Genomic DNA, 251,568 nt, shown 5'->3' on the forward strand with positions numbered 1-251,568 from the left:
TCTTCCAGCCCAGTGTTTCTCATGATGTACTCTGCATATAAGTTCAATAAGCAGGGTGACAATATACAAACTTGATGTACTCCTTTTCCTATTTGGAACCAGTGTGTTGTTCCATGTCCAGTTCTAACTGTTGCTTCCTGACCTGCATATAGGTTTCTCAAGAGGCAGGTCAGGTGGTCTGGTATTTCATCTCTTTCAGAATTTTCCACAGTTTATTGTGATCCACACAGTCAAAGGCTTTGGCATAGTCAAGAAAGCAGAAATAGATGTTTTTCTGGAGCTCTCTTGCTTTTTCCATGATCCAGCGGATGTTGGCAATTTGGTCTCTGGTTCCTCTGCCTTTTCTAAAACCAGCTTGAACATCTGGAAATTCACGGTTCACGTATTGCTGAAGCCTGGCTTGGAGAATTTTGAGCATTACTTTACTAGCATGTGAGATGAGTGCAATTGTATGGTAGTTTGAGCATTCTTTGGCATTGCCTTTCTTTGGGATTGGAATGAAAACTGACCTTTTCCAGTCCTGTGGCCACTGCTGAGTTTTCCAAATTTGAGTGCAGCACTTTCAGAGCATCATCTTTCAGGATTTGAAATAGCTCAACTGGAATTCCATCACCTCCACTAGCTTTGTTCATAGTGATGCTTTCTAAGGCCCACTTGACTTCACATTCCAGAATGTCTGGCTCTAGGTCAGTGATCACACCATCGTGATTATCTGGGTTGTGAAGATCTTTTTGTACAGTTCTGTGTATTCTTGCCACCTCTTCTTAATACCTTCTGCTTCTGTTAGGTCCATACCATTTCTGTCCTTTATCAAGCCCATCTTTGCATGAAATGTTCCCTTGGTATTTCTAATTTTCTTGAAGCCATCTCTAGTCTTTCCCATTCTGTTGTTTTCCTCTATTTCTTTGCATTGATCGCTGAGGAAGGCTTTCTTATCTCTTCTTGCTATTCTTCAGTCCTCAGGGTCTCAATTTGTTTAGTATATGTGTGTGCCCGGTGCAATACTACTGACAAGTATTCATTGTTTACCTGAAATTCAGATTTAATGAGCATCCTATACTTCACCTCACAACCCTAATCCTACATGCTAGATGCAAGGCCTGGGGTCGAGTCTTTAAATAAAAGAAACTTCCTGGATGGCTCAGAGAAGCCAGATGATCTGGGGTCACTCTGAACATGATGATGGTAGAGGTAATTATCCTTACGGTTACTGTTAAGATGAGAGAATTCAATAACAGTTATGAAAACTCACAACTCAGGTTGGGATTTGAATCCAGTCAAGACTCAGATTTGGGACTGGAACCCACTGTCTTTTTATTAAAATCACATACCTGCTGTAAGGACTTAATGAAGCTCTTTAAGTCTTTATGTCTCCATGCAAAAGGAATTCAACAAGAGGCAAAGTGATAGGTAAGAAGTGGATTTATCTAGAGAGAGACATGTTCCAGGGACAGAATGCAGTCTGTCTCAAAAGGCAAGAGTGAGCCTGGGAGAAACACACTGTACAGACAGAGTGTGGGCCACTCTCAGAAGGTGGGAGACCCCCAAATATGCGGCAGTTAGTTTTTAATGGGCTGGCTTCCCAGGTGGCTCAGTGGTAAAGAATCCGCCTGCCAATGCAGGTGGATGTGGTTCAATTCCTCGGTCAGGAAGATCCCTGGGGAGGGCACAGCAACTCACTCCAGTATTCTTGCCTGGAAAGTCCCATGGACAGAGGAACCTGGCAGGCTACTGTCCACGGGGTTGCACAGAGTCAGACACGACTTAGTCACTGATGAGTGAGAGGATTATTCCAACTATTTGGGGGAAGGGGCGGGGATTTCTAGGAATTGAGCCACCACCTGGGTCAGGAAGATCCTCTACAGAAGGGAATGGCTACCCATTCCAGTATTCTCAACTGGAAAAGTCCATGGATGGGAGCCTGGTGAGCTACAGTGCACGCGGTCACAAAAAGTCTGACACGACTGAGCAACCAACACTGTTCGATCTGTCATGGCACCTGTGGGTGTGTCACTTAGCTAATGAATTACAACGAGCATATAATGAGGCTCAAGTTCCACTGGAAGTTGACTCTTCCACCATTTTGGATATAATCAGTTCCGACCAGATCTTGGTATATCCCCAACAGCAATCATTCTTTTAAAGGTTGTGTGACCTTCCCTGGTGGTTCAGTGGTTAAGACTTCACCTTCCAGTTCAGGGGTTGAGGGTTCAATCTCTGATGGGGGCACTAAGATCCCATATGCCTTGGGGCCAGGAAACCGAACATAAAACAAACAGAAGCAATATTCTAACAAATTCAAGAAAGACTTTTAAAAAATTAAAATATAAAGGTTATGTCCTCTACCCTTCCCCCATTTCAATTTTATATACATATATAATAATACACACACATAGTCATATACTTATAAGAGCATATTACATAAGTATTGGTATATTAGGCTTTGCAACTAAGTGACAAATTGCTTTGTGACTTTACCCAATCAAAGGAAAACTAAAGTGCAAGGCAGTGAGTTAATGTGACTGAGTTTTGTCACTTGCTCTGGCATGAGTAGTTTGTTGGATGTGTGTGTTAACTTATAAATTTGTACATCTTTCAGTTTTCATTATTTTGCCCATCAGAGATTATGGTTTTTGGAGGAGAGAAACAAGAGAGCCAATCTCCAAAGTCAATATATGCTTGAGCCTGTAGTGTATCTAAGTTTATTTCTTATTTGTCACAATCACTTTCCAAGTAACCAAGTAACACAAAATACCATGGGCCCAAGAGAGGACAAAAGCACAGAGCATCCCTGAGTCACTATTTATTTTGTTTGAGTGGTGATAAAAACCAGGCCATTCTCAATCATACCAACACCGACCTGGGTGTTCTGAGACATATGCTGTGTTCCGTTTGTGTAATTCCTAGAGGCAGTGTTTTCCAAAGCAGAGGAAAGATGGCAAAGAGCTCCTCTACCCAACTGAGCATTATAGCCCAATTAATGTCTACAAACGGGAGGAAAAAAGGAATATCACCACATTCTAGTTTTCCCCCCAGCCTCTCGATAAGATATTCTTAAAAACCAGCAAATGTCAGTGTGCAGTTTAGCCCTAATCACTGCTCTGCAACGGAGAAAAAAGGAAAGATCATAACAAAAAAATTTCTGGACTAGCTGATGGAATATGAGTGTGTGTGAAAGAAAGCTATTGTGAGGAAATCTCACACAGATAAAGAAATAGGTCTTAATTTACAACTCTGGCTGACAGTTTGTTCCAGACTGACTCAACACTCCAGAATAACCAGTCTCAGCACACCTAAGTGACTCATGCCAAGAGAGCCTTAAGAGGGCTGGGCAACTTGCAAGGGACTGTACACAAGCCCAGATGATGCACATCTGGTCAAAAATTAGGAAGAGAAAGAAATCAACTTCTCAAATCCACAGACAGGTGTTTGGGGCTTCCCAGGAGACTGGCTTAGGAAGGGCAGCAAGGATGATTCTAAGTCAGTGGTTAGTTACAGAGCAAACATTACTGAGAATTAGCGAAGAATTGGTACAAGTCGGCATGAACCAAACAGGTGACAAGACCAGGGGCACTCTCTTGTCCACTTTATCTTGATAATTGGATCATTTAAAAGACATTTAAATTATTTAAATGATTGCAGAGACATCTTCAACAACGCACCACGTCACAGGCACAAGGTTGAAATCAATTCGACTCCAATGCTAAATCATAAGGTAGAAATTTACAAGAGAACAGCTCCAGGGTGGGGTCAGTAGATATACACGCCTGCCAGAAACAATTAGAGTGGAAACCCAATGGCTATGCGGGGCACCTGGGTTCGATCCCTGGGTTGGGAAGATATCCTGGAGAAGGGAAAGGTTACCCACTCCAGTATTCTGGCCTGGAGAACTCGATGGACTATATAGTCCCTGGGGTGGCAAAGAGTCAGACATGACTGAGCGACTTTCACTTTCACAATGGCTATAGCCTCGTCGTTTAAGCAGCAGAAAAACTGCCAGATGCTCCGAATATACGACAATAATAAATGAAAATGAGGGGGGCCTGTCCCCTGGGCAGGGTTGTCAAGATGAAAGTGAAAGACCACTGGAGGAACACATGCCATTCTGGAAGCTTCCTGTGCAAAGACAAATCAGTATGTGGGGCCTCCAGTAGCCTCCCGTCGGAGGGGTACCGGGGTAAGGGTGGAGGTGGGGAGATGGCCACGTAGCCCAGTTGAGGCTATATTTGGGATTCGGATGTGCCCCGCACTGGACGCCGGCGGGGGAGACAGAGGGTGTCGCAAAGGTGTGTCTCCCCGGCGTCCAGACGTGACGACCCCCGGAAGTGACCGCAAACTCGCTGTCTCTAGCCAAGGCACAGCCCCAGGGTCCCCGGGCTCGGCTTTAGGTCCCCGGGCAACACGTGGAGGGACTGGGCCCGCCCTCGGCCGCGCCGGGGAGCAGGGCGCAGGCGCGCTCCTTCCGGGCTGCGCGGAGGCGGCGCGACTCCAGGCCGCCAGGGGCCGCTGTGGGGCAGCCTCGCCGGCCCGCGCTATCTGAGCCGCGGACCGTCAGTCCCTCTTGAGCACGGCCTTGCAGGTTTGGCGGGGTGAAAGGTTGCGAAGATGGCGACGGCCTTGAGCGAGGAGGAGCTGGACAATGAAGACTATTACTCGTTGCTGAACGTGCGCAGGGAGGTGAGGCCTGCGGCGGGCCGCCGTCCGGACCGAGGCCGGGCCAGGTCGTTCAGGCGGGGCCGGGCTGGCAGCGACCGCCCCGTTCCCTCCTCGGGCGGCCGGACCCTGGCGGGGAGGCCGCGTGACCCCGGCTGACGTGCGCGATCGCTGGCCGGCCAGACTGTCCCCACCGCCCTGACCCTTGCGCCGGGGGTATCTTATCTGGCCTCTCCCCCAGCTCTCCGCGGCCGGTTTGCCGTGTGCACTGTGTCCCGGCAAAGCCAGAGGGCCCCGCGCCCCCAGGGGGAAACAGGGTCCCGAGGTGAAGGTGGAATGGGGAATCCAAGTCCTCCAGGACCAGTTGCCACACTCGGCTCACACACCCGCCTAGGCCGAGGGGCTGTGTCATCGTACCGCAGCCGGCAGGATGGGAAACGGAGTCCCAGGCGCCAAGGTCAAAGCCACCAGGGAACCTCCCCAGGGGTCTGTCCGGTCCCCAAGTCTTCCACGGGGACATCCCGCCTCTGAAGTGAGTCCAAGCTCAGAGGCACGTGTCTTGTGTCCTCCTTCTTCCTGAGCGGCTTCCAGAAATGGAAGAAAGAGTCTCTTGGACAAATAGCCTCCATTCGGAGGCCCAGGTTAGGAATAAACTCAGGAATAAGCGAAGAAGAGTTGACGCCACCACTTGCACCCGCGTTTCCAGACGCCAAGTGCTTATCCCTCGTTTCCTCACAGATTGAAAGATAACACTAGAGAGCCTCACATGGTGTCCTGGACATAGTGGGGTTCCAATTAAATTTCCTTTCTTGTTGACAAGTACATTTGAGGTCAGCGTGAAGGGCAGAGAGGCTTCCAAGGTCAGGTCATGTTCATGAAGTGAACTCTTTCTCTCTAAACTGCTAGGTAGGGTCTTCCCAGCCCGGCCATAGGATCTCTGATTCTGGCTCAGATTTTCCATTGATCAGAAGTAGCCTCATTTGGCTGTCCTTGGCAAAACTGATCAGGCTGTTATGTCAGTGGGCTCAGGTCTGCGTGATGTTAATAATAGCTAATGTTCTGTGAGTGCTCACTTTGTGCAGGGCCACTGTGCTGAATGGACACTTTGTTTTATGTTATTGCAGTTAATTACCGTATTAGCCTTTAAGGTAGGCATTCAGAGAGTTCTTGATTGATATCTGAGGAAACTGAACCATAGAGAGATTAAGTAACTTGCCCAAAGCCACACCACTAGGAATTGCAAGAGCCTAGATTCACCCCTGGGCAGTCTGACTCTGAAGCCGCAGTTCTTGACCTCTGTGCTGTACTGCCTGGCTTACCACTCCTCAGACTCCAGAGCTGCTGGACTCTTTGGGCACTCCACGTGGGAATTCCTTAAATGTGTTAGTCACTGTTTACCGTGGAAACATCCAGTGTAATATTTTAGTGAATTTCAGATCTTGTTAGGTTGCAATAGGGTCACCTAGAGATTCTTGGAACGAGTCATTGGTGAGGCTTCTTTGGCCTCTGTTTCTTTCCCTTTGAATGGAGCTGTCTGGCTCGTTATTCTTTTTCTCCAGTTCTTAGAAGTAAAGTGGTAAATGAAACCAGCTTTTCTGAAATCAGCCTTTCTTACCACTCATTTATAGTTTGCCTGGGGAAAGATACTAATACCTGTTCACTGAATCTTGCATGCAAGTCACTTCAGTCGTGTCCGACTCTTTGCAACCCTGTGGGCCATAGCCCACCAGACTCCTCTATCCATGGGATTCTCCAGGCAAGAATACTGGAGTAGGTTGCCATACCCTCCTCCAGGGGATCTTCCCCACCCAGAGATCAAACCCACTTCTCCTACATCTGCTTTGGCAGTTGGGTTCTTTACCGCTAGTGCCACCTAGAAAGCCCCTAGAATCTTGCTGCTGCTGCTGCTGCTAAGTTGCTTCAGTCGTGTCCTACTCTGTGCGACCCCATAGACGGCAGCCCACCAGGCTCCCCCGTCCCTGGGATTCTCCAGGCAAGAACACTGGAGTGGGTTGCCATTTCCTTCTCCAATGCATGAAAGTGAAAAGTGAAAGGGAAGTTGTTCAGTCGTGTCCGACTCCTAGCGACCCCATAGACTGCAGCCTACCAGGCTCCTCTGTCCATGGGATTTGCCAGACAAGAGTACTGGAGTAGGGTGCCATTGCCTGGAATCTTAAGTGGCTGCAAATTATCAAAAAGGTCTAGAGTAGTAAGCTTGGCTGAAGTCCTAGGTAAATATTTGTCAGAGGTATACCTTGAAATTGCCAGAGTGTTGGGACTTGTCATTGTTATTAGACTGATGGGTGAAAGTCAAAGAAGTATTTCTTTAGAAATTTCACTTCTCCGAAACAGTGAAGTCACCTCCCACATTTCTGGCTGTAGGTGAAAGTCCTGTGAAACAAGTCCTCTGGCTTAAATCATTTTGTGTTGCTGCTGCTAACAAACTCAGTATAGAACACCATCCTCTGTGGTGTGATTTTCCAGGGTTCCATTAGAAAAGAAGCTCGGAAAGTGATCTCTGGACTTGATTTTAACTAAGAGTTTTTGGTGAAATTAGAAATCAACCTGAAGTTGAAAGACCATGATTTAGCTGAAGATTAGAGAAGAAAATAGAAGTAATCTTTATCTTACACGTGTGGTCAAAAGAAGGTAATAACCCCGTTGATATGTCAGGTCTACAGCTTGATGGCATTGAAGTGTAACTAGGAGGCAAGGTCCTCTTCCCACCAGCACCCCAGAGCGCTTTCAGAAGTCTCATGTTCAGGAGGTTCGTGACTTTCTGCCAAGAATCTCAGATGGAAGCAAGCTGAACCCAAACCAGGGAACTCTAATTAATAAAGTTTTAAATTTATAAGCATGATACATGATGATAACAAATGGAGTAATACAGAAATGTTTGAAATCTGCTTAAGAATCTCCCTTGCCATGTTTTAAACTTTAAAATATCCCCTTTAAATTGTATCCCAGAGAGTGAAGCAGGCAGCTAGATAAAACTTGGATGATCTTTACTAATTCCCTTTCTCTAGTGTTCCTACATTGTCTGTCTGCAGAGTGGAGCAGTTTGCCTTCCACACGTTGAGGGGAGGGAATAATTTATCATTAACTAGACATATTGAAACTGGATTGGCATCTCTGGTTTACGTAGCCAGATGCACCATCAGAGGCCCAAACTCTGATCTGAGATTTCTGAGATGATTTTCCAAAATTTATTTGGAGAAAGGATTCCTGAAGAATTAGTGAAATTTTCTTGATGTACATACTTTTTATCGACATTATGATTGACACATTTTAAACCTAATTTATTCCTAAATAATTGAGTTTAACTCCTACTTTAACTAGTGTTGTAGTTGAAAGAGTTTCATTTTTATGTATGTCAGTCAGCAACATTTATAACCTGTTGTAAGATCTCTGGTCCCAATCAATTTTAGCCTTAAAGGAGCCAATCTCCTTTTCAAGTTGTAGATACTTTTGTTAAGGAAAAAAAAAAAAGTCATTAAAAAACAAACTCAAGTAGAAATGTCTTTTCTTGTAGCCCACATATGGAGGTCAGTGTTCTGGAATCTTCATCCTTCCTTCCAAAGTAGCCATGAAACTGGAAGTGCAAAATCATCACCTAAATGGAAAGTTTTCCCAAAGTCCCTGCATTTTCATTCCTTCCCTGGTGTAGGGCATCTCATCCTCTCCACAGTTTTTGGTTGTCTGGCTTACTCTGGCTGCAGGTTACAGTCACAGAGTTGGGGCTGAAAAATCTGAGTTTGGACTGCAGATGAAAAGGCTAGAGCAAATGAGGAAGGTCTACCCGTCACAGCCAAGATTGACCTTGGGGGACAGTCACCCAACCCCCAACCAAGGTGGCAGGGCCATCCACAGAAATTGAATGTAAAAGGGTGGTAAGCCAGGGCACACGTAGGTACCTAAAGCCCTGAGGTACTTATCTAACCTGATGGGCAGGTGATTAGTCTTAATGAGGGATGTGAAGGTGAGTCTACGAAGGTTTCCTTTAATGAGTTTTCCATTTGCTGCCTTAGGTTCAAAGTCTGATAGTCACAACAGTGAACCCGCTTGTGCTGAGCAAGTAGTGTGAGCCTTGGTTGTCCAGAAACCTGACTTAGCCCAATGGTCACATTCCTAAGGCTGCCTGTCAGTGAAGAGGAGCATAGTCCTTAAGAGCAGGGCTTTCAGGCCACTCAGGCCCCCAAGGGTGACCTTGAACACGTCATTCAACCTCAGAGTCTCCTTTACTGATATGCAGCCAGACCATCCTGTGTTCAAATCCTAGTTTTACCCCCGGAAGGTGTGTGCCTCTAGGTAGCTAGTCGTTGAACCTTTTTGCTCTCTGTTTTTTGGGGAGCTTTTCTTGAAATGTAGGTAACAGATAAAAATGTATTAATATGAAGTACTCGCTCTGAGCCAGGGTGTTGTATATTGGAGCATGAGGCTATGTATAAAGTACCTGATGCATAAGTAGGTATTTGATTAATGATGTTTATTGTTACTACTTCTTGGATTTTGATAAACAGGAGGTTTTGCTTGTTTGAAAAAGACATCCATGTACATAGAAGACTTTGGTCTGTCCCATCCAGGCTCAGTTTACTGTTGTAGTAATAAAAAAAAAATAGTGCTAAGCATAATTTAAGATTTTATGCTAAGTATTAGGTTCTAAATTCCCAAAGCTTTCTTCTTTCTGTTCAAATTACTAAGTTTATTTTCTTCAGAAGACAGTTATCTGAACTCTTCCCGCAAGGTCATGCATTTGACTTGGGTGGCGGGAGGAGTGGTCCCCAGCAGCTGGGCTAAGCTTGGGAGTGGGGTGCAGAGCCATGGGGTGATTTAAAGAGACGGCGTCTGGGTTGGAAGCAGAGTGGGACCCACAGATCAAGTTGTTGTGAGCGGTCATCTTTGAAGGGACCAGGCAGAGAGGGCAGGGCCTGGCAGAGGTTCTGCTCCAGCGACAGCATGACAGCACTGGCGGTCAGGACGGTGACCGGTGGAGCTTTTGGGGGTCTTCCTGAGGTGAGGAGGGGGCCATTAGGGTACCCCTCAAGTTCCAGTGTCACCTCATACTGTGATTAGCAAACACTGCAAGGCTGAATTTTGAAATTGTTTTCTTTAATGAACCTTAAGCTAGTTACTACCTTTCTGCTTTGGGCATTTCAAACAATTGGGTCTTGAAATTTTAATGCTCTAGTTCTACATTATTGACCAAACTACCTCTCTTTTTTCTTTGTTTTTTTCTTAAAGGGAATTCAGTTGTAAGCTTTTCTATTTGCTGTGAGTTCAGTAAAACAATGGAGAGGAAACCATGGGACACACAAGCCACATGTTTTGCTTGGCTACAGAATTTTAAGAGTTTACTTTCATTAAACTTTCATTTTAATTTCACTCGTGTATTTTATTTACACCCTACCATGTTCAAAGAGAGGATTTAAGACAGCTAACAGAGATGAGAAGACAAAATAGAAGAAATGTTTAAAGGGGGGCACCATCCAAAAGAAAAAAAGAAGACCACTGGGAATGTTACTGCTTCCGTGGCCCCTGCATTGTATGGGTCACGCTCCTTTGTGGAAGCTCTTGTGGTCTGACGGCTGCGGGCTGCTTGGCTCTTGGGCTTTTGGAACCACTTCTGCCTGCAGTGAGTGCACTGTGTTCCCACCCGGGTTTGCTGCGGCCAGAACATTCCTCAGTAGTAAAATGCCAACAGACATCAAACCACAAGAATCATGTGGGCATCGAGTGGGCGGGATGTAGCAGATGGGCACGGACCACAGACAGTATAAGGTCAGGTGTGTAGGGGAAAGAAGCCGAACCCTTGATGCAAGAGAGGATCTGAAGCGTGAGTTTTGACCCAAGAAGGAACTTGAGCTCATGGCCCTCAGATGCTGGCCTTTTTATTCACTCTTATATCTCAAAGGCACCAAATAAACATACGGACATAACCAGGAAGAGAAATGAAGACAGAGTTGTACAGTGGTAGGAAAGTCTCTCCTGAGCCCTTGGAATGACCTTTAATCAAGAATCAGAATTTCTGCTCCTTTGGCCCGGTTCTCACGTGTTGTTGTCAGGAAGGGATTTGTCCTGAAGGATGGGAGCCCCGTCAGCCCCACAAACCTTAAAGGTGAAAAAAGGCCCTGCCTTTTTTTTTCCCCCAGTATTTAGAGTTCCTGTTCTTACCAATTCCCTAGTCCTGTTTTTGAAGTTACAATGCCGTCTTGAGGGTAAATTGTAAGTTTTTTCCTTCTGTGTTAAGGAGAACCTATGTAAGTTTTCTAAGGTTATTCCTAATTGTAGAATCTTGGAATTGTTTGCTCAACCTCCTGTTTAGCCTTTCTGATGCATTCATGATTTGATTTTTTCTCTCTAGAGCCCACCTTCTCAAAATGAAAGGTCCTAAATAAAGTGGTGGTAGGAAGCTGACTTCCAAAATCATGAGAAATAGAATGTGTGCGTCTGACCTCCATACGCAGCAAAGGTGGGCGTTAGGGAGGGACAGCTAGGATCGCTCACCTTGTACCTGGCATGTGAGGCACCTGTGAGTGTGTTGATGATTATTTGAAAAGGCCAAAGGTGAAGATGGAGTTTGAGAAGAGGTCAGTGACTTAAAGAGCAAAGCCTTTGAAGTCTAGTCCAAGTTTGACTTTCTAGCCACCTGGGCTAAGTTCCTTAACCTCTCTGAACCTGTTTCTTCATCCATAAAATCCAGAGGATAATTTTACTGTTGTAGTGCTGTTGGGAGAATTAATCGAGAATGCATGTAAGTGCTTAGCATAGTAATGGGCACATTATTATGTAAAGTAAATGCCAGTATATTTTTATTAGTATCATGAGCATAAAAGTTAATAAGGAGTGCTCTCACTGATTTGTAGGAGTTCTTCACAGAATTCGGATGAGTCCTTTGACAGGTTAGTATAAATGTCCCCTTGCTGTAGTTTGCCTCTCCTCCTTGTAAATGTCTGCCAACCAAAGTTTGGTTTGAGCCAGGCTGCACGAGTTCCAATTTCTAGCCAGCTTTTGGGTCAGGGATACATAATCAGGTAAATTTCTCCATCTCAGACAAGCCACTTAGTTAACCTTTTAGATATTCACTGTTTTTCTCTGAAATACGGGGGTTCTAACGCCAGTCTCCAGGCATTTAATGAGTATTCAAATGGAGGAAATACTGGTGATAGCACTTTGTTAGCTTTGCTCTGACCCTGCATCTCTGCCTTCTGGCCGTTACGATTACATGCTCGGATCACTTGCCTCCTGTGCCTGGCTGCCTCCCAGTTTCATGCTCACCTGTGCATCCCAGTGAAAAGCCTCAGATGCTCTTTGATTTTTCTTCTCCAAGTAGTATTGAGTCCCTTCTCAGGTTCCCCACAGGTACTCAGTCCATGAATCCTCTCCACTCCAGCTGACTTTGACCCCCTCATTTCTATTTTCTTCAGGTCTCTGTGTTTTCACCTTTTGTCAGTTTCAGTCAAGCTGTACCAGTTAATATTAACACAGTACTGATCACGTTTCTGTAGCCAGAAGTCTTTTGTCACGTCCTATTTTTTATTGGATAAAGGTCAAATTCTTGGCTCTGTTTTTAAAGCCCCTTACAAATTAGATGTTTTCTATATTTTCTGCCCACTTTGTGCTGACGTTCTGTTTTCTTCCACTGCAAAGCAGGCTCCATGTGGGGTCAGGCACCGTGGTTGCCTGGCTCGCCACTGGGTTCCTAGCACTGTGGGCACATGACACATACCTGTCAGATGTTTGCCAAGTGAATGAGCAGGCGGGTGGATATCCGCGTTAATTTCTTGCCTACTTCCTGCCTTCTTCTTTGCCTTTAATAAGGCCAGTTTGTCAGTGTTCTGTCTCACCTGTTTCCTCGGGGCACTCTTTTCCCCTGAAATGCCCCAGCCTGTTGTCGATACTGAAACAAATTCAGTCTGCCTTTTGCATTATTTCAACACTACTGGCTCCATGAAGTTTTCTTTCCATTCTGACAGCGCTGAACTTAGGTCTTTTTTTTTTTTAATGTGGACCATTTTTAAAGTCTTTATTGAATTTGTTACAATATCGTTTCTGTTTTAATGTGTTTTGGGGTGAAGCATGTGGGATCTTAGCTCCCTGACTGGAGGTCAAATGTGCACCCCCTGTGTTGGAAGGCGAAGTCTTAACCACTGGACACAATCAGGGAAGTCCCGTGTCTTCGTTATTGTTTAGTTAAATCCATGTGTGGGGAGTTTTAGGGAATGGACACATGCACTTAGTTTATAATCTCTTTGAGGGCAGGGATGATGTACTTCTTCTGTATCTCTTGTGGTACTTAGAGCAGAGTTGACATTCAGTTAACGTGGTGGTTTGAAATGACGAAATATTTGCTAATGCCATACTCACCTTGTCCAGGTGCATTTTACTTTGTGGGACACCTGTATTGAGGAACATGTTGCAGTTTTGGTGGCAGGTCATCCTAGAGGAATGTATTGGAAGCACTTTGATAATTTTCAGCTTGGTAAATCTCAACTTTCCCTTAGGAAAATTGCTTAAAGTCAGGGAGCAGAGGATGAGTGCAAATTCATAGCTGGGGCCCCGGTTTAAGCCAAGACCTGTGGAGACTCAGTTCAAGACTGGATGCCGTGAGAGAAGAGGAAGGAACGCCTTTCCCCGCAGGGCTTGTCCTTTTTCATCCGGCAGATATTGATCATCTTTCTCTTACGTTTCTTTATTGCGATGAGAAAAGGTTACATATTTATCATCTTTTGTACTAGCACCAGTAATGGTATTTGTAGAAAGCTTCAGATGGATTAGATTTATTTTTTAACAGTTCTTTTTCCTTTTGTCAGTTAAATAGAGCTGAATTTTTACCATAGGCATTGGTTAGTTTCTCTTGAAATCCTGTTCTATTTGAAATGCTAGGACAGTCTGTATCACACTTGAGGGTGAGTCCACCTACTTAGTAGCATTCTGTCAGTCAGTTGTGTTCAACTTTACCCTCAAGGCTCCTCTGTCCATAGGGTTCTTCCGGAGTGGGCTGCCATGCTCTCCTCCAGGGGATCTTCCCGACCCAGGGATCAAACCCACGTCTCCTGTGTCTCCTGCATTGACAGGTGGGTTCTTTACCATTGAGCCACCTGGGAAGTCCCATATACATTGTCAGGGTCTTTTATTTGTGGATGAACCCCCATGTGCAGGAACTTATTTCCAGAGCCTCCAAAGATGTCCCCATAAGTAAAAAGAGTAGAAGACTGTGCTGAGCAGGGAAAGTGGCATCAGAAGAGGGTAGGGCCATACGGAGGGCAGTTTTCTGGTCTTCTGAAGCTGCAGACTGTGTGGGAACCTTCACACAAGCTAGTCTCTCAGTGTGATCAGAATCTGCTCAACGACACCACATACTCTAGCGCCCTTTCTCTTCGTGAAGCGGCTCTCGCTCAGCACAAAGTACCCATGCTGTCTTGCTGTTAATTAGCTCTGAAATCTGCCTTTTCCTTTAAATTCTGTGAGCACCAAGTATCATAAAAAATTACAGCCTTTTATTAGCTGATGCAGTTTATTTCGATCAGATTGTCGTGGAGCATATGGGCAGTCATGAATCTCCAATTGCAGTAATTAGGCAGACTTCCCACAATTCAAAAGAACATAGTTTGTGGAGGTTTTGTTGCTGAGATACAGTAATATAGATATAGCCTGGAAGTTTGAGCTTGAAATTTATAGGCTTCGGCAATAAAAAGCCTGGTAGCTTTACTTTTTTAAATTTGTACTTATTTATTTATGGATCTTCGTTGCTGTGCAGGCTTTCTCTAGTTGTTACAAGCGGGAGGTTACTCTCTAGTTGTGGTGTACAGGCTTCTCATTGCAGTGGTTTCTCTTGTTGAGCATGGGCTCTAGAATGCACAGGCTCAGTAGTTGTGGCTCACAGGCTTAGTTACTCTGAGGCATGTGGAACCTTCCTGGACCAGGGATTGAACCTGTGTCCCCTGCATTAGCAGGTATATTCTTAACCACTGGACCCAGGGAAGTCCAGCTTTACTTTTCTTAAAGTGAAGGTCTGAGGTATCGCTTAAGTTGTTGCTTGTATACTCTAACGGGTCTTCAAAAAAATGAAATATCATTGTACTAGTTAGATGTGCTGTACACCAAACATTATTGGCTCTTAACTAGGGAGGGGCTGCACTTCCTAGTCCCCTGGTGGTTAAGTGCGGTCACATGACCAGCTCTAGCCAATGGCATGAGTGGAAGGGATGTGTGTGCTGCTCAGGCTGGGGCACTTAAAGGGCAGGTGAGCCGGAGTCTTATGCTCTTCCCTCTGCCTCCATGATTGGCGGTGGTTCCAAAGGGTCTGTTTTGTCCACCTGGGACCTGAGGACATTGCCAAGCAGAGAACTAGCTGGCCCAAGATGGACATGTAGTGTGAGGGAGAAAAAAATTCTTGGAATCTGGGGGTTGTTTGTCACCGCAGTATCACCAACCCAGCAGTTCTCAAACTTTTTAATGTCAGGGCCTGTTTACATTCTTAAATTATTGAGGGCCCCAAAGAGCTTTTGTTTATGTGGGTTATAGCTATCAATATTTAACAATAAGACACAAAATGTACTTCTTATATTTCAGTATAAGCATGAGAAAAACTTATGGATTTCAAAATAACTATGTATTGGACAATAATGAGTTTGCAGGCAGAACGAAAGATAGTACACTGAGAATCAATTGAGGTGATCTCTGAAAACTTGTGTTTATAGCATAAAGCTACCACCTTACAAGCTTCTAGAAAGCAAGAAAGTGTACAAGTACACACTTCACTAACCATCAGAGCAGTGGTATCATCACACCTCATGTTACCTCAGGAAAATCTCACTGTGTGCTTATTGAGAGAGAAGGAGAAGGGGGCAACAGAGGATGAGACGGTTGGATGGCATCACTGATTCAATGGACATGAACTTGAGCAAACTCCGGGAGATGGTGAGGGACAGGGGAGCCTGGTGCGCTGCAGTTCATGGAGATACGACTTGGCGACTGCATAACAATGCTTATGAAAGGATGAGGAAAAGGCAGATAACACCTAAGTATTATTATGAAAATAGTTTTGACCTGTGGACCCCCTGAAAGGGTCTCAGGAACTCCTAGGGGCCCCACACCACACTTAAGAACCATTGATGTAGCCTGTCCAATGGATAGCCATACCAATGTTCCCACATGCTGTAGCTGACTTTGCTAATTGAAGATAGGAAATAAAAGCAGAGTGACCGTATACTCTCTGACTCTGTACTGTCACTTTGAATGCAGAGATGGTGTCTGTCACTAGAAATTAAAGTGAAAATGGAGCAGTGTCTTCTGTGCCTTAATTATCTAAGGGAAGCAAATACAATGAAATTGTTATCAGGAGACTTTTCTAAGCACGATACCATAGCAGAAATCAGAAAAGAGCATGGATAGGTTTGATTTTACAAAAATGAGAAACATCTCTAAAACCTTTTTTAAAGACTTAAAAGGAGTCTATATTTGGTACAGAATCACATTTCCAACATATATAAGGAACTCTTGGCTTTAAAAGGGGGGGAAAAAATGAATACCCCAATAGGGAAACAATACAAAGGAAACAAGTAGAAGAAATCTGAAATGCAAATAAAGGATTGGAAAAATGTTCACCCTCACTTGTAAATTAACAAATGCAGGTTGAAACAAGGCTGTTTTTTGTTTGTTTGTTGTTTTGCTTTTTCTCTACCAGATTGGCAAAGTTTTTTGTTTTTTTTTTTCCTTTTTAATGATAGTATTCAGCTCTGACAGATGAAAATCTGTTAGCCCACCCTGCCAGAAGACAGGAGGATTATTCCCTGGAGAAACTGAGCCAGAAAGACTCTGGAGCTTAGACATAGAGCGTAGAGGGTGAGAGTGGCTCCCTAACAAAAGCAGGGAAACATAAGTGTTTGCACCCTGCGTGGTGAGGCTTCTAGCTTTTTTCCCCTTATTCCTGGGCTCTTCCCTGAAGGAACTAGCCTATAAAGAGAAAAGACTGCCAAATGAAACTTCTAGGTTCCCTTCCAGCCATTTCAGAAAGAACCTCATCAGATGACAAGGCCTGTTCACACATACAGAGCTTCCAAATAGCCTATTAGTGTCTTACTATGAAGTGTAAATCAGCTGTCAAAGAACATCAGGTGTTTGAGGGAAGCCTCCAGAGGAATTCTGAGAGATCATGCTGACAGCAAGGAGAAACTAGAAGAAGCAGACAATGCAAGGAGTTTGGGAACTAGATTGCCTTCAGATAGATAAGATCCTGCATGTAAGAAATAACAGCAAGGTGATTCATCGAAAAGAAATACTACATAAAAAAAGAAGGAGTTCTTGGAACTTAAAAAGAAGATAACAAATAACTGGAAGTTAAAGATGAGGAAATACCCACAAAAGTAAATTTTAAAAATTGGAAGATCAAGTTTTTTAGGCGTTAAATAAAGTAAAATGAAGGAGAAGACATTATTAAACAATTAATATGAGAAAATTTTCTCAAAAGATGTGAGAATACAGGTAAAAAGGGCCAATCAGATAACTAACAGTGGATTGAGGAGTAAAAGACCCCCGTACTAAAGGGAATCATAGGTTAAAGAGGGTCCTGAAAGTTTCCAAACCAGGTTGCAAAGGATTGGATTGTTTCCAGCTTTTTAACTTGTAAGATACACATAAAATTCTGTGCAATTTTTTTCTTAGTCATTTTTAAGTATACAGTTCTGCAATGTTAAATGTTTACATATTGTTATGCACCTGCCACCATTTACATCTCATACACTCTTCATTTTGCAGAACTCAAACTCTATCCCTATTAAACAGTAACTCCTGACCTCCCTTTCCACCAGCCTCTGACTGCCACCGTTCTACTTTATGTCTATGATTTTGACTACTTCTAGGTACCTTACGTAAGTAAACGTGTACAGTATTTCTCTTTCTGTGACTAGTTTATTTCACTTAGCATAGTGTTCTCAGGGTTCATCCTTATTGCAGCACATGTCAGGATTTCCTGCCTTTTTAAGACTGAATAATATCCATTGTCTGTATATGCCACATTTTGCTTATCGATTTATCTGTTGATGGGCATTGGGCTGCTTCCATGTTTTAGCTGTTGTGAATAATGCTGCTCTGAATATAAGTGTACAAATATCTGTTCAAAACCTGCTTTCAGTTCTTTTGAGTATTTACCCAGAAGTGGAATTTCTGGATTGTATGGTAAATCTGTTTTTAATGTTTTTGAGGAACTGCCATGTATTTCCCATAAAAGCTCTACCATCTTACATTCCCCCTAGCAGTGCACATGGGTTCCAGTTTCTCTGCATCTTTGCCAGCACTTATTTTTTTCCTGTTTTTGTTTTGTTTTGAATGGTAGCCAGCCTGATGGGTATGGAGTGATGTCTCATTGTGGCTTTGACTTGTTTTTCCCTAGTGGTTAGTGATATTGAGCATCTTTTCATATGCTTTTAGCCATTAATATATCTTCTTTGATGTATTAAGTCCTTAGTCATATTTGAATCAGATTTTTTTTTTTGAGTTTTAGGAATTCTTTATATATGCTAGTTATTAATCTCTCATCATATATACCATCTGCAACTATTTTCTCCCATTCTTCAGATTGTTTTTCTACTTTCTTGATAGTATTCTTTGATTCACAAAAGTTCTTAATTTTGATGAAGTCCAGTTTCTCTCTCTTTCCTTTCTTTTGTTGCCTGTATCTCAGATGTCCAGTTCAGTTCAGTCGCTCAGTCGTGTCTGACTCTTTGCGACCCCATAAATCTCAGCACGCCAGGCCTCCCTGTCCATCACCAACTCCTGAAGTTCACTCAAACTCACGTCCATCGAGTCGGTGAAGCCATCCAGCCATCTCATCCTCTGTCGTCCCTTTCTCCTCCTGTCCCCAATCCCTCCCAGCATCAGGGTCTTTTCCAATGAGTCAACTCTTCGCATGAGGTGGCCAAAGTACTGGAGTTTCAGCTTTAGCATCATTCCTTCCAAAGAACACCCAGGACTGATCTCCTTTAGAATGGACTGGTTGGATCTCCTTGCAGTCCAAGGGACGCTCAGGAGTCTTCTCCAACAGCACAGTTCAAAAGCATCAATTCTTCGGTGCTCCAGCTTTCTTCACAGTCCAACTCTCACATCCATACATGACCACTGGAAAAACCATAGCCTTGACTAGATGGACCTTTGTTGGCAAAGTAATGTCTCTGCTTTTCTTTTTTTTTTTTTTTTAGGGTAGGTAAACACCCATTTCATTTTTTTCTTTTTTTTTTTTCCTCAATATGCTATCTAGGTTGGTCATAACTTTCCTTCCAAGGAGTAAGCGTCTTTTAATTTCATGGTTGCAGTCACCATCTACAGTGATATGCAGGTCAGGAAGCAACAGTTAGAACTGGACATGGAACAACACACTGGTTCCAAATAGGAAAAGGAGTACATCAAGTTTGTATATTGTCACCCTGCTTATTTAACTTATATGCAGAGTACATCATGAGAAACACTGGGCTGGAAGAAGCACAAGCTGGAATCAAGATTGCCAGGAGAAATATCAATAACCTCAGATATGCAGATGACACCACCCTTGTGGCAGAAAGTGAAGAAGAACTAAAAAGCCTCTTGATGAAAGTGAAAGAGGAGAGTGAAGAAGTTGGCTTAAAGCTCAACATTCAGAAAATGAAGATCATGGCATCTAGTCCCATCACTTCATGGCAAATAGATGGGGAAACAGTGTCAGACTTTATTTTTTTGGGCTCCAAAATCTTTGATGTTACATCTGAGAAATTGTCACCAAATCCAATGTCTTGAAGCTTTTGGTCTGTTTTCTTCTAAGAGTTTTAAAGTTTCAGCTCTTACGTTTAAATCTTTAATCAAGTTTGGGTGGATTAGCCAAAATTGTAGGATACAAAGTCAACATACAAAAATCGGTTGCATTAATTTTTTTATATGGTGTTAGGTAATGGTCTTCACTCTTCATGTGGATATTCTGTTATCCTGGTACCATTTGTTGACAAGCCTACCCCTTCCCTGTTGAATAGTCTTGGCACAGTTGTCAAAAATAATTTGATCGTTTGTTTGAGGATTTACTTCTGGGCTCTCTCTTCTATTCTGTTGGTCTATATGTCTGTCTTTATGCCAGTATCGTTTTGGTAACTGTAGCTTTGTTGTAAATTTTGAAATAGGGAAGTATGAGTCCTCCATCTTTGTCTTTTTCCAAGACAAAGATGCTTTGGCTTTTGGGATCCCTCGAGATTCGTGTGAATTTTAGAGTGGACTTTTCTATTTCTGTAAAAAATGTTGTTGCTATTTTAATAGAGATTACATTGATTTTGTTAGTTGCTTTGCATATTATTGACATTTTAGTAATATTGTTTTCCAATCCAAAGGTTTCCAAAGACACTTGACATACAGTATCCTTTTCATTTCTGTGTGTCACCTTTATGTCTTGTAAGCCTTTTTACCTCCCTGGCCAATTCTTAAGTTTTGTTTGTTTGTTTTCTATGCTATTGTAGATGGACCTGTTTTCTTCATTTCCTTTTCAGATGGTTTATTGTTCATGTGTAGAAATGCAGCTAATTTTTGTGTGTTGCCTTTGTAGCTTGCAATTTTGCTGAACTCATTTGTTAGTTCTAACAAGGTTTTTGTGTATGTGGAATTTTTATAGAGTTTTCTATATATGATTGTATCATCTGTAAACAGATAATTTTACTTCTTCCTTTCCAATTTGGATATTTTTTATTTCTTTTTCTTACCTAATTGCTCTGGCTAGGACCTGCAGTAGTACTATGTTGAATAGAAGTGGTAAGAACAGACGTTTTTCCCTTTTTCCTGATCTTAGGGGAAAAACTTTCAGTCTTTTACCATTGAATATGATGTTAGCTTTGAGTTTTCTTCCTCAGTTTGTAAAAGCCTCTTAATGGTTTTTGTTTCTTTTAGTTTCCTTCTGTTTCTAGTTTGCTGAGTGTTTTTATCACAAGAGAGTATTGAGTTTTGTCAGCGCTTTTTCTGCATCTATTGAGATGATCGTATGGGGTTTCTTTGAATATGGTGTATTGTATTGATCAGTTTTCATACATGGAACTGTCATTTCATTCTAAGAATTAATACTGCTTGGTTGTAATCTTTATCCTTTTAATATGCTGCTGAACGCTCCTGGTATACTGTTGAGGATTTTTACATCACTGTTCATAAAGGATTCTGGTCTGTAGGTTTTTTTCTTTTTTGTGGAGTCTTTGTTTGCCTTTGGCATCAGGGTAATAGTGGCCTCATAGCATGAGTTTGGAAATGTCCCCTCCTCTTCAGTATTTTGGAATAGTTGAAGATTGCTATTAGTTCTTTAAATGTCTGGAAGAATTCACCAGTGAATCCATCAGGTCCAGGGCATTTCTTTGTCAAGAGGTTTTGATTGTTAATTCAGTCTCCTTGGCTTCCCTTGTGGCTCAGCTGGTAAAGAATCTGCCTGCAATGTGGGGGATCTGGGTTCGATCCCTTTGTTGGGAAGATCCTCTGGAGAAGGGAAAGGCTACCTACTTCAGTATTCTGGCCTGGAGAATTCCATGAATATGACTGAGCGACTTTCACTTTCAATCTCTTTATTAGTCATGGGTCTATGCAGATTTTCTACTTCATCATGATTTGATCGGTAGGTTTTGTATTTCTAGTAATTTGTCCATTTCATCTGTTTTCATTTTTTTTGGTGTACAGTTATTCATAGTGCTCTCTTATGAACTGTTTTCTATTTCTATAGAATGAATAGTAATAGCTCCACTTTCATTTCATAGTCATTGGAATCTTCTCTCTTTTTTGCCTTCAGTCTAGCCAAAGGTTTGTTGATTTTTGTAATCTTTCTGAATAACCAACTTTCATTTTATTTCTATTGCATATCCATTCTTTATTTCATTTATCCCTGCTCTAATCTTTATGATTTCCTTCTGCCATTTTTGATTTTAGCTTTTCTTTTTCTCTCATTTTTTCCTTTTATTGTTTAAATTTATTTTTATTAGAGTATAGTTGATTTTGTTGTTTGTTGTTTAGTTGTTGAGTTGTGTCTGACTCCTTTGCAACCCCACGGACCGTAGCCTGCCAGGCTCCTCTGTCAATGGATTTTCCAGGCAAGAATATTGGAGTGGGTTAACATTCCTTCTCCAGGGATCCTCCTTACCCGGGGATAGAACCCATATCTGCTGCAAGTCTCCTGCACTGCAGGAAGATTCTTTACCGCTAAGCCACCAGGGAAGCCCATAGTTGATTTACAGTGCTGTATTCGTTTCTGCTGTACGGCAAAGTGGATCAGTCATACATACGCACATATTCACCCTTCTTTTTAGATTCTATTCCCATATAGGTCATTATAGAGTATTGAATAGAGTTCCCTGTGCTATACAATAGGTTCTTTTTAGCTATCTATTTTACATATAGAAGTGTGTATGGTAGAAAGTGAAGAGGAACTAAAGAGCCTCTTGATGAGGGTGAAAGAGGAGAGTGAAAAAGCTGACTTGAAATTCCACATTCAAAAAACTAAGATCATGGTGTCTGATTCCATGACAAATAGAAGGGGGAAAAGTGGAAGCAATGACAAATTTTATTTTCTCGGGCTCCAAAATCACTGTGAACGCCAACTGCAGTCATGAAATTAAACAAAACTTGTTCCTTGGAAGGAAAATGATGACAAACCTAGACAGCGTGTTAAAAAGCAGAACATCACTTTGCCTACGAAGGTCCATATATTAAACCTATGGTTTTTCCAGTAGTCATGTATGGATGTGAAAGTTTGACCATAAAGAAGGCTGGGTGCTGAAGAATTGATGCCTTCAAACTGTGGTGTTGGAGAAGACTCCCTTGGACAGCAGGGAGATCAAACTTTCAATCCTAAAGAAAACCAACTCTGAATATTCACTGGAAGGACTGATGCTGAAACTGAAGTTTATAGTTATTCTGTCTTCTTGCTGCACTGAACCTTTTATTATTATTGGATGTCTTTCTTTGTGTCTTGTAACCTTTTCTGATTTCATGTCTGTATTATCTGGTATTAATAGCTTTGCTCTCTTATGGTTACTACAGTGGTTGCAAGGAATGTCTGTTTCCATCCTTCAACTCTCTACCTGTTTGTTTTGGATCTCAGTTGAGTCTCTCATTGGTAGTATACAGGTGGTCATGTGTTTTTATCTGTTCTGCCGGTCTTTGTCTTTGATTAGAGAGTTTAATCTATTGATGTTTAAAGTAATTACTTATAAGAAGGAATATTTTTGCTACTTGTTTTCTGTGCACTGTTTTGGTGGTTTTGTTTTTTTTTTCTCATGTCCCACATTATTATCTTTTGTGTTAAGCTGATTTTTTGTAGTGAAATTTTTTTTTAAATTTTATTTTATTTTTAAACTTTACAATATTATATTAGTTTTGCCAAATATCGAAATGAATCCACCACAGGTATACCTGTGTTCCCCATCCTGAACCCTCCTCCCTCCTCCCTCCCCATACCCTCCCTCTGGGTCGTCCCAGTGCACCAGCCCCAAGCATCCAGTATCGTGCATCGAACCTGGACTGGTGACTCGTTTCATACATGATATTATACATGTTTCAATGCCATTCTCCCAAATCTCCCCACCCTCTCCCTCTCCCACAGAGTCCATAAGACTGATCTATACATCAGTGTCTCTTTTGCTGTCTCGTACACAGGGTTATTGTTACCATCTTTCTAAATTCCATATATATGCGTTAGTATACTGTATTGGTGTTTTTCTTTCTGGCTTACTTCACTCTGTATAATAGGCTCCAGTTTCATCCATCTCATTAGAACTGATTCAAATGTATTCTTTTTAATGGCTGGGTAATACTCCATTGTGTGTATGTACCACAGCTTTCTTATCCATTCATCTGCTGATGGACATCTAGGTTGCTTCCATGTCCTGGCTATTATAAACAGTGCTGTGATGAACATTGGGGTACACGTGTCTGTTTCCCTTCTGGTTTCCTCAGTGTGTATGCCCAGCAGTGGGTTTGCTGGATTTTAATTCACCTCTCATATCCTTTCATGTATATGTTATAACGGTTTCCTTTGTGGTCACATTTAACTCCTTAGATTACATTTAACATCCTAAAGTTGTAATACTCTAATTTGAACTTATTCCAGTTTAACTTGAATAATGTACCAAAACTTTTATTTTGCAACTCTATGCTACCTCTTTCAGTTATTGATGTCATAAAATTACATTTTTACATATTGTGTGTCTAAAAAATAAACTAGGGATTATTTTTTTTAGAATGCATTAGTCTCTTAAATTATGTAGAAACAAAACATGAAGTTATAAGCTGGAGCTACAATAAGACTACCTTTTAGATTAATCTTTTTTTTTTAATGTCTGAAATCATTGAGAAGACAAGATACGGAGTTACAAATCATTTTTATAATAATACTAGCTTTTATAATTGCCCGTGTATTTCCTTTTCTGAGATCTTAATTTCTTCATGTGGCTTTGAGTTACTGTCTGGTATCCTTTCATTTCACCAGGCAGGTCCAGTGTCTCACAGTAAAGGTCAAGGTTCGTTTTTCCACATGTGAATATTCCTTTCTTCTATCGTCATTTATTGAAGAACTGTCTTTTCCACTTTGCATTACCTCATATTGCACGCCTGACCACATACATGGGGGTCTGTTTGTGGACTCACTTCTGGTCCACTGGTTTGTGTATGTCTGTTCTTTTACTGGTAGCACGCTGTCTTGATTACCAGAGCAGTGTTAAAGTCCAGTATTGTGAGTCCTCCAGTTCTTCCTCAAAGTTATTTTGGTTAGTAAAATAACTGGAAAGTAAAATTTCTTCTTGCTCCATATTGTTTTTCCATATAAATTTTAGAATTATCTTGTCAGTTTCTACCCAAAAAAAAAAGCCTACTGGAATTCTGATTGGATTGCGTACTGGAATTCTGATTGGATTGCATTGAATCTGTAGGGGGAAATTTGACGTCTGAATGATACTGAATCTTCTGGTACATGAAGGTAGCTTATTGTGCTGTTATTTTCGGCCTTGTGTCATTTCTGTCGCAGTGCATTGTAGCTTTCACTGTACGGGTCATAAGTGTATCCCTAAGTAGTTCATGTTTGTCAGTGATACCAAGTCTCAGTTTTTAATATATAGAAATAAATTGATGTTTATTGATCCTGTATCCCACGACCTTGCTAAAATCACTTAGTAGGTTTTCTGATAGACTCTTTATGATTTTCTACATAGACGACATCTGCATAAATAGAGACATTTTAACTTTTTACTATGTTTGTGTTGAATTTCTTTTTTGTGGTTTATTGCGTTTTTGTATCGTACAGCATCTAATCCAACAGTTTTAAAAGACCACTAAACTCTACAGGTCTCTAGGGATCTTTTCACTATGAATTTTATGATATATAAAGATTGAATTTATATTAGATTTACTTTCCATTAAAATTGTAACTAGATAATTGAGATGATGAAACTTTTCAGACTTACAGCATGATACATCACTTAATTTTATGTACAATTTTAGGAATAAGTACATAATTTGAGGTATCGTTTCTAATGTTATCACATATTTTGAAATGATATCAGCATTTTTATTTTATTCATTTTTTGGTCATGCCAAGTGGCATGTGTGATCTTAGTTCTCCAATTAGAGGTTGAACCCATGCCCCCTGCGTTGGAAACACAGAGTCTTAACCACTGGACCACCAGGGAAGTCCTGATATCTGTATTTTTATGATAGTGAAAGAGTTCATCATTTATGAAATATCGAACCAGTGACCTTAGCTATTCAGTTATGATAAAAGGCTCAATCTAACCTTTTATTGAATGTGATATTTATTAAAAATGAAACTTCTTGTTTCTATTACTTAATCAATAGCACGTTAAGCCATTTATTAATATGACTAAAGAAGGTATTGCGAGCTAGGTACTTTATTCCCTTGTCTTCTAGTTTACTTTTTACAACCAGGAAATAGCAGTGTAACCTAAAGTCAGTCAAATCTGTCTAATCCTGCACTTGTAATTTTTATGAGATGCTGGAAAGAACAATTAAAATTTGCAGAAAGGGACTAATTCATTTTGGTTCCTCAGGAAGGAACAAGCTCCTTTTACATTATCACATAAGTAAACCTATCTGGAAAAGACATTGAATTTGCCACTGGTTAGCTGTTCTTTATTTGCTTAAAACATTGAAGCTTGGTGCAAGTGGCATCTTGGTAAGTGTGGCAAGGAATGTGTTGTATAATTAGTTGACATAAGTATAGAAAGAGGCTTACGGTGGGAAAAAGGGGAACCGCAGAGATGGGAGCATTGAGGCCCCTGTCTTCCGTGGAGTCTTGTTTTGTTTTGGGCCACACTGCAGGCAGGGCATGCAGGATCTTAGTTCCTTGACCAGGGATCAAACCCAAGCCCCCTGCAGTAGAAGCCCAGAGTCTTATCCACTGGACCACCAGGGAAGTCCCTGGAGTCTTGTGTTCTTATTGAAATAGAACATTTGCATAGAAGAGTCTGCATCATGGGCATGCAGCTCAGTAAATTTTCACAGACATGGGCCACTTCATGAATGAATGCTCCTGTCATCTTCCCACAAGGGCTGTAATTATCCCAGTTTCCCTATTCCTGCTGCCAAAAGGGTATCAAAGCTGAATTGTGGCATTAATGAATTACAGCTATAATGATTAAATTCCTCTCATGTGCAAGGCACTGTTAAGAGCTTGTACACATACTATTTACTCCTCAAAATAGGTATGAGAGAGGTACTGTTGTCTACAGTGTGAAGAAAAGATTTTAGAAGAGCTATAGAGAATAGGTTGTTGCCATGTACCATAAGAAGCACTGTGATCACTGTCTCATTTTATTCCCACACCACCCCTGAGCACGGTTGTCATCTGCTCTAGCAGGTGAGAAAGCCAAGGGTCAGAAAGTTCATTTGCCTGAAGCCTCTGTTCTTAAGTGCTTCCCTGGTGGCTCGGTGGTAAAGAATCTACCTGCTAATGTAGGAGACACAAGTTCAGTCTCTGGGTTGGGAAGATCCCCTGGAGAAGGAAATGGCTGCTCACTCCAGTATTCTTGCCTGAAGAATCTCATGGGCAAAGGAGCCTGGCGAGCTACAGTCCATGGGATTCCAAGAGTCGGACTTGACTTAGTGACTCAACAACAACGGAAGCACTCATTACTCCTGGAATTGGAAGATATTGAAAAACGGTGGAAATTACAGAAAAACTCAGTTTGACGTCTTCCCTTGTAACCCTGATGCCTTGATTCGTCACACCCCTGTGACTGCTTCCCTGTGTTCCGGGGCCCAGACCTCCCGTCCTTCCTCAGCATCCTCACTGTGGACCTGGTCCCATCCTCCACCTGGAGGGCTGGCTTTTCAGGACCCTCTGGCATGTTGTCAGTGACCCAGAATTTGCTTCTGTTGTCAAAATGGTGGAGTTGCCTCCCCCAAAAAATATGTTCTTGACAAATCACCTGGGCAACCTAGATGTCCATCAACAGATGAATGGATAAAGAAGATGTGATAGATATATGCAATGGAATATTACTCAGCCGTGAAAAGGAACAAAATGAAGTCATTTGTAGAGATATGGATGAATTTAGGGACTCATACAGAGCAAACTAAGTCAGAAAGAGGGGAAAAAAGTCACATATTACTGCATATATATGGAATCTAGGAGAAATGGTACTGATGAACCTATTTGCAGAGCAGGAACAGAGACGCAGACGGAGAACAGACTTGTGGAAAGGGAGGAGGGGAGGAGGGGATGGTACAGATGGGGAGAGAAGCACTGACGTGTATATACATTACCGTGTGTTAAATAGATAACTAGCAAGAAGCTGCTGTATAGCACTGGGAGCTTAGCTCAATGATGGCTGAGAGGGGTGGGATGGGGTGTAGGTGGGAGGGAGGCTCAAGAGGGAGGGGACATATGTATATACGTATGGATATGGGAGTTGGACCATAAAGAAGGCTGAGCGATAAAGAATTGATGCTTTCAAATTGTGGTGCTGGAGAAAATTCTGGAGAGTCCCTTGGACTGCAAGATCAGACCAGTCAATCCTAAAGGAAATCAACCCTGAATATTCATTGCAAGGACTGGTGCTGAAGCTGAACCTCCAATATTTTGGCCATCTGATGCGAAGAGCCATCTCACTGGAAAAGACGCTGATGCTGGGAAAGATTAAGGGCAGGAGGAGAAGGGGGGAGCAGAGGATGAGATGGTTAGATAGCATCACCAACTCAATGGTTATGAATATGAGCAAACTTCGGGAGACAGAGAAGGATAGGGAAGCCTGGCATGCTGCAGTACATGGGGTCGAAAATAGTCCAGCAAGACGTAGCAACTAAAGAACAACATAGCTGATTCATGTTGCTGTATAGCAGAAACTGACACAGTGTTGTAATGCAATTATATTCCAATTAAAAACAAATCATTTGACAAAGCTACACATTTGGTATCACCTATGATAGACTAAAAAGGTCCTGGAGGTTGATATAAAATCAGACATTGTACTTTCCCAGAGTACACCTGAGGGCCCAGCCAGCGAGGTGGCGCAAGAGATGGCATGGTGTTTGTAGAGCCTCCAGTGAAGCCTCTTTCTGAGAAGTTCTTGGTGGCTGTGAGGCAGGCAGAGTACAAAGTGGATTTCTGTTAGCCCTCCTCCTCCCTCCCTTCTGCGTTGTTAAAACACACCCAGAGCCCGCCTGTACTCTGTGTCATCTGTGCTCTTCTAATGGCACCTTCTCCCCTCAAACTGATTACTTATAAGATTGGAGAGGGACTTCCCTGGTGGTCCAGTGGCTAAGACTCTGTGCTCCCAGTGCAGAGGAAAGGGAAAGTATTAGTCACTCAGTCATGTCCAACTCTTTGTGATCCCATGCACTGTAGCCCTCCAGGCTCCTCTGTCCATGGAATTCTCCAGGCAAGACTACTGGAGTGGGAGCCATTCCCTTCTCCAGGGGATCTTCCTGACCCAGGAATTGAACCCGGGTCACAGGGCAGGGGGCCCAGGTTCAATTCCTGGTCCGGGAACTAGATCCCACATGCCGCCACAAAGATCAAAGTTCCCAGTGCTACAACTAAGACCTGGGGCAGCCAATAAATAAATGAGAAGGAGTTGGAGGGTTGTGTGTGTTGAGCCTTTGGGTGCTCTGGGTGGGGAGGCTTGTTTTTACTACAGATAGGGAAGCATTTCTGCCTGCCTTGTGTGCTTGCTTTTAGAATTAGCGGTTGAATAGAAAGGTGTTGATTTGACAATTTGATGTCTTTGATTTTTTAAAGGATGAATATTCACTGAGTTTCCTTTGTCTGAAGACTGAGTACATGCATGGCATTTCTTTCTAATGGTTTATAGCTCTTCTCCCCTTCTGAACAGTCTCTGTTGAGAATACCTTGGCACGATCGACTTTGAATGACTTGGGTTAAATAGCAAGCAGGTCTCTGTGACGATTCTCATTTCCACTCAGAGCGCAGAGAACCAGGGTGGGGACACATGCTTTCATTCTCTCTGATAGCAGCAGTTCCCAGCAAAACACAGTTGCTTTCGATGTACATAATTGATCACTTTATTAACTGGAAAAAAAAGGCCTTATTGAAGTAATAAAGCATAACTTCATTATATCCTGCATGTAGACAGCAGACGTGTTGGAACGTGGCTGATAGCTTCCCATTTCAAGGCTGATTCTGATCATGATAATATTTAAGTCACATCGACTGTCTTCTAATTGGATTTTTCTTCCTGCAGGCCTCTTGCGAAGAGCTAAAAGCGGCCTACCGGCGGCTGTGCATGCTTTACCACCCGGACAAGCACAGAGACCCAGAGCTCAAATCGCAGGCCGAGCGGCTGTTTAACCTCGTTCACCAGGCTTATGAAGGTCAGTGTGGCGCTTGGCTCTGTAGGAGCACCAGTGTAGAAACAGCAGTGTCTTGTGCAAGACACTCGATTTTTAAGAGGTTTGATTTGTAGAGGATAGAAAAAGAGAGTCCTTCGAGGTACATAAAAGAGGCAGTTAGTTTAGTGCTTTTTACTGACGGGGTCCTTTGAAAGAGTAGTATTTTGCTTTGGAAATCAATATGTGTCCAGTAAATAGAAAATGAGACCGCAGGTGAAGTAATAGTCCCGGATCTGAATTCTAGGGGAATACTCCAGTTTTAAATCGTTTCCTCGTTTTCTTCTAAAGGGAACTCTTAAACGTGAAAGGCTGATCGCTACAGACAAGCTTACTTTGTTCTCTCTTTTCTTTTGAGAAGATACAAAGAACATTTTTTCCATCTGAAAGTGATTTTCTTGGTTCTGTAGCATTCAGTTAAGGAAAGGTTCTAACAAAAGGAAGAAAATGATGTTAAAAAGCATAATAGGAAATAGAATCAAATAATTCAGATTTTTATACTTACCTCATACATTTCAGAAAGAAAAGTGTATAATATATTTGCTTATGAAATAGTAAAATCACTCGTAGGTACAGTTTCAGTTTGAGAGGATGAGACAGTTCTAGTAGATTGTGGCAATGGTTATACAACATAGTGATATATTTAACACCAGTGAATTGTGCATTTACACATGGTTTAAATGATCAGTTTTATGTTGTGTATATTATAACCACAATTTTTAAAATTAAAGTTAAAACAATGTGAACTTACTCTTAGGATATATGCCAAGTAAAGTCAGTTATTCATTCCAGAGCCACTTGGTGATTTGCTCCTTAGTTAAACAGACCAAAAATTAGATTTTCTTTATGAAATAAAGATTTCTCATTGTGGACATAAAAGCACTTTGCTGTATTTCACTATGGTTTTACCAAAAAGTTAGATTTTAATGACCAGTAAAACTGAGACTGTGGCACACAGATGTGTATAATCAGCCTGTGTCTTCACCAGATGTAACTGTTCGGGCTATTTGTCTGGTCTGAATATAGCTTGTTCCTTTTCTTGTATTTGGTTGTTTGAATTACCCTCATAGCTGGACTGTGTTGTTTTGGAGATTGGGGGAAGAGTTAGCAGAAAAGCCTACCAATGCTTGTGAACATGTTGTAGCAGCAGGCCTGGCCCCAGTATTTGGCCTGAAGGGAGACTGAGGTGGTGAATAAATAATTCCTTCTTAACTCCTAGAGATCAGCTCAAGAAGTTTAGCTCCCAGGTTTTACAATGGTCAGCATTTCTTTCTTCCCTGTTAGATTTGAATATGGATAGAGTCTTTACATGGGCTTCCCTCATAGCTCAGCTGGTAAATCATCTGCCTGCAATGCAGGAGACCCAGGTTTGATTCCTGGGTCAGGAAGATCCCCTGGAGAAGGAAAGGGCAACCCACTCCAGTATTCTTGCCTGGAGAATCCCACGGACAGAGGAGCCTGGCATGCTACAGTCCATGGGATCACATGAGTCAGACATGACTTCGCAACTTAACCAACGATTAAACCAAGAGTCATTTACAGGTCTTCCCTGATAGCCCAGCTGGTAAAGAATCTACCTGCAGTGTAGGAGACCCCAGTTTGATTCCTGCGTTGGGAAGTTCCCCTGGAGAAGGGATAGGGTACCCACTCTAGTATTTTGGGGCTTCCCTGGTGGCTCAGATGGTAAAGAATTCACCTGCAATGCAGGAGACCTGGCTTCAGTCCCTGGGTTGGGAAGATTCCCTGGGGGAGGGCATGGCAACCTATTTCAGTATTCTTGCCCGGTGAATCCCTAAGGACAGAGGAGCCTGGCAGGCTACAGTCCATAGGGTCACAAAGAGTTGGACACTACTGAGTGACTAAGCATAGCACAGCACAGTGTCATTTACATCATTTTTTAATTAGACCTAGAAATATATGGGAATTCTCAGGGGCCAGGGTAGGGAAGAGTGGGGAGATTCAAAGGTCTTGAACAGAAGTTGGCCCAATAGAAATAGCTGTACAGATGTTCAGAATCAGTTAGCTACCGCCCTTTTAGTTTTTTTAATGTAGTGATTTAAAATGTTTATTTATTTAATTTTTTCGCCACACCATGCAGCATGCAGGATCTTAGTTCTCCAACCAGGTATCAAACTTGGGTCCCCTGCAGTAGAAGTGTGGAGTCCTAACCACTGGACTGCCAGTAAAGTCCCTCTCATTCTTATTGAACAGTCTTTTCCTGATGCACTTTAGGTGACATGGCTGACACCGTAGTGACAGGTGTTTGCGCCTTTTTAACTGATTTGTAAATAAAGAAGAGAGGTGCAAAAAACATTTCTTACATAGTTGGCTGTAGGAGTTAGTGAGATTCTATAGGGTAAATAAGACAGATTTTTCCCGTCGGAGCCTGTCCTTAGGTTTACATTAGGCTTTATTAGAAACTGGAATTTGCTGTCTCAAGCCAAGGTACTCTATAGACGGTGACAGAAACTTAGGACAGTCTTTTAAAAACAACTGTCCTTTAGTGATACAGAGTCAGCACCCCTCACAAGGTAGCTCGGACATGAAAAATGCAACATTTTCCACCTGGAGCCGCCTTTAAACACGTTCTTAGTTGGATCTGGAAGGCAAGTAGAAGGAAAGACACATCAGGAATGGCAGAGTCTCTGGGAAAATTGTGGTTGGAAGAAGGACAAAGAGAGGTGGGCTTGCCTGCTGCTGGTGTGGTCAGAACTAAGTGGAGGATTCAGTGCTTTGTAAACACATTGGGTTTTTCATTTGCAGTGCTCAGTGACCCCCAGACCAGGGCCATCTACGACATCTATGGCAAGAGAGGACTGGAGATGGAAGGCTGGGAGGTAAGAGAAGCTCTGCGCCTGGTATCCCAGGAAGGGACACCTCAACAGCTACAGAATAACACCCCCAAAACCCCGCAACCTGCTGTGGGGCCTGTGAGAGTCCCTTTCTCACCTTATATTTTGGTTTAAGAGACTGAATTTTACACTTGGCTTTGCCACTTTATAGAACTTGGGACCGTCAGTCATCGAACTCGTCCTGTGTTTCCTAACCCGTCAGGGGAATGGAGGGATGAACTAGACCAGTAAGTTTTAACCCCGGGGAGGGAACAGGCTGGTCGGGGTGATGGTCAGAGGGTGTCTGCAAGGGTACAGTTCTGTCTACATGTACACGTCCTTCCACACACACACTTCCTTCCACCCTCCAGGGTCCTGAGTGCCTCTCTCCAACCGAGGTCATAACTGCACGTAGGAATTGTTTGGTGATATTAAGAGTTGTACATGTAAACAAGATGGAAACAGAGAAAAGTTTAGAGCTACTGGATTACATTTTCTGTAATGATCCTTCCAGCTTTAATGAGCTGTACTGTTAGGATGTTATAGAGAGTAAACGAAATAGATAGCAGTGTCTATGTAGTAGATAACCTGGGCCACCATGCCTTGTGAGAACAATCACTGAAGTCCAGAAGTTTCTGTGTGGGGACATGAGTTCAATCCCTACTCCAGGAAGATCCCACATGCTGCTGGGCACCTAAGCCCGTGGGCCACAACTACCAAGCCCGCGCACCTGAAGCCCGTGCTCCAGTGAGAAGCCCGTGCACTGCAACTGGAGAGTAGCCCCCACTCACCACAACTAGAGAAAGCCCGTGCACCGCAGTGAAGACCCAGAGCCGCAAAAAAAAGAAGGTTCCATTTTCTTTCACTCTGCCCCTGAGCAGTCTTAGAACCTTGGGCAGGCCGTTTGATTGTTTCACGCTTCCAAGTTATTATCTGAAAAATAATGATATGCAAATCAAGTAGAGAAATTAATCTGAAAACTGTAAAACTCTGTATTGGCTATAAAAACATGTAGGTGTTATTACTTAATTTCATTATAGAAACTTGGTTCTGACGCCCAAGAAATTCTGGTAGATGTTAACGTTAACTGTCGTTGAGTTACTTCTTCATTGATGTGTAAACTCTCCCTTGAAGTTCCTTTGATCTCAAACCTGTATGCCTGTCTCTTCTAATTCTAATATGAAAACCTTCTAAAGACCTTTGGGTACAGACGGGAAGAGAAGCGAAACGGGGTTTCTCCAGTGCTTAACACTGGTAGCCTACAGGCCATTTTCTACATGCAGCTGTGTTTTGGTTGTCCACACAATGAATTGTAGTTGCTGACTTTAAAATTTGGGAAGCTTTACATAGAAGTATCTTTATCTTCTCTGGAAAAATTAGAAGATCTGACAACACTGTATCTAAATTCCCCTCTGAGGCAACAGTCAATCCAGATATGAGGAGCCCCTGCTGTTTGGACTGGACTGTACCATCCAGTTTGCCCCAGTCCCCACCACTCCCTATCATGTCTGGCCCTTGACCCATCCACAGTCCCAGTGAGCTCCCAGTGAGCATTTAGTTTCTGGCTTTTGGCTCGGTGGAAGTAACAGTGCATCGTGTCACATTAGTTCATGGTAGCAAAGTGTTAGATCTAATAGCTTACAATTTTTTTCATCAAAAAAGGAAAATAGAATCCTGTTGTATTTACTGAATTTCTCCTCACACTTCATGCCCCAGTTTAAAGCTCCCTTGTGTTTTGAAGATGTGGGTTGGTTACAGTTTTTCATGGCAGCAGTTGGGGCCACTGAAAAGCCTCAGGCCTCGGGTACGCATCCCCTCCTGAGTCTAGGCTTTTCATTGTCCCCACTCAGTGGGACAGCAGGGTGACTTCTTCCCAGCAAAACATCATGGTTTCCTATTATAAGACCAAACCGTCTCCCCGTTAGAAACAGAAGCACCACACACTGCAGTGATTATAAGAGCGTGTAGGCTGAGACCTTCCCAGGGGTCCAGTGGTTAAGACTTCACACTCCCAGTGCACGGGGCCCAGGTTCAATACCTGCTCAGGGAACTAGATCCCACATGCTGCAATTAAGAGTTCAAATGCTGTAACTAAGACCTGGTGCAGCCAAATAAATAAATAATTTTTAAAATAATAATAAAAATATAAAAGTATGTAAGCAGTCGTAGGTGGTAACTGGATAAGCTTTTATGTTCACATTTTTCAGTAGACTACTTTAAGGGAATCAAGTTCTCATCCACCAGAATTGGCTTTTTTTGCACTGATATTAATACTAAGCCTTCCCTGGGACTTCCCTGGTGATCCAGTGGTTAGGATTTTTCACTTCCAATGCAGGGGGCCCGGGTTCAGTCCCTGGTCAGGGAACTAAGGTCCCTCATGCCATGTGGCACGGCCAAAAATAAAAATAAATACTAAGCCTTCCCTGACAGTAGAAGGAAAAGATAGAAGTTACCTCCCCTGATACATATTTACAAGAGATATATCGGTGCTTAATGTAATAGGAAGATTGACCCCACTCTTCATACTGTGAAGAAAAAGCCTCACTGAACTCAAGAGCAGTTCACAGAGCTGGCGTCACCACTCCCTCGAGGAGTTCTCCAGGTGGTGGTTTGTTCAGTGCAAGGGTTCTCTCTTTTCAGTCACAGCTTCCACCCCACAGAGGAAGCTGTGTTCCCCTCAGGGTGTTGTTGGTGTTTTTAGACTATTGAACTTTTTACTTGCCGACTGGTATCCATTTGCCACACATCTGTTAGTCTAAACACACAGGTGGTCAGGAGGGTGGAGGGCACTGCTAAAGCCCCTAGTGTCTGGGGCTCCTTTAATCCAAAGATGTCAGAGTAGCCACCAACATGCTGGTGGCTGGATGATACCACCAGCCTTTCTGCCAGCGGAGGCCGGGGGTGAAATTGAGCTTTTATAGGTTGCATCAAATATTGGTTCTGTTTTCAGGCATTAGATAGGTTTTGGTCTTTTCTGTTTGTCTCTGTCTCTTCTTTTGTCTTTAACCTTTAAGAAAGTGGATCATCCTCTGGCAGCATTCCAAAGGAGTAAGACGCCGCCATTCACAGCTCATAACACCAGCCACCTGAGTCCCCAAAGTTGCAGTGTTTGTGCAGATACCCATGTTGAAAATGAACTTGGCCACTTCTTCTCTTAAATGGCAGAAATCCAGCTCTGAGCTGTGGAAGTGGAGTGGAAACCATACAACCCGGAGGGCGCTTACAGACCAGCTGATGTACATTTAGAGGAGCAGCCTTGGGCCTGGATCATCCATGCTTTGGTTTCTGTCTGCAGTCCTTTACATTCATCCATATCTCACTTTTCCCTACCTATTTGACATCATCCTTACAGTGTCTAAGAAGATTCGCCTGGGGAATTGCCTCGTGGTCCAGCTGAGACTTCGAGCTCCCCATTCAGGGGCCCAGTTCAATCCTTGGTCAGGGAACTAGATCCCACATGCCTCAATGAAGATCAAAGATCTCGCGTGTCACAACAAAGACCCAGCACAGCCAAAGAGACAATCAGCCTGTATTAAGAGGTATAATATGGTCAAGATCATGGAAAAGAAGACAGAAACTCCCACAGATCAGAGGAGACTAATGAGACGTGATTAAATGCAGTCCTGGACCCTGAATTGGATCCTAGGACGTAACTCTGATGTTACTGGAAAGACTGGTGAAATCCCAGAAGTCTGGGTTCAGTTAATAGCTTTGTACTAATGTTGGCATCCTGGACTTGACAGGTGTTTGTTCTTGGTTATGTAAGATGTTCACATTTGGGGGAGGCTGGGTAGATGAGAACTTTCTGTGTCGTCTTCGTAGCTTCTCTAAAGTTCTAAATTATTTTCTAAAATTATTCAAGTGAAAAGTTGTCTAACCAGAATCATAGAACAGACAGCATCTTGTGTGATTTTAATGCCCCAGGTGGCACTGTTGGTAAAGAACCCACCTGCCAACGCAAGAGATGTAAAAGACCTGGGTTCTATCCCTGGATCAGGAAGATCCCCTGGAGAAGGGAATGGCAACCTATTCCAGTATTCTTGTCAGGAAAATCCCATGGAGAGAGGAGCCTGGTGGACTACAGTCCATGGGGTGGCAAAGAGTCGAACATAACTGAAGTGACCTAGCACGTACACACTGTAGTGTAGAAGCATTTATAGGAGGAAGCTGAAGCTTAGTGAAGTGACTCGCCTGAGTTCTCCAGGAGGTTCAGGTGGTGTCGGAAAGCCTGGGTCCCTGTCCTCCTCCCACTGCGCCACCTGCTTCTACTGGTCTCTGCACCCCCTCGTCTGCAGGATAAGACATCCGACTAGCACAGAATAGACCTAGCTGATAGGTGATCAGGGTGGACCGTGCAGGTGTACAGACTCATGGGCTGCATGTGATACACTTCACTGATGAAAAACATTGAAAATATCTTTCCAACTGTACTTTCCAATTTAACGCACTTTGGGATGCTGTGTTCCGGGCTCATGTATCTAAGGGGTTACCCAAGGGAAGAAAAAGTGACTTGCAGCTGGCTTAGGCATCTTCCACTCTCCACCATGATGTTCTCTGTGTAGAGAAGGATGTAAACAGTAAAGGGCTGGGGGTGTCCCTAGTGGCTCAGTGGTAAAGAATTTCCCTGCCAGTGCAGAAGACACAGGTTGGATCCCTGGTCCGGGAAGGCCCCACATGCCACGGAGCCACTAAGGCTGTGTGCCACAACTGCTGAGACTGTTCTAGAGCCCATGTGCTCCAAAACAAGCCACCGCAATGAGAAGCACCCATGCACCACAGCTGCAGAGTAACCCCCGCTCTCTGCAACACAAAGACCCAGCCAAAAATAAAATAAGTAAACAAATGGATTTTTTGAAAAAATAAATAGTAAAGGGCCCCATGGGAGTTAGAATGAGATGCCCAGCCAAGGTATTTATAGCTCTAGAGTGGCCGGCCAGCTTGACTCTGCAGTTAGCTCTGATACGTACCAACTGTTTGCAAAACTTCTGTCAAATAGACTAGAAACAGAGTGACTTAACACCTTTGGGATATTTGCCTCTTCATTCTGTCACATAGTGTGGCAGAGAGTCATTTGCAAAAGTCACACAGCTGGAATTGTTGAAAATAAATCTTGTTCTCCTCTGGGCCCCATGGAGGGAGCACCCTATCAGTCCAAGATGGGGTGACGGAGAAGTGAAAGCGCCGTAAATAGATGTGCATGGGCACTTCCTGGCAGTTCAGTGGCTAAGACTCCATACTTTACCCGGGGCCCAGGTTCGATCTGTGGTCCAGGAACTAAGATTACATAAGCCGAGGGGCTTAGACAAAAATAGAAAAGATGGACAAGGCTGAGTGTTTATAAGCACTAGCGTTGTGAGCAGGCCGCATCAGTTCAATATCACCGAGGATGTTTTTGTGAGGTCACAAAGGGATCGTTGCTGTACCATTTGGACTTTCAGTTCCTAGATTATTTTAACAGTGTTTTTATTTTAAAACCCTGTTTAAAAGAAACAGTTGCCCCTTTTTGGTAATGAACAATTTATATGGGAGAGGAGAAAATGTTTTCATTATTTTTTTCTGTTTACTTGCTGAAAGCGACAGTGAACACATTTCTCAATTTAGGGGGGTAGGCCAGCTCCTGTATTTAATTTTCTGGATTGCCAAATAATGAAATCAGGTTGCACAAAGGCTGTTTTTAATGTATAATTAAAATTATACAGTAATTTTAATGTATAATTAAAATTATACAGTAATTTAATGTATATATTATATATGTTATATGTGTGTGCATGTATTATATATGTACACACATATAATATATATACATATATGTGTACATACGTGTGTAATTTTAATGTATATATTCATACATATGCGTAGGTTTTTAGGAAGATACATAAAAAATTGTTAACCTGTGAGAAGGAGGAGTATGGGGAGGGACTATACCTTTTTACTTCATATTTTTCTGTACCATTTTGATTTTTTGCTATAAGCATGCATTTTTTGAATAATTTTTAAAACTTGTGATTTCCAGGATAGCTTTCTTTCACATCACCTGCCTTTGTAGGTGTTCTTTGAGCAGCCCCTCCAGTCTCCCCTGTGTTTCTCCCACTACCACAGGCTCAGGACTGTCTGATCTTTTCCTCCAATGACCTTGGCGGTGTCTCTGCTGCTCCCACTCTCAGTGTCCCTCATGGACTTGTACCTTTTGGGGCCCTTGGGAATCACCTGGTGGGGGTTCCTCTCTCACAGGTGTGGTACCCAAGACCCATGTGGCCCTTCCCATCCTGTTTGAAATCTCAGAGACTATCTTGCTTTTGGATGAGCTATACAGTAGGAAAAACCACTAGACCATTCGGGTATATTTGACCTAAATCAAATCCCTTACGATTATACAGTGAAATAGATTCAAGGGATTAGATCTGATAGACAGTGCCTGAAGAACTATAGATGGAGGTTCATGACATTGTACAGGAGGCAGGGATCAAGACCATCGCCAAGAATAAGAAATGCAAAAAGGCAAAATGGTTGTCTGAGGACACCTTACAAATAGCTGTGAAAAGAAGAGAAGTGAAAGGCAAAAGAGAAAAGGAAAGATATACCCATTTGAATGCAGAGTTCCAAAGAATAGCAAGGAGAGATAAGAAAGCCTTCTTCAGTCAATGCAAAGAAATAGAGGAAAACAACAGAATGGGAAAGACTAGAGATCTCTTCAAGAAAATTAGAGATACCAAGGGAACATTTCATGCAAAGATGAGCACAATAAAGGACAGAAACAGTATGGACCTAACAGAAGCAGAAGGTATTAAGAAGAGGTAGCAAGAATACACAGAACTACACAAAAATGATCTTCATGACCCAGTTAATCATGATGGTGTGATCACTCACCTAGAGCCAGACATCCTGTGAAGTCAAGTGGGCCTTAGTAAGCATCACTACGAACAAAGCTAGTGGAGGTGATGGAATTCCAGTTGAGCTATTCCAAATCCTAAAAGATGATGTTATGAAAGTGCTGCACTCGTTATGCCAGCAAATGTGGAAAACTCAGCAGTGGCCGCAGGACTGGAAAAGGTCAGTTTTCATTCCAATCCCAAAGAAAGGCAATGCCAAAGAATGTTCAAACTACTGCATAATTGCACCCATCTCACAGGCTAGCAAAGTAATGCTCAAAATTCTCCAAGCCAGGCTTCAACAGTATGTAAACCATGAACTTCCAGATGTTCAAGCTGGATTTAGAAAAGGCAGAGGAAGCAGAGATCAAATTGCCAACACCTGTTGGATCATCGAAAAAGCAAGAGAGTTCCAGAAAAACATCTACTTCTGCTTTATTGACTATGCCAAAGCCTTTGACTGCATGGATCACAACAAACTGTGGAAAATTCTGAAAGAGATGGGAATACTAGACCACCTGACCTGCCTCCTGAGAAATCTGTATGGAGCTCAGGAAGCAACAGTTGGAACTGGACGTGAAACAACAGACTGGTCCAGATTGGGAAAGGAGTACGTCAAGGCTATATGTTGTCACCCTGCTTATTTAACTTATATGCAGCGTACATCATGAGAAATGCTGGGCTGGAAGAAGCACAAGCTGGAATCAAGATTGCCAGGAGAAATATCAATAACCACAGATATGCAGATGACACCACCCTTATGGCAGAAAGTGAAGAAGAACTAAAGAGCCTCTTGATGAACGTGAGAGAGGAGAGTGAAAAAGTTGGCTTAAAACTCAACATTCAGAAAATTAAGATCATGGCATCTAATTCCATCACTTCGTGGCAAATAGATGGGGAAGCAATAGAAACAGTGATTTTGGGGGGCTCCAAAATCACGGCAGATGGTGACTGGAGCCATAAAATTCAAAGACGCTTGCTCCTTGGAAGAAAAGTTATCACCAACCTAGACAGCATATTAAAAGCAGAGACATTACTTTGCCAACAAAGGCCCATCTCGTCAAGGCTATGGTTTTTCAGTAGTCATGTGTGGATGTGAGAGTTGGACTATAAATAAAGCTGAGCACCAATGAATTGATGCTTTTGAACTGTGGTGTTGGAGAAGACTCTTGAGAGTCATGGACAGCAAGGAGATCCATCCTAAAGGAAATCAGTCCTGAATATTCATTGGAAAGACTGATGCTGAAGCTGAAACTCCAATACTTTGGCCACCGGATGCAAAGAACTGACTCATTGGAAAAGACCCTGAAGCTAGGAAAGATTGAAGGCAGGAGGAGAAGGGGACAACAGAGGATGAGATGGTTGGATGTCATCACCACCAACTCAATGGACATGAGTTTGAGTAAACTCCGGGAGTTGGTGATGGACAGGGAGGCCTGGCGTGCTGCAGTCCATGGGGTCGCAAAGAGTTGAACAGGACTAAGCAACTGAGCTGAACTGAACTGAAGAAAGGCTGAGGTGGCTTCCCTGGTGGCTCAGAGGTTAAAGCGTCTGCCTGCAATGCGGGAGACTGGGGTTCAGTCCCTGGGTCGGGAAGATCCCCTGGAGAAGGAAATGGCAACCCACTCCAGTATTCTTGCCTGGAGAATCTGGTGGAGTCGCAAAGAGTCGGACACGACTGAGCGATTTCACTTCACTTCACTTCACTTCAAGCAACTGAGCTGAACTGAACTGAAGAAAGGCTGAGGTGGGCAAGAAAGGCCTTGCCTGCTCGCAGGCCTGACATCCTTGTGTGTCCTCAAGGGCTGCTGATTGGTACCTGAGTATTGTTTATACTCTGACAATATATAGCCGACATCGTACATCCTAAGGTTCATTTCAGGTTGTAGGAGGAAGAGCCCTACTGCTAAAACACTGAGACCTCATGGCTTAAGGTTGTTGGTCTAGGAAGCTCAAAGGGTGCCCCCGGTGGAGGCCCAGTGCACAAGGGAAATGTGCCAGGGCTGTTGTGGAGGCCTCGCCCCTCTCTGGACGTTGTTTTTAGCCTGCATTGTGGTGGCCTCACTGGAAAATTTAAACTGTGATACTTGAGGTGACATTTTCTCAGGAAGAATCCTGCAGCCTTGGAGACAAGTGACCAAAAAAAATCACTTCAGTCTCTGGAGTGCTGAGGGAGAGCACGGACTGGGGACTGAGCAGATGTGAAGGCGAACCTGGCTTTACCGGGGCCCACACGGTTGGACAGGAACGTCCCCTGGTCTCATTGGGGGCTCTCACGGTCCCGGGGGAGAGGAGCACCGGGACACGGTTAACACTCGGGTCTGTTGTGTCTTCCTCACCATCTGGGTCCTCAGCTGACTTCTCTCACTTCTGCCCACAGGTCGTGGAAAGGAGGAGAACGCCAGCTGAGATCAGAGAAGAGTTTGAGCGGCTGCAGCGCGAGAGGGAGGAGAGGAGACTGCAGCAGCGCACCAACCCCAAGGTCAGTGGCTGGTTCTGGGGGGAGCAGCGGTCTGATGTGGTCAGTGCTGCGGGCTCTTACAGTGAGGCTGTGAGAATTGGGAGGAACCGAGTGTCGCTTATCAGGTCTCAGAGTGCCACCTGCCTGGAGGGCCACTGGCAGGCCTGCTGGTGATGCCTGGGGAGAAGGCAAAACGGGGGACATCCCGAGTACGGGCACAGGCCAGCTGGTGAAGACCCGTCCTTATAATCACGCTGCCCGAGCTCTTGACTGTAAGAATCAGCCAGAGGCCCGTGTCAAGAGAGGACAGCCTCCTGCCCGCACACTGAGGCCCAGGGTTCCTTGCAAACCAGTTAGGATACGGAGGGCCAGAGAGCCCAGACCATGGGCCATTTCCAAACCACATTAAGTGGGGGCCGTGTGTGCATCACCCAGGACAGCCGCGCCATGAACACCGGGTAACAGACTGTTTCTGCAGCCATAGAGTGACCTCTTCTACCCGTCAGTCAGGTCCCCGATGGAGGCCGAGTCATATAATCCAGGGACATGCCTGAGTCTGAGAGTTACTTTTCAGTCCAGTTATGGTCTCTCTTTCCTGTGATTCGTTAGGGAGGCAGATTGTTCTGCGTGTGCACCTCGGTCCCATGACACACAGGATAACTTGGTCAGTTCACGATGCCAGTGGTATTGAATGACTGACTGCACTTGGCTCAGGGTTCCTGCTCCACAGTGTTTAATAATAAGAGAACTCGGCAGGCGGGCTCTGTCAGTGTGGCCAGGACAGCCCGGCAGGCAGCCTGAAGATCTTCTAAAGGAGAAGAACAAATGCTGGCTTACATGAGGGAAGCTTGATGTTCAGAGTTTCTGATCACATGCACTGTACAAAATGAACTTTTCTAAGACCCTACATCATTTAAAGGCCCACATATTCAGAAAACTCCCATCTCTTCGAATCCTGTTACATTGCAGGGTGTATTCGTAAACGCCAGGGCCTCTCCCCAACCCTTCAGTGAGTGACAGCTTCAGTGAAACAGTTCCTTTGGGTCAACCAAGACAGAGACTTGAGACATGGGCTGCACCAGGTCAGGGGCTGTGAGATGTTCAGACATTTGAAAATCTCCAAGGTGCTCTGATCCATGCTGACAGGTTCCCTTCTCGAGGGTCCAGCCAGCGCACCAGAGGGGGTCTGGGTAAATGTCAGTGTTGGCAGGTGGAGGTCAGTGTCAGGGAGTGGGGAGGGGTGCCTGGCAGGAGCGGGCCGTTCCTGTGGTGTCTTTGCTTTGCTGGCTGAAGTTCTGCTGCTTTCAGAGCAGTGAGGGGGAAAGAGTGTCACAGCAACCCACGCCTCTGTGTCCTGGGATGAGATGGTCCATCTGGGTGTGTGTGGTGATCATTTATTGTGCTTCTATGGAGATGTGTCTCCAGGCCATGTTTATGTGGAATGAGGAAGCACAGCTGTGACCATTCCACACGGGTATGCGGGATATTGTACGATTCCCAATACTTCACTACTTCTATAAAGTGCTGCCGGATAAATAAGGATATTTCCTAACCAGAAGTACTGAGTGATAACCAGATGTTGGCTCTGCGGCATTTTGAAGAGGTTTCGAGCTGGATCTCTTATTTCATTTCCAAGTGTTTTGCTTTGCAAGATGAGCAGTGAGGTTTAGCATGTTCTCATCCTAAAGTGAGAGGGGTGATCTCTTTTGAGATGACCAGAAGGAGGAGGAGGACCCTTCTGATGACCAGGGGGCTTGCACTGGTCTGTCACCCGGACCCCACAGGGGACCATGGCTTTGTAGGGGAGGGGAGCAGCAGACTGGATAATGTTCATTATACTGCCTCTGAAACTGGTGTGGGTGTTTCTCCATTTTTACAAGAGTTCACTGGGGAGGAATTTTCCTGTTGGAGTATGTACCAAGAACAGGCAAAAAGATCAAGTGGGAGAAACCCATAGTTTGGAAATACTGCCTCTGACGCAGTGATGTGGGATGCAGAGCTCACACTTTGACCTCTGTGCAGGTTTCTAGTTTGTAAAATAAGGATGCTTATCCTAACCACCATGCCAAGTTGTTAAATGATTGAAGAAATATGACATCGATGTTAATTTCTTAGAGACAGACAAGGCTGCTCTGTAAGTGCAAAGTGGTATGCATACCGAGGTTGGGTGAAGAACTTGCTTCAGTATCTCGATCAGCACCATGTGGAAAGCATTCGCCTCACTCGAGTGGTCCATTGCCCCCAGTAGCTGGGTTTGTTGGAAGGAAATCTGTCAGTTGGGTTCTGGAAATGGCCCTCTACAGATACTACCCCCCTGCTCCCTTGGCCGAAGTGCAGTGCCTTCCATGTGGCTAGCCACCTGTGAGTCCTGCCTTGCGTGAGGGTGCTGTGGGCAGTGCTGCGGGGTGGGAAGAAGGGAGTGGTGCCAGCTCCAGCAGGCGCCTCCTTCCCTCTGGCCCTGTCGCCGGCGGGACCCAATCGAGCGCACAGGCTCCACATATGCCAGGGCAGCCTGGGGAGCCTCGCACTTGGCACTGGGGCTCTGGATTTGGACTCCACCCCCAGCTCTGGGCCCTGGACCCAGTCACTTCTCCAGCTTTAGCTCGGTTTCTCCCTGTGTGAAATGAGAGGTTTGCCGTGAGGCCCAGAGCATAAGGTCATATCCTCAGACCCCAGAATCCTTAGCTTCATCACCTGTTTCCTGTCTTTCCGTCTATGTGTGATCAAATTCCTCTATCTGCATTTCCTGCTGGAAAATGCCAAGCTTAGGTTGTTGGGTCCCAGGGTCTCCAGGGCACTCCACGTTGAGCCGATATTGGGGAGGGGATTTATAATCAGACAGACGGTGAGGTTCATCTGCATCCTTGAGGGCTGAGTGTGACGGGTCTGAGGGGACTACCCTGGCCTTCCTCTTTCCATCCTTAAGATCATACAATAGGCTTGTTCTCTGCCGTGTTCACGTCATATTGATTACTGTCATCCCTTTCTTTTGCTAATACCCATAAATCTTCTCTCTCTGGACAGGAGCCGGTTCTGGGAGTCAGACTTTTCACTGCCTTGTTAATGAACTTGTCCAGACCCCATAAGAAGCAGGACGTTAAGTCAAAGATTGTTTAATGGGCTTCATTGTCTGACTTTGAGAGTATCATTTCCTTTCTTTTGGACCCTGTTACATAAGAGTTTCATGAAGATTGTTTCTGGGTTCCCTGGACCATTTGTTCTCCTTTCACTGTTACAGAGGTAGACATAAACTCCCTGGTAAGTTTGTCTTCCTGATTTTAGAAGGGCCATCTTATCGGTGTGGTTTTCTATAATAGCCGAAAATCACAATTCAACTTTATCAGGAAGAAAAAATATAAAATAATGTGTCAAGGAAGACATGTAAGCCCAAAGTAGTTTCATAAAGTTTTTTTTTTTTTTTTAAGATTAGTTTTGGTTGCCATGCCTAATGATTATAGCCCTTGGAATGAGTCCATGGTTATAGCTTCAGTCTGTTCCATGGAAGTGACTCTAATGTCGTAAACCGAATCGACTTGGCTGACAGGATAATCATGCAGAAGAAAAGCTGTTTGAACCCATATGTTTGTTGTGCTCAGTGGCAGAAAGGGGCAATTTACCATATGCAGAAATGGGCTGCTGTTGAAAGTGAACAAACCAGGATGGTGTCACCAAAGGAGAAGGGACCAGGTCAAAAAAGTGCTTTGATATTAAGTGGATCTTTGGGGGAGAGGCAAGGTGGCCAACTGGAGGGATGTGTAGAAAGCTCTTTTACCTGGGTCGTAGCTGCTGCATCTGCATCCTGCCAGAGAGACCGGCTGATAAACTAAGTGTCAGGGTTAAAGACTACAGGGCGGGGTAGTGGGGCAGCATTGCAGTTGGGACCGAGTTTCCTTAGAAGCCCTGGTAAGTTGAGTTGAAAACCTAAAAAGCCAGCTTAAAACTCAGCATTCAGAAAACAATGATCACCGAATCCGGTCCCATCACTTCATGGAAAATCAGTCAGTTCAGTTGCTGAGTCATGTCCAACTCTTTGCGACCCCATGGACTACAGCACACACGGCTTCCCTGTCCATCACCAACTCCTGGAGCTTGCTCAAATTCATGTCCATCGACTCAGTGATGCCATCCAACTATCTCATCCTCTGTCGTCCCCCTTCTCTTCCTGCCTTCAATCTTTCCCAGCATCAGGGTCTTTTACAGTGAGTGAGTTCTTCACATCAGGTGGCCCAAGTATTGGAGTTTCAGCTTCAGCATCAGTCCTTCCAATGAATATTCAGGACTGATTTCCTTTAGGATGGACTGGTTGGATCTCCTTGCAGTCCAAGGGACTCTTAAGAGTCTTCTCCAGCACCACAGTTCAAAACCATTTCAGTGCTCAGCTTTCTTTATGGTCCAACTCTCACATCCACACATGACTACTGGAAAAACCATAACTTTGACTAGATGGACCTTTGTCAGAAAAGTAATGTTTTTGCTTATTGATATGCTGTCTAGGATGGTCATAGCTTTTCTTCCAAGGAGCAAATGTCTTTTATTTTCATGGCTGCAGTTACCATCTGCCGTGATTTTGGAGCCCAAGAAAATAAAGTCTGTCACTATTTCCATTGTTTCCCCATGTATTTACCATGAAATGATGGGACTGGATGCCGTGATCTTTGTTTTTTGAATGTTGAGATTTAAGCCAACTTTTTCACTCTCCTCTTTCACCTTGATCAAGAGCTTCTTTAGTTCTTCACTTTCTGCCATAAGGGTGGTGTAATCTGCATATCTGAAGTTATTGGTATTTCTTCTGGCAATCTTGATTCTAGCTTATGCTTTATCCAGCCCAGCATTTTGCATGATGTACTCTGCATATAAGTTAAATAAGCAGAATGGCAATATACAGCCTTGACATACTCCTTTCCCAATTTGGAACCAGCCCATTGTTCCATGTCCGGTTCTTACTGTTGCTTCTTGACCTACATACACATTTCTCAGGAGGCAGATAAGGTGGCCCAGTCATGAAAAATAGATGGGGAAAAAAATGGAAACAGTGGCAGAGTTTATTTTCTTGGGCTCCAAAATCACTGTGGACAGGGACTGCAGCCATTAAATTAAAAGATGTTTGCTCCTTGGAAGAAAAGCTATGACAAACACAGACAGCATATTGAAAAACAGAGATATCACTTTGCCGACAAGGGTCCACCTAGTCAAAGCTGTGGTTTTTCCAGTAGTTATGTACAGATGTGAGAGTTGGACCATAAGGAAGGCTAAGCACCGATGCTTTTGAACTGTGGTGCTGGAGAAGACTCTTGAGAGTCCTTTGGACTGCAAGAAGATCAAACCAGTCGGTCCTAAAGCACATCAACCCTGAATATTCATTGAAAGAACTGATGCTGATGCTGAAGCTCCAATAGTTTGGCCACCTGATGCGAAGAGCCAACTCAGTGGAAAAGACCCTGATGATGGGAAAGGTTGAGGGCAAGAGGAGAAGGGGATGACATAGAGGATGAAGTGGTTAGATGGCATCATCAATTTAATGGACATGAGTTTTAGCAAACTCTAAGAGATGGTGAAGGACAGAGAAGCCTGGAATGCTGTAGTCCATGAGGTTGCAAAGAGCAGGACACAACTGAGCAACTGAATAACGTCAGCGAAACTAGTCAGTTAACTGATGTACATCACAATGTGTTTGCCTATTAAAAATTCAGATTATCAGGCTTCTACCTGGGAATCTGTGTTTTTACACGTCCCCACCCCAGAAATTCAGATGGGTGACTGAATATGAGAAGAATATAGAAGAATGCAGTAGTCTACAGATGAAAGAATAAAAAGATATATTTTTTACAGTGTTTCATTAATGGTTAAAGAACAAAGGGCAGGGATTGACTTAAGGATGGATATTTGGTCATTCAGGAGGATAGTGATCCAGTGGGTTTGTAATTTACAGATTGGAATAAGTATTTACAAGTAGCAGTCAGCTACTTCCCCTTGTGTTTACTCATTAAATCTTTGAATCTTAGCAGTTTGTGATTTTTATTCAGTAGCTCAAAACTTGAGAAACTAAGTAAATCAGATTCTTTTGACAACCTGTGTTATACTCTTATGACTGTGACCTGATTGAAAATAGTATGGAACCATGGGGTGTGCTCCCGTGGAGTCTGTTAGCTCTGGTTGAGGCCGGGGTGGGGGGCATGGTGTGACTGTCCCATGCTCTAGATTGAAACTTTCAGCCTCAGAAAAGTCACAGAGTTCTCAGTTGAACATCTGCAGCTGCTGGGTGTCTCTCGGCAGTTTTTCAGTAGTGTTATCATTGCGTGGAAAAGACTGTACGAGACTTGTCACTGTCATTGTCCTTGATGCTCTGACAGCAGAGGTAGGTGCCCTTGGACAAAGGTCAGCACACAGTGGTGGCCTGCTACCTCTTTTTGTCCAGCTCAGGAGCTAATAAGTGTTACTTGTTTCAATGGCTTTTAGGAAATCAAAAGAATAATATTTTGTCATACATAAAAATAATATGGAACTCAGGCTTCAGTGTCCATAAATACAGTTTTATTGTTATATAGCAAAGCTTGTTCATTTACAGATTCCCTTTGGCTGTTTTGCACTATAGCATCAGAGCAGACCATCTGCCCACAAAACCTTAAGCACTGATACCGGGCTATTTATGGAAAAGTGTGTGACTACCCTATTGTAGGAAAATAAGGTGAAATGTGCTCGTAGCAGGGAGAAAACAAAATACTTTAAAAGTTTTGTGTTTCATACTTAATAGCAAAGATTCTTTGAAAGTATTTTCCTTTGTAAACTTTTCATTTGATAAAATCTGATTTAGTACCAATTTAATAATAAAAGGATATAAACTTGCATATATTGAATTAGTGGTTGGAAGAAGTCTAACCCAAATCGGCCTCTCATTCCTAAGTCATGTCTTCCCACTGTATGAAAAGCATATTACGTTGGAAGTGAAAATGAATTGTAAGTTGCAGCGAAACCCTGTTTGACTCGTAGGGAAGTCTAATTCTGGTGCTGTGACCAGTCAATTTTTAGAAGGTCGTTTTCCTGGAAACAGAAGAAGAGCAGAAAGCAAGCATCAGGACCACTCTCTGAAGTGAGGAGGATGTGTCCTTGCAGCCGCACAGTGACCTGATCAGTCCCTGTCTGGGGCGGCTCCTCAGACATGGCTGGCACCTGAGCCTCAGGTTCTCCTCACTTCTCCACTCCTCTGGGTCATTTTTTTTCTTTTTTGGAGGGGAAGGGGCGGTCATTTTCCATAAACTTGTCAGCACCAAAGGCTGTCGAATCACAAAAGTGACTGGCTCATTGGAATTTTTGACTATTGGGGCCTTATTTAAAGAAACAACAAAATAGTTGAGAGAAAGTGATGCCTTGAGCACTGTTTTTAAACTTCTAGAGTCTGCTCTTGGAGAAGGCAATGGCACCACACTCCAGTACTCTTGCCTGGAAAATCCCATGAACCGAGGAGCCTGGTAGGCTGCAGTCCATGGGGTCGCTGAGGGTCGGACACGACCGAGCAACCTCACTTTCACTTTTCACTTTCATGCATTGGAGAAGGAAATGGCAACCCACTCCAGTGTTCTTGCCTGGAGAATCCCAGGGATGGTGGAGCCTGGTGGGCTGCCATCTATGGGGTCGCACAGAGTCGGACACGACTGAAGTGACTTAGCAGCAGCAGCAGCAGAGTCTGCTCTACCCTCTGGTGAGTCAGTTAACACAATGTGGAGTTAACACAGATGTTTATCATTTCAGAGGTTTTCTTTGGGAAAGGAAAGAAAACTGTCTTTGATGTTATTCTGGAAGTTTTAGCCAATACAACTAGACAAATAGTAAAACACATAAATATTGGAAGGATTTTCATCATTTGCATATGGTGTGATTGCCTGTCTTTATTTATTTGTTTGGCCGCATCATGTGACATATGGGATCTTAGTTCCCCAAGCAGGATTAAACCCATGCCCCCTGCATTGGGAGTACAGAGTCTTAATCAGTGGACCCCCAGGAAGTCCCTGACTGCCTTTCTTTAAAGAACCAAGTGAGGGACTGCCCTGGTAGTCCAGTGCTTAAGACTCCCAAGTTCCCAATGCAAGGCGCCCAGGTTTGATACCTGGTCAGGGAACTAAGATCCCACGTGCTGGAGCTAAGGGTTTGTGTGCCACAACTAAGACCTGGTGCAGCCAAGTAAATAACTTTTAGAAAGAAAGAGAGGCTTCCCTGGTGGCTCAGATGGTAAAAAAAGAAAAATCTGCCTGTAATGTGGGAGACCCAGGTTAGATCCCTGGGTCAGGAAGATCCCCTGGAGAAGGGAATGGCTACCCACTGCAGTGTTCTTGCCCGGAGAATCCCATGGACAGAGGAACCTGAGAGGCTACAGTCTATGGGGCTGCAAAGAGTTGGACACGACTGAACAACTAACACTTTCCACTTTCACTTAGAATGAGAGAACAAACTGAAAACTCAAGAGTTGAATGAGTTGGCCAGTGACGAAACCCACATATGTAAATCAGTGGCTTGTGAATCAGTGGTTCATGATCCTGCTTTCCTCCTGGCCCCAGCACAGAGCCAGAGGAGCCGGCGGGTCAGGCCAGGTGGCTCTGCTCTGCGCTCTGATGGCTCACGTCCTTCATGGTCAGCCAGCGTCCTCACAGTGACCTGTAGGCGGGGCAACTGTGCCATTCATCATCCAGACTAGGACATTTTTGAGAGTGAAAGGGATGTTTACAAGAAAGTAGCAGAAGCAGACTCATTATTCTTGGCACACACTCATATACTTGAATAAGTTCTCTCTCTGGTATTTTGTGTTCTGGTTACGTATTGCTGCATGACAAACCACTCCAGAACTCAGTGGCTTGTGAGAACGATTTGATCTCCTCTCACACACCCGTGGGTTAATGAGACTCAGCCCGATGGTGCTTGCTTGGAGTGTGCTCACAGCTGATGGCAGCTGTGTCCTGTTGAAAAAGAGGCACACGGGTGCCCCTCATAACTACAGCTGGGGTGGCTGATGGTGGCCTGCCATTTCTCACATACAGCCTCTCCCTGCTCTAGGTCGGGCTTCCTCCCATCCCAGCAGCCCAGCAGTTGCAGGGTACTTGCATTGTTACAGGGTAGCTAACTGCCCCTCAAAAGCATATCCCCAGATGAAGCTGCAGGGTCCCAAGTGTACAACATAATGACTCAAAATCTTTATAGATTGTGCTCCATTTATATTCAAAAATAATACCCTCTAGGTTCATACATACTGCAAGTGACAAGCCTTTGTCCTTTTTTTACGACTGAGTAGTATTCCATTGTATGTATATACCACATCCTCTCCATCTGTTCCTCTTGTCAGTGGACACTTTAGGTTGCTTCCTTGTCTTTTGTAAATAATGCTGCTGTGATATAACTTAGGGGTACATCAGTTCAGTTCAGTTTAGTTGCTCAGTCGTGTCCGACTCTTTGCGACCCCATGCATCACAGCACGCCAGGCCTTCCTGTCCATCACCAGCTCCCGGAGTTCACTCAAACTCACGTCCGTCAAGTCAGTGATGCAATCCAGCCATCTCATCCTCTGTCGTCCCCTTTTCCTCCTGTCCCCAATCCCTCCCAGCATCAGAGTCTTTTCCAGTGAGTCAGCTCTTCACATGAGGCGGCCAAAGTACTGGAGTTTCAGCTTTAGCATCATTCCTTGCAAAGAACACCCAGGGCTGATCTCCTTTTACATATTTCAAATCAGTGTTTTCATTTTCTTTGGCTCTATACCCAGGAATGGGATTGCTGGACCATATGGTAGCTCTGTTTTAGTTTTTTAAGGAACCTTTCCACAGTGGCTGTACTGGTTTACATTCCCACCAACAGTGTGGTAGGGTTCCCTTTTCTCTGCATCCTCACCATAATTTGTTACTGTGGTCTGTAAACCATAGTATTTTTAATTGCGAAAATACTCTCAATTTTAAATTTCTTTGTTTCAGAACATGTAAACATTGTTCACAGGTATTGTCTTTTTGCCTCCATTCAGAATACTTTTTTTTCTTTGACAAAATTTCTGAAATAAATTGTTTATGATTTTTTGAATGCTTCAAGTTGAGATGCCATAAAACTGTAGACAAACCTTGTTAATTTCATCCCATTCCAGGAAAGAATATAAATTTAATTGAAAATGACAGCTCCACCAGACAATTCCTACCCAAAATTGAGATATTCCAAAATGCCATTCTGTAATTTCAAAATGCAATAAACAGAGCTCTTATTTTATTTGTTTAGTTTTTCCTTCCTCGAGAGATCAATTTCACAGTATTCTTAGTTACACAGTTTTCAATGATTGCAGTTTCTTAAATATTTTAAAGTTGCATGATTTAAGGGTTTTTAAAAGCAGTTCTACAAAGGTTCACACTTTCCTAATACACAGATTTAACACATGCTGCAGTTCTTCTATTCAGAATAGGCTTCACAAGAAATGATCTTGTTACTCTGAATACACAAGTGTTTGTGTATTTTGACAACTTTAGCTTTATTTTCCGTAGGCAGAATATCACAGCTCATTTTAACAAAATTGTGCATTGTGTACACTATAATTCTAAGACTATTTCTGCTCCATGGGTTTCTTGATTTAATTAAAGCACTTTTACCAGGAGGCTGTACCTTCACCAAAATTGGTATTTGAGTATCACCACAAAAGCACACCATTTTACATTCAGTGTGGAACTTTTTGAGCTTACAGGATTACAGTAAGCAGGTGTTTCACCTTCAGAGAATCAGTCATTTCTCGTTTGAAACGTCTGGTTGACACTGATGTAAAACTGGCGCATTAGCAGTTGTGAGCTTCTGCTGATACCAACTTACAAACAGCTATTGCTGTATCTTTCATGTGTGCCTTATGAACCTTAGCATGGAAAAGAGAGTGAAATTAACATAGAGGAACTACCTTTTGATCTAAATGTAAAGTCATTTTTCCACAGCTGTATGTAAATACCCCTGCTGCTGGCAGCCTCACTTTTGGCCGTACTCTTTAAAGAACACTCACTATTGAAGATGCTGGTGTTTCTAAGGCAGATCTGAGGCTTTTAATTTTCATATGGCTGGAATTAGCACTGTGGATGGTCAGTGTTGAGAAAACAGTTTATAGTGACTTCCCTGGTGACACAGTGGATAAGAATCTGCCAACCAGTGTAGGGGACACAGGTTTGATTCCTGTTGGTGATGAAAATGGGCTTCCCTGGTAGCTCAGCTGGTAAAGAATCCACCTGCAGTGCAAGAGACCTGGGTTCAATCTCTGGGTTGGGAAGATCCCCTGGAGAAGGGAGAGGCTACCCACTCCAGTATTCTGGCCTGGAGAATTCCATGGACTGTATAGTGATGGTGATGAAAATACTGTTGGTGATGATATCACTTTTTAAAAAACATCTAGGGTGATTGCTGAGCCAACCAAAACACCGGGGTTAAACTGTGTTATCCCAGATAAATCCCACCTGTGACGTCTCCCATGACCACCCAGGCCTGGCAGCCTCCAGCCCCTCCTCTGCCACCTCCCTCCCACTGCACTCCTCACAGGCAGATGGATACTCACTGTCTCCTCCTGCGTTTCCCTCACACATTTTCGTTCACAAGTCCCCTTCCCCAGGAGAAAAACACATTCTCCTAAGCTTCTTTTGGGGTGGTAGAAGTGTTCTGTATAGTGATTTTGGAGGTGGTTTCACAAGCGTACACGCCTGTCAAAACTCATGAAATTGCACACTTCAAACAGGAGCAGTTTATATTATATGTAAATTAAACCTCAATAAAGTTTTGTTCATGCACTGCAGAGAATTTAATGAAAATGTGTGTGGAGTCATGTCTTTATATGTTGGACTAAGGTAGCCGCCCATTTGAGGGACTTCCCTGGTGGTCCAGTAGTTAAGAATCCACCCTGCAGTGCCGGGGACATGGGTTTGAGCTCTGGTCGGGGAACTAAGACCCACATGCTATGGGGCAAGTAAGCCCACACACCACGACTAGAGAGCCTGCACACTGCAACAAAGATGCTTTGTGCCACAGCTAAGACCTGACAGAGCCACATAAAGTACTTTTTTTTTTTAAGTATCTAATTTGAAAAGTCTTATGACAGTAAAAGAAAATAGTAAATACTGATTTCCTGAGTAAAGAGCATTTTTATCAGTCAGCAAAATTTTGGCTTGTTTCCTGAGAGAATAGGGGGTTCTGTTTCTCATAACTTGAGGCAGAACAATTTCTAAATCTCCCATTTGTATATAATTTGGTTTGCACTTCTGTCTTTGAAGGTATTTTTTTATGTTTTAAAGAAATTTAAGGTACTTTGTGACATATCAGTGTTTGGAATTGAATATTAAGAGTGTTTCTCCCATGTAGCTAGTTTCTGGTTGTTTTCTGCATTTGTGGGTTAAATCCATAGGTAAGCAATAGCAAACCATGAGCAGGGCAGTTTCATTTCATTTCCCACCATTTGTCCTCGGTAAGTCACTCGCCCACTTCACGCCTGGTTTTCTGACTCTAGAAGACATTGGTGCTCGGCCGCTGCTTGGTGTGAGCTGTGACATTCATGCTCTGTGGGCCAGTGGAGTCGTGCGTGCCCAGTGAATCCCGCGGCTTCTGGCGTGTGTAGTATTGTGTTTCTTCCCACAAATCCCAGGCCTGATGCTGACGGCTTGTTTTTCTGCCACAGGGGACCATCAGTGTTGGCATCGACGCCACTGACCTTTTTGATCGCTATGAGGAGGAGTACGAGGATGTGTCCGGAAGTGGCTTTCCACAGATTGAAATTAACAAGATGCACATATCACAGTCCATTGAGGTAAAGCCACAGACACGTCCCCCAGTGCAGGGGGGCTCGGGGGGGGGTGCTTGGGTTAATGAGGTGCAGCACCACACACAGCTGGAATGACAGTCTGCTCAGGGTTTTCTCATCTGTGTTCATGAAAGGGTGCAGTTAGCCACTTGAAAAAAGAATAGCTCCAGTCACAACCTTGTTTATCCTGCTTTCCTGACCCACATGTTAGCAGCATGAGTGCAGGGTTAGGGGGTAGGGTAACACTTAGCTTCAGGGTCCCGGGGCTCTCCAGCAGGTGGTGGAGGGCCACCACCATGCTTATGGTCTAGGAGAAGTGGGAGCCAAAGTCATGATGATTTTAGGAGCAAAACCAGATCTCTGGGAAATTCCAGGAATGGGTCTTAATTTGAAGGCACATGCTCCTGTGTGCTGAGCCCTGGGGTCACTGAAGTGTCATCTGTCTGGCCGACGTTGGGACATGGCAGCATTGGGCCATCTGCTGATGGTTACGGCAGGTCTCTGCCCCTTCAGCTTATCCACTTCTGCTCAAGTGCATCAGCCTGGAATGTGAAGTCCCAACTCAGGGAAACTTTCCCTCTCCTGGGGCTTCCAGTCAGTCAGTGCTGCCACAGGCAGGACTGGGGAGTCCTGGACGTCCCCATGGGTGATGTCACCATGGAGCCTGATGCTGAGGGGACGCTGGAAACCAGCATCTAGCCCTACATTGGTCCTAGTTTTTTGGAATTTGCACGTTCAAGCTTTTGCAAAACCTGACCGTGGTGGCCAGGTGCCATTCAATGGCACAGTGGGAGAGGGGTGCGGCAGGCCCACATCCTGCCCACTCGAGCTGCAGACACAGCTGTGCTTCTGGCCTCACACTCAGGGCGCATTGGGCAGACTGCTGTCCTCAGCACTTCCAGTTACTTCGATTACTATATTACTGGCTGATATCATTTCCTAGGCACCCCTGACAGCTTCAGACACAGCCATCCTCTCTGGAAGCCTCTCAACCCAGAATGGGAATGGAGGGGGTTCCATTAACTTTGCGCTCAGACGAGTCACTTCTGCGAAGGGCTGGGGAGAGGTAAGCACGCCAGCGGGAGATCGGGTTGTCAGCCGCCGAGCCCACCCTCAGAATGACCTCAGTGGCCACATCAGGTATAACAGAGTGCAGCTGTCAAACTTGTATCAACTGATGGTCCCCACTAGAAACCTGTGTCTCACATCTGAGGGGCGCGCTGAGACTGCCATCAGCTCACAGTCAGGACAGAGCAACAGGATTCCCCTGGAGCTTCCAGAAATCTGGAAACTCAGCATCTCTATTCCTTAAACAAGCCTGCAGGCCCTTCCCGTCTCCTGCACAATTCGGAAGGCGGGTCACCTCTGTCTTAGTGCGCTGGTTCGCTGCTCAGCAGTCGTTAAACAGCCAGTTCTGCCAAGCAAGTTGAGCCGCATCAAATTAATATAGAGGAGTTGCCTTGAAAGTCACCCAGACTAGTAATGAGGCAGCCAGGATCGGCTGGACTTCATGGCTGTGAGAGCAGAGCTGCTGGTGGGTTTCACGTCAGACCCCTGAGAGCCATCTCCAGTCACCTGTGAGACCTGCAGACGGTGAGGCAGAGCAGATGGACCTGCACAGTAGCCAGCACTGCGTGGGCAGGGCCAATCCCGCCGGCAGAAGGCGGTGTGCGGATGGCTCCAGCTAGGGCAACAGGGACCAGCAGCCCGCAGCGCTGTCTGGGGAGGGGCTCCTTGAGGAGACTCACCTCACTGAAACATGGCTTCTTTGGGTCTGTGCACAGCGTCATCTCCCTTTGTCAAAGGTTAGAATGAGATACTAAGAATCTTCCTGCCCCTACTTTTAGAGGCCTGGCAAGGGCTGGTGGCTTTGAATTAAATGAAGAAATTAGAACCAGAAGTGCTTACTGACACCTTGGTTACTGCTGTGAGGTAAAACACCATTAATTCTTTTTTTCTTTTTTGAACAGTTAGAATTTGGAGCTGGGGATCTGCAGGGGCCTTTATTTGGCCTGAAGCTGTTCCGTAATCTCACACCAAGATGGTAAGTATATTGAAATAAATGCCCTTTGGTGGTCTTTGTGTATTTAGACCAGAGCCTGTGTATTTTTCTTGTCAGGTCATCTGGAGTTACCATCTCTGACCTGCACGGTCACTGCGGGCAGACCCTGCCACGCTGGCACGGGGTCCAGGCAGTGTGCTTGGTGCAGAGAGCACTGGATTGGGCAGTGGGGTGGGAGGGGCCTGCCCTTGTCCCAGCCAGGGACCAGGCCCTCCATGGTCCTCAGGTTCCTGCTCTGTGGGGAAAGGCCCCTGCTGGTCACGTGGGCTGTGAGGACCATGATGTGAGGCCCTGGAGGGAATGCATGCTCACAGGGAAGTGGGTCCTGGTCTGAGTCTTTATGCACTAGTGGGTCATTTCTTTGTTGCAGAGAACAGTTTCGGGTCTGGAATGGGGCTTTACCAAGCAGTGAGGCAGTGAGTGAGGCGGCCTGTCAACCTGTCTCTCTGGTAGCTTTGTGTTAGGCCGGAATATTAAACTGCCCCCACCCCAGCTTCATCTTTGCTTTTGCAGTGATGTTGCACCCCTAGGACTGTCCCTTGTAGGACACACGTGTCCTTATTCCCCATTAGGGGTACCTGTGTGAGCTCAGGTAGAAGAACTGGGTGGAGGATAAACAGCTCGTTCATCTGGCGACTGAAACGCAGCTGAAGGAGTCCTGGAAAGGAGCACATGTCTGAAAAGAAAAGCAGGGCTTCCCTGGTGGCCCAGAGTTTGGGAATCTGACCACCAGTGCAGGGGATGGGTTCAATCCCTGATCCAAGAAGATCCCACATGCCACGGAGCAACTGAGCTCACAGGCCACAGCTACTGAAGTCCATGCTGTAGAGCCTGTGCTCCATGACAAGAGAAGCCACCGCAGTGAGAAGCCCACATACCACAACTTGAGAGTGTGCTAAATTGCTTCAGTCGTGTCCCACTCTTTGCAACCCTATGGACTGTAGCCCACCAGGCTCTTCTGTCCATGGGATTCCCCAGGCAAGAATACTGGAGTGGGTTACCATGCCCTCCTCCAGGGGATCTTCCCAACCCAGGGATTGTAGCATCTTTTTAAAAAAAGAAAAAATAGTATTTCATCCCCAGTCAGATGTTCATCTACGAGCCTGCCTTCAGTTCCTGGTAAAGGCAAGTGTGCAGAGCCATGTGACACACACAGTGAGTGGTGTCGTGAGAGAGGGCGTGGCTTCTTGACAGATGGAGCTGGAAGCTGATGGAGATGAGCAGAGCCCCTTGCAGAGATGAGCGGGACTTCCAGGCAGAGGGCGTGGGGTGAACCGGATGCCGTGGCACGGGGACCCCCCCATGGTTTCTCTGGCCTCTCCTCTGGGACTCAGACCCACTGGGTCTGGGATGGACACAGGGCTTTAGGCTTTTAACCAGAACTTCCGGTGGGTTGTATGTATCCACATCACCGTTGTCCTAGCCTTGTCTGCTTAGGATTGTCACCACCCATGCTGCCGCTTTTGCGGGTCTGGAATTGAATTTCACCATGGTGCCTGGTTTATCAGACTTGGGATCATGAAGATTTATAGAAAGAATACTAGCTAATTAATACTCTTATCTCATCTTATGGGTGCCTGAGTCTCAGGGTCAAATTATTTGCAAGTCCAAACTGGTGACTGTTGGTGGGTGTGGAATCAGCCCAGAGCCTGGCAGGCAGCCTGTGGGATGTTCTCAGTCTCCCTGGGCAGTGCCTGCCTTACTGCTCTCTCCCCAGAGTTCGTCTCTCTCTAGGACACACTCCATAAGAACACGAAATCATATTACTTTGATTAAGCAGAGATCTCATTCTTTATGTTTTGATTTTTTTAAATGTTGCTTCGTGACATCTCAGGGTGACTTTTATCTGTCCTCTGTCTGCTTTCCCCCTGACTCCGGATCCCACTGTGGCCAGAGCGGAATAATGGGGTCTCTGTCTGGTGTGGCTGGAGTGTCAGATAAATGAGGGCAGGCTTGGGTTGGGGGCCCTATGGAGAGCAAGGGGTTGGTTCCTCATTCATCTGGTCTTGAGAAGAGTTTTGCGTGCACAGGAGCAAATGTCATCAGTTACCACTTGTATTATTATTTTAGTGGCAAAAGCGAGACACAGACACCCAAAGGAAAGTGAAAGTCTTAGTCACTCAGTTGTGTCCAACTCTTTGCAACCCCATAGACTATAACCTGCCAGGCTTCTCCATCCATGCGATTCTCCAGGCAAGAATACTAGAGTAGGTTGCTATTTCCTTCTCCAGGGGATCTTTCTGACTCAGAGATCGAACCCATGTCTCCTGCATTGCAGGCAGACTCGAGTGTCTGAGCCAGCGGGGAAGAGCTTAGGAAGGAGAAAAACTAAACAGGCATCCATCTAGTGAGGGCTGCTCACTGGAGACCAGCTGTTTGCTCATCTTTAGTAAAGTTCTGTGAATCCCTTTGTTACTGAAATGAAATACCCTTATTTAGCCAGAAGGTGGGGCTGACTCCCTTGGAAACGGAACTTCACAGGCCTTGCAGAGGGACAGTTTCCTAGCTTTTCAAGCAGCTTCAGTCGTACTGTGTGGCTGTGGGTGCACATCAGCCTCACACTGCAGCTTTGAAAACTACGCTGATGCCTGCCCATTGCGCCCCAGAAAAATGACTCCATTGGTCTGGGCCGGGCTCTGGGTGAGGGGCACTTAGACATGGCCTCACATTAGCACCGCTTGGCCAGCTTTTCCATGCCAAGTCAATAAGTCAGCACACCTGGGGTGGGAGCCTGCAGGTGTTTCTAACTTGCAGCAGGATTTGACCTCCTGGTTTAGGAACGCAGATACACGGGTGCCTCTGTGGTTGTGGCTGCAGTTGGAATAGGATGGGGTAGGGGGATAAGTGAACAGTCCCCAGATTACCCTCCTGCCCCCTTGTGGGGAGCCACCTGGGAAACCACGGGAGTGATGGTGAGCAGGGTGGGGACTGGCGGAGAGGACGCAGCCAAGCCTGGCAACAAGCCCGGTATCATCTAGGGACTTTCTCTGTGTATCCCCCCAGCTTTGTGACGACACACTGTGCCCTGCAGTTTTCGTCCCGCGGCATCCGGCCGGGCCTCACCACTGTCCTGGCCCGGAACCTGGACAAGAATACGGTGGGCTACCTGCAGTGGCGCTGGGGCGTCCAGTCAGCCATGAACACCAGCATCGTCCGGGACACCAAGACCAGCCACTTCACCGTGGCCCTGCAGGTGAGGACAGCTCGGGGGATCCTCCTCCAGTCCCTTGCCCCCCACCCCCAAGTCCACTGCCTGCAGGGCCAAAGGCAGGTTCTATCCATCCACCCTCAGGAGCTGAAACAGGGTTGTGCTCAGGCTCCAGGGGAGCTGTGTTCCACCCCTCATAAAGTGAGAGGTCTTTTCTGCCGAAGGCCACAGGATCGGGGTCGGGGTGCCGTGGTGGCTGGGCAGGAGCTCGAGGCAGCTGCTGCCCTGTGAGAACGCTTGCTCGGGTGCAGGAGTTTTTATTTTTCCTGAGAAGTCAGAAGACTGGGTTTTTAAGTGAAATCTCCCAGTTTGTAAAGATCAGCTCCAGGTGGATTTTTACACACCCTGTGGGACAAGCCCTGCCCCCGACAGTGCTTGGCCGCCGGGTGGGGCGACCCCCTCAGCTCGGTCTCAGCTGCCTTTTCTCCCTCCACCTCCCCAGCTTGGAATCCCTCACTCCTTCGCACTCATCAGCTATCAGCACAAATTCCAGGATGACGACCAGACCCGAGTGAAGGGGTCCCTGAAGTGAGTGCTGGCCAGGCCGACGTGGGAGTCCACCCGGTCTGTGCCATCGGGCACCTGCTAGGGTTAATGCACATCTCCCTTGTGAGGCCGTGGGACTTGCTACCCTGCCATCCCACCTTGAGGAGCTCGGCGTCTAATGTCGGATTCCTCTCCGGTCATTGACCAGGGGTGTCCGTCCTGAAAGTCCTCCCCGTGGGTGGTGGGAGGGCGAGGGAGTTGGGGATGGGAGCCTGGCCTCTGTCCTGGGTGACGGCTGCCAGTGGTGTTAGGGTTGTTGGGGGAGCAGGAGCAGGGGGCCTGGCTGGCTCACTGGTCCGCTCCTTGCAGGGCTGGCTTCTTCGGGACGGTGGTGGAGTACGGAGCAGAGAGGAAGATCTCCAGGCACAGTGTCCTCGGGGCGGCTGTCAGCATTGGAGTCCCACAGGGCGTTTCCCTCAAAATCAAGTAGGTTGGACTCGGGTCCTTCTGGCCAAGGGTTGTCTCACACTTGGTAACTCATCTGAGCTTCACCTGCATTAAGAAAAAAAGAGCCTTTGCTTAGAATTCCATTAGAGATGCGCTCGCTTCTGTCTGGGGTGTGTCAGCAATTGTAGAGTCCAGAAGCCCGACATTCGGTCAGTAAGACCAAGTCTCTGCTTCAGAGAACTTCCTGTGCCCACCTGCCCCTACTTGCCGCCCCTCTCCTGAAAGGCCCTGGGGTGGCCCCGCACATCCGCTCACCCACACGCCACACAGCTCACAGTGTGGCATGTACCTCATGGTCCGCAGGGCAGGCAGCGTTGGGCTCTCTGCGCCAGATCCTCCCACCTCGGTGGCCCAGCTGGTTGCCTCTAAATGGAGGCCTCACTGTCAGACCCTTGGCTGCTGAGACTCACCCCACAGTGGTCTGCTCCAGCCTCCTGGCTTCACCACTGTTGGGCTCCGTGATGCTCACACAGCGCTAAGGGTTCCAGCTCCAGCCTGTGCATCCCTCATCCCTCCCCACACCTCTCCTGGGGGACCTCACAGCGTCACAAATGTCACACCTCCACTCCCATGCTCCCCCGCCCTCGGTCATATGCGCCCTTCACAGCCTGCTGGGCCTGGAGTCCGCCCCCTCTCGGCACCTCAAGCTCTGTTTTTCCACCAGTTCTGGCCAGAAAGCCGGGAGCCAGTCTCCCAGCGAATCTCCCAGTCACCCTTTCCCAGTCTCCCAGCTTAGCATCCTCTCTCCTCAGAAAGCACATCCTCATCTGACCATTTCTCAGAATGTCTGCGGCCGCCATCTCCGGTCTGAATTACTGCTCGTGTCCTCCTGACCAGTCTTCTCCCTCGGGATGCTGCTCTCCATAGTCTTTTAAAATCTAAGCCAGTGTCTTATAGATCAGATCAGATCAGTCGCTCAGTCGTGTCCGATTCTTTGTGATCCCATGGATCGCAGCACGCCAGGCCTCCCTGTCCATCACCAACTCCCGGAGTTCACTGAGACTCACGTCCATCGAGTCAGTGATGCCATCCACCCATCTCATCCTCTGTCGTCCCCTTCTCCTCCTGCCCCCAATCCCTCCCAGCATCAGAGTCTTTTCCAATGAGTCAACTCTTCGCATGAGGTGGCCAAAGTACTGGAGTTTCAGCTTTAGCATCAGTCCTTCCAAAGAAATCCCAGGGCTGATCTCCTTCAGAATGGACTGGTTGGATCTCCTTGCAGTCCAAGGGACTCTCAAGAGTCTTCTCCAACACCACAGTTCAAAAGCATCAATTCTTCAGCACTCAGCCTTCTTCACAGTCCAACTTTCACATCCATACATGACCACAGGAAAAACCATAGCCTTGACTAGACGAACCTTTGTTGGCAAAGTAATGTCTCTGCTTTTGAATATGCCATCTAGGTTGGTTATAACTTTGCTTCCAAGGAGTAAGCGTCTTTTAATTTCATGGCTGCAGTCATCATCTGCAGTGATTTTGGAGCCCAGAAAAATAGTCTGACACTGTTTCCCCATCTATTTCCCATGAAGTGATGGGACCGGATGCCATGATCTTTGTTTTCTGAATGTTGAGCTTTAAGCCAACTTTTTCACTCTCCTCTTTCACCTTCATCAAGAGGCTTTTTAGTTCCTCTTCACTTTCTGCCATAAGGGTGGTGTCATCTGCATATCTGAGGTGATTGATATTTCTCCCGGCAATCTTGATTCCAGCTTGTGTTTCTTCCAGTCCAGCGTTTCTCATGATGTACTCTGCATATAAGTTAAATAAACAGGATGACTGTATACAGCCTTGACGTACTCCTTTTCCTATTTGGAACCAGTCTGTTGTTCCATGTCCAGTTCTAACTGTTGCTTCCTGACCTGCATACAGATTTCTCAAGAGGCAGATCAGGTGGTCTGATATTCCCATCTCTCAGAATTTCCCACAGTCTATTGTGATCCACGCAGTCAAAGGCTTTGGCATAGTCAATAAAGCAGAAATAGATGTTTTTCTGGAACTCTCTTGCTTTTTCCATGATCCAGCGGATGTTGGCAATTTGATCTCTGGTTCCTCTGCCTTTTCTAAAACAAGCTTGAACATCAGGAAGTTCATGGTTCACATATTGCTGAAGCCTGGCTTGGAGAATTTTGAGCATTACTTTACTAGCGTGTGAGAGGAGTGCAATTGTGTGGTAGTTTGAGCATTCTTTGGCATTGCCTTTCTTTGGGATTGGAATGAAAACTGACCATTTCCAGTCCTGTGGCCACTGCTGAGTTTTCCACATTTGCTGGCATATTGAGTGCAGCACTTTCACAGCATCATCTTTCAGGATTTGGAATAGCTCAACTGGAATGCCATCACCTCCACTAGCTTTGTTCGTAGTGATGCTTTCTAAGGCCCACTTGACTTCCCATTCCAGGATGTCTGGCTCTAGGTCAGTGATCACACCATTGTGATTATCTGGGTCATGAAGATCTTTTTTGTACAGTTCTTCTGTGTATTCTTGCCATCTCTTCTTAATATCTTCTGCTTCTGTTAGGTCCATACCATTTCTGTTCTTTATCGAGCCCATCTTTGCATGAAATGTTCCTTTGATATCTCTGATTTTCTTGAAGAGATCTCTAGTCTTTCCCATTCTGTTGTTTTCCTCTATTTCTTTGCATTGATCGCTGAAGAAGGCTTTCTTATCTCTTCTTGCTATTCTTTGGAACTCTGCATTCAGATGTTTATATCTTTCCTTTTCTCCTTTGCTTTTCGCTTGTCTTCTTTTCACAACTATTTGTAAGGCCTCCCCAGACAGCCATTTTGCTTTTTTGCATTTCTTTTCCATGGGGATGGTCTTGATCCCTGTCTCCTGTACAATGTCACGAACCTCATTCCATAGTTCATCAGGCACTCTATCTATCAGATCTAGTCCCTTAAATCTATTTCTCACTTCCACTGTATAATCATAAGGGATTTGATTTAGGTCATACCTGAATGGTCTAGTGGTTTTCCCTACTTTCTTCAATTTAAGTCTGAATTTGGCAATAAGAAGTTCATGGTCTGAGCCACAGTCAGCTCCTGGTCTTGTTTTTGCTGACTGTATAGAGCTTTTCCATCTTTGGCTGCAAAGAATATAATCAATCTGATTTCGGTGTTGACCATCTGGTGATGCCCATGTGTAGAGTCTTCTCTTGTGTTGTTGGAAGAGGGTGTTTGTTATGAGCAGTGCATTTTCTTGGCAAAACTCTATTAGTCTTTGCCCTGCTTCATTCCGTATTCCAAGGCCAAATTTACCTGTTACTCCAGGTGTTTCTTGACTTCCTACTTTTGCATTCCAGTCCCCTGTAATGAAAAGGACGTCTTTTTTGGGTGTTAGTTCTAAAAGGTCTTGTAGGTCTTCATAGAACCGTTCAACTTCAGCTTCTTCAGCGTTACTGGTTGGGGCATAGACTTGGATTACTGTGATACTGAATGGTTTGCCTTGGAAACAAACAGAGATCATTCCGTTGTTTTTGAGATTGCATCCAAGTAGTGCATTTCGGACTCTTTTGTTGACCATGATGGCCACTCCATTTCTTCTGAGGGATTCCTGCCTGCAGTAGTAGATATAATGGTCATCTGAGTTAAATTCACCCATTCCAGTCCATTTCAGTTCACTGATTCATACAATGTCGACATTCACTCTTGCCGTCTCTTGTTTGACCACTTCCAATTTGCCTTGATTCATGGACCTGACATTCCAGGTTCCTATGCAATATTGCTCTTTACAGCATCGGACCTTGCTTCTATCACCAGTCACATCCACAGCTAGATATTGTTTTTGCTTTGGCTCCATCCCTTCATTCTTTCTGGAGTTATTTCTCCACTGATTTCCAGTAGCATATTGGGCACCTACTGACCTGGGGAGTTTCTCTTTCAGTATCCTATCATTTTGCCTTTTCATACTGTTCATGGGGTTCTCAAGGCAAGAATACTGAAGTGGTTTGCCATTCCCTTCTCCAGTGGACCACATTTCTGTCAGATCTCTCCACCATGACCTGCCCATCTTGGGTTGCCCCGCGGGCATGGCTTAGTTTCATTGAGTTAGACAAGGCTGTGGTCCTAGTGTGATTAGATTGACTAGTTTTCTGTGAGTATGGTTTCAGTGTGTTTGCCCTCTGATGCCCTCTTACAACACCTACCGTCTTACTTGGGTTTTTCTTACCGTGGGTGTAGGGTATCTCTTCACGGCTGCTCCAGCAAAGTGCAGCCATTGCTCCTTACCTTGGACGAGGGGTATCTCCTCACTGCTGCCCTTCCTGACCTTCAACATGGGATAGCTCCTCTAGGCCCTCCTGCGCCCACGCAGCCATGGCTCCTTGTACGTGGGGTTGCTCCTCCCGGCCGCCGCCCCTGGCCTCGGGCGTGGGGGAGTGGGGTAGCTCCTCTCGGCCGACCCCTGACCTCGGACGCGGGGATAGCTCCTCTCGGCAGTTCCTGCGCCGCCGCAGTCTGGTACTCTCGGCCACTGCCCCTGACCTCGGACGTGGGGTAACTCCTCTTGGCCGCCGCCCTTCGGGCATGTGGTCCTCTTGGCTTTGTGCTTAAGGCCCTCAGGGACTCCCTCAATTCGGGGCAAATCGGCCCCCTCAGAGCCCACAGGATCTAGCCCCTCAGTCTCTTCTCTGCCCCCCACCCGATCCTATTCACTCTGGCCTCCAGGCTGCTCCGGGAGCACACCAAGCCCATTCCTGCTTCTAGGCTTGGCTGGCGCCTGCTGCTCCCCAGTCCCCAGGGAGCCACATGGCTGATTCCTTCAGTTCCCTCAGGTCTCTGCTCAAGTGTCATCTGATTGCCAAAACCATCTCTCGTCACCCTGTTAAAACTGGTGGCCCTCACCTTGCCCTGAGCTGTCCACTTCCCCTTTGCCCATTTCTTATTCTCCGTTGTACCTTCTCCATCTGACAAGCCACCATCCCTCGCCACCCGTCATTCAGAGTGCCGTAACTCAGTCCATTTTCTCTGTTCTCTGTGCTCCTGCCACCAAGGACACAGCCTAGCACTGAAGAGGGACTCTGTGAGCGCATGAGTGAGAAAAAGCAGACCACAGCTCGGCTATGGAGCTGTGGTCCCCATAGCCACAGTTGGTGTCAGGCACTTCTCTAACCTGAAATGTGAAGATGCCCGGGATTTAATAAAGAACACAGAGCCGGCAGATTTCTGCATTCCAGCCCCTTCTCCTCCCCTACCTCCCACATCGGGACCTCCAATGAGGCACCGTTCTCTGTTGTAAATGCTCCTCCCCGGCAGAAGTCACGTTACACAGTCTGAACTGAATTCCTGTCCCAAGGATGCCAGCCTGCTTCTTTGTCCATAGGCTGCATTGTCCGAGTTATATTGGTAAATATAACTGAAAGGCACTTCAGTCCAGCAATAGCAGCTGCTCTTTGCTAACTTATATTGTATTTATTTGACAAATCACACTAATCTTTGAATGTTAAACCAACCTTATATTTCCTGAGGCAAATTCCAGTGGATCATGACATGTGATACTTTATATATATTGCTTGATTTGCTTATGTCTTACTAAGAATTTTTGAATCTTTGTTTTTAAGGGATGCCAGTTATAATTGTCTTTTTATTATGTATTTATCAGGTTTTGGACCACGTTATGCCAGCCTGATAAAAAGAGTTAGGAATTATGCCTTCCTCTGTTTTATGAAAGAATTTGTATGAGAATGGTCTTGGTTGGTTTTTTTTCCCCTAGTTTCATAGAGTTTAGCAGTAAAATCAACCAAGCCTGAGTTTTCATTTATAGGAAGGTTTTTGATAGTGAATTCAATTTCTTTCATAAATACAGGGCTTCTCCAATTTTCTGGTTCATCCCTTTTTTTCCTCCCAGTTTTCAGTTCAGTTCAGTCGCTCAGTCGTGTCTGACTGTTTGTGACCCCATGAACTGCAGCACACCAGGCCTCCCTGCCATCACCAACTCCCAGAGTCCACCCAAACCCATGTCCATCGAGTCGGTGATGCCATCCAACCATCTCATCCTTTGTCGTCCCCTTCTCCTTCTGCCCTCAATCTTTCCCAACATCAGGGTCTTTTCAAATGAGTCAGCTCTTTGCATCAGGTGGCCAAAGTAGCAGAGTTTCCACTTCAACATCAGTCCTTCCAATGAACACCCAGGGCTGATCTCCTTTAAAATGGACTGATTGGATCTCCTTGCAGTCCAAGGGACTCTCAAGAGTCTTCTCCAACACCACAGTTCAAAAGCATCAATTCTTCGGTGCTCAGCTTTCTTTAGAGTCCAACTCTCACTTCCAGTTTTATTGAGATATAATTGACCAAACAGTGCTTTATAAGTTTAAGGTATATGGCATAATGATTTGACTTACATACATCACAGCACATTTAGTGAATATCCACCATCTCATGTAGATACAAAATTAAAGAAATAGAAAAAAAAATGGTTTTCCCTTGTGACGAGACCTCTCAGGATTTACCTGCTGTGTTTGATCTTGTGTTTTACATGTAAACGCCATCACAGATAGGTGTAGAGGACGTCTCCATCGTTCCTCAAAGGCCCACAGGCCCCTGTGTGGTCTCCCAGGCCTCAGCAGCCCTGGTGTGCCTTTGCTCCCTATATCTTTGCCTTTTTCCAGGATGCCACATAATTGGAGTCATCCAAGGTGAAGGCCTTTGCTTCTTTCAGGAGCATCATGCATTTGAGATAATCCACACTGTTGCAGGCATCAGCAGTGTGGTCCTCCTTATTGCTGTTGGGTACTGCATGGCGTAGATGTGCCACGGTTTATCTGTTGTGTAAATACTTCACTTGCTTCCAGCTTCAGGAAGTTACAAATTAAGCCAGTAGAAACATTCATATTCAAGTTTTGTGTGAACACAAGTGGTCTCATTTCTCATGGGTAAGTACCCTGGTGATCTGAGTCATGTGGGAGGCTGTGTTTAACTTCATAAGAGTCCCAAGCCATTTTCCAAAGCAGCGTCTCATCTTCCTTTCCCACCAGCAGCTCTGAGAGTTGCAGTTGTTCCACATCCTTCCCAGCCCTGGGGAGGGCCTTTTTTTTTTTAATTTCACCTGTTTAGCAGATGATGTAGGTGTGTCCCATTTTGGTCCTCTTGGTTCTCATTTACCTCCTGTCTGAGATGTTGACTGGCTTTTCAAGTGCTGATTTGACATCCTTTTTGTTTGTTTTTTTTAAGTGAAGTCTCTATCCATATCTTTTGTCTGTTTCATTATTGGGTTTTTGGAGTTCTCCTTTTAGTGTTGAGCATTCTTCATCTCTGAAGTTGCTTTTGTTACTGAAGGGTCTTGTCACTGGGTATAGACTTCAGGGTTAATGGAGTTTTCTCTCAGTGCCGTCATGGTGTTCTGCTCTCTTCTGACTCCTCTGTTCCTGACAAGTCATTGGTCTTTTGAACCTTTATACTCTGATGTCTCTTTTGTTTATTTCCCCCCTGGTTACTCAACTTTTTTTACTCTTGTTTCTCAGCACTTGAGTGTAGCTACACGCGATTTTGTTCTATGTCTGCTGCTTGGGGTTTGCTAAACTTCTTGCTTCTATAAATTGATGTATTTATTTATGTAGAATTATTAAATTTGCAAATTTTAGGACATTAATTCATTAAATGTTAAATATTTAATATACTTCTTCCCAGCTGCAGTGTTGCCCCAGACTCTGAGCTCTGATTCTTCAGTCCAGTAGGAGTGCATATTTCTTTGCAGTTTTAATCATCCTCTCCTCTCTGGGGCCCTAATTACTTCTGTGCTAAACCTCTGGTTTCTGAGGCTCTGCGCATTTGTCTTCAATCCTTTTTCTCTTTGTTCTTCACGTTGGATCATTTCTACTAAATTCTCTTACTCTTCTCTCATCTCCAGTCTGATGTTAAACCATCAATTAATATGTTATGTCTTTGAGCAGAGTTTAAACAGTTGCTTTAAAATCCTTATCTGCTGGCTCTAGCATCTGAGATCGCTCTTTATTATCTTTTTCTCATTGTATCTGGGTATGTAGCAAAGGTCCCATCACTTCATGGGAAATAGATGGGGAAACAGTGGAAACAGTGTCAGACTATTTTTCTGGGCTCCAAAATCACTACAGATGGTGACTGCAGCTATGAAATTAAAAGACTCTTACTCCTTGGAAAGAAAGTTATGACCAACCTAGATAGCATATTCAAAAGCAGAGACATTACTTTGCCAACAAAGGTTCGTCTAGTCAAGGCTATGGTTTTTCCTGTGGTCATGTATGGATGTGAAAGTTGGACTGTGAAGAAGGCTGAGCGCTGAAGAATTGATGCTTTTGAACTGTGGTGTTGGAGAAGACTCTTGAGAGTCCCTTGGACTGCAAGGAGATCCAACCAGTCCATTCTGAAGGAGATCAGCCCTGGGATTTCTTTGGAAGGACTGATGCTAAAGCTGAAACTCCAGTACTTTGGCCACCTCATGCAAAGAGTTGACTCATTGGAAAAGACTCTGATGCTGGGAGGGATTGGGGGCAGGAGGAGAAGGGGACGACAGAGGATGAGATGGCTGGATTGCATCACTGACTCGATGGACGTGAGTCTCAGTGAACTCCGGGAGTTGGTGATGGACAGGGAGGCCTGGCGTGCTGCGATTCATGGGGTCGCAAAGAGTCGGACATGACTAAGCGACTGATCTGGTCTGATCTGATCTGATGTAGCATAGTTGGTATTGTAGTAAGTGTTAATTTTTGTTTCCTTTTAGAACTTGGGTGAAGTCTGGCTGCAAACTTGGACTTACCCATGTAGCCACAGTCAAAACACAGCACCATGCATCCTTTGGGGATCTCTGGCACACTGAGAACTTGGGGCTCCCCACCTGTGATTTCCCTTTGGGGGGCCCCCCTCTTCCCAGACACAGTGGTTGCCCCAGACTCTGAACTCTAATTCTTCAGTAGGACTACAGATTCCTTTGCAGTTGTAATCATCCATTGTGGTATAGACTGAGAACTGCCTTCAGGCTAAAGGCTGTTTTTTTAAAAAGTCCAGCAGCTCACCAGTGCCAGTTGGCGCTTCTGCCCTCTGTTGTTGTCTGGTCCCCGAGGGTGTGGGTCACATTGGTCGAGAGTTCGCAGTTGATGTCTGTGGGCTAACTGGACCTGTGGGAGCCACCCGGCCGTCACTGAGGCTTGACAGGCCATCTGGAGGCGTGGCCTCCCCTGCCTCCGGGGCCGTGTGTGCTCTGCTTGGGTGTGAGTCTGCTGCTTGCGGTCAGCAGGTATCGAGCCCTTTCTTCTGCCAGACCTAGGGGCCTGCTCAGGGGAGTGGACCGTGAGGCGTGCAGACTGGGTTCCGCCTCCCCAGGTCCTGTGGGTCAAGAGGTTCTTCCTGGGCTGGGACACCCTCGCCGAGCCCCCCTTCCCTGGGAACCTGACTCACATGGGCACTCGGCTCTGTTCTGTTCTCAGGTTAAATAGGGCCAGTCAGACCTACTTCTTCCCCATCCACCTGACAGACCAGCTGCTGCCCAGCGCCGTGTTCTATGCCACCGCGGGGCCGCTCGTGCTGTACTTCGCTCTGCACCGCCTGGTCATCAGACCCTACCTCAGGGCTCAGAAGGAGAAGTGAGTTCTCAGCACTGCCGGGGACGGGGCCGAACTGCCCTGTGCCCAGCTCCCCCGTCTGTGACGTGGAGAGGGTAGCAGCCGCCCCACAGGGCGTGAGGGAAACCCCCTAAGCTGATAGGTGTACAGTGCTCACTGCGGAGTCTGGGCACGTCAAGACCTCAGTGAGTATTAGCTAGTTGTTATCAGTAGTAGCGGTACTGCTGTTGGCAACACTTGGGTTAACTTCTGTCTGTCCACATTCCTACTTTCAGAAAGAATTAGAGTTAGTTTACCAAACTGTTGGGACTATAAGCCATGACCACAGAAATGAGAAGTCTTCCTTTTTCTCATTCTAACCATTTCTTTGCCTGGCACTGAATTCAAAGAGATCGGGCTCTGAGTTCCTACAAACAAGGCCCATGTTAACTACAGTCTTGGAAGTCATCTAGATGTAATTTATTTTGCCGTTTCTTAGAGATAATCCATTAGCCCAGCATTAAACCCAAGAGGAGGTTTAACTTCATTACTTTACAATGATCTCATTTAATAGATCACTGAACTTAGGGAGCGAGGAGCCCAAGGAAGGCTCTTGGGGGGCCCCTCCAGCCTCTGATTCATTTGAGTTCGGGATCCTAATTCCCCAGCAGACTGAAGGCTTGGAGCAGAGGGTGTGCTGGGCAAGGCTGGTAGGACACGTGTGTGCTGCCCAGGTCCCCGTGCTCTGCTGTATTTTATTGCATGAAGCGCGCCTTGTCCCTGCCAAGGGTGTCCTGTGGTAATGCCTGATTGGGGGCATCTCCTGAGAGTCTCACCCTCTCCCGCTTTCCTGAGATTACTGCTGTGAGGAGTCCTCCTCCCACTGAGGTTGGGGAGAGCCATCTGGGGACCACAGGACAGCTGCACAGGCCTGGGACAAACAGATTTGCTTGAACTTGCCTTGGAAATAGTGTTTAAAGTTCTAGAACTGGGAACGCAGTAAGATTTACAGGCTGTTGGCAGGGTGCAGGTCCATCCTGGGGCACTGTGGCCTCCCGTGCTGGTAACCCATGTTCCTCACACATGGCTTGTGTTTTCCTCGCCTCAGGGAACTGGAGAAGCAAAGGGAAAGCACAGCCACCGACATCCTGCAGAAGAAACAAGAGGCAGAAGCTGCCGTAAGTGCTGCGTCACCGGCTCCCTTCCAGGCCTCTGCCCTGTGAGGATCTGAGCGTGGACCAGGCCGCACCATGCTCCCATCCTTTCTCGTCCACGTTTCTTAAACCTGTGGGGGGCATGCTTCACACCCTGCAGAGTGGTCTCAGGAGCCTTGGGTCTTGGGCTTTTCTTCCCCGACAGCCTCCCTGGTCATCTAGTCTTTACGTTATTGCCTGTGGGATGCAGTGCTGGGCGCGTCTGTCTGTGCCCTGAAGAGTCAACCCTGTTACCCTGCAAAGACATAACCAGGTTTTTTAAAAGTGGTGGGTGTTGTCCTTTTTCTTCCCTGTGAGTGGATTGTTTTTCCAAGACTGCAGTAGCAGCCACGTCCAGAGAAATGGACAAGCAGGACAGACAGGCACCAGGCATGTGGCCCTGGCTCTGAGGGAGCCTCCGGAGGCCCTGATAGTAGCATCCTTGTCCTCTGCAGGTTCGGTTGATGCAGGAATCTGTCCGAAGAATAATTGAGGCCGAAGAGTCCAGAATGGGTGAGCAGGCCTGGCCTCTCTGAGGACAGGGTGGGTGCTGGGTTTCCACAGGAGCACATGGCTCCTGCAGCCAGGCTGCACGGGGGTTGCCTGCCAAGGCTGCCCTGCCCTGACCAGCCCTGTCCTCAGGGCTCATCATTGTCAACGCCTGGTATGGAAAATTTGTCAATGACAAGAGCAAGAAGAGCGAGAAGGTGAAGGTGATCGATGTGACTGTGCCCCTGCAGTGTCTGGTGAAGGACTCCAAGCTCATCCTCACCGAGGCCTCCAAGGTGGGCGCTCGAGGTAGATGGGAGGGGCTTCTGGGGAAGAGGGACCCTCTAAGGGGCCATGTCACTGCAGCGGAACCCGTCATGCTGCCGCATTCCCTGTGCGGGATGCAGCCCAGGACCCAGGTTACAGCCACACTGGAGCGGTTGACGTCATCCATCCAGCCAGCCACTCATCTGTCCATCCATTGCCAACTGTTTTTTGAGCCCCTACTGTGTGCCAGTTACAGCAGCAAACAAAATATACCTCCTGCCTTTGGGCGCTCACACTCTGTGCCTTGCCTGGTTCCAGAAGGGGGGTCCGCCTGTAGTACACCAGAGGCTCAGGGGGAGTGGGGTGTGTGCCAGAGGTGAGTTAAAGCACAGAGGAGCTCAGGCAGAGTGCCCTGGTCCCTGAGTGGGTTCCTGGTCTTGCGTCCTCTGCAGGGCTTCCTTGAAGATGGAGGGTGTTTTAGTGTGGCAGTGGGGCAAGTCTAGGACTAAGTAGGCAGCTTGTTAAAATCCTCTTTCCTGTACTCAGGCTCCCAGGATTGCATCCTTCGTGGGCAGTGTCCACGCTGCCCCTCCGGGCAGGTACTGACTACAGCGCCACTGGGCTTCAAACGCCTGTCTCCAGTGAGAATCTGTCTGTTGCAGGCTGGGCTGCCCGGCTTCTACGACCCGTGTGTGGGTGAAGAGAAGAACCTGAAAGTGCTTTACCAGTTCCGCGGGGTCCTTCATCAGGTCATGGCGCTCGACAGCGAGGCACTCAGGATACCAAAGCAGTGTGAGTAGCTGCCCCTGGCTGTCACCTGTCCTTGCCCAGAGACAGGCCCAGGGACCTCAGTGGGGGGGGCAACAAAAGCCTTCCTTCTATCCTTGGCCGGGGAGCCATAGGCTTGGGCATCGTGACCTACACAGACCTGGGAAATGATGCCCTGAGGGAGGGGTCAGCCCTTTCCCAGGTGGTAGTGAGCTCTTGGAAACTGCAGCCGGGGTGACTAGGTATGAGGCAGACCCAGTGGCTCTTCTGTGTTCAAGAACACAGTGATTTTTGGCAGCTCATCCTCTGCCCAGCTTCAGGCCAGGCAGCCTCTGGCCAGGGCCTGGTTGATCCCCGCTACGTAGAAAGAGTGCGTGGAAACAGTTGCCTTTAGATGCGCTGATTTTGTCTTTTCTTTTACAGCTCACAGAATTGATACTGATGGATAAACTACTTGAGAAGCCAAATTCAAAAGGGGCTGCAAAAGAATTTCCCCAGGAGTCAACAAATTTTGGAAAGAAGCAGGGAAAAAAACCCAGAATCAGATGTTTATTTTGTATTTGCATAGAAAGTGGTACTGGCTCAATTATGTGAAGGGACACACAGATGCCCCGAGGCAACCCCACCAGGACCGGAACCGCAGCTGGGCCCGAGTCTGTTCCCAAGGATCATGTCCCCGCAGGGAAGGCCCGGCCCCCGGGGCCTCAGGGTCCCTCGCCGGCTGAGCCACCCAGTAGCTCTGTCTGCCGTGAGGTATTTATGAACACCTCGCCCTCATGCCCGTGACCGTGAGCTACCTTTCCTAAAATCCACACTGAACACAGAAAACAAAACGGAAGGAGGGAAGCCGTTCCCAGGAGCAGAGTCTCTGGATCAAGGGAACGCCTGTTGAGTCACCTTCCTGCTGAAATGTGACTGCGTGAATCTGGACAGGATGGTGTGGGTTTATAAATCTGCTTTTTACCTGAGAACGAGTGGCTTTGGGAATTAAGTCTCCTCCGTCCCCTCCCAGAACTTCTCAAGTCATTCCACTGGCACCTGGCTTGGGACAGAGGATGTCACTCCGGTTCCAGGAGCCACCTGTATCCTCATGAGAAGCAGCGTTGCCTCTGCCCTCCCCCACACAGCTCAGTCCATGCGGCCCGGAGAGGTCAGAGTGGGAGCCAAGAGGCTCAAGGGGTTCCAGGGGCCCCCTCCCTGCTCGCTGCCAGCAGGTGGCACTGCTGCTCCCACACCGGCTCAGTCAGTCTCCTCTGGGCTGCCCGTACCCATTTGGGTGTCTGCTCCCAGGAACACCTTCCTTCACACGCCTCTTTTGAGGATGCAGAGTATTTCACGACCAGGCCCCTCCTAACCAGCCTGGCTGGTGAACAGTCACTGGAGGAGCAGACGCCTGGCTGGTTGGGGTTCAGGCAGCCTCTGTGCGGCTCCTGTTCAATCAGGCCTTGCCCCTGATGTCGGTACCGGAGAAGTCACTCACAACCCCCTTCCTCCAGTGTTTAAAGGTAGTTCAGGTTGTCCATTTCTGTAATATTTATCTCCACTTAAAAGTTCCCTGCAAGAGCAGCTGCTCTGAATGTAAATCGTGCAATAAGTGTCGAGTTAGTGGAGTCCGACCTTGGCCACAGCCTGTGCCCCTCCTGGCAGGCCATCCCTCCTGTTGTTGAACAGGGACTGAACAGAGGACACGCTCTTACCACAATAAACCTTTCCTGAAAGCCGGGGGCAGTGTCTGTATGCGTCTGTGTGTTCATTTTAGGAGCCACCAGGTAGAGGGACTTGCCTCCTCCTCACAGGCCTTGCCCCACCCTCTGTTCTCAGGGTTCAAACTGTGAGACCTGACTTGAGGCTGGGGTATTTTCTCTGCCAGACATCTGCCTGAGAATTTTAAGAGTCCAGAGTTGAAATCACAGGCTAGGTGGTTTTTGTTTTGTTTCGTTTTGTTTTTAATTAAAGGCAACTTTTTTGGGAAGTCAAATATGGTCACGCCCTGCTGGTCCTTCAGCAGGAAAACAGGAAGTCAGTCTCCTCAGCTGTGACCATGCTCAGGAGAACTCAAACCAGTGCTCACTCTTAAATAAAGGAGGCAGCACACGGGGTAGGAAGACACTTTATTACGTTGCTCGCTCACACCGGCCGCGCAGAGGTACTCCTGGGACAGAGCCAGCCGTCCAGGTGATGGAGGGGACGCCTCGCTGCCTTAGGGTCAGCTAGCGCCCCACATCCCCCACCCCAGCCGGGGCCTACCTACCCCTCAGGGACATGGTCGGCCACACTGGCCCAGGGTGGTTCCAAGGACGCTCACCCAGCTTGTGCTAGAGAGGCAGCTGGGCTGTCACCTTCTGAAGGGAGAGCCAAGGTGTCCTGTTCAGGGCCCCAGCCTCCTCCCCGCCGGGGCCACCACACTCCCACTTGAGGCGGTGCTGGCCTGAGGGTCAAAGTGGGACCAAAAGGTCCACAGCCAGAGAGTCTGGAGACCACGGCCCCTCCTCTCAGAGGCTCAAACAGCCCAGTAGGCAGCTCAGCTCTGCTGCCCCAGCCGAGGCCTGGCCTGGAGTCCCGGCCGCCCTGCGAGGCGGGCACGCAGCCGGCTGCACATCCTCCGCATCACCAGCCTCTGGGCCTTCAGGCGCCTGCGGAGCTTTTCGTTCTCCTTCAGAGTCAGGAAGAGTTTTTTTTTCAGGGTGTCTAAGTCCAAAAGGGCATAGCTGTGATCGGACGGCTGTGTGGGGAGGCGCCTCTTCAGCTCTGGGGGGCTAGCTGGCTGACCAGGGACCCCAGAAGCTTCTGGTGTGTGTGGCGGGACCTGAGGACAGAGGTCAGTGAGGGACCAGAGCAGCAGCCAGGGACCTGAGGCCAAGGGGGCTCCCCTGACACCCAGAACTGCTGGGCCGCAGCTGTTGCGGGTAAAGTCTGAGGTCCAGGCTGGTGCTCTGGTTCGAGCACCAGTTTTCTTCATTCTGTTTGAAGCAAATCCCCTCAGACTGAGACCAGTCCTGTGCTGCCTTCACGCCAAGCCCGGCCTCACCTGTGGTCCTGGGCCTCCAACCTCAGGGGGCAGCTGCAGCACTTCAACTGTCGTATCCATCTTCCTCCCCAGGCCACACTCCCCGGAGCCTGTCTCAGGGAGGACCTGTAAAGACAGGGCGGAGCCAGCCGTTCGTGGGTCCTCCCCAGCTGCTACTTATCCTGCCAGGAGTCCCTTCACACCACATGGGGGCTGCCAGGGCACCAGCAGGACAGCTAGCCTCCTCCACAGCCTGGGGCCAAACCTTTAGAGATGAGCAGGAGCCAGACTTGCGACTGGCTGCCACTGCTTGATACTGAACAGGGAGGAGGAGGCATGGACAGCTTCAGCTTCTCCTTCTCTAGGAAAATGGAATCCAAACCCCGACTTGTAAGGAAAGCATGATGAGCTCCAGTGGGCTGGCCTGGCGGGAAGGCGCAGGAGCTCAGTTGGAACACTTGTGACCAGCAGGGCAAACTCACCTTTCTCTCCCCAGAGGTGGCGTCTCCACTCCGGCCGGTAGGGTCCGTGTTCTCCCTCACCAGCTGCAAGAGATGCAGAGCTGCTGTGGACAGGCCCCGGGGTGGGCACAGGAGATCTGCACCAGAGGGTCCATCAGGCCTCACCTGTCTCTGTCCCCATGCTCAGCCCAGCCCAGCTCTCCTCTCACCATCCACCAGTGCCCCTCCTCCACAGTCCCCAAACCTTGGGTCAGAGACCCACTGAAGCCAGGGACCTGGCATTCTTCAAGGGAAAACACCCAACTCAAAGCCTGCAGTCCCCAGGCCTCCAAAGAACGGAGCAGAAACCATGGGGACCACAATTTCAACTCCCCGCACCCCCACTCTGCCCCCAGGCACCAAAAGCACTAGAGGCAGGACCACAAACGTCTCCTTAGGGTTAGCCTGTCATCACTGGCAGTGGAGCAGTTTCCTACAAATGCCATGGAAGTCATCACCCTGACTGAACAGGTTCCTGATCCACGATGGGAGTTTCAGATCAGCAAACTGTAATTTCCAGAGTCCCCGGTACCACATCCCCGCAGTCCACAATACTGTGCTGTGCACTTTATGTGTGTTAAAACAGCAGATCTCAGGGTAAGTGTTCTTACCATGATAAAATAAGTATATATATATATATAAAACAAAAGGCCTTCTACGTTTAAAAGAAAGAAGAGCTCCCCCATTAAGCGTCTACTTTGTGCCAAGCAATGTTCCTGGACATGGGAATAAAAGCCATGGAGCAAAGCCCAGCCCTCAGGGACCCCCCTAGCCCCTAGACCACCTCCTTTTCAACCCAACAGGTCTCCAGAGTTGGCCTGTTCCATCTTCTCATCATGACACCCACTTTTGGCTCAGGCCACTGTGACCATCCTTACCTGCGATGCCACAGAGGCCTCTGAACCAGCCTCCAGAGGGACCTTCGGAAGTCACGTCCCTCCCCACCAGCCTCCCCCCAGAAACCCACCTCCTGTCCAGGACTTCCCTGGCGGTCCAGGGGTTAGGACTCTGCACTTCCACTGCAGGGGACAAGGGTTCAATCCCTGGTTGGGAAACTCAGATCCCTGTATGTCAAGCCCTCCGCCCCTTTGAAGAAAACCACCGCCTGTCCAAGGCTGTCACCACCTGACCCTGCGCCCTCCACAGGGCCTGAGCTGCTGCTGCTCCTGAGCATGCTCAGATCCTGCCCCCACCCAGCCTCGCTCCGCTGTCCCTGTCCCCCTCCAGCACTCCACCACCATCGTCCTCCTGTGCCCTGGACAGGAAAGTCCTCACCTCCCTCGAGCCCAAGTGAGGCCCCACAAAGTGAAGTGCAGAAAGAAGCAAGCTCGTGGCCCCCTCCCCATCAGCTGCTTCCGTAGCACCCATCATGAAGTGACTTGTTTTTAAGGCAGCTTTGAACTGCAGATTTCCTAAAGCTCAGGGCCAGGTGGGGACCCTGGGCTTTGGACCTAGGGGCCTGTCAGTTTTCAGCCTCTGCTGTCCCCACAAATGACACCGTTGCCCACCCCACTGCCAGGTGGGGGACCCCCACGGCCGTGCACCTGTGGGGGGCCCTGGAAGGCGAACACTGTGGGCACTGCGTTGTGCTTCAGGTTCTTGCGGTTCCCAAAGGCACTGAAGCACTCGGGCCGGAAGTGCTCGGAGCAGATGACCGTGTGCTGCTTGGGCTCGAAGTCGCCCCGGCCGATGTTCAGCACCCATTCCTTCAGCAGCTCCGGGCGGCTGAACGGGAACCTGGGGGCACAGCAAGGAGGCACGAGGGACTTGCGGGGCTAAACACACACCTTCAGGGTCCCAGGGACCTTCTGCATCCCTGCCCTGCATTTTACTGGACAGCCTGGAAAACTCAATAGCCTTGTCCTGTTAAACCACATCCTTCCATGTTGGGAAGCTTCCATCGTGGCTGCTGACAGCATCCTTAGTAGGATATCTGAGACCATGAACATGGCCAGAGCCTCAGTGAGGTGCTCCCAGAGCCACATCTGCCAGGCAGGCCTCCATTCCTGCTCCTGTGTGGGGAAGCAGGAGGGGAAGTGAGCCCACCCTCTTGGAACCTACATTCTAGAGCAAGGAGACAGCCAGTACACTAGACAGTCACGGACCATGCAAGAATAGAATAGGAAGTGGTTGGGGAAGGCCACCTAGGAGGTGACACTGGAGCAGAGGCTGCAGAAAGTGGGACACAGAACAGCAACACGGGAACAGAAGGAAGAGCAAGTCCAAAGGCCCGAGGGTGTGAGGAGCCAACGAGGCAGGTCTGGCTGACACAGAGCAAGAAGAGGATGCAGGCCACTGTCAGAAGGGGGTTCCTGGAGGCTCAGGCAGAGGTGGAGCTGGAGAAGGTGGTGAGTGGCAGATCTGGGGTGCATCATGAAAGCCAGGCAGAGAAGTTTGCCTGTGGGCTAAGAAGCAGAGGAAGGACTTTCAAGTGCTGAGATTATGGGGGAGGGGCAGCTTGGGGGGGATCAGCAGTTTGGTTTTATTAATATACATGAGATGTTAAATTTCAGGTGCCTTTTAGATGTCCACGTGCTGAAGCTGAGTGGCAGGGGGACAAGAGTTGTCTGGAGTTGTCACCATGCGGGTATCCCCATGTAAAAGTTGGCAGAGCCATAAGCCTGGGTGAGATGGCTGCCCTGGGGAGCCAGCGTGGACAGCGATGGGACAGCGGCACGGCCGGCACCCTTAAGTGCTCCAATATCTGTCTGGAGTTGGAAATAAGCAGAATCTACCCAAGAAGACTGAGAAGGGACACTGTGACAAAGGAAGAGAACAAGAGGTGTCCCAGAAGCCAGGTGGTAGATGGCCTCAAGGGGTCAGCAGTCTGTTGTGTCATAGGCTGCAGAGAAGGGCCAATGGGACTTGACCGAGCAAATTTTGGGAGTGGTGGAGTACAGGCGCTGGAAGACAAGACCCAGCAAAGACGCCCCAAGTCTCGTACCCGTGATGGCCAAAACACAGAGGGGCCCAAATGCCCTTCAATTGTAGAACAAGTTGGTTGGAGTAAATATACTCCTGGATCACTACACAGCAATGAAAAGGATGAACTGCTGCGGCTGCTTCAGGCCACATGAAGGACTCACAGGCACAGTGATGAGCAAAGGACAGGAAAAAGGACAGCGTGTGGCTCCATTCAGTGAGGCTCCAAACAGGCCAAGGCAGTCCCCTCTGACAGAGGCCTTACCCTTGGGGACTGAGTGAGGGGCTGGAAGGGGGTGCGTTTCCGGGTCTCCTGGGGGCTTCTATGTTCTAAACTCTTGGCAGTCACACCGGGTGTTCACTTGGTTAAATTGTGTGCTTATAAATTGTGCACTTTTCCGTAGGCATGTTACATATCAATAGACATACTCACGTTAAAAAAGAAAACGCTTAGAGGAGACGAAGTGTAGATGAACAGAGCGCAGCCCTTTGGAGTCACACTCTGAGCAGGATGGAGGAAGGCGCTGTGGCTGGGACCAGCAATAAAGTGTGCAACACTCTACCCATCGATGCGCAAGCGGCCGTGCACTCGGCCGGGTCCCACACCTGAGAGGCGCGGGGCGCGCAGGGACAGACTCCAGAAGTCCTACCATCCTCCTGCGGCTCCAGCAAAGGTCGCGCGTCCCGGCCCCGCGCCCCACCCGCCTGAACGTTCTCATTCCTCCACCACCGGAGAGGTGAGCAGAGCGCGCAGCGCACCACACACCTAAGGGAGGTTAGCAACGCATCTTGCAGCAAATACTGCACACTTAACTACGTCCCAGGCTGCACAGTCCCTGGGCCGCGGAGGGGACGCATGCCAAGTCACCGCAAGGGCGCAGCGCTGAGCGCGCACCAGGCCCGCCACCGCCTCCCCCGACCCAAGAAAGGCTGTGCGCCCGCGGGCGTTACTCAGCCTCTCCGACCGTCTCCCTGCACGCCCAGGCGGCCGAGGTGGTGCCGGGCTTCTTGGACCAGGACCTCGCCACTCCCCGGGGGGCCGCCGCCCCTCCGCAAAGGGCTCGGCCGCACGTCCTCTGGCCTCCCGGCGGTCGGGCAGCGGCCCGAGTGTCCCCAAGCCTGTCGCGCCAGGCCTGGCGCTTCCGCGGGGGCCGCGGTCATCGGCCTGGGCGAAGCGGGCCCCCGCGCACCCCGGTGCCCCCGCCCCTCACCGGTGGAAGGTGAGCTGCTTCCTGCGATTGCTGTAGCGGTTGCAGCACTGCCGGGCCGCGCACGACTTCGGCATCTCCAGACGCCAGGCCCGGCTGCCCCAAACAAAGATGGCGGCGGCGGGGCCTGCGGGGCGCGGCAGCGACTCCGGGAGGGGCGGGGTCACGGGACGGGACGGGGCTGACCGGTGGAGGCGGGGCGAGCGATTGGGGCGGGGCCTGCCGGCGACAGGCCCTCGAGAGAGGGGCGGGGCTTGCAGGGAGGCTGGTGAGTAAAGGCGGGTCGGGTTATGTTCCTTAGCCAGCATCTCGTGCACAGTGCCCGCGACCCCGTCAAGGGGTGCTTCAACGCCCGGCTCAGACCGGACATCCCCGATGCAGGTTTTACCCTAGTTATGCTGAAGCGTCACCCTCACCTCCTTGCTCTGAGCCTCCAAAATTCACACACACACAACCCAGCTCTGGACAACTGGAAACCAAAGGCAGGCTCACCGGCCACCGAGGCCAGTATTTTCAAGATTTCAGTAGGTGTTGATTCATAGATTTCGGCTGCTCCAACGTCACGTTAGAAAGTACTAGTTGACCATTAGCTGGTCCCAGATTGGCTAGGCAGACACAGCTGACTGACAGAACAGGCTCAGCCCCTTGGGACCCCCAAGTGGAAGGGCAGAATGAGTACGGGGCAGATTCTAATCCCACCTGCATAAGCTTAGAGATGGCTGCAGCTTTTACAATGCAGGTTAACCACTCACTGGGATTTAAGCTAATGTACAATGTGAAGAAATTGTGAAAGCTATTCACGTCTCTTCATGCTGTGGTTTGTTTCTGGAGAATTTACTAGAAAAGTGTATTAAGGGATGTGAGAATGTTTCATCCTGCTAAACCAAACTCACTCTAAACTTCCCAAGTCTTCATGTAACCATGATTTTGGGAGTTGGTGATGAGGGTCAGTCCTTCAGCACAGAACACAAACACCTAGACATGAACCTCAAAGTAGCAATATATTTATTTACAAAATATACAGTTTCACAGAAACAGCTTCGCTTTATACACATAAACTTTATAATTACACAGAACAATGTAAACGATGTTAAGTGTCTGGCCTGGCCAAAGCCGACGGAAGGGACTTGCTTTGGGGATGACAACTTTCCCTCCCTTCTCCATCAGCCACCAACCAGGAACCCAGAGATGGGCCATACCTAATTTGCATAAAGCTGATTGCAGCTGCCCAGCTCAATCTAACAGAAAAACCGTGGTGTCCTGACTTCTTAAGACACCACCCACAGGGATAACTCTGTTAAAAGAACAAAAGCAAATGAAGGAAACAGAAATCGAGATGAGTATCAAATGCCTTCCAGAGGCGTCACCAGGAACTGAGTCTTCTAAGAGCAATATGGTAATTGCCAAGACTGGCAGCTCCACCCTAAAATCACACCTATTCTTAAACACACTTGTAAAACTGTGGAGGTTTTTTTTTTTTTTTTAAGAGAGAAACACTTGGAAACTTTGGCTACTGTCATGGTGAAGACAAAGGACAGGCAATGTCACGGTGCAGATCTTTGGCAAATTTCTCTCCAACTTTTCCTGGACTTTTGCCCTAGTCAGAGCCAGACGGTTGTCTGGGGAGAAGGTTGTTTCTAAGCCAGCTCCTTACTATTTTTCTCTAGAGTAGAACATCTCCCTTGGGGCTCTTCACAATAAAATGGATTTCAAAAACTATTTCTCTCTCTTTTTGTGTTAACAGAAACAACAGAATTAAAAATAAAACAAAAAAGGCAGTTGGCTGGTCAAGCATGAAAGATACTAGGACAAAATATAGGCTCCGATCAGCCCATTACACTTCAACCCCCCGGTGCTTCAGTGAGAGAATGTGGACACAAGTCCGCCTGATGGCCCTACACATGGGGACCACGTAGAGAAGTCTCCCCGTGGGAAGACTGAGGCTCCACCTTGATGTCAATAAATATGCCTGACTTGGGCACTCTTCCCTCTTCATGCTTCGTGAGAAATAATGTTTATGAAGACACACTCATCAATGTACAAAAAAAAAATTTTTGAGAATGAGTATTTAAACTGCTAGAGTAACATCAGTTTCGAGGAACACTGACGTCCTCCCTCTCCCTCAAGCCTGAGAGCCATCAGTGTCCCGCCACATGGCCCTCCGGTGGAGGCCCGCCGGGCTTCAAACTCCCTGGCCTCTCCCGAGCTGGCCTGCACAGGGGTCGCCTCGGTCCAGGGCCCTTTTAGATCTAAGGAACTTTGCAAAGTTCAGTGGTACCTTCCTGGAGGCCAGCGTTACCATCTCACTCACCCACCAACTCAAACCAAAAAAATGCTTCAAAAGTCCTAACCTTGCCCCGTGGAACCAGCAGGCCAGCCTGTATGAGGGGCATACTATACCCATGAGGGAGGCCTTCCTCCCATTTTCCCTCCCCCCGCCCACTATGTGGAGAAAATCCTCCCCCAGAGACTGCCTAACCTTTAATGTCGCTGCTAGAACAAAGTGAGCCGGGAGAGACAAGGAGAGGATCCAGGCGCCCCCTCACTTGAAAACAGCTTGCTGGGCACCCCCAGGACCTCCAAAGCCAACTGGAGAGGAAGGGAACCCAGGCAGAAGTCTGCCAATACTTTTGGCTATTTCGTGCAAAGAGACAGGTTTTTTTACATCGTGCAAAACAGGAAACTGAGTTATGAACATGGGCCACCATGACCCCACCCCCGAACCAACCCCCTTTCCACAGAGAAGCAGCTGCATAGTGTCCCCTTTGACGAACTGAAGGAAACCTGGGGCTCACTTGCCAGCTCACCACCCCTGGGTGAGGCCAGGGACTCCAGCCCCAGGAGAACAGGCATCCCCTAAGGCAGGGGAGAGGGGGACCACTAAGGGAGGAGCGGCTTTGATGGTTGCTATACAGACACTTATGGTAAAAGACGGACTGGAGAAGTTCACACGTATGGCGGTTCATAAACAGGCCGGGGAAACATCATCTCCTCGCGCCAACACAGCGGAAGCAGGAGTAACAGACAGCACTTGTTCCGATTGGCGGGGGTTTGTCAACAATGAGAGCAAAAATGCACAACGACCACACACCCTCATGTTCGGCTGGACCAAACCCGCTGCGCTTGGGTGTGCAGTCCACCTCCACTGCAGAGACCATGGCTCCAGCAGCAGCTCTGGCCAACAAGGATTTTATTCAGTCACTGGCTATGTACAGTTTATACCTTGGACAGCTGGTCCTTTCATGTAGGCACCTGAACGGCAGGGGTCTGCCCGCGCTGGAGCTAAGAGTCCTGTGCTCAACTAAGACCAGGGCCAGCAGGCCCACAGTCCCTTTCGACTCCTCGCCCTCCAGCAGTCAGTCCAGAAACAGCTTCCGGGAGCCCATTCGGGACCGGTTGGAACGGCGGATGTCAAACTTGGAGTCCCGGCACTTTTGGCAGACAAACACTTCCGGAACGTTGGACTTCCGGATCTTTGCACAGGACAGGTGAATCCAAGTGTGGCACTCGTTGCACTCTATCATGGGGCGGCCAGCAAACGGCTTCATGCAGAAGCATGTGACCAGGTCCCAGGAGTCGTCATCTGAAAGCAAAGAACCATGTAAGAATGGAAAAATCTCTCACAACACCCCCAATCAGAACCCCTCCCATCAGGAAAGCCACTCTCCAAAGGGACAGGGCAGCTGAGCTGCAGTGAAACCAATTTCAAGTTTCAGGGTGATACTTCCCGCTCTGAAAATGCACGCGTGCACAAAAAGCACTGAAATGTGTGGTACGAGGAATCCCCACAAGGTGGTTACTCATAAGCTATGTTATTTTCACATTTTGAGGCCTGCTCTGGAATGTTCGCTGTCTTCAGCTGTGATCATCGCTTCCTAAACATCTCGGCATCCGCCTTCTCACACCCTTTCCCCTGAAGGTGGTGGGTTATGCTCCCCTGTCCCCTTCCAAGGAAGGAACCACCGCCCTGAGACCCCGCACCTCATGGCAGGCACATGGGATCTCAGCTCCTCGACCAGGGATCGAACCCACAACCCCTGCAGTGGAAGGGGAAGGTTAGGGCCCTGAAACCCTGCTCTTAGCATCCCACCTCTGGGCCACTCACCGGAATCCACCATGATGTCTTCGTCGTTGCCCGTGCTGTCTTCGTCCCGGAACACCACCTGCTTGCCCTGCCGGACGATAGTCCGTTTGCCTTCAGTTTTTATTTCTTTGACCTGATCCGGTGACACCGTGGTGCAAGACCCACTGGAAGGAGTATCAGAGTCCCAGCCCGAACAGGGGTCTCCAGCGGCCTGGGGGATATCCTGCAGAGTGGGGCTCGTGGGGGTCTCTGCATATGGGTCGGTGGCTTCCAGCTGCAGCAAGCCCCCCACGTAGCCCTCCTTCCCAGGCACATCACTGTCCCTTCGCTTCCTCTTCTTCTTCTTCTTCAGCTTGTCGGTCTTCTTTCTGTCTAGCAGGAAGTTACTAGGCTTGGCTCGCTGCAGGAGGGTGGGCTGCAGGTGGCCAAAGCAGCGGTCAGAGACCGGCAAGGGCACGGTGGACGAGATGTCGGCAAAACTGGCATCCCAACCGTCACTGTCGATGGTACCAGCGGTGCTGTTGGCAGGGCTGGGACTGCTCCTCAGAGGGACTTCCTGAAAGGACAGAGAAAACACGGCGGCTTCTGGTTATTTCAACTAGCCTCCAACACCAAGAGCTGGCCCTGAGCAGAGCTTCCCCAGGACCCCGCCCTCCCCACTCCCTACCAGGTCAGGTCTGCAGATGTGGGAAACAAAGAACCCAGAGCTCCTCAGCTCTCACCAGTGCTCTTCTTTAGGAACACCATCACTAGGATTTAGTGTGTCCTTCCAACTACAACATGAACCCACAAGGGGGACCTCCAGCCCTGGGTGAACCCTCACCAAGAACTTAGTTGATACTCAATCCACTTCTGTGACAGGAGTGCCAAAGACACACCACCCTCAAGCTCTAATCTTTCCTGATTTTACAATCTCCCCCACAACTGTCCTCCCAAAGGATGTACATTTTAATTAAGTGCATGTAAATTAATGGTGAGAATGTTCTGACACTTTTCTTTAAAAACTTGGAGGCATCTCAAAATACTGCAAAATCCAAGTATGTAATTACTGCCCCAAAGCAGTGAGTTCCTCTCTGATTCCTTCAGGTCAATCAAGCAAACTGCTACTGTTTGTTGATGTGCAAACAGTAGCAGCATTCATGTAGGCGTTATCCACCTAGCTGGCAGTGGAAACAATAACCCAGTGCTGGGATCTGGCCTCCTAAAAATACTGGATTCCTTTCTCTTGAGTCTTGCACAGTATGAACCAGGCCCCTGAAGTTTGAGCACCCTGGCAGCGCTGGTCCACCTGCCCATTTCTCAGCAAGGAAAAAATGCCTTAATTTACATGGGATTCTGGCCACGAGTCCCTGAAGATTCTGTAATGACACCAACCAGGAGGCCACCCACCAGGTAGGGCAGGGTGGACTGGGCCTGACCCTTTGATCTGCTTGAACCCCAGGCTCCACCACCAATGAGCCTGTACGCAGAGTAAGGAGTTCCCTCTCTGTGTCATCTCCAGTGTCCTCATCTTCAAAATGGAAGAGAAAAAATAAATACAAAAAACAAATAGGGAATCCCCAGGAAGTCCAATGATTAGAATTCAGCACTTTCACTGCTGGCCCTGGGTTGGATTCCTGGTCGTGGAACTAAGATCCTACAAGGCATGTTGCACAGCCAAAATAAATAAACTACTAATGAAAAGGATATAAGTAAAAGCTCCTACTTCATATCATTATAATGGCCAAAAATAGTGCCTAGCCACAGTAAGCTCTCAGGGATTCCCCTGTGGTTCAGTAGGTAAAGAATCTGCCTGCAATGCAGGAGACCCCAGTTTGATTCCTGGGTTGGGAAGATCCAATGGAGAAGAGGTCGGCTACCCACTCCAGTATTCTGGCCTGAAGAATTCCATGGACTGTATAGTCCATAGGATCACAAAGAGTCGGACATGACTAAGTGACAGTAACCTCTCAATAAACATTGAACATTAGGAAGATATCAGTTAGATTATCTGTAGGCAAACTTTGAAAGTTTATCGAACCATTTCTAGGCAAGTCTACATTTTCCATCCGTCTTAGGAACCACTTCCCAGGCTCGTCTAAGTCTGTAAGAAAGATTTCTGCCTGACTATTACGGCTCAAGTCCTCCCATTCAACCCCTTCCAGACCCACCACCTTGTCAAAAACTCTGGTTTTGCTGCCAGCAAGGTCTCTGAAGTGCTGAATTACCTCCTTTGGATAAGGGATGTAGCCTGCATAGGCCAAGACAAAGGTGCAGAATTTGTTGAAATCCTCCACGGTCCTGCGCCGCTTGTAACTGGGGGAGTACTCCTGTTAACAGCGAGAAAAGGGAGCATGTTTGGAAGTAGACACTTACAGGTGACATCAAAGAAACAATACTAAACAGGCTGGAGCTTTCATAGTCTGCCACTCAAAAACACACTGCTAGATTTACAAACGCTCTAGAAACAAGATAAGGTAAGTTTGGGTCAAGAATTAACAGTTTTCAGAAGGTTGAAAGAGGAGGTATGCGATGCTATGCCAAGAATACTGGGAAACTGGTTAGGAGATAAAAGACTGTACAAAAGTCTATTTATTAGCGCTCATGTGGCATTTTCTGACATTATCTATTAAGTTTCTACAGGCCTATTGAGAGCCCTAATAATTAACTTTTTTGCCACAAATTTTCCACTTTGAAGATAAACTGCTGCAGCTGAAGTATTTTAAGTGACTTTAGAAGTGAACTACTTTTCAACCTGCAGAGCTCAGACCTGGAATCCTGGACCTGAATCTCGCCTGACCCCTCCCCAGGCAGGGCTGCAGGAGGACCCCCTCCTCCTACCCAGCTCTCTCCTCCAGAGGAGACACTTCCTGCTGGTCCCTCTGGCTCCTCCAACACCCCCCAACCTAGAGAACAAACCAGAAACAATCCTGCTACTACCACTTAGGAAACCTAACTCTGTATATAATTACAGTCACTAAAGGCCGCCTGCAATGCAGGTTCAATCCCTGGGTGGGGAAGATGCCCTGGAGGAGAAGAAGGCAACCCATTCCAGTATCCTTGCCTGGAAAATCCCCTGCTCAAGAGGAGCCTGGAGGGCTACAGTCCCGCAGGCTTAAGGACTTGGACATGACTTAAGGACTGAACAACAAACCATTTGCATACTGAAGATGAAATACTAGGAATTTTGGCTTGTGTGTCCCATCCCCATTCAATTAAGAATCGCCCTCAACAAGAATTGATTCTCTGCTGAGAAAGAGGAGCTGGGAAGAAAAAGATTATTTGCTACTAAGCAAAACAACTGTGCTTTCCTTCGGTTCATTTGACTAGCGTATTTTACTTAGGTTTTTTTTAAGCACTTTATCACCCACCTCAATCCCATCCTTAGGAGTTCAGCTAACATTTCCAGAGCCGAGGGGCCCACTCCCCACTCGGATGAAAGTAGGGGGAGGAGACGACGGGGTGGGCTTCTGCCCTAGTCCAACCACCACCGCCCCCTCAGTCCAGCGCGCCCAGAAAACAGCGCGGGCGGCCTGCTACCCGCAGGTCTCCTTCCAAGGGCTCCACTTCTTTTTATTTTCTCAACTCGGTGCTAGCAAACCGCCTCTGCTTTCAGCCCTCGGCCGCCCAGACCCGGAGAGGCGCGCAGAACAGCGGCGAGGCAGAGTCCGCGCGGTACCCAGCGCTTCCAGCGCCGGGGAGACCCTGCCCCCACCCGCTGGGAGAACTGACCGCCCTCCCTCCGGCTGGGTGGGAGGGCTGCGGCCCTCAAACTCGCGGGGAGAACTTTTATTTCGGCGGGGAATGTGCTTAAGTGGGTCAGTGGCCGGGACTCAGTGGATGGCAGCGGTGCCCTCGGGCCCGGGGCGGGGGACCCGCGCCGCTCCTACCGCGCCGGCCGCCCCGGCCCCGCCAACGCCGCCCGTAAGAAAAGCAGATGGCGGTGCGGCCCCCTCCCCGCCCTCCCGCGGAAGCCGCTCCTCGCCGACAAGCGGCCCCGGAAGGTGCGGGGCCCATCCCGCGGGGGAGGGGGCGCGAGTAGCCGGGCAGGATTCGGGGTCCGGGACTCACAGGCCCCGCGAGCCCCCGAGGCGGCAGAGCGGCGGACTAGCCCGCCCGGCGCCGCCTCCCCTCCCCCACCCGCCGGCGGCCGGACCCGCACCCCAGACTCGGCGAGCTTCGGGAGAGGGAGGGGACCGCGGCGGGGGCCCCGGGGGTTGGGGGGCGGCCGGGAGAACCGAGGGCCGATCCCCGGAAGGAGGGGGAGCCGAGGCGGGGCGAGCCGAGCTCGGGGGAGGGGGCCCTGGAAGGGGAGGCGGCCCTGGAGGGAGAGGCAAACGCGCTGGGGGTGGGAGCACAGCTCAGGCCCCCGCAGGGGTGGGGACCCTGAAGGACGAGCCTCCCCCACCCTAGCCAGAGGGGGCGGGGGCCGAGCTGGAGTCAGGGGGCGGGGCGCGGGCCACCGGGCTCGGGGGGATTAGAGGAGGAGGCGGGGGGCGCGCGGAGCGGAGTCCCCTTCCGAGGGGGGCCGCGAGCCCCTCTGGGAGGGGGTGGGTGATTCCTCCGGAAAGCGGGAGCGCAGGGCGGAGGCGGCTCGGACTGAGTCCCCGGGGGCGGGGAAGGGGGAAGCCAGGCCGGCGAGGAGGGGCCGGGGGCGCAGACAGGTCCCCCGGCTACGCAAAGCCGGGGAGGGTGGGCGCGGCGACCACGGGGAAGGGGCGCCGGGAGGACGCGGACGCCCGCGGAAGGGACGCGGAGGATACGGGGGGCGGGGAAGACCGGGCGCGGGCCCGAGTGGGGGGCGGGGTTGGGCGCCTGGGGGGCGACGAGAGATAGCTGGGGGAGGGGAGAACGGCGCTCGGCCGGCGGGGGTCCGCCTTCGGGAGCACCGGATCGGCCTGAGGGTGGTCAGGGGCTGTCGGGGCGCAGCTCTCACTCACCTCCGGGTGGAAAGCGGCGGCGCAGGAGTCGGAGTCCATGTTCAGGGTGGGGGGCGGCGACCGCGGACTGCAGGGGCCGGGATGCGGACGCCGGGCCACGGGGCCGCTCGGAGCCGGGGGCTCTGGCGGCCGCGCAGGGCGAAGGCGGACCCGGGAGGGGTCGCCCCGACTGGAGATGATGGGGGGGTCGGTGTGTCGCGTCCTGGACACTATACTCTCGGGCCGGCGGCTCCACAGCCGAGCAGAGTTGTCGATGCAGGTCCTGCGACCAGCGCGACTGGAGAGGCGGGAGAGTCGCTGCGGGGGGCGGCGGCGGCGGCGGCGGCGAGCGGGAACCCGACCGGCTCCCCGACCTGACGCCCAGTTCGGCTCGTGTCTCGGGAGGGAGGGCGGGAGAGCCGCGAGGGCTGCCGGGAAATGTAGTCTGGGAGCGACGGAAAGCGGACGGCGAGGGGGCGGGCGCGAGGCATTGTGGGAGTCATAGTCCTCGGCTCCGCCGCTGAGGCGCACAAAGGGCCCCTCGAGGACTCCAACCCCCAGAGAGCTCCGCGGCGGCTGCTTGGTCTATGGAGGCAGTGGCTCGGGGACCTGAGACCGCCGGAGCGGGGGAGGTGCGGGGACTCGCGCCGGCACGGCGATGGGGGAGGGGCGGCGCAACCCAGAGCGCCTCGGTCTCCGCGGGGGCGGGGTGTCAGGGGTCGCCCCCGCGGGTGGGGGCGGGGCTGACGGCCTTGGTCGTGGTGGGCGGTGGCTGCGCCTCCTCTTATGCCTTTGGGACTTGGGGTCTGTACCCCTTGTGGGGCTGGGGTCTCCACAGCCGGGCGGGGACGGCGGGCTTTGACGTCGCAGCCGCCCCACGGCTGACTCCCCGCGCCTCGAACCGGCCGAAGCGAACTTGTTTTCACGGCTGTGCCTTTTTCTGGCCGGCTCCGGGGCTCCGGGACAGCGGACCGAGGCCGAGAGGGATGGGACCGCCCGAGTCTCCCCCGTAGCAAACACTTCGAAGTGTCGGGTTACCAGCGCATTTTAAAAAACTACACCAGTGTTGCCGGTGTTTTAGAAAGTGTTTTAAATGCGCTATTTTTTTTTTCCTCCCATTCGCCTAACCTTGACATCAGTCCTGTTTTTTTTTACTTGCATTGACTTAGTTCCTGAATGTATTCTTCGTAGGATTACAACAGTGGGTGAGGCGAAAACCCGATAGAGATATAGAGATACTTGGCATTGACATTGACTTTGTTTACTGATATTTAACTGAGTTGGCTGTACTTAAATACTGGACCGCCGAGTATTTTACAACTTTATATGTTGAAGGTTGATTGACTCTGAACACTTAGTTGAAAATTAACTGCTCTGATAAACTTACCATGAAGAGGCCTCAAGTACTTTAATATTTTTAATAACCATTTGAAAAAGAAAAGCCTATATATGAAATGTAAATAATTCAATAACGTATTAGGTGGCTTCGAAGACAAACTGTTAAACAGGAATGACATAAAATTTAAATTCAGATCAGAAAACTAACTTATCTACATACTACATCAGAAAGATGATCGGAAGAACCCCTAAAAAATTAGACTATTTCCGTGGTAGTAAACGCTGCATTGGTTGTCTATTGCTGTTTGGATGGTTAAGATAATTCTGATGGAAACACTTAGTGGTTAAGAGGCTGATTTATCTTAGAACTACTTCTCTAAGCCTTTAATACCTTAGCTATAAAATGTTTTACTTGCCTCAATAAATAGTAGTTTACTTTTATCATTGTTGCTACTTTTAAAAATATTTCAGCAAGATCTTCAAAGATTGGAGAGCTCCCCAGAAGTGATAGTAAATTGAGGTGCTTTACAAAGCTAGTAAGATAAAAACAGACATCAGATTTAGCCTGTGAAAACATTAACACCTTCTCACAGAGTCCTCACGTTTAGGTGACTTAGCCAGATTTGGATGTTATCTGATCTCTGTTGCCAGAGCAAATGTCCTGAGATTTGCCAGTTTCGCCAAGGGTCATATTCACCAGAGCAACTTGTTTTGCCTAAATATGAAAGGGCCAAGAAGAACATTATCCTACTGCTAGTTTAAAGGTGTAAATACCAAGAAAAGAATAATTATGAGAGGCAAAGTCCAAATGAATAGAGGAATTTTTTTTAAAAGATCATTATTCCCTAATAGTATAACTTTTCACATAATAAACATTAACCCCCCCCCCCCATTAAGAAACTGATATAAAGAACTTACAATAATAACGTACTTGAAGTACCTAGAATTCAGGGATCTATACTGGACCACTCAGTCACACTAAGAAAATCCCAGAAAATATCATGTGACAGTGATAACTTGCTTAGAGTAGGTATCCAATAGTTATTTTGTGACTAAGTTCTTAGTATACAAAGATGGGCTTTCCCTGGTGGCTCAGCACTAATGAATCCACCTGCCAACTCAGAAGATGTATCCATCCCTGGTCCGGGAAGATCCCCTGAAGAGGAAATGGCAATCCACTCCACTATTCTTGCCTGGGAAATCCCATGGACAGAGGTGCCTAGCAGGCTATATAGTCCATGAGGTGGAAAAAGAGCTGGACACGATTTAGCAGCTAAGCAACAATACCACCATAAAGGTGACCAGTACACCTGGTGTACTCTGATTCTCTCCCTACCTGTCACTCCAGTGAAATAGAAAACTTAATGGAGGAAGACATTCTTTATCCCTCCTTCCTTTGATTCCTGTTAGAAACTTAGCTTTTGAAGAAGATATAGATGTTAATACCTACCATCCCTTGCCTCAAAAAAGGACTATAACACCAATAACTGACCCAATTCAATAGCATAATACATGTAGCTGCAGGGATAATAAAGGTGGTTTCCTCTGTATGACAGGCTTAGGTTTCTTCAACATACTCAGTTTATTTCTCAGGTATTCTCTACTATTCTTGGGTTCCAGGGAGCAAATCTAGAATTCCATGATTCATGCAAGAGCATTAGCCACAGTAGCCATATCTTTGTTTTCTACTTAAAAAAAAAAAAAAAAAAAAACTGCTACTGAATACTAATTCTCAGATGATTATAGTTACTCAGGGAAGAGGAAGAAAAAAGCCAACATTAGCACAGGTTGTGACAAGTTTTAAAATACTAAGAATACCATGGTTTCCCAGTAAGTAACTTGAGAATGTAGTTATTTTAATTGAGTTACCAAATATAGCTTCACCTTCCTAAATCTCACTCTACACTGCATTCACTTGGGGGAAACTCAGGAATGCTTTTCTGCTTCTGTTTTAACTCAGCCTGAATGTGGTTATACACAAAAGATATATTTTTCCAGGAATTATTTTTTGGTGTTTCATCTTTTCACAGTTTAATAGGATATTCTTACGGGTTCTTAATGGGTTTTCCTACCCATAGTTTTCTGCCTTTCTCACTTCCAATTCCAGGAGAGGAAAATAAGTGAAAATTCCTCAAAATTGTATTTTGAACTTTTAGTACCTTGCCTACTGTATGAATGTGTGAATAATTTTTTAATACTTATTTTTATTTATTTGGCTTTTGTTGTTGTTCAGTTACTCAGTCACTCAGTTGTGTCCCACTTTTCGACCCTATAGACTGTAGCACACCAGGCTTCCTTGTCCTTCACCATCTCCTGGAGCTTGCTCAAACTCTTATCCATTGAGTCAGTGATGCCATCCACCCATCTCATCATCTGTTGTCCCCTTCTCCTGCTGTCAATCTTTCCCAGCATCAGGGCCTTTTCTAATGAGTCGGTTCTTCCATCAGGTGTCCAAAGTACTGGAGAGCTTCTGCATTAGTCCTTCTAATGAATATTCAGGATTGATTTCCTTTAGGATTAACTGGTTTGATCTTGCAGTTCAAGGGACTCTCAGGAGTCTTCTCCAACACCACAGCTCAAAAGCATCAAGTCTTCAGCATTCAGCCTTCTTTATGATTCAACTCTCACATCCATACATGACTACAGGAAAAACCATAACTTTGACTAGATGGACCTTTGTTGGCAAAGTAACATCTCTGCTTTTTAATACGCTGTCTAGGTTCGTCATAGCTGTTCTACCAGATCTTAGTTGTCGCATGCAGGATCTTCTGTTGCAGCATGTGGACCCTAGTTTCCCAACCAGCGATGGAACCCAGGCCTCCAGCATTAGGAGCACAGAGGTTCAGCCCCTAACCACCAAGGAAGTCTCAGTGTGAATAATTTTAAATTGTTAATAATTTCTAAACTGGTCTTGTCAACTTTTCATATAATGATGAAAATTAGATGTGCATAGATGAATCAAATGGATTTCTCATGTTTTGGTTTATACAGGTAAAATATAAAGATTAATAGGTAACACTATGTCCCAAACAATGTAAATGTTTTTATTTGTAGCATGTCATTTTCATATAATACTACACTTAATAATTAACAGAATACTGTAATATTCCTTAAAGGAAAAAAATTATATGTAATAAGTACATTACAAACCACACCTTAGGCAGCCCAGAATCAGAAAAAATTCAGAATGTCTAATTGGGAAAAGGTACAATCTCTTTCTGACTTTATAAATGCTACAGTATTTATACTGTTCCTGTCCCCTTCATGGATCACAGCCTTGTCATGGCAAACAGGCTTGTGTAACTCAATGAGGCTATGAGCCTTCCTGTATGTTCTCAAAGAAAATAAAAAGGAGGTCACAGCAGCTTTTAAAATTATCTCAGTTACCTGTTGTCCTGACTGCCTAAAATCAGAATTCAAATATCAAGTAGTTTTCATTTTTTAAATGAAATTTGTTTTTATTTAATTTGGTATTTAATGAAATATGTACCATTATTTGTTAAATCACTTTGAATTACATGATCATAAATTTACTTAGACCAGTTTCATGATTTTAGAAGAGGCACAATTTTAAAACATTCATGACTGAAGTTTAGTCTTTAAATATATTTTCCCACAAACTATTGCTTGTTGGTTACAGTTAACACCCTCCTCACCAGAAAGTGGTGTTTGCACCACACCTAGGGTGTTGGAGAAGGCAATGGCACCCCACTCCAGTACTCTTGCCTGGAAAATCCCATGGATGGAGGAGCCTGGTAGGCTGCAGTCCATGGGGTCGCTAGGAGTCTGGTGAATGACTTCAGTTTCACTTTTCACTTTCATGCATTGGAGAAAGAAATGGCAACCCACTCCAGTGTTCTTGCCTGGAGAATCCCAGGGACGAGGGAGCCTGGTGGGCTGCCATCTATGGGGTCGCACAGAGCCAGACACGACTGAAGCGACTTAGCAGCAGCAGCAGGGTGTTGGATGATATTTGAGACTTTTAAACCCCTATATTAATACAGTTTGCTGACTGTATGCATCACACTATCATACTGCAGTGAATGAATTTTTCACATTCCCGTTTTGAACTCATGAGATTAATGAGCAAAAAAAAGGAACCAAGTAGCATGCTTGGGTTAGCAGGTTATTCAAAATTCCAAACACAGCTGATAAGTCTAAATCTGTTCCTTTCTTTTCTAACTACATTCCTTCATTGCCTTAGATTTATACACATCTTCAAGTGCTTCAAGTGCTCTCCTGTTAGGTCTAGGATATTAATAATATACTTTTTTTTCCTCAAGAACTGAACTTTTTATTTTGAACTTTCAATATTCCTTGAATATCCAGGTTACATATGTTTAATATAGGAAAACAAAAAATGCAGGTAAGCAAAAAACAAAATAAACCTAGCCACCTCGAGAAAAATATTACCTTCACAGTTTCTTGGTAGGCATATAAACACATATAACAATTGGGGGACACACAGGTAATCAGATTGTTTGCTTGACATTATTACATGAACATCGCTCTATTTTAATAGATAGCAACATCTATTCTTCAAAGTAAACCTGAAACAGTTAATCCCTGTTGTTGGGGATACACAAAAGTAGGCTCAGTTTTTAACTACAGAAACATTATTGATGTAAAGATTTGATTTATACCAGGTGGGTGGGTTTTGACCTAGAGGGACTATAGTACTTTTCCCTGAAAACATCCCACTTCCTGGCTACTCAGACTTTCTTGTCACAAAGCCTGAGCAAGTAAGCTTATTGGCCCGGCTCCTGGACCCAGGAATGCTGCCGTTAATAGCTGTGTGAACAGTCCATCTATGGGCAACAGGCAGCCGGCCTGGGTACCTGAATGTTTTCTGACTTAGGGCTGTGCTTCCCATGCTGGCATTCAGATCAGATACCTTCTCACGGCAAGATGGTGAGAGATTCCCGAAGAGAAAAGAGGGCCTACAGTTCACTTCTCCGAGATGGAATAAAATCAAGATGTCTTCTCCAAAGGCTGAGTCGAGTGAGCTGGAACCAAGAAATGACAGTAGCTCCTGGTGTGGCCCGCCTGCCCCAGGACACACGCGAGCGGAGTGAGGCTTCCATCCGGTGTGACTGCCAAGCTTTCAGGGCGGGATGGGGGCTACCCAGTAACAGAAACCCAGGTTTCATCTGCAACACAAGAAGCCCAATAAGGGTCTTTTCTAAAAATGAGCAAATGCGTCCATTGAACTGAAGAAAAAAATGGCTTCCAAGTGAGGGAATTTTTTCGTCTGGTTTCTTTGAAAGCAAAGTCCTGGTATTGTATCTACTGGAACCAAAGTAAGGAAGATTTCTTTCTTCGTGGTCACCCCACATGTGGTGGTGACATTGAAGAGGCACATCTCTGGTTTTTAAGGCAGTCCCGTCTGATCTTGAGCTGAGAGCCCGGTTCCCTCTGGGTACCTGGCGCCCCTCAAATGGAAGAGGAAAAACTGCTGTTTTTCCTAGGAATTATATTCTGGTGCTTCAGCGTTTTGTTCAGTTTAATAGTATATTCTAACGAATTCTCATGGATCTTTCCTACCCTGATTTCTGCCTTTCCTATTTCTATTACCAGGAGAGGAGGGGCTAGAGGGCCAGGGTGACCAAACACAGCCAGGGCAGGCCCCTCCCCTTCAGAGGCGAGCTCGGAGCCTGAAAGGGTCTCTATGACTCAGAAACTAAAACTGCGCCTTGTGTGCTGACGAAAGTTACTGACCGAGTTAGTCAAGTTAGAAACTCCTGCAGGAACGCAGCGGAGCAGATTGCTGGCATCTGGCCCCGTGTCCCTCACGGATGCGCCAAGAAGAAAACGTCACCTAAAGACTTTATACTTGTTCTTGCTTTAATCCTGAATTGTAAAAACATATTTCGTCGTTAGAAATCTGTCCCGAGATAGGGTTAACAAGCAACCCTTGGAACTAGTGGAATTCCAAAAAAAAAAAAAAAAAGCCATTGTACCGAGTCGCTCTGGAGCAGTTTGGGAAGTCTGGCGCGAAAGAGATGGCTTCGTTCGCCCCCACCGGGTTTTGTTCGGCAGCCGGGCCGAGTGGGTGATGGGCAGGCTCTGGAGGCCTGATTCCAGCGCACGGCAGGGCCGCCCCCTCTGAAAGGACACTTGTCACCCGGTGTCCCAGGCTCCGGCGTCGGCGGGAGGCCGCAGAAAGCTCCGGAAGGGCGGAGAGAGGGAACGGGCGCAGGCGGCGGTGACTCAGCCTGGAGCGCGGGGGCGGGAGCGCGCGAGAGGAGGCGAGTCGGCGCGCTCAGCCTGGCGGCGGCGCCGAACCCAAAGGAGTTAAGTAGGCGGTGTCGGTGACGCCCGCCCCCCCGGCCCGGCCCCCCTGAGGCCGCCGCGCCCGGTCGTATTTATTGCGGCGGCTCCCAGCGCCGAGTGTCTCTCCGCTGGCCCCGGCCGCGGCTTTCCTGAGTACCGCGAGCAGCGGCCCCGCGCCCCCAGTCAAGGCGCCATGGAGCGGCCGGCGCCCCTGGCCGTACTGCCCTTCTCGGACCCCGCGCACGCGCTGAGCCTGCTGCGTGGCCTGAGCCAGCTCCGCGCCGAGCGCAAGTTCCTGGACGTGACCCTGGAGGCGGCGGGCGGACGCGACTTCCCGGCGCACCGCGCCGTGCTGGCGGCTGCCAGCCCCTACTTCCGCGCCATGTTCGCTGGGCAGTTGCGCGAGAGCCGCGCCGAGCGGGTGCGCCTGCACGGCGTGCCGCCCGACATGCTGCAGCTGCTTCTCGACTTCAGCTACACGGGCCGCGTGGCGGTGAGCGGCGACAACGCCGAGCCGCTGCTGCGCGCCGCCGACCTGCTGCAGTTCCCGGCGGTGAAGGAGGCGTGCGGCGCCTTCCTGCAGCAGCAGCTCGACCTGACCAACTGCCTGGACATGCAGGACTTCGCCGAGGCCTTCAGCTGCGCGGGGCTGGCGAGCGCGGCTCAGCGCTTCATCCTGCGCCACGTGGGCGAGCTGGGCGCCGAGCAGCTGGAGCGTCTGCCCCTGGCGCGGCTGCTGCGCTACCTGCGTGACGACGGGCTCTGCGTGCCCAAGGAGGAGGCCGCCTACCAGCTGGCACTGCGCTGGGTACGCGCCGACCCGCCGCGCCGCGCGGCGCACTGGCCGCAGCTGCTGGAGGCCGTGCGCCTGCCCTTCGTGCGCCGCTTCTACCTGCTGGCGCACGTCGAGGCCGAGCCGCTGGTGGCCCGCTGCCCGCCCTGCCTGCGCCTGCTGCGCGAGGCGCGCGACTTCCAGGCGGCGCGCTACGACCGCCACGACCGCGGGCCCTGCCCTCGGATGCGGCCGCGCCCCTCCACCGGCCTCGCCGAGATCCTCGTGCTCGTGGGCGGATGCGACCAGGACTGCGACGAACTGGTCACCGTCGACTGCTACAACCCGCAGACGGGCCAGTGGCGCTACCTGGCCGAGTTCCCCGACCACCTGGGCGGAGGCTACAGCATCGTGGCGCTGGGCAACGACATCTACGTGACGGGTGAGTGGGCATGAGGGCTGGTCAGGAGGACCCTGGCCCGCCCAGACCCCAAGGGGAAGCAGGCACTTTCACCTGCAAGAGAACCCGAAGTGCCTGGAAACGCAGGCGGCACCTGGGTGCAGGTGGACACGCCCCCTACCCCCGACTTGCAGGCACAGAAGTTTCTAGGGTTGATACTTAAGATCTAGAAGAACCCCTTTGTGTTAGTGGGACAAGTAGCCGTCTGTGGCTCTCACAGGGCCTGTCTGAGCAGCCCCCTCCTTGCCCAGGTGGTATCCCCATTTGGTGGCAAGACACTGGGGTAGCCTCCCTGCATGCTGCTGCTAAGTCGCTTCAATCGTGTCCGGCTCTGTGCGACCCCATAGACGGCAGCCCACCAGGCTCCCCCGTCCCTGGGATTCCCCAGGCAAGAACACTGGAGTGGATTGCCATTTCCTTCTCCAACCCTGCACTATGAGTGCTTCCCTTTTCTCCCTAAGGAATCTGGGGACAGCCCAAGGACTGACACCCTGTGGTACATCCTTTCTACCCCAGTAGGGGGTATTTCTCCCTCCCAGCTGAGCAGCACAGTCCCCTGACTCACTCACTTGGTCACCAGTGACAGCATTCCCTGAGGCTTGTACCTAGGCCCTGTGCTGTGGGTCACGTGGTGTTTAGGCTGCTCCCAGCCCAGCAACTGTAAACAGAGTCACATGCTAAGAGGTTTTCTTCCAATTACTTGGCCCAAACCCCAAAACACTGCCGAGTCATGCTGGGCGGGTCCCAGCCCGCCCCAGTCCTGGGCATCTCCCACATTTTTTATTAAAGATGAATCCCAGTTCAAACATGAGGCTCCCTCCATGCGTAGGTTAAGGAGGGGCGGTCTGTGTGAGGGCTATATAAGGAAAGAACCCGACCAAGCATACGCTCAGGGCCTGCAGGGGGCTGGATCAGGCAGGGAGGCCTCAGCTGGGCCAGCGCAGCGCTGTGTCCAACCTGGCACGTTAGTTCGGGAGAAAGCCAGCTCTGAGGTACCCTCGCCTCCCTCCAGTGTCCTGGGGGCTCTGAGCTGAGAAGTTGGGCTCAACCCAGCCTGAGGACAGGCTGCCACTCCAGGTCCTGCCTGAGGATGGCTGCCATTCCAGGTCCTGCCTCCACGGGAATCTGCCAGAATGGGCCGGTTCCCAGTCTGAGGTTGGCCCTGTGTTGTTGGGGAACCAACCCCCTTCAACCCCACCCCTCCCCCCACCACTGAAGTCTGGTCAGTGAACTCCCACAACTGGTCAGACTCGCCCCAATTTGCACACCCTTCCATAAATGTCTCAGCTAATCCTTTGGGTTTAGACAGGTGGCTGGGTCATTCCCTACAGCTGCCTCTAGGGAATCTCACAGGGGCGAGGAGGTGGCTTCAGCTGCCTTTGACACAGTTCTCCTTTAGAAGGAAGAAGGGAGGCTGGGAGGACTTTACAAGGAGGCTGTCTTCTCCCTCTAAAAGCTCTGGGCTGTGAGCCGGATAGAATGTCATGGCGGCTCTGCTCTGCCCTGTGCCCCCAGGCTCGGGCAAGGAGGGGAATCCAACCCCCAGGGTTCTTAGGGTCCCTTCACCCTGTGAGAATCCTAATGTCCTAGGTGAGCCTGGTTTAATTTTTGGCAATAGCCAGTACCACTGGGCTTTGTTTGTTTGCTTTTTAGCCCTTTTTTTGGACATATAGATGGAAAAGTAGACATCATACTTGCAGCTTGATGACTTTTTCCAAACAAAACAAGTCAGTAGCTTGCACGTAAATCAAGAAATACAACCCCAGAAGTTCACTCATAGCATCACCTTCTGTGTTAGGTTTCTTCCTGGCTGAGCGCTTAGGTTTCCTCTTAACTCATCCTGGCCCAGCCTTGGTTAGGGGATGCCTAGAATTTAATGAACAAGTCCCCAGGCACCCCACCCACATATGCTGTCTTTGTTTTTTCTTTTTTTTTTTGGCCAAGCACAGCATGCAGGATCTTAGTTCCCCAACAAGGGATCGAACCTGTGCCCCCTGCATTGTGAGCTCAGAGTCTTAGCCACTGGACCACCAGGGAAGTCCCTCCTACCCACATGACTTGTGGCTCCCTGGGAAAATGAACTCCAAGACCTGGTGCTCCCGTCCAGTTGAGGTGTCTGACTCTGAGTGCAGGGATCCAAACTGAGGTTACTGTGTACTCAGAATTGTGGCCTCTGGGCCTCCGGTTGGCCCACAGAGGTGCGGTGGTGTTTTTATGGCATGAAGCTGGACCATCCTCCTGGGCAATGGTCAGCCTATACCTGGCTTGAGCCCCTGGCTCGGGCCTTGGTAAGAGAGGATGTGTGTTTCATCCTTACTCTCTAGGAAGTTCAGGGAGTCACGGGTGGGTGACTCACCCTGAGTTGGTGTGGGCTAATCATCTATCTGCCCATTGTCCTCCCTGGCAGGCGGATCTGATGGCTCCCGGCTCTACGACTGCGTGTGGAGGTACAACTCAAGCGTGAATGAGTGGACAGAGGTGGCGCCCATGCTGAAGGCCCGGGAGTACCACAGCTCCTCCGTGCTGGATGGGCTGCTGTACGTGGTGGCTGCAGACAGCACGGAGCGCTACGACCACACCACCGACTCCTGGGAGGCCTTGCAGCCCATGACCTATCCCATGGACAACTGTTCTACCACGGCCTGCCGGGGCCGGCTCTATGCCATCGGCTCCCTGGCCGGCAAGGAGACCATGGTCATGCAGTGCTACCACCCAGACATGGACCTGTGGTCACTGGTGGACTGTGGCCAGCTCCCACCCTGGTCCTTTGCCCCCAAGACAGTGACTCTGAACGGACTCATGTACTTCATCAGGTGAGTCCCCAGGGGCCAAGGCCACTGGGTGCTCTTTTTTACTAGCTAAGCACAGCTTTAGTGTTCTCCCATTTCACAGATGAGGAGACTGAGGCCACACTGGGCCCTGAGGTTGGATCTTTCTGACATGGAGCCATGGTTCTGCCCCTCATTCCTTAGAGTGGTTTCTGTGGCCTCTTGAGACCCAAGTGTGATGGATGGAGCTAGGTCTTTGCAGAGAACTTTTTGAGATTCAAAGATGCTAAATTAACTATGTCTTTTGGCTAGACTTCGCCTGTGTATGCACGCTAAGTTGCTTCAGTTGTGTCTGACTTTTTGCGACCCTGTGGGCTATAGCCCACCAGGCTTCTCTGTCTGTGGGATTCTCCAGGCAAAAATACTCGAATAGGTTGCCATTTCATCCTCCAGGGGATCTTCCTGACCCAGGGATCAGACCTTTGTCTCCTGCATTGGCAGGCGGGTTCTTTACCATTAGTGCCACCTGGGAAGCTGCTGCTGCTAAGTCGCTTCAGTCGTGTCCGACTCTGTGCGACCCCATAGACGGCAGCCCACCAGGCTCCCCCATCCCTGGGATTCTCCAGGCAAGAACACTGGAGTGGGTTGCCATTTCCTTCTCCAGTGCATGAAAGTGAGAAGTTAAAGTGAATTCGCTCAGTCATGCCCAACTCCTAGCGACCCCATGGACTGCAGCCTACCAGGCTCCTCCGTCCATGGGATTTTCCAGGCAAGAGTACTGGAGTGGGTTGCCATTGCCTTCTCAACCTGGGAAGCTGGGTCCCTCTAAAAACCCAAGTTGGTCTCATGTGACCTTTACCAAAAGGAGCCACCTGTCCTACCTTAGAGGAACTTTGAATCTTAATAAGAGGAGAGCTTTCTGGACACTTGAGTCTTTGAGAGGGGGAGCATGGCCTTGACAGACAGTTTGCTCATCAGCCGACTGGTGCCAGGTGTGAGGGACCAGGTGGATGGATTGACCTTGCCCCCTCTGCAGAAAGCAGAACTTCCGGGTTCAGTGCATCTCTGCAGGTTCTGTCTCTTCCCTTCCTGCCCGGCCTGGCCCAGGAGGGCTCATGAGTCTTGCTGAAAGAATGCGGTTCTCCCAGGATCCTGCCACCACCCTGGACCAGGGAGGGGCCAGGTACGAAGCCGACCTGGAGCTGCCTGCAGGAACAATGACCATAGTTAGCCCGTTGGAATCCCCAGTTGGGTCGAGCTCTGGGTTACCTGCTTTATGGGCATTTTCAAGGCTAGTCCCCCGTGGCTGTCTAATAAGATGACACCACTGTTGTCCCCCTTTCACAGGTGGCAAAAAAAACAAGGAACTTGCTCACAACTGCAGGCTTTTATGTATATTTATGCGAATGCATCAGGTCTTAGTTGCTGCACTCAGATCTTCAGTTGTGGCATGCAGGCATGTGGGATCTAGTTCCCTGACCAGGGACCGAACCTGGGCCCCCTGCATTAGAAGCACGGCATCTTAGCCACTGGAGCACCAGGAAAGACCCCCTCAGGCTTTAAATGGTGGCACTGGGTTAGAACCAAGAACTTCCAACCCAGGTCCCATGTGCTGTCACCACATCCCAGCCTCCCTGGGCCCAGCTGCGGAGCCGTGGAGCTGGGCACCCAGTGGGTCAGCATGCATCCGTGGGTCTTGACGATTTGTCACAGCCAAATGCCCCTTCCTCGTCGGCCAGTGGACATCCGAGGAGCTGGGAGCTCCACACCTGCAGCTCACAGCTTCTGCGTGTGTGTCACGTATGCACACACATACGTGCTTGTGTGTGTTAGTCGCTCAGTTGTATCTGACTCTTTGTGACCTTATGGACTATAGCCCGCCAGGCTTCTCTGTCCATGAGATTCTTGAAGCAAGAATACTGGAGTAGGTAGCCATGCCCTCCTCTAGGGGATCTTCCCAACCCAGGGACCAAACCTGGTTCTCCTGCATTGGGAGGCAGGTTCTTTGCCATCTGAGCCATCAGGGAGCCCTACGTGCTCCTAGGCCTGTGTATCTGCCTCTCCCCTCCCTGGCCTAGAGCCTGCCTGAAGCTTCAGACCCAGAGGGGAGGAGAAGGTGTGAATGATCATCCCTCCCTCCCCATTCCATCTGGGACTTTGAATAGGGAGCCGAGGACAGGGACTGTGTGCTTCTTGGGCCACTCACCTCTCACTGGCTGAGCCTGCCCTCCCCCAGACCTGAGGCTCGTTCCCAGGCTTCCTGGGAGAACACAGCTAGAACCCAGTAGTGTTGCTTGTCTCCTGGTGGCCAGGCCTCCCTGATTCCCAGAAAGGTCAGGTCGGCTCCGAGGAAGCCCCAGAGACCCAGCCGGCTCCCGGCCCTCTTGTAAAACATCACATCGTCTGATCCTTCGTCCAGCTCTCCTCCCCGAGTCGTGAAAACCTCTTCAAAGTGGGGGTGGGGATGGCTATAAATATACCTTACGAGTGTGCCAGAACCTTCCTCAGAGTGCCAGGAACTTGACCTCAGCCCCTCATGGCAGTTCCAGGCTGTGTGCCTTTGAGAACGCCCTCCTACCCCCACCCCACGGTCCTAGAACAAGATATGCCCAAGGACCAGCGTGTGGGCGGAAGGCCCCAGCACCTTGGTCCTCCTGGTTGGGGTTGCTGGTCAGCTGCTAAACCGCCCCACATGCGAACCTTAGGATGCCCCCCCAGACCCACTGTTAGCCTTCATACATGGTCACCTAGCCTATGGAGGGCCGGGTAGGCGGGCTTGACTTTACTCATCACACCCACCCCCCCACCAGAGTTCCCACCAAACCTGGCAAGAGTGTGAGCAGTCTGGAAAGGCAGCCTGTTTGTCCTGTAAGTGAAGAGTGGGGACCTGGCCTCACCTGAGCATGTGGGTGAGCCCAGGGGCCTGGGTCTCGTGCACGTGAGCATTCATGCACCCTGTCCACTCCATTGGGCACCTCGGCCACATCACCCCTGCTCACAAGGCCCCCTGTGGGGGTAGCTCCCGTCTAGAAGAGGCTGTGACAAGGTGTCCCACACTGTCCGCTGCAGCTGCCATTGGCTGTGAGCAGCAACCAGCAGCCCCCTCCCCTTAGGCATGCTCCACTTTGGTCCCAGTTTCACATGGCTCCTGGGCTGGGGTGTCCCAACCCCACAGAGGCAGGAGGCAAGAGCCTTGTCCAGCCTGGCACCTTCTGACTGCAGCTTCTGTGTTCCTGCAGCTGGGGCGGGCAGCCCAGCGGGTTCCCATATCAATTATCGTCATCTCATGGGCCACAACCTAAGGTTGGTTTTTACATTCTGAAGTGATTGGAGGGAAAAAAAAAAAAATCAAAGCGAGAGTCATACTTCCTGACATGCGGAAAGTTATGTGAAATTCAAAGCTGCGTCCGTAAATAAGGTTTTATGGGAAGGCAACCAGCCCCTTTGTTTATGCGTCTATGGCTGCATTTGTTCTCGGCGGCAGCGCTGGGGACCTGCCGCAGAGGCCGTCTGCTCCACAAGGCCTGAAGTGTTTACTCTCTGGCCCTTCTGCTAACCCCTGACCTGTGACCATCATCATCATCAACGCTACTATTTGGGAGATAGTGTTTTTTGAGGCTGTGCCTTCACATTTGAGTGAAGTCATCACGAGCGAGTCAAACAGGACTGAAGGAGCCTGAGCCCAGCGCGGGGGCAGTGCTGGTGTCCTCGGTCCTGCGATTCTGGTCACCCTGCTGGGCACCTAGGATGTAGCAGTGAACAGGGTGTGATGGGGGCTGGCGGCGGTGGGAGGGCAGTGGCCGAGGAGCAGTCCAGGGCACGGGGGTGGGCAGTGGGGCGGGAGGCCTGGCCTAGCCTGGTCAGCCCTGAAAGGCTGTCCTGAAGAGGAGGCAGAAGTCCAAATCAGAAGAATAAGTGGAGATTGGACGGAAGGGCCATGGTCAGTTTTGGAGCTGAGGCTACCATGTGACCATGGTAGGGGGGTCAGGGTCGGCTGCATTGGTGCTGGGCTGCAGGAAAGGGTTTAAGTGTGATTGTTGGGTGTGTGGAACAAGGGTGGGTTCCAGGCTCAGAGCCCAAGGTGTGGGGACCTGAAGTCTGCCCCCTGAGCCAGGGGCGGGGTCCCACTGGCCAGTGGGCAGCCAAACAGCATCACAGAGGTCCCCAAAGCAGGTGGGCCTGGAGGACCCTCTCTCCAGCACTCACACCCAGGGGCTTCCTACTCACTCTGACCTGCTCTTCCTCCTCACCCCCTCCCCAGGGACGACTCGGCCGAAGTGGATGTGTATAACCCCACCAAGAACGAATGGGATAAGATCCCGTCAATGAATCAGGTGAGTTTGCAGACTCGCCAGCATTGGGAGCTCTGGCTGGTCCTGGTTTCCAACCAGTGTCAGCATAGGTGTTTGGGGGTTCAGTCCCAGCTGGCAGGGGTCTGTCCTGGGCACTTCCCCAGTGTTGTCTCACTGCTCAGTGGGCTGCTGCTATCTTCAACTTGTGTTTGGGGGTCACCGAAACAGAGACCTTAAATAAGATGCTAGAGTCACACAGCTTAGTTCAAACGTTCAGACCAGAGTTCACCGAGTGCCTGCTGTGAGCCAGAGAGCAGGCTTGAAATGTGTTCCACAGAGGGCCTGCAAGTGCAAAGGGCCTGGGTCAGGCCATGCCTGATACATTCATGGAACAAGCCCTCAGCCTGGCATGGCTGGAGCAGAGTGAACACAGGGGCAACAGAGGGATGAGGTCAGACAAGGAGGTCTCTGGGGATTGACCTTGGGAGTACATTTATTGAGCACCTGCTGTGTACCCACACTTCTGCCTAATGGGGTGTGACTCTTTGCTTGTTGAGTTTCACAATAAGATGGAACCAAGAAGGTTTGGTAGCATTTGGCCACATGGACACTTTCCTTATTCCCAGACACACATCTATACCCACCTCTATCTCTATTTTCTGTCTTTCTTAATACTTCTCAACCTGGGACTTCCCTGGTGGTCCAGTGGTTAGAACTCTGTGCTTCCACTGTGAGGGGCACGAGTTCAATTCCTGGTCGGGGAACTAAGATCCCACATGCTGCATGGCACAACCTCCCCACAGCAAAAGAAGAATTTTCCAAACCTTCCCTCTTGATAACGCTGTGTGACCAGTGTCATAATTTACAATGTCAGAGTTTATTTGACATCTTAACTGTTGCCAGATCTAACTTTGGTTGTCCCCATAATGAGCTGCCACACATGCGTGCTCAATCGTGTCCAACTCTTTGCAACTCTGTGGACTATAGGCCACCAGGCTCCTTGTCCATGGGATTCTTCAGGCAAGAATACTGAAGTGTGTTGCCATTTCCTTCTCCAGGGGAATCTTCCTGACCCAGGGATTGAACTCACGTCTCTTGTATCTCCTGCACTACCAGGCGGGTTCTTTACCATTGCGCCACCTGGGAAGCCCATAATGAGCTACACGTACTCATTATAGCGATTTTGGGAAAGGTGGGATAGTCCAGTCTTGTGGTTCAGAGCCCAGACTCTGGATCAAGGCCCAGCTCTGCCACTGTCAGCCAAGTGTGGCTCAGTTTTCCCGTCTGTAAGATGGGGAGAACGATTGTGCCTGTCTTACAGGGGTGATGCTGCTTGGAGGCCCTTGACCACCATTGGGACCAGCCATGGCATGTGACCCCTGGGCACGGAGCCCCTGTTTCCTAGCCGGGGTATAGGGAAGTGCCAAGGCCACCCCTGCCAGGGGCCCCGGGCACCTTCCCCGCAGAGGGGGAGCTGTGGGGGCTCTCCCCTGTCCTGGCTGCCAGCCTCCCCTCACTGCCCACCTTGGCCCACAGGTGCACGTTGGGGGCAGCCTGGCCGTCCTCGGAGGTAAGCTCTACGTCTCTGGGGGCTACGATAACACCTTCGAACTCTCCGACGTGGTGGAGGCCTACGACCCAGAGACTCGGGCGTGGAGCGTGGTGGGTCGGCTCCCAGAGCCCACCTTCTGGCACGGCAGCGTCAGCATCTTCCGCCAGTTCATGCCCCAGACACCCCTGGGCGGGCGTGGCTTTGAGCTAGACGGTGGCAGCAGTGACATGGATGTGGGCCAGCCCCGGCCGCCACAGAACCCCGCTGAGCTGCACTAGCCCCGGCCCGGCCCGGGGAGGGCCTCAGTGCAGGTAACCTGGCACCTCAGGGGGCAGCACCCCCTTCCTTGTGCACAGGACAGGTGGGGCCCACCGGGCAGAGCGTGGGCTCGGGGGCAGCTGAGCGAGCAAGGCTCAGGATGTGATACCTGGGGAGCTGCTGTGCGTTCAGGGCCTCCTGGGGCCAGGCTAATGTGCACGCTCCTGCTCCTTGGTCCAGAAAGAGCTGCCTCCCTGTCAGCAGGCTTGCTGGGACCAAGGCTGGTGTGCGTGCCCCCGCTCCTTCGTCCAGGAAGAGCTGCCTCCCTGTCAGCACGTCTCAGGCTCCAGTGAATCCCCCCTGCCCCAGGCCCCCACCTCACAGATGCAGGCACACCCCTCCTGCAGTCACCACCTGTGCCTCCTTGCCCCCCTGCCTGCCCCTGCCCCGGGAGAGCAGAACCCCAGCACTTCTGGGTGCAAGCGGACAGGAGTCTGAGAACAGCCTCTTCGCAGATCCTGCTATCCAGAACATGGAGAATCAGGCCGACGATGGCCCCAGGGAGGTTCTACACTCCATGGTCAGGGCTGGACAGCCGGCAGGCCAGCTCCACAGTAAAGGGGTCCGCCTGCTCAGCTCCTCAACCCTGCTGGGGCCTCACACCGAGATATCTGCTATGGGTGGGCCTCCTGGAAGTAAGCTCAGACCTGGCGACACAGAGCGGGGAGTGGACAAGAGCATGGCCTTGAAGGGGGCCCAGCGGGACCTGCTAGGGGTTGTCTGTCTCCAGTGGACCTGGGCCAGGGCAGGGGCTGGGGTTCCTGTCCAGCCCACCTGCCAATGTGGCCCCATATGACTTGGGGGCCTCTAGGACCTTCGTCCCAGGCTAGTGCAGGAGAGGACTAAAGGCTGCAAGTGCAAGGTCGTAGCTTCTCTCCAGGAGGCCCTGGGACTTTGTCGCTGAAGCCCCGCCAGGCAAACAGCTGTGGACGCCCTTGCCCTGGCAGCCTGAGCAGAGGAACGGGTTGTTTCTCAAGGAACCCGGGGCGGGGCAGATTCGGTGGTTGGTCACAAGGTTTCAAACGCAGTTGGCCTTTCCTTAAACGAAGACAGGGCAGCTAGAAGCAAGGTCCAGGTGGTTTGATCTTTACTCTTCCAGGGCCACTGCTGAAGTTTTCCGCAGGGAGGTTAGGGGGCTGGCATGTGCTTTGAGCCCTGCAGAAGCCAGGGCTTCTCTAGGTGGGTGCCTGGAAGAGCCCCTGGGAACCCCGGAGCTGGTGTCGCTGGTTCTGAGGAGTGTGAGTGTTCAGTGGATGCTGGTCCTGGCCCCTCCAGGTCCCCAAAGTACCCTTTGCTTGAATTTGTCCTCCTTCCCTTCCAAAGGGGAGGGTGTTTGTTTTCCTCGTTGGGTGGATATTCATCCATGTTCTCACCAAGAAAAGTTTTCTCATCACTTCCCAAGTGGCTCTTAACAATCCTTTTATTGGGCAGAAGCTGTGGGGGGGGGGGCCCTGCCTCCCCGCTGTGAGGAGCCCTTGGGGAGCCATAGCTGTCAGGTCGACCATCTTGCTCTGGAAACCCCACTGGAGCAGCCACAGCCCAGAACCGGCCCTTCAGGTCCCCTTGGGCCCTGGCTCAGGGACCACTCCCAGCCCCCACCCACCCGGTGTAGCTGGCACAGTGGGAAGGCGGTGGGGGGACAGCGGGGAGGTAGTCGGCGTTTCCTGCCTTGGGCCTTGGCCAAGATAAGTGCTTTCCCTCTGCTTCCTTGGGGACCTCCCCCGCCAGATCACCCCTCCTGGTCTGAGTGTCCTCCCTTGTGAATTGGGGCTGGCTTGCCCCACTCCCCCCAGGGTGGATACAGCCCTAGACGCTCCCCCTCCACTGCCCTCACTTCACTCCCCAGGGCTTATTGTGACCTTTCTTCCAGCCCAGGTGCCTGCCTGGTGGGCCAAGCCCACCCAGAGGTGGTCTGGCTCCATGGAGTGGCCAACGTGGGTTCCCAGGCAGACAAGGCTGCCCAATGTGATGGCTCGTCTCCTGTGCGTGGCAGGGGGACAGCAAGGCCGGAGTGCTTGGGATCCATGGAGCCCTGATTCTGTCCCAGTCACCAGTTCAGTGCCAGTCTGTGCCCTCCCAGGGGGTGTAGCGTCACGCAGAGAGATGTGGTGACACGTGACAGGTCAGGGGGGTGCAGCAGGGACTCAGTTTCATGGGAAAGACTCCAGACACCCTTTCCAGGGCTGTCCCTGTGGAGGGCCTGGGCAGCCCACGAAGGCAGGATGGGGGTGGAAGGCAGCGTGTGCCATGGTCACTGGAACTCCTCCTACCACCCCCCAGGCAGGCAGGGCTGTTCCTCTGTGTCAAGGGCAGGAATCTCCACAGGCAGTGGCTTATGGGGAGGCCTTTTGCTGGGGCTGCAGACACATGATTTCCTCCTAAATCAGCGTTTGTCACCTGCCACGGCATTCTGGTCAGTGCTGAGGGCCGGAGCCTGGGCCTTGGTCTGGTCTTTGCTGTGTTTTTGGTACTTTACTGTGTGACCAGCCACCCCACTCGCTGGTGGTGACTCAGATGATGGTTTGGGGGTGGGGGGGCAGTGATGTTCACTTCCTAGAAACTCCCCAGGTCCCCACCCCCAGACCCCACCTTGGGAAGGGGAGGCACCAGCCTCAGCAACAGCAGGCTCCTGCTGGGGGTGCAGGAGCAGGGCCGACCCTTGAGAAGTGTCCCCTCCCTGCCTGCCCTCCGTGCTCCGCTGCATCACTGCACACTGACAGGCGGGGCCACCCCGGGAGGGACTGTCTCTATGTGTTAGATGTACATGACTTTGAGTCTGTGAGGCAAGTTAAGTTATATGAGAGTTCGGTGACTAGTATTTAATGCTGACCTACTGTTATAAAGTATTCTATATTTATACTTCAGAGACTCTTCTGGACTAGCACACCCTCCCTCCAGGGTCCGACATCCAGTGCCAGCCCCCCGAGCGTGGGGCAGGTTTGCATATTTATTTGTCTGTTCGTTAGGCTTCTGTGTCTGGGATCTTGTTAAGGTTTTAGGATGCCTTCAATACATTAACTTTTTGAAATAAAAACGTTTCCTATGTCTGGTGTCATCGCCTCCATCCTGCTGCTGCCGGGTCTTGGCACCTTACGGGCTGAGGCCAGGCACATGGGGCAGGGGAACAAAGGCACACTTGAGGAGCGTGTGTAATACTCATTAATGCAGCTGCCCCTGTACCCACAGGCAACGGGGGCGAGGTTGAAGCGCCCAGGACTTGTGCTGGTAGTTTTGGGGGCATAGCCTTTCAAGCCCTTTCTCGTCTCTGTCATTACAAGGCAGGAAGTAGTGGAAAGAGGAGGCTGAGCCCTGGAGGTGGGAAGAAGGTGGGTGGTGGAGGCCAAGAGCTGTTTCAGCCTCCTGACTCCACTTCAGGGCACTCTGCCCACTGCCTTGCGCCCCCTTCCTGAAAGCGGGGTCCCAAGTGGTGGTGAGATCCCCATCTCTGCAGCAGGTAAACTGCGGGCCCTTAAAATAGAAGATCCTCCTAGAAGAGGCTGAGAAGCTTGGAACATTCCTCGTGTCTGCAGAGCCCACTGAACCCAAGGAAGCAGTCAATGCCCAGCCAGGAAGGGGGAATCTTGAGGCCAGGTCCGCCTCAGTCCCCAGGCCATCTCCAGTGGCTCATGACCTGGCTGGCAGTCACTGCACTCGAATATTATCTTTACCTCTTTACCTGGTGGTCAAGGAGTAACAGGAAAGACTGCTGGATGGGTTCTGGTTCTAAAACGGAGTTTCCTTCCTCAAGTCCGAGGTGTTCAGCACAGGATGGGGCAGGTGCCTCGGGAATCCTCCAGTGAGGAGGTGAGTGGTGGGTCGTGATTGTCACTGCCGCTGACTGTGCGCACACTGCCAAGCTAAGCAGTGAGCAGAAGGGCACACTCTGGGTGAGGCAGCTGTGAAGTGTGTAGGTTCCAACACCCCCAGTGAGTGGTGGGGTCCACGTTCCCTAGCCTTGAACCTGAGGAATGATGTGTGGTGACTGCCTGGACCGATGCAATGTGGCGGGGTGACACTGTGGACTTGCAGGGCTGGATCACAGACAGGCAGCTTTGGCCTGTTGGGACGTGTGCTCTCGGCACTCAGCTACCATGCTCTGGTGGAGCCCAGGCAAGCCCTGGAGGGGCACCCGGCCCACAGCCAGGGCCACCTTCTCAGGAACACACAAGTGAGCCATCTTGAGAGCAGACCTGCCCCCCAGCCCGTGGGCAGTTCTGGGTGGTCTGTTATCCAGTCCTGGGACTGGAAGAGCAGGCTCCCTCATTTAATCCTTCTCTATGAAGCAAAGAATTGGACACGACTGAGCAACTTCACTTCACGAAGCATGCACTATCACTAATTCCATTAAAAATAAGGAAATGAAACGCTTAGTCACTTGCCCCAGGTCACAGACATCACGAAGGAGCTGGGGAGGAATAGGTGCAGGCAAGTGGCCTCCTGAGCCCACGCACTTCTTCCCACAGCTGCGGAACCTGGGTGCTACCCGGGCCTCTGGCCTTCTAGGCCTGGCCTTGCCTGTTCCTCAAGCCAGCCTCCTGGACAAGGTTCTCCCCAGGGACCTGCCCGTAGTCTCTCCACCAGCTAGGATCCAGAGTATGCTTAGCCGCAAGCCCGTCCTCCAGCCCCAGATCCACTCGGCTGCACGCTCACTGGGCCCCCGTCTTGGCCAGCCACCATCATCAGGACCCCAGCCACCCTGTTTTGACTCCAGAGGCTGAGTGATGAATTCCGCCCTCTCTAGCTGGCATCGCTGAAGCTGTGCTATAGGAACACTACTGCTCCACCTGGTGCAGTTCTAAAACCCAGATGGGAGAAAAATTAAAGTGCCCCGAGCCAGAGGCATGGCCCCCAAAGCTAACAACCCATGTTTCACCCTTGAGGTTTCCCAACAACCTGGGGAAGCTGCTGGCCAAGATCTGGGGTGCACAGATCAGGCAGTGCCCCATTTCTTTTAGAGGACATGGCAGGAAAGCAGCTCCTCCCGGAGCCCAGGTTCCATGGGAACAGACCACTGGATGGGCTGGAATGGTCAAGTCCAAAGCCCTGTGGTTTATTGGGGGCTGGGACCAAGGGGACCGTGCACGGGTCAGGGGCTATGTGTCACAGTCTTCGGGGATGGCGGCCGTGATGATGAGCGAGGGCTCCATGACGCCCGCACCCGTGAAGCTCTCCTCCGCACACAGTCTCTGGCCAGGGAGCTGGGAGGCCAGGCTGCCATGGGCCAGTGACTCCACGATGACCTCGGCTGAGCCCACCTCCAAGTCGGGGGGCGGCTGGAGTGCCACCACCACCATCTTCTCGTCCTCGATGACCAAGTTCCGGAGCTTGCGCTGCCTGGGGTTGTAGTTCTCCACCCGGTCATGGATCTCCATGTGCCTCCGCAGGTGGGCCTAGGGGTTAGGGGGTCTTAGGCTGGGTGCAGAGGGAGGAGGGTTCAGGGGCCCGAAGGGGCGGGAGGAGGCAAGGCAGCCAGGCCTACCTGCCGGGTGAACTTGTAGCCACATTCAGTGCACTCGAACTTCCTGACCCCCTTGTGTCTCCTCACGTGCACGCGCAGCTGCTCCACAGCTGCAGGAGGGAAGGGCCGGGGTTAGGGGACGCAGGAAGTGGGCAGGCTCGGCCCTGCCAGGTTCTCGGGTGGCACCCTGAAGTCTCTACTGCCTGGGGCCCTCAGGAGCCTCCACCCACTCCCTGCTGGCAAGAGGGTTCTGCTGCCAAGGAGCGTGTGACAGCCACTGTTGCGCCCAGCCTCTCCCGGGGAAAGGGGAAAGGTCCTGGCCCTCCCTCCGCCCAGGGTAGGGCAGGGCGATGGCCTTCCACAGGCCCAGGTACCTTTGAAGGTCTTCCCGCAGATCTGGCAGAAGTGGGGCCGGCCCTCCTGGTGGCGGCTGGCCACATGCCTGAGCAGGGGCCCCTTCTCTGTGAAGCGCTGCTCACAGAACTCACAGCTGAAGGGCCTCTCGCCGGTGTGGGTGCGGTTGTGCTTGTCCAGGCTGGCTGTGGGGACAAGGAGGGGGGCTCAGCCGCCGGGCCTCAGCCCTGAGCCAGGGAGGGGCTGGCCTGCCTCACCTTGGGTGCGGAAGGTCTTGCCACAAAGGTGGCACTGGAAGGGCTTCTCGCCCGTGTGCGTGCGCAGGTGCATGTTGAGATTGGCCTTCTGGGTGAAGGCGTGGCTGCAGAACTCACAGACGTATGGCCGCTCGTTCCTGTCCAGGCAGGGACACAGGCGTCACCAAAAGAAGCAGTCCCCTTAGTGCCCCTGCAGCTGGGAACACGCCTGATCCCAGAGCCAAGGAAACAGGCTAGGCTGAGGCCAGCCTGCCTGAGCTGTGAGAACAGACTCTGGCTGCCTGGGGAAAAGAGGGCATGAGCTCCATCCCAGGAGCCACGGGACACCAGGACTCTGCCCAGGGAGGCCCAGAGCCTCATCCTGCATGAATCCCCACCCACAGCCTCCCTGCTTGGCAAGCTGCCTGATCCCTCAGGTCCTCCCCTCCAGAAAGGCTGCAGGCTTTGGACACAGGTGGGGGCACTCTGGCCCCTGTGAGTGGCAGCAGGGCCGGGCCTGGGGAGGGCAGTCCAGGGAGGACAGTCCCACCTGTGCTTGGCCTTGATGTGCATCTGCAAGCCATTCCGGCTCGATGCCCGGTGCCCGCACTCCTCGCACACAAACAGCTTCTCCCCACGGTGCTTGAACGCCTCGTGCAGCTGCAGCTCCGTCCGGGACAGGAAGCACTTGGCACAGGTGGGACACTAGGGGACAGAGGCAGGCAGGGCCAGAGTGAGGAGCAGGGCCGCCCTGGAGTCCCTGCCCTGGGAAACCGCACAGCCTGCCCGCTCTAGACCAGCCACACCGCCTCCCTGGGCTGGCTCCCGGCATCGCAGCGGGCCCAGCCCCCACCCTTGGCATGGCCTGGCACTTACCGCATGGGGCTTGGGGGCTCCGTGCAGCTTGATCATGTGGCTCTGCAGGTCCTTCTTCTGCATGAACTGCTGGGAGCAGGAGGAGCACTGCAAGACAGGTCACGGTCACCCCTGAAGCCGCCAACACCACTGGAAGCCGGGTCACCCCAGGGCTATTGGGGGGGAATCGGAGGCAGGGCCCAGCCTGAGATGCTCGGAGGCTCCTCGACCAAGTGTGACGGTCACACCCAGGCAGAGGCTGAGGTTGTCCTCCAGTGATGGAATCCCGCCCAGAGACACAGGAGCACTGGGCGGGTAGGGAGGGGAGGCCCGGACACCATTCCCACGTGAAGGGCTGGGCGAGGCGGGTGGGGTGGAGATCCTGGGGCTGCCCCTCGGCCTCCAGCCTCGGGGACAGGCCGAGCCTGACCTTGTAGGGCATCTCCCCCGTGTGGGACACCATGTGCACCCGCAGCTCCATCCTCCGGCGGAACGTCTCCTGGCACACAGAGCACGTGAAGACCTGGCAGCATGAGGGGCAGGCGGGGCTGGCATCAGTGTGGGGAGGGCCTCTGCTCAGGCTTCCACTCACAGCTGGCAAGAGTCTGCCCAAAGGGGTGGGGGCGCTAGGGTGGGAGAGGGCAACACATAATCTGCTTGCCCTGACTGTGACATCGCGGAGTGCTGCAAGCCCACCACGCCAGGCTGAGAGTCAGACCAGGGACAAAGGCCGAATGGCCTCACCTGTGACCCCCACCCTGACTGGTGACCAGCCTCTAGGAAGCGGGGTTTAGGCCACCGGGGGGTGGGGGAGGTGGCCAGGTGGCCTTTCTCAGCAGTTAGCCCCCTTCTCCAAAGCCAGGAACCCAGGCAGGCAAACCCAAGATACCTCCTGCAGTGTCCCTCCTGGGCTTGTCCCTTCTGCCCTTGGGGCCTATGTCCCCACTGTCATACCAGGGAGGGGACCCGATGACATCCAAGGACCCTGCGGCTCTCGAGTCTACAGTCCTGTCAGGCCAGTCCCCTGGGGGCCCCTCCCAGGTGGAAGAGAGACAGAAGCCAGCGTGTGCCTGCCCAGCAGGACCCTGGCTGGCCCTCAGGTACCTGTTCTGAGCGGTTCATGCAGTTCCGGGCTTCATGCTCCAGGAGGTTCTCCTTCCGGAAGTAACACTTCCCACATTTGGGACACTCAAAGGGTTTCTCCCCAGTGTGTTTCCTGCTGGGAGAAGCCAAGGGGTGTGGAGACTGAGTAGACTCGCCGCCCTCCCTCACACAGGGCCCGCTCTGGCACCTCTGCTGACAGTGCTGAGCTGCCCGCGCTGACGCCTGAGGCTCTCCACATGGCTGGGGAAGCTGTGGGGTGCGTCCAGAAACCCTCCTCCCTCCAGGAGACTCTGCAAAGGAGGGGACAGCTTCCCGCTGTAGGGGACACCCCCGAACCACAGGCCACTGGGAGGGCCAGCTGCAGTGTCTCTCCAAAGGCAGAAATAACCTCTGGGCCCCAACTCCCCGGAGAAACCTCGCAGCCTGCCTGGGGCTTCTGTGAGCTTGGCCTTCAAAACCATGGCCACAATCTGACCACCTCGGCCTGGCCTCCGGGCTACCACCCAGTGCAGCCGCGCCACCTCCAGGCCACTGCTGGGCCTCCTACCTGGTCCTGTGCTCCATGCAGGCCTCCCAACAAGTTTTCACTTTAGGAGTCGGATGGACCCTCGAGGATAACCAGATCTCATCACCTTACTCAACCCTCTAACACTTGGCATCTGGCCCCGAGAAAGGCCTGTTGCTGCCCCTTACCTTGCTGCCTCCCTCCCACCCGAGCCTCTGTTCCAGCTCCCCTCCAGCCCAGAGCTGCTCCCCAGCCATCTGCAAGCTTCCTCACTTCTTCTGAACCTGCTGGGTAGTCTCCTGTCTACAATTGCAACCTGACCCAACCCTGAACTCCCCAGGTCCCCCTCCCCAGCCCTCCTATCCTTTTCTTTTTTCCCATGGCACTTCTAGCCCTTCAGCACACTGCAGAGTCTCTTATCTGGTCGTTCAGGGTCTCACCGCCCTGCTGGAAGGCAAGCTCCACAAGGTCCCTTTGTTCTCTTCATGAAGGTATCTGAAGCGCCCAGCCACCTGGCAGACAACTCACTGAATGAACTAAGTGAACCCTGACCTCAGAGCCCGGAATAGTGTGGGAAGAACACTGACAGCCTGCCACAGGCACTCTTCTCTCATCCCTGCTGATACACTGACTGTCCCGCACCCACAAGGCCTCAGTTGGCACCTCAGCTGGCACCCCCTCCTAGTTCTTAGGTCAGTCTAGTGGCCTGCAGCATAAGAGGAGGACAGGGCTGGTACCTGCACCCAAGTTTCACACTAGGGAGTGTGCAGGCATATACAGGTCACCCCAGGGTGACTGGCCCAAAGGCTCCACTGGCAGCAGCTGCCCCCAAAGCAGGGAGAGCAAGGGGCCTCTGTCCTCAGTTCCAACTCCATTCAGTCACAAGGGCCTCTGAGAGTGTCGTAGTGAAAACGTGCATGGCCCCGCCTGGCTTGGCAAGACATTGTACCAAGTGCTGTCTGGGGCTGAAGAGGGGCAGGGAGGGAAGGCGCATCACCTAGCTGCCCTCCCTGCAAGCCCTAGGAAAAGCAAGGCCTCGGGAGCAGTGCCTTCCACAAGGATGTAGGGATGATAGAAATACTCCAATACTCCACGTCCATGCTGTGGCCTTCGTTCAGCTGCTAGGGCTGCAAGTAGCTACTGAGCGCTAGCATGACTTAGGAACTAAACTTATTTAATTTTAATTACTTTTAAGTTAAAATAGCTTCCTGTGGAATCTGGATGTCACAGGCACCAGTCATTGTAGCCCTCCAAGGAGAGCCAGTGAGCCCTAAGGGAACTCAGGAGAAGAATACCTGCTATCTGCGGCCACCAAAATGCAGCCACTTCCTGAGGTGAGCCCCAAGGACACTCAAGATGTGGAAAAACACAGGATACTTGTCCCAGATAGCTGAGGTGCATATCCAAGGAGTTCAGTGAGCCCAGAAGCTTACATCTTCCCATACACAGAAAAGTGCAAAATTCCTTAACTTGGGATATCTGGTTTTCTTTAACAGTAATCTTTTGATGTTCAGACTATATACCCTTGGTTGCAAAAATTTCTATATAACCTGGCTCCTCCCTTCGCTTCCTCAGAGCAGTTCTCTCAGGGTTACTTGAGATGCTGCTGCCTCCTGGGCTTGAAGTCCTAAAATTCCCACTGAATAAAACATAACTCTCAACTTTTAGGTTGTGATTATTTTTTAAGTCAACACCTTACCGAACACAGCAGCTTTCGACAAAGGGTCCCTAGTGCTCCGCTGACACCTGAGACTTAACCTGTCTGCAGAAACGCAGGTAGCACCCACCCTACAGATGGACATCCTGGCCCCAGGCCCACGCTGCCAGGCTTCAGTAATACCTGCGGTCAGGCCTCAGCCACAGCATGGGCCCTCAGGCTGCTCTCACCTCCTTGGGAGAAGCCTGCTGGAGGTCAAGGTCCACAGTGGGTGGAGCCTGATGTAACAGCTGCTTCAGGCCACTTCAATCCTGCTAGACTCTGCGACCCCATGGACTGTGGCCAGCCAGGTTCCTCTGTCCATGGAATTCTCCAGGCAATAATACTGGAGTGGGTTGCCATGCCCTTCTCCAGGCAATCTTCTGTCTCTTATGTCTCCTACATTGGCAGGCGGGTTCTTTACCACTAACGCCACCTGGGTGTCCCCAAACCCGCTCCCAGCAGAGAGCTCACAGGAGTGGGAGGAAGAAGGAAGCCATCCAGTGTCAGAGTCTCACTCCCCAATGGTCAGAGGATACCAATGCCAGGCACCGTGTGGGTCTGAGATGGCACCCCAGCCCCGCTACGTGGGCCGCAAATGGGGAGCGCGGGCCCCCTCCCCCAACACAGGAACAGCAGATGGGAAAACAAAGTAGAAAAACAGAACGTTTACCTGTTGTGGACTTTTAGGTAATATTTGCTGAGGAACTTTTTATGACATGTGGGGCATTCAACTGGCACCGCTGTACCTTTTCTGTTCTCAGCAGGCTCGGCTGCCAGGGAACCTACGCTCCGGGCCGGCTCAGCAGCACAAGGCTTTCTGATTACATTTGCTTTCCTCTTGGTTGGCACAGTCTCAGTTTCAGAATCATAATCGCCATCCCCGTCGTCCTCAACTTGAACCACCACCTCCCACTAGAGCAGAAGAGGCAGCAGGAGGGGGCAAGGTCACCAAACTGAATCAGCAGTGGTTCTGGGGATGGGTCTACAGGGTGGCTAGTTCCATCTGGTTTCATCTCAAGTCCCAACCCAGGCCTGCCACCGGAAGCATCCGTTCCTTCATCAGTGCCTGTTCCCTTCAAGGTCCCAGGGCAGCAGCAACATCCCAATCCCAGGTTTGAGAGCAGGAGCTCTGTATGTGGGTAACTGGAGGTCCACCTGGATTTCACTTCCCTGGGGAAACACCTAATGCCGCCCACATCGGCCCCAAGAAGCTGCCAACCACAGACACAACTGGCAGGAAGGTCAGCCTGAGGCTGTGGGATGGAGCTGGCTTCCTGCATTAGGAGACATCACGTCCGACTCTGCAACCCCACGGACTGTACCTCGTCAGGCTCCTCTGTTCATGGGATTTCCCAGGCAAGAATACTGGAGTGGGTTACCATTTCCTTCTCCAGGGGATCTTTCTGATCCAGGGATTGAACCCGCATCTCCTGCCTTGACAGGCAGATTCTTTACCACTGCGCCACCTGGGAAGCCCTATATTTGGAAAAACCCTGTTCTAAACCCACAAAACAGACTGTACCTTTGGGTCCAGATTACCCCTGAAAAGTATCAGTCCCTTCTCCCCATCTCCCCTTCTCCAACACCCTGAGCCCAGTACCTCATTAGTCCCGCCCTGCAGCTGGACACCTTCAGCTTCGAAGGGCCTTGGGGGCACTTTGCAATCCTCAGGCTCCTTGTCCCCAGGGGGACAGAGCTTCAGGGCCTGCTTGAGTTTCCCACGGAGAAAGGACGGGCTCTCACTCTGAGCAGGGAGGCCAAGCCGGGGCCTCTGGGGGCTGAGACTACCACTTAGCTCCGGATCCCTGGGGATTTGACCCAGAGTCCTTGAAACTTCCTCCTTCTCCACACCCGCAGACTCCTTGAGGTGGCTGTTCACATCCCGGGGGGCAGATTTCCCAAGCCCACTCTGGCCACTTGGTGGCTGTCCCACCGAGGCTTTGGGCTTGAAGCTCTGGCACAACTCCACAGCCTCTGGCACTCGCAACTCCCTGGCTGCCAGGAGCACCTGATCCCGGTTCCCGGAGGTGAGGGCGAGGTGGCCGGTGTAGAAAAAATCCAGCAGGAGGCCAAAGATCTCGGCAAAGCCCGCAGGGAGGACAACACTGCCCCCTGAGCCATCCCCGTAGAGGCTCTGGAAGAAGTGGCTGCAGCAGGCAAGAACACTCCAGTGTGCCTTGAACACCAGGCCCCCCACATCCAGGGTGGCATCGCAGTACTGGCCCCTCTCCCGCTGCTTGTTGAGTTCCTGCAGAACCCTCACGCTGTGCTGGACGAAGGAGCCGTCCATGGTCCCTCTGAAGGGAAGAAACACGGCAGTGACACTGCCCAGTCCAACCCAGAGGCAGCAAGAGAAAGCCCCTGGAGCTGAGACCAGGGTAGAGGGAGACAGACTCTATTCTTTCACGTTTATTACAACCAGGACTTAGTTCAAGGTTAGAAGGTGCAAGCTGAGGCGGGAAGAGACTGAGAGCCTCCCTGGGGGCGGGGTCCAAGCAAACAGGCCATATCGGAGGTGGGCAGAGAGTGTGGGTGACGGGGGTGCGGGAAGACTAGGTGGGGACACAGTCGGGAAAGGGTGCTGGTGGGAGGAAATCAAAAGTTTGGGAAAAGAGGCGCTAAATCAGCGCGAACTTATCAGCCTGGCACAGCGAGAGGACCGGAGGCAGGGGAGGACAGCGGCTGCAGACAGGTGAGAGGAACCCACGCCGCGCCCACACGTCTCGAGCAGCCGGGCGGAAGGCGGCTGCGGTCACACTCCATCAGCAGTCACGGCGGCCCACAGCGCCCCCTCCCTCGTCCCTTGCCCATCGACCTCCTCACCCTGGCCCATGCTCCCTACGCCTACCCCTCCAGCCCCGAGCCAGATAGCCCCCACAACCCCACTGACCAACTCCCCCGGCCGTACGTGCCCGGCGAAAGTGCAGAGACGCCGCCGTCGCCGCCGCCGGACGTGACGTCAGGGCGCGCCGGCCTGGGCGGGACGCCTCGGGGGCGCAGGCCTTTACCTCCGAATCCGGCCCCTGGAGGCGGTACCACATAGATAGCAGCCAATGGGATGGAGAGAGAGGCGGAACCAATCCAGTTCCCCCCGCCCCCCGGCATTGGGACCGCCTCCCTGGGTTGCCTAGCAACGCCAAGCGGGCCATTCGGTCTTGCCCTGCTGGGAGTCCCGAGGTTTCGCCTGCGGTTAGCCGGGCCGCACAGCGCCCTGAGGCTTGAAGAGGCAGCGCTCTACCGTCGCCCTAGAGAGGAAGCGCAACGAAGACACACATTTCATCTTTTTATTGGCAGCCGGCGCAGCCCGGACTGAGCCCTCCCGTGGGCTTACACTTCGCACGCCAAGGCTGAGGAGCCTCCGGGACACCCAGGTCCTGGACGCCCCCGTTCCACCTTCGCCCCTGAGTCCGCCCCGCCAGGCTTGACCACGCCCGATCCAGTGGTCAGGTGGAACCACAGCGCCTGGTGTAGTCCTGGATGGAGGCCTGGAAGTGCTCGGTGCTGTTGAGGTCCGGGCGGTACAGAATCACGTAGCACTTGGGAAGGAAATAACCGCTGAAGCCTCCACTCAAGCTGCTCAGCATGGCCAGCGCGTTGACCGCGGGCAGATACTTGCCCTGATAGACAATGGCCATGGTGAAGAAGGCGATCCAGGACACGAAGTTGAGGAGCAGGCTGAAGGTGACACATTTGGCCTCATTGTAGTTCTCTGGCAGGTCCTTGCCCAGGTAGCTGCAGGCAAAGGCGCTGATCGAGAGGAGGCCATTGTAGGTAACAGCCAGCATGAAGCCCAGTGAGTTAGCCTCTGTGCAGCCAAGCACCACCAGTTGAGGGAAGTGCTTGTATTCCCTGGTCGGCAGTGGGGTCCACACTGCAAGCCAAATTAGGCAGATAAGCAGCTGGATTGTTGAGCTGATCATCACAAACAGGCCAGCACCACGGTTTTGGACCCATGCACGGAAGAAGGTGGGTAACCTGGCAGAAAACTTGAAGATGAAGACAAGTTGGAAGGAGCGGACCGTCAGGCAGGACAGGAAGATGGCAAAACCGAGGGAAAAGAGGCCTTGGCGCAGTAAGCACGTGGGCAGTGTGGGCTCCCCAAAGAAGCCATAGAGGCCCCAAGTCCCCCCTGCCAAGGAGCCCAGCATGAAGAAGCACAGTCGGCCTCCAGCTGACCTCACCACGGGGGTGTCTAGGTGCCAGGCAAACAGGCCAGCAGTCCCAGCCACCAGCAGCAGCAGCAGCGTATTAGCTGCCAGCAGTACCAAAGAGACTGGCTCGTGCCACGTCAAAAACACCACAGTGCGTGGGAAACAAGTCTGGCTTCTCTCAGGTGCCCACTCTTCTTTCCCACAAGGCCGGCATCTATAGGGATCTGGAAGAGAAGGTGGAGAGGGTTCCTGAGAGCCAGGTGAGGACAGCAGGAAAGGGAGGCTATACAACCCTTGTATTGGAAAAGCCCCTGATGCTGGGAAGGATTGAGGTCAGGAGGAAAAGGGGGCAACAGAAGGTGAGATATTGGATGGCATCATCGACTCAATGGACATGGTGGTGGTGGATTAGTTGCTAAGTCACGTCCAGCTGTTGCAACCTCTTGGACTGCAGCCTGCCAGGCTCCTCGAATCCATGAGTTTGACCAACTCCGAAAGACAGAGGAAGGTAAGGACAGGGAAGCTTGGCGTGCTACAGTCCACAGGGTCACGAAGAGTCAGACACAACTTAGTGACTGCACAACAACAACAACAACAACCCTGCAAGGTGCTGGTGGGGCTGTAGCACAGCAGCTGGGCTCTGCCAGGCCCAGCAAGATGAGGGTAGCCCTGAGTGAGAGCCCCCAGGCCATGTGTTTCCTTAATATGCCTGTGTGAACTACAGATCATGGAGACATTTGGGTCAGTTCTGTGACTCCTGATCCCAGAAGGAGTTGGCAAGCCAAGAGGTCATAGAGAGGGCCTTACCCTATAGCTCAGCCCACACCACCCTGAGGCTGTGATCCAGGGCAAGCAGCCAGCCCCAAAGGAAGGGCATTTTCATCTCTCCCAGGGCTCTCTCCCTAGCCAAATCCACCTTCTTGAGCTGCACTCTGTGGTTTCTCTGAGTTGAGTTGATTCCCTCAGTATGGAAGAGATGCATTCCCACTGCCACCAAGATGGTAAAAAGAAGGCATGTGGCCCCTGGAGTCCAGCTCTGGGCTGAGCCCCTTAGCTACCTCTGTCTGCCCTCTGCCCTTGACCTTGCATCGCAGGATGGAAGAACTTTTTGTCCTGCCACAGACATGCTAGTGTCTGCATTCAAGCCAAGCTGTTCAAGGCAGTGGGTGTCACTGATATGGTCAATAAATGGGATTTCATACAGATAAAATGGGAAGAAAAAAGAAAAAAAAGGACAATATGGGAGGGTACAAAGGGAATGAAACTCACATCTGTTTGGATAAAGATGCTGAGTTTAGGATAAAATTGTCTCTCTAGGTGCTGGTTTGGAGCTCTCTTAAAAAGAACACAGCTAGATATGAGGCCTTCAACTGCTTGTTTCTTTCTGCTTGATGAGAACTTACGTCTGGTGGAAGGTGTCCTCCAAACTGTCCCTAACTGGCAGGAAAGTGACCAGGACCCTGGCTCTGCACACATGTGGCCCAAGGGAGGCACTTCCATTTGTTCTACAGACCCTAGGAGTGCTGGTGGTTCACCCACTCATCACTGGTCACTCACCACTCTTATTGAGGAAAGTCCCGGCCTCACAGGGCACACACTCAAAGCAGCAATGGTGGAAACCTGTGATCACTCTCTGGTGGCCTTCAGGACAGTCCCTGGAACACACAGACGTAGGCACCTGCAAGAAGCCATGGTGTTCTGCAGCCACGTGGAGATGCTCATGTCAAGGGACCGTCACACATGGGATGGAAAACGGGGTCTCTGGGCATCTGCCCTCACAGCTCACTCCCAGAGCAGACGGCTTGGTCATGTGAACCAGCAGCAACTGGGCATCTGTCTTTCTGAGCCCTGGGAGCTTCCCTGGCAGGGCAGCCTGGTACCTGGGATCCAACCTCATGTTCTGTGTGAGCTGTCAGCACTGCCCCCAGGCTGCCCATCAGGCAGTCACTTGGTGAGTGACCACGTCCCTGTTACCTGGTTGTCGTTTCCATGCCACCGGATTTTGGTCGTATTTATGTCCAGCAATACTGAAAATGGAGAGGAGGAGCCGATGACCCTGAAGGTCCAGTTGGGGCCACTCCAGTCCCAGGCGATTATGTCATAGTTGCTGAGGGTATTGCCATCGTCATTAAATGTCACAGCGTCTTTGTGTAAAAGGAACTTCACCTTGCGGATCTGCTCCAGAAGCTGAAACAAACGGGGATAACGGAGCTGGTGCCAATGACACTGGCTGCTCCTCCTGCGTCCTTCCAGACCCAGATGGCCCAGGAAGCAAGTGCATGGGGCCTTGCTGAGCTTCTACCTGGGGCATTTCAGCCTGCCTGGAAGTTCTGGTCCCTTCCTCAGCCCACCTCCCCTCCTAAAAGGCCCCTTGACCCTCCTAACCAGCCTCCTGAGTGAGAGAAGTCTCTAAGAAGGCAGCCCTTTCCAGAGCTTTCAAGCCCTGGATCCCAGGCCTGGTGGGTGGGTAGAGCCACAGCTCAGAGAAGACCAAGGGGAGCCTCAGAGAAGGGATCAGCCTCTAGCGGTCACCCTTTGCCCCCCACCCCCAGCATTTAGGGTAGCTGAAGAGTAACCACACTGCCTGCCTTAGGAAGGCAGACAGTGGGTGCCAGTGGCCGGTAAGTGCCTTACCTGCCAGGGATAGACCCGGCCCCTCGAACAAGCTCCAGAGGAGCAGCCCAGGAGCTGGTGGAGGCCATGGGCCACAGCGTAGACAGCCTGGTATGCGTTGTAGGCAGAGCTCATGGAGAACTCTGCTAGCGTGGGCATTGCCTGTGCCGTGAAAGCCCAGCATTCTGTACACAGCTGGTTGCTGTTGCACCAGGAGCCCTGGGGGCAAGGCCTGAGAACTCCTTTGTCGGCCTGGACATAGGCCTCTTCAAACTCCTTCAGGCCAGGGACATGCCTGTGCGGGATGGCCACGCCCAGCACTGTGCCGATGCCCTGGATCCCAGGCACACTGTTGATGTGACTAGAGATGGCCCAGTCTTCTGTGGCGATCCACACCTTGGCAGTCAGTTTGGCCAGCACCACGGATTCAAAGAACACCCTGGCCAGCTGTCTGCCGGAGTAAACCACTACAACGGTGGTCCTGGCTTGGACCAGGCAGCGTATCATGCTCTGCATCCGCTCATCGCCCGGTCGGGCAGAAAAAGGCACAATGTCCCTAAAGGCAATACAGATGCCCTGCCGGGTGACCTGGTACTCCAGCTCCTGTATCCCTACCTCCCCGTAGTCACCTTCGCCACCCACGATGGAGATCCAGACCCACCCGAACCTCTGCAGCAGCAGCACCAAGATGTCCACCTGGTGCTTATCACTAGAGATGGTGCGCAGAAAAGAGGGGTAGAGCCGCCTCGCGTTGAGCACCATGCTGCTGGCTCCGTAGCTGACCTGTGGAGTTCAAGTTCAGTGGCATCAGCCTCGACTGAGGGCCCCCCAGGGCCAGCCCTGTTCTTGGTGCAGGGACATAGGAGCGGGAGGGGAGGGAGAAGGGGGAATGGAGATGAGGTCCTGGCCTGGGGTCTCAAGCAGAGCACTGCTAAGTTACCCATGGGTAAGGGGGCAGGTCCCCAGAGAGAATTCTGGGAGAGGAAGGAGACTCTGGCCTGTGGACAAAGTGAATGCAACCTGCAAGCAGGGAGTGAAATAGTATATGTGTGGGGCCCTCCAGGGACTTCCACTCAGCTGGAAAGCTGGAGGGCAGATCCAGGAAGGAGAGCATGAGCCTGTGTATTCTGTCAGGGCAGGAAGCCTTAGCCCCTACTTAGCCCCTACTCGGCCTAGCTGAGGTGCTAGGGCTTTACCCCAAGGCCACAGGGAGCCCCTCAGGGTTTAGGCAGCGAAGTGACATCAAACTTGTAGGAGTGTATCTCTGATCAATGAAGAACCTGTTTAGAAAAGGCTCAAGGCCAGAGTCAGAACCCCAAGGAACTGATGGAATCATCTAGATGGGAGAGGATTGCAGTCAGTTAAAGCTGGGGCAGTGGCCATAGGGAAGGGATGGACCTGGCAGTGGTTAGAGGGCCCCATGGCAGAAGCCGTGGTGATGGGCTAGACGTGGAAGCAGAGAAGGGAATGCAGCGGGCACTGGCTTCCTTGGAGACAGTCACTCTGCCAGACAGGCTGGGGAGGGGATGTAGGAAGACAAGAGGCTTTTGTTATGAGGTAGGTAAGTTCATTTGGGGCCCTGGTGGCTCCATTAAGTGGAGGCACTGAGTGAGGCTCTGGAGACAAAGCTGGTTCTCAGGAGTGGAGATGGAAGGTGGAGATGGGAATTCAGCCAGGGCCTTTTGCTTTCCTGAGAAGGGGAGGGGTGTGTCCTAGACAGTCACCTCCTTCTTGGGGGGGATGGAGGGGGGCACAGAATTCCCTAAAGGAAACCAAGAAGGAAGTGGCACAAGGGAAAAGGGGGAGGTCATAAATGCTGGGGGAAAGTGTCAAAATGGTCAGATGGGTTGGAGACCTTGTGGCCCTCCACCAGTCCTTCTCAGCAAGACCTTGCTGGTTCTGCCTTGGGGTGGTCACTTGACCCATCTCCAACCCCTACCCAACCCGCAGTCATCACCTTCAAGCACTGCTCAAAGGACAGAGCCCAAGGCCATGGAGGGAGGAGTAAATGCAAAGAGAGAAGCAAGCAGGAATGGAGAGGCTGCAGAGAAGTCTCCTTGGAAGGGGAGGTCAGCCAGGCTGAGGAGAAGTGCCCGGAGGATGAAGGGGGACAGGGCAAGTGTGTCAGCAGAGGAGGAGGCCCTGGAGAGGCTGATGAGCAGAGGAGGGGAGGGCACCACACAGCTGAGCCTGAGCCTGGAGGAACGGACGGGAGGAGGAGGATGGGGTAGATGTGAAGCCTGTGGGGTGATGGGACAGCAGGAGGAGAGAGACGAGCAGAGGTTTCCAAGGAGAAAGGACTTTCCGGTGAGCACAGAAGCAGGGAGATCTCGGAAGCAGCACTTGGAGAAGAAGGAACTCCAGATGAGTGACTCAAGAGCAGTGACTGCCCAGGAGGTCCTGAAGTCCAGACTCACCTTGGGCACAGCAGCTCCTGCACACCCACCCCAGCCCACGCTGGACTCACCAGGAGGGGAGATGAGTGAACTGTTAGGGCTCCAGCTTACCAGGGGCACCAGGAAGGGGCTCAGCAGGGCTGCAGTGGTAAGAGCGTGCTTGGTGATGTCAGGCCCGATCACCGCCACCATCGCAGGGGAAAAGTGGGCAGGGTCTCCCTGGATCTCCACATAGTGCCTCCCCAATGTGCTCAGTATGCTTAGCGTGGCGTACATGTTCGCTGAGTCTGAGCACACATCGTACAGCTCGTAACCCAGGGTGACATTGGGTAACAGGGCAGTGGAGTTGTTTATCTCCTCGATGCTGAACCGCATGGCCTGGAAGAGGTGATAGCCATGGCCGTTGAAGCTGTTGGACCTGTAGGGAAAGCCAGGCTGAGAGCTAAGAACCTCTGGTTTCCTGGAACCCTAGGCTTGGGGGTAGAAAGGAACCTCTGAGGTCATCTGTGCAGCCCCTACAACCATGACCTCAACATGGGTCCTGGACCACACACACAGTTCTGCTGACAGGCCTTGGGAGAGGTAGGGGGCAAACTGGCAAAGTATACATACCATGCCCCCCACAAAGCATATTAGGATCAAAGGGCTCCCAAGTCCTGTAGCAGAGATATCTGCTATATTAGGGTTCTCCAAAGAAACAGAACCAAGATGAGACACATATGTATACATCTAGTTAGCTAGCTAGCCAGCTATATATACACAGAGAGAGAGGGAGCGCAAACAAAAGAGAGGACTATCTTTTCCTCGGGATCTCCATCTTTTCTCTTAAGACCTTCAACTGATTAGGTGAGGCCCAACTACACTATGGAGAGCATCTGCTTTATTGATTTAAATGTTAACCACGGCTAAAACGTTAACCACATCACAGCAACATCTAGACTGGTGTTTAATCAGCACCTGGACCGCAGGGCCTAGCCAAGTTAACACATGAAATTAACCACAGTACACGCTTATACCCGGTTAACTAGTACCTTTCACTGGGACACTCGTGATTGTGGTGGGGGCCTGTGTTCCTCATGGCCTCTCTGGGAAACACAGACACGGGCACACTAGGGCCGTGACTCAGCTCTGCTTGAGCAGTGTGCCAGCCTGCTCCATTTCCCAGCCTCCCTGCCTCTTGGGAGCCTCCCCCATCATTCCTACCACTTCTGTCCTTGAGTCACTGGAAGGAAGCGTAGTACCTCCTGCCCGCGACAGCCCTTCAGTCACCTGAACCTGGTTTTTCATGTATCTCCTCCTCCCTCAAATTTCCTCTTCCCAGGCTCCCAACTGTAGCTCTTTGGGCCAGTCCTCCCACGCTAGGCTTTCTAGAATCTTCCTCCCAGGCTGGCTGTCAGGTATGCTACATTTTGGGCCACTGAGCCATGAGACATCCTCGAGCTGACCGAATCTAATACTATTCCCTTTATAAGAAAAGCAGTTGCTTTTTTTTTTTTTTCTACCTAGACTGTCCACTTCAGGAAGGCACCAACCAAAGTCATTCAGGCTACTGAAGCATCTTCTGCTATATGTCCCCACTTCTCTCCCCCTGGAGAACCATACTTGCCATCTGAGAGACTAAGGAGTGTGAACTGGGGAGGATTGGGGTAGGATAGGAGATGGAAGAGGGAAAGGTGCCCTTGCTTAACCTTTGCTCTCTAGTTACATTACAAAGCCAGGAAACAACTGACCTGGAATTATAATACAAAGGACGCTTAACAGCCAGGACAAAAGAATGTGTTAAAAGTGCCAGGGAAAGGCTAGCCAGCCCTTAAAGGTGGTGGCTTGGCTGTGGGTTGGGTAGGGATTGGAGGCAGTCCAGATGGTCACTCCAGAGATAGAACCCACAAGGTCTTGCAGAGGCAGGCTGGCAGAGGACCTGTAGGCACAGACTCCCCCCCACGTGACAGTTCTACTGACCTCCCCCCCACTCACCTGTCACAGAAAGTCACCGTGGGTCTTCCTCTCGCCTCTGGAAGGGCACTGTGGAGAGGGAACATGCCTGCAAGCAGGTAATCCCCAGGGAGGCTGAAGTCGGGGGAGGACGGGGTGTTGTGGCAGCTGAAAGCCCAACAGCAGGAGAGGGAGAGCTGCAGGCCGACCAGGCGCACCCCCCAGAGTGACATGCTGGCCAGACAGCCCCGCGCCTGGCATGGCCACGCCACGCCCTGTGACCAGGTTGGGCCGTTTAAACAGAATGGTCAGCAGTTGCCCAGATGCTTCCCAGTCTCATGCCTATGAAAGGGGGCGGGCTTAGAGCCCAGTTGTAGGGCTCTTTGCCTCTGCCTTCCGGGCCTGCGGTCCTCCTCAGGAACTGGGCAGGGTAAAGGCACAGGTGCAAAGCAGGTGGCACCCACTGACCCTTCCTCTGGACGGTTGTGGGTTCTGTCCTTGCTCTGGTGCCTGTGGCATCCCCTGGTTCAGAACGGGATTTGAGGGGGGTCAGCTTCTTTGGGGAGGGGCTTGAGGAACAGAGTGTGAAAGGTTGCTCTCAGCGAGCTGCAGGTTTTAGAACCGTTTACCTGGGCCTCAGTTTACCGAACGAGACAAGGCTTTGAGTTATACTTGTGACCCACCCCAATCCTCAGTCTCCTGAAATTGAAATTCTGAGTAAATCGTCCCCGTTTCGCCTCCTTAAACACAGTCGGTCCCTTCAGCTCAAAGACAAATGCATGCAAACAGAGGGTATGCAAATAGACAGGTTTTGTTTAAAACGTCAATCCTGGAGCTTTTTCAGTCGCGGGGAGCGGAGCGGGGAGGGGTCGGGAAAATCCTAGCTGGATTTCCGGAGAGGTGGCCCTGGACTTGGGGTATCTGACTTTCCCTCTCCACGCAGCCGGGATGAGGCTTTTGCATAATGTAAATGGGGCTCTCGTTGGGACTGCCTGGCCGGGTGTCGCCCAGGCTTTCCCTAGGTTTCACCACCTCCAACGGGCCTGAGTCACACTTGCGCCTGCGGAGGCCAGGGTGCGCCGCCAAGACTGCCGGCAGAGGGCGCCCGCACCTTCCAGACCCTTGACGGGCCGCAGGGCGGAGCGTTGGGATCTCGCGAGATTCTCGAGCGACCGGCCCCGGCAGCCAGCATGGCGGACTCCTTACTGCTGCTCAAGCGGGTTCCCTCCCGCCACACGTGGCTGCGGGCCCGCAAGGCCCGGCCCCAGCTCATCCTCAGCCGCCGGCCCCGCCGCCGGCTCCGGAACCTGCGCTGGCGCAGCCGAAGGCGGCTTCGGCGACGGCTGCTGCAGGCCCAGGCAGCCGGCGCGGACTGGCTGCAGGGCGGCTGTCTGGTGTCCGGCGACGCGGCGCTCCAGAGGCTGAAGACCTCGGCTCGCAGGCGGGCCTCCAGCCCCGAGCCGGCCGAAGATCCGGTCCCGAGTGGTCCCGCGATCCTCCCCATCCCGCCGGTGCGGCCGGCTGGCTCGGGCCGCGCTGTCCTGCTGCTGCCGCTGGGGCAGGTGGGTCGCGCCGGGGGAGCCGGGCGGGCAGCGCGGGAGGGTGGGGATACAGCCCCGGGAGCTGCAGGCTGGGAGAGGCCCTTTTCCCCCTGCGGGTACTCTGTCCGCGGGTCAGTCGCATTCCTCGGGCTGTGGTGCTGGACAGAGGGTAACAAGGATCCTCCTGAGGGAATTCTAGGTCTTTGGGGCTGCTGCTGCTACTGCTGCTGCTAAGTCGCTTCAGTCGTGTCCGACTCTGTGCGACCCCATAGACAGCAGCCCACCAGGCTCCCCCGTCCCTGGGATTCTCCAGGCAAGAACACTGGAGTGGGTTGCCATTTCCTTCTCCAATGCATGAACGTGAAAAGTGAAAGTGAAGTCGCTCAGTCGTGTCCGTCTCTTAGCGACCCCATGGACTGCAGCCCACCAGGCTCCCCCGTCCCTGGCATTCTCCAGGCAAGAGTACTGGAGTGGGGTGCCATTGCTTTCTCCGTCTTTGGGGCTGAAAGGACTTTAATAGTAATAATAGGTTGCATTTATCGAGTGCTCAGAAATGTCAGGCTCTAAGTGTTATGGGTATCTGAACTCATTTAGTGCTACATGCTCTATGGAGTCATTACCACTAGGAATGTTTAAAGAAAAACAGAACATAGCTTAAGTAACCTGCCGGAAAAATATAAGTGGAGGCAGAGCCAGCAGTCAAACCCTTCACCTGGGCGTTGGTCTGGGAGGTCCCCCGCACTATAGCTTTGTAAGGACGGGGAGCCGTGAGAAGAGCAGAACTAAGTTCAGGGGGCCCCCTTAGGTCAGTGTGCGTCAGACTGTCCCTTTGGCTGCTCCGGATATGATCTTAGATTAAAAGTATTCACATTTTAATCTATTAGTTTAAAATACATCATTACCTACAAGTTATTCTGTTACTTAGCGATAAATCTCTCTTTTTTTTAATTCATCTCCTTTTGATAACCTGAAGAGCCAGTTAAAATCTTAGAAGTTTTCTGTCATTGGTAGCAGAATCTGTAAGCTTATTTTTCCTTTCTTTTTTCGTCCCCTCCAGGGCTTTACTTTTAGTGGGATCTGTCGTGTGACCTGCCTCTACGGCCAGGTGCAGGTGTTTGGTTTTACCATCAGCCAGGGCCAGCCTGCCCAAAATGTCTTCTCCACCTACACCCACTCTCGTCTGACCATCAATGCTGTTCATTATTCAGTGCATGAGAAAAGCAAGAAGGAGATGAAGAGAGAAGCCCGAGTTCTGCTCAGACCTTATCTGAACCAAGGTAATGAAGAGAACTGAGTGACTTACTGAGGATGTATCATAATAAGGCAAAAACATTTTTTTTTTTTGTCCACACCCTGCAGCATGTGGGGTCTTAGTTCCCTTGATAGAACCCATGTCCCCTACAGTGGAAGCTTGGAGTCTTAACCACTGGAGCACCAGGGAAGACCCAAGGTGAATAATTTTTAGTTGTTTACTGTGGCCTCAAACTTGCACTCTTTACTATATGTATTTAAACCCTCAAGGTCTGGAGAGTGAAGCTCTTTTTACCATTTCACAGATGAGGAAAGTCACCAAGGCCACACAGTGTTCAGGTAGCAAACCTGGATTGATTTCTCCATCCAGGTGTGTTTCTGTCATGCAGTATGGCCTCCTGAAAAAGGCTGTCATACATAATTCCTAGTCTTAAAAGGTGTGGACTTTAGCAGAGGAGAGGAAAGTCCCGCGGGGCATAGCGTTTGATGGAGTGCTGTTTCTAAGGCAGCTTATGTCTCTCTTTACAGATGACAGATATTGTTTGATGAGCAGTTTTTCTCCTCTGTGTTCCATCGTGTTGCTGGAACGTCTGAAAACCTCCACCGTGAACTTTATAATCAGCCATCCAGGTTTATCTTACATTTTCGTACAAGAGGTAGAACCAGTTTTCATTCAGAGTTTTGTTCATTACTTTCACCAAAACAGTCAGATGACTATGTAGGATGCCCCTAGTCTTATCTGTCTGTCATGTTGTGCTATAAGTCATACAGAATGTAACACATGTGTACAGTAAAAAAGTCAATAGAAGGATATATCAGAAAAATTGTCTCTTCTACGCCACTTAGCTTCATTCCCCAGATAAAGTCACCATTTTCTGTTATAGTTGATTAAATGCCTTTTGATATTTTTTAAATGGTTATCTTTATATTTTGATTCACCAACTTGAGACAGTATGAATTCTTTATAAATTCTGAGTAATTTCAGCGTACTTACACTTTCTCCCATCTCTTCCTTTCCTCATTTCCAAATTTTTGCTGTCCTTACTATTAATTTCCTGAAGTCAGATTGGTTCCTAAAATTGTCTCCCATGAGCCAGTAAATTGAGCCAAATCTATAGGAACATCAGACTTCATGTGAGGTGTGAGGAGGAATCAGGGAGCAGCAGCAGGTTTTTTGGCCGGACTGTCTGAGTGCGCCGAGACATGGGGCTGTAGGAGGAGACTTAGGTCTGTAGCTGAAAGATGCCTCTTAGACATCCAATTGGAGATGCCTGCTGGGCAGTTGAATGTGTGAGTCAAATTCAGAGAAGAGGTTGTGTGCATGGGTGTGTGTTGAGTCGCTTCAGTTGTGTCTGAGTCTTTGTGGCCCTAGGGACTGTAGCCAGGCTTCTGTGTCCATGGGATTCTCCAGGCAGGAATACTGGAGTGGGTTGCCATGCCCTCCTCCAAGGGATCTTCCTGACCCAGGGATCAAACCTGTGTCTCTTATGTCTCCTGCATTGGCAGGAGGGTTTTTTACTACTGAGCCACCCAGGAAGCCCAGAGAAGAGGTTTCAAATGTAAATTTGGGTGCTTTCAGTAGAATAGGGTTCCATCGCTTCTTGGCCTTTGGACTAAGATCAAGTGTAGTATCTATTCTTATCAGAATAGGGTTCCAAAGCCCATGAGATGGGATAATGACACTGAGAAGTTGATGCAGGTAGAAATGATAAGTTCAAGGTCTGAGCCTGAGGAGCAACAGAGAGACTGAGGAGTGGTAGTGCTCATGTTAAAGGAGAGCAGGTGAGTGTAATCAGGGAGCCTCTGAAGGAAGTGGGGGTGCTTGACGTTGCTGATGGTGAGATGAAGCCTGAGAAAGGAATTGCGTGCAGGCTCACCTTCTGGACAGGGTGGTTTTATGGCATTGCTGAGCAGACCAGCCTGATTGGAATGGAATCAAGGGCTGGGGAAGGAGGAGCTCAAGGGTTCAGTGGTTAGGGATTTTGCTTTTAGAGAGTTTAGCTATAAAGGAAAGAAAGAGATGAAACAGGTTGGAAGAGTAAGCCTGGTCGAGAGAGTTCTGGGTTTTGTTAAGATGGATGGAAAGAACCGCATGCTTGAACACAGCTTGTAGGAAAAAGCCACAGAAGAGCACGCTGATGGTGCCGTGGGGAGAGGATGGAGGGAGGGGTTCCAGTGTCTGTGTGGTCTGTTGGCCTTGGGAGCAGAGGCGCTTCCTTGAGAGTGGCTGGAGGAAATGCCCAGGACAGGGATGGAGGAGCGAAGCTCTCTTCTGATTGTTTCCTCTTACTCTGTGAAATGGTTCGGGGGATCACTGAGCGGAGGCATAGGGAGTAGGCAGGGGTTGGGGGTTTGACATGGAAGGAGAAGCTAAGAAATGCAGGCAGGATGATGCACGGGCTTCTGCGGTCACGTTAATTTAGTCAGTGCAGAATCTAGCAGCCTGGGAGGGCCACAGCGGTGGACATGGAGACCCCACCTGGCAGTGAGTGTTTCAGGTGCTGTGATCAAACTTGTTCCTTTTTCACCTACTTTCAGGTTTGTTTGTTTTTTTTCCTGCAACTACTCAAGCACCACTATTTAGATTCCTTATGATCTTTCTTGGATAACTTCCTCCTCCCCCCATGCCTATGTGTTAGTACTTTCTGGAATTGTATTTTCATATAAGGCAGAGAGTAACCTTTAGATTATCTCATTTTATAAGATGTTCTTATTTTGCCCTCAGTGATTGATAGTTGAGAATCAACTGAGAGGTGAGACGAAAGGAGGGATCAGAGTTATCTTTTTTCTCCTTTTTAATGTTTATTTATCTAGCCTCAACAGGTCTTAGTTGCACCTCTCAGGATGTTTAGTTATGGCATGCGAAGTCCCATTTGCGGCTTGTGGGATCTAGTTCCCTAACCAGGCATCAAACCCGGGCCCTCTGCATTAGGGGTGTGGAGTCTTAGCCAATGGGACCACCAAGGAAGTCCCCAAAGTTATCTTTTGTAGCTCACAACTATTTGAGGCTTATTAATTTCGAACCAAAGTAAAAGAAGCACATTATGTTATCATTTTCAGGTCCGGACTTTCCAGATTAACTCTGAGTATTTTGCCTTGAGATCTGTGGGTATTAGAAGAGAGAAAAAAAAAACTGGCTTGCGTTTAACGGAGAGCGCCTTTGCAGTTATGGAAGAGTTAGTGAGCATTTCTAGCGGTGAGTGATACAAACTGATGTAGTCTAGAGTTCGTCCGCCAGAGCCTCAGAGGATTACTGTTCATGATCAGAGTCCTAAAGACGACAGCTCGTGTCAGGGGTCAATGTTTGTTTCCCCTCCAGAAGAAGCAGACAGCTGCCCCGTCATTCTGGTCTGTGGCTGCCAGGACATTGGAAAGTCAACGTTTAATAGATACCTCATTAACCAGCTGTTAAATAGGTAAGAGTGTTTTAATCCTGTTGTGACATATTGCCAGACTTTCAGCAGGAAGTAGGATTTTTGATTTGAGAAGCTAGACGGGATTGCATCTCAGCTCCTCCATAGAGATGACATACAAGTCTGTACAGAGCCGCTCAGCCGAGGAGGCCTCCTGGTTGTGCCGTTTGGGGGTGCAGCTATGGCCCTCTCAGGTGTGCCCACCTTGCCGGTCGGGGAGCTCACGAGAGCCATCAGTTGATCTCAGAATCTGTTTTTGTCCAAACCCAGAGAGTCGGAGCAGGGATAAAGTCTGTGGTATTTAAAAAATAAAGTTTGAGGAAAGGCAGAGTTGTATCCATATAGCGAATAGACACTGTAGCCAGGCCTGCATCCCGTTTTCTCTTCACTGATATTTTCTCTATGCTGGTGTCATCTTCGGAGCATTCTGCCTGCAAGGCTGTGCGGGGTGGGGTATGCCTGTGTGTCACATAAAATCTTTATGTTCTGATTTACCTTGGACATGGTAAATAAAACGAGTTAAGATTTCTTTCTTTTAAATTTTCAGTGTATCCTGCGTTGATTATTTGGAATGTGATCTGGGGCAGACAGAATTTACTCCTCCGGGTTGCATTTCTTTGCTTAATATTACAGAACCAGTTCTAGGTATGTATTCTACATTTCTTAAATGTCTTGGTTTTACACAGTACAAAAGTAATGATACAAGAAAGTCAAAGAGTACAAAAGTATAAAATATAAAAAGATGAACACATCTCCCCATGAAACTTATGGTCTTCCCATAAGAATTCCTCTGGTCTCAAAAAAAACCCCCTAAAAACCCAATGATACCTTTCTAGAGTTCTATTTTAATAAATGGAACTACCATCCATTTTATTTTATGTAAATTAGAAACACTTTCCTCTAATACGAGCATCTTACATAATACTACACAATGATCTCAACCAAGAAATTGACATTGATATAATACAATAGTATTATATAGTTATATATATTATATATTATATATATAACTATATATATTATATAGTTAATAAACTAATCTATAGATTTTTTCAAAATCCATTAGTTACCCTACTAATACCCTTTTTATGTTTCAGAATCCAAATCAGAGTCCCATGCTGCTTTTTTTAATACAAAAATGTACATAACATGTTATTTATCATTTTGACTATTGATACATGTACAGTACCATGCCATCAAACACATTCGAAGCGCTGTATAATCATTATCACTGTCTACCTCCAAAACATTTTCCTTGTCCTGGGCTGAAATGCTGTGTCCATTAAATAACAGTGCATCCCCTTCCAGCCTCTGAGGACCTCTGGTGTGCTGCCTGTCCCTCCCTGTGAATCTGCCTCTTCTGGGCACCTCATCCAAGTGAAATCATGCAGTACTTGTGCTCCAGTGTCAGGCTGTTTTCACTAAGTATAAGGGTTCAAGGTCTGTTCATATTGTTTGGTACTTCAGTCATGTCCGACTCTTTGCAACCCCATGGACTGCAGCACGCCTGGCTTCCCTGTCCTTCACCATCTCCCGGAACTTGCTCAGACTCATGTCCATACAGTTGTAGCATATATCAAAATTAACTCCTTCTTGTGGTTGAAAATCATACCAATATATGTATATCACATTTTGTCTATCTTTTTAACTGTGTTTTTATTTATTTATTTTTGATGGTGCTGGGTCTTCATTGCTACACATGAGCTTTCTCGAGTTGCAGCAAGTGGGGGCTACTCTTTGTTGTGGTGGGCAGGCTTCTTATTGTGGTGGCTTCCCTTGCTGCAGCACACGGGCTCTAGGGCGCCAGGGCTTAGTTGCTCCACGACATGTGGAATCACCACGGATCAAACTCTGTCCCCTGCATTGGCAGGCAGATTCCACCAGTGGACTACCAGGGAAGCCCCTGTATTGGTTCTGGTTTTCTGCCTGTTGTGACTAATGGTGCCGTGAATATTGGTTACAACTATCTTTTCAAGTCACCGCTTTCAATTCCTTTGGATATATATACACACATACATGCACACCCACGGGTGGTCATGTTTAACTTTTTGAGAAACTGCCAGACTGTTCTACAGCATCTGCACTGTTTTACGTTCCCATCAGTAATTCACAAGGGTTCTGATTTCTCTACATCTTCAACAACACTTGTTATTTTGATCAGGGCCTTTCATGTGGATGGAAGTAATCTCTTTTTGGTCTTGGTTTGCATTTCCCTAATGACTAACGGTGTTAAGCCTCTTTCCATATGTTTATTGGCCATTTGTACATCTGCTTTGGAGAAATGGCTGTTTTAGTCCTTTGCCCATTGTTGAATTGGGTTCTTTGTTTTTGTTGAGTTTTAGGAGTTCTGTATATATTCTGGATGTTAATTCTTTGCTAGATATGCAATTTGCAGATACTTTGTCATTTTATTTGTTTTTGACAATATCCTTAAATGCACAAAAGTTCTTAATTTTTATGTTTTTGCTGCCTATGCTTTTTGGATCACCCATGAAGTTGTTACTAAATCTAGTCTCATAAAGATTTTCCGTAATGTTTTCTTCTAGGAATTCTGCTAGTTTTACCTCTAGCACTTAGGTCTTTGATGATTTTGAGTTACATTTTGTGTTTGACACAAGAGAAGGGTCTCACTTCGTCCTTATGTACACGGATGTCCAGTTTTCACTATCTATTTGTTCTTTCCACAATGAATGGTCTTGACACCCATGTTGAAAATCATCTGACCACACATCCATACATCAGTGCGTGCTGAGTTGCTTCAGTCATGCCCGACTCTTTGCGACCCCATGGTCTGTAGCCCGCCAGGCTTCTCTGTCCATGGGATTCTCCAGGCAACAATACTGGAGTGGGTTGCCATGCCCTCCTCCAGGGGATCTTCCCAACCCAGGGATGGACCCTACAGTTCTGTGTCTCCTGCGTTGGCAGGTGGGTGCTTTACCACTAGCGCCACCTGGGAAGCACGTGCATGCAAGGATTTTTTTCTCGTGCTCTTTATTCCATTGGTTTACACATAGCCCTAGGCCAGTACCACACTTCTAATTACCGTACCTTTGTAAGAAGTTCAAAACTGGGAAATGTGAGTCCTCCAGCTTTATTCTTTCTCAAGACTGGTCATTTTGAGACCCTTTGCAATTTCTTATGAATATTAGAATAGGCTTTTTCATTTCTGGGGAAAGGGCTGTTAGAATTTTGATTGGGATTGTATTCAGTCTTGTTTTTCACTTGGCTGGGTGGCAAGGCATGTGGGATCTTAGTTCCCCGACCTTGGATTGAACCCACACCCCTGCAGTGGAAGCAGAGTCTTCATCACTGGGCCACCAGGGAAGGCCCAAGGATTGCATTCAGTCTGTAGATGACATAGTATTAACATTTTCCTATCCATGAACACAGGATGTCTTTCTGATTTTTTATGTCTTCTTTAATTTCTTTAAGCAATATTTTACCTCCTTGGTTAGATTCACTTCTAAGGACTTAATTCTTTAGTTATTGTAAATGCAATTGCTATTCTAATTCCCTTTTCAGATTGTTAATTGCTGGTATGTAGGAACATACTGATTTTTGTGGGATTTTGTTGTTTGTTTTTTCTTATTTAAAAAGTTTTTTTGAGTGTGTATGTGGTTTTTTTTTTTTTTTTTTTTTAACAATTTTTTGTTGTTGTTGTTTTTGGCCATGCAGTGCAGCTTGTGGGATCTTAGAGTCCCCAGTCAGGGATCAAACTCAGGCTCCCAGCAGTGGAAGCGCAGAGTCCTAACTATTGGACCGCCAGGGAATTCCTGTCTTTTAGCTGATTTCATTGTTCCTCTTTTTACATTTTCTCTGTCCTATTTAATTTTTCCCCCCTTTTACCATATTTTTAAAAACAAGGACACTGATACATCATCATAAATAAAACCACCAAAATCAGGATGGTGACATTGCTATAGTGTAGTTAACTCGGTTTTGTCCCTTTTGTCTCAGTCATCTGTGTAGGCCCAGTGCATACTTAAAAATCTTTAGTCTTCTTTAATATGGAGACTGTTACCTAGCTTTTCTAATCTTCTATGACCTTGACAGTTTGAAGAGTACATTTATGGGTTTTCCCATATTTAGATCTAGAAGTGACGCTGTGTTCTCTGTGTCGTATCAACACTGTCAGTTTGTCCTGTTACCAGAGATGTTAGCTTTGATCAGTTGCTTAAGATAGCGTTTTCTGATCTAACTAGCTGTGGTGTTTTCATTTTCTTCTGGATGTCATTGCTTCCAAAGCCCCTCGGTGGACAGTTAGTTCAGTTCAGTCGCTCAGTCGTGTCCGACTCTTTTCGACCCTATGAATCGCAGCACGCCAGGCCTCCCTGTCCAGCACCAACTCCCGGAGTTCACTCAGACTCATATCCATCGAGTCAGTGATGCCATCCAGCCATCTCATCCTCTGTTGTCCCCTTCTCCTCCTGCCCCCAATCCCTCCCAGCATCAGATTCTTTTCCAGTGAGTCAACTCTTTGCATGAGGTGGCCAAAGTACTGGAGTTTCAGCTTCAGCCTCATTCCTTCCAAAGAAATCCCAGGGCTGATCTCCTTCAGAATGGACTGGTTGGATCTCCTTGCAGTCCAAGGGACTCTCAAGAGTCTTCTCCAACACCACAGTTCAAAAGCATTAATTCTTCAGCTCTCAGCTTTCTTCTCAGTCCAACTCTCACATCCATACATGACAGTTAGGGAATATACATATACTTAAACCCATGCATGTCATATATGTACATACATAATATGTGTGCATACTTGTACACATACATGTAAATACATATTTTTATGTCTTTGTATAGGTTTCTGTTTATTAAGAGCCATGAATTTGCACTGATCATTCTTTTCTTTTTCTTTTTTTGGCCAATCTCCATGGCTTTTGGGATCTTGTTCCCTGACCAGGGATCCAACCCGGTCCCCTGCAGTAGAGGCACGGAGTCCTAACCACTGGACCAGCAAGGAATTGTGATCATTCAGATCCTAATCTCACACCCAGGGTGCCTCCTAGTTAACCTTCCCCCTTCCACATTTATCAGCCCCTTTTCCAGTGGTGCAAACCCTGGCTGCACTTATTCTCAATGTACTTACATATTTGTTCATTCCCTAGACCACGCAGGCCTCTCTCAGTTGTGGGCTGCCCCAGGTCTCCTGACTCCAAGCTTGAGGGGCACCTCGCCAGCTCTTCCCTAGGTGGCCTCGCACCAGCCGCACTGACCGAGGCCCTTGTGACTATGTTGTGCCGTGGTCCTGGTCACCTGCCTGCCATGTGCGCTGGCCCTGGCCGCAGCCCTGACCAGAGGGGATGGGACAGACTGCTGTTGTGATGAGGGTGTGTCCTCTCAAGCTGGACTGCTTGAGTTCCAGTCCCACTGATCCCTACTAGCTGTGTGACCTTGCTCAAGGTCTGTAAAAATTGAGAAAGTAAATATTACCTGTGTCATAGGGGTTTATGAAAACTAGAGACTCTGTGTAGCACATGTAGGACATGGTAAGTACTGTATTCCAGCAAGTGATTACTGTTGTATTAATTATTGTGTGTACGCCCTGTGGGGGCGTTTTTTCTGTTCACAGATGTGTCCTAAGTATCTAGAACAATGCCCAGCATGCAGCAGACGTCCGGTAGATGTTTGTTGAATGAATGGCCATATTAGGACATAGTTTGGATTAACCGTGTATAAATGCAGGCGTGTCTGTGTTTGAAGTTGAAAGCTTAGATTTCCAAAAGTGAGAGCACAGCTATTCCTAGTGGTCCGATGGGCTCAGATTTCCTGAGCAGGTTTGTCAGGGATCATGGCTAGACCATAACCCTTGCCACCTCTTAGGTTCTCATGGATTAATGACTCTCACCTTTATCTTCTTAGGACCACCTTTCACCCACCAGAGGACACCCCAGAAAATGGTCTATTATGGGAAAACTTCTTGTAAAAACAACTTTGAAAACTATATTGAGGTAATAAAGTATGTTTTCAGCTCCTACAAGCGAGAGTCCCCTCTTATCATCAACACCATGGGCTGGGTGGCAGGTAAGTCCATGGTGGCGCATCTGGCAGAAAGGGTTGGGTGATGGGAACGGGTGCGTGCGTGGCTTTTAGACGTTAGCGCTGAAGCCCGGTCCTTAGGAGGCTCCTCGTCTCAGCCTCTCATGGGCACACATCACCACCCAGGTGCACTGACTGGGCTCTGTCGTTTACTTCCTCGCAGACCAGGGTCTCTTGCTTCTCATTGACCTGATCCGCCTGCTGTCACCCAGCCACGTCGTCCAGTTTAGCTCGGACCGGAGTAAATACATGCCGGACCTCACCCCCGATTTCGTGGACGACATGGACGGCTTGTACACAAGACGCAGGTCCAGAGTCAGAAACAGAGGGTTCCACCTGCCCGAATTTGCTGAGAGTTTGGAGTTTGCTGATGAAGAAAAAGAGGGTCCAGTTATGTCTACGGGATATAAGCTGATGTTCGTGAAGTCAGAGTTTGTGACTGGAAAAACGTCCAGGAATAGGTAAGCAAACCACCATGGCTGGAGAATTCCATTTTCTTCAGTCTGACAAGGTCTTCTGTCCTCGATTCCTTCAAAGGGGTCAGTCCCTTAAAATCTTTCAGACCTCTGTCAGAGCTACCTGTTTACAGAGAAGAGTCAGGTCTGTTCTGAACGGTTCCTTTGCCAGTGGAAATGCCCAGAATTGGCCTCCAGATCTGCTTGCCCCTCTCGGAGCTTTGACCTGAAGGATCTCCAGTGGGTTTATGGAGAGGCAAGGTCTACGGTCCCGAGGCTGGGACGTGGGCTGTGTCAGGACAGGTGGGCCCTGTCTCGGAGCGGGAGGTGGGCCTCTCACCTTCTGATTTACTTTTCAGAGAATCACATAACAGAATCCTCCGTGAGCTGGCAGTGCTGGGTTACCTGAGCCAGTTGCAACCCCCAGTGCCGAAGCCACTGCGTGCCTTACACGGTCTGACCCCCTATCAGGTAACCTGAGCTCTCAGGGGGACTGTCCGGCTTCCTGTGTGCCCGTCTCACCTCTTTGTACCCCTTCACTCGTGTCATCCTCAGCCTTGAGGTGTTGATGTGCCCACTGTGCCCATTTTACAGTCGGGAGCTGAAGGATCCGGTGGGAGTGGATCCACCTCCAGAGGGTCTGACCCTGGTTTCCATCCTGACCAGGAATGTTCTGCCTAATACCAGAGGTGGCCCTGGGACCACACCCTGCAGCCCGGCTCCACCCTTCTGCCGACTGGCCGTGTGCGACTCGGGCTGTGAGTGGTGGTGACGGGCCTCGTAGATGCATGTGTGCCCAGAGAGTACGTGTAATGCGTTTCAGATGTTGTCACAGGTTGATTCTAGCTCTAAAGTATGTGCATCTTGGATTCCAATCTCTGAAGGACTGTTTTGGGAAGAAACCACCATAGTATTAGGGTCCCAGATGATGGAAGAATCAAATAGCGACAGGTATCATATCTAAGTGCTCACCCTGTGCTGTGCTGTCCTCTACTCACCGAGGCCCTGTTATTACCCCCACTTTACAGGTGATGGAACTGAGGCCAGGGGCAGACTCAGCTTGCCCACAGGACGTAGGAAAAGTCTGGGCTGGGACTGGCTGGTGCCCAGGTGGCCTGACTCTGGACCAGAGCCCTCACTCCACTGTATGGCCTGCGCAGTGCTGAGCACACAGTGGGCCAGGTGCTCTGCTGAGCCTGTGGGGAAGGTGCTGGTACACACCCCACTTATAGCTAGAAGACTGGGCAGGCAGGCAGGTGGAGATGCTGGGCAGAGGTCACACAGGCAGGGACGGTGACCAGGGAGTGTGGGGTAGGGGGGCAGCATCATGTTGCCCAAGCCCAGTGGAGAGATTGGCCCCAGGCTTCCAAGCCCTCTCCACTGAAGAACCCAAGGCAGTTTATTTGGGTGATTTGCTCTTGTTTATACTCACTGGCAATGCTCTGTAACTGGACTTGAAACTTATCTGGCTATTTTAAAAGTGTGTAGTTACCCAGAGAGCTACATGTTAAAGGTAGTCCTTTACTGTGTGCTCAGGAAGGTGGTCCATTTTCTTAATTCAGTAATTCCCTTAGGGGCTTCTCCTCACTCTGTGGGTGTTTACTTTCTTCTGCCCAGAGACCTGTTGCTGATGAGTTTTCAGTCTCCCTCCTACCTTCAGCTCATGCCCACGTCCCCGAATTCGCATCTCATGTGTCTCTTTAGGCAGAGTTGCAGGCATTCAATTTAGATTTCTAGCAAGTGTTGTTGGTGTGCATGAGCTTTGTGTAATTTTCCTCAGTTCTCAGTCTAAAGCAGTGAAACACTAAACAATTTCCATTCCGTTTAGATATGTTTTGGTGGGCAGTTTGGCAGATAAAACTTCAGATGGCTGACTCGTCAGCTTGTAGAAACTACTGACATAAGCAGTCTTTGGAGTCAGATCACTGAAGGGGGTGCGTGTGTGTCCTCCAGGTCCCTTTCAATGCCGTCGCGCTCCGGATCATCCACGCTGATGTGGCCCCCACCCACATCCTATACGCCGTGAATGCCAGCTGGGTCGGGCTCTGCAAGATCCTGGATGACGTCAGGGGATACGCCAGCGGGCCCATCCTGCTTGCCCAGAGTCCCATCTGCGATTGTGTGGGGTTTGGTGAGTCTGAGAGGAAAATCTGAGTGTAAACCTACTGAAATTGACCCACCTGAGCAGCTGTAGATTGGCGGGGCTTGACCTTGTTGCTGTCACTTGCCTGGAGTGGTCAGAGAGCTTGTCTGTCCTCTGTGAAGTGGGCCCTGGGAGGTAGGGGGCAGGAAGGAAGCGGTTCTTCTTTGCTTGCCCTGCCAGCTCCTCTAAATGCAGGAGTCCTCAAGGCCTGGCCAGGCCTCCCTCTCATCTGACATGTTTTCTGTGGCTCTCAGTCCATTGTAGGCTGACCTCTGTACACGCTCTCCGGCACAGCATCAGAGCTCCAAGCCAGTGTTACCAGTCACTCTTCTGCTTAGTTGTCTCCCTGGCATCTAAGACTTCACTCCAACACTGAGGTCCTGATAGATCCATCAGCCGTCCCCTGACATTCCGCCCGCAACTCCTCCTCCTACCCTGCACTGGCCATGAATGATCCTTGAAAGATTCACTCTGTGTTTGGATCAGGCCCCCTGGGTCCTGCTTGGCACCCCTTCGTTTCGTTTATCACAGTCCACACACCAGCCTGATGCCTTCTCATTTCAGAGTGTCAGACTCCTCAATCTTATCTGTTCTCAGCATGCTCAGGGGCTCGGTAGTTGTGGGGCACAGGTTTAGTTGCTCCGCGGCACATGGCATCCTCCTGGACCAGGGATGGAACCCATGTCCCCTGCATTGGCAGATGGATTCCTCTCCACTGTAGCACCAAGGACGTTAGAAAACTCATAAGCCGTTCTGCAGTTCTGAGTGGTGGGGAGGATGATCTTGTGTGTTGTGTGTCTTCAAGGGATTTGCAGGGGGATCGACATGGAGAAGAAGCTTTACCACATCCTCACTCCCGTGCCCCCAGAGGAGCTGAGACACGTGAACTGTCTGCTGGTTGGGGCTGTGAACATCCCACAGTGTGTTCTCAAGAGCCAGGTGTGTGCAGCCCTGGAGCTCGCTGGCCTCCAGGTCGCATGGCAAGTGCGGACCTGAAGTTGGGCCGGGAGTCACAGAGCAGGTTCTTGTTTGGGAAGCTTACACTCCTTTGTAGAGATGGACAAGGCCGGGTGACATGTCCGCATGGCCTGAAGGTCTGGAGTGTGAGTCCCCATCACCTTGGGCAGGAGCCCTGGGTGGAGCCGTCATCTCAGGCATGGGTGTGGGAGAAAAAGGGCAGAGGTGGTGACCCCAGGGTGACCCTTCCTGAAGACAGTCTTCAGAGGCTCCTGTGGGAAGGTCACGGAAGGTCACGTTGGCCAAGGGCATCCGTGTGGCCCCAAACCAACCCCAAACCAAACGGCAGGACCTGTAGGCAGCTGAGGAGGCAGCTGAGGAGGCAGCCGGTATCCCCCTTGTCACCTGCTGATTCAAGAGAGAGCCCCATCTCTTGCTGTTGGACATGTTTGGGGGGTTGAAATGTAAGTGGGCCCTTCCAAGGAAGGGGAGCTGAGGATCTTAGGAGCGATCTAATACTCTCTTCCATCTTGGCCAGATTCTAAGTGTTCCCACATGTTTTCTCTGTGTTTCCATTTCAGGGTGGGCTCGAAGGGACCATACCTTATGTCACAACAGATTATAATTTTAAGCTTCCTGGAGCATCAGAGAAAATTGGAGCAAGAGAAAGTGGGGCAACGTATAAAGAGAAAGGACATCCCAAACCTAAGTTCTATCGAAAAACATACTGATGTTCTTAATACAGGAAGGACCTTCCTCCCAGAAAGCTTGACCATCTCCAGCCTGGCATCACTGGACGATGGGGTCTGTGACCGTGAACAGAACAGCATGCTTATGTAGCAAACGGTGCAGTTTCCTGCATAGCTCATGGATGCATTTAGCGTACGTACACTCTTCAATTGACATGACAGAGGTTTTCCCTAGTCTTCTGTTTCGTTTTCTAAGGGAATCAAGAAGCAGGGACGAGTTCGTGCACCATTGAAACAGAACGTGGTTGATTCCTCATGAAGTTTTTCAAGGACCTGTTTGCTGGTATCTGGATAAAAATAGAGAAACCAGACCACAGAAATGTCTCAAAGGGGAAAGCAGGACATCTGGTGGGATGGAGAGCATAGAAAGGTACAGAGTTACCCTGTGGTCCTCGCTTGGGGGGTGCTCCCAGCCCTGCTCACTGGATGCTCCCTGGCCTCTGCCATACACATGGGTTGAGGATTATGCTTATATTTGGTGTTAAATTTATTCAAGGTTTCATAGATAAAAGTTTGCCTCAAGAACCCTTCATCTTTTAAAAATCTGATGCTGAAAAATTTTACCCTGAAAAAATACTCTCAAACCCAGGAAGCCTGTCCTGGAGCCTCTTTAAAACTCAGTTTGTCCTGATTGACTTCTCATCTGAGATGGAAACGCACAGTGAGCAGGGCCGGAAACCAGGCTGTTTGGACCAAGGCCCAGCGGAGCGGCTCCTGCTGTTGGTCTCGGTGGCTGGACACAAATGCCAGTGGTGGTGCTGGACCCAGGGGCTTCGGAGGAAATGGTGGCCCTTCATCTTCTCTCCGGAGTCAGCCTTCTTTAACCTCCAGGGTTGGAAATGGTTTGGTAAACAGGCGGGCCGGTTCACATCACATCGTGTCTGCGTTTAGGACCCTGAGATGCCTGCAGAAGCAGCATTTCGTCCTGGTGCTCTGCATTCCGGCTTCCGAGCAGGACGCCTCGAAGGACCACTGTTAGGATGAGGGTTGTTACGGCTTACGTCCATTTGAGGCGTTGATCATCATTGTCCTCAGTGTTCTGGGGGCCGATCCCTCATGTCATAGAGCTCTTGTCACCCTCCAGGATCGGCTTTGATATTCAGAGACCATTTAAAGTCTAGTTTCTTAGTTGCATCTTATTTATATCTAAGTTTAACTTGTACATACATGTTCTGTCTTGGCCTTGCGGTGACTTTTGCAGTCAGTCCACCATCAACTTTTTTTGCCTTCTTCACAAGTTCCTGTATCATTACAGTGATGCTTAAGGTCTTTAGCAGTAAGTCTTGGGAAGAATGAAAGTGGTGATCTGTCATTTGCATTTTCATTGAATCCTGACTCATTAAGTCCTGGTAGGCTGTTTCCTGCGGGCCTTTAAGGTTGCCCCCCCCCAGTCCCCATTGGTAAGGAAAACAACGTTGCCACTAGAGGGAGCTGTCAGCCATTGGTCAGCTGGCCATGCTGGGCTGGAGATGGCGGAGGAGCCCCTGGAGACCTTTCTCAGCGTCTAGAGATGCTGGAGACGGCCCTGTGGTCAGCACCTGGGTGTGCCGTTCAGACGGGCAGCGGTGCACACACCCTGGGTGTTGGCCCGTTGGATAATCAGTGTTGATGGTGCAGGCTTCTGTCACTTCCACAGCATGTGTTGCTTCAGGACGGCCAGTGAGGGCTCTGTGTTGGAGATACGCTTGGCAAATACTCCTGGGACCTCCCTAGTGGTCCATTGGTTAGAGCGCTGCGCTTCCATGGCAGGGGGCAAGGGTTCAATCCCTGGTCGAGGAACTAAGATCCTGCATGCCGAGTGGGATGTGAAAAACCAAACAACTCTTAGTCATTTCTGTGTGATTGTCAAAGCGGTACATAACTTATTTTAAGAAAATCAAATTAATATCTGACTTAGAACATGGGAGCCCTCAATCACTGATTTTGTGGTTTGTTAAAATCAGTTCTTCAGACCTGTTTTTAGGACAGGTAAACATGAAAAATGGAAAAAAATCCTCCAATCTTAGGGTTGATTTAATTTTGTGAAGAAAGGTAGTTCTGTTGTTCCCATCGGTCCCCAGGTAGGTCCTGGGGACAGGAACCAGTTTGTCCTTGGAGACCCCAGTGTAGAACTGAAGTTTGAGAAAGGGGAGAGGAGTAGGTGAGCTGGCCTTGGGATTATGACTTTTGAGAAAACAAACTCTTGAGACTGGCCACCTGGAGAGGATACGGGGGTGGAGAGGACGTGGTGAGGCCCCAGCTGAGCCAAGGGGCCCCCCTTGCCGATATCAGGACCCCTGTGATGGGCAGGTCCCCACCCTCGCGGATATTCAGGTCTCTGCCTGGAAGATGGCATGAAGAGGACCAAGTGACACGGGATGGTGATTTTTAGATTGTCTGCTCATTCTTTCCCTTAGATTTGGGTGAGGCCATGTGGCTGTTATCATGGCAGGCTGTGATGTTGGAGCTCCAAGTCCATGTCCTGACTGGGCCACCAGCTGGCAGTGTAGCTTTGAGGGGTGTTTCACTTGAGCCTGTGACCTTCTTTAAGATGGGTGGGTGGCGCTTCTCTCGGGTCCCTGCATGAGGAAGGCGTGAAACGCATCCACAGCAGGCCTAGCCGTAACTCCTGGCCTGTGGCCTGTCTCTGGCTGGGTTGTAAATCCTAGCAGACAGGAGGAAGACTGTGTTCCTCAGAGTCACCTTGGGTCGGAGCGGAAACTCAGTGTTCACATCTGAAAACATCTTGCCACGGCCCCCAGGCAGTGGCACCGTTCTTCCTGCTGTGGGTCCTGCTCAGGCTCCCACCCGTCGTCACCTACCCCTGGGAGTTTTTCATAAGCCCCACTATTGCTTTTAAAATCCTACAGTCAGCTCACCTGTGTAGGAAACGATCCTGAAGTCCACCGCCGTGTTATCACTGTTGACGCCGTGACCTGTCTCACCCAGTATTTTTCTAAACTGCACATGTGTGTTTGTGTGTTTTACAAACCTGTTTGTCCAATTGTATGTATGGTTTCTATCCAGCTTTTTTCACTTACATGTGAACTTCTGTATCAATAAATATTTTTGAGAATGTAAATTTGTGTCATTTTGTTCCATATATAGATAGACCATTTTATTCCAGGAAATGGTTTGAATGCTTAGAAGAAATGGCAGAAACATTGGAAGGGGGTAGTGAAACCGGTGTCATGGCAGGGAAGAGGGGAGGGCCCTGCAAGCGCCCGCACCTTTTTCCTGTTTCACTAGCAAGTGGAGTAAGCTCCAAGGGGAGTTAGCTTCATTTCTCTTTTTGGGCTCCAAGTGTTAGCCACTCAGTCATGCCTCTGCCATTCCTTCCTCCAGGGGATCCCAACCCAGGATCAAACCCGATCTCCCGCATTGCAGGCAAATTCTTTACCATCTGAACCACCAGGCTCAAGGATGTATGTTATGTCTCTCCTGGACTATCTTTGAGACTCTATTAGTAGGAAAAAGAATTTTGTTCCCAGAAGAGTACAAATAGAAAGGAAGCCAGCCAGCAGGCCGGGGGTCTGTGCCTGTAACTGCCTCTTCCTGAGCGAGCGCTTGGCCCCTCTGCCCTCGGCCCCAGGGTGGGACCTGGCAGAGGCAACGAGACTTGGCTGCCAGGCTGAGCCTGAACAGTGGCTAAGATAAATATGGGGCCCATCTGTGCAGTAGAGGAGCCACGTGATGCAGGGCCTCCAGAAAGGTTTGGCCGAGTGAAAGAGTTCCAAGGCTTTGCCAGGAAAAGAAGAGGACAGGGGGTGGGCCGCGGGGTGAGGGAGCAGTCTGAAAGGAGCCACACTTGGAGTTGAGGGGCAGCGGGTCCAATCTGGAGATCCCGGGAGCTGAGTAAGCAGTCTTGGGAATCAGCTAACAGAGTCGAGCTGGGCAGACAATGTGTTGGGCTGGGAAGCCAAGGGTTGCCATGGCGACTGGCCCCGATGCTGCTGTGGCGCTCAGCAGATTGTGCCTGGGATATTTCTGATGCTTCGGAGCTGGTCTCCGGGCTGTGAATGTCAGCCCGGCAGGGACAAGCCACGAACTTTCAGGCCTTCCTCCCCGCTGAGGAGTCCAGCCGGGAAGGGTCTTCGTGGTGCTGCTTTCCTGAAAAGAAGGGAAGGCCCCTGCCGAGGGAGCCAGCAGTGTGAGAAGTGCATTCCAGGGAGCACATGGGTACTTGGGGATGGAAAATCCAAGGAGAGGAAACCGGCAGCAAGAAAACACGGTGCAAACCCCAGCCACTGAGTCCATACGTTAAAACATACAGCGCCCAGGGGGCCTGAGTTGGAGGAGAGGCAGATTGGCAGGGCCGAGAGTTCAGTGGTTTTCTGTGCAGACGACTCAGCTGGAGAAATCAAGATCGGGGCTGAGTTGAGGAGAAGCCCTCCAGGGTTGGGACTGCAGCCGGGCAGAGAGGGACGGAGACTGCGGGTCTAGCACGTGGCTCAAGGGCCAGGCAAGGTGCCACCACCTGAGGTCAAACATGAATTCTGTCCTGACAAAACACGGGTCTCCACCGCACAGCTGGCTCAGCCTCCATTCAGGAACCGGTGAGTATATTTTCTTCCTCTGGTTCAGAAAAGAGGGTTGAAGAGGAGGGAGAAAAGGGGATTTGGTGGGTCTTGGAGGGGCTTGGTTATGACCCCTCACTTGCAGAATTCGCCTGGGCCATTTGAGAACATTTCCTGCAGGCTGGGCGCACATTCCGTCCTAAGGGGTGATTTAATGAACTGAGAGCCTGGAATGCAGGGTTGGCCATCAGCTCTGACTTAGGTGCAGGGAAAGGAGGCTTTCGGTTTCAGCCATCCGACCCCTGAAAGAAGAAAGAACAGGGTCCCATATGAAGAGCTGCTCCACTGGCGGCTGCTGAGGATGGGGCTGGGAGGGCCTGCGGTGGGGGAGGCTGTCCAGCTTCCTCTTCTGGGATTTAGAAGGTAGGTGAGAAAGCAGCCCCCAGACTTGCAAACCAGTTTTGTGCATTAAAGCTGGGTCCCCACTGGCAGGATGGCCAGGAGCAGGCTCCCAACTGTAGCTTTGTAGGGCCACGACATTCCTCTGAAACCATAGATATTTGTAGGTTCACTTCTGATGCACGCCGTGACGCATTTTGGCAATGGGGGATCAGGAAAGGTGTGTGTGGACTCAAATAGGCTTCCAGCACTCCACCGTCAGAACCCTGGCCTGGGAAACACCCTGTTCCTGGCCAAAGAGAAAATGGCTTGAAGGTGTGTTAGCTGCTGACCTCTCAGCACTCACAGAAGAGCCCTCATTCCGACCTTTGTCGGCCCACCACCCCCTCCCCCACCCCCGTGGCTGGACCAAGACAGATTTCGGAAGCAGACAGTGAATCACACAGGACTCTGAGCACTCACTCGGCCTCCCTGCAGGGCCATCCCCTCCCCGGGAAGGGTCTGCACTGCTGATGTAGTCTTCCTCTAGCTCATACCCCCATGCAAAACTTACCTACCATGCTGGGGTCTCTGCTGGGCGTGGCCAGAGAGTTAAATGGACAGGTGCCTCTCACGCTAATATATGAGCCTCCAGTGACCCATGTCCAGTTCACTCAAGGCCCATCACGGCTCACTCACTGCGGGGGAGATTGTTTCCAGGCTTGTGTGAGATGTGGGCTACAGCCCCAAATCATGGCTGCCACATGGACATCAGAGAATAGCCCACCCCTGCTGCTTCAGTTTGTTTGTGTCTTTTAAATTAATTAATCATTTTTTTGGCCACACCATGAGGTTAGTGGGATCTTAGTTTCCTGATCGAACCAGGGGTTGAACCAGATCCCCAACAGTGGAAGCTTGGAGTCATAACCACTGGACCTCCAGGGAAGTCCCTGATTATGTCTTTAAGCCCTTTACTGATTTGTTTTTGATATGGAAGGACAAGTGGTATAAATTCCCTGGCAGTCCGGTGACTAAGATTCTTCACTTTCACTGCCGGGGGTGTGGGTTTGACCCCTGGTTGGAGAAGTAAGATCCTGCTAGGCCATGTGGTGTGGCCAAAGAAGGGGGAAAAGAACACAGGACTGCTAGTTATGCTTTTGCCATGTTTCCAAGTTTTAAACAAGCTTTGGCAGAATATTTACTGAGGTCATATTAATTGTCGGGCATTTTGCCAGGGGCTGGGCTGGTGGTGATGAGCAAGATAAATGCCCGTCCTTTTAGAATCCTACCACGTGTGCCAAGGACAGGAAAACAGGAAATTGAAAAGCAGTTTGATGTGTATTAAACAGAGCGATGCGACTGCAGGATAATGGGTTCATACATAAGAGAGGTTCCTCTTATAACACCCATCTGGGGGATTCTTTTTAAGGAATCACATCACCAAAAGGATACAGTGATGTCAGTTAGGTAAAGACTATGGGTAGAAAGGTTTGATTTCAGGAAGAGAGAAAAGCAAGAGCTAGAAATGGCGTTTTGTGCAGCATGATTGGGACACACTTTGGAAAGACTGAGAGGTGGGTGGGTTCTTGTGGGCGCTGTGGGAAGGGGGGAGTATAAAGAAACTGTGCTTGATCCAGAGAGAGGATGGCCGAGCATCTTACAGAATTCAGATTTCATCCTTGGGGCGATGAGCATTTAAGCATTTTTATAATAGAGTAGGTAGCATTTTCTGACTTGCATTTTAGAAAATCCTTTTTGATAGCAGTTTGGAGAGTGGATTTGGAGGAGTATGAGGAGGAGAATATGACAAAGAATCAGGAAACTTCATGGTGGCTCAGATGGTAAAGAATCTGCCTGCACTGCAGGAGACCCAGGTTCGATCCCTAGGTCGGGAAGATCCCCTGGAGAAGGAAATGGTTACCCACTCCAGTAGTCTTGCCTGGAGAATTCCATGGACAGAGGAGCCTGGCAGGCTATACAGTCCACGAGGTCATGAAGAGTTGGACACAACTGAGCAACTAACACTTTTGCCATAATGCAAGTGAAAGGTGGTCATTTAAACCGTTTAAGTTAGCATATAAATTTAAAAAGTATATACATGCACGTATGCACATGCATATGTATGTGTGTATACTTTGTTCTGCTGGCATGTGTTAGTCTCTCAGTCGTGTCCATTTCTCTGCAACTCCACGGGGTGTAGCCCACCAGGCTCCTCTGTCCATGGACTTCTCCAGGCGAGAATACTGGAGTGGGTTGCCATTCCCTTCTCCAGGGGATCTTCCTGACTCAGGGATTGAACCCAGCTCTCCTGCACTGCAGGCAGACTCTTTACCATCTGAGCCACCAGATGGTAAAGGGAGTATAACAGGGAAACCCTGTTCTGCTTATACAAGTAATATATTTTCATTATAAAATCCTCAAACAGCACATAAATAATGAAGCTATAAGTTCTGATTTTCTGTTATTTCCAATTGTATTTCAGATTTTTTCTCTGAATATATACACAGTGCACATACCTAAATATGCACATATATGTAAAAGTGTTGACATGAAATTGAGGGAAATATGCAGTTGCTTTTTCCAATTAATACTGTATTTTGGACATTAAAAACTGCAGTATATAAAAGTCCACCTTGTTCTTTTTAACGGCTTCATGATATTGATATGTATTGGTATACTTAATTTTTAAACTGACCCTCTGTGAGTGGACATTTGGAGTTATTTCCAGTTTTTCACTCCTGTAAGTGGTGATGTAGTGAGCATCCTTATACCTGTGGACTTGTGAAAAGAGTATCTATAGAATACATTTCTGGATGTGGAATTACTGGGTGGAAGAGGATTAGCATTTTACATTTTTGAAAAATAGTTTCATTTATTGGCCGTGCTGGACATTTTGCTTTTTAATGGCTAGCTCCAGGCTGTCAGGGGCTACAGAAAGCCATTTGTCCCCCAGGAGCAGAGTATTTCAGCTCTTCGTGTGCTTTCTATGTCTGGTCATCATCTGTCCGGAGCCTATCCCTGGCACATGAGTGTGGGTGGCTGCATGGGGTCCCCTTACACGGCCTCAGGCACTTCTCTTCTTTGTCCACTCCCATTACTGAATGCTGTGGCCACAATGCTGTGGCTCTTGGCTGAGGGACAAGGACAGCTGCAGGCTCTGACATCATGCCTCTGAAACTTCCACAGGTGGGGGGCATCAAGGGCACTCCACGATCCTCCTGTGGTTTAGCCACTAAGTTGAGTTCGTGAACCTCATGGACTGCAGCATACCAGGCTTCCCTGTCCTTCACTATCTCTCGGAGTTTGTTCAAACTCATGTCCATTGAGTCAGTGATGCCATCCAACCATCTCCTCTTCTGTCACCACCTTTTCCTCCTGCCTTCAATCTTTCCCAGCATCAAGGTCTTTTCCAATGAGTCGGCTCTTGGCATCAGGCGGCCAAAGTATTGGAGGTTCAGCTTCAGCATCAGTCCTTCCAATGAATATACAGGGTTGATTTCCTTTAGGATGGACTGGTTTGACCTCCTTGCTGTCCAAGGGACTCAAAGTCTTCTCCAGTACCACAGTTTGAAAGCATCAGTTCTTTGGCATTCAGCCTTCTTTATGGTCTAATTCTCACATCCATTCATGACCACTGGAAAAACCAAAGCTTTGACTATCTGGATCTTTGTTGGCAAAGTGATATCTCTGCTTTTTAATACACTGTCTAGGTTTGTCATAGCTTTTCTTTCAAGGAGAAAGTGTCTTTTAATTTCATGGCTGCAGTCACAATCCACAGTGATTTTGGATCCGCAGAAAATAAAACCTGCCTCTGTTTTCACTTTGGGTGACCAACATATCCTGATTTTAAAACTAGAAGCCCCGGGACCTCCGTGCCTGGCGGTCCAGTGGCTAAGGTTCTGTGCTCCCAATATAAGGGGCCCAGGTTCCATCCCTGGTCAGAGAACTAGATCCCACATGCTGCAACTAAGACCCAGCACAGCCAAATAAATAAATAAAAATTACTAAAAAAGAAAAACCCTGAAAGTCTTGTGTCCTGGGACTCCTCTTAGTCTGGGCAAGGTGAAGTAGACCTTGGTCACCTTAACTTCAGCACATTATATGTCCTTTCCCCAGGGCCCTTGCACTTGCTCCTTCACATCTAGCTCCTTTACAGCTAGTCTGCACGACAAGCTGCTACACATCACTCCAGTCTCTGTTCCAACTCACCTTCCTCAGAGAGGAGTATCTTCAATAGTGTGCATATGCACTCACACACACAGATGCACTTGCACACTCATGGTCACTCTCTGTCCATTAGCAGATATTTTTCTTGCACTACAAATGAACGGGACCAAGGCAGCCCCTCTCCAGGCCCAATAGGAGGCTCTTCGAGCACCAGCATTCACTGTAAGCTGTTACAGCCAGCAGTTGCCCTGCCCAGAAACTGTGTCTTGTAGGCTGGGCCTGCATCCTTGCCTTGGGGGGAAGGAGAGGTCTCTGGCCTCCATGGACCAAGAAGGAGACAAAGCCCATCCCAGGCAACCTGGGTCTCTGCAGGGATGTCCAAGGGGATGGCAACAATACTTTCCAACCATTGGGATCAGCGTTCAACAATGGGATAGATATTTTGAAATCCCAGCTGTCCTGGAAGTCTGGCCAGTCTTTTCTGTGGTTGGGAGCCTGGCTCAAACGCCTTTGTTCCTTGGACAGACTTGGCCCTCCAGAGGGCCCAGCCTTTCAGACTGTCTGGCCAGGTTTGAAAGCCTGCAGTGGCCAGCAGCTGGCAGCAAGAGTGGAATGTGGCCACCCTGCCATAGCCACAGACAGCCCTGGGGATACAGGCAGGCCTCCATTTCCTCCTTTCCCCCCCGCCCGCTCCCAGCTGGGAAAACCCTGGCGCACCAGCTGACAGGGCCTGGGTCTAGCTGGGGTCTCTACTCCTCCCACGAGGTGGCCAGGTCTGACCTCAGGCTGGGTGTTCAGGCCTGTGGGCTGCCCACTGCACAGGGATCCTCCTGGCCACCTTCACTGGACGAAGTTTTGAGGTATTCGGAAGTTGACCCTGTGAGCAATGGTTGGTTATGAACTCATTCAGTCAGTGAGCAATCCCTGGCACCTGCTCTTTTCCAGGCTGGCCTCAGTCCTGTGTTCAGGGGAGGTGGCTCAAACAGAAAAGAATCCGCCTGCAGTGCAGGAGACCCACGTTCAATCCCTGGGTTGGGAAGATTCCTTGGAGAAGGGAATGGCAATCCACTCCAGTATTCTTGCCTGGAGAAGTCCATGGACAGAGGAGCCTGGTGGGCTACAGCCCATGGGGTCACAAAGAGTCAGACATGACTAAGGGACTCACACACACACACACAGCTGCTTCAAGGGGCTCTCAGTGCAGAAGGATCCAGCCTGTACCTTTCTGTATGGTCACCTGCAGTAGAGGTTGGATCAGAGTTGCCTGGCTGAGGTTGGGGGATGGCTCCACCAGAGAGAAGTGGGTGGGGACAGGTCCAGCAAGGTGTGAGTGGCCATGCCAGGGAGGGTGACCTTGTCCCACAGATGATAGGGAGTGAATTTTTAATCAAAACAGGGACATTTTCAGATTTGCTTTGTATTCTTGCTGTGATTTTTGGTCATTGTCCACCGACTGTGGAGGATGCTCTTCTGGACTAAGTCATTTTAATCCCCACAGCTGCCCTGTGAGTATCTTCACTGGATAGATGAGGGAACGGAAGCCCAGAGAGGCTAAGTAAGTTGCCCAAGGTCACACAGCCAGCAGGAGCTGGGATCTCAGCCAGGCGCCAGGCTGCATTCTGGAGGCCAACTTGGAGAGGCAAGAATGAGACAGGGGGCCTAGACACAGTGGTGATGGCCTGAGTGGGGGCCAGGGCATTCTAGAGGCAGAGCTGAGAATGATGTGGGCAGCTGGTCCATGGCCAGCTAGCCTGAGGGTGTGCTTGTCCCCAGGCTGTGGTGGGCAGACGGGTGGATGAGGACAGTCAGGCCAGATGCTGGACAGTGGCTAGACCTCCCACTCCTTCCCTCTGGGGAGTTGCCTGGGTCTGAGGGGCCTGTTGTCTGGCTGTCACCCTCCCCCACACACTCAAGAGAGCCCAGGAAGGGACCCATTTTCTTGGAGGGCTGTGATCAGTGGGTCCCAGAGTCCCAAAGCACGGTGCATCTGGGGAGAGGAAGGACCCTGGAAAGGGGCCCCAGAGTCCCCGTGTCTCAGTCCAGGGTGCTGGCAGCGATGGGTGGGGACGGCATGAATTGACTGCACCCTGGTAGCACGTGGAGCTTGACTATTCTGACCCTGAAGGGAGCAGTGACACAGGGTGGAGGTGGTGGCAAGGAGACTCTGGTAGCAGCCCCCGCCCACTTCCCGCCTGACCCAGGCAGGTCTCTAGGCCCCCTTGAGCCTCTCTTCCGGCTCTGGATGATGGGGAGATAGTAACGCAAAGACAGCATTGCTAAGCGGCTTAAAGGAGATCCATCTCCAGGGCTCTGGGTCCAGGGCTTGGCGCACAGAGGGGTTTGGCTGGTGTCAGTGTCCCTGCTGTCTGCCCAGCTGCTGGCTGGAGAACAAGGACTGAGCCAAGGTCCCTGACCGAGTGGGAGCCTCTGCTTCTGGGGGTTTGTGTCAGAGTGCCTGGGAGAAAGATGCACAGGCTACCAGCCGGGGCCACAGGGCCCTCTTCCCTGCCTGGCCCAGGGCTTCCTGCTGACTCTCCCCCAGCAGTGCTGACCATCCACGCACTGAGTGCTGGGACAGCCCGTCTATGGGGTATGCTGCCGGGGGGGCTGGCCTGGTGCCCATTCCCACGGTGCCCAGCCTGGGAATGGAGCAGAAGCCCACCACAGGGTCCTTCCTGCCTCAGTCCCCTCTGCAAACCCCGTCCTGGGACCCAGCATGCCCTGACGGCTCACAAGTCTCTGTCCCAGCCCCTGGGGCCCCCGAGAGTTTGAGAAAGGGCTGTGTGGGCCCAGCAGGAGTAGGGACCCACACTGGGCCAGACTCCTCCTGGTATGGTGTGCGCAGCCTGCTCTGCTGGGGGTGGGACACAGTAGTCTTACCCTGTGAAGAGGTCTGGGGAGACAGCCCTGGGCCGGCCTGGCGGGGGCTGAAGGGTCAGGCTGGGCCTCAGCCAAGTGCCCCGGGGCTCGGCACCTTCCAAACTGAGGGACTCACAGGTGGCTGAGGCTTCAGGCCCATGTATCCAGGCTTCAGATTGGTTTACTGTTTGTCTGTGCCACCCATGCCAACCCCCTATTGTTCATCCCTCCAGCAGGTGCATGCCTGCTGCCTGGGGGGATGGTCTCCATGCACTCCCGGCCCCATGAGGAGCCACCCACCCGGCCGCTCTGGCCCTGGAGGGTCCTTGGCAGGGGCCTCTGGTAGATGGGAGCAGACCCTTCTCTTCACCTGGAGCTGAAGGTCTGCTGTGTTACGTGGGGGGAGGGGACACACCTCTTCTCAGGCTGGGGAGAGGGGGAGTGGGGGTGCTGGGGGTGACTAGTGCCAGCCCCGTGCTGTGTTATATAACAGGCCCCTGGCTGGCCGGCCAGACATAATTCCTAACAGGCTCTGCAGTCCGACCTGGGAGCACTTAAGCACAGCACAGTCCGTGAGGCCACTTCTCACGCAAGCCGCACAGCTGGCACTGGGCACCATCCGGCAATGTCAGCTCTGTTAGCGGCCAACCCCACCCCACGCCCTCAACTACTGCTCCCAGACTGCGCTGGGGGTCCAGACAGGCCTCGCCACACACCGGAAGGTGGAAGAAAGATGTGGTCACTTGCTCCTGGGGGGCTCAAGGGACGGCAGAGGGTCAGGGAGGACCTTGTCTGGTGAGGGGAGGGGCAGGGCCTCATGGCAGGATGCAGGGACCACCCCCCAGGTCTTCATCCCCAGGGGGCGAGCTCTTGTTCTCTGCTTGGCCCCACGTGATCGGGATCTTTTAGAGACAATAGTGTGTGGGAGTGGCTTGTCACCTCACTCCTTTTCACAGATGTGGAAACTGAGGCTTAAGCAAATGTCATGCCTGGGGCTTCCCAGCCAGTGAGGCAGAGGCAGGACCCCTGGACCTGTCCACTCCTCAGGGAGTTGCCCTCAGCTATCCTGGTGGGATGGGGCCAGCCAGGGCTGAAGAGGAAGGGGCATTTAGAGGACCCAGGGACCCCCTGCTCTGTGAATTCAGGAAGGGAAGGTGCCCCCCCCCCGGACCAAGGTCTCTGTCGACTGTGGCTGGCTGGGAGGTGGCGGGTGTGGGGGTTGACGGCCAGCTTGAGCCACCTGCTCCTCTTCCTCTTTCAGCCCCTTACTCAGCGGGCCTCCCAGGCCCCCTGCTCAGGCCCTCATGTGGCACTTCCGCTCTCAAGGAAACAGCTGCGGTTTGCCAGGGCCTTGACCCCCCTCCCCATGTCCAAGGCCATTGCCAGGAACTGGGTGAAGCAGCCTCGGGTTTCCAACTCCCCACCCTCTGCCTGTCACAGCCCTGGTCCCTGGCTGGTGAGAGCTCTTTGCAATAGGGAGAAATCTCTGGGGTCTCCCTGCTTGGGACCAAGGCTCCCCACTCCAAGGGGCAAGCCAAGTAGAGGGTATGAGCCATTTGTCCAGAGATCATGAGCTTCCAGGAAGAGCTAGGCAGAGAGGAGGACCTGGGACTGTGGGATGGTGGGCTTCCAGCTCAGGGCCATCTTGCCTCCCTCTGGCCACAGGGTGCCCCTTCTATACCCTATGACTGCATCATTGAGGGCCTGGCACTGCGGCTTCGTGGTGAGAGCACAGCTCTAGAGTTCACCCCCATTTGTCCCCTGCCAGCTCTGGATGGCCCCTGGCCTCAACCGTGACCTCTGACACGGACTAATAGTACAGGCCTCATGGGGCTGACATGAGGATTAAAGGAGATAATGTGTGAACTGTGCTCAGCATGGCATCAGGCCCATGGTAACTCTCATCACTCTGCCCATCTGGGGACAGAGCAGAGTACAAGACAGACATGGGCTTCCCTGGGGTAAAGAATCTGCATGCCAATGCAGGAGACACGGGTTCGATCCCTGGTCCAGGAAGATCCCACAATTCGTGGAGCAAATAATCCCTTGCATAACAACTATAGAGCCGGTGCTCTGGAGCCTGGGAGCTGCACTAACTGAGCCCACGTGCTGCAACTATGGAATCTCGTGCACCCTACAGCCTGAACTCGGAAATAAGAGAAGCAACCACTGTGAGAAGCATTCGCACTGCAACTGGAGAGTAGCCCTGCTCGCTACAGCTACAGAAAAGCCAGAATAGCAACCAAGACCCAACACAGCCAATACACGCATGCATATATATACACATATATACATGTATATATACAGCCAATACACACACATACATATATAAACAAGCCAAAAAAGAATCCACCTTGCAACGCAGTAGACATGGGTTTGATCCCTGGTCCAGGAAGATTCCGCATGCTTTGTGCGGGGCGACTAAGCCTGTGAACCACAGTTACTGAACCTGCACTCTAGAGCCTGGGAACCACAACTACTGAAGCCCGTGTGCCCTTAGAGCCTGTGCTCCATAACAAGAGAAGCCACCACAATGAGAAGCCCAAGTATCACAACAAGGAATAACCCCCGCTCGCCACAACTAGAGAATGAAGCAACGAAGACCCAGCGCAGCCAAAAAGAAAAGGAAAGGAAAAAAAAAAACAGACAGGCATGCACACCTCAGCTCTCTAAGAGGTGGTAAAGAGCCCCCTCCCCACGTTTGTAAGCAGGGTTACTAGCTGTCTAGCTTCCTAGTTCCCCCAGACCCAGTAAAAGACCCAGGTGTGTCTGCTTGCCTTTGACACCTGCCTCATGGTGGTGGTGGGGGCTGGTGGGCCCCCCTGGGACACTCTGGGGGCCCATTTATCAGCCTGGGTGGGTCTTCCCAGAGCCCCTGGGTACGTCTTCCCAGAGTCCCTGGGTGCCTCCTGCTCTCCTGCACAAGGAGGATGGAGGCCAAGCCAGGGATAGGGGCCTCCAGCCTGGACAAGAGGAGTGTGGGTGATGCTCGTGGGAACTGGGGGCGGATATCAGGCAGCAGGACTGTACAGCCAAGGCAGGGAGGTGGGAAGCAGGAGGCACATTTGAGGACAGAGAGAACCTCTGGGAGGAGGCTGTAGGTGCCCCAGGGAGTGGGAGGGGCACAACCAGGCCTCATCTCTGCAGCCCCAGGGCCTGAGCACCAGCAGCCCCCAAGCTAGGCCTCCACAGGTGGGTGCATGTACGGGGGGCTCCTTGGATTCACCCCAAAGCTGAGGATCAGAAGACATCTCCCCCAGTCCCCTGGGTGTGATGTCCTTGGAGCTCACTGTTTTGAAAACACAGCCAAGTGTAGTAGCACCTCTGGGCCTAGATGCAGGGGGGTCTAGACTGGGTGACAGCTCAGGGACCACTCTGCACTCTGCAACCCTGGCCTCTGCCGGGTGGGCCCTGAGATCAGCCACAGCTGCCAGGAAAGAATCATCTGACTCCCCCGAGCTCGGTCTGGCACCCCCATGCTGGCCACTTGCCTGTAAACACGAGCCAGGGTGCCCCCCACCTCGTGTGGGCCCAGGCTTCGTGGGAGCCAGTGATTACGGACCAAAGGGCCCGGCTGCATTTGTCTGGCCCTGGCCCTGGGCCGGAGGAGGAGGCGGGTGGGCAGGCAGGCAGGCAGGCAGGCATATGGTTTGAATTACTTGAGCTGCCTCTTGGCACCTTATCCCTCAGCTGGGGGTATGCAGGCTTCCTGGACGGCTACCCCACCACCCTCCCACCCGCCACAGCCCTGAGGTGACCCCCCCACCACCCAGAAAGTAGAGCCTTTTGCTGTCAACTCCCCATGCCTAGGCCTTGTGCCTCTCTGTTGCCAGGTATCTGGTTGGGCAGGGGGCAGACATCTCTGCCCCCACTCAGGCTAGCTTCTTTGGCACCCTGGAAAGTTGGGGAGCCACGGCAGGGTCACACAGAGTGGGCTCAGCAACGTGGCGGAGGCTGGCTGGGCGGCTGAGCACGGCGCTCTTTCCCCATCCAGCCTGGATCCCCATGGTGCCACTCCTTTGCTCTCTGACCACTGAGCTTCTCCCCCAGGTGGCTGTCTGGGCCCCCAAGTTGGCTTTTATAAAAATATTTACTTGGCTGCACCAGGTCCTAGCTGCAGCATGTGAACTTTTAGTTGCCGCCTGTGGGATGTAGTTCCCTGATCAGGAATGAACCTGGGCTCCTGCATTGGGAGCGGGGAGTCTTAGCCACTGGGCCACCAGGGAAGTCCCCCTTGAGTTGACTTTGAAGCCAGATAGTCCTAGGTTCAAATTCAAGTTCCGCTCCTTGCTAGCTGAGTCCCAGTTTCCTCATCTGTGCTCTGCCCCACCCAGCTCCTCCACCCCAGCCCTTCCATCCTCCCTGCCCCCCACAACTTGTGCCCACTGGACAGAGGGCTGTGAAGCCCCGTGGTGATACCTGAAGCACCCATTCAGCCTGCCCAGGCTCCATGCATGGCGCTACCATCAGTGTAGGTGACACGGTCTGAGAAGGCAGGCAGGGGCAGGTGGGCAGGCTGGAGAAGCTTGGCCAGCCCAGTGAGGGAAGGGCCCTTGGTGAGAGCCGGAAGGGCTGATTCTGGGCCTCGGCCTGGCCCACAGCTCGTGCCTTCTGACCCTTGAAGGCCTCCCCCAGTCTTTGCTCAGGGAAGCTGGGAAACGCCTTGTGCTTCCTGGGGAGGGGGCCCAGTCAGGCTGCTGAAAACAACTTTGGGCTCATTCCATAGCACCCCATGGGTGCTTCCACTCCTCATTAAGAAATCCTGTGGGGTCCAGCTGGGGCTGGGGGCTGGGGTCAGAGGTCAGGGGTGGGGGGCTGGAATTGCTCCTGGGGCAGCACATTTTTCTCTTCTGAAAACTTATCTTAGCAAAGAGATCACGGAACAATCGGATTCTTTTCCGGGCCTCTGCGGTCCACAGACGGCCAGCCCATCCCTTTGGTGGGGGCTCCGAGGGGGCCGGGAAGTTGAAATTTGTAAAATGTCTGTAGGAGGGGAAGAAAGGCGCTTTGTGTGGGGCTGGGGCCCTGGCCATTGGTCAGCTCTGAGGCCCCCGGCCACTCCCAGCATGCTCCCCTCCCCGGGGAGGGCCGCACTCGCTGGCCCTGAGGCCAGCCCTAGGGTCTCTGCAGGCACTCTGCAGTCCCTACACCCACTGTGTCCAGGCCTTGGGGACCTGGGGCCCTGGGATTACCCAGCCTCTGAGGGCACAGGCCTGGCAGGGAGGCCTGCCCAGACCTCAGGATGTTTCTCTACTGGAAGAAGCGGGGTGCCTACGAGCTGGAGGCCCTGCCTAGGGCCCTGGCTGAGCTGGAGCTGGGGGCTGTGGAGCGCTTCTCCTGGAGCTCCACCCTGGACATCATCGAGGACCTTGGGGGTAGGTGCAGGCCCAGTTTTCCGGGAGGGTGCTCATGAGGCTTGGACACCTGGTCTACCTGGCCGCCTCCTTCTGGCCAGAGCCTATGGCACACTCACCATATATGTGCTGCTGCCAGTCACTTACTGAGCAACAGTATGGGGACCAGGCCCCTCCTGAGAGCCACTGCTGATGGAGGAGAGGTGCCTGAGCTGGAGGATCCAGGGGGGCTTCAGGGCAGAGAGAATAGGCCAGGGCGGGCAGCATGGGCCCTACAGCTAGGCTGGAAGCAGGGCGGCTGGGGCTAGGGGCAGCAATGGCTGGTGCTGAGCTTCAGGCTAGACTCTGCCTCCACAATCCAGGCCGGGTGGTGGGACGAGTCTTTCTGGAACATTCATGTTCAAGACGCCAGGACATGTGCCATTTCTCCTATTTTCCTCACTGTAGGTGAGGAAACAGAAGCACAGAGAGATTAAGCCCCTCAAGAGGCAGCAAGTGGGACCTTCCTGGCAGTCCAGTGGTTAAGACTCCACACTTCCACTGCAGGGGGCGTGGGTTTGATCCCTGGTCAGGGAACTGAAAGATTTCACATGAAAAAAAGATAAAGGCAGCACAGGTGGTGGGGGATGCTGAGCCCAACAGCCTGTTTGGTGCCAAATTGATGGGGATAATGATACCTGTGGCATCATGGGGTTGCTGAGGGGACTACCTGGAGTGACACATGGAGCCCTTCAAACGCTACCCACTGCAAAGCAAGGGCATGGTCCTGTACAGCTGTTATCATGGTCATTTAACTGCAGCCTGGCAGAGCATTCAGCCTCAGGCTGGCACCTCCGATTCTGTCGGGACAATTCAGTGCCCAGGACAAAGGGAGTCCAGGTCTGGCCTGCAGAGGCCAGCAGGGCATGGCGTCTCAGGCCTCGGTCCTTTTCTCTGTTGGCTTCGTCTCAGGCCCCAGGCTCTTCCCCCCTCTCCAGGTTGCAGACCCAGAGGAGCGGGAACCTTTCCTAGGAGCAACTCCCCAGCCTGGGGTGGTCCTTCTCTGACCCATCCCTGCAGCCAGAAGGCTCAGAATGTGATGGGTGGGCCTGGGATCCGCCACGGACAGAGATCATGTAGGGTGCGGGTTCAGCAGGCAGGGTGGTGCTGCTCCCAGAGGGGAGACTGGATGCCTGGTGGGCGTAAATGACAGGTGTCCTGTCTGTGAGGAGCCCTGTTCGGCCAGCTGTCCTATTGGCCAAAATGGATAGGGGGATGTGGCTGCTGGGAGGGGTGGGGTGGGCAGAATGCCTACCATAGGCACCTATGCAGGAGGCTGGGAGGGAAGCAGGGGGAGGTGGGAGAACTGCAGGGGAATGCGCGGGCCAGCTGGGCACCGTTCCCTGTCTCTTCCAGCCCAGCCGGGCACCGTTCTGGAACCAGAGTGTGGGTTGAGGGCAGTGGCACGGGGTGCAGTCTGAGTCCTGTCCCCTTGTCCTGCTTCAACTGGCAGGTTCCTATCCACAGAGGCAGGCAAGGTGGCCAAGGTCTGGCTAGAGACCACACAGCCAGTCCCAGACACCAGCCGGGGAGGCCCAGCAGGGGCCAGATCCCCTGCTTCTTACTGGGTCTCTGGGTCCAGTCACTGCGGAGTGCCAACCAAGCTTTGCTGCTGTTGGGCCCTCACCCCTCCCCAGGGCTCTGGAGCAACTTCTGTGAACCTCCTCCCCTTCCCCCAGCCCCAGGGCCGTCTCCCGGTCCCACGACTAGCATTTAGAGGGGACATGTCCCGTGCCAAGGCTTCCCTTGGCTCCCAGCATCTCCATGCCCCCTCTTTGAGGCAGGGACGATTCCTGCAGTCCCCTTTGCTCTGAAAGGGTAGTCAGCGCTCAGCGGCGTGCTGAGTGGTGGTGTCCAGATCCACAATGCCACAACTCCCATCCTCTGCCTTGGAGCTGCAGGACCAGGCCCTGTTCACTGTCACAACCCCCTGCCTTGTGGCCCCAGCACATGGTAGGTGGGTCACAGCGTGTGAGCAGGCCTCACGGGTGAGCTGAGGCAGGCGAGTGGGAGAGCCGGGCACACAGCTGTCTGTGTGGGCTCTGTCCTCTGCATCCAGCCAGCGCCTGGCCTGGGCCCATCAGGAGTGGGCGGTGGGCCTCAGCTCTGGCTCAGCCCCGCGATGGGGGTGGGGGTAGGGAGCTTATGCACGGAGCGTGACTGTCCTGAACTGGAATCTCACACCAGTTTCTGCAGTCCTGCTCCTGTTCCTCCCTCGGCCACTCTCAGTTCCTCCAAGGACCTTGGGGAGGAAGTCTGCGGTGGTGGACAAATGTGCAAGTGCCCACAGCAGCCTCGGCCATAGGAAGTGGCTGGCCAGCCCCAGGCTGGTGTGCAGGAACTGTGTGGACAGTTTCTGTGGCCCCAGAAAGGAATTCTGGTGTGTCCTCTCATGTCTTCTTACTGAGTCCAGGCATGCAGGTGGGCAGGGCAGAGAATGGGGGTCTCTATTTTCAGGAGGCGATGCCATTGTTTGTTCTGGGCTATAGTGAGGAACAGAATCAGAGGCCACGGTCCAGGTTCCTTCCTCCAGCTGTTCCCCACTTGACTGCCCTACCCCACGATGCTACATGGGGCTTTAGAAGGGGGACATTTCTTTCCCAGGCCGCTATGATGCTCTGATCAGTATCTTCAGTTGGGAGAGGCGGGTGGTTCCTGAGATCAGCACGCATTTGCTCAGGACACACCCCTCTGGCTCTTGGGCAGCTTTGGGTCAAATCTTGCCCTTCTGCAAGCTGCCCTGATGATGGGGTTCAGTTCTAGCTGAGCCCACAGCAGCTGCCCAACCAGAGACAGGCTCCCAGGAGGGTTGGGTTTGCGTGGGAGGGGGCATTCAAGGCCACAGCTGCTTCCTGGGAGGGGCAGCCTTTGCATGGCCAGGCTCGGGATTGGGAGCTAGTGGGTAAGAAAGCTCTGTCTCCTTGAGACAGAAGAGTTCATGGTGTCAAGGGAGACTTACAGGTAAGGGGCTCCTCTGAGGAATGACAAGGGTGGTTTCTTGTACACTTGTCTCAGCCCAGAGAAAGGGAAAGGGAAAGCCCAGGGAAAGGGAGCACTCATGTGACAATGAAGAGATCATTTCACATGTGCTAAGCACATATGTGTGCCAGGAACCATGGGGGCACCATAGGGGTTGTGTGGCCTAATAGTTAGGAGTACAAACTTGGAGTCTTATGGTTCTAGGCTCAAGTCCCAGGCTCATATCTCACAAGCTGCATGACCTTGGGCAAGTTGCCCAACCCTCTGAGCTTCAGTTTCCTCACCTGTAAAATGGGCATGACCATCAAACCTCCCTCTCTCAACTGTTTGGAAAAGTGCTAGCCCCTAGAACTTTCCTTATTTATTTTTTTTTGGCCACATGTGCACTTCGCTTCAGTGTGCTAGCTTCTCTAGCTGCAGAGCACTGGGCCAGTAGTTATGGTGCACGGGCTTAGCTGCCCCGTGGCATGTGAGATCTTCCTGGACCAGGGATTGAACCCATTTCCTGAATTGGCAGGCAGATTCTTAACCACCGAACCACCAGGGAAGTTGCTTTCATTTACATTTTTTTTTCTAGTCATATTAAAAAAAATAAAACAGGGAATTCCCTGGCGGTCCAGCGGTTAGGACTCCACACTTTCACTGCCGAGGGCTGGGGTTCCCACAAGCAGTGCAGCACAGCTAAAAACAAATAAAATAAAACATATAAATAAAAAGGCAAAACAAAAACAAGCAAGTGAAATGAATTCTAATAATACATTTTATTTAACCTAATAAATTCCAAAAACATTACCATTTCAACATATAATCAGTATAAAAAAATCATCAATGAGATTTTACATTCTTTTTTTTTGCACTAAGGCTTCAGTTTCTGCGGTGTGTTTCACATGCACAGCACATCTGTGTGGACGAGCCCCTTTGCACATGCTTAGTAGCTGCAGTGGCCAGTGGCTGATTTTTAGAGTTAGACCATGCTGCAGAGGGTTTCACTCTGAAATAAGACCGTGTGGGATAAGCACACAGTGCCCTGTGGGTGCCCAGAAGGTTAGAACTATTGCTATCGGCAGGTGTTTCTGGAGTGGTCCAGTGGGGAAGACAGGTCCAAAGTCAATTCAAAGGCCCATCCCAGGACAATGGGATTGAAGAGGGAGTGATACATTTGGAATTTGGATGTTCTGAGATCCAGAGGCCTTCCGATGTTCTCTGTATTCAACTTGGGCCTTCGAGAGTGGGCAGGGTGTCAGTAGACAGCAGACGGCGATGAGAAGGATATGGCAGGGGCAGAGGAACAGAGCCAGGAAGGGCTGGGCCAGGGTCAGAAGCTCATTTCCGTCCCAGGAACCCCAGTGAGTAACAGAGGGAGGGGGTTGAGGTGAGGCGATAGGGAGTGGTGGGGACTGTGGAGGGTGGAAGGGTGTGTGCCCGTCTCAGGCAGACACGACCGGGGCACTGGAGCCGTCAGGAATATGGGTCCGGAGCTGCCAGGCTCCTCTGGTTTGTCCATGGAAGCCAGAAATCTGGATTTTTATGTGAAATCTGACTTTTTAAAGTTGGCAACCAAGTCAAATTCTTTTGAAGCACTGTGCTCGGCCAAACAAAACATGTCTGCCGGCCGGCTTCTGCCCAGGCGCCTTGTCGGCCAGTTGTGGTGGAGCCCGTGCTGGAGGAGAAGGGAGAACGGCATGGTGTGACTAAGATAGAGGGTGGGGGATGCTGGCGTGTGGGTTGGTCTGCCTGGCCAAGGGGCCCTGACTTTCCCGAGGAGGCTGGGGAGCCACAGAGCCCATGGAGGCCAGAAGGCAGCTGGGCTGTTTCAGACTGAGAAAGACAGATTCTGGCACCTTGGGATGGGTGGCAAGTTCTAAGTTCCAGGTCTGCCTGGAGATGGCTAAGGGCCCGCAGCCAGACACCTGCACAGGCTGACTCAAGTCAGAGTGGTATTCCCAGCTGGGGACCCTGAGGGGAGCGAGAGCAGGAGGTGGAGGCAGCCCCCGGGAGCTGCCCCACGGTCACAGAACCACTTTCTCCCTGCCTCTCACCTCCAGGGCTGTCTCCACTGACTAGCTGCTCCTATGGGTCCCCTTGGTCTTACTCCCCATTGACTATGGGGCTCTCTGCCCACTCAGACTCTCCATGATCTCAGAGCTCCAGGCCCACTAGCAGTTGCCCGTCTCAATTCAAATTCTCAAGAGAACAGATTGAATTGAACAGGGTGGACCAGGTGGCTTCTCTGTCCCAGTCAACTATGTCCAGGATAAGTGCCACGTGGGACAACATCTCCCCCTTACTGGGCTCTCTTTCTGCAGGGTTGTAACTGAGGCAATGCGCTTGAGGGGGAGCCCGTGGCAGTCCTGGAGGTGGGGGACAGCCTGTCCCAGTGCCTGATTCCTCCCCAGCTCCCAGGGGCCCCTATCTGGGCCTTGAGAGCTATCAGGGTCCTCAGCGGTTTTCCTGTGGTTGGAGTTTCTGGGGAGAGAAGCACGCATGGACCCTAGGAGGCTGTAGCTTTAATGCAAAGCTCAGGGAAATTAGATTCCAGAGGGTTGGGACCAAGCAGTTCACGGCGGGGTGGGGGGGTCTAGAAAGCAGATTGAGTACCTTGAGGGGGGCTTAAAACAGATGGGGGGTATTGTAGGCCAGAGAAGTCAGCCAGGTAGAACCCCAGTGTCTGGAAGAACCGGGACAAAGAACTCTAGAACCACAAGCCCCACATGGCAGTTGAGAGCAATCTGGCCCTATAGTGCCTGGAGCCGTCATGGCAGGACCCAGAGAGCTGACAAGGCAGCTCCAGGTCCCTGTGGGGGAGGAAGTAGCCCAGAGCCTGCAGAGCTTAGGGCCAGAATCCAGAAGTCTTGGGACAAAGGATGTTAGAACCCAACCCCAGCCCTGAGCTGTGACAACCCAGGGACTCAGATACACAAGCAGATCTCATCTGGCTGAGTTCCCCAGACTGAGGAGGGTGCATGGGAAACTCCCCCAGAGCTGGCTGAGGTCTCCAGGTCTCTGGAAGCCCAGGTGACAAAGGGGATGCTGCTGGGTGGTAGAGAAGGGCCATGCTTTCCACCCCACCCTCAAGCCAGCTGCGTCCTGGCAGGCAGGCTGGGGCAGGGCCATCAGGGTCCTCCTAGGGCTGTCTCCCACCTCAGCTACCTTTGCCCCCAAGCTAGAGTCAGGACAGGTGTCCTTGACCCTTCAGACAGCTGAGGAAGCAGAGATTCCGAGAGGGATATCAGAACTGTGTGATTCTGTGAACCGAGTGAGGCGGGGCTGGCCTGAGAATTCTGAGAGTTAGCGGGGTCCCTTCTCAGAACCCCAGGCTCACACTCACCAAGAGCAGACTGGGGGACTGTGCTGAGAGGGACTTCCCTCTCACCCTGGAAGCTTCAGGACACTAATGGAGACCCTTGTGCAGCTGTTCTTGCACACAGCCTCCTCCTCTCGACAGCCCCCTATGCTGCTTTCCAAAGGGCCTTGCTGCCCACTGGGCCCCACATGAGCTCCTCAAGGCTTGTCAGGGTCACCAATGAGTTCCCAGGGCCCAGCTCAGGCCTAGACACAAGGTAGGCCCTCCAAGGACTTACTGTGTGTTTGCTGAGTGAATCCAGAGAACCCAGGAGACCTGGGACCCATCACTGTTCCCTCCACCAAGAGTCTGCGAGGGAAGGGACGGGGTCCTGGTCACCCGTGAGTCCCTAAGGGCCAGTCCATGAAAGGGGGCAGGTACCCTACTCTGGTTGGGGAAGGGACCAGGGTAGCCTTTGGGAGAGAGACCCGGGCCCCAGGGGAAACTTCCATACCTGGGGCTCATCTACCCAGGGCCCCCCAGCACCCACCTCCAGGTGCGATGGGGTCTGGGCAGGCTTAGGAGCACACTGAGTCCCTTGGGAGAGTCTTTGCCACCTCCCCAGGGCTCCATTTCTGTAGTTAAAAGTGTTTTGTAACCATTAAGATGCTGTCCAAGTATCTCATGATGCTATTTACATAAACTACAAGATCAGGCAAAACTGATCAGGCAAAACTAATCAAAAGAGAGTTCAGGACCATCCCCTCAGAGGGGAGAAGCTGACAGCCCCCATGAGGGAGACCTCCACATCGAGGCTGGTGATGCTCTACTTCTTAACCTGGGTGCTAGTTATTTTGCACGAATACGTTTTTGTGAAAATTTTACTAAGCTGTGTACTCATGAGAGCTGCACTTTTCTATACCTATTTATTTTACACTTTCATAAAGTTTTAAAAATGCTAAACAGCACCAAGATCATAGTAATAAAACATTAGTCTCCAGGTCCCCTCCACTTATGGAACCCTTACCCCCATCCCTGATAGCATCTCTAAATGAGAAGAGAGGCCTCTGCTGGGGGTGGGTGGCAAAGGAAACCGGGAGCTGTCCTGACCTGCGTGCCTATCTACAAGAAGGCATCATTTCCACTGAGATGGTACCTTTCGGACGAGGAGAAATAGCAGAGCTGTCTAAAATGCCTTCATTCCCACTTTCCAGGAGATTGAGAAAATGTCTCCCAATCACACCAAAAACAGAGGTGTTTTCTTTTGAGGTGGCTGGGAGGCTTGAGCAAGTGCGGGGGGGGGGGTGCGGAGGGATGGCGTTTAGTCACACCCACGACTTTTCAGAGAGAGGGGGAGGGTGCGCCGCGTCCTCCCTGCTGATGCCCCGCGCTGCAGGGTGCAGGCTCTGCCCAGCGGGGCGCCGGGAGGAGGGGCGCGGGGGGCGGGGCCCAGAGTCCCACCCCATAGGCGGGGCCCCACTCCACTCCTCCCACCGCCCACCTGCCCCGCCCCGCCTCTCACCGCCGAGGGTCCCTCGGGCGCAGCGCTCCGGCCTCTGCCCAGGCACCCGGCCGGCGCCCGCCCCTCCGCCTCCATCGCGGTCGCCCCCCGCGCCGACCCGCAGCGCCCCCAGCCCCTCCCGCGTTCCCGGCCGCCCCACGCCTCCTCTATGGGTGAGTGCGGGGCCCCCGGCCCGGCCCGGCCCCGCCATGCAGGCCGACTGGCCTGGCCGCCTCCGCGCCGGCTCGGGGAGGGGCGTTGGCGAGGGGCATCGCGGGCCGGCCGGGGAGTTGGTGGGGGTAGGGGGGAGATCAAGGGCAGGGCAGGACCGGCTCCTTCCCCTCAGCAGGCGGGGGCTCAGCCCTCTCCCTCCTCTGGGGAAGGCCTGCTTGAGATGGGAGGTAGACGCCGGTCTCAGAATCAGGGCTGTGGGGGTCCAAACTCTGTCCCCATGTCGGGGCGCTCTTCTTCACCCCTTCCCCTGGCCCTGCAAGCTGGCCGGGGTGGGCAGCCTCTTTGCCCCACTTCCCAGTCCCCTCTGCTGCTGCACCCCAGGAAGAGGGGCAGCTTGGAGGGGGCCAGGTTCTGGGTCAAAGATGGACAGCGGGTGAAGGGACCACCCTAGGTTCTTGCGGGGGAGACCATCCATAGAGGCTGCGATGTGCAGGGCAGGAGTAGGAAGGGATCTTGGACCCCTGGAGTCCCCCTTTCCCTCACTGTCTTATAGGAATCCCCCAGGAACCCTGGGGCCCCAAGGTCACTGAGCCACCCCCCTTCCCCTCCCCACCCCCCACCAGTGGGACAGAGAGAGGGAGCAGTTCATTTCCAAAGATGTTTTCTCCCCTTGGAATCTGGATAATTTCCCTAGGGAGCTGCAACAAGAAAAGGGCTCTGCACACAGATTCCTGTGCAGATAAGTTGGCATTTAAAAGAGAAAGGGACACTGCCCTCCTTTGAAGGGTGCATTGAGGAGACCGCCCCACCCCGTCCTCTGGTCAGGAGGCTCCTGGGCCCCGGGGAGCCAGGGTGCTCCTGCCTGGGGCGCACCCTCCCTGGGCCCCGCCCAACTAGTAACCCTCCTTTCCTCTCCTTTGCAGAAGACCGGAGCCTGGAAGAAGAGAAGGGACTGCGTTGTCAGAACCCTGACTGCATGGACAAGGGCCGGGCTGCTAAGGTAGGGAGGCTGGTGGGCCTGGGGACTGCTGGGGCAGAGGGGGCAGGGTGCTAACCACCCCCTCTATCCAGGCCCGGGAATCCATGGGGCCCTGGCAAGGGTGCGCTGGCCTGGCCACAGTGTGGCCTGAGTTCAGGGGTGGGCAGAGCTGCAGGATGGCTGGTTTAGGAGGCAGAGGGGCTGACCTTGGTTCAGAAAGAGCAGAGTTGGGGGGGACTTCTATGAGGGCAGCAAGAGCAGGGGTGCCTCAAAGCCCTTTCTTGCCCTACGGTCCTTAGAGGCCTGAGGTGACAGGCACTGCTGCTTAATGTCACTGATGAGGAAGCTGAGAATCAGCAAGCAGAGACACCCCCCAAGGTTCCGTTCCAGTGCCCCATGGGCACTCTTCCTGGGCCACCAGGCCACTCTTCAGGTCTGGGCATGGGTCAGGGACACTATGGGACCTTGTGACAGTGACTGCAGGCCTGGGGATGAGGAAGGGAAGAGGGGGCCCACTGGTCCTGGAGTGTCAGGATTTGGGAGCTAGGAGTGGACCAAACAAGAGGGATACAGATAAAAATGATGGGGGCCTTCTGCCTGGCCTGTGCTGGGCCCTGTGCCTCGTGTGCTGTTTGTGGTAGCTCTGCTGGGAAGGTGTGGGTCGTTGCCCTGTTTTCCAGATGAAGATACCAAGGTTCAGAGAGGCCCTGTGACCTGGCCGAGGCCCCACAGCTCAGGAGAGACTGAGCCAGGGTTGGAACCCAGGTTGGGCCCCTCCCCGCATGCATTTGAGGGACAGCAGTGGTAACTGCCGCAACTCACCGTGTCACCCCGAGCCCCGAGGACTCTTTATCTCCTCCCTCTGGCCTTCTGACACCTGTCCCGTCATGATTCTCATTCACAGTAGAGAGGTAGCGGCTCACCTGAAAACGCATCTCTAGGATGAGGGAGAGCTGAGATTTTAACCCAGAACCCTGATCTGTGTGGTGCCAGAGCCCTGTTCCTAGCCACTGTGCAGCTCAGCTCTGCAGTTGCAGGAGATTAAAGATGCCACCCCGTTATACCCTTCCACCCGGATACAGCCGCTTACATTCCGTACAGGAAGACCATGGCTGGAAGGAACATGGAGGGCTGTTCTGGGGGTGGGGAGAGGTGGGGGAGGCTTCCAGTTGCCGTGGTCACCGGCAAGGGGGCGGCTGTGATGTCAGATGCAATCTGCTGGCACGGATGGTGCCTGGCATCAGGGCTCTGGTGTTGGCTGGCTGCCTCTCCCCCATATGGGGGCTCCTGGCAACAAATTGGCCCCAGTTACCCTCAGTTACATCCTGCCAGGGGCCTGTGAAGCCTTGGGGCCTCTGCCTGACCCAGAGGGATGGCAAAGGAGGCAGGCCACAATGACCCAGCCTCTTCTGTGGACAGCCGCTCCTCAGGCAGGCCCACAAGCTGCCATGGGAAGGGGCAAGGGTGAGGCCTGTGAGATGAGAGCTGGTGTCAGAGTGCCTGAGGGCTTTCTGCAGCCTCCAGGTCTCAACTCCAGCCCAGCCATGGGCTGCCTGCAACTCAACATGGCTGACGTTGGCATCAGCAGCAGACCGTCACCCAGCCTGCAGGGGGAGAGCCCTAGTTCTGTCGCTGGTGGCACCCGCTTTGGGACAGGTGATACACACTTGGGCCACAAGGATGCCTGAGCGATCAGAGGCAGAAGGTCTAGTCAGGGAAGACATCTTGGAGAAGGGGACCTCTGATGGGAGTGAAAACGTGGACATGCATGCATGCTAAGTTGCTTCAGTCGTGTCTGACTCTTTGTGACCCCATGGACTGTAGCCCGCCAGGCTCCTGGTCCCCAGGAGTCCATGGGGATTCTCCCGGCAAGAATACTGGAGTGGGTTGCCATTTCCTCTCTCAGAGAATCTTCCTGACCCAGGGATCAAACCCATGTCTGTTATGTCTCCAGCACTGACAGGCGAGTTCTTTATCACTAAGTCCGAAAACGTGGACAGGCAGAGCAGAAGCCAGGGGCAGTCCAGGAAGGGGGAACTGCCACAGGCAGAAGTGCAGAGGCAGAAAACAAGGGGCAAGAGGCAGGTCTTGGCAAGGGTAGGAGCAGGCTGGAGCAGAGGGTCAGAGGAGGTGAATGACACCCAGGCTGGTGAGAGAGAGGAGCAAAGAATATCCTATTGTTGATGATAATAAGAACCACCAGTGACCAAACATGTTTACGTGCCAGGCAGGTTGTCAGGCCCTCATGCTTGTTTCACTGAACTTTTGTGAGAACCTTAGAAGAAAAGTGTTATTATCATTCCTATGTGAAACATAAGGAAACTGAGACTCAGAGAGATGAAAGAAGAACTAGCCCATGTCACACAGCATGACTGGCCAAGCATAGCCTGGAATGAGATGGAGAGCCTCGTTCTTACTGTCCTCCCCAGCCATTCTAGGAACCGCTAGCAGGATGTGACTAGCGTTTTGAAGGAGATGACATCATTCATTCATTCACCAAATCAGCCTGAAGCACCTGGCATGCCAGGCCCTGTTCTAGGCCTGGAGATCTCCGGGGAACAAAGGTCCTGCCCTCCTGGAGCTGACCCCAGCCTCCCAGGGAGGAGGAGAGAAGTGAGGACTTGGGTTTGTCAGACTGGCACCCCCCAGGCTGCCCTGGGGAAGGGCCATCTTTCAACTGGGCTGGACCCTTCTGCTTCCGGGCCCACCCTCAAGGGTTTTTTTGGTGTGTGTTTGTTCTTTGGCTGCACTGGGTCTTCATTGCTTTGTACAGGCTCTCTCTAGTTGCAGAGAGCAGAGGGCTACTCTTTGTTGCGGTGCATGGGCTTCTCATTGCAGTGGCTTCTCTCGTGGCAGAGCATAGGCTCTAGGGCTCACGGGCTTCAGTAGTTCTGGCACACCGGCTCAGTAGTTATTTGCACAGCTTAGTTGCTCCTCCACATGTGGACTTGTCCCGGAGCAGGGATTGAACTCGTGTCCCCTACATTGGCAGGTGGATTCTTAGCCAATGCGCCACCAGAAAGTCTGAGGATTTTTGTTTGTTTGGTTGGTTTGGTTACATCTTTGTTTTTATTTATTTTTGGGTGTGGCACGCAGGATCTTAGTTCCCCAACCAGGGATTAAACTGGTTCACCCTGCATTGGCAGCATGGAGCCTTAACCACTGGACTGCCACGGACGTCTCCACCCCTGAGGTTTTATTTGAGCCTCTCCTGGGTGCTGGGGCTCTTGAAATGCATCTGCCACTCCACGCCTCCCTCCTGTTCTGGAGTTCACTCTGAGGGAATGGAGATAACCAGGATGGGCTTCCTGGAGGTGGCTGCAGGTGTCCAGAGAAACGAGGGCTTATTAAGATGGAAGAAAGCTGAGTGGGAATGGGGACGGATATTGGGAATGGATAAAGTGAACAGGGCTCAGGGGATGGGGAAAGGTAGGCAAAACTGAACAGGGAGCATCCTGAGGTCCAGGTGAGGTGTCTGAACTACCTGTCTTGGGGACCACAGAGGGAGGTGGTGTCCCTACACTTCCCCAAGAGGAAGCTGTATAGAGTAGGGGGCCTTCCTGGTGGTCCAGTGGCTAAGATTCTGCGCTCCCAATGCAGGGATCCCGAGTTCCATCCTTGGTCAGGGAACTGGATCCCACATGCCGTAACTAAGAGTTTGCTTGCCACAGCTAAAGACCCCATGTACTGCAGTGAAGATTGAAGATCCTGTGTGTCGCAACCAAGACCTGTCACAGCCAAATAAATAAATGAATATATTTGTAAAAGATGTATGGAGTAACCCACACCTGGGAACTTCAGGGTCGCAGCCTACCCCTTTCCAACTGCAGGACCCTGGGAAAGTCAGTCTACCTCTGAGCCTCAGTTTCCTCATCTGGAAGCTGAGGCTTCTAGAGTTGTGACAAGAATTAAGAGGGCTTACCTGTGGAGTGCTTAGCAGAGAGCCTGGGTTGCTGTGGTGTTCAAGAAGATGCTAGCTGTGATCATGTGTGAATCATGTGCGCAGGGGGACAGAAATCCCTAGGCTCCCAGCATGCCCTCCTTTCTTTCCCTGAGATCTGAGACCACCTTAGGTTCCCTCCTAGACCTGACCAACCCCACCCAGCCAGATGGATGTTTACTGCACAGCTATCCTGTCCCCAGGGCAGGTGTCCTGTTGGGGGCCCAGAGGAAGTGTTTGCTCCCTCCCTCCCAAAGGGCCAGGTGATGACCTGGTGGGTGTCCCCACCCTCCTGCAAGTTAACCACAGGGCAGAGTCCCTTGATCTGGGCATTCTGATGGAAGTCTGTACAGGGCACCTCAGGTCACAAGGGGACACAGAGAAGGGCTGACATTGGCCTAGGGAATCACATTTGAGGGGATGGAAGACTTGGGGTGTTTGTCCTGGAGATGGAACCCTCAGGGCATCATCCTTAAAGGTATCAGTTCTAGCAGCCACTGTGTTCTTAGCACCTACTGCGTGCCAGGCCCTGCCTCAGTGCTTCTCCATGGGGACCTCATCTAGTCCTCACCCCCACCCTGTGCAGCAAAGACACGCCATCTCCATCAGAGACAGGACACTGAGAAAAAGAGAGGGGAAAATAATTTGCCTGGGTCTGTCTCAACCAGATCTGTCTGTCCTCAGAGCCTACCATTTCTAACGAACTGTCAGGAGGAAAGGAGCACCCGGTGAGTTTTTCTGCAGGGCTCCCAAGGGCCCTGGCAGGGAGGTGGACTTTGGTTCAGTATAGGTAAGAGTCTCCAACAGCTGAAGCTGTTCTCTGATACATAGGTAGTGAGCACCCCATTGCTAGAGGCAATTTAAGCAGAGAGTGAAGACTGGATTTGATGACCTCAGACTTCCCTTCCAGCTTAACACTGGGCTGTGAGGTGGCAGGGATGAGTCGGTAGGGGTGGTGTCTATGTCTAGGGGAAGGCTTGTCAGATGAAGACCAGTGGACACAGGGCAGAGGAAGGGGTGGGTCTGAGGTCCTTGTGGAGAAAGAGTGGGCAGGATGTGGTGAATAATGGAAGAAGGAGTCACTTATTCTCCTGGGCAATGAATGCTTTGGGGGTGAGAGGTAAAGGCCAGGCGCCCTTGAGAATGGCCAGATTCTGGGATCTCTGGAGGTAGCTGGCTCTTAGAGATGCTGGTCAGCTGTAGATCCGGGGCAGTCCAGTGTGTGACTGGAGAATGGGGCAGGACCAGGGAAGCAGTGCAAGTGGAACTTTGGGGCTTTGGCTAAGTAATTTGGAGGGGGGAAAGTGAAGGTCTAGGGTGCCCCAGAGGCCGGGACCCACCACATGCGACCTGGCCAAGATGAGCTGCCCTGGTGTGGGCCAGCCCCAGGGAGGTCAGCGCTGTCAAGGACGGTGACTCCCATTAGGAGGGGGCTCTTGTAGTCTGGAGGGGGCCTGATGGAGATGATCTAGAGTTGGGAAAATGCAAGTAGGTCTGAACCAGGAGGCTGGGAGTGCGGGGTGGCAGCCCCATCATGTCAGACTCCCTAGGGAAGGGGGTAGGTGTGCTTGGGGCGGGGAATCCCGACACTACCCCTACCTCAAGTCCTGAACGCTGAGTTATTCTGAACTCAGTCTGCCAGGAACCACCGAAGGGCGGGATGGGCCCCTCTTTCAGGACCTACTAGGCGTGGGCCAGGAAAAAAGAGGGAGGCACGGAGCTAGGCGGGCCCGTTTCTCAGGCGCCGCGGAGGGCGCAGTTCAGAATCCAGCGGAAGCCAGCCTGGCTTGGGGCGATTCCCGGGGCGGGCAGGGCCTGCGGGTGCCTCCTTCTGGACCCCGGGGGGCAGCGTCCTGCCGCTGGCCCTGGCCGGGGGCGGGAGGGCGAGCTCTTTTCTTTAAGCCCAGGTCAAAGATTGCAGGTTTTGAACTTTCTGCAGGTCTGTAAGGGCAGCCCCCTTGGGGACAGTGACAACGGCCTCCTTACCTCTGTCCGCAGCCCGGACCCTAGGTTACCCCCAAACGCCGGCCGGCCCTCCAGCCACCCCCTGGGCCGCGGGGTGGGGCGCCCGGAGCTTCCCGGGAGCGCAGCCCCTCCCCGGCCCAACCGGGCGCGCCGATGGTACGTCCCGGCCCGCCCAGGTGGTAGCGCCCGCGCGGCCTACCGTAATTCCCCTACGACCCGCGCCCCCGCCGGCGCAGAGCGGACCGAGCCCGCCCCGCGGTTCCTGTGGCCCTCGCCCTACAGGCCCCTCGGAGCTTTGGCAGTCTTGACCCGAGCCCTAGCCACTGGGGAGGAGACCCATGTCCCTAGGTGAGTCTCACGGGGAAGTTCAGAGGTGGGGGGGGGGGGGGGGCGGGAGCCAAGACTCGCCCTGAATTAATAGACAGAAGCCTGGGGCGGGGGGAGCAGGGGGGATATTGGGGGTAGGGGAGGGCGAGGGTCCCACACAGCCCTGGGCCTGCAGGTGGCCGTCGATGGGCGCCACCGGCTCTGCTTCCACTTACTTGAGGGTGGAATGGGCTCCAGCGCCCGCCCCCACAATGACTCTAGGGTGGGGTCGGCTGGGATAAATAGCCGTGAGGAGTCTGTAGGGCCTCAGCCCTGGTGTGAGGGCTGCTGGTGGGGCGAGGGGTTCCAAAGGGGATTTGGCGGGGCTTGGTTCCGTGGTTTCGGCTACCTCGCCGCATCTGGGCGTCCATGACGGTCCGAGCGGAAAGTCCTCTCGATGCCGGCAGGGGGCGCGAGAGTCTGCACCTCGGGCCGCCTGGGTCTGGCCTGGGTAGAGAGAGAGCCAGAGGACCCATGGATCTCCTGGAGACCCAGAGGCCAGGAGAGACCCTGGGCCGCTCTGATGAAAGACTGAGGAAGTGGAGGCCCAGCGGCTTCGGACCCTACCGATTCCTCCAGTTCCTTCCCCAGGCTTGGAGGGCTCTGGGAGGATTTGTTTCACTATTCTTCTGCTCCTTTGCCAGAGTCCAGACACACATTTGAACCCAGCAGCCATCCCTAGGTAGAGAATTCTAGAAAACTGGCCAGTGCCCTCTTTGCACAATAGGGAAGGGCAGGAGGTAGGTAGGTGGGCCCAGGTGTGCAGCCCAGGCCTGTGCCCTCTCCCCAATTCCCTCCCAAAGAGCCTTTTGTGTGGCTCTGAAACAAGAGGTGCCTGGAGAAGTTGCAGGCTTCCAGGCTGGGGTCTGGGGCTCCAGGGCACATTTCTGCAGGACCTGGGCAGGGGGCAAAGTTCATGGACCACACAGCCTCTCCTTTTCCGCCTAGTACCCACTGGTCCCAGCTGGTTGGCTCCCTGGGGAGGAAGAGGGCTCACTGGCTTCTGGACTTGGTGGCGTGGAGCTGGCCTGCGGAGAGGTTCTCTACACCCTTACCATCTGCCCAGCACGGGGCAGGTCCTTAGAGCAGGCTCTGCCTCCAGGGGGACCCCAGAACCTGAGAACAAGTGGTGAGGCCCAGGCCTAGGGGAAGGGAGGAGCCAGATGGGGCGTTTGGAGAGGAGAGCAGCCTGGCAGAGCCGGCTCCTCCCTGGCTAACGTGCCCATGCATGCAGCCTCCACCCCTAGATTTCTGAGGTGCCAGATGGAGCCTCGGGGCTGGGAGCCTCTTAGGGGAGCTTAGCTTGGGTAGGGAGCCCCTGGGCAGGGGTGTCCCCCTGGCCAGAGAGCCCCAACTCCTGGTTCCGGGCCAGTCTCCTGTGGACAGAACACAGAGCTGGCCCCAGACCTGTGACCTCCCCTCTCCCACTGCAGACCAGGCTGGGGCCCCAACCCACTGTGGGGAAGGGGAAGCCCACAGGCCTCTGCTTTTCTGGGGCTGGGGAGGTGGTGCAGGGCGGGAGTGGCAGGGGGCTCCTGCCTTGGAGACTCCATTATTCATCAGCCGTGGCATCTGGTTTCTGGGTATCAGTTTCAACAAGCCAGTCCTGACTCATGAGCCTGGAGCTGGGGCTGGGCTAGGGAGGGGCCCCCTCCTCAGGGATTCAGGGGCTGGGACCTTTTGGGCCTGCTCATGGGCTATTTCAGCTCCCTATTTAGCGCGGAGGTGGGAACCTCGAAGCCTGCCGAGGCCTCCTCCCTTCCCTGTGCAGGGCTCCTTTCCTCCCCTGCTCCACAGGTTCCTTGACCCTGCACTCTTGGCCCTGGGACAGCAGGGCCCTGGCCCTCCAAGGAGCAGCCCCAGCCCTGGATGGAGAACCCAAGCAGGAGCGTGACTCAAGGTGGCCAGAACCTGGTCACTCCAGTGACCTCTGGTGACCTGTCCTGGCCCAGTCCTGATGGTCTGGCTACCCCAGACTGGTGGGCTTGGGGATCTGCCCTGTCCTCAAGGGGGTGGACCTCAAGTCCCCTGCTGCCCAAACCACCACTTGGCTGGTCTTCATGTCACCCTTCTCTGTGCTTGAGGCTCACAGGGGGTGGTCCAGTGGGCATCCGCTGTTAGAACAAGTTTTTTTACCTTTCCAAACCTCAGTGTCTTTGTCTGTTGAATTGAGATAGTAACAGTATCTTCTCCTTATGGTCTCTGAGAAGAGTGAACAGGATTTGGCATAGGCCTGGCACTTAGGTGTGCTCAGAGGTTGGCCTGGGGGGCAGCAGCAGGGGCAGGGGGCTTGGACAGCACCACCAGGTTTTGAGGTAGAAACTGACCTGCCTGGGGCCAGCAAGCCAAGGTCATGGATGCTGGAAGGGATGGAGAGAAGCCGTGGACAGGCAATAGAGAAAGCTTTGTTAACCGTTGGCCACAGGAGGGGGCATCCTGGCCAAGACCTTCCTGGCCCTAATGGCCTTCTCTAGCATGAAGCCCCTCCTCCTGTCTTCATTCGTCCATTCATCATCTTAGTCTACACTGAGTACCTGTGGTGGCTAGGACTGTTCTAAGTGCCAAAGATGAAGCATGGGCCAGACAGCCAAGACTGCTAGCCTCTGGAGAGAATATTCTAGCAGGGAAAAGTGATAATCAAGAAGTGAACAAAGGAAATAATTTCAGGTCATAATATAAATAGATGCTTTGGAGGAAATGATTCAATTTAAGGGGACTGAGAGTTCCGGGGTAAGGGGGTGTTTATTTGGAGAGAAGAGTAATGGCCTCCTTGGAGAGGTAGGATTTAAATTGGGGCTCAGTGCCAGCTGTTGGGAAGATAAAGGGCACATGGTGTTCCAGAACACGGAGGAGCAGGTTCTGAGCTCAGTGAGTTGTGGGGATGAAGGAAGCCAGCATGGCGGCCCACCGTGTGTAACCGGCCAGGGGGGCAAGGTAGGAACCAGGCCACAATTGGGATTTTATTTTAAGCAAGATGGGAAGTCACAGGAGGGTTGGGTGGGGGGTGGGGGAGTGACATGGTCAGGTTTCAGTTTTAAAGGATTTGCCTATGGTGTGGAAAGAGGGCCACTCAGGATGTGGGAGGGGACACAGCCATGGAAACCTCCTGGCCGGGATAGATGGATAAATTGCTGCTCCTTGCAAAACCTGCAGAGACCGTCTTCCCCCCACAGAACCAGACTGAGGGGGAGCTGTCTAGGGGATGGGGCTGATGACAGCGTGTCCCCCTCCCCCATGAGTACTGAGGAGTGCCCCAGGGAGGCCATTCCAGAACCCCAGAGTCAGAAGCCTGGGTGTCAGTCCTGCCTGTGGACTTCTTCGTCACTTTACCCCCCACTCGATGAGCGAGGATAACAGTGCCCGCCTCCACCTCCTGGGAGTGAGTGTGAAAGGCTTTGACGACCTACAGTGGGGATCCTGGCACCACACCCCATTCCTGGTCTGCGTCTTGGGCTCTGATGAGCGCCCTCTGGCGGTAGGGCACCGGAAGCTCCCACGTGGCCTTGAGCCGGGGAGGGGTGCGGGGCGGTGGGTGCCAGCCTGGAGCAGCAGGGGCTTCGTGGAAAGCTGAGTTGGGCTGCGGGGTTGTCCCGACGCCTCCTCTCACTCTACTCCTGGGCGCACCCCAGAGACCACCCTCTCCGCCCCGCTCACCTGCCTTCTGCCCGCCGCCTCCACCTGTGGTCACTAGCCCCAATCTGCTCCTCTGCCTGGCATGGGCAGTGGGAGCGGGGGTCCCCCGGGCTCAGGCTCTGAAGCGGGGGTCTCTTGGATTGCGGGCCTATACTAAGATGACCCTCAAGAAGGCCTCTGAGCGCCGGCTGTGTGGCTAGGACTGGGAAGTGGAGTCAGATATCCTCGGGTCTGGACGGGGAGCGGGGTCCGAGGACCCCTAGGGAGATGTGATGTGTCCTTGGTCCGGTCCCCCCTCTTCTGCCACCAGCATTAAGGAAGCTCCCTCACGGGAGGGAGAAGTCCTGCGGGCTCAGGCTCTGGTGCGGGGGTCCCTAGGACTGGAGGGAGGGGGATAAGATGCTCTTTGGCCAGGGGGAGCTCCTATGCCCAGTAGTTCGCTTTGTGGAGGGGAGGGTGGCGGTCACAGCAAATTGAGGCGCCCGCGGGACTGGGCGGGGCCGGGGTTCCGCAGTCAAGGTGAGGGGGGTTGTCACCGGCGGGCCCCCCTGCCCCCAGCATCCAAGGAGGTCCCCGGGGAGGGGGGAACCCTCTGAGCCTGGGACCTTTGTGTGTAGCGGGGGTGGGGTCAGGGCGGGGCTGCCGGCGGGAGGGTGTTTCCCGCCCCCCCGGGGTCCCCGGCGCGCTCGGCGGGCGGGCGCGGCCGCACAATGGCAGGAAGCGGGGCTCCGCGCTTTGTCCGGCGGGCGGCGCAGACCGCCGCTTCCTCCGGCCGCCATGGGGACGGGACCCGGCGTCTCCGGGCGCCGCGCGGCCTCCAGGCCGAGCCCCGGGCTGCCCTCCCGAGACTCCGAGCCCGGCTGGGCAGGGGGTCGTGGCCGCAACGGGGAAGGCCAGGTACGGGCGCGGGGGGCCGGGCGGGGAGGCCGGGGCGGGTGCTCTGTCGCTCCTCCGCGCGCGTCTCTAAGCGGATCCGGTACTCGGCGACCCAGCCCCCTGCCCCGGGGTGCACACCGCGGGGGTGCAGGGGGGAGGAGGGGCTGGGGAGGCGATGAAGGGCTGGGGGCTTGAGATGTATCCCCCACCCTGGCACCAAGGGGACCAAGCAGCGGAGGGGACAGCCAGACCCTGGCCTTTTGTGTCTGGGGCTGACTCCGGACACACCTGTGGGTCCCAGGGCCTGCATTGGCCACCCTCCCCTTTCCTTCCTTTGCCCGGGCCCTACCCACACCCCTCCTACTCCTGCTTCTGAGGCCACCCTGGTGGGACTGGGAAGACTGATTTCTCCACGCCCTATCCCTGGGGGAGTTGGCCTTGATCGTGCTCCCCAAGAGGCCCAGGCCCCTCTATTATTTGTAAAGTTACCGCTCATTCTCTGCCTTTGGACATGCAGTGACGCCTCCGCTCTCGCCTCTTTGGCTTGAGTCCTGAGAACTTTTGGCCTCGGACCCTGCTGTCTCTCCCTGGCTGGCAGGATCGCTGCTGCCCTTAGAGAGTGGTTGTAGCGGGGCGTGAGGGGGCAGCAAGGAGGTGGGGAGTAGACCCTGGGTCTGAGAGAAGAGGCTCAAGAGTCTGGCTTTGGGAAAGGGCTACCCTGCTTTAGTGATGGGGAGACCCCCAATCCTGGAGGGAGTTGCGGAGACCCTGGGGTTTGGAGATGGAGGTGTAAGAACAGACAGTGTGGGCTGTGCCCACCTCAGCCTCAGCCTCCCTCCCTGGGGGTTCTCAGAACTTCATCCTCAACCCGCTGAATACTCACCTGCTTCAGATCCTAGCCTGACTCTCACATCATCCTGGTGTCCCTGAGCCTGGGGGCTGCTGGGAGGATGGAAGGAGGTCAGCCACCAGCTGGACTCTTGTTAAAATTAGCATTAGTGACAACCCTGTATGTGAGACAGCAAAAGAGACACAGATGTATAGAACACTCTTTTGGACTCTGTGGGAGAGGGAGGGGGAATGATTTGGGAGAATGGCATTAAAACATGTATAATATCATATAAGAAACGAATCGCCAGTCCAGGTTCAATGCAGGATACAGGAAGCTTGGGGCTGGTGCACTGGGATGACCCAGAGGGATGGTATGGGGAGGGAGGTGGGAGGGGGGGTTCAGGATGGGGAACACGTGTACACCTGTGGCGGATGCATGTTGATGTATGGCAAAACCAATACAATATTGTAAAGTAAAATAATAATAATAAATAAATAAAAAGAAAGAACTAAACCATAAAAAAAAAAAATTAGCATTAGTATCAGTAGTAAGTTCCTCCTCCAGGGGATCCTCCCAACCCAGGAATTGAACTCTTGTCTCCTGCATTGGCAGGTGGATTCTTTACCACTGTGCCACCTGGGAAGCCCACCTATTGGTTAGTACATTCAGTTAATATTTACTTAGTGGCAATCTGTATGCTATGCAGTGGTATTATAGGTATTATAAGTAGGAAATGGCAACTCACTCCAGTATTCTTGCCTGCAGAATTCCATGGATGGAGAAGCCTGGTGGGAGCACATTTACTGGTTAGGTTTTAAAACAAGATTGTGGCACAGAACCAAGGACTTGGACTGGAAGAGTCCCAGAGAACCACCCCCACCCTCAACCCAGAACACCCACAACCTAGCATGGCTCCTTCCATGTCACCCCCCCACCCACTGTGAAGCTAGGGCCTGGGCAGCTGGACAGTCCACAGCCCCACTGCCCAATGCCAAGCCTGGCGCCAGAAAAATGAAGCTGTCAGGGAAATCGCTAGAGGCCTGGAAGGGGTCGGCATGGGGCACCTGTGCCAGACTGACTGCCAGGCTGGACACAGAGGGCGAGAGGGCTGCTGAGCTGGCTGGCTGTGAGCCTCCCGGGGAGAAAGGACAAGTGCTTCCTCGGATTTGTTGTCAGGAAAAGATGCTCACTGCAGGGATTCCTGTATCCGTGAAGCCCGGCCCTCTGTCAGGAGGGCCCCACTCCTCTCTCCCTTCTCTGCTACCAAGAAATGGTGTGAATGTGGTGAAAATGTGGGATCTGGAGCTACATACCCTAGGTTCAAGTCCTGACTCCACTAGCTGTGTGACTTTAAACAAGTTGCTTAACCTCTCTGAGCCTCACTTTCCTCTTCTGTAAAATACAGACAATCCTAGCCCCTACCTCATGGGATGAGGAACCCTCAGTGCAGCCCCGGGCACATGACAATCACGTTATAAATGCTCAGACATTTTCAGCTTCCTATTCTTTCCTATCTTTGGCCATTTTCTCGGCTGTCTAGGCCATCCTTACCCTGTCTGTCATCTTCAAAATTCCTAATTGGGGCACTTCCCTGGTGGTCTGGTAGCTGAGACTCTGCGCTCCCAACGCAGGGGGTCCAGGTTCAATTCCTGGTCAGGGAATTAGAGCCCACATGCTACAACTAAGAGTTTGCATACCACAGCTAAAGATCCCATGTGTGGCAACCAAGACCTGGCACAACCAAAGAAATAAACAAATATTAAAAGGAAAATCCCTGGGACTTCCCTGGTGGTTCAGTGGTTAAGACTTCGCCTTCCATCCCAGGGGTGTGGGTTTGATCCCTGGTCGGGGAGCTAAGATCCTACATGCTTTGGGCTGAAAAACCAAAACACAGAACAGAAGCAATATTGTAACCAATTCAATAAAGACTAAAGAAGATGCCTGATCAGGCTCTCTCCAGCCCAAATCTCCAGTGGTCCTCTATCATGCTACTTAATAATCAAACCAGTACTTATTGAACGGCTAGGATGAGATCAGTCAGTGAAGCTGAAAGACCGAAACTGCTGTCCTTGTAGAGCTGATAGGGTGTGGAGGCAACAAAGTGAGACACGCAGACTGCCTGCCAGTGGGAGGTGTTAAGGAGAGAAGGCGGGGGCAGGGAGTGGATGTGGAGGAATGAAACCTTAGAAGGGGAAGATGGTGACTTTTGAGTGAAGGTGTGCAGGAAGGGAGGTAGCTGGTTATTTCAGTGTCTGGGAAAGTGTTTCAGGCTGAGGGATTAGCAGATGCCAAGGCTCAGAGGTGGGGCACATCTGAAGAAGCGTGTCCAAGAAGGCAGGAGGAGGGACTTCCCTGGTGGTCCAGTGGCCAAGACTCTGCTCTCCCAATGCAGGGGACATGGGTTCAATCCCTAGTAAGGGAACTAAGATCCTGCATGCCACAACTAAAGACCCTGAGTGCTGCGACTAAAGACCCAGCACAGCCAAATAAATAAATATATGCATGCTCAGTGGCTCAGTCGTGTCCGACTCTTTCTGGCCCCATGGACTGTAGTCTGCCAGGCTCCCCTGTCCGTGGGATTTTCCAGGCAAGAGTACTGGAGTGGGTTGCCACTTCGTATTCTAGGAGATCATCCCGACCCAGGGATCAAACCTGTGTTTCTTGCGTCTCCTGCGTTGGCAGGTCAGTTCTTTACCACTAGCGCCACCTGGGAAGCCCAGTAAAAGGGAAGGCAGGAGGCCGGTGGGTGGGGGCAGTGTAAGGAGCTAGGAGAAAAGGACAAGAGGCCCCGAGGTCACCTGCCTTGGCAGGAGATGGGAAGCCCTTGCAGGGTTTTGAGGAGGTCCCTGTGACTCCTCGGAGAAGGCAGTGGCACCCCACTCCAGTACTCTTGCCTGGAAAATCCCATGGACGGAGGAGCCTGGTAGGCTCCAGTCCATGGGGTCGCTAAGAGTCGGACACGACTGAGCGACTTCACTTTCACTTTTCACTTTCATGCATTGGAGAAGGCAATGGCAGCCCACTCCGGTATTCTTTCCTGGAGAATCCCAGGGACAGAGGAGCCTGGTGGGCTGCTGTCTATGGGGTTGCACAGAGTCGGACACGACTGAAGCGACTTAGCAGCAGCAACAGCAGTGTGACTCCTCTTTGAACTGGGTCCACTGCGGCTGCTCATGGAGAACAGACTGGGGTCAAGGATGGGTGTAGGGTGACCAGCTCAGGGGCCCTGTCATCCTGCTAAGAGGCTATGGGAGCTAAGCTGGCCTGGAGAGTGTGGCCGGTTTGAAACTATGGATATTAAGGATGGCGCCTGAAGACGTGTTAGACTGCCTGGATGATGGGTAACAGAAGGATCACAGGTGACCCCAAGGTTTTTGGCCTATTATATTTTCTTGGGGCTGTCATAACAAGTCAGGGTGGCTTTAGAACAACAGAAGTTTATTCTCTCAGTTCTGAGGCCAAAAATCTGAAATTAAGATGTGGTCAGATCGTTCTCCCTTGGAAGTTAGCAGGGGAGGACTCTCCCTCGCTTCCTCCAGCTTCTGGCGCCTCCTGCTGTTCCTCAGTATCCCTTGGCTTGTAGATGCCTGACTCCAGTCACCACCTCTGTTGCTACATGGCTTCTCACTATGTGTCCCCTCTCTATGTCTCTTCTCTTCTTATAAGGATACCGGTCATATGGTTAGTCCATACTCTATCCTGTGTGATTACAGACACCATTATGACCTCAGCTTAACTAATGCCATCTGTAATGATCCTCTTTCCATCAAGGGCACATTCTATGGTGCTGGGGGTTAGGACTGAACCTATCTTTTTAAAAAAAAAAAAAAAAACTGTTTGCTGTGCCACCTGGCTTGTGAGATTCTAGATCCCCAACCAGGCCTTCCCAGGTAGCTCAGTGGTAAAGAGTCTGCCTGCCAGTTTAGGAGATGCAAGTTCGATTCCTGGGCCAGGAAGATCCCCTGGAGAAGGAATTGGCAGCCCACTCCATATTCTTGCCTGGAGAATCCCATGGACAGAGGAGCCTGATGGGCTACATACAGTCCATGGGGTCACAAAGAGTCAGACATGACTTAGCAAGTAAACAACAACAGCACTTCCCCAACCAGGGATTGAATCCAGGCCCATGGCTGTGAAAGCACCAAGTCCTAACCACTGGACCACCAGGGAATACCCTGAACCTATCTTTTTGAGGGACATAATTCAGCACATAACATCAGCATAGCCAGAAGGTGTTGCCAGTAATCGAGATGGGTTGAGCCATGTGGAAAATTTCAGGAGCTCATGTGAGGACCTTTTAAGTTTGAGATGCTTGTTGGGATACAGGAGGAGGATGGAGAAGGTGGGTCCAGAGTCTTGGGCCTGGTCCCCACTGGACAGATCACCTGGGAGCCCTCTCTAGGACAGTGGGTGTGGGTAAAATGAGGAGGGGTCCACAGATGGGGAGAGAGCAGGAAGCAGGCAAGGGGCCTGAGAGGGGAGGGAATAGGCAAGGCATGGGTCCTGGGGGCCGAGGAAGAAACGGTTTCCAAGAGACCATGTCAAATGCTGGGTCCTGGGCGAACAAGCAAGAGGACTTCGAAGTGTGGATGTCAGCAGAGACCTTAGAAGAGCAAACTGGGGAGGGAGCAGAATTGATGGGAGAGGGTCTGAGAGAAAATGGAAGAATTAGAAAATCTCTGGTTGCAACCATCGTAGTAATAGTTTGATTTAGGCAAAAGCCGTCAGTGAGGACTAAAGTCCTGGAGTTTGCAATCACTGGGGAGCAGGCTATCTCAAAGTGTCACCCCAGGACTACCTACTCATTGGTGGTTTAGTGGCTAAGTCGTGTCCAACTCTTTGCGACCCCATGGACCATAGCCTGCCAGGCTCCCCAGTCCATGCATGGGCTTTGCCAGGCAAGAATACTGGAGTGGTTTGCCATTTCCTTCTCCAGGGGATCTCCTGACCCAGGGATTGAACCTGGGTCACCTGCATTGCAGGCGGATTCTTTACCACTGAGCCACCAGGGAAGCCCTGTATCCACTCATTACAGAGAGAGAACACGCCTTTACAGAGTACAGCGAGGGGACTTCCTTGGTAGTCCAGTGGTTAAGAATCCACTTTCCAATACAGGGGACAGGGAACTAAGATCCCACATGTAGCAGGGCAACTAAGCCTGTCAACTGCAACTAAGACCTGGCACAGCCAAATAAGTATATATTAAAGCAAACAAACACGATACAGTGAGATCCCCAGATGATCTGGCACTCGGGCACACTGAGGAAGACACGGTCCACTCTCTGTTGTCCCTGCACATATGCTCATCTTTAAACTATGCAGGAAGAATTGATGCTTTTGAGCTATGGTGTTGGAGAAGACTCTTGAGAGTCCCTTGGACTGCAAGGAGATCCAACCAGTCAATCCTAAAGAAAATCAATCCTGAATATTCTTTAGAAGGACTGATGCTAAAGCTGAAGCTCCAATATTTTGGCTGCTTGATGCGAAGAGCTCACTCATTGGAAAAGACCCTGAAGCTCGGAAAGATTGAAGGCGGGAGGAGAAGGGGATGACAGAGTATGAGATGGTTGGATGGCATCACTAACTCAAAGGACATGAGTTTGAGCAAGCCCCGGAAGATGGTGAAGGACAGGGAAGCCTGGTGTGCTACAGTCCGTGGTGTCTGTGCTACAGTCAGACACAACTGAGCAACTGAACGACAGCAAACTATGCGAGACCCCCAGACAAATCCAGAAGGAGGGGCTTTCTGCAAAACTGCTGGCCTGGCTGCTTCAATGTCCTGAAAGACAGGGTGGAAAATGTGGGATATTCATTCAATCTTTTTATTTTTTAAGTATATATATGTATATTTTATTTGTTGATTTAGCTGTACTGGCTCTTATTTGCATCCCTCTGGATCTCTGATCTTCACTGAGGCATGCAGACTCTTTAGTTTTGGCATGTGAACTCTTAGTTGCGGCATGTGGTATCTACTTTCCTGACCAGGGATCAAACCCAGGCCCCCTGCATTGGGAGCTTGGAGTCTTAGCCACTGAACCACTAGGGAAGTCCCAGAGCATTTATTCTTAAAGGGATAAACAAACACAGCCAAACGTACATACATATGAACCTTGATTGAATACCATGTGGGGAAAAAAATCTGTGAAGGACATTATTTAGACACTTGTGGAAATGCCAAGGGAGACTAAAGTTGGACAAAGTATCATCACTGAGTTTCCACGAGTGTGACACACATAGAGCTGTGTGGGGTTTTGCACGAGAACATCTGTGCTCCCAGGTGGTGTCGATTTCCTCACCAGGGGAGGGGTGTCATGAGCAGTGTGGCGAATGTGAATGACTGGCGGAGCTAGAATGGTGTGAAGATGTCATTGTACTATTCTTACCACTTTCTGAAGGTTTGAATTATTTTAAAACAAAAAGTTGAGGGAAAAGAAAATAAAGGGTAATGGGAGGAGAGAACAGGAACTGGTGGTTATGGATGCCTGGTTTTACAGAGTTTAGTTATAAGTGGAGGGGGAGCTGGAGCTGGAGAATCAGGTTGGTTTGCCCATGGGAATGATCTGGTGAGAGGTGGGTCTCGGTGGGAGGCTGGTCTGGGATTGGGGCAGGGTGAAGCCTCCACAGCCCAGGATGGGTGGGTGGCTGTGGTGGTTGGGGCTCATGGAGTGCCTTCTGGTGGCTTCTGTTTCCCTGGAAAAGTAGGCAGTGGGTCAGTGGGGCGTGAGTTTGGGATGCTTAGGGGATGGAGGAGATAGGAAGGTCATCCATGGGGGTGGGGATGAGAGCAGACTGGAGCGAATGGGTAAATCTGAGGTCACGTCACTAAGCAACGGCCCATGGGTCCCACGTAGGCGCCCAGATGCCAGCATCATTCCCTGACTCCTCCATAAGCCCCTCCATACCTTGACTTAGAAATCCAGGGTGGTCAGCTGTTCGGGGGCTGCACAGGTCATAGAATTGAGGGCAGAGGCCCTGGGCACGGAGGACGGGGAGGCATTCTGTTTGACGACACTGAGTTGGGCAAACTGACGGGCAGCCCCAGCCTCACTTTTGGGGGCCCTTTCTGCCTGTGTTCCAGAAGAGGCCCTGGGAGCACCTGCTTCGTGGTTACTTACTCTGCACTGTGTTTCTTGCGGGCAGGGCTTTGCTTTCTCTGCATCCCCCAGGATGGACACCTTGTAGGTGCTTGGGAAACACTTGATGGATAAATTAATAAGCATGGGCCCCTGTGGAACGTGGATGTTTGGACATGAAGAGCAGCCCAATAAGCACGGGCCCCTGTGGAACGTGGATGTTTGGACATGAAGAGCAGCCCCTGTAGGGCCAGGGGCCCCGTGTACCACAGGGGTCTGGGTCCACCCTGCCCCCATCCTTTCCCACACAGGTATGCCACCACGCCGACTGCCAGCAGCTACACCACCGGGGCCCCCTCAACCTCTGTGAGGCCTGTGACAGCAAGTTCCACAGCGCCATGCATTATGATGGGCACGTCCGCTTCGACCTGCCCCCCCAAGGTGAGCACGGGGAGGGACCAGTCCCTAGAGCCCTTGCCTGGGGGCACAGGGTCCTGGTAACTGTAGGCATCATGACAAGGCCATGAGAAAGGACACGAGTCAACTGTGAACAATGAAACCCAAATCTGCTGCCCCTTTTGTTCCACAAATGTTTTTCTTTTTTTAACATTTATTTTGTATTGAGATATAACTGATTAACAGGGATTCCCAGGTGGAGACAGACACAGATTCAATTCCTGGGTCGGGAAGATCCCCTGGAGGAGGCCATGGCAACTCACTTCAGTATTCTTGCCTGGAGAATCCCATGGACAGAGGAGCCTGGCAGGCTACAGTCCATGGGGTTGCAAAGAGTCGGACATGACTGAAGCAACTTAGCATGCATGCATAGCCCATTAACAATGTTGGGATAGTTTCAGATGAAGAGGGAAGGGACTCAGTCATACATATACATGTATCCATTCTCCCCCAAACCCTCCTCCCTTCCAGGCTGCTACCTAACACTGAGCAGAGTTCCATGTGCTATATAGTAGATCCTTGTTGGTTATGCATTTTAAATACAGCCATGTGTACATGTCCACCCCAAACTCCCTAACTATCCCTTCCTGCCATCCTCCGCCCTGCCAGTTTTTTAATAAGAGGAAAAGTTGGGGACCGGCCCTGCTCGAGGGCCAGCCTGTCTTCTCTAGGGGCCGGGTCCTTCTCAATGGACCTGCCTCTGCCCCTGCCCAGGCCAGCGTGGAGAAAGCCCTTCTGTCTTCTCCTCCAGGCAGGGGATTTCTGGGCAGATCCTCTAGCCAGGCAGCCAGCGGGCAGAGGCAGTGGGAGGTGGGATGGGCAGGTCAGAAGGAACTTGCAGCAGGAAACAAGAAACCCCTCCTGCTGAACAGGCACCTGGCCCAGTCCCACTGCCAGCTGACTGTGCTGAGGTGGCTTTGTCTCCTTCCCCAGCTGGTCAGAGGGACAAAAGGACTGTTCCCCAGGGCCCCCTGGGACTTTGGGTGTGGTCACAGTGGTGACCTGCAAGAAAGGGGAGGGGAGAGGGGGACACCTGCAAGAAAGAGCCATGGACTTTGTTCCCTCCCTGCAACAGTCCTAGAGGCAGCGCTTCTTTATGCCTATTTCATAGATGGGTAAACTGAGGTGGATTTGTACTGGGCGCAGGGCATCACCCAGGATGTCATTCCAGGGCCCTTGCATCTTTTTGAGTCTGGGGATGGGTAAATGATAAGCAGTGACTGACCCCTCCTCACAGAACTGAGGGGCCCTGGCTTGTTAGGGAGGCGGGGTCCCAGGGTCCATAGATGGCTTTGGTTCCTCTGGAGACTGCCATGTTGGAAGACTAAGGAAGGGACCAGGGACAGGGAGACAGGCACAACCCCGCTCCCGCTCTACTCCACAGGCTCTGTCCTGGCTCGGAACGTGTCCACCCGGTCATGCCCCCCGCGCACCAGCCCTGCTGTGGACTTGGAGGAGGAGGAGGAGAGTTGTATGGATGGCAAGGGGTAGGTGAGGGGTTGGTGGGCGGAGAAGACACCTGGGAGCTCCCAAGGCTGGGTGTCAGGTCACAGATCTAGGGACCAGAGACCCCTCCTAGCCCCTGCTGCCACCCAGATTCCTGGAGGGTGAGCCTCTAGGGCTTCTGGGGGCAGACTTCCACCTGTCTAGGGACCCTGGGTATGACTCCTGGATTGGCCACAGGGGGGCGCACAGCTCCTTGTGAGCCACTCCCCACCTCCACCCCTGCTTGCCTGAGCCAACCTGAGTTACCTGGCCACCTACAGTCAGAAAGGGGTGGGTCACCAACTGGGGCCTACCCACATCCCACCCTGATGAGAGCCCACCCACGCCTCCAACCTCTGCCCTGACTGGCTTCCTTGCAGGGACCGAAAGAGCACAGGCCTGAAACTCTCCAAGAAGAAAGCCAGGAGAAGACATACAGATGTAAGAAGCCCCCAGGCTGGCAGAGCAGGCCCCTCCCCACCAGTCTCTGCCCCTCCTGGGCCCTTTCCATTCCCGAGGCTGGGCCTCTCTGCTCTGAATTCCAAGAACCCGGGGATGGGGCGTGGAGTGAGCATGTCTCTCTGTCACTGCCCAGCCCTGCAGCCCAGCCCTGCCCACCTTAGCCCAGGTGGGGGATGCTCCAGGAGCTCCTGCCTCTGGCAGGAGGGCTGCCGGGGCCCTCCCTGGGATAGAAAAGGACAGGGAGATCCCTGTGCTCACTAGGACCCTGGGGTGGGGAGGGGAGGGCCCTAGGGGTGCAGGTGCTGAGATGCATGTCCGCTCAGGACCCAAGCAAGGAGTGCTTCACCCTGAAATTTGACCTGAACGTGGACATTGAGACGGAGATTGTACCAGCCATGAAAAAGAAGTCTCTGGGGTAGGGCTTGATGGGGCTGAGGGGAGAAGGGAGCTGGGGGCAGTTGTGGCCTCAGCAGGTATGACTGTGTGTCTGTGTCGTGGCCCGTAGACAAGTGTGTCCTCCCTCATGGGCACCCCACTCATGTGCAGTGAGGGCCTGGGAGCCATGCTTGAGTGGACGTGACCCACCCCTGGGGCATGGACTGGCATGTGACAGGGTCTGCCCTGGTGTGTCAACACGAACGTGTGAGGGCGAGGGCATTGTGTATACACGTGTGAACCTCCTATTCATGTGTGCATGTATGAACCTGGGTGTGATCCCCCTGGGGTCTCCCTTTTCTTTTGGGGGGATGGGGTGGGGGTTCATGTGATGTCTCTGGGCAGGGTGAGGGGTTCATATGATGGCCCCCAACACACACACCTCCTGTCCTGGGGCAGGGAGGTGCTGCTGCCAGTATTTGAAAGGAAGGGCATTGCACTGGGCAAAGTGGACATCTATCTGGACCAGTCCAACACGCCCCTGTCCCTCACCTTTGAGGCCTACAGGTTTGGGGGACACTACCTGCGGGTCAAAGGTGAGCAGGGGAGCTGGGGCGCAACTGGGTCCTCTGGGGAGGGTGTTGTTTCCCAGCTCAGGTTCCCATTGGCCATGGCCTTGAGCAGGCTCATTACCATACAGGTGTCTCTGCTGGGCAGCAGTGCTGGGTGCTGGCGGGGGGGGCTTTGGGGGAGGGTAACCAGGGTGCTGGCAGGTGGGGCTTTGAGGGAGGGCAGCCAGGCCTTGGTTTGGCTCCTCCAGGGAGAGAGGACCGGGGTCTCGTCCTCCACTGGCCTGGGTTTTGAGGACCTATACTTGTCCCCACATGCCTCCCCAGCCAAGCCAGGGGACGAGGGGAAGGTGGAGCAGGGGGTGAAGGACTCCAAGTCCCTGAGTCTGCCGATCCTGCGGCAAGCCGGGGCTGGGCCCCCGGCCCAAGAGCGCGTGGACCTCCAGAGCCGCCGGGAGAGCCTGGATATCCTGGTGAGGAGGGGCTGTGTCAGGGCTAGGGGTGGGGAGGGGCCAGAGGGGAGGTCACCTGGGCCCCTTGCTGCTCCTGCTGGGGGCTTTCCTACCCCTTCTGTGAAATGGGGCTGGCTCCGGGCGTACCGGGTGGATCTAACCCACTGCAGGGGGATGGGCCTGGGAATTCTGAGTGTTCGTGCACGAGGAGTCTGAGCATGTGTGTCCAAGCAGACACTGTGTGGGGAGCGAAGCTGTATGTCACTGGCTGTGCCCGTGAGCGTTCATCAGGGATCCACTTGGATGTGGGCTTCTCAGTGCACCCGAGCGTGTGTGACTCTGTGTTCTCCCACGTGCTTTATGCTCCTGGTTGGGGTTGGCGGTGGGGGGAGGCGTGGCCCAGGGGCGCCTCTCTGGACCTTCCAGCCCCCAGGGCATGTTTAGGTCTCAGGAGAGGTGGCCTCACAGGGTGGGGGAATGCAGAGACCCTCCTGCATCCCAGGCAGGTTTGAGGTCCTGGAAATGCATGATGGGGTGGGGCCATGGGGGTCAGAGTGGACCCGCCTCTTGACTGTTGCTCCCTGGCCAGGCCCCTGGTCGCCGACGCAAGAACATGTCAGAGTTCCTAGGGGAGGCAAGCATCCCTGGGCAGGAGCCCCCCACACCCTCCAGCTGCTCTCTGCCCAGCAGTAGCAGCAGTGGCAGCAGCAGCAGCAGCAGTGGCAGTGACAGCTGGAAGAACCGGGCGGCCAGTCGCTTCAGTGGCTTCTTCAGCTCAGGCCCCAGCACCAGCACCTATGGCCGGGTATGTGGGCCCGGGTGCCCTGGGGCAGGGCGGCTGGCTGACCCCTGACCCCTGACCCTGACCACGTCTCCTCTCAGGAGATAGACAAGATGGAGCAGCTGGAGGGCAAGCTGCACGCCTATGGCCTCTTCGGGCTGCCCAGGCTGCCCCGGAGGCTGCGCTTTGACCATGACTCCTGGGAGGAAGAAGGTGACGAAGAGGAGGATGAGGATGACGCCGGACTTCGGCTGGAGGACAGCTGGCGGGAGCTCATTGATGGGCACGAGGTGGGTGCCGCCCGCCTGCCCCACAGCTCCCCCCTTCTCAGGGAAAGGGGGGCATTATCGCCCCTGCCCCACTCCACGGGGCCCTTCCTAGGGTGGCAGGATGGTCCATGGACAGCCCTGCCAGGCTGCTGTCATCATTAACCAGCTTTGGAGGAACTCAGGCAAGGTGAAAGTGTGGTGTACCACTTGGCTGGCCCAGAACTTGGGGGGCCTCTGTGTCTCAAATGGGAAAAAAGGTTGCGTGCAGGACCACTCCACCTGCTCCCCTGATCTGGCCACCCCGGGGCTCCTGGAGACACCCTGCCCTCCCCACAGAAGCTGACCCGGCGGCAGTGCCACCAGCAGGAGGCGGTCTGGGAGCTCCTGCACACGGAGGCCTCATACATTAAGAAGCTGCGGGTGATCACCAACGTGAGTGTGGGGCCCAGAGCCACCCCGCCTCCCTGCCCACCCCCACCCCCACCGTGGCCTCCTCTGGGTGTCCCTGAGCAGAGTTTGGACCTTTGCAGAAGGAGTAGGTGCCAAGCAACAAAGTGGGAGGAGAGTAGGGGCAGGCCACACCCCAGAGTGGAGGTGATTCCCCTGGGCCCCTGGGAATTGGGAGGGGGCTTGGGGCAAGTCTGCTGGCTTGAGCTGAGTAACACAGACCTCATCCTTTTACTCATCCACTCAACAGCTGTTTCCAAACACCTGCTGTATGCCAGGTGTCCAGCAGCCCACACCCTAGATGTGGAGACAGGATGGGTAGGCATTGGGAGTGGGGGGGGGGGCGGTATAGGGACTTTGATCTGGGGAAGCATCTGTCCTGGGCTTGTGGGCTCAAAGAAGACACCCTCTGGGCAGAAACCAGAGAGAGCCAGGGCAGAGCTGGAGGAGAGAGTTCCAGATGTGGCCGCCAGGGCAGTGTGCCAGAGCGGCCCTCCAGGTGGGGCCTGGGTAGGGGGACCCCCAGCTGGGCCATGGAACTGGGTCTTTTCTCAAAGGGTGAAGCCTTTCTGTCTCAGGCTGCCTCCGGCCTCCAGGATGGGGAAGGGGCGAAGGGAGCCTTAGAGTCTGGGTGGGGCATCGGGACAGGGAGCCCCCCACCCCGACTCCAGACGCAGTGCTCCTTGCCCCCACAGCTGTTCCTGTGCTGCCTCCTGAACCTGCAAGAGTCGGGACTGCTGTGTGAGGTGCCGCGCGGGGCCGGGGCGGGGGCGGTCCCAGGAAGTAACGGGGAGTGGGGAGGGGCTAAAGCCAGGGAGGGGCGGGACAGGGGCGGGGCTGACTGGTGGAGTGGGTAAGGGACCGGGCCTGGCATCTAATTGTGGACGTGGGATGATGCTGAAGAAAGCTCCGGGCGGGGCTAATGGGTAGAGTGAGAGGCGGGGTAGAGGATGGGCAGGGGCGGGGCCCTACGGGATGGACCCCCCTAACGGCATGGGATGGTACTGAAGAAGGCTGGGGTCGGGGCTGACAGGGCGGGAGAGAGATGGGTTGGGGCGGGGCCGAGCGCACCTCCACCACCAATCCCGCCCCCCAGGTGGAGGCGGACCGCCTGTTCAGCAACATCCCTGAGATCGCGCGGCTGCACCGCGGGCTGTGGGGCAGCGTGATGGCGCCGGTGCTGGAGAAGGCGCGGCGCACGCGGGCGCTTCTGCAGCCCGGGGATTTCCTCAAAGGCTTTAAGATGGTACGGATCAGATCGGACACACTCAGGGACACAGAGGCAGGGCTGGGGCGCCAATCCCGTCTGCCCAACACCCCAGCGCCCTCCCAACTGGTGGCCCGAATGACCCCTGGTGGTCAAGAGGCGTAGAATTCAGAGTCGGTCGCAGTGGTGTGAAACTCCACCTGACCGTGTGCCCTTGCTACCACCTGGCCGAGGCCGATCGCTTTCGCTGAGGCTCCGTTTGTTTCCTCGTGTGGAAAACGGGGATAATAAGCTTGCCTCCTGGTGGTCGGGGAGAGGCAATAAGGGAGGAGCGAGCGCGGGGCCCCCTCCCGCGGTGCGGGCGCGCGGTAACAGGTGCTGTGCCTGTTCCGCCCCGCGCCAGTTCGGCTCCCTCTTCAAGCCCTACGTCCGATACTGCATGGAGGAGGAGGGCTGCATGGAGTACATGCGCGGCCTGCTGCGCGACAATGACCTCTTCCGAACTTACATCACGGTGAGGGCGGATGGGGCTCGCCGGGGGGCCAGGGCACTGCGCAATGGGCTCCCTCGGGCGGCAGGTGCCGGAGGGCATGGCGGTGGGCGCGGCCTGGGGGCCCGGGGCGGGGCCCACCCTGAGTCCCGCTCCGCCTCCCCGCTGCAGTGGGCCGAGAAGCACCAGCAGTGCCAGCGGCTCAAGCTGAGCGACATGCTGGCCAAGCCCCATCAGCGACTCACCAAGTACCCGCTGCTGCTCAAGTCGGTGCTAAGAAAGACCGACGAACCGCGCGCCAAGGAGGCCGTTGTCACTATGGTAACTGGGTCGCGGGCAGGGTCCCTCCCTCTGGCTGGCGGCCCCTCCTGACCCGGTCCTTGAGCTGCCCTGGCCCGCCCGCCCTAGATCGGCTCGGTGGAGCGCTTCATCCACCACGTGAACGCGTGCATGCGGCAGCGCCAGGAGCGGCAGCGGCTGGCGGCCGTGGTGAGTCGCATCGACGCCTACGAGGTGGTGGAGGGCAGCAACGACGAGGTGGACAAGGTGGGTGCCTCCGTCTGTGTGGGGGTCCTTGGCCCTGCTGGGGGCGGGGAAGGGACACACTGGCAGATGGGAGCTATACTGGGAATCTCATCTGAGGTCTCCCAGCTGAGATGAGGGGTCAGACCTTGACCTCTCTTGCCCGCCCCCAACCCCACCCCCCAGCTCCTGAAGGAATTTCTACATCTGGACCTGACAGCTCCCATCCCTGGTGCCTCCCCTGAGGAGACACGTCAGCTGCTGCTGGAAGGGAGCCTGAGGATGAAGGAGGGGAAGGACAGCAAGGTGACTCCAGGAACCTTTCCACACTCAGGGCCCTTGCCTCCCCCTTACCCTGTGGGGTTTGAACCACCCCTTCCTCGGGACCTCCCGGGCCCTAGTCAGTGATTCTTAGCTGCTCTGTCCCTTGGGTGGCAATTCAAAACTAGTGCCTTTATGTGAGGAATGACTGTTTTTTTTTTTCTTGTTTTAAAATTATTTGTAATTGAAGGATAATCGCTTAACAATATTGTGTTGAGGGATGACTTTCTGCCTGCAGTTTACTTTTTACAAATACAGCAGCTGGATCCCGGCCATCAGGTGCCATTCTAGCCCACCTGTCAATGCCACAGTGTGTTCCTGTTGGGAGGGAGGGGCCCATTCTGTGAGCAGGCTGGGAATAGCCTAGAGTCTTGCTACAAAGCTATGAATTTTTCAAGCACTGTGTAACCCAGAGTCTGCAAATCATGATTTTTTAAAAAATTTATTTATATTTGGCTGCACTGGGTCTTCGTTGCTGCATGAGAGCTTTCTCTAGTTGCAGCGAGCCAGGATGACTCTCTAGTTTTGGTGCACAGGCTTCTCTTTGTGGTGGCTTCTCTTAGTTGCAGAGCACGGGCCCTAGTCGAACAAGCTTAGTTGCTCTGTGGCATGTGGGATCTTCCCCAACCAGGGATTGTACCAGTGTCCTCTGCATTGTAAGACGGATTCTTAATCAAGGAAGTCCTGCCAATCATGATTTTAAAACCACCTTCCTTTCCCTCTTTAATGTAAACTTTTAACTGGCATAAGTCACAAGTAAGTAGCTGGATGAGAGAAAGTCATCTTGTTCTTCATTTGAATGTTACTCTCAGTTCAGTGGGGGTGGAAGGAGACAGGTACTTGACACCAGTGCTCCCAGGGGAGGGTGCCTGCCTTGGCCCTGACCTCTGGCCTCTCCTGCTCTTCCTGCATTACCCTCCACCCCCCGCCATCTCCAGATGGACGTGTACTGCTTTCTCTTCACTGACCTGCTCTTGGTGACCAAGCCAGTGAAGAAGGCTGAGAGGACCAAGGTCATCAGGCCACCGCTGCTGGTGGACAAGATCGTGTGCCGGGAGCTTCGGGACCCAGGTGAGTTGGCCGGCTCCCAGCTCCTGGGTGGGACCTATGATGGGGGCGAGGGGTGCTGTGATGGGCAGGACCTACAGTGGGCTGGGGTCTTGGTCCCAGCTAGCACTGATTCGAGCCCTTCCTAACCAGGCTCCTTCCTCCTCATCTACCTGAACGAGTTCCACAGTGCTGTGGGGGCCTACACGTTCCAGGCCAGTGGCCAGGCTTTGTGCCGTGGCTGGGTGGATGCCATCTACAATGCCCAGGTGAGAGCAGAGTGGTGGGCAGCCTGGCAGGGCAGCCTGGTGGGGTCTGCTGCTCACCAGCTGTGGGGCCCCTGTGCATGCCCATCTCCAGAACCAGCTGCAGCAGCTGCGTGTGCAGGAGCACCCAGGCGACCAGCAGCACCTGCAGAGCCTGGAAGAGGAGGAGGATGAGCGGGAGGAGGAGGAGGAGGAGGAGGAAGGTGGGGGAAGTAGCACTTCGGCTGCCAGCTCCCCTACCATTCTGCGCAAAAGCAGCCACAGCCTTGACTCCCAGCACTGGTACGTTTGCCCAGGAGCACCCAGCAAGCTGGAGCAGAGCAGGTGCTCTGCCCCAGGACTCCTGACCCCAAGGCGACCAACACTGAGTGGGACCCCTTTCCCTGTGCATGGCTTTATGATATGAACCCAGTGGGCATGGGGAGGGGGGCTCTGCCCCCCACTAGCGGGGATGGCAAATGGATTTCAACTTGAGTGCCCACTCTGATCTATTAGTGGTAGCTGCCCAGAGCTGAGCTGAAGATTCTTAGACTATATCTGACAGCAGATACTGTGGTGATGACAGACGCCATTCCTGATACCTGTGTTTCGGGCTCACGTGCTGCCTGCTTGCAGTCTTTGAGCCTCAGACTCAGGAGGGCAGAGGCTCTCAACTTCTGTGTCCAGCCGTCTAGGCTTCCTTTAGCTGGACTGACTCCCCTCTCGGCCCCCACAGTGCCTCGGACGGCTCTACGGAAACCCTGGCCATGGTGGTGGTAGAGCCTGGGGAGTTGCTGTCCTCTCCTGAATTTAGGGGCGACCCCTTCAGCTCCCAGTCAGACGAGACCTCTCTCAGCACCACCGCCTCATCTGTCACTCCTACCAGCGAGCTTCTGCCCCTGGGCCCTGTGGATGGCCGCTCCTGCTCCATGGACTCCGCCTACGGCACCCTTTCCCCCACATCCCTGCAAGACTTTATGGCCCCAGCCCCCACGGTGGAGTCAGCACCCCGGCCCCCAGAGTTACCACCAGCCCCGTCACCCCCACCCTCGCCCCGCCTTCGCCGCCGCACTCCTGTCCAGCTGCTGCCCTGCCTGCCCCACCTGCTTAAGTCCAAATCCGAGGCCAGCCTCCTCCAGCTGCTGTCAGGGGCCACTACCCGCAGAGTGCCCCCAGCCCCGAGCCGCAGCCTGTCGGAAGTCTGCTTGGCTGCTACTGTCCCTGGCACAAGGACTCAGGGCTCCTGTCAGGAAGCTGGGCCCAGCTGGTATTGCCAGGGGGCACCTGGCCCTGGCCCCCAGCTGGCAGAGCTAGAGGGTAGAGCCCACTGCCCAGGTGGGGAGCCCGAAGGACCCACTAGGAGGAGCAGAGAGCTGTCCTCGGGGGCCTCGACCAGGGTCCAGCCTGAGCCTCCCCCGGGGATCTCGGCCCAGCACAGGAAGCTGACGCTGGCCCAGCTCTACCGAATCAGGACTACCCTGCTGCTTAACTCCACCCTCACTGCCTCGTGAGTGGCCTGGCCTGGGGTGGAGGACAGGTGGCCCAGTGTGCTGGGGGCATTGTCATGGCTGGGAACAGATGGCACTTGGGCACAGGGATGGGAGAGGGAGCCTGGGACCTGCCCCAGCATCTGGCGAGGATGTGCACAGTGGGCAGCGGTGAAGAAGCCTGAGAGGGTGGCCAGAGCCCCTCCGAATACCGTCAGCCAAGGAAGAACTGTCTCTCCCCTCCTCTCCACTGCAGGGAGGTCTGAGCAGAGGGAGGCCCCCAAGGGTGCCACTGACCAAGGGACAGCAGACAACATGCCTCCTGGGGTGTGCCAGCCCCTGCTCCAGCTGCTGCCTTAATGTGCACACGGGCCTGAGTGCCCAGCCGGACACCACCACCGCCCCCAAGGGCCCAATTTGCACTTTGCCAGACCGGATGGAAGTGGAGGAGGGCTCAGCAGAGGCCCAGGCTGCAGGACCCCCCGACAGTCACCACTGTCACTAACCTGCCTGTTTCCCCACCCCCCAACCCCCAGCCTAGGCAGAGTCCTTTGCCCAATGCTCTCTGAATTCAGGACCTCCAGTCCTCTGGGCTGGACTCCAGGGCTGGGGTCCCAGGCAGCCCTTCCCTCCTCCACCATCTGGCGCCAAATGGGACGACGGTTCCCCTGCCTTTAGCCCCCTCCCCCTCTTCCTAGTCCTTGGGATGGGCTCTGTGTAAAGTTGCATATTTATTGAGCTTTTGATTCTTTTATAAAGACTTGTATATACTTCACTGGAAAGAGTCCTTTGCTTTTGGAATGCCCCCTTTCTGGACTCAGGTACACTCAGTGCTCCTCTGGGCTCCTGTCCCCTCCATCTGTGGTGGGCCACCACTGGGCAAGACTGGGAGCACAAGGGACTTCGTGGGGGCAGAAATCGCCTGACCAGTACTCCCAAGGTCAGCCCTGTCCCCCGCCACAGCCATGAAGTCCACCACTAGGGCCCCCACCAGGTGCCCTCCCCACATGGGGCCCTGGAGGGCCCTACCCCAAGCCACCCCTCTGAGCTGGCACCAGGGTGGGCCACAGGCTCAGGCTACTGAGCAGGCCCCCTTGGACTGCCTTCCAGGGCAGGGTCATGCCCTGTGTGGGGAGGGTGGGCCTCCCACCTGGGTTCTTCTGGCCCAAGCCCTCATGGCTGAGGGTGCCTCTGAGACCCAGAGAGGAGAGATTGCCTCTCTAGGAAGAGGTAGTCTCTGGGTTGAGCTAGAACCCAGGCTTGGGACCCGGATGCGGCCCCTCGTTATGGGCACGTTGCCCACCAGGTGCCTCAGGTGAGCTCAGGTGAGGGCTGGGGGCTCCTTTCCCGGCAGCCCCGCCCTAGCCCCCACCCCCGAGGCGGGCTCTTCAGGCGGGGCGGTCCTGAGGGCGCCGCGCTGGGCCCCACCCGCTGCGGGCGGAGCGGGGGAAGCCCGGTCTGGTCGAGGGCCCAGCGTGGCGCCCAGGGCCATGGAGCCGCGCCCGCGGCCCGGGACCTGTGCGGCGGCGGCGGCGGTGGTGAGTAGGGTCGCAGGGGCATGACCTCGAGCCGTGCCGGGGCCTGCCTGGGAAGGGGACGCGGGAAGGAGGGGAGAGCGGGTCGGCAGAGGAAGGGGACAGAGGATGGGAGGGTAGGGGAATGCATGTCTTCGATCGGGCTTCCCTGGGGACTGGGTCCCTCTTCCCACCGAGTTAGAGGTTCAGCGGGGGCGGGGCCCTTCCCCCGAGAGGAAGCACCATGTCAGGGGCCAGAGGCTTCTGGGGACCCCGGCAGAGAAAAATCAGGGTCCCCCACCTTACCGCAAGCACGAGTCGGGGTGGGGCTGCCTGGTTCCCGCCCGGTGGAGGGCAACATGCGGGGCTGGCAGGAAGCCTGTAATCTGCTCCTCCCAAGCCCCATCTGTACCCAGGGGAAGGAAGTCAGTCTCACCCCCCACCCATGGGCACCTCCTCTGCTCAAGAACCTGGGAAATGGGCTGCTCTGAGGGCAAGCGCTAGGGTGGGAGAGACCGGGCAGAGAGAGGCCCCCGCCTGGGCAGCCAGGCTGGGAGTCAGCAGCCCCTGTCCCCAGGCCCTCCTCTTCCTGCTGCTGCTGGGTGCCCGGGCCAGCACCCCCAGCCCCCGGTGTGACTGCGGCCACAGCTTCCCAAAGCGGAGTGGTCTGGGCTGCTGCAAGGGCTGTCCAGCAGGTGAGGGGCTGAAGGGGTGGGAGGGACATGGGAGGAAGTGAGGGCTGACCACAGACAGGTGAGGGTTAGGTGGGGCTGGGGAGTGGAGGTAGGCAGGCTAGGGATGAAGGGAGGGGAGGCTGAAAGTGGAGCCAGAGATGGGGGGAAGGGCAGGTGGAAGCCCCCTTTGACTGACCGCACTGGGTTCCACAGGGCACTACCTGAAGGCCCCCTGCACAAAGCCTTGTGGCGCGGCCACCTGCCTCCCCTGTCCGCAGGGCACCTTTCTGGCCCGGGAAAACCACTACGAAACCCGCTGTGCCCGCTGCCAGGCCTGTGATGAGCTGGGTGAGGGGCTGCCTAGTGCTGGGGGTGGGGGGTGCTTGAGGACTCGTCTGGCCAGGGTCTTTCTGAAGGAAGCGGCTGGCTCAAGCCCAGCCTTTGGGTAGGAGGCCCCCGTGCCCACCCCATGCCACCACATGCCACGCCATGCTGAGGCCTCCACCCTGGTCCTGCCTCAGGATGTCTTTCTGCCCTCTCATCCTGTGACCTTCCTGTCTCTGTGCCCCAGCCTCTGGTCTGTGATGATCCCCACACTTCTCTCACTTTGGGGGCAGTCCTGTCTCTGGTCTCTGCATCTCCATTCTCCAGGGGACCTGTCCCACCTCTCTATGGGGGTCTCTGGCTCTGACAGCCTCTGCTCTCCCTGGTCTCCCCAATCCCCTGTTCCCACCAGCCCCCCAGATAGCCCTGAGGAACTGCTCAGCAGTGGCAGACACCCACTGTGGCTGCAGGCCAGGCTGGTTCATGGACTGCATGGTCAGCCAGTGCCGGCATGGTTCCCCCTTTCGCTGCCGCCCATGCACAGACTGTGGGGCCCTGCACCGGCACACGCAGACACCTTGTGAGTACCCTCATTCTGGGCTCCCACACCCCACCCCATCCCACCTCCTCCTCTCCCATCCTGACCCACAGCATCTCCTGGACCATAGGTTCTAGCAGAGACACCCACTGTGGGACCTGCCTGCCTGGCTTCTATGAATATGACAAGAGCTGCGTGTCCTGTCCCACGTAACTTCCTGGCTGCCCGGGGCCGGGGGAAGGGAGGCTGGGAGCAGAGTGGGGGTCGAGGGGCAGGGAAGAGGGAATTCAGTTCTATGGTAGATGGGCCCCACTTCAGACCAACTTTGAATGGTAAAGAGAAATCTGAATTTACCTTACGTCAGATAAGTAAGGGGGCATGTCTCTACTTTATGTCATACTTTCCTCTAGTAGTCCTTCCGGCCCTATATTAAGGATAGGATGTGTCACTTAGAGAGTCACGTTAATGTAGTTTCAAAACTTGGCCTGAGGCTCAAGATCTGCCCCTGGTTCCTTGAGGCATCTTGAGCAAGTTACTTCAATCTGTTGGCTCTCCATCTGAACAGGGGGGTGTTAGTAGGCTCCCCCAGGGCTATGGTTAAGGGGTGATTAGTCACTCATTTGCTCACCAAGTTTCTTGAGTATCTACTATTTCCAGACACTGTTCCAGGTACTAGGGAAACAGCAGGGAACAAAACAGGCAAATCCCAGAGTTGACATTTTAGTGCCCCTCTGTCTAGTCTAGATGCTCAGTAAGTGGTATTTGTTGCTATTGTATGAACACTGGTGACATTTCAGCAGTACTTTGGGAACATTCTTGGGTAGAGGGAGACTCTCAGGAGGGTAGGGCCTCCAGGGTGGAGAAGATGTTGGGTGGTCATGAGCAGTCTTCCTGGTGTGTACCTCAGCCTCCACACATTTCCCCCTCCCCTTGCAGGAGCACCCTTGGGAGCTGTCCTGAGCCCTGCGTGGCTGTCTGTGGCTGGAGGCAGAGTATGTGGTGAACTGGAAATGCCAGTGGGAGAGCTGGGATGGGCCACAGGGAGGCCGGGGGATGGCTACCACCCGCCACCCACCAGCTGCTCTTTCAGTGTTCTGGGTGCAGATGCTCGTGGCAGGCCTGGTGGTCCCACTCCTGCTTGGTGCCACCCTGACCTACACATACCACCGCTGCCATCCTTGCAAGGCCATAGGTCCTGGTAAGTGCACGTACGAACACACACACACTCTGAGAGGCCTGGGGTCAGGATGGGTAGCCCACAGCCCATTGGGCCTGGCTTTGGTGGGTAAACTGAGGCAGAGAGTGATGGGAGTGGGGTACAGAGGAACCTAAGAAGGAGCTGGGCTAGCACCCAGGTTCAAGTGCCTTGCCTGATTGTTCATTAGACTCTCTGTCTCTCAGCAGATGACACTGGTGTGGAGGTCTGGACCCCCCTACAGGTGAGATTCTCAGTAGCTAGTATTCTGGGAGGAGCCGTGAGCAAGTCTCCTGGAGCTGAGAGGTTGGGCCTTATTATAACTCAGATCCCAGGCACTGAAGAGACCTAACAAACACATATGCCAAGTTATCAGTGAATGAAGGCATCTCTGAGAAGCTCTGAGCCTACAGGGTCCAGATAGGTAAACAGGAGTGCTCAGTTCAGTAGGATGAACAGGAGGCCTATGCCAGGGTTGGGGGAATAAGGAGAGGGCAGCAGGGGCAGGGCATTCCAGACAGAGGACAGGGCTCCTCTCCTGGGTCACAGTGAAGAGGGTACAGTTGCACAGAGGAGGTGGAATGGGAGATGTGTCTACTGACTGAGTCGGGGTGCCCACTCCTGCTGAGAGACCCCGGCACGGGCAAGAGCCTTGCTAAGCAAGCAAGGCTGAGCCGGGGGGGTCTCTCTTGGCTTCCAGACCACCCATCTCTCACCCCCGGACAGCGGCCCTGCCCTTCTGGTGACACCCAGCAGCAGTGAGAAGGTGTGCCCTGTCCATTTGGTAGGCCACAGCTGTACTTCTGGCTCTCCCCAGACCCAGGAGGCACCCTGCCTGGAGGCCACATGGTCCTGGGACCAGCTGCCCAGCAGAGCTCCTGGTAAGGGATTTCAGTGACCTGAGAGATTGACCCCTTCTCCTGAATCTGGGGTGATAAGCTGTGATTTCCTGTGGACACTTGCCCACATCCCCTAATGGGCCAGGTGGACCTTCCTGCCCTGTTTGGCCCCTGTCCCTTGCCCCTACCAGCACCCTCCATTGACTTTCTCTGGCCTGCCCGCAGGCCTGCCGCCCCCGCCCTCGCCAGCGCCCCCTGCAGGCTCGGCGGCCGCCACGCTCCAGCCTGGCCCGCAGCTCTACGATGTGATGGACGCCGTGCCCGCGCGGCGTTGGAAGGAGTTCATGCGCACGCTAGGGTTGCGCGAGGCGGAGATCGAGGCGGTGGAGGTGGAGGTCGGCCGCTTCCGCGACCAGCAGTACGAGATGCTCAAGCGCTGGCGCCAGCAGCAGCACGCGGGCTTGGGCGCCGTCTACGCGGCCCTGGAGCGCATGGGGCTGGATGGCTGCGCAGAGGACCTGCGGAGCCGCCTACAGCGCGGCCCGTGACGCCGGGGTCCACCCACCACTTCGGGGCTCTTGGTGGCCCTTGCAGAAGCCCTAAGTACGGTTACTTAATGCGTGTAGACATTTAATGTCACTTATTAAGCCCCTGGCACGGCTCTGCGTAGCAGCGCCAGCCAGCCTCACACTTGAGCGCCCCCAGGGGTCCAGTTAAGGCGAGGCAGCGCCAACGAGGATCAGGCGGGCGTCGAGGCTGCTCAGCTGTTTCTCGGCTTGTATTTGGTTGAGGCCTCGGTATTAAATCTATGAAGAAAAGCTACAGCTTGGTGTTTCCGCGGGGCTAGGGGTGTTAAATGGCCCAGACTTGGTTTCCGAAGGGCCAGAAGTCTTGCCATTCATGGCGAAGGCCAGTGTGACCCTCATCCCAAGCCTCCCCCTCCCGCTCAGCCGTTGGCCCAGTTACCCCGAGGAGAGGAAGTCGCGGTGTCGGCGAGTGAGAGTGAGCATGGGCCCCGGGCGGCTGAGAGAGCTTTAATGGGGGTGCGAGATAGCGGGGATCGGGGAGGCAGCAGTTGGGAGACACAGCTTTAGGGTCCCTCGTCCTCTGCTCACTCCACCAGGGCAGTGAAAGGGTCCGGGGAGGTGCGGGGCCTGGCTGGGGCGCCCGGAGCGGCAACTCCGTTCCTACGACGGGCAGTTTGCAGTTTTCACCGTTTCTGGTAAACATGACTGAGAGGAAACCCTCGGCGGGGATGGGAAATGCGGCCGGGGCTGGGCCGGGCGTCGATCTGGGTCAGGAAGGGAGGAAAACCCCTTCCCCGAGCGCTGGGCCTGCCTCCGCCCAGGATGCGCCAGCGACGTGGGTTCCGGGGTGCGGGGAGGGGGCGGCAGCCGGGCGCGCGCCCCGCAGGAAAACAAAGTCATCACCCACGGAGCTCGGGAAGAGCTCTGCACACTTTGACATTCAACGAACATGCAAATATATGTAAGTAGGCATGCAAATAAGCAGCATCTTTTTTTGCGTCAACAGCTTGGGCACTTTTTCTGGGCGGCGGCGGCAGCGGCCGCGCTCCAGCGTCGCCCAGGACTGGGGATGCGGAGGCGGGGTCGGGGTCAAGGAAGGGTTTCAGCGCGGGAGGGGAGGGCGGCGCGGCTCCCAGCCCTTCCACCTGGGCCCGGCAGGCCGGGGCGGGTCTGGGGGCACCCCCGAGCTCGCGAGGCTGCGTCTAGTACTTAGCGATGTCCCCCTTCTTCAAAATGATCTGTCGCTGCCAGGGCGCCAGCTTGCTCTCGTCGTAGCCCAGCGTCCGCAGCTTCTCCGACTGCTCTTTCTCCCGCTGCATCTCCTCTTGCTTCTGTCTCTCCTCCTGTTTCCTAGGCATGGCGTGGGGGCAGAAGCCCGGGCAAAGGTGAGAGGGTGGGCCAGGCCCCGCGCGGGGTCAGCGGTGGCAAGGAGTGGGTTACTAAGGGCAGGGGCTGGGTTGCTGAGGACAGAGGCACTCGTTTCATGGGTTGTAGGGGCAGAAGGGGATTGGGGACAGGGGTTGGGTTAGGAGGCATGTGGGTGGGATTGCTGGGGACAGAGGGGCTTGACTAGGGGCAGACTGGGGTCACCGCGGGGGGATGTTGAATACATAGGAGTTGGGTGAGTGAGACTGTGGCTGGGTTATTGCTGACCGGGTGTTTCTAGAAAGTGCTGAGACACAGTGTGGCAGAGGATGAGGAGGGGGTGGTGTGGGGGAAGGGCATGAAATTATTGGGGCTAGGACCTGAGTTCCTGGGACTGGGGTAGGGCTGCTGGGCAGAAGGACCACATTTTTGGGAGACAGGTGCTGGGTAACTGGGAACAGGTTATTAGAACATGGCTAGATCTGCACTGGTGATGAGGCTAAGCTTCATCAGCATCTTTGTTCCCGTTAAGACTAAGCACGTGTGGCTGTTGAGCATTTGAAATGCTGGGACTGAGATGCACTGTGGGCTCAAAATGTTCATTCCATCTTCCAGACTTAGTTTTTAAAAAGAGTGTAAGACATCTCAATTTTTATAATTACTATCACTGGGTTACATAAAATATACTATTAAGTTCACTCATATCTTTATTTTTTTCACTATGGCTGCTAGAAAATTTGTGGCTCAAATGATACCTCTATCACACAGCACTTGGCTAGATGACTAGGGGTAAAAACTAAAGAATTAAGGGACATACATTTTGTTAAAAATTTGAGGGACAGATTCTCTAGGTTATTGATACCGAGGCTAGGTTAACTGCAGGGCAGAGAGGCTAGGTTAATGGGAGAGGGCTGGGTAATTGGGGGTACAGGTTATTACAGGATAAGAGCTAGACTTTGGGGTGCAGTGGATACATTACTAGTGTCTGGTAGCATTATTGGGAGCAAAGATGCTGTGCAAACAGGGCTGAGTGACAAGGGGAAATGCTCACGATGGTCCTAGATGAAGAGGCCAAAGGACTGGGACTGGGTGGGGGGAAGGGACACAGGTTGGGCCCAGCCCCACACTCACCGCTTCTGCTCCCTGGAAGAAAAAAGAGATAGTGTTGGTTGGTACCACCACCTCAGGGACACAATCAAGACACCTTGCTGAACCCCAAGTCTACCCGAGCTCACCTCTCATCTTCTAGCTTCTTCCGCAGGATGTCCCGCCTCCAGGCAGGCATGCTGGCCAGCCAGGCCTCCTCCTGCTCCTCCTGCAACACAGCATAGCATGGGCTGGGAGATGGGGGCCAGCACCCCCACCCAGGGAACCTTTTTGAGTCAGGGACAAGGAGTTGCAGGAAGAGACCTTTCTGTAGGGCAAATGGATGAAGACTCAGGCCCCAGTGTCCTAGAGGGGGCGCCAGAGAGTCAAGAGCTGAGTGCAGAAGTAGAAGAGCCTCAGAGGAGATTCCCCACAGGGTTGGATGGATAGATGGCTCCAGGCCCATGACCCAGAATCTCTGGGCAGACTCATACTTGGGCCCCCATAGTTCCTGCCAGCTCAGAGAGGCTCAGACTGGTCCCTGGTGCCACTGAGAAGGAACTTCTGGCCCATGCCTATCCTATTCTGAAAGGCGGGAGACACCAGCTCAACAATTGTGCGGCTGCAGTGACACCATGCGGGGAGGATCCACACAGGCAGCTTACAGCAAAGACTTTTATTACTTGCATGTTACAGAGGAGAAAGAGTCTGGACACATCAAATGAAAACTGCACATGTGGCTCCCCTGACCTCAGCCAAAGAGGTCGCTCTGAACTCCAGTGAAAAATGAAAGCCACAGGGCCCCAAGGGGGACCCACAGTCCCCCACTCACAGGGGCTGCTGTTTCCACCTGGCTCCACACGGAGCCAGGCATTGCTGCAGAGCCAAACGGGGACACCAGGTTGACCCTGTGCTCTGCCCTGCCGATTCCTGCCAACACCCCACAATCGGCCACTAAAGGCTGAGACAGCCTGGTCCTGGACACTCTGGCTTTTCCAAGGCCATTCGTCCTGTCCTGGTTTCTTCCTGCCCTTCTGGAGGGGATTAGACAAGCATCCAGGCCCAGGTTAAGACACTTGAGGGTAAATTCCGGATCCTCTGGCTCAGATATCAAAGAGTTCTGCCTCCTTCTCCTTCCAGAAGGAGAAGCTCCGGTCGATGTACCGGCAGATGTCCTCATTGCTGAACTCGCCCATCTCAGACACCAGCTCCAGAGGGTCTTCGGAACTAGGAGGGACCGACGTCGGGGGAGGCGCGGGCGGGGGTGAAGGCGGGGGCAGCCGCGCAGGGGTAGGCGCCTCGGGCTGCCCCTCTGGCCAGTTCCCTGCCTGAGCTGTACTGGCCTCTTCCATTGGTTCCCTCTCATCCTTATCTGTCCCTTCCTTTTGCTCCTTCTCTGTCTCTTCTCCCCGAGCCGGTTCAGCCTCCGGGCTGTCTTCGAAGAACTGTCGTCTGAGGTCCTCGAAGCCGTCGCTCCAGCTGCGCCGGCCGGCCTCCACCTCCTCGATCACCACGCGGTGGAAGAGACGGATGAGTTCCCACGGGTGGCTGCCCAGCCGGTCGAACATCTCGTAGCACAGCAGGTGGCGGAACTTGCGCTCCTCGCGGCTCAGGCCCATTTCGAGCAGCTGGAAGTAGCCGAGCATGAAGAGGTCCAGCGTGAGGCTGTCGTAGCGCCGGGGCGCGCCGCCGTCGAGGGGCGGCAAGAAGTGCTCCGGCCAGTACAAGCCGTGCCCCAGGGCCCGGCCGGGGGGCTGGCGGGCCGGCACCTGCCGCAGCAGGCTCCGCCAGTGGCCCAGCAGCTTGCCCACCACCTGCCGCTGCTTCAGCAGGCGCAGCAGCCGCTCGTCCGGGCCATCGCCTGCCGGCGGCCGGGAGACAGCAGCAGCCTCTGGGCCGGGGTCGGCGCCGGCGCCCGCAGCCACCACGCGCGGCAGGAGTCTGCGCAGGCGCACCTGGGCGTGGTGCCCGAGGCCGCGGAAGGTCGACTTGCGCCAGTGCTCTAGGAAGAGGTAGACAATGCGCTCCTTGCGCATGTCAATGTAGTCCTGGACGCCGCGCAGCTCGGTGGAGGACGGCGGCCTGCGCGCCAGCTGCTCGGGCCCTGGCAGCGCCGCCTGGCGGCCCGGCGCCACGGGCGCATCCAGGACGCCCACGTACTCGCCAGCGGCCGGCAGGCCGTTGGTGGCGGCGGCGACGGCGGCGCTCGGCTCGCTGGGGCTGGCCACCGCGTAGTCCTCCTCGAGGATGGGCTCGCGGTCCGGCGCGCTGGCAGGCAGCGAGAGCTTCCGACGCGGGCCTCGCGGGGGCTCCGAGCCCAGGGCGCGTCGCTCGTACATGGTGCGGAGGTGCCGCACGGAGACGCCGCACTCGAGGATCTCGCGCGCCACGGCCTCGCGGCACCAGCTGAGCGAATGCGAGCGGCCCAGGCAGAGCGGGCCTGGCCGCCAGGGGGCGTCAATCAGCGGCGGCAGCGGCTGGCCCGTGTCGGCAGCCAGGAGCTCGGCCGGGTGTGCTGGCCGTCCGCCCAGCGCGGCCAGCAGCGAGGCCATGCTCTTGAGCAGCACGGAGATCTTGCTGCACCAGGCGGGCAGGCTGGCGGCGCGGCCGTGCATGCGGCGTGGGTCGACGGTGAAGCGCGGCGCCGACAGGGCGGCCGAGATGGGCAGCAGTTGCTCCAGCTCCAGCTCCAGCTGCTCCAGGCGCGCCTCCAGCTTCTGCGCCTTGTGCAGCACCTGCAGGTTCTCAATTTGCTGCTCGATGCGAAGGATGTCGGCCTCGGTCATGAGTTCCCCGAAGGGCCCGAGGATGGCGTTGTGTTCGCGGGAGTACCTCCAGCCCTCGCGGGGGTAGCAGCAGGAGCTGGTGGCCGTCAGCTAAGGCGGGGAAGACAAGAGAGGGGAGGGGGGCGCGTCTCCCTCCGGCCCGGCTCCCGCGACGGTCGCCGGGGGGCGCTATTTGCATGTCCTGGGTGGTGTAATGGCTCCGCGGGGCTGCGTTTGCAGGGGCGGGCCGCGCCTGGCCTGCGGAAGATTACGCTGGGACGAAGCTTCGGCCCAGGCCGCCGCTCCAGGCGCTGGGCAGTGTCCGCTTTGGTCGCTGGCAGAGACACACGGCCGGGCGTTGGGCGCTGTTGCAGAGGCAGGGCCGGCGGATGGGGTCTCCACACCTGGTTTGGTCGCTCATTACACCACCGAAGGAACATGCAAAAGGCGTTGAAGCTGCGACAGACGGCAGTCCTCTCCCTCCCCATCCAAGGTCTGCGATTTGAGGCCAGATCCCAGCGAGGCCGCTCCTCACTCCAAACAGATGACCCCCCCTAATCAAAGTCCCCTGCAGCCAAGCCCTCCCTGTCTATGCCATCGGTTTTAGTGCTGAATGAGAGGCTGCTAAAGAACCTGTGGCTTCCACTCCTATTCCCACCCACTCTGACTCCTAGAATAACACAACTGATAGAGCTAGGCTCGCCAGGCACTTTCTTAGAGTCTCATCTGTTCCTCATTCTACACTTTTCCAGCGGGGTGGAGGGAGGGGCTGCCATCACTTCACAGGCGTACCAATCCATCCTGGCCAGTACAGTCCCACTTAGGAACATGTTTCCCACATACAAATATGATGATGCCTCAACTTTCAAAGAAGCATCTATACATAAATCTGTGTTTTGGCTGGTTTCTATTATTAAGTTTATTTCCCTGAATTCTATATACCTGCTTCGCTTGCCAGAAGGTGAGTGCTTTAAAGGTAGATACTGTGACTTGTACATGTGCGCTCCACTACTTGGCTTTCGCTTGGCACTCAATAGATACTTATTGAATAGAAGTTTAAAAAAAAATGATGATGCCACTTGACCACTCAGTCCCACTCCCAGGCTCCCCACTGCTCTAGGAGAAAGTCCATTTTCTTCAAAGCCAGGCCTCGGTGACCTGACCAGGACTGACATCTCCAGCTCCACCCCTTGGAGCCACCACACCCGCTCTGATTCCCAGACCTCCCTTGTCCTTCCTACTTGCTCTTTGCTCCACTCTTTTCTCTGTCCCCTTCTTCCTAATCTTCCACATCTACCTTAGACATCACTTTCTCCTAAGCCCACCCCAAACCCAAATATTAATAGGCTGGTGGGTCTCAGGTTGCCCAGTCCTCTGCCCTCCCCATCAGAGCACCTCCTCATTTGACCTGTTTTGTCTCCCTGGGGGCATTTATTACACTACTAAGGTGCTGTGTTTGGTTATTGGTTGACACCCCCCCCACCCCCACAGCCACCTTGAGAGCAGGCCCTGACATATTCACTGTGAATCCCCAGTGGATACAACAGTGTGCGAAAAACAAGACAGCGCCCAGGGGATATTTGTTCAGCAGATGAAGGGCAAACTATCCTGCCAGCCAGTGATGGTGACAGATGAGAAGCCTGAGGCTGGATGAGGCAGTTCAGGAAAGGAGCCCAGGGCAGTCTGACTATGACCAAAAGCCTATTGGCTGCTCCTACCATCCCTAGGATGAGTCAGCCTCACCTGAGAGCTTGTCGGAAGTGAAGAAGCCCAGCCCCACCCAGAGCACCTGAACCACAATAGTCATGGTAACAGGATCACAAGCGATTTGAGGGCACTTTAGAGCTTGATGAACATTGCCTTCTTGTCAAGGGACAGGCAGTTGGGAGCTGGTGGGGGTAGTGCTGGCGGTGGAGACTGGGAACACTCCCAGAAGAGGGGTGGTGGTGGTCCAACCCTGCTTTTTCCCAAAGGTCGTGGGAACGGTCTGAGGCTGAAAGGGCCCGAGCAGGTTGGGGGATGGTGTGGGGGAGGGGCGACGGGCTCAGGTACAGACCCCAGGGAGCTCTGGGAAGCCCTTCCCCACCCACCTTCCGCCTCTGCTCCTCCTCCTCCTGCATCTTCAGCTGCAGCTTGCGCACCATCACCTGGCGCTTCCACTCGGGGATGGGCCGGCCCTGCTCGTCGTACGTGGGGATGAGCGCCTCCACGTCCAGCTGCACGCCCGGCGCAGGGGTGGCGGGGGGCGCCGGCGCCACGCTGCCATTGAGCAATGGCTGGGACCCCACGGCCGGCGGGGTGGGGCTCCGGGCCCGTGATGGTGCCGGCGACACCGGCGGCAGCGGCGATTCCGGCTGCGGAGAGAAGCGGCGGGGCTGAGTGCTGGGCAAACAGGAGTGAAGGGGACCGGGGCGGGGCCGCCTGTCGCGTCTCCTACCTGGGAGGCCGGCTGCCCACTGCCGGAGAACACCGTGGTCAGCCCTTTGCTCTGCGGCGTGGGCTTCAGACTCTTGCCCGCCTTGATCTCAGCCAGCAGCTCCGAATTGTCGCCCGTCGGGGACATCATGTTGAAAGACTTGGTGCCTGGGCGGAGGCAGGAGAGGAGACGCTGGCCCGGTGTGGGGCCCGCACTCCCACCGCCCCCTACCTGCCCTCTGCTGCCGCCTCCCCAAGTCAGCTCGGGCCCCGGCCTTCCCTTGGGCTCAGAGGGCAGCTCTCCAGGTCCTGCCCCTCCACCCCAGCAGCTCTCAGGGACCCCAGAGGCGGGTCCTCCTTGGCTGGCAGCCTGTGCGGCCCCACCATCCTCCCGGCCCTACTCACGGGGTGTGGGGCCCCCCCCTGGAGGCCCCTGGGAGTTCATGATGGCTCCTGGGCAGGCCCTGGGGACTCTAGTGAATGTCTCCGCCCAGCGTACTGACTGCCCAGCTCCAAAACACTACCTGGGGCCAGCCACCTGACCTTTGTCCCAGGTTCCCTGGCGCAGCCCTACCAGGGTGGAGTCTCCCATCTGACCCTCTCTGCATCAGCAAAGCCCAGTGACCCTTGGACTGAGTCACCTGGGGCTTCCCTGGCTCTAGACACCGGACCCTGGATCCCACAACCTGGCCGGTCCCCTCCCACCTTCCCCACACACGCCCAAAGACAGACACCCGCGCAGACAGACACACTGGTTGCAAGCCCGGAGCACAGTTATGGCAAAGCGCAGCTCACTTCTGGCGGATCCAGGAGAGCCGAGCCCTAACTAAGGATATGGGATGGGGGCACTTAGGAAGAAGGGCCAAGCGGATGACATGCAAATGCGTGGCGCGGAGTTTGCATTTTCCGACGAGGCCGGCGGTGGCGACCGGGGTTTGAAGAGGGTTGTCTTTCGAGCCGGAGGAGGGGTCAGGACTCGGTGAGGGGAAAAAAGCGGGAACCAACAGCTTCTAGGTCCCCGGGGCTGGGGATCCCCGAGCACAGTAGTGGGAGGAGGAAAAAAGACAAAAGTGCTGATGGGTGCCCGCTGCCGGCTCATTTCTTTAGGCTACATTGTCAGCCGGGCACAGAATGCGCATGCGCAGGTGGGAGTAGTGGCGGTCCAGCCGGTGGCGTCCGGCACCCCTCACCTGCCGGCCCCTCCTCCTGTCCTTTCCTCAAGCCCCCAGCCCCACCAGCCGGACTTTTTCTGAGCCTGCCCTGTGCCCCGCCCCCGCGCCTCAGCCAGGAGCCGCGCACGCAGCTACTCACTCTTCCTGTGTCTCAGGACTCTCACTTCTAGGGACGGAGAGGAGAGAAGCGACAGCGAAGTTAGGGGAGGGAGGGGGCTGGGGTGAAGCCAGGACAGCAGGGAAAGCGGGAGGAGGGGAGGGAAGGAGATGCCCAGAGAAGCCAGGGAGAGGAGGAACTTTGCGGTCCATCTGCCCCTGGCTCAGGCTGCGCTGGGGCTCCACAAGGTGGTCTGCTCAGTTCTCAGCTTTGTTGGTGCCCTGAGAGCTGGGCTGGGCTGCCATGGGCCCTGGCCCCCCTCACCAGGGCCTCAATCTTGGCATTGGTTGGGATAGGGCACCCAGCCCAGGCTCTGCTGAGAAGGGGTGTGTGGAGAAGCCCAGAGTCCATTTTTCTTCTGTTCTTAGCTTCAGCCTTGCTCCACACTGCCAATGGAAGACACTGACCCCAAAGCTGGAGGTGCAACTGATGGTGAACATGCTACCATGGCTCCAGTCTGAAGGGGCTGTGGCTCCACAGGTACCCAAGGGTGGCCCTACCTGGAATCCTGCTGCAGCCTCATGCCCTAGTCAGGGAGATGAAGCTTTGGATGGTGGTTTTAACCATGATCCTGGTGCCGAGTGGCTGGGTGAGGAAGGCATCTCCGCCACCCACTGAGGCTGGAATGGAAGCATCAGCACCCAGATACCACCTCCTGGGCCTGCTGGGGGCCCTGACATGCAGGGAGCCCCACATTTCAGAAAAGAAGCCCGGGAATCCTGGTCATTGGTCTAACTCTTTAAAAAGTATGATGCTCGGGGGTGTCACCAGGAGGGGGAGGGCAGGGTATGATGGACAGCTGGCCTTGTCCCCCATAGCTAGGCCTGGGATGTATAATGGCTAGCTTGGGAGAACAAGAGAAAGTGGCCAGGAATGGAAGAAACACTCCGGAGAAATATGGGGCAGGAAGAAGTCTGTCCAGCAACCCTGCCTCCGTGAAGCTAATTCTACTTCTCTGAGCTTCCCTCTAGCACCAGCCTGCCACTGGAGCTGGGAGGCCTTCCCTACTGGGCCAGAGGCAGCAGGAGGGACCAAAGAGGGCAGGGGACTTGCCCCGGATCACACAGCAGTCCTGCTCTGACAAGACCTAAAGCAATTCCAAGCCTTCCCTTAGGGTCAAGTCCTCATTGGGGTAGGGGCTGCAGAAAGATCAAGTAGGTAAAGAGGAAGCACCAGGACAGTGGCAGCTGGGGGAGGGGGTGGTCTAGGTTTCCCTCCCCGTTCAGGACCAGCGCCGCCCTCCACCCCTCAACCAGCCCCTACTCACTGCCAGTGGAGGAAGAGGAGCGACGCTGCCCGCAGCCGGGGCCCGAGCCCTCGAAGGGCAGAGGCGGAGCAGGCGGCGGCGAGCTCAGGGCCTCGGGCAGGGGAGGCGGCGGGGGCGGTGGGGGCAGCTCCCTGGACGCCTTGGGGTCGGCGCCACAGCCGTTGTGCACGTGGTTTCCCGGGAGCAGCACCGCCTGCGGGGGAGCCGAGGGGCCAGCGAGTGAGATGCGGGCGGCCCAGCCGGGTCCCGGGCGGCCGGCGGGCGCGGGCTGGCGGGCACGCACCTCCTCACTGTGCGCCATGCCCGGGCGTGCGACCAGCGGCTCCCCGGGATGGCGGCCCAGCTGGCGGTAGTAGTCCCCCGTGCTGGGCTGCTTGCTGAAGGCGCGGGGCTTGCGGCCGGAGTCCTGCCTCCGCAGCCCGTTGCGACCGTCGCGGGAGCTGGGCTGCGGGAAGACAGCGGGCGGAGTGAGCCCTGGGCACTCGTCCCTTACGCCTCCCGGCGCTTCACCTTCTGGGGGCTCACGGTCCCCGACCCTTCTGTTCTCAGAGCGAGGATTGGGGCGAAGGTACGGGGAGGGGGGGCCTCGGTGAAAGGGCAGGCCTGGTTGGCCGGACTGGGAGGGGTTCTGGGCGCGGGCCAAGGGGCGCAGGAGCCCCTACCGAGGCTAGAAGGGGCGGGCCCGGGGGCGGGGTGACCCAGCCCGAACGCCAGCGGGGGCCGAAGCAGGGGTAGCTCCCGGCCTCCGCAGCACAGCGGCCCCCAGACGGCCCCGCGCGCCTCTCTTGCGGGGATCCCACGCCGAGGAAGCCCACTCGAGAGCCCGCGTCCTGTGTGCTCCTGTTTGCCCAGGGCCCTCGGCGGGCCGGCCCGCGGCCGCGTCTGCTCCTACCTGCGACCGCGCCGGTGGCCCCCCGCTGTGCACCTGGCGGCGGGGGCAGCGTGGACCCGACACCTGCGCTACCTGATCTCTGCTCTCAGGTTACAACCCAGCCCGCCCGACCGCGCCCTCGAGCGCCGAACAGCTCTGTCGGCCTGACATCACCCAGAGCCTACCAATCCCTGGCCGAACCCCCCAAACAGCCGGTAATATCACGGGGAAGGGGGGTGGCCAACTGCTGGGCCAAACCTGGCCGCCGCGCCTACCCCGCGGGCCAGATGTGGTCTCGCCCCCGCTGCGTCTCTCTCCCTGCGCTCCGCGCTGAGCATCCCAGCCTCCATCCGCCAGAGACAACTCGGACCTCACTGTGGGCACTTCCATGTTTGGCCCCCCGGAGTTCCGGGTCACGCCCCCGCTCTTCCCCTCCCGCATCTGGAACCCATCGCGGTCTGCGTAAGGGACACCGACACTCGCGCCCAAGACTCGGATTTCAGGGGCGGCAGGGCGGGTTCGGGTGACAGCGCGGGCGGCCCGCCCCGTCGCAGCCGACCCCCACAAAGCCTAGCCCGGGAAGAAAGACAAGAGGCGGAGGGGCCAAAGGCCAAGTCACCTAGCAGGGGCTGTCCTCTGCCCCACCCTCAGTCCGAGCGTCCCTCTGGTGGCCCCGGACCCTCCAAGCCCCACCCGGCCGGGCTCACGTTGCAAGGAAACGCGACACCGCAGGATTCGTTTTCTGGGCCGGCCTGCCCCCTAGGCGCCCCCTGCAGCCCCGAGGCGCGGACGCCGCGACCCTGCTCCTGCCCTCGGTCGGGAAAAAGCCGTGGCGGGGGGCGCGGAGCACACAAAGAGCCCTTTGTGGAGCGGCCCCAGAGCCTGCCTCTGAGCACGCACACACCCGGGAGGGGCACGGAACCGCGCAGTCCTGATGCTCTGGCTCAGGGGAGCGGAGGGGAGGGAGCGCAGGCCGGGCCACCAGTCCTGCGACTGGAGGCTGAGAGCAGAGCCCACCAGCTCGGCCGAGAAAGTCCACTGGCCCAAGGCACCCTGCAGGCCTCTCCTGGGCCCCCTCCACCTTCCGGAAATGAAAAGGGAAGCCACTGAAGGCCTGGTCTGAGGTGGCAAGAAGGGGGTAGACGGGTGGCCTTGCAGGGACTGTATCCTTCCCTTCCCCCACCCGGTGGTTGTGTGACCTGGGTCACCTGTGGGAACTGGTCACTGAGCTTGGCTCTGGAGAGCTTGCCTTGGTCTTGAGAGAGAACTACAAGGTCAAGGCTCCCACAGGACCTTAGAGGGGCTCTATTCTTTACCCCTGGAGAAGGCAATGGCACCCCACTCCAGTACTCTTGCCTGGAAAATCCCATGGACAGAGGAGCCTGTTGGGCTGCAGTCCATGGGGTCGTTAAGAGTCGGACATGACTAAAGCGACTTCACTTTCACTTTTCACTTTCATGCATTGGAGGAGGAAATGGCAACCCACTCCAGTGTTCTTGCCTGGAGAATCCCAGGGACGGTGGAGCCTGGTAGGCTGCTGTCTATGGGGTCGCAGAGTCAGACACGAATGAAGCGACTTAGCAGCAGCAGCATTCTTTACCCCAGACTCAGTCACCTGGGGTCTCAGGGGCCCTCCCTTCTCAGACCAGCCTGGTTTTCTCCTCTTGGCCAGAACTCCAGGGCTCCCTCTGGGCCTCCGTGCCACCCAGGACTCTCAGAGCTGTGCACGCCAGCCCTCTGTATCGTCCCTGCTCCAAAGCCTCGGCCACGATCCTCCAGGCCCTGCATCATGGGTCCCTCACACTCAGAGTGCCCCCTGAACTCAGGACCTTCTCACTAGCTTGCTTCTCCCCAGGGAGAGACCCCATCTTAGGACCGGCTTGTCTATTCACCTGGGAGCTGAAGCCCCAAACTGGGGACCCAGCCTCCTTATTACCCCCTGCCTCCAGCCTCCACTGCTGAGAGTGCTGAGCCCTACTAGTGCTCCCTCTGGTGCTCCCTTCCACCCTCCTCTGACCCTCACTTTCACTACTGCCTGCATCTCCCACCTGGAAGACACTCCCTTGGGAGCCATTCTCCCCCTGTGCCCAGAGCTGGGTACATGTAAGTCTGTGGGGAGGCAGTTTACACGTATTCTCTGCCATCTCCAAGACACCCTGCTCCTCTGGGCAAGATGGGGTGAGGATCCAGCTCCTGAGAGGCATGGCTATCAGGGTATATGTTCCTTCATGCCTCTCCTGCTCCCCATCTCCCCACAGGGTGGTAGCTATGTCTTCCTTGTCTCCCTGTCTCCAGCATCCAGCCCTGGGTCACCATGGAACTGAGCAGAAGTTTTGACTCCTGAACAGGCCATTGGACCGGGGACCCCCATCCCTCGCCCTGTACCCACGAGCCGGGCTAGCCGTTGGCCTCCACCATCCCCCATCAGCCCACTCCCGGATCTGGAGGGAGGCAGGCTGTGTGTGGGGGAATTTCACTACCTCCTTCTTGAAGGCCTCGGTCTCCACATGTCGGAGTTTGTTCTTCGTCTGCAGGTAGATGTCAGCTGCTTGTAGCCCTTCAGGGGGCTTGGGAGCTGGGAAGCCTGGTGGGGGTGGGGGCAGCTGGGTGCCTGGGGGCGGGGGTGGTGGAGGGAAGCCGGGTGGTGGCGGTGGTGCTTTGGTTTTCTCCATCTTGCCACGGGGCAGGTCCGGCTCTGGGCTTAGCATGTCCATGTAGCTCTGTATGTCTGCTGCTCTTGGGCTGGGAACCCCTGAGAGGGAGGGAAAGATGGGTTGGGGAGTTTTCAGAAAGGCTGACCCCCGGCTGGAGACCCCTCTTCTGCCTGGAAATGACCTGCCACTGGGGGAGGCTGGCTTCAGTGGAGCTTGGCATGCATGGCTCCACTGTGGGTCCACCATCACCCTGGCCCTGCCCACCCATAGCCCTGCACTGTGCTCAGGTTGGAGGGGAGCTGGCAGAGGGTCTGGGCTCCAGGATGGGCTTACAGGGCAGAGCTACCTGGAGGGCAGAGGGGTGGCTCCTCAGGGCAGATCTGTCAGGGCAGGTGGCAGGAGTCTGGATGGCCACACCCCAGCTTTGCAGGGTGCCTGTCAGCTCTGCAGGCTACCACCTGGTGGCCTGAATCCGGCATCACACCTAAGCTAGGGCTTGGTCAGCATGTGTGGACACACATGGCTGGCTTCTGCCTGAGTGTGCATTCATGTGTGTTCATGAATGTGTGTGCATGCTTCTTTGTACTTATGAATATGTTTGCATTAGACCTGGGGTCTATGAGTGTGTACAGGTATTATAGGTGTGTGCACATGTCTGTGTATTCATATTTATAGATTGTGTGTACACCTGTGTAAGTGTGCACTCGAGTGTGGGTAGGCGTGTGTAATGTCTGGGGAACTTGGGTGAACAAGGATGAATTATAAGTGGGGTGCATGTAGCTTCTGTGGGTGGGAGGGTACCTGTGGATGTACAGGCATGTTTGTGATGGACACACACAAGCATGAGTGTCCCCTGTCCTCACCAGAAGCAGCGTCCCCTCCTGGTGACCTGGGCAGTCTCCAGTGTCAGCCACAGGCACAGTAGGTCCAGGGATGGCCCTGAGGGCCCACTGGGCTGGCTCTCATCTGCTCCCCTCCCACCTCCTCCAGGCCCACTCACCACACACAGAGCGCTGGCCCTTGACACTGGAGTGGCCAGAGGAGCAGGAGTCGTAGTTGGAGAGGGTACTGGTGGGCGAGCTGAGGTCAAAGTTCGGCCGCTGGACTGACATGGTGGTATTGGGCGAGGACATGCCCGAGTCAGGCTGCTTGGTCTCCAGGTCAGTGGATGGATCCCGGGACAGCACGCGGTGCTCCACACTCTGAGTGGGAGAGGAGGCCGTAAGAGCAATCCCGCCCCAAAGACCAGCACACTCTGGGCCAGGGTCCTGCCGTGTGACTTCGGTCAAGCCACTTGCCTTTCTTGGCTCCCTTCCCCGTCATGAGAAGGTCGCTTCTCAGGTTCTTCCCAGGCTGAGATTCAAACCCAGCCCCCCAACAGCAGGACCATGGGTTCCTGAGAAAATCCCAGCCCTGGTTGGTCTCAGCTCAGGGGTTGGGGACTGCCAGAAGAGAGGGTGCTGGGCTGGACCCCAAGCGAGGGCACCCATGGCACCAGCCTTCCCCTTTCTCATCAGCGGCAGAGGGCCCAGGCTCCAGTGCAGCAAGGGGGCATAGGCACTGAGTGGGTAAGAACATCTGAGCAGCTGGGGATAGGGGATAGGTGCACAGCACCCACAACTTGCAGGAAAGACTGATCCTCCAGGATGGGCCAGCAACCCCCATCTCTCCCTGCTGGCCTGGAGCAAACTCTATCACCAGCCCAGCCCCAGTCTCCTCATGGAGACTTTGGGGAAAGGGTGGGGCCTGGGGTGGCCCAGCTGAGGTGGGGGAGATCAGCCTGAGCTCAGCCATCCCCCACCACTGCCTCTGCCCCTGCCCATGGCCTGACCCTCCCACCTGGGAGCAGGCTAGGGTGGGGGCTCTGCTTACGTTGCCCATGCTGGCCCTGCTGCCGGCAAGACTGCTGCTTGTTCGCTGCTGCCTCCTGCACAGGCCTGCTCCTCCCTGCCCTGAGCCCCCTCCCTGCCTGAGAAGTGTCACAGGCCCCCCGGGAATGGTAGGCAGGCCTGGCACCAGGTAACAGCTCAGCGGCCACGCTCATTGGCCCCGTAATTAGGGGCTCTGCAGGAGTGTTTGCCTTTTCTGGGCCAGTATCCTCCATGGCTTGGATCTGTCACACTGAAGCTGGTCCCGCCTAGTGAGGGGACCAGCGCCTCCCCACCCCACCCAGTTCAGCGAGGCCAGGCCCTGTTGCCTAAGCCATGAGCCATGGGGAACCATAGGAGCTGGGCTGGGGCAGCAGCCTAAAGCTGCCAAGCCTTCCTTGGCTGGCAGCAGTGCTCACCAGGGATGCCCAGCCCTGACCTGCAGATAACAGCGGTTAGGGGCAAAGGTTTTGCAGCCTGGGGGTGATGGTTTCAAATTTCATCTCCCCCACTTACTAGCTCCATGCATAACTTTTCTGTCCCTTGTCCTTTCTGTCTGCACCTAAAACTCTTCATCTGTAAGTGGGAATAACAGTACTTCCTGCCTCATTATATTGCAAAAAATATTTTAAAAGTTAGTGAAGTGCCAGTGCATGGTAGCCAGTAAATACCATATGTGTCAGCTGACAATATTAATATACAGTGCATATTAACTGTGATGACCCTGTAAAGCACTAGGCAGGGTACCTACTGCAGTCAGAATTCAAGGAGTGGTTCTTGTTTGCTCATTGCCTGCAGCCACAGCTTCCATTAGGAGGCACTGTTCCCCCCACCCCCAAACAATTTCAGATGTTCTCAGTGGAAAGGAGCCCACCCCAGTGCAGAAATGCCCTTCACAATGTCCACTTCTGCTTGTATACCCCAGTGACAGGCTGCTCACTACCTGAAGCATACTACTTTCTCTGGGTGGCCCTTTCTTGGTGTGGGGTGAGTTCTTCCTCGGGACCAGAGCAGTCTCTGACCCCTGGGCCTTGCTGTGCTCTGAGGTCCCCAGAACCAGGGTGTCCCCATGTGCTCCAAGACAGGGCATGCAATGCTCTGGGCAAGAGGCCATCGACCCTCTTTCCCCCAGCCTCATTTCACAACTCCTCTCATGGCCAAGCTGCCCCTTCTGAAGATGCCTGAGAAATCAGCCCTCTTTCCTCCCCTCCTGCACCAGATGAGGCAGAGCCCTGGACTGGGAGCCACCCACACCTGAGCTCAAAGCCCAGTGGGTTACTTCATGGCTTTTTAACCATAATAAAATAATTTAGAAAGAGTAACACAGCTTTGCAATTATGAAGTAGCCATGTAGTGAGAAAACATGGGAGTAGTGATGAAGAGCGGGATCTCCAGGTTAGGCCACTGGGTCTCCCCAAAACTCAATTTACCCATCTGTGAAATGGGGACATTAGCACTTCCTACCTCAGAGGATGGTACGTATGTGTGTACACACTCAGTTGTGTCCAACTCTTTGCAATCCCATGGACTGCAAAGAGTCCACTGCAACCCCCGGTGGACTGTAGCCCACCAGGCTCCTCTGTTCATGAGATTTCCCAGGCAAGGATACTGGAGTGGGTTGCCATTTCCTTCTCCAAGGGATCTTCGCCACTCAGGGATCAAACCCATGCCTCCTGCAATTGGCAGGTGGATTCTTTACCTCTGAGCCACCAGGGAAGTCCCTGGGGGGTGGGGTGGTGAGAGTTAAATGGATGTATGTGCATGCTACGTCGCTTCAGTCATGTCTGATTCTGCGACCCCATGGGCTGTAGCCCCCCAGGCTCCTCTGTCCGTAGGATTCTCCAGGAAAGAATATTGGAGTGGGTTGCCATGCCCTTCTCCAGGGGATCTTCCTGACCCCGGGATCGAACCCGCAACTCTTACTTCTGCATTGGCAGACGGGTTCTTTACGACTAGCATCACCCGGAAAGCCTGAGAGTTAAATGAGCTAATTAATACCTGGGGGCAGGTGAATGCACTTTACTGTTCCCACTGTGTGTAAGCGTCGTTTATCCGAGCCTTGGGTCTCATCAGGATGAGGCTGGTCCTCTTTCCCTCGATATTTTTGCCTGCATCCCCTCACTCCCCAGTGGTCAGTGGTCCTGGGCTGAGAGGTCATGTGGGGTAGTGGTCCAGGGCACTTATTCCTGTGACCTCGGGCAAGGGGCTTCACTTTCCTGAACCTCAGCTTCTTCTGTGGCAAAAGGGGTAACAACACGTACCCCTTAGGGAAGGTGGGGGCAGGGTAGGAGGGGTGCAATGACACGGTGAGTGGGGAGCAGCGCCCTGGGCGTACCAGGTTCTCCACGGTGCGCAGGTAACGGGTGCAGTGGCTGTGGCCGTTGTAGTCCGCGAGGTCGGCGGCCGTGTACCCGTCGCGGTCGCGGACGTCCAGCTCCGCGCCGTTCACTACCAGGATCTGGCAGCACTGCAGGGGCGCGCAGTGAGGACCCCTGGCCGGTAGCCGGGACCTCGGCACGGGGGCAGAGCTGTGCTGCGAGCGTGGCGCCAGCAGAGGGCGCCCGCCCCTCCCGCTCTCGCCTGGCCTCCGGGCCCGCCCGCGCCCCGCCCTCACCTCCAGCTCCCCGTTCTCGGCGGCGTCATGCAGCGGGGTCCCGCCCCACAGGTCGGCCACGATCTCGCCGCCGTGCAACAGGAGCCAGCTGAGCACTTTGGCATGGCCGCGGCTGGCCGCGAAATGCATGGCCGTGGCACCGTCCTTGTCCTTCTCCGACAGACTCACGTCGGTGCAGCTCACCTGGGAGAGAAGGGACGGGGCGGAGAGGGGCGGGGACTGGGCTCCAGCCCCCCTCCTATCCCCGCCCCCGTCCCGTACAGGCCCCGCCCCCAGGGCCCCACCCCGACGTGTCCCCGAGCTCACCAGCCACACGATGACCGAGATGTGGCCCATCTGCGCTGCGGCGTGCAGCGGGGTCATGCCATCGTGGGCGCTCAAGTGTGGGTCCGCGTCGCACTCCTGAACCAGATACTGCGTCACCTCTAGGTGGCCCTCCTGGCACGCCAGGTACAGGGGCGTGGCACCGTTCTTGGTTTGGGCATTCACTCCCCTGCGGAAGACGCAGCACCCACCGTGGGCTCTTAGCGCCCACCCCCCTCCAAAGCCTCCTTCGCCCCTTGATCGCTTCCAGGGAGCCCTGGAGGGTAACTGGAGAAGACCTAGTCGCTGGGCCCGGCCCCCCAGCTCCCTCTGGACACAGTCCTGTGCCAGCCTTCCTGGGTGGGGGCCCTCTGGCTTGCTCCCCACCTACCCCTCGCAGCCTCCTTTCTACAGTGCACGTCTAGTGACTGAGCTAGTCTCTGCCCTCAGTAAACATCTCACCTTTTTACCGAGGTCTACAAGGATGCTGTGATCTGGCCTCCCCCTACCTTTTCAGCCACATGGATCCATTGTCACTGTGAGTCCTCGCTGTCTGACCTCTGTGTCTTTGATTACGTCCCCCCTCTGACTGGGGATGCTCTTCCCATCTCTCTTGAAGACTAAGTACAGGGACTTCCCTGGTAGTCCAGTGACTAAGACTACACACTCCCAAGGCAGGGGGCCCGGGGTTCCATCCTTGGTCAGGGAACTAGTTCCCTTATACTGCAGCTAAGACCTGGTGCAGCCAAATAAATAAATATTTTTTAAAAGACTCAGTACAGATCCCTCCTTCACGAGGCTTGTTCCACTACAAGAACAGGCTTTTCCAGCCTCTGTGCCCCATACTGTCCTGGGTTCACTCCATGGGCCACCTGTCATGCCCAGTGGATCAAAACTTGTTTTGGCCTCTGCCATCCCCGACTGAGCAACTTCACTTTCACTTTTCACTTTCATGCATTGGAGAAGGAAATGGCAACCCATTCCAGTGTTCTTGCCTGGAGAATCCCAGGGACGGTGGAGCCAGATGGGCTACCGTCTATAGGGTTGCACAGAGTCAGACACGACTGAAGCGACTTAGCAGCAGCAGCAGCAGCAACAGCCCCCAGAAGACTGAACTCCCAGAGGGCAGAGTGGTAATGTCACCAGATAAAACACACAAAAAATCTGAACTTTGGATGTGCTTAGTCGCTCAGTTGTGTGCAATGCTTTGCTACGCCATGAACTGTATCTTGCCGGGCTCCTCTGTCCATGGAATTTTCCAGGCCATAATACTGGAGTGGGTCACTATTTCCTTCTCCAGGGGATCTTTCTGACCCAGGGATTGAACCTGTGTCTCCTGCATCGGCAGGTGGATTCTTTACCACTGAGCCACCAGAGACAACAAATAATTTTCTAGTATAAGTATATGCCCACTGGGCATGTGGACATACATATTCTAAACTGTTAATTGTTGTTTATCCAAAATTAAAATTGTCCTGTGATTGTTGACAGTTTGGCTACCCTGCAGGTGAATGCCATCCACTGAGCATGTCCCATGTGCTGTGACGCTAGCAGGCAGATTCTCAGTGAACACCCTCCTTAAGTCTTACTGTCATTCCCATTTTGCAGAGGGGCACCTGAAGCCCAGGGGCTGTGACTTGCCAAAGGTCACACAGCTGGTAAGTGGTGAGCACACATCTGTGTGATGGAGGGCCAGGTGCACAGCAAGAACCAAGGGAGTGGAGGAGGGGCCGTTTCCTGTCTTCATCCCTCAGGCTTCCTTGGGGCCTAGCTTGCAGCTGTCACTGCCCCTCATCCCTGCTCCCAACTCCCACAGAAGGGTCTTAACTGGAGAGCCACTCTCAAGAAGTGGAGTGCTGCTGGGGAATAGGGACACTGGGCTGGCTGCTGGCTGAGCCTCAGTTTTTCTGACTTCACAATGGGTGTGGACACCAGGGTACAGTTACCAGATATGAGCACAAGGTGGAGCCACAGTCTAGGCCCAGACCCAGGAGCTCCCAGTGGGTCCAGGACGGAGGGTAGGGGAGAGTAGGAGCTAAGTCCCTCTGGGCTGGATCAGGACTCTGGGCCCCAGGAACTGCAATTTTCATCGGACATCATACCTTCCCACCCATATGCCTCCCCCATCTATTTGTTCACGACAATCACACACTCCACCCCCACCATCTACGCCCTGCCTCCCTCATCCAACTGCCAGCCATGTGTCCATTAGTGAGGGCACCAGGCCACCCAGTCCTCCTCAACCCGGGCCCCTACTCCATCATCCACACTCTTGTCACCCACCCATGACTTGGCCCCTCCCTCTCACATACCCCTCGGACCCTCAGCTGACTTCTCCTGTCCCTAAGACCCCATCTCCGTCCACTTTCCTGACCTCTGCCCGCTGCCCAGGCTGCCCGCAGCCCCCACTGGGCACCCAGCCCCAGATCTCTCCATCTTCCTAATGTGGGAACCTCCTCCTCAGACACAGAACTGCCACGGGCCAGGGCTGACACTCAGCCTGGGACCCTGCCTGGCTGCCCTCCATTACCCAACCTGTGTCACGGTGGAGTGAGGTCATGAGTCCCACCCATACACCGTACCTGGAGAAGATGCTGGCTCTCGGCCACCAGCCTCCACACCCTGGTGCCAGCGTCCCCCACCCCTCCCCCTTGCCATTCACATGCTGGTGCTTCAGGAGGAGCCTGTTTAATATTTCATGACTAACACTGCATGGCCTGAATTATTCACTGTGTAACCAAGGCACGAATTGTGGTGCTGGAGAAGACTCGTGAGAGTCCCGTGGACTGCAAGGAGATCAAATCAGTCAATCCTAAAAGAAATCAACCCTGTATATTCATTAGAAGGACTGATGCTGAAGCTGAAGTTCCAATCCTTTGGCCACCTGATGTGCAGACTTGACTCACTAGAAAAGACCCTGATGCTGGGAAAGATTGAAGGCAGGAGAAGAAGGGGATGACAGAGGATGAGATGGCTGGATGGCATCACTGACTTGATGGACATGAGTCTGAGCAAACTCTGGGAGATAGTGAAGGATAGAAGAGCCTGGTGACCCTACAGTCCATGGGGTCGCAAAGAGTCAGAAATGACTTAGTAGGGACTGAACAACAACCACCACCAAGGCACAGCAAGTGCTGGGGTCCTGGGGACTGGCGACTGGAGGGGCCACTGCCCAGAGCCCACTGGGCTCTCGAGGGAGGGCTGAGACAACGCACACAGCTCAGGGCACTAGATCTGCCTGGAGCCTTGTTCTCCCAGTCCTTCCTGCTCAGCAGGTAACTCATGACCCACGGGTGTCCAGCCAGCCTGAGATCTCAGAAGGTCTCAGAAGCTGGCACAGAGCAGGACTTGAGCAGGAAGGGACAGTCCAGCCCATAGCCTCCCACCCGGCCACTGGTTGACACCCATCTGGAGGCTCTGCTACAAAGTAAATGCTCAGTAACCCATTCTAGAGTCACAGCCCCCAGCCTGGGAGACCCCAGAACATGGGGCTGGGGTGGGAAAGGGGGTCCCAGCCTTATTCCCCTCTTCTACATCAGCTTGGAGGCAAGAAGAATGGGCACCCTCACTCTCACTGAAGAAAACTACAAAAATATGGATGAAAGACTTCCTTGGTGGTCCTGGGGCTGAGACTCCAAGCTCCCGATGCAGGGGGCTCAGGTTCGATCCCCGGTCACCCTGGTCAGGAAACTAGAGCCGGCATGCCACCACTAAGACCCAGAGCACCCAAATAAATATATAAATAAATACTTTTTAAAATATGGATGAGCACAAGGAATGAAATAATGAGTTTAGATGGAGAGAGAAGTGAATTTATATAGTAGTATACATATAAGCTTATGTGTATGTATATGGTAGTATACATATACATAACTAGTTTATGTTATGTAGTATAAGTTATGTATAAGGATTAACACATAACGGGGATAGCAAGTACCATCCACTGAACAATTGCTCTGTGCTAAGCGTGGAAGGGAGCACAGTACACGTGTCCCCCATCTAGTCCGCCTAATGCCCTTATAGGGGAAGTGTTGGCATTGCTTCCCTTTTACAGAGGAGACTAAGAGAGAGGCTCACTCAAGAGGCAGAGGGGGCCTCAGTGCAAGAAGGGCCTGGCCTGCGGGCTGCTCTCAAGCAGCGTCTTGCACGCGCTCTCCGTTCACAAAGCCGTCCATGAAGTAAGGATAATAATCGACACTGAGACATTCTTGGAAAGCCCTCAGCAAGGCCTAGCACCTTCCATGTGTTTTAGGATCCCTCTTCCCTTTGCCTCCGGTGGGGGGGCACTGTGGGCCTGGGGTATCCAGGCTCCACCAAGCATGGGTCAGGCCAGGCAGTATTTTGACCGTGGGGAGTCACTGGAGCATAGGGGTGGGGCCTTGGGGGACCCCACGTGGCTCCAGCCCATCGAGTTCTGGCCATAATGGCGCCATGGGTGACCGGTCCAGTCCAAGCCCCTGCCCTTTGCCCTGGCTTCCACCCTGACTTTGCAGTTTGCAGGGCCGGACATGTTCTTTACCTTCCCGGGCCTCAGTTTCCACATAGGACAAATCGGTATCACAGTTGTGGTCTCTTCATGCCTCTTGTGAGAGACAAAGGGGAAAGCCTTGGAAAATAGCAAGTTTTCTCCCAGGGAGGCAGGTCTTGGCTTCCTGGTACCGCTGCCCCAGTCTGACCTAACAACCCCCTCAGGCCCCCCGAGGCTTCAACACCATCACCTCCACACTACCAGCCTCATCTGCTGTCCCCTCCCGCTCCTGAACACCTGCTCCTCTTGGTACCAACAAGCTCAGGCCAGGTCTTCTCAGCCTCCTTGGCTGGGTAGGCCCTGGATGGCCACCTGACCTCCAAATGTTGGGGTGCTCCAAAACCTCCTTTCTAAACACACTCTGCTCCTGGTGAGGTCATCTATTTCCTGGGGTCAAAGGCCACCTGTACCTAGTGCCACTCATCTCTCCAGCTTGGACCTGGAGTACATGCGGCACCCACCTCAGTCCATTCAACCATCCGGGCACTGAGCAGTTTCTTGAAATTCACATGCTTTTTTCTTCTTTTTAATTAAAAAAAAATTTTTGGCCATTCCCCATGTATTGTGGGATCTTAGTTCTCCAAGCAGGGATCAAACCCACCCCCTTGGCCATGAAAGCACAGAGTCCTGACCACTGGGAATTCACCCTTTACATGCTCTCCCATGGAGCAAATCTCTCCAGACTCCCTCACCCCACACTTTTGGTCCCCATTTCGGTAAAGGACACCAGGCCACCCTCCCTTTAGTCCAAGCTCTAGGAGTCTTTGGAAACCCTTGACTTCTTTTATAAGTCTGAGTTTCCCTAGCAACCATCACATAAATCAAGAGGTATACTTTTCTTCCTCTTGGGAACAAAGATGATATGGACAGACTGTAACTATTAAGTCATCCTGGATGACACAAATGAATCATGGGATGCTTGGAAGGGTTTGCTGAAAATCTCCATCCAGGACTGGTGGCAGCTTCCTGCAACTGTTGCCATGAGGAACAAGGACCGAGCTGCCCATGGAGGCAGACCCCAGTCACAGAACAGTGTCTTCAGTATCCTCCCCACTGGCAATAATTTCTGCCCCCAGGGAGGTCTGGCAGGGGCTGATCTCCACCCGTTTTAGATCTGGGTGTGGGGTAAGGTCACTGGAACGGAAAGTCTTGGAGCCTTTGGCGGGGCTAGGTCTCTTATTCTCTGATCACACCTCTGCACTTATTTGAAATGATCCACAATCAGGACTGGCCTGGGGAAGAAACGCAGCCCTGATTTAAGGAAGATTCTAGAACAAACATCTTTACACCCAACCCATCAGCAAGCCTGGAATAAGCCTTCACTGGTCTGTAATTCTCCCAGACTTCCAGGCCCTCCTGGCTCACCATGAGGACAAGTGTGACCCCCCAGGGCCACTGCCCTGGCCAGTTCTACCTGCTATGCTCCCACGCCAGGTCTTGGCAGGGCAGGCCCTCTCCCACTCAGCTCTCACCTCCCCTCAGAGGCCTTCCTGGGACTCCCCTGGAAGTCCAGTAGCTAAGACTCTGGATCCCGCATGCTACAACTAAGAGTTTGCCTGCTGCAACTAAAGATCTTGTGTGTTGTGACTTAAGACCCAACACAGCCAAATAAATAATTTAAAAAAGAAAGAGAGAAAAGCCTTCCTGGACTCCCTCATTTTAAAGAAATCTCTCAACCAGTGCCTTCAAACTACCATGGTCCACTTCACAGCACTTGTGACTCTTGAATTGTCTTGGCACATTTTTCATTCATCCCAGGGACACCCATTAGGAGGCTTCCACAGGCCAGGACGGGGCAAACAGTGAAGACAGCAGAGCTCTGCCCTCTTAAACCTGGGTCCACCAGGGCCACCAGGGCACCCAACGCACTGGTGCACGAGCAGGAGCATCTCTGTGTGTACACATGCTCTTGGTCTGGCCCCTTCTTTGACCCTGGGAGTGCCCCAAGTCGGCTCCATGAAGCCATGAGGACTCACTACATCCCCAGCATTAGCAGGGTAGGCACTTAGGCTACATTTGGGTGCTAGTTGTTGAGTGAGTAGACATGGGGGTGAGTGAGATGAGCAGTCGGGTCTGGAATTCTGTGATGCCTCCTCGTGTGTGGCCTCAGCTGGTCCATTTGCCCATGGGCCCCGGGAGGCCTGGAGGGAGTTTCGTCTGAGGTCACAGGCAGTGAGCTGCAGGCAGGGCCGGACAAGACCTGGTGGATTCCAGACTCCTCCCTCCTTCGGTGAGTATTAATGAAGTGTCAGGCCCTTGGGATGCAGGATGGAGAGGAAGAGATGCTCTCATTACAGGGGGAGCCAGATGATAAGAGGACGCGCTAAGGTACACAGAGAGTAATGCCAAGTAGTGGGGAGAGTGAGGAAGACTGGTAGGGAGGGTGTATGTCTATGTCCTGGGGGCACGACAGTCTGAGGAAGGCGCAGGGAGCAAAGACTTGGAGGGGGAAGGGAGCAACCCTGGGCTCTCTGGGGAAGAGAAGGGGAATGACCCATTGCTGTTGTTCAGTCACTAAGTCATGTCCGACTCTTTGTGTCCCCATGGACTGTAGCCCACCAGGCTCCTCTGTCCTTCACTATCTCCCGGAGTCTGCTCAAATTTGTGTCCATTGAGCAAAATGTGATCCACTGGAGAAAGAAATGGCAACCACTTCAGTATTCTTGAAGCGGGTTGACCTGAGCAAAGGCCAGAGGTCAGAGGGCACAGGCCTGCTGCAGAAGCAGTAAGGAAACCCGAGAAACAGAGCAGAGTTGGTGATTAGGGAGCAGCTGCAGGTGAGGTGTGGGGAGTCCAGAGTGAGGAGGGCTTCTGGGCTGCTACAGGAAGTGGCTTTCTCTATCAGTGACGGAGAAGCCTGTGGCCTGACCAGGGATCTGATCTGTGGTCTCAAAGGTGGGTACAGGTAGACAGGAAGAGGGCAGAGAGGCCAACTTGGGCCTGGGTGCCATGACAGGCTTAGATCAGGAGTTGCCTATGGGCCATGATTCCATCAGGTCCCTCCTTTCTCAGAGCCTCCCCACCTGGGTCAGTGTCCCCAGTGTGCCAGTGTGGGCTCCCCCAGGCTCCGTTGCCCAGGGAATCTCAGCAAACACAAGGGCAGACCAGGGAGTGGTAATTGAGAGTGAACGCACCCCACTGCCTGTGGTAGAAACAGAAGCCTGTCAGGGAACAGCAGCCGCAGTCCCAGGCAAAGGCCCTCAGCCTTCTAAGGGGGAGCTGAGCCATAGGTCTGGGGCTCCCTAGTATGTGAGCAGCTGAGGCTTCTTGCTTGAGGCCAGGGCTGCCTGAACCTTCCAGCTGGACAGGGCTCCAGGAGCAGCCAGCTTCCACGAAACTCAGCACTATGGAAGGAAAACAGGCATCCCAGATGAACATGAAAGGCCCTGAGAGATTAGCGCCCGGGCCAGGAGTGGGAAACTCAAGCTCCAATACTCTGGCCACCTTATGTGAAGAGCCGACTCATTTCCCTGATGCTGGGAAAGATTGAAAGCAAAAGGAGAAGGGGGTGGCAGAGGATGAGATGGTTGGATGGCATCACCGACTCAGCGGACATGAGTTTGAGCAAGGAGATAGTGAAGGACAAGGAAGCCTGGCATGCTGCAGTTCATGGGGTTGCAAAGAGTCAGACATGACTGAGCGACTGAACAACAGGAGTGGGAGACAGACCGAGAGGAGGTGCAGCTTGGTCAAGGCCACACAGGGAGCCAACGGGACCCCGGCCGGTCAGCTAGCCCCTCGGAGACACCATTTCTGATTCTACAGCCCCATGAGGCAAGGACATTTGTTTGTTTGGTTCACTGATGTGCCCTGGGTACTTGGCCCAGAGCAGATGCTCAATAAATATGAGTTGGATGAGGGGACTCCCTTGGTGGTTCAGTAGCTAGGACTGAACACAGTCCTAATGCAGGTGGGCTGGGTTCGAGCCCTGATAGGGGAACTAGATCCCACGTGCCACAACTAAGGGTTCACAAGCCACAACTAAAACATTGTGTGTACAGCAACTAAGACCCGGCGCAGCCAAATACATACATAAGTAAAAATAAATAAATATTTTTTAAAGGGAATACTTAAGGACTTCGGGAAGGTCATGTACACACTGCTATATTTAAAATGGATAACCAGCAAAGACCTATTGTACAGCACATGGAACTCTGCTCAATGTTACGTGCCAGCCTGGATAGGAGCAGTGGGGTTTGGAGGAGAATGGATACATGTATATGCATGGCTGACTCCTTTCACTGTTCACCTGAAGCTACCACAACATTGTTAATCGGCTATACTCCAGTACAAAATGTTTTTGGTGTTTAAAAAAATTAAAATTAAATAAAAAATATAAGCCACTAGTTACACAAGTCTGTCTGTAAAATGGGCTGATTATAGAGTTACTGCCCAGGGTGAGGCTCAGACGGCTGCTTGGTGTCAGACCCCTGCAGGCACTCAGCAGGAGGGAGCTGGTCAGAAATCTTTGGGCAGACTGGTTTTCTGGCTCTCCATGACTGGTAGACCAGGGCAGGGCCCCAGGGGGGAAGACAAGGCCTGGAGCCCTACCTAACCCCCGCCACTCTCCCCAGCTTCGATTCTCAGGCCTAAGCATCCCAGCAGAGCCCAGGGCTCTCTTCTTGTTACTCAAGCCCCTGGCAAGCACACGGCTGAGGCAGAGGGAGCATGAGACAGTTCCTGGGCCCCAAGATGCTGCCGCCAGGATGGTCAAGAGCTCTGAGGGCTACCTGCTCCCCATCCCCTCTGTGGTCCCCCTCCATCAGACACTAGTGCCCTTGGCCAGGAGGGCTGACCCTCCTGACTCCATCTCCCTCAGACCCAGGGCCTGGGACAGCTCCGGCCCAGTTCCAGCCAGCCCCCATGCCAGCAGCTTAAGAACTCTTTCCCCAGGGGGTTCAGAGGGAAGGTCCCACGGGGCAGCAGCCGCTGAGGTCGCGGTGGCAATTCCTCTGCCTCTGGGAGGACTTGCCCAGTGGACCGGGATAGATTGGAGGAGGGGTGGTGGGTATGGGCCGTTCCTGCACTCTCCAGTCTTTCCCAGTGCCCCCAGGTGCAGCCCATCTTTGGCCAGGCCCTCCCCTGAGGCCTGCCAGCCCTCTTGCTCCTCTGCAGCTTGTCAGAGCAGCCATGGCTCATGGCTGCCCACAGCCTCCTGCACAGGATCAAGTTTCCCACTGAGTAGCAGCTCTTCCTCCCTCACCTGCCGCCAAGGAGAGCTGAGCCCTTGTGAATAATTCACAGAGTTTCACAGCAGGCTTATGAGAGCAGAGCCCAGGTGGCCTCCCCCAGAGCCAGGCTCCCTGGGTCCCCTGACTGCACCCTGCAGCCTGCCGCAGCCTGGGCCTCTGCCCCTCCCCAGCCTCTCACTCCCACCCTGGGGTCCCCGGCCTTGGGGAGCAGGAGTCTCTACCTCTGAGGTAGGGAGTGGGCACCAGGCCCCAAGTCCTCCAGCCAGCAGGCCCCACCTCAATTCCCAGCCCCCTCCCCCTACCTGAGCCCAGCCTGACAGTCACACAAAAGTACCTCCTTATCAGCCAAGCCACACATCTCTGTGGGAACAGAGCCCCAGGCCTCTGTCCACTTCCCTGAGATTCATGGGGGGCTGGTGGCTCATCGGTGCAGGCCATCTGGCCAGAGAGAGGGTGCCAGGGCCCAATCACAGCCAGCCCCACTGCATGGCCTGGGAGGGCTCAGGGTCCCCCAGGCCCTGAGTGCCAGGGTTCCCCCAGCACAGCCTGAGCCTTCCTAAGGCTGCAACCCCAGCCCGTGGAGGCTTGTCCTAAGCCCCAGACTTCTCCATGAGGATGGGCCTGGGGGCCAGCCTAGGGCTTCACCCCCACCCCCATCAGCACTTCCGGGGTGGGGGCCAGAGGTCCTCAGTTCACACCACTGGAGCTAAGTTGGCATTGCCATCAAACTGGCTTCCTGGGACCCACCGTGTGCGATGGGGGAGGCTGGCAGGTGTGAGAGGATGAGCACAGCCTGTCTCTCCCCTCTCGGGACCTCCGTGTTGGGTGAGGGGGTGGGGTGAGAACCACCGAGGTGGGGACACACACAGGCGCAGTGCCCCAGTCCTTACCTGGGAGTCTATCAGGGAGTCTGGGACCAGCCCCCAGGGGTGCTGACGGTTGCAGGGTGGGAGCCGACACCCAAGGGTGCCTGGGGCACTCCTCCTTGAAATCCCACTGATTTTGATGTGGCCCAGACCCTGGCTTGTCTGGAGGCGGAGGGTTCACTCCAAAGTGGTACCCAGTGGCTTCTGGTGGGGACGGCTGTGAGACCTTTGCCCCGCAAGGTGCACTTGCTGGTCTCCCATTAACCAAACCAGGGGCCCTTGCTTAGCAAGAACAAGCCAGGCCCAGCCATTCTGGGCCGAGCCTGGGGGCTTTCAGCTGCTCCACCTGCACACCATGTGCCTCTGCCCGAGGGGCTGCCCATTGGAGCCATCCTGCCACCCGGCTGTGGGGCCAGCCTGGCCTCCTGCCTGCTCCCTGGCGGCCAGTGGCCACCCCACCCCCTCTCACTCAGGGGTGAGGACAGGCCATCCCACCTTATAGCTCTCAACCTGAGGCTGGGTTCTTTGTCTCCACTTATTTCCCAGGTGTCCCCTTGAACTGACTAAGGTCACCAGTCAGAGTTCCCACCTCAGGTCCCAGGGTCACTGGTGTCCCACTCCCTCTGGGTCTGGGTGGTATCCTCCCTGGAACCCCTGTTTCCCTCCAGGTACATCTAAGACCTGGCTCCCTCCTCCCCAGGAACTCCATGACTCCCAGGATCTACACTGAACCCCATTCTTCTGCACCCCCACCCCACCCTGGGGTGCACCCAGCCTATGGCTCAGCTGCTTTCTCCGACCAGCCGCTTGCCCAGGGCCCCAGGGGGTTTGGGAGCCCTACCCCCCGGTTAGTGGGAATGAGCTGCTGGCCACAGGGGAGGACAAGCTGCTCTGTGACAGGCCAGGAGACAGGGCGAGGGTCTGGGCAAGGGGCTACCTCCCTTCACTCTGGATAGCAGCCGTGGCTCCTCCTTCTTGACTAGAGTCTAGGAGCTGCTAGGCGTCATCTCTATGCCCCATTTAGATCCATCTTGCAAATTAACCCAGGCCAGAGCTAGAGGGCTGCCTGCTGCAGGCTGGTAAGGATCCTGGGGAGGGGAAGTGGTCTGTGTGGCCATCTCCAGAGCTGGGGTGGGCTGGGGAAGATCTGCCTGCAGGGCTCGAGGCTTGTGGCTGTGGGCAGCCCACCAGGAGGGGAGAATTGTCAGCTTGTATAGGCACGGTCTCTGGCCAGGCCCCTGGCCATGGGATGGCCCAGAAGCAGTCATTCCCCTGGCATGCTGGAGAGGGAGACAACCTCAGGTATCCCCCAGAGCCCCCGCCAGCCCACCCAGAGCCCCCTGGAGAAGAGGGTCCTTACTCAGGGTGGGACCTGACGAGAAGCCTCAGGGAGGGGAAGTCTCCTTTGGCGGCGGCATAGTGAACAGGCAGGGCGCCTGTGTCTGTGGCCATGGTGGGGTTCCCACCGCCGTGACGCAGCAGCCAGTTCACCACCTCGGGGTGGCCAAAGCGGGCAGCCAGATGCAGGACTGTGGCACCAGAATTGTCTCTGTCCTGTGGGAGGAGACCTTGTTAGTCCTGAGCCTGGTCCTGCCTCGCTCAGACCACTTCCTGCACCCCACCAGCCACCAGGGCCACTCTGTCCTCCGGCGCCTGACTGGCCCCCTCTGAATCTCAGTCCTCAGTGCAGCACCATGCCTTGCATGCTGGGCTCTCAGGACATGGCGCCTGTCATTGTCCCAGCAGGAGTGCCTGTCTGTCACCCAGATGCTCAGGGAATACCCAAAGGAGTCACTGGGTCAGGAAGGGTGGCTACTGGGCCTGCTCTCAGGATGAGGAGGTACTCCCTGCACCTAACCCTGCCCCCTCCCTCGCCCCCCCCCTCCCCAAGTATCCCATAAAAAGAGGCCTCCAGGTTGATGTACCTCCAACACCCCAACCTCAGTGCAGAGAGCCGCCCACCCCAGCAGACTCCCTGCTCCCAGCCCCCAGGGAACAGGCTGTGTCCCTGTGGAGGAGGAAGCCTCTGGCTACTGGCGGGCAGGACCCAGGCAGTTAGCCAGTGGTGGTAGGTGTGGGCTAGAGGCAGCCCCGGGGAAGGGCTTGAGCAAGATCCCCTCTCAGGCACTCCAAAGGAGACAGGCCAATGCTTTGGGCCCAGGAGTGCTGATAGCATCTTCTGTGAACATCCAGGTGTGTGTGTCTGTCATGGGAGAGGGTATGTGACCTGCAGGCCAAGGTGGGGAGACACTGAGAACCCAGATGTCTGGATTCAGAGGCTCGGAGTTTGGGACAGTGGGCATCGGATCTGGAACAGAACGAGCTCCCAGCACCAAGCACGTGGGATGCGGGAGAGGTAGGCAGGGAGCCTGGCAGGGTCATGGGGAGGGGGGTGGGGCAGTGGTGGAGGCGGGCACTGTGGGAACAGGTGTGGCTGAGGCTGTGGGAACTGGAGAGACCCTGAGCTTAAAGAAGGTGCATCTCAGTCACAGGAGAACTGCTGAGGCTCCTCTAAGTGAAGAAGTGTTGGTTGCTTCAGTCGTGTCCAACTCTTTGCAACCCCATGGACTGTAGCCCGCCAGGTCCCTCTGTTAATGGGATTCTCCAGGCAAGAATACTGGAGTGGGTTGTTAGTCCCGTCTCCAGGGGATCTTCCTGAACCAGGGATCGAACCCAGGTCTCCTGTACTGCAGGCAGAATTTTTTACTATCTGAGCCACCAGGGAAGCCTCTAAGAAATGCGGGAAGTGAGGGGGCAAGGGAACAGGGCCCAGGGGCACGGTGGGGAGGTCACAGTCAGACTGGGGTGGAGGACAAACAGACTGGCTGATGGGCTAGAACACAGGCAGAGAGGAAGGGGAGGCAGAGAAACAGCCCACAGGAGGCAGAGGATGATGCTGAGAGGCCTCTGTGTGCGGAATGCCCGCGGAGGACCAGAAGACTGGTTTAGTCTGTCCTCCTGAGCCCAGCAGCTTCCCTCATGGCTCAAATAGTACTAAGACTCTGCCTGCAATGCAGGAGACCCGGGTTTGATCCCTGGGAGTGGAAGATCCCCTCGAGAAGGAAATAGCAACCCACTCAAGTATTCTTGTCTGGAGAATCCCCTGGACAGAGGAGCCTGGAGGGCTACAGTGCATGCGACCATGGGATTGCAAAGAGTCATACACAACTGAATGACTAACATACTTCCTGAGCCCAGCTGACAAAACTGGCTAGAAGTGACCTGGACAGGCCCACAGTGAAAATATGCCCTGCACTCCAGCTCTTGAGAAAAACCCTCCTTCCCATTGGGCCTGGGGACAGTGGGCCTGAGGCTCCAGGGGATCCTGATGGCTCTGGGCCCCTGGGTGGGGGTGGAGAGGGAGGCCCCAGGAAGGAGAGGATCACAGGCCTGTGACCTGTCCCCAAGGTCTCAACAGCTCCAGAGGCCCCAGAAGCCTCTCACGTGCTGTGGCCTGCACCCTAAAGCTGCTTATCTCCCCAGGCTGAGCAGGGCCTGGGATCGAGGTCATCCTCCCCTACATACACACTTCCGCCCCCAGCACCCAAGCTGGCTGGGGCTAGAGGGCGGGGGACTTGATAAGCTGGGCACAAGGCCACCTGCTCCTCTACCTCCTCTCTAGCGGCTGGGGAGGCTTCCGGTCAAAGCTGGACACCCAAATCGGGGAGGCATGCCACCTCCCAAAACGATGGGGAGGCACCACATGCCAGGAACTCCTGATAACGGAGCTGGCCCAGAGATAAGGGACCTGGCCGTCTTCCAGGAAGGGTGGGATGGGGGGCCTTGCCATCCTGAGGCTAAAAGGCGGGGGGAATGGGGCCTGGCTATCCCTACGGCCCAGCCAGTCAGCTCAGAGTTGCCCCTGCCTCCTCTACTACATCCAGTTAACACAGTGGTCTCTTGCTAAGAGGAAAATGAGTTCTGTCCCTCCATCCTTGGCTTTCCCCTACAACCATAGGATCCTGCAAGTTCTGAACCCAGCCTACGATCCTACAGGACCTGGCCCTGCTGGCTTCTCCCTGCCTCATCCCACTTCAGACATGCTCACCTCTTTGCTGTCCCCGTCACAGGACAGAATGTGTCCCCCTCAGGGCTTCGTACTTCCTGCTCCTTGTGCTCAGAATTCTCTGGTCATCACCTGGCCACTTCTTACCCATCAGCCAAAACTTCCTTCAGAGGTCACTCCTCGGGGGGGCCTTCTCTGGCCACCTTGCCCAAGCAGCTGCCTGATGCTCCCCCAATATGGCCTAGCAGTACCTGGTGGTACCTGGCTTACTCTCTAGCCTGTGTGTTTGCTGTTCAGTGTCCTGATGGACTGGCAGTTCCAGGGGATCGGGAGCACACGTGGACCCCAGGTCTAGACCCTGCTGGATGCTCTGTTTCTGGCAGGACTGAGCAGGAAAGCTACGCACCAGACCTGAGCTGCCTCCTTTCATCCCACTCAGGAGAGGCCAGACTGGCTGATACCAGCCTGGTGGCCGCTGAGTGAGACCAGGTGGGGTCTCAGGCAGGAAGACTCAGGCTAAGCTGAAGAAGCTGGGAGGTGGGAAGGTGCTGATGTCCTGGGATCAGCTCAAATCCTGGGAAGGACCCCATTTACCAACTCCCCCCCTCCTTAGGGACACATGCAACTCAGCCTGGGGTGGGCTGCAAGATTTTGTGCACCACCCTTCCCAGACCTGATCCTGAAGGACATGGGCTTCTGAGTCCAGGCCCTCCGTTCCCCCTGCCCACTCTCTCCCTGGATCAGTGAGTTTCCCACACCCTCACCTTAAATGCTATCCTGGTCGAGCCCAACTCCATTCCGGTTTCTCACCTGGTAATCTAGGTGGTGGTGAGGGCTTGCCAGAGCATCTGCTCGGGTACTCTCAACCCAGGAGCCCACCCTGTCCCGAGTCCTTTGGAGGGAACTCCAAATCAGGCTTGGCTCCGCGGTGCCCCAAACCATCCACCCTTGAGCCACGAGGGCTCCAGGCCAGAACTCCTTCCTGGGGAGGAAGCCCCCTCGGGGGCCCAGTGAGCGGCGCAAACTCACATGCACTCCGCAGCCTCCCTGTGAGAGCAGCAACTGCAGGCAGGCGAGGTGGCCGGTGGCGGCGGCGTCGTGGGCCGGCGTGGCGCCGTTGCGCGCGCGGGCCGCAGCGGGCAGACCGGCCTCCTCCACCAGGAAGCGCAGACAGTGCAACTTGCCGGCGCGGGCAGCGTGGTGCACTGGCAGCGCGTCCAGCGGGTCGCGCAGCGAGGGCCCCAGCAGGCGGGCGGCGTGCAGGGACCGCAGCACGTCCAGGTCGCCCTGGCGCGCCGCCTGCATCGCCTGCTCCAGGGCCATGGTGCCGCCTGCGGCGCCGCGACCCGGGCTCAGCGCGTCCCCCGAGGCGCCATACGCCCTTCCTCGGGCACAGGGAGAGCCGGCGGCCGGGCCGTCGGGGCCTGCGAGTCGGGAGGCGGAGCGGCTGCCGGCCCGGCCTCTGTCCCGCGTTGCCCAGCCGGCTCAGCTCGGCCTCCGCCGCGCTCTGGGGCAGGGGGCACCCGCGGCGCCCGGCTTAAGGCTCGGGCCTGCCCCCTCCCCCGTCCCGCCCCCGACTCCGCCCCCGACTCCGCCTCCGCTCCGAGCGCTCGACTGCAGCCACAGGGGCGGTGCGCCCAGGGACTTCTCTCCTAATTTATTATACTCCGGTCAGAACGGAGACCCCAGAGGGTGATCAGACTGGGTTCGAATTCGAGAGCCGTCCAGAGCGTCCAGACGAACTCATTCATCAATCCCGTGCCAGTTGGAGGCGTGGGGACACAAGCCAGCAAACAGTGACCGTGTGATCAGAATAGGAAAACGGGGAGCTAGGGAGTGAGTTGTGGAGGCTACGTGGGCAGCCGGGGAAGGGCCCTCTGGGAAGGGGCGGTGGGCTGGGCTTTATTCGAAGGCGCACAGAGGAAAGCCCCAGGCCTGAGAGACTTGGGGAGCAAGGGCCACGCACCAGGAACCGGCCTAACAAGTCCTTAAGGGGTTCTGGGTCTATGCCTTGGAGGGTGGGACGGGTGCTGGGCCCTCAGCCTTTCTGGGTCCCCCAGACCCCAATAACTGTCCTCAGATTTCAGATTTCCCGAGGAAGGGTGAGAAAGAAGGGGAAAAAGACAGGAAGGCCTGGTGTACTCTGGTTTCTGGTCCTAGAGACCCTGGGCTCAGAGAGCGCCCAGAGGTACCCTCCGGGGTGGGGGAGTCAACTGTGAGCTTGGGGCCCTGAGGCTGCCAAATAAAGAGAGACAGAGAAGCAGGCTGCAAGGGCTGGGGAGCGGGAGGGGGCGGGCACAGGGGAGGCACTCCAGAGCAGTCATCTGGGGAGCAGGCCTGGGACCCCTCCGCAAGGGTGCAGGATGGCCCTGGGAGGGCAGTGGGCCAGAAGAGCACACTTGCACCAATCTGCCTGCCTGCTTGGCCAGAAGCCCTTCGTGGGAGCTGGAGGGAGGCCCCGTGGGCTGGACAGGAGAAAGAACTGCTGGAAGACGGGCTGTGTAGCTGTAAGAATTCAGTCAGCACACCCGGTGACCTTGAAACATCCGGTGTCCTTCCTCCCGATGGGAGTGGCCCTTCCTCACCACTTCCCCACTGGAGCTCTGCGAGTGCTCTGCCAGGGGCTGCTTTACCCAATGGCTAGTGGGACAGGCACAGGATGGTGCTGGAAATGCCTAGAGTGAAGTGTGTGTGTATGTGTGTGTTTTAGTTGCTCAACTGTGTCCAACTCTTTGTGACCCCATGGACTGCACCACGCCAGGCTTCCCTGTCTATCACCAACCCCCAAAGCTTGCTCAAGCTCATGTCCATTGAGTTGATGATGCCATCCAACCATCTCATCCTCTGTCGTCCCTTTCTCCTACTGCCTTCAATCTTTCCCAGCATCAGGGTCTTTTCCAGTGAGTCAGTTCTTCTCATCAGGTGGCCAAAGTATTGGAGCTTCAGCTTCAGCATCAGTCCTCCTAATGAATATTCAGGACTGATTTCCTTCAGAATGGACTGGTTGGATCTCTTTGCAGTCCAAGGGATTCTCAAGAGTCTTCTCCAATACCACAGTTCAAAAGCATCAGTTCTTTGGTGCTCAGTTTTCTTTATGGTCCAACTCTCACATCTGTACATGACTACTGGAAAAGCCATAGCTTTGACTAGACAGACCTTTGTGGACAAAGTCAAGTCTGCTTTTTAATAGAACAGTGGGTGTCCAATTACCTGGGGCCACCACTAAGTGGCGCCACATGCAGTGGACTTGGAGTGTCATGAGATTAGTCGCTCAGTCCTGTCCAACTCTCTGCAATCCTATGGACTGTAGCCCAGCAGGCTCCTCTGTCCGTGGGGATTCTCCAGGCAAGAATACTGGAGTGGGTTTCCATGCCCTCTTCCGGGGCATATTCCCAACCCAGGGATCAAACCCAGGTCTCTTGCCTTGCAGGAGGATTCTTTACCATCTGAGCCACAAGGTACCCTCCTAAACTGGATCTTCTGGGCCTCAGTGGCCATATGGGTTTCTAGCCACTACCACCACACCAACCCATCTCACTCCCCCATGGGACCTGTGACTGCTGGGGTCTAGGACCCTTACCCAGTGGTTTTCAGACCAGGGGAGGGAAGAGTCTTAGCCTGGCAGCGTCAGCGATTCAGCTGACACTTGGTGCCTGCTAGAGCAGCCCTCCTACAGCCTACATAGTGGCAAGTGTACCCTGAGTGTTAGGGGTACTTTGAGGACAAAGAACTAAAGTGGCTTCTCTTTTCTGGGGGGTGGTATACCACATGGCATGTAGGATCTTCCCCAACCAGGGAACGAACTCATGCCCCCTGCATTGAGAACACAGAGTATTAACCACTAGATCACCAGTGAAGCCTGTAAAATAGCTTATCTTGAAGGCCCCTCCCTGTGCTTTCTCCATTAAAAAAAAAATCCCTGCAATTCTTATCCTTTCTTCCAAGGGGCCCCTCATTCCTGGACACTCTCATGTATCACATGGTTTTATCATTCTGGGGATCAGATCACAGTGATGTGCTGCTGTTATGACACTGATCAAGGCAGAAGAGCTGTCCCTCCCACTGCCCATAAGGACACCTCCATAGGAGTCACCTGTGAGCACCCATCCTTGCTGACCGTCTTCTCAGACTCCTTTCTGAGGATGCCACTCAAAGTCAGGCTGAGATACAGGCCTTCTCTGTCCTTTTTGGGCTGCACTGTGTCCACTGGATCCTCCCAAGCATCTCTAGAGAGCCCATAACCAGCAAGAACACAGTTTTGGAAGACCTAACACTTACCAGGCATCATGCCAAGCTTCATCTGCATATTTAATCCCACAGGGATGCTATGAGAGAGGCACAACACTACCCCCATTTCACAGCTGAGAAAGCAGGCACATGGAGGTTCTTTTTGTTTTGCTTATTGCTTTGGTTTTTAACTTAATTGTAATTTTTAAATTTATATTTGGCTGCAGTGGGTCTTTGTTGTGGCACACAGACTTTCTCCAGTTGTGGTGCACTGACTTCTCATTGCCATGGCTTCTCTTGTTGCAGAACACAGGCACTAGGAGCATGGGCTTCAGTAGATGTGACACACGGGCTTACCTGCTCCATGGCATGCAGGATCTTCCAGGACCAGGGATTGAACCCATATCCCCTGTGTTGGCGGATGGATTCTTATCCACTGGACCACCAGGGAAGTCCTGGTTTTGCTTTTTATTTTATCTTGCCCGAGATGACACAAATAGTAAGGGGCAAAGCTCAGAGGCAGATGCTCCTGTGCCTTTCCTTCTTCCCTCTGCCCCTGAAGTTCCCTCTGCCCAGAGCACCTCCAGTGTCCCCCGCCCTCCAGATATCAGTTTAGGGGCTCCCTCCTCCACCTGGAGACTCTTCTGCTGGGGTCAGGCATCTGCCCATCCCAGTTACGTGGAAAACAGCTGTTCAGACCCATCTCCCCACTCAAGGGCAAGGACCCAGGTGAAATGTGTCCCCGCTGAACCCTAAGTGGTCTCAGCTTCCTTAAAGCCTGGATCCCCAAATTCTGTCCACTGGGTTGTCTTACCTAAGTTCCCTTGCTTATAAATGACTCCTTTCTCCAGATAAACCAGCAAAACCCCCAGAACTCTTCTGACGAAGGGAACAGCCATGGCGGACTAGAGGAGGGACTTTAAAATCTGGGGTAGGGATTCCCCTGGTGGTCCAGTGGTTAAGAATCTTCCTGCCAGTGTAGGGGCACAGGTTTGATCCCTAGTCCGGTAAGATCCCACATGCTGCATAGCAACGAAGCCATGTGCCACAATTACTGAGCCTGTGGTCTAGAGCCCAGGAGTTGAAACTGCAGAGCCCACGTGCCACAATACCGAAGCCTGCAGAGTCTAGAGCCTGTGCTCCGCTCTTAGAGAAGCCATGGTAATGAGAAGCCCATGTACCCCACCTACAGAGTAGCCTCCACTTGCCACAACCAGAGAAAGCCCACACAGCTATGAAGATCCAGTGCAGCCAAAAGTAAATAAACAAACACAATTAAAAAGGAAAGGTTAAAAAACAAACAAAACAGAACTAGGGTAACTGGAATTTCCTCGCAGTCCAGTGATTAGGGCTCTGTGCTTCCACTTCAGGAAGCATTGATTCGATCCTAGGTTGGGGATCTAAGATTCCACATATGCTGCAGGACATAAATAAATAAATAAATAGTTAAAGTGAAAGTCACTCAGTCGTGTACGACTGTTTATGATCCCATGGACTATACAGTCCATGGAATTCTCCAGGCCAGAATACTGGAGTGGGTAGCCTTTCCCTTCTCCAAGGGATCGTCTCAACCCAGGGATTGAAACCAGGTCTCCAGCATTGCAGGTGGATTCTTCACCAGCTGAGCCAAAGGGAAGCCCAAATAAATAAAATTTGGGGTAACTGAAAAGGGAGTTTTCTCCCCCACCCTTTAGGCTTCAAAATGGTGGTCCACAGACATGGACAGGGCTGTTCTAGGAAGAACCTTCTTCCCCAGGAGTCAGGTTCAGGGTCTCTCAGCCAGGATGCAGATGTTGGTGCAGGGAGGGGGGCTGTTGGTACAAAGACAAATGAGCCAGTGTATGTGGCCCAGGTGTGGTAGGTGGGGATCAGTGAGGGATCCATGAGGTCCTTTTCTTTGAGCCCCTAAAGAATCATTAATGACCTCGGAGGAGACCAGCTCATAGGAGCTCTGAGCTCAACGACTGGAGGAGACAGTGGCTTAGGCATCCCCAGGCCCTACTCTGCTAAATATGCCGATTTATTCTAATAGCTAGCACAGTCATCGGAGAAGGCAATGGCACTCCACTCCAGTACTCTTGCCTGGAAAATCCCATGGACTGAGGAACCTGGTAGGCTGGAGTCCATGGGGCTAAGAGTCAGACACGACTGAGCCACTTCACTCTCACCTTTCACTTTCATGCATTGGAGAAGGAAATGGCAACCCGCTCCAGTGTTCTTGCCTGGAGAATCCCAGGGGCGGTGGAGCCTGATGGGCTGCCGTCTATGGGGTCGCAGAGAGTCGGACACTACTGAAGCAACTTAGAAGCAGCAGCAACAGCAGCACAGTCATGGAGTGTAAAAGGGGTGAGAGCCAAACGGCCCTTAGGGTACAGCATGTATTCCACACAAGGTAGTCAGTCAGGTCTGGGCAGCACGAACTCCCCGACTCGCCAGGTTGCTCGTCCTTTTCCTGCATGGCGCGCTGCCCTCTCAAGCCCTGCGGGGGGAGCACGCGGCCTGGGGACTTCGGCCAAACGTCGAAGGTGGGGCTCGGAGATGGGTTGGTGGAGGGGATGGGCCCCCTCCAGCACTCGGGACAGCGCCGGTCGGATCCACCCTGTGGTTCCTCCTCTCGGCCGGCCGGGGTCCGTGGGTCCAGCCCGCCCTCCTCCCGTGGGTCGGCCTGGCGGTCCGCCGTGCTGGCCGTTGTGCGGCCAGCCGGTTGAGGGCGGGCAGCCTCGAGCAGATGGGCGGGGGACGCCCAGCCAGTTTGCCGCAGCAACGGCCACGCGGCGCGGAGGCGGGCCCGGGGGCCGCTGGGGCCCGGGCGGGCAGGGAGAGACTACGCCCAGGACCGCCCCGCCCCGCCCCGCCCGTCACGTGAGCTCCGACTGTCCCGCGGGTGGGAGCCCGGAGGTGGAGCCAGTGAAATGAAAATGAGCTCCGAGTGCTCCTCGGTTGCCTCGTCTTCTTTGGGCCTCAGTTTCCCTATGCAAAACCGAGGACGAGGGTGTGGGGGCAGGTGGTCCCTAAGTCGGTGAAGGCTGGAGGACTCTATGGAGCCGCAGGGGGCTTAGTCCTGCCTGGCCAATTTCCAGCCGTTGGAGCCGGGGCAAGTTGAGATCTCTTTCCGGGCCTCAGTCTCCCCTTCCAGCCCCGCAAGCCAACTGATGGGGCGAGGAGTCCCTCCCCGTAGTAGAAACCTGAGCTGAGTAGTAACTCCCTGACGCCGGGGACTTGGGGGTCCCGCCGCCCCTGGGTCCCCTGCCCAGGCCCAGGGCGGGGCTCAGAGGAGCCGCTGATCTCGAACGAGAGAAGAAAGGCGTCGCTGGACAAGGAAGGGCAAGGGCCTGGCCCCAACCTCTTCCCTCCAGCCCACACACACCCCCGCAGGTACTCTGGGAGGAAGGCGCCCCAGGCCCGCGACCCCGCCGCAGATGGGACGCCAAGGCCTGGAGCGGGATCCCGGGGGCCCCGCCGTCCCCCCTCCCGCCCCCACCCCGAGCAGGAACAAAGGCGGAGGTGGGACCCACAGGCGGCCTGACTCCGCGGGGCGGGGCGGGGCGGGCCCGCTGCCTCCTTAAAGCCGGGCTGCAGGCGTGGCGCGCGCACCACTGGCTCCCGCTCTGGTCGTGCACCGGACCTCCCTGCGGGCCTCGGTCTTCTTTCGGAGTCCGCGCGCTCGCGCGCAGGTCTCCACCGGCCGGCCCCACAGCGGCGCCGCTTTCCCGCCGAGAATGGGGCTGCCTCGGAGGGCAGGGGACCCGGCGGAGCTGCGCAAGGTAGGAGCCAGGGGACTGGCGTCTGGGGGCAGAGCGGCGAGGGCTGGGGCCTGGACGTAACCTCGGCCTACACGCCCGCCTGCAGAGCCTGAAGCCGCTGCTGGAGAAGCGGCGCCGCGCACGCATCAACGAGAGCCTGAGCCAGCTCAAGGGGCTTATTCTGCCGCTGCTGGGCAGGGAGGTGAGTGCTGGGGCCCCGGGGCTCCGCCGGGCGCACTGGGGCTGGGGGTAGGGGTCCCTGGGCGCGGGGCGAGGAGGCCAGGCGGGCAGAGATCCTCTTGCCCCAGGAGCCGATAAGGGGCCAACGTGCGGCGCCCAAGGCTCGGGGAGGCCACCCACCGCGGGCCACGGCGCGCGGAGCACCCAGCTCCTGGTAGCGCGGTGCTCACGGCAGCCTGCGGGAGGTCTGTCTTGTTTGTACGTTTCTCTGTCCCTTTCCTTCGTGGCCCGGCGCAGAGCTCCCGCTATTCTAAGCTGGAGAAAGCGGACATCCTGGAAATGACCGTGCGCTTCCTGCAGGAGTTGCCTGCGTCCTCCGGCCCGACGGCGGCGCCCAGTGAGTGACCCCACCCCGCCCCTGCCCGGCCCCGCGGCCAGCGCTCCAGCCCGCGCCTGACGCCGCTCTCCGTCCGCAGCACCCTCCGACAGCTACCGCGAGGGCTACCGAGCCTGCCTGGCGCGCCTGGCTCGCGTGCTACCCACCTGCCGCGTTCTGGAGCCTGCGGTGAGCGCTCGCCTGCTGGAACACCTGCGCCGGAGGGCGGCCAGTGCCACCTCCGACGGCGGGCGCTCTGGGGACCCTTGCGGCCCGCCAGCGCCCTCCCCGCCGCCCGCCCCCTCGCCCTCACCACCCGAACCTCCCCGGAACTCGGGTCTCTGGAGGCCCTGGTAGCCCCCAGGGCCGTTCTACGGACCTTGCTGACTGCGTGGGACCAGGGGCGCTGGACAGACTCAGGAAGCTCTTGGAGGCGGCTCCCGTTCCCACCACAAGGGACCAGCCTGGTACTTACAACCGGGGCAGATCCGGATGTCTCTGATCTGTGCTGGCAGACTGAAGTCCACCGGGACCCAGGAAATAAGGAGAGAGGCCCAGGTTCAGTTCCAGTTTGGGACGTCTGGGCTGGAAAAAGCCTCCTGCCTCAGCAGGCGGAAGGGCTCGGGAGCTGGGCCGGTCACAGCTGCCCCCAAAGCCCACACACCTGCCCCAGTGCTGGCAGCAGCCCAGGCGCTGGGCCAGGAGCTCACCTGAGCCAGGTGCAGCCATCTGCTCTGACTGGTCATGCTCTCCCAGCCCCGCATGATTCTGCCTCCTTGCCAACATCCTGGGAACCTCTGGGCAAGCGGCAGCAGTGGCCTGAAGGGCTCTGCGGGCGGGGGAGCCTTGACCTCCACTCCTGGCTTCCTGCCTAAAGCTTCCAGTTAATTATAGGGACAGGATGCCCCCAGGGCTGTGTGCCTAGAGGTGGGGGCTTCCTTAGGTAAGCTCGGGAAGGATTTATTCCCTCAAGCACTAAGTTAGCACCTGTGTACCGCACACCAAGCCCGGTGGTCTTGGGGTGTGAAGAGGGATACTACAAGAGTGAGGATGCCCTGTGGCCTGGAGGAAGCTTGCTGCCTTGAAGGGCCGGGCCTGGGGCCCAGCACAGAGCCAGTGCTGATGCGGTTAGCCTGGGGCAGCAGAAACTCAGAGGATGACATGGCAGGTTGAGGAACAGGAGTCCACTTTTCTCATTTTCTCTTTTGAACTGCTTTCTGCTACTGTCAGGGCAGATAAGTGGAAGCAACTTGTTCTTAAGATTTTTCTGGCTTCCCCATGAAAGCCAGAGAGACTTTGAAGGTCCGGAGGGGAGGGGGTGCTGTGGATCCCAGCAGCGGGTGCCAGATGATCACCTGTTCCCCCCCAACTCAGTCATGTTCCCAGCATCTTCTGGGGCTTCACGGAGCATTTATGGGAGATGGGGAGTCCTGATGGGGAGCTGATTGCAGGGGGGGGGGGTGGTCATTAAACTGAGCTATATGTCACATAAATCCGTGATGACCTAGGCACTGACTCCAGTGGCAGGTTTTGGGGAAGCTGCGGGCATCATTGAAGAAGTCAATGTTAAGACAGGAGGGTGAGCTCCTGGCAAGGTGGGCTGTCCTACCACCTGTCTGGGCCAGCTGGCTGGACTGTATGCTCCTGGAGGACAGGGCTGGAGCTGAGTGTACCTCTTTGTCCCCAGGGAACTTGGCACGTGGCGAGTGCTCAATAAACATCGTGAGCTAATAAACAGGTGATGTGACTGGTCCATGCTCTATGGAACCCCGACAGCCTGGTTTTTGACTCCCGCCCTCCGGATCTCTAATATCCCTTTGAAAAGCTGCTGCACCACAGCCCATACTCCCCAGGACAAATGTGGGGGAGGGAGTGGAGAGGGGGGAGGGCAGTCCCTGGGAACACAAGCCTGCGTGCCTGAGCGCCCAGGAGCAAGTGGAGGAGGGCAGGTAATCCACAAGCCCACGTCCACTTTGTGAGTTCAAGTTTCCTCCTTGAGTCAAGGACTTCTATTCCTTGGGCACACCCTGGGCAGGCTCCTTGACCCTTTAAATAAGAACTTTCAGTAGGGGTTTAAACTTGGTAAGAACTGACCCACTAGAGGCCACTGCTTTCTTCTGAGCCCATCTGGGTCCCCAACTCTGTGACTCTCGTTGACCTGCCCCTAATCAAGCCATAAGACAGGCGGTCAGGGGGCGGGTGTGTTTAGGCCAGTGACTCACAGGGTCAGGCATTCTGGGGTTCTGAGGCTAGTCAAACCCTGGCAAGGAGATGAGGCATGCCCAGGCAGGTGAGGTTCTGTGCCCGAGGTGAGAAGCTGGTTTCCCAGCAGGGACATGCAGGAGCTGTCTAGAAGGTCTCAGCTGGTCCTCCAAGCTGGGCTTGTGAAATAGGGACACCAACAGCCCTCCTCCACAAGGCACCTGCTGGCGCCTCCCTCAGGCAACTCCCCAGGTATTCCCAGGGCCCTGTCTCGTGGTCAAAGGTGAGCCCTGGGCAGAGCAGGCTCCTAAGGTGTGGGAGGGAGGTGGCCTCATTCAGGACCATTGAATGAGCCTTACAAGGCTCACAGGGTGCCCAGCAGACAGCTCTTGCGACATTCTCTCTGCTCTGGTCCAGTGACTGAGTCTAGCTGCGTCTGGTTATCATGCTTGTTTGGAGAAAAGGCTCCCACGTCTCGAAAACCAGTGGGTGAAATGGTCCAATGACCTAATGACGGCGGGAGCATTGAGCTGTCGAGGAGACTCAGGCTGGGGCCAGGTCGCACCCAGCCCGCTGGCACCAGTCACTTTGGAGAAGGCAGGTGTGGTTTCCATGAGTGAGAGAAAAGAGCAGGTTACCGAGGAGGACTCTAGTAAACATTTACAAATTGCTCTGCCCTGGCTGGGAAGCCCAGATTCCGAGGCTGAGTCTTCCAAGGGTTTATCTGGAATAAGATCGGAATGAGCATAGCCTGTGGGGACTGTCTGGAAAAATCTGCACCTTTGAAGTGTCCTCCCCAAAGTGCTTTGGGGCGACCACTCTGGAGACGGGGCAGCACAGAGGGGGCTGTCCCCGCCATGTGCAGCCACCTCATACATCAATAAGCAGTCATATTTACTTTTTTATTTTTAATATTTACTTATTTGGTTGTGCTTGGTCTTGTGGCATTCAGGATCTTCAGTCTTCATTGTGGCATTCGGGATCTTTAGTTGTGGCATGGGAGATCTAGTTCCCTGACCACGAATCAAACCTGGAACCCCTGCATTGGGAGCAAGGAGTCGAAGCCACTGGACCACCAGGGAAATACTTACTTTTTAAAAACATACCCCACCCAATGGTGTTATTTCCCTTGGTTTTCCTTCTTGTCTGGCCCCCTGCCAGTGTGGCCGTGTCTCTGGGGTGCATGTGCCTGTGTGTGTGTGTGTGTCCCTGAGCAGCCAGGTGGCCACCCTGCAGAGAGCTGCCTGGGCATGTGAGGAAGGGGAGAAGGCAGCCACCCACCGAGGGTTCCCGGTGAGCAACTGGTTTCACTTTGGGTTTTGAGAGGCCCTGGCAAAGCCCCAGGCTCTTAAAGCAGCTATAATAAAACTCTGAATGGTTTCAGGAGCGCGAGAAAGGCACTAGAGGGCACGCCCTAGATGCACACGTGGTGTCTT

General features: G+C 53.1%; 11 protein-coding genes across 34 annotated transcripts; 6 read left to right on the top strand and 5 right to left on the bottom strand.

Annotated features, from left to right (window-relative positions):
- The first annotated feature begins 4,531 nt into the window (after nt 1-4,531).
- DNAJC11 (DnaJ heat shock protein family (Hsp40) member C11) lies at nt 4,532-74,637 on the top strand. Of its 3 annotated transcripts, XM_061382889.1 has the most exons (16): nt 4,534-4,677; nt 29,346-29,475; nt 32,254-32,327; nt 41,571-41,672; nt 54,304-54,432; nt 55,370-55,492; nt 56,397-56,470; nt 59,492-59,681; nt 60,139-60,224; nt 60,552-60,668; nt 70,085-70,240; nt 71,307-71,376; nt 71,847-71,904; nt 72,034-72,176; nt 72,810-72,939; nt 73,339-74,637. In XM_061382889.1, the coding sequence occupies exons 1-16, from the start codon at nt 4,606-4,608 to the stop codon at nt 73,362-73,364; spliced, it is 1,680 nt and encodes a 559-aa protein (XP_061238873.1). In that variant the 5' UTR covers nt 4,534-4,605; the 3' UTR covers nt 73,365-74,637. The 3 variants fall into 3 exon arrangements, with proteins under 3 accessions (XP_061238874.1, XP_061238875.1, XP_061238873.1); XM_061382890.1 differs by lacking the exons at nt 72,810-72,939; nt 73,339-74,637 and adding an exon at nt 72,694-72,793 and having other exon boundaries at nt 4,532-4,677; XM_061382891.1 differs by lacking the exon at nt 55,370-55,492 and having other exon boundaries at nt 4,533-4,677.
- A 372-nt stretch (nt 74,638-75,009) lies between these two features.
- On the bottom strand, nt 75,010-80,700 carry THAP3 (THAP domain containing 3). The gene is made up of 5 exons (XM_061382899.1): nt 80,556-80,700; nt 77,967-78,159; nt 76,405-76,467; nt 75,944-76,048; nt 75,010-75,721 (listed from the first exon to the last, which is right to left on the bottom strand). Exons 1-5 carry the CDS (start codon nt 80,627-80,629, stop codon nt 75,437-75,439), a joined length of 720 nt encoding a protein of 239 aa, XP_061238883.1. The 5' UTR covers nt 80,630-80,700; the 3' UTR covers nt 75,010-75,436.
- An 840-nt stretch (nt 80,701-81,540) lies between these two features.
- PHF13 (PHD finger protein 13) lies at nt 81,541-89,964 on the bottom strand. Its single transcript, XM_061382898.1, has 4 exons — nt 89,556-89,964; nt 86,844-86,945; nt 84,658-85,192; nt 81,541-84,135 (listed from the first exon to the last, which is right to left on the bottom strand). The coding sequence occupies exons 1-4, from the start codon at nt 89,592-89,594 to the stop codon at nt 83,909-83,911; spliced, it is 903 nt and encodes a 300-aa protein (XP_061238882.1). The 5' UTR covers nt 89,595-89,964; the 3' UTR covers nt 81,541-83,908.
- Nucleotides 89,965-90,352: 388 nt separating this feature from the next.
- Nucleotides 90,353-110,352, top strand: KLHL21 (kelch like family member 21). The gene is made up of 4 exons (XM_061382888.1): nt 90,353-98,359; nt 100,785-101,190; nt 105,407-105,479; nt 106,974-110,352. Exons 1-4 carry the CDS (start codon nt 97,339-97,341, stop codon nt 107,265-107,267), a joined length of 1,794 nt encoding a protein of 597 aa, XP_061238872.1. The 5' UTR covers nt 90,353-97,338; the 3' UTR covers nt 107,268-110,352.
- Nucleotides 110,353-112,336: 1,984 nt separating this feature from the next.
- Nucleotides 112,337-120,506, bottom strand: ZBTB48 (zinc finger and BTB domain containing 48). Of its 3 annotated transcripts, none has more exons than XM_061382886.1 (11): nt 120,409-120,506; nt 119,119-119,815; nt 118,189-118,430; nt 115,315-115,429; nt 114,641-114,733; nt 114,232-114,318; nt 113,906-114,060; nt 113,377-113,513; nt 113,140-113,304; nt 112,787-112,875; nt 112,337-112,697 (listed from the first exon to the last, which is right to left on the bottom strand). In XM_061382886.1, exons 2-11 carry the CDS (start codon nt 119,806-119,808, stop codon nt 112,401-112,403), a joined length of 2,070 nt encoding a protein of 689 aa, XP_061238870.1. In that variant the 5' UTR covers nt 119,809-119,815; nt 120,409-120,506; the 3' UTR covers nt 112,337-112,400. The 3 variants fall into 3 exon arrangements, with proteins under 3 accessions (XP_061238870.1, XP_061238868.1, XP_061238869.1); XM_061382884.1 differs by having other exon boundaries at nt 120,427-120,451; XM_061382885.1 differs by having other exon boundaries at nt 115,315-115,426; nt 120,427-120,450.
- A 134-nt stretch (nt 120,507-120,640) lies between these two features.
- On the bottom strand, nt 120,641-128,843 carry TAS1R1 (taste 1 receptor member 1). Its single transcript, XM_061382902.1, has 6 exons — nt 128,653-128,843; nt 126,790-127,096; nt 124,304-125,065; nt 123,644-123,856; nt 123,227-123,347; nt 120,641-121,893 (listed from the first exon to the last, which is right to left on the bottom strand). Exons 1-6 carry the CDS (start codon nt 128,841-128,843, stop codon nt 120,962-120,964), a joined length of 2,526 nt encoding a protein of 841 aa, XP_061238886.1. The 3' UTR covers nt 120,641-120,961.
- Nucleotides 128,844-129,712: 869 nt separating this feature from the next.
- NOL9 (nucleolar protein 9) lies at nt 129,713-148,216 on the top strand. 2 transcript variants are annotated; one of them, XM_061382887.1, is made up of 12 exons: nt 129,713-130,172; nt 131,209-131,428; nt 131,931-132,058; nt 134,463-134,598; nt 134,722-134,818; nt 135,363-135,460; nt 140,675-140,836; nt 141,015-141,312; nt 141,666-141,777; nt 143,260-143,437; nt 144,255-144,388; nt 144,988-148,216. In XM_061382887.1, exons 1-12 carry the CDS (start codon nt 129,801-129,803, stop codon nt 145,135-145,137), a joined length of 2,085 nt encoding a protein of 694 aa, XP_061238871.1. In that variant the 5' UTR covers nt 129,713-129,800; the 3' UTR covers nt 145,138-148,216. The 2 variants fall into 2 exon arrangements, 1 of the variants encoding a protein (XP_061238871.1); XR_009729977.1 differs by lacking the exons at nt 144,255-144,388; nt 144,988-148,216 and adding an exon at nt 141,901-142,064 and having other exon boundaries at nt 143,260-143,350.
- Nucleotides 148,217-149,206: 990 nt separating this feature from the next.
- On the top strand, nt 149,207-201,439 carry PLEKHG5 (pleckstrin homology and RhoGEF domain containing G5). Of its 7 annotated transcripts, none has more exons than XM_061382876.1 (22): nt 149,210-149,690; nt 171,309-171,385; nt 190,361-190,490; nt 191,890-191,992; nt 192,371-192,431; nt 192,776-192,867; nt 193,287-193,423; nt 193,724-193,869; nt 194,438-194,653; nt 194,731-194,919; nt 195,235-195,330; nt 196,041-196,091; nt 196,442-196,591; nt 196,956-197,066; nt 197,214-197,363; nt 197,451-197,588; nt 197,751-197,870; nt 198,824-198,956; nt 199,086-199,201; nt 199,293-199,480; nt 199,914-200,684; nt 200,921-201,439. In XM_061382876.1, exons 1-22 carry the CDS (start codon nt 149,624-149,626, stop codon nt 200,928-200,930), a joined length of 3,252 nt encoding a protein of 1,083 aa, XP_061238860.1. In that variant the 5' UTR covers nt 149,210-149,623; the 3' UTR covers nt 200,931-201,439. The 7 variants fall into 7 exon arrangements, with proteins under 7 accessions (XP_061238866.1, XP_061238861.1, XP_061238860.1 ...); XM_061382881.1 differs by lacking the exon at nt 149,210-149,690 and adding an exon at nt 170,255-170,384; XM_061382882.1 differs by lacking the exon at nt 197,751-197,870 and having other exon boundaries at nt 149,207-149,690.
- Nucleotides 201,440-202,443: 1,004 nt separating this feature from the next.
- On the top strand, nt 202,444-207,531 carry TNFRSF25 (TNF receptor superfamily member 25). 6 transcript variants are annotated; one of them, XM_061382897.1, is made up of 9 exons: nt 202,444-202,873; nt 203,066-203,200; nt 203,589-203,756; nt 203,845-203,923; nt 204,622-204,713; nt 204,805-204,912; nt 205,116-205,153; nt 205,610-205,790; nt 205,974-207,531. In XM_061382897.1, the coding sequence occupies exons 1-9, from the start codon at nt 202,624-202,626 to the stop codon at nt 206,294-206,296; spliced, it is 1,374 nt and encodes a 457-aa protein (XP_061238881.1). In that variant the 5' UTR covers nt 202,444-202,623; the 3' UTR covers nt 206,297-207,531. The 6 variants fall into 6 exon arrangements, with proteins under 6 accessions (XP_061238881.1, XP_061238876.1, XP_061238879.1 ...); XM_061382892.1 differs by having other exon boundaries at nt 204,651-204,706; nt 204,793-204,912; XM_061382895.1 differs by having other exon boundaries at nt 204,651-204,706; nt 204,793-204,912; nt 205,727-205,790.
- ESPN (espin) lies at nt 206,767-240,957 on the bottom strand. Of its 7 annotated transcripts, XM_061382873.1 has the most exons (15): nt 240,434-240,942; nt 236,759-236,952; nt 224,816-225,002; nt 224,510-224,692; nt 224,231-224,362; nt 221,028-221,229; nt 219,854-220,125; nt 216,786-216,947; nt 216,503-216,695; nt 215,218-215,244; nt 213,929-214,074; nt 213,582-213,845; nt 208,876-208,955; nt 208,772-208,783; nt 206,767-207,625 (listed from the first exon to the last, which is right to left on the bottom strand). In XM_061382873.1, the coding sequence occupies exons 1-15, from the start codon at nt 240,725-240,727 to the stop codon at nt 207,478-207,480; spliced, it is 2,496 nt and encodes an 831-aa protein (XP_061238857.1). In that variant the 5' UTR covers nt 240,728-240,942; the 3' UTR covers nt 206,767-207,477. The 7 variants fall into 7 exon arrangements, with proteins under 7 accessions (XP_061238857.1, XP_061238858.1, XP_061238856.1 ...); XM_061382874.1 differs by lacking the exon at nt 215,218-215,244 and having other exon boundaries at nt 240,434-240,943; XM_061382872.1 differs by lacking the exon at nt 215,218-215,244 and having other exon boundaries at nt 216,503-216,947; nt 240,434-240,945.
- Nucleotides 240,958-246,471: 5,514 nt separating this feature from the next.
- HES2 (hes family bHLH transcription factor 2) lies at nt 246,472-249,667 on the top strand. Of its 2 annotated transcripts, none has more exons than XM_061382901.1 (4): nt 246,472-247,395; nt 247,481-247,576; nt 247,915-247,951; nt 248,031-249,667. In XM_061382901.1, exons 1-4 carry the CDS (start codon nt 247,351-247,353, stop codon nt 248,285-248,287), a joined length of 435 nt encoding a protein of 144 aa, XP_061238885.1. In that variant the 5' UTR covers nt 246,472-247,350; the 3' UTR covers nt 248,288-249,667. The 2 variants fall into 2 exon arrangements, with proteins under 2 accessions (XP_061238885.1, XP_061238884.1); XM_061382900.1 differs by having other exon boundaries at nt 246,485-247,395; nt 247,852-247,951.
- The last annotated feature ends 1,901 nt before the right edge of the window (nt 249,668-251,568 follow it).

This window comes from Bos javanicus, chromosome 16, assembly GCF_032452875.1.
Source record: "Bos javanicus breed banteng chromosome 16, ARS-OSU_banteng_1.0, whole genome shotgun sequence".
NCBI lineage: Eukaryota > Metazoa > Chordata > Mammalia > Artiodactyla > Bovidae > Bos > Bos javanicus.

Coding starts and splice junctions, on each gene's coding strand:
- HES2 (XM_061382900.1), top strand. CDS start 247,351: ATGGGGCTGCCTCGGAGGGCAGGGGACCCGGCGGAGCTGCGCAAG. Junction 247,396..247,480: donor ACCCGGCGGAGCTGCGCAAG/GTAGGAGCCAGG, acceptor GCCCGCCTGCAG/AGCCTGAAGCCGCTGCTGGA. Junction 247,952..248,030: donor CGGCCCGACGGCGGCGCCCA/GTGAGTGACCCC, acceptor CTCCGTCCGCAG/CACCCTCCGACAGCTACCGC.
- NOL9 (XM_061382887.1), top strand. CDS start 129,801: ATGGCGGACTCCTTACTGCTGCTCAAGCGGGTTCCCTCCCGCCACACG. Junction 132,059..134,462: donor CTTACATTTTCGTACAAGAG/GTAGAACCAGTT, acceptor TATCATTTTCAG/GTCCGGACTTTCCAGATTAA. Junction 143,438..144,254: donor CTGCGATTGTGTGGGGTTTG/GTGAGTCTGAGA, acceptor TGTGTCTTCAAG/GGATTTGCAGGGGGATCGAC.
- THAP3 (XM_061382899.1), bottom strand. CDS start 80,629: ATGCCGAAGTCGTGCGCGGCCCGGCAGTGCTGCAACCGCTACAGCAAT. Junction 76,468..77,966: donor CCTTCCAGGGCCCCCCACAG/GTGCACGGCCGT, acceptor CATCTCTTGCAG/CTGGTGAGGGAGAACACGGA. Junction 76,049..76,404: donor CCACCTCTGGGGAGAGAAAG/GTGAGTTTGCCC, acceptor CTGTCTTTACAG/GTCCTCCCTGAGACAGGCTC.
- ZBTB48 (XM_061382886.1), bottom strand. CDS start 119,808: ATGGACGGCTCCTTCGTCCAGCACAGCGTGAGGGTTCTGCAGGAACTC. Junction 118,431..119,118: donor TGCAGGGCGGGACTAATGAG/GTACTGGGCTCA, acceptor CTTCTGCTCTAG/TGGGAGGTGGTGGTTCAAGT. Junction 114,319..114,640: donor CGGGGGAGATGCCCTACAAG/GTCAGGCTCGGC, acceptor CCTGTCTTGCAG/TGCTCCTCCTGCTCCCAGCA.
- ESPN (XM_061382868.1), bottom strand. CDS start 240,727: ATGGCCCTGGAGCAGGCGATGCAGGCGGCGCGCCAGGGCGACCTGGAC. Junction 236,953..240,433: donor AGGGAGGCTGCGGAGTGCAT/GTGAGTTTGCGC, acceptor CTCCTCCCACAG/GACAGAGACAATTCTGGTGC. Junction 224,693..224,815: donor TCTCGGTCATCGTGTGGCTG/GTGAGCTCGGGG, acceptor CTTCTCTCCCAG/GTGAGCTGCACCGACGTGAG.
- KLHL21 (XM_061382888.1), top strand. CDS start 97,339: ATGGAGCGGCCGGCGCCCCTGGCCGTACTGCCCTTCTCGGACCCCGCG. Junction 101,191..105,406: donor GGACTCATGTACTTCATCAG/GTGAGTCCCCAG, acceptor CCCCCTCCCCAG/GGACGACTCGGCCGAAGTGG. Junction 105,480..106,973: donor AGATCCCGTCAATGAATCAG/GTGAGTTTGCAG, acceptor CTTGGCCCACAG/GTGCACGTTGGGGGCAGCCT.
- TAS1R1 (XM_061382902.1), bottom strand. CDS start 128,843: ATGTCACTCTGGGGGGTGCGCCTGGTCGGCCTGCAGCTCTCCCTCTCC. Junction 123,348..123,643: donor GGCATGGAAACGACAACCAG/GTAACAGGGACG, acceptor GGCTTCTTGCAG/GTGCCTACGTCTGTGTGTTC. Junction 121,894..123,226: donor GACTTTCCTCAATAAGAGTG/GTGAGTGACCAG, acceptor CTTCTCTTCCAG/ATCCCTATAGATGCCGGCCT.
- TNFRSF25 (XM_061382897.1), top strand. CDS start 202,624: ATGGGCACCTCCTCTGCTCAAGAACCTGGGAAATGGGCTGCTCTGAGG. Junction 204,714..204,804: donor GGCTGGAGGCAGAGTATGTG/GTGAACTGGAAA, acceptor CTGCTCTTTCAG/TGTTCTGGGTGCAGATGCTC. Junction 205,154..205,609: donor AGGTCTGGACCCCCCTACAG/GTGAGATTCTCA, acceptor CTTGGCTTCCAG/ACCACCCATCTCTCACCCCC.
- PHF13 (XM_061382898.1), bottom strand. CDS start 89,594: ATGGACTCCGACTCCTGCGCCGCCGCTTTCCACCCGGAG. Junction 86,946..89,555: donor CCGCCGCTTTCCACCCGGAG/GTGAGTGAGAGC, acceptor CGCTGTTAACAG/GAGTACTCCCCCAGTTACAA. Junction 85,193..86,843: donor ACATCCCTTATCCAAAGGAG/GTAATTCAGCAC, acceptor CTGTCCTTTCAG/GAAGTCCCTCTGAGGAGCAG.
- DNAJC11 (XM_061382889.1), top strand. CDS start 4,606: ATGGCGACGGCCTTGAGCGAGGAGGAGCTGGACAATGAAGACTATTAC. Junction 4,678..29,345: donor TGCTGAACGTGCGCAGGGAG/GTGAGGCCTGCG, acceptor TTCTTCCTGCAG/GCCTCTTGCGAAGAGCTAAA. Junction 72,177..72,809: donor TCCTCACCGAGGCCTCCAAG/GTGGGCGCTCGA, acceptor TGTCTGTTGCAG/GCTGGGCTGCCCGGCTTCTA.
- PLEKHG5 (XM_061382876.1), top strand. CDS start 149,624: ATGAATTCTGTCCTGACAAAACACGGGTCTCCACCGCACAGCTGGCTC. Junction 196,592..196,955: donor TCCTCAAAGGCTTTAAGATG/GTACGGATCAGA, acceptor GCCCCGCGCCAG/TTCGGCTCCCTCTTCAAGCC. Junction 197,589..197,750: donor GCAACGACGAGGTGGACAAG/GTGGGTGCCTCC, acceptor CCCACCCCCCAG/CTCCTGAAGGAATTTCTACA.